The sequence below is a fragment of the Oreochromis niloticus genome, linkage group LG22 (genome assembly GCF_001858045.2).
Source record: "Oreochromis niloticus isolate F11D_XX linkage group LG22, O_niloticus_UMD_NMBU, whole genome shotgun sequence".
NCBI classification, from domain to species: domain Eukaryota; kingdom Metazoa; phylum Chordata; class Actinopteri; order Cichliformes; family Cichlidae; genus Oreochromis; species Oreochromis niloticus.
In genome coordinates, this window is record NC_031985.2 from 19,796,751 (window position 1) to 20,077,694 (window position 280,944).

Sequence of the window (280,944 nt, forward strand, 5' to 3'; positions counted from 1 at the left end):
CTTTCCTCCAGAAAGCATCTGGCTCGTCCATGTGGGCTGCAGCAAATTTTAGTTGAGGTTAAAGGTGTTGATTTTATGGCAGGGGCTTCTTATTTGGTCAGCAATCTCTCAGTCCATGGAGACTTAAAACTGGCAGCAGTTCAAGACAAGCTTGAGCCTTAGTAGTTCCTGGGTTGTTCCAGAACACCTTAACCAATTTCCTCTCATTTGAGGGTGACAGTATGACTGTTCTCCAAACCTTGTCAGAGTGGTGACAAATTCAAATAACTTGTATTTATGTAGAAGTCTTTGTACTAATGATCTTGGAATCTGAAATTGTTTAGAAATGGCATGAAGAGACCTTCCCAACTAGTGTAAATCTACAATTCCCTTTCTTAGATCACTGAGTTCCTGAAAACAGGAGCACAACACTGCCATCAAGCCTATGATAATCTGTTGCAATATATGCTGATGCTAATGTCACCAAAAGTTCTCTCAGAGATGGCCTTGGTGTCGTAATGCTGACGCTGTTAGTTATGATTAAGTGTTTTCTTCAGTCAGCGTGATAAGATGCACAATCATGTGCTTACTGAGTTCCTTGGACTTTCCCATTGTTGTGGTTATAAGTTTATCCAAAGACCTTCAACTGAACGTTTTTATGATGTCAAAAAGAAACTACCAGTTGATCTCTAATGAAAGGTTAATAGGCCTTGCCCTGTAAAGTTAAAAGCCCCAAATTACAATAACGTCCATGCCCATGATCAGTGTTTCAGTGGATGTGACGCCAAAAAGTAACTCAGACCGCCATTCTTCTTACTGGCCACCAGGGGGCGATAGCTGTGACAACAACAAAAAAACCAACAAAAAACCCCCCAAAACAAATTCCAGTCCTGAAGAAGTCTGAGAGAAACTAGCTCTCAAACATGATCTCCGTTAATATGTTGCTGTTGACTTTATGGTTTCTGGGACCAATTTTAATATTATAAAATATTAGGACATTTAAAAAACAAAAAAGAAGCTTTTTTCAGAGAGCAGAATTATTCAGACATTACGGTTTCACAGTAAGACCTGCCCCTTGATCATTACATCCAGTTTTGAAACACCAATGACAAAATGACTCATCATTCAAAACGGGACTAAATTAACTAATGTATGACATCACGACAGCTGCATCCATCTTTTATACCACCTATGCTTCTTAAAAGGCAAAGCTATATTAAGTTATTTCACCCACTGTCACCAGGTCACCTCTAGTTGTTTCCTGTAACTGTTTTACTTTTCAAAGATGAACATAAGATAACAAAACCTGGCAGAGAGTAGAAACTTGTGCTTCAGTGTGTGTCTTACATATTACTACACCATGGATTTTCATTAGTTCTTCAGCTGCTTTAGTTTGGTGCCACGCCAGTCCAAAAAATCCTAGAAAGGCTCCTGGCTTAGGGAACTATAGAAATAGAATATACAAATGGCAAGATTTTTGATTTAACCTCTGTGAACCATACATGGATTTATTGAATTTATCCAATAAAATGATTCGATCTGGACCAAAGTGGTCTGTCTTTCTTTAAAGAACTCCATAGTTTACCAAAGAGTCCAGTGCTTTGTACACACACTGAAGAACACATCAATAAACTAGTAATCAGTCATAAGAACTCAGTTTACTCAATATACTCCTGAGCTTTCACAATGTGTGACAAGCACATCTTACTGAGAACTGAACACAGAAGCACAACACTGACATCAACCCTGATTTTACAATTACACTGTATCATATCTGTTAAAGATGATGTCACCAAAAGTTCTCCCAACCTCACTGGCCTCACTGTGGTAACCTTGATACTGTTCTTGATGATTAAATATTTTGCCTAATCAGCATGATAAGAGCCACACTCATGTTGGACAGTCAGCAGAGGGGCTGTTGGACTTTGCTTGGGTTTGCCCAGCTGGCAGACAGAGCAGCAAGGTTCAGCATCCAGTAATGTTTTTTTTTCTTTCTTTCTTTGTCTCATCCAATCAGATCTGAGTCTGAGAGGAATGCATCACCAAGCTGAGCTATAAGAAGTGTAAGAGTCCTGAGTGAAGTCACCATCTGGTCCACATTCTCCTGCAGCACAGGTGAGTCTGATTTATTTTCTAATAGGTTTAAATTAAAACTTTTTCTCTCCTTTCCCCAAAAAAGTCTTAACTTGTTCTTAACTTGTTTATATTTTCTGAGACTTGCTGTGAAAGTGCACCTCATAGTATGTGAAATGTCAGCATTTAACAGTGACGTGAGCCAGAGCTCAGAGGCAGCAAAGGTTTATTTAAAGACAGGCATTAAATAAGCCAACTCCTACAAACATTTACTATGCTACTTAAATCCAATAATAGAGCAGAACGCAATATAAATGCTGGAAATGTAAAGAAAATGACTTTTAAAAGTACTCTTATGTGTATGATTGATCCTTAAAGTTAGATTTTTACATAAAAATTTGGATGAGGCACTTTTTATGTGCTTTAAGTAAATTATAGCATTTCTTTTGCTAGTTAACAACCAAAGAAGCAAGAAGGTCATTAAAAAAAACAAAAAACAAAAAAAAACCTCATCCCAATTTCTACCCAGGTTGAGCTTCGAGGCTTAATTTTCTCTGTGATAAATTATTTCAAAGGTTTAGAGTATATAACCTATAATCACTGACTGCTGAAGTTTGAAAAATACACAAAACATCGATTCTGTTTCCATGTCACAACAAGTCAAACCAGGATTCCTAGACAATAACTTTGTCATTGACTCACCTGATTAAACATTGTTTGGACTTCGTGGGTGACTTCAGGCAAATACTGCTTTTTAACATCTAACACCTCAAACGCACTGCTCACCAAACGTTATGTGTTGTGCAGGTCTAATCCAGTCAGCAGTCATGAAATTCTCCCTCATTGTCGCCGTTGTCGTGCTCGCCCTGGCACAAGGTATGACCAGATTTAGATAATTTGTTAAATATCTATCGGGGGGAAAAGTATAAAAACAAACAAAACACTTTATTTCTTTTCTTCTTTTCAAACAGGAAGCTTTGCACAGGAGGCCTTCAATCTTGACAACCTCAGTCAGTACTTTGAGGACCTGAGGAACAGAATGCCTCAAGACCTGGGTGAGATCATCCGCAACCCAGATCTGGTCAACCAGGCTCGGTGAGTAACCAACTATCTGCAACACGTCTTCACACGCATGTAGACGTGTTCAGAATGATTAAAACTGGACTTTGTCCACTGTTAAATAGCCAGCCAACAGCTCCTCTGTGCCTCTCAGTGATAACGTAATCATGCAAGGCAGACCAGACCCACACAGTAACCCTGAGCACTGCATGTGTGATAGAGATGTTCTTATCTCTTTGTGTTTTTACTAGATGCTATAAGTGCAGGGAAGCTTATTGTAATAACAGACTAATAGACTAGTTACTGTATTTAATTTCAATTACTTATTACTTTTTTGCATATAAAAATTAAATAGTCATTAATATGTGATCATATAAACCAAGCAGTTTGTAATTATCATTATCAAGCACTTTTTAAATAAAATAAAATTTATTTATATAGAGCCAAGATCCTTTATACTATAAGGTAAAGACCCTACAATAATAAAGAGAAAACCCCAACAATCAGATGAACCCTCTATGAGCAAGCACTTGGCGACAGTGGGAAGGAAAACTGCCAGTAAACATGGCTGGCCTGGTGCGTTTCTGATTTCTAAATGTAACAGTGAGACATATTCTACCCTAACAGGACTTTCTTGGAGGAGAGGAAAGCCCAGCTGGAGCCCCTGGCTACTCAGGTCCAAGAACAACTGAGGGCCGCTTCCACCAACGTGGAGGAGCAGCTCAAACCTCTGGCCACCCAGTTGCAGCCCATGTTCGAGAACCTCCAGAGGCAGGTGGAGGCTATGGTCCAGAAGATGAGAGAGCAGGCCGCTGCCATCAGCAACTAAAAGAAAACGATCAGCTTCTCTAGCAGACCTGCCACCACATCACCATCTTTTGTCATGGACTGAATTCATACAGTTGCTTGTGTTGGATGGCTGACTTCACATCAGGGAGCCTAAAAATGTGTTTCAGTGCTTGTTAATGTTTGACTGTTCCTCCTGTCACAAAAGCACAAATAAAGAAAAAGACTTGAAACACAACTTCTGTAGTGGTTTCATAATGTGAACTACTGATGCCTCAGATCGAGCATGTAACAGACAGACACTTATTTTATTATTTGTTTTATTCAAGCAAGCAAAGGTAAGGGGAAATTTGACAACAACAGAGTCCAAACATTCAAAAAAGAAAAAAGAAACTGATAAAATGGCAGAAAGGAATGCTTTCAATATTCCCCCCCCCACAGAATTCTCCTTTAAAACCCCTCAAAACTGAGCATTTTTTATTTGAACTTTTTCCCCTTTTTTCTCTTTTTTTTCCTCTTTCATTCAACAAACCAGACCTGATGTTTCTGTTCATTGTAGGCCTGGCTGGAGACTTGTTTTCACTGTTATTTTTTTAAATATATTATTTATTTTCTTTTTACTTTGTTTTGTGTGTTTTTCAACTTTTTCCACTGTGAAATTCTTTTGTCCATCGGTGAAGCTGGTCTCAAGGTTCCACACTCCTTTGGAAAAAACAAAAAAAACAACAAGTTATGTGATTTTTTTCTATTTACAAGACGCTCTAAATGAAATGAAAGCACTAGCCTCTCCTTGTTACAGCAGCTCTGAAAAGTCATACCTAGACACTTGGGACACCAGCTGAATTGGTCACCGTCTTCTGGGCGGCCTCCTTGGCCTGATGAGCCTGCAGTACAGCCACAGCCTCATCCACCTAAACACAGCAGGTCACCTAATGTTAGCAACAGCGAGCACTCTGCTCTCCTTTTTTAAGAGGAAGACACTTAAAAGAATTAACCGCCTTACATTGTTGATATTAACTTGCGCAAGTACTGACCTTTGAGCGGAGAGACTCTGGGGACTCCAGCATGTGGAGCAGCTCAGAGTTGTCGATCTCCAGCAGCATGCCTGTGATCTTGCCTGCCAGGCTGGGGTGCATGTTCTGGATCAGTGGAAACAGACGCTCACCTATTGGAGGGACACATAAGAGATTTAAAGACAGGATGAACAAAGAAAGGCCGTGCCTGTACTCCGTACTACTGCTATAGTTAGACTAAGGCTGCATATAGTCATGGAGAGCTGCTACTAAACCTTACCCAGCATCTGCTTCTGCTCCTGAGGAGGAGCAGCAGCCAGCATGGAGGCAGTCAGAGGCTCCTGTCCCTGGACGTGGACTGCAGGCTTTGGGAAGAAGGGGAAAAAAAATTTAATGCACATCCCAGTTTTTCCTCAGTTGTAGGGCAGAAAAAAAGCCATTAGTTCTAGATAATGAGCATTCCTACCTGCTGCATGGTAACTTGTGGTTGAGTGTTCATGTGCTGTTGGGGATTGCGAACTCCTGCTGCATACTTGTACTGAGGTACTCCACGCACGGGGGTGGCTGCTGCAGCAGCTGCAGTGGCTGGTCGGGGGCCCATGGTCTGAGTGCCTGAAGGGGGGGGGGAACAAAAAGGATGAGCATTAAAAATAATAACTAACAAGCAGAAGAGTCACAGGATTGAACTGTGTGTGTGCACAGTGTCAGTGGACTGACCGACTCGCTGGGTGGTCATCATGCGGGGCACCTGGGAGGAAGGCCGCACTGTGCTGAAGGTTTGAGGGCGAGGGCCTGAGGGACGTATTCCACCCGACATGTTCTGGAAGTCTATGGACAAATAAAATCAAACTGCCATTAATATCCCATTTATAGTTCATTAGTTAAATTCATTCAAGCACAACACACACTCCAGAAGGCGCATTTGAATATTTTAGCAGCACAAACATCTCATTCTCATTTCAGCCACTTTTTCATACTTGTTCTGCTTTCTGACCAGATAAAGTGAAAAGTATGTAAATGAAAACAGCTTTATTGGGAATTTGACTATATTAAGAAACAGTCCCGTCTCTGAACATCTCTAAATGAGCCGTTCAACTGAAGTAGACTTTGGACACAAAACGTAGGTGGTCTGCTGATTTTTGCATAATTGGTAAAAATAATAGACAATCTGTATTTTACATAATAAAATATCTTTCTAGTCTCTTTTAAAACAAGAATGAATATCAACACAAATATCACAAAAGGACAACCTCTGAATACTCACGCTGTGGTCGAACATTTTGGGTGGTCCAGCGTGGGCCTGGGCGGAGCTGGGCCATCTGGCCAGCAGCTGGGTAGTAAGCGGCACGGTTCTGGGCCTGGGGATGGCTGCCATGAAGTAGCCGGACGGCGGGGCGGCCTGGTACGGGTTAATGACTGGATTTGGCACTGCGCGCACACTGGCCATGCGCTGCATGTACTGGTTGGTCAGGTGGGCTTGACGCTCCTCTTTCCTCTGGGCCAGGGCCACGTAAAGCGGCTTGGTGGCTACGATACGTCCGTTCATTTCTGTCACAGCTTTGGTGGCCTCCTCTGGGGACGAGAAGCAGACGAAGCCAAAGCCTTTACTGCGCCCGCCTTCCATCATCACCTGAGAGAGAAAAGGCATTTATAAATACTACATAATCACCAACTGCCAGTATCATAATAGAGAGCATTAAAATATCATTAGTGCCAGCTCATAAAATTCTATTATCAGTCCTACCTTGGCACTGGTTATGGTGCCGAATGGCGAGAACTCCTTCCTCAGGCGTTCGTCGTCTATTCCATCGTCAAGGTTCTTCACATACAAATTAACACCCTGCAAATAGCCAAAAGTAATCTCGTACCTTCTTATAAACACGACATATACAAACTGATCTCCAGCAGATGTTTTTGTCTGCAGCACATTTTTATCCCCAGGATCCACGGTAACGGAGAGTGGGGCCCATGAACTACAGTGTCACTGTTGCAGCCATTTTGGCCAGTGCAGCCCACCAAGGAGGGAGCACTGAATTTGACAAAGCTGCAGTCTCTGGGGAGACTTGTCAAGAAGAAACAAACCTGGTAGCGAGTCATGCGGTCTTGCTTCATCTGCTCAAATTTGCGCTTCAGCTCAGTCTGTCGCTCCACCTTCTTCTGGGCGCGGCCGACATACATAAGCTTGCCGTTCATCTCCTTCCCGTTCATCTCATCCACCGCCTGAAGAAAGCATGAAATCAGGTCAAGTTTGTCAACATTTTCTGGCAGATACGATGTTTGCTTTTTTTGTTGAAAAAAATTAAACATGGCTCACCTTTTGGGCGTCCTCGTGTCTTTCAAAGCTAACGAACCCAAACCCTCGAGACTTTCCATTTTCGTCCGTCATGACCCGGATACTCATGGCATTACCTAAGAAACAAAAAACATTCATTGCCTTCCTTCCTTTTTTTAAAAAAAAAAATACCTCTTTATGCTAACACTGGAGCAGTTGAAACCATTTTAAGGTTGGGACACGCTGACTTACCGTATTTACTGAAGAGCTCCCTCAGCTTCTCATCGTCCATCTCATCGCCAAAGTTTTTAATGTAGACATTTGTAAACTCTTTGGCTCGGGCACCCAACTCAGCCTCGCGCTCTTTGCGAGATTTGAAGCGGCCCACAAATCTGCATTAAAAGGATATTTTAAAACTTACAAGTGCATTCATTATGGGAGACGGTAAAAATTAGTACAGCTTAATTACTGCATAATTGTTGACTTATTTGTATATTACAGCTATACCCTTTTATCACAAACAAACTTCATCATCATTGCACTGAAACATCCAACACTGCTGGTTAACATGATTCAGCAGCTTTCAGAAATTATACACCCAAACACCTGGAAGCCAGTGAATACATTCACTTACACTTTCCGGTCATTGAGCAGCATGCCATTCATTTTCTCAATGGCTCGTTCAGCCGCCTCCTGAGTCTCAAAATGCACAAAGCCGTAGCCTTTAGAGCCATTCTCGTCACAAACCACCTTACAGGAAGAGAACACATGCAGCTTTTAAAAACACACACAGTCACAAACATGCAGCAACAAGTATACTTAAACTGAACAGTCTGTATGATCACACTCACATTAAAACATTGTTATTATATGGTCATGTCATTGTATATGAATGTACAATGACACTGCACAATCATTTTTATATTGTTATTGGTTGTGCATATTTGTGTGGAAATATTATTTGTACATATATTGTTTAAAATTCAGATCAGATGCCTAATTGCATTTTATCATTTTGAGTTATGCATTTTTTCAGTGATGATAAGTTGAATCTAATCTGTCTCACTGTTACCTTTTCTAATATTTCTGGCTTTGCAGCCACTTTTATCATGAAAAGTATACCCTGAAAAATAACCTGCATATTATGATTTGTAATAAACCAAAACAAAAAGTTGAAAGTTAAATATTTTCCAGCAATAAAAAGAATTAAACCCACTCTGCAAAGTGAACTGAAAACAAGAACTAATAAAATAAAAGAACTAATTAGTAAATCTAAACACGGTCTAATGAATGTAAATCTTTTACTGGATCCAGTGTGTCGCTTTACATCCAAACTGACTGTTTGGATCAGGGATGCAAACCCTCGCCTCCTTATAACCTGCTTTTCGCTACATCTCCACATTACTATGCTGCAGCTACAGATCCAAATTGACGTGTTTTTCATTTTTCGTGACGTGAGTATTCTGGTGTCAGCAGCAGAGGTGAAAAAATGTGTTAATAGGAGAATGCTTTTCACAACTCTGTAGCACATAGTCTCCAGTAGAGCTCTTGCATGCGAATACAATCACACGTCCTGCTGAGCCACCCCCACCTCTGCTTTCAGGTTACCCGTAACAAAAGGGAGAGAAAGGGGCAGAAAAGCTTTACCTTGCAGGACAGGATGTTGCCAAAAGCAGAGAAGGTGTCATAAAGAGCCTTGTTGTCAATGGACTTGTCAAGATTCTTGATGAAGATGTTTCCCACGCCGCTTTTTCTCAATGATGGATCACGCTGCGACCACATGATGCGTACAGGCTGCCCCTTTATCACGTCAAAGTTCATAGTGTCCAGTGCACGCTCAGCTGAAGAGAGGCAGAAGGGGGGGTTAAATGAAATGATTAGGTGTGAGTCATCCATTGTGCTTGGGTTGTGATAGCAACCAGCTGATATGCAGGTTAGTCTTGAGAGGGGGGTTTGTGAAAAGCTGTTTAGAAAACCAATGTGAGAAAACTTGATTTACAAGATTTTTTTCCCCTGAGCCATTTCAAAGAATTGAAAACAGCAGGTAATTCTGCAAAGGTGTTAAGGCACATTAGCATGTGTCAGTCCTCCTGGTATTCCTTTCAGATATCATCCCCCAGGGCAGCTTCACAGTAGGTGCTTTAATCTACTTCCTTCAGTTCAAACTGGTCCTTCTGGTCACAAGTACATCAGCATATGTACATTAGTAACCTCTTGCTCTCTCCCTACTGAGACCAGCGCAGCAAATATTACATCCTGTGCAGTAATTGGGGGTAACCTTAGTTCACCTGCACATTAATCTCAATATTAAACCCCTCTAGCGCATCTAGATGCTGTCAAGCATCCCCACTAGTTTCCCCAAACTTAAACAGACAAATAAACCTGAAGACATTGCTGTATATATGCATTTCAACTGGCAACAACTTTAAAATCAGAAAACATCTTACAAATAAAGTGGGGGGAAAATACATGTGGAGTCAAGACATTAGGTAGATATGAGATGATGGAAAAACAAGTGAACAAACTGAAACATGGTCAAATGTTTCAGTGGCCATGGGTGTTAAAGATTAGAAAAGAAACATACCAAGAGTCCCTTTCCCTTTGCTCAAACAGTGTTACGCAGAAAACGTTTATAGAGGTGGATGGAGGCAGATTTGTGGCCTCTAGACAGAAATTTTTTTTGCAAAAAAACTTCTTTGAAAGTTAGCACTCTTATTTTTCCCCGATGCTGATAAATGTTCACACCACCACTCCTAAACTGTTGTCTAATCGTTTTAAGGGTAAGAGTTGGGGTGTTGTCCGTACAGAAGGGAGATAAAAGTGCACCAAGTATTCGCTCGGCAGCCTGCAGCACTGCTACATTACTGGGGAGGGCTGGGCTGGTTAGGCTGGGCGGACTCGGTGCTGCTACGCCACTGCTGGGAGGTTCACATGAGGAGACCCTACCGACAACATGTCGGCCGCAGTCACGTGTAGTAGGAATAGGCTAGCTCTCACTTGTCACTGATTTCTTATAAAGCACATTTTCTCAACTGTTATATTTAAATAAATTACTTACCGTCCGCCGGCTGCTGGAAGTTGACATAGGCGTATCCCAAGGAACGCCGGGTGATCATGTCCCTACAGACCCGGATAGAGAGGATTGCTCCGGCTGGGCTGAATTTCTCGTACAGCATGGCCTCGGTCACATCTTGATGCAGATCTCCGACGTACAGGGAGGCCATGGGGTAACTGGGAGCACTGGGGTTCATTTTCCCTTGGCTGTGGAGGCTAGTAGAATAATCGTACGAAGCTATATGTTCTTAAAGAAAAAGTTTGCGACGATGTGCCAATTCCTCGGTTCTCCAACGGTCGCTAGCGTCACGTCGGTTCGGGGCAGAACGTGATACAACGGTTGACTATAGTCAAGTCAGTTGCAGTGTTTTCGGGTAAAAGAATTCATAAGACGGAGATGCTAAAATGGCAAAACGTCGACTTCTTATTGGATTAAAACTGTCATTCAAACCTGACACGCAGAAATAAAAGCAAATATAGCAGTACTTGGCCTCGCTTCGGAATCAGTAACACGTCGACTAAAAAAATTCGAGCCCCTGCTTGTACGTTACCGTCCAGTCCTCGAATGTATCCTCCAGCTTCACCGACTTGTTACAAAAAGAAAAGGAAACGAAAAAAAAAAAGATTTTTTGGCGTTTTTTATGTTTTAAAATTTTTTTGTATTTTTATTTTTTTATAGAATGTGTGCCGAGCGAGCTCAGGAGCACACACGCACTCACACAGCACTGTCAGCCGGGGTTGAGGGGGAGGAAGTCCTCGGGAAGTTGTCCCATATATACTAGTGGGCGCGTCACCGAAATGAACCAATCATCTTCCGAGGTTGCTTGGCGAGAGAGAAAGAAAAAAAGATAACAAAGGGGCGTTGACCACTACTCTACGCGTGATGATGAAATCATGAAAAACGTTTTGTTAAAGCCTCGAAATGCCTGATTGTACCCACCAGAAAGCTCTCTTGCTAAGCGATGATGCAGAAGAACGAGCTAAATTCGCGTTCTTTAGTATCTACTGGCGGGAAAGGCAATGCCCATATTCATATACATACATGCAACACTCCCAACTGCTAATCAGCTTTAACATTGAAACTGCGATAGGCATGGCTGAGGCACCCCTCCCTCATTTGGCAAGAGTCTGAGGTTTTTTAGGACTTGTGATATGTAAGGGTTTTAAGGAAGGATGCACACCCCTTTAACTCTACATTATTAAGCTTTCATACATATTTAGTCACTTAAGTCATTAAATGATACCTTTACAGAAATAAGAGAGCCTCAGTGACTGTCACTGATCAAAGGTGAAAAGACGCCACTGTTACAAGAGGCCCACTGATTAAAAAGAATACCCACAGATATAAAGTGAATAAATGATGTCCCACATTCCACCTAAATGCATCACATGTGCCCTTTAATTCATCACTATCTGCAGAGGGCAGTGTTTTCAGTTTGCACCTCAAACTGCTTTATAATTCTTCTACAGGCAGTGATATAATGAGAGTACAAGGTTTTATCCTTTATAAAGGGTGAAATATGACAGGCCATTCAAAGTTGATTCACTTCAGCCACCTAAAATCCCTTAAATCCTCCATAGGAATTAATTGGGCAAGTAGCAGCTATGGTGCAGATGATCAAATACACTCGAGTAAGTGTGAGCACTTCTATAAAAGCATTTTTACATTCATGTGTGTGAACACAATGCCACAATCTTCCCAGGAGTGGACATCCCAGCCAGGACAAGGAACAAGTATGGCTTGTTTTAAAGTTTACTTAGGAGAAACCCTCTTCTCTCTCTCAAAAGAACACGAGGACAGTTTAGGTCTTTGTTTAATTGAGTCTAAACAAAGATGGATGAGTTCTGGAACAATGTTCTTTGGACAGATGATTAAGATTAAGCATGGCGATGGAGGGGGTCATAAAATGGGCACATTGCACTCACTCATCCAACTATGAACACCTCTGTATACCAAAGCGATTTGTCTGATAACTAAAGCTTGACCAAAATTGGGGTCATTGTCTTGCTGCAGACGCAAGCACAGCAGTAAATCTACAACAGAATGGTTGAAAAACAAAGGAATCAAGGTGTTACAATGGCTCAGTCAAAGTCCACACCTCAACCTCATTCAAATGCTGTGGTGGGACTTTCAGAGGTGTGAATGCCTGCAAATCTCCATGAACTGAAGCAACACTGTAAATAAAAGTGGGCCAAAATTCCTCCATAACAATGTGAGCGAGTGATAAAGTTCAAATTAATGTAACCGAAATCTGTTCTACAAGCATATGATGTGCTTGATTTTTTTTTTTTTTTTTTTTTTAAAAAACACAGGACTGCTTGAAACCCTGTGGAAACTTTTCACGTCTGTATGGAACAGCCCTCATTTCATGCTCGGGCCATCTGTGGGTTTGTCTCAGTGCAATCAGTGAACCAACAATTCATGTCACACATGTAAAGAACAGAGAAACCGAGCACACAATCTTGAATCTTGAATGTTTTAATTCCACTTACATGAAAGCACATAACCAAATAACATACCCAAGAGCGTTACTCGCCGAATCCTGCATCCCAACTTTTTTTTTTAAAACCAAGATACTGTACTTAGAAGAAACTGGCACTACTTTGTGATCACTAAATGGCCTTAATGTAATTTCCTATCAACTTACCTAAATTCTCATTTTTATATTTGCCATGGTTTGAAATTTTGCCTTTTCAAAATGTACTTTCAAGGAAGATAAATGTAACTGTATTCCACCTAATTCTAAGCAGAAACTGCCAGTTTTAAAAGCGATGCCTAACCCTCACACCAGACTACTGAGAACCACATACATTCCAGGAGTCAAATCAATACTCAATAAGGGAATAAAATAAACAAAAGAAAATACAAAAAACACCTGAATAGAAAAAGAGTAGAAAGCCACATAAAAGCACATGGCAAAAAGTATCCTCTGCACTGCTGAAGAGATAAAATATCAAAAGTTACAGTATCGAGCCATTTTATCAAGTTGTTCACTTTATCTTAGGCTGTCTATATAGCTTGTCACATGGTATGCAAAACTGCAGGACATTACAGTCTACTCGTTTCACTGATGAGTGAAAAGATGTCAGTAAAATGGAATGTAACCCTCTCAACAAACCAAAAGTAAATTACAGCTTTTGTAAGTGGTCATTCATATAGAAAACCTTTCCTATGCCTGAAAGCACTGTAAAAACCCATTGAGCCATGACACATGTACCATCCATTTAATAAAAAAAAAAAAAAAAAAAAAAAAAATCTCTACCTGCTACACTGGACACTGACAGGGCCGTATGGATACAAGCAATACCGTAATAGGTGAAACCTGCCAACAGTATGTGTGTACTGCTATTGTCAGATGGAAAAAAAAAAAGTAATGAATTCAGACTACTGTGACCATTTTTTTTCCTTTTTAACACGTGCCTCAAAGGAGTTTTGTGGACCAAAGTGTCACAAAGGTTGTAAATGTTCAGTTCAAGTAAAAACATACAAATTATTATCAAAGTTACACTTCGAGGTTGGTTGGTTTGCTTTCCTGCAACAGCAGCGGTTTGCTACAGTGAATAAGGTTCGAGAGAATGGGGCAGATTTGGATCTAAAGGAGGGATTTCATTTGGACTAAAAGAGACAAAATTATTTAAAGGAAAAGAATTCAAAAGGAAATGAACATCCACTGGGTCGCACAATGAGTTATGTTAAAAAAAAAAAATAAAAACAACCAATCTATTCCATTCTTTTCCCTGTGGAGGTGTTGATACACTTAACACATACACTTCAATGCTTCAATGTATCTGCACACACATACTGTACTTTACACACTGAGAGTGGAGTGTAAACATACATATTTGTGCATGTATGTGGACACACAACCACACACACAACTTAGGCTGGTGAGAGGTAAAAAAAAAAAAAAAAAGAAAAAAAAGAAAAAGAAAACTGTGGGGTTTCTTTTCTCCTCTGAAGTTCAGTTCTTCTCTTCAGCTGGCTGCTCCCCCTCTTCTACCTCAATCCCGCCCTCACCGCCTGCGTCCGACATCCACAGCTGCATTAAAAAAAAAAAGTGCAGGATAATAAATTTAGCACTCACGTATAAGCATAAGGGAGAACTTTCAGGCCTAAAGCTTAATGGCAAATTTTAATATAGTTTCATCAAGAGGAGACACTCACAGTCAGGTTGTCACGGAGCAGCTGCATGATCAAGGTGCTGTCTTTGTAAGATTCAGTGTTGAGTGAGTCCAGCTTGGCGATGGCATCATCAAAGGCCTGGAAGACACATAGTGAAACAGTCTTGAAAGTTCCTACAGTGAGCTTGTATTGGCAGGGCCAAAAACAATAAGCTAAACAGAAAGCAACAACAAGCAGCCATTTATAGATCTCTAGGATAAAAGGGTATATCTGTTGTGCCTGATACTGTAAACTACTTTCACAGTGATTATATGGGGTGGTCTTTTAGAAACACAACTACAAGTGTTTGCACAAAACTGTGCTCTGACAGAGCATTTATTCACAAATCCATAAAGTTTTTGAATTATTTTAGCCTTTTCCTAACTTGATAAATTACTAATGTTTTAGTGCAGACAATTCCAGCCATGATGCATACAGGCAGGTGATGGAAGCGTCACTTGTCATGTTTGGTAAATGTTCACACCAGATGTGTACCTTGCACATCTGCGTTTCCTGTGACCTGGGCAGGTGAATAGCTTGTTCACTGTGCAAACAAACCGAATGGAATGGATCCTCTACTGTATCGGAATGTAAAAACAATACGTTCTGTAAACATCAACACAAGGAAGGCATAAAATGTATATATATATTAAAAAAAAAAAAAAAAAAAAAAAAAAAAAATCTAGTGGCGAGCCATTTTTATGCGACACCAGGAATGTCCGGACTACTGCGGTGTCCATCAAATTATTTATTTTTTCTTTCAATAGTATGATCTCTCATAGTGTCATGAAAGGTATTGCAGTGAGGTGCAGCTTTACCTGTGGTTGCAATGATATTTAAAAATAGAACAGGAGGCAGAACCTCAAGCTTTCAGGCTCCTCTTCTGTGGAACCAGCTCCCAGTTTGGATTCGGGAGATAAACGCCCTCTTTACTTTTATGATTACGCTTAAAACTTTCCTTTTTGATAAAGTTTATAGTTAGGGCTGGATCAGGTGGCCACAAACCCTTCCATAGTCATGCTGCTGGGGTATTTCAACGATGCACTGAGAGTTGGTTGTTGGCTGCCCCTGCCCGAGTCTGGTTCTGCCAGAATTATCCATCCGTCCATTCGCTTCCGCTCATCATTTTCAGGGTCGCGGGGGACGCTGGAGCCTATCCCAGCTGTCTTAGGGCGAGAGGCAGGGTACTCCCTGGACAGGTCGCCAGTCTGTCGCAGGGCTAACACATAGACTGGAGACAACCAATCGCATTCACATTCAGTCCCCCATTCACACCTATGGGCAATTTAGTGTTTCCAATTAACCTGTCCCCACTAACTGCATGTCTTCGGACTATATTCGCGTGGTTTCTCCCTGGGTACTCCAGCTGCCGAATTATCTTCCTCTTGAATGAGTTTTTTTTCTTTTTTTTTTTTTCCCTTAAAGTGACCTTTGTTGTGATTTGGTGTATATATATAAATAAATTTGAACTGAGTAGTGCTGTCAGCGTTAATCTTGTTAACATCATAACCACATTAACACGGCAAATCTCCATTAGCGAGTTAGCGCAGATCATCCGTGTGTGGGGCTGCATGGTGTCAACGCATTAGCACGGTTAGCTCGTTAACGTGTTGAAGCTGTCCAGCCCCACGCACAGGGCGATCCGCGCTAACTCGCTAATGGAGATTTGCTGCATTAATGCGGTTATGGCGTTAACGTCATTTTAACGAGATTAACGCTGACAGCACTAGAACTGAGCTGAAATTGAATTCAAAATAAGAGTCCGTTGCTTTATTGGAGGGTTTTAGTCTTCTTGCTTGGGCACAAGAAATTTCTAAATGATAATCATTAGCAGCTTTATTTTACTTTATGGCAGTGACTTTGGTTTAATAGTGTGAGGCGATACTAACAGATTCCATCTTAACCTAAATCTCACTTGGGCAAACTTTATTTTGATTTCATTGGTCACCGTGAAATAAAAGTCTGAATGAATTATATCACTATTTAAAAAACTTTAAAGCTTTATCCCACACCCGACAGTTACACTGTTACCACCATCTTCAGTCTTTGAGTGTCACGTGTCTCTATTGAGGACACGGACAACAGAAGACCCAACGGCCAAGCAGTCACTCCTGTTATACCCGTTTTACTTCTCTGAAGTCTGCTGGCTGTGACATATTCATAGTTCGTGCATTACAGTGCACTAAGCATGGTCACAAAAAAAGCCCAAAAGAAAACAGGCAAGCACAAAGACACCCATTCGAATTAGAGCGCTTACTGTCCGATCATTTGGACACAAGTGGACCCTAACAGAGTCATGGAAGTGGATTAATGTTGTCTTTGGTATCGATTACATTAATCAAGGGTCTGTACTTTTATCAGCAAATCCTCAGAATGCTGTGAAAAAGAAATGCTGCCTTTATTCCCCCATTTTTCAAGGTGTCCTTTAACAAAATCCTAAAGTATAAAGTACAATAAGCAGAAAAATTTAAAAGAGCCATCATCCTTTCCGCTGACAAACTAACAGTGTAGTTTCAAGCATGACCTTTTTTCCCCCCCCACACCAAAGGGTTAGGGTCATACCAATCAGAGTCAAGTCAGAGACATGGAGATTAGCAGCAATGTGAGGACCAGAGATAGCAGAATATCAATTTAATCTTCAGACACATGTCAATGATAAGCAAAAAAACCACTGAGTGACACTCAGCTACAAGTATTTATTATTTTTATGTATCCATAAGGTGATATGCATGACATTTATAATGGCCTCAAAATCAGTACCTGTACACCTCCGGTGGAAAAGTGATACTAACATCATTTTGATGAGTCTGAGGACAGTGCTTCTTAAAGAGAGGGACAACAAACAGAGGACCCTTCTTACCGTCTTGGCCAGTTTGCAAGCCTCCTCAGGCAGGTTTGCAATCTCGTAGTAGAAGACGGAGAAGTTCAGCGCAAGGCCCAGGCGGATGGGATGTGTAGCCTCCATTTCCTTTAGGCTGATGTCATAGGCATCCTGGTAGCCACCTTGTGAGTTCTTAACAATCTCTGCACAAGCAAAAAAGCAGATATGGTTTCAAATGAGAAAAAATATTTCTTGGAAACCATACACTGAATTTTTAGAAGTTAGACAACAACAAAAATACATTTTAAAAAAAGAAAAATGAAGTAAAATCATCTGATTGATATTTCTACTCAGCTCTACTGTCAAGTACAGGTCCTCAGAACCAAAAAAATGAAGTATCCAATCATTTGAAAGTGGACTATGATGGATATTTTATGGAATATGTAACAAAAGAACGCAATCTTTTACAAAACCACCCAAAATTAACAAAAGAAAATTAATCTAAAATGCCTTCTGGCAACTAGCAGCAGCCAACACCCTGCTGCTGCTGCAGTTGCCATGACAACCTCGCAGCAGCACTTGCCAGCATTTTGGCGGACAGTTGTAGGTCAAGGACGAGAAGCGCATCAGCATTCTGGCTAAAAACAACACCTGAACCAGTCCTAGGGTCTCCTACCCTAAAAAGGACTTTAAGGACGCCCAGTCAGCACACATTCATCCCACCAACCGACAGCTGTGTGACACACCACCGCATGGTTTTCATAAACCCTGAGCATAAGCACTCACTATCACTGCCTTGAGTGACTGCACCACAGGATAAGAAGATGGGGCGATGTATGACGTCTGTTTTATTTACCGTTCCTCTCGGCTCCGGTAGCCACCTCAGCCAGGTAGCGGAAGTAGTCTCCCTTCATCTTCAGGTAGAAGACTTTGCCCTCTGCGCCTGATGCTTTGGGGATCAGATATTTGTCGAGCAGGTCCTGCGAAAAGCAATGTGGAAGTTTAACTCTAAAGAACACGTGCAACACACACACACCCCAGCAGTTATAAGTGAGCCAGTGATATTTTTAACTCTTTTTCCCTAATGGCTGCCTCACTGGGCCAGGATGCTGTTATGGAGGTGCTCAGTATCATTCAGTTACTTCATCCAGAGGGGATTTCCTCACATGGTTGAATGTATTCCAAATCCACCACCATACACTGGAAGTCGCAACAGCAGTTCTCATGCTTTTGAGATCAACAGCGATCACTTATCTGCAGCAGGTGGAGAAGTGCTCCACATGCTGCTATGTAGAGCTCACCCAGGCTGCACTGCAGAACAAGAACTACTGTTTGCTGCAGTCCAACAGAGCTTTGCTATTTATTCTTTACAAAGTATACTTGGTAAATAATTTACAAACTTATAAAAAGATATTTAAGAGTGAATGTGTCCCCCTTTATATGTGCATTTCCCCATTTCCACCACAATTAACATCCAAATATGTAGGAAACACTGGACAGGTATGTTAAGAGTACACACCTGTCCAGTGAAACTATGTGCAGGGAACATTCCTCTTCCTTTAGCGTGGCTGCCGATCATATTCTAGGCCTTAAAATTCTAGGCTACACCCATCTGATTCGTCATGTGGACTTTGGCAGGAAGGGCTGAACTTTTTAGCCCCATTTTATGCGCTGCAATTTCAATGCGTACTGGACGCTTCCTGTGTATAAGTTAATATAAAACGTCAAAGACAGTTTCATTTGAGTAAAAACTCACCTTACCTTATAGTAGAGCTAGATATGCTTTACAACATGCAAACTTTTGTCTATGGAATCAAATCAGTGTAGTGGGCCTATATGTTTAAGCTTCCTTTTAAAGGTCACAGGGTCACAGGGCTGTGTATCTGCAAATACAGGATGTATCCAAACTACCCAAATACTGAAGTTTATCTGTGTGATATTCAAACAACTGCTAGGAAGAGAGCCTTCATTTGCCTACTTGGTGCTTGGTGTTCATAGCTCCAACTGTGTAAGATGGGCCTAAATACCACAGCTAAGATATTCAGAGGTGAACAGCGACGTAAGTAAAGCCATATTAACCTAGACAAGTGCTTGTATGCTGAGAACTATGACTAATATTTAAATCCTGTTAGCTGCAGGTTTATATTGTCCCTCTTTAGATCCCTACCACATAAACAAGCACCACAACATACCTGTAGGTGTCACTAATGTGTAAAAAGCATGGTTCTACTACTACTTTTTGTAAAGGATGTGTGTTTGCGTCCACTCATAAGGAAGCTGTTCTTTTTAAATCGCTGTGGATGTTGGCTTTTGCTGCTTGATTATGATTACTAAAAAATATATATATACACTAGACAGAGGTGACCGAGACAGGCCACTATCTGAATACAGGTTGGACTAATACAAAGAGGAGCAGCTTCTGTGCATTTATATTTTCTTGCAACAAGCATTTACCCTCAACACCTCTGCTCCTTACCCGAACTTCCTGGCAGATCTGTTTGAGCTCCCCCTCGATCTTCTCTCTGTACTCCTTGACCAGCGTGGCCTTCTTTTCGGTTTCAGGCGTCTTTTCGGCTTCAGTCTTCTGCTCGATGCTGGAGATCACCCTCCAGGAGGACCTTCGAGCTCCGACCACATTCTTGTAGGCAACAGAGAGCAGATTGCGCTCCTCATTGTTGAGCTCCTGGTCCAGCTCTGTGACAGCCTTCATGGCTGCAGCCATGTCCTCATAGCGCTCAGCCTGCTCAGCCAGTTTGGCCTTCTGTACCAGCTCCTCTCTGTCTGCCATGACTGTCATGTGGGGGTGGAGGAAGGAGAGAGGAAAGGGAGTCAGGAAGGACAAAACAAACAGGACAGGAGTTAAGGACGGTGCGTTAATGGAGGCCAGGCAAAGAAATTGTAGCGAGAGACAAAGTAGATTTCATCACTAAAGGTGAATAACGGAGGACTACTGTAAAAGTAAATGTGCTGTTATTCCAGCATAACCTCATTTCTCAGGTATGTGTTAAACATTTTGACTGTGAAGACATCCCCATTTTTAACAAAAAAATATACATGTATATATTACAGTTAGTTAACTGTTAGAAAATAGAACATTTATAACCTTGAAGCATATTACATAATCAAAAACTCTGACAGGACTGTAGCTAAAATAACAGTGTGTCGGCTGTTAAGAATTCATGGGAACACTGGGTGTGTCCACACCAGCAAAGCACCTTTTTTTTTTCTCAAATACAAATCAATCTGCTTGTCTTGTCTGCACTCGATCGGGCACAGACTTGATTTAAAGTGGTGACTAAATCATTTGGAATCTAAGTCTTTAGAAATGCAAAGGGGAAAAGTGCCTATAATCACGACTTGTACAGCAGACACAGTTTTAGGCTTCTTCTGACTCACTATCCTGAAGACAAGAATAGGCAAACTGTCATAATAGATTACAGGAAAAGTGTAGCCAGCATGTAAAAAAAATTATAAGTGGTTATGAAATTCCAGAAAATTTACATTAGATGATTGACATTTCCCCAGAAATCAGTGGTTATTTTTTTTATTAGTTTACGGACTACTTTATATCATTTAGTCCTTCCATCAAAATGTCCCAAACCATAAGGTGACACCATTGTCCGTTTTCCTCTACAGCCAGTTAACTAACATGCATGCCACAGTCCTGAGCTAATCTCAGACTAGTTGTATATTAACTTCTGTCAGTCAACAATCTGTTATAGTTTTAACTTAAATGATTGTAAATCGGCTCAGAGCACAAGAAAGGAAGTCTAATTTACTGTAGTAGAATACATGCTGAGCAACTCGTTTCCTTTTTTTTCCTGTTTTTTTTTAATGTAGACCCCTTTACAGGTAAAAGATCCTGCAGTATAAAAGGACTACGTGTGCCAATAGATGTGCAGCCTGTTTACAAACCTGCCTTGAATAAAAAAAATATTTAAAAAAAAAAAAAATCCCAAACCTATGAATTCATCATTTCAAAATCCACAAAATGGGTGAGAAAATTTTCCTGCACGCTGCCACCTGCACCCCTTAGAGGAATGTCGGCCACCCAGTTTCACGTCACACTCATTCACACACCTGCCCACCCAGCGCGTACCATGTAAGGCAAGAATGCAAACCGAACAAAAAAAATCTGTTTCAAAAGAGCTTAATAAACGATATGGATTACACAGTCTCTGCGTTTAATTTGGGGAAAGGTTCCTAACGCTGCAGGCGGCTATAGGATAATAAGTGTGTCACTGAGTCGGTTAGAGGAATGAAAGGAGCCTCGCTTCGTTCAGTCCTCAGTGAACGCCCTTTTTCGCTTCCCGGAAAGCAAACCAGACCGCTTCTTCTAGCCACAGTTATTCTCATCTTTTAGACTGCTTCATTCACAAAAAAAGGCCGCTTAGCAGGGCCGAGAGGCGTCCTCTAAAAACAACGAGTGAAAAAAAATAGATGGGTTAACGTTGCCGTAAGTAACGCTTCCCTGTCAGGCGAGCGCCGAACAATGACTGAGCAGCGCGGAGCATCAACGATTTCCACTTACAGCCGCTAGATGCGGCAATTAATGCAGAGTTTAAAAAGATGCCTTACCAGAAGCACAAGCAGCGACTCTTTGGATAAAAACACCACCGAGCAACAGCAGTAAATAGATGTAACTAACCTGCGAGTGTCGTTAGACGGTGTTGTTCCTGATTCCCGGCCGCACAGCTGATGATCTCTCCCGCTCATCCACGGGGTTTCCCTCCAATCAAAGACACGGCAGCAGGGTCGAGCCCGGATGGATGACGTAAGAAGAGAGTTGCTATGGTAGCCAAATCTAAGGGCAAAATTTTTTAAGACTGCGCCGAATGAGCAAAAAACAAACAAACGAATTTCACAGAAAATTAATAAAAATAAGATTATGATAATGTAAAACACTATGTAAAAAGTCTTCTAAATATAGATTTTATTTTTTTTATATTTACGTACAAACGGCATAAACGCTTGGTTTGTCGGGTACGCCCGCAAGGATGCTTGGGAGATGTAGTTTATAGTTATTATAAATCAAATGAAACATTTCAGAAGAATTTATACTTCTGAAATGTATCTACCATACTTATATCTATCAAGACACTGAAAGGAAACACGTTTGTGTTTAAAAAAAATAAATCCTTTGTGAGTGTGTGTGTTTGTGTGTGTGAAAGGTCGTTATGCAAGAAGATAGAAGCCAGGAGGAGGAACCCGGAAGTGGGGCAGGACTGATATAAAGTGGTTTTGTCTACCTTATTATATTTTCAAACGAGCATATTATTGGCCCGTGGCTTACATATTAATGTCGTAATTTCAGTTTCACTCTCATAATTTGCCGTTTAATCTGCCTTTACGGCCGTTTGTGTTAGCTGCGCACACCTGCCCACAAAGAATATGCATTTTTACTGAGACTGAAAACGTGATAAAAACGATTATGATAACGTGTGCTCTCATTATATGGCGTTACTTTTAGAAACAAACACTAAAATCGCAAAATGGAATTTAATTGTTTTTAATCCAGAAAAAGCTGCAAATAGCGGTGTCTTTGTACACCTTTATCATGAAAAAGTATACCCATCAGAGCTTTCTACAAGGAATGGTCTAACATGTAAAGAGAGGAACTGATAAAATGAGGAAATTATGCAAAATAATGTTGGTATCAAGCTAATATTATGTACACTGAAACTGTTTTATTAAATACATAGGTACTGTGGCTCTTCTCAATAGAAAGGCGTCTTCATCCAAATGCCTTGACCCGTTCAGTAGCCCAGACTTCAGGCATGTTTTTCTAGTTATTCTAGTTAAACAAATTTCAGGTTATGGTCTATTGTGATGAATCACTTCCACTGACCTTGTAAAACTGGTTGAAAGTAGCAACGGTCCAACCAAGTCTGTTATCGGGGTTATCAGATGAGTAATGGGATGGATGAAGACACCAATCAGACCCAGCAGAACTTTCTTAGAGACATAAATCATGCACAGAAGTTTTAGAATTGGAGGTGTGCTAATCAGTGGCCAAGCAGAACTACAGGAAGTAGATAAGCAGTGTTTGACAAATACAAATAAATATTCCCAACCTCCTGCTGGACATATTGATCACTAGCTTTTATTACACCACACATAAACTAAATGAAAGTGGTGCTCTCCAAAATACTGTTCCACAGAAACACAGAAACAACACAGCAGGTGCCACGATGCCCAGACGCTGGAGTTGAGCTGGTGCTTCAGTGTTTCTTTCTCACCAGTGCAATGAGAGCTGAAAATAGATGATCTATAGCCAGAGGGAAATTCTTAACCTAATTAAGTTGCAACAAGTTTGTATGAGTGCTCTCATTTTTTTTCCTGTCACTCTTGCATGTTGAGATCAAAGACAGGCTGTAAAAAAAAAAAAAAAATCTCAGATATGTGTACGTGTTTATATGAATGAACATGTGTTGCGTTTTTGATTCACAAGTTTACAGATGGGAAGGCAGGATGTGGATTATGTGTGAGGAGGCTGGGGAACAATGTGGGTTGTGAGTCATTTGGCCGAGCTGCTCAAACAACTAAAGCAACAGGCATCGTGTCACTGACCGTGGTGTGTGTGTGTGTGTGTGTGTGTGTTTGTTACTTCTGAGTAGTCAGAATTAAAGGAAGTCAAGCCACATTTCCCCCTAAATGATTTAATTATGACAAAGAAGACAGATGGTGTGGTCTTTATGGTTTGAGTGACTTCACACATGAAGTGCAATGGTGTAGTTGCAGCCATGTCTGCATTGTTAGCTTACACACTAAATTCTTGCAGTTATTGTGTTTCAGCTGAAGTGAAGCGTTTGTCATTACTGGACATGTTAAAGACCTCTTTATGAAGACTGAGTTGCTTAATGTTTTAGAGGTTTTTGATTGTTAACTGCTGCACTTTGAGCCATTTCAGCTGATGCAAGGTAACAGTTGCACCATTTGAACTTGTTTTTGATATTTGGTACCAATTCTGTCACTTCCTGTACATATGTGTATTTAAACCGGTGAGTGAAGCACTGTGTGGCTGGGAGAGGAGATTAATTTATTCAGTTAAAAATGTCAGAACCTCCTGGGATGATGTTCATGTCAGCTGCCAGTTACTCTCTGTGAGTCATCCTGCCATCCCTACAGTTAAAGCTCTGTATTCAGATACATTCAGTACTTGGTGGGTGAGAGCTGATGACACATAAATGACATTCATTTAAATTAAAGTTTTATGATTTTCCTCATTTTCTGTCACACAGTAAATACTATTAAAGTGGTGGATGCTTATAATAAACCGGGCCTGCCTACATGCGAGTAAGCTGTAAGCCAAAAACTCAGGCTTCACACATTTTTTTCTACTCCCAGGGTGTGTCTGGCATTACTCACTCAGCCTATGCAGCACACCCAAAGCATCCCACACTGCCTCAGAAAAGGAGTGTAAAACCAGTGGTCATTATCCAAGCACTGTATGCTGTCATGCAATGAACTGAAGTAAAAAAGACAGCCTGACAGTCACATGACCAATAATGTAATAACTATGTAACTACCAGTATTTATTTATCCAGCCTGTTTACATCTGTTTAGCTCTAATTGCGCAACAGTAACTATGTAATTAACACTGAATTAGCGCAGAGAAAATGAGGTGAAAGATGCTCTATTGGTTTGAAATCCGGTGACTATGGAAGCCATTTGAGTACATTGATCTCATTGTGATGTTCAAGAAGAAAGTTTGAGATTATTTAAGCTTTGTGATATATAATTACGTATCAGATGGGTACACTGGTCATGAAGGGATGGCCATGGTTAGCAATAATACTCAGGTAGGCTGTGGAGTTTAAACAATGTGCAGCCTGAACTATTGATACAAGGCATGATAGGTCTATACCTTCATGTTATTGACACCAAGTTCTGATTCTACCATCCTAATGTCACAAAAGAATTTGAGACCAAACGATTTTCCAGTGTTCTTCCAGTTTTGGTGAGCTTGTGTGAATTGTAGCCTCAGTCCCCTATTCCTACCTGACAGGAGTGGCGCCCTGTGTGGTCTTCTGCTGCTCATCTGCTTTTAGGCTCAATGTTTGCGTTCAGAGATGCTCTTTTGCATATCTTTGTTATAGTGAATGGTTACTTGAGTTGCTGTTGCCTTCCTACTAGCATTCTCCTCTGAACTGTGACATCAAAAAGCTGTTTTCACACAGAAATGTCACTGGACATAGCCATCTGTCAATAAGAGGAAATGTGGGAAAATCCCAGTAGATCAGCAGTTTCTGAAATACTCAAGAGTAGCCCGTCTAATACCAATAACCATAAACCGCTTAAATCACTTTTTTTTTTCCCCCATTCTGATGCTCAGTTTGAACTTCAGCAAGTCATCTTAACTATGTCTACATGACTAAGACATGAGAAGCAGCAAATCAGAGAAAGTCAGATTAAAGTTAAAGGAGCTCAAAGAGCTTGTTTCACACAGGATGCACTGAGGAGCTGTACAGAGGCTCAATATAAGATGCATAAGAAAGAATTTGAACTGTGAATCTAGCAGAGTGCAAAAAATAAAAACATGGCACTGGAAATGAGCTCCAGAGATCCACTTTAAAGCAGTTTTCACGAATGAAATCGAGGCATTGTTGATAGACTCATGCCTGGACTTGTTCAAGGTTGTCCTTTCCTCACTTATAGCCCAAAACAGGAGATAATCCCATCTCACTATTGGAAATACTCAGTTTGGTTTAAGAAAAGGCGGTGCCTGGAAAGAGTGGAGCTGGACGCCCACTCGCTCGCTGTGAATCCACAGTAATTGCCCAAGCTAGTCTCACAATCGGACATCACACAGACTTTGACTCAGAATCTGGGCAGAACAAAGACCATTAATACCGAAGGGCAAACACGTTCTCACATGCAGCCTCGCTGAGTAATAAGAAAAGAAACAGTCAGGTTTAGAGGGCAGGAGAAAGTGAAAAGAGCAGCAGAGAAGTGCTGTCACTTTGGAAGGAAGACAATAAATTACTCGGCACAAAATTAAACAAGCGACACACAAGCAGAGTGAAGGAACACAGGGACTGTTTGTGACAACATTACCTGCTGAAACATAATGTATCAGTGAATTCATCCTTGCCACAAAACATTATCACACAAAGCAGAGCTACAACAAAGTGAACCTTTAATAAAAATGACTTAACAATTCATCATTGGAGCGTACATTCATTGGTTTACAATTTATCCAGCAGCTTGGAAATGGCTATCAAAATGTCACTTTTTTTAACTGAAACAATTACGAAATTACGATGAACTAAAATGAGAATATGCAGTAATAACCAGGCAGACAGGACTGAGGACGATTTACGCTCTGAGCACTTATGGATAAAGATTCACAGTCCCCGTTTCCATTCAGCGCTCAAAGCACTAATTAAGAAGATGAGGTCAGTTTTGTCACCGCTGTAACTTCAGCAAACACTGTACGTTTACCTCGAGCACGTAAAGGTTCGATCAATCCACCAAAGCTAAAGCGTAAAGAGACACGAGAGCGGGCAGCAAGAAATACTCCGATACGCCAGTTTGTTCAGGGAAGCTGAACAAGAAGCTATCTCCTTTTACAACTTTTTATCGTTCACACATCGTACAGGTCTGCTGTGACATGTATTCGAAGACGAGCACACAGGACTCGACCCGGCCTGTTAAAGAATTAATAGACAAGTGCTTCATGTTGGTCACGTGAAATCATCCGTTGCTGTCAGACTGAGACGAGAGCAGAGCCGGCACAGGGTTGAAGATTTTAGTATCCATGTCGACGACCACCTACGCCTCCACTCCCTCTAACTCGGGGGGCAGAGGGGATTTTGGGTGTTTGCTCTCAAAGTGCTGCTTGAAGGTTTTGGGGTCTGGCATCTGAGACTGTGAGAAGAGATGAAACATCCTACATTTGTTAAAGGAAAGGAGGACTTGGAGGAAAAGGCACTGCATTTGGTTTCAAATATGACTCCTGCCCTCATATGGGAGTTCTGAGGGGTCATACTTACTCTGCACACAGAGCAGGTGAATACAAGCGCTGCCTTGGCTGCCGTCTTTTGATCGTGACCTTTGGCCTTCTTCATCTCCGCCTGCTTCTTGGCGTTTTTCTGCTGGGACTGAATCTTCTGATGCCCTCGTGCCATGCTGGGAAAGCAGAGAGAGGAAGATATAAGGACAGAATACTTATGCATGAGCAATCAGTAAGTAAACAACTAATTACGGTTATTTTTGTGTGTAAGGAGCAGCTTAATAATACCATGTTTGCTCATAAACAATGAGAAAAGAGTGATCAATCAAGGACAGTGCAAGGACTTCCTTAAATGCAGTTTAGGGTTTAATGCAGCAGTGTCAAACATAAGGCCTGGGGGTCAAAAGAGGCCTGCCACAGACTCCAAACGAGCCCACTGAATGGCTTTGGAAAATGTGAAGTATGGCATAAATTTGGGACTTTTAACTGTATTTTAAGTTTCAGTTTCATTACCTTCACTGATAAACATCACCCTAATGGTCATATTACACCAAATTAAGTTATAGATAAACAATCACATGACAAAAAAAACCCCATATTTTTTTCACTGTCTACTATAGAAATGTATGCTTAATTTTCTCCTTTATAAATACATGACAGCCTGGGCAATGATTTCCTTCAGCATTTCTATATCAGCTTGAAAAACTGAGACATACTGTTGAAATTGGACTCTTTTCCTTATGTAAAGGGATTAAATATGTAGTTAAACTTCTTTATGCTGACAGAAACGCTGATTTCACTGCTTCGGCCCACTTAAGATCAACATGAGCTTTATGTGGCCCACAATGTAAAATAAGTTTGACAGTATTAGTGCACTAAACATTACAAACACTTACCATTGTGATTTTCTCATTTCAAAGAGAAAGTAACTTTCTCCCTTTTTGGGGGACCAGGACCAGTTTGGCAGCTTTATGATACAAGATAATTACATTTTGGCATTTTTACAAGAGTCACAACCAAAGGAACAAGTTTTCGCATGCTCTCACAGGCTTTTAAATGTTGATCTTAGCTTTAATTGACTAGTTTAGCCTGTTCTCTGCAGATCATATTGTCAGTGAGTGAGAACCTTGCTTGATAACGGTTTGGGTGGATACCAGTAAAAGTTTGGTTATGCAACCAAGATATCTGTGAGGCTCATAACTACAGGACAAACAGTCACTGTGTGTGTGGCACATTTAACCCATAGACCAAAAATAAGGTTCAGCTGAACAACAAATGAATGCTTGGCCACAAAAAAGTAACAGATTTTATCATTTAGATTGCTTTTAGGGGGCACATTAATCAAATGACCCCCCCACTGTGACTGATAGACAGCACTGTGGGGTCCAGGGACTTGGTAATGTGGCCTTGCTCACTAGACGCTTCCATAAATAGCCCTCTGTTGGTCAGCAATGTTATGAAGTGTTGTAAAACCACGTTAACGCCATTTTTTAAACAAGCTGCTCTTTAAAAACTAAGTAGTTCCACTGGTTCCTGTTAGTTAGTCATTAAAAAATGGCTAATGTCGGTGGTATATTTACTCAGCTCTTACTGCTTTTTGAGGTTTCGTCGTTTGTCTGCTGCTCTCCTCTGTTTTACAACATAATTTGCAAACGTCCTCTCATGTTAACCCCACTTTGTCTTCACTAATCCAGCTGCTAGCTGACAGTTGGTAGCATTTACACTGTACGTGCTATTCGTGTTAGCTTCGCCGGTTTAACCATATGGAGATTTCACTGCTCGCCGGGATTAGCATTCTTACAGACAAGCTGTATACTCTTATATTATAGCTAATAAATGTTTACAGAGATAAGAGCCCTTACCTTTTAAAAATGGGAGTACGTGTCGTTTGCTAGGTGCCTACACACTCAAATGTGACAGCTGCTCAGTTCACACTGACAGGTGAACGTCACGCTCCGTTCATTGACCATGACAAGAGTCGGTAATTATATACTTTCACTGCTTTTAGCGACTAAAAATGTTTACTTAAGCGCTTGTATTTGGACAAAAATTATAAAAACAACATACAAGATAAAACATTTTCTCATCGTATATAAAACTGCATTGTGAATTACAGGATAAGGTAATAATCAGTCATTAAAGATATCAGAAGTGCACCTGTGCTCGTTTCTTCATGAAGTATCATTGTACCATAATATAAGTCCTCGTCGTGGTCAGCCAAAATTCTTTTTCTGAGATGCAGGAAATAAGGGAACAGCATACGGGATTAACCAAATCTAAGTAAAAGGTGAGCTGATATGTACAAATATAGAAGGGATCCCTGAATGCACCGTTGTTCAAATCGACGTGCTGAAGACACAGAATGTTGGCACTGTCGCCCCCTAGTGTCTGAATTACAGAGGTACAAGTGTTTAGATCAGTCACTGTAGTTTCATGTACAGGATTCCACACCAACACTGACTGAGAAATCAAGTCAAGCTTTTTGATTTAAACATAATATGATGAGCCTTAAGTTAAAAGTCATTGTGTACCCAGTTTTGTATCATTAACACTGCTCTTTAGAGCACAAAAGTGCAAATATTACGCTTGGGTTTGTAAATATATGTAAACATATCTCCATGTCTCCAAGTTTTTCCACATTTATTTCCAATTTTTCAGAAGAAAACTCCAATGAAATAAGGAATGTGCTCAAGAATTAACTAAAAAAAGAAAGAAAGATGCTTATTAACAGAAAAACTTCCTAACCAATTATGTTAATTGCGTTGTGTTGCTCCTTTTAAATCAGCTAATATCACAAGATATTAGCTGATTCACTTTGTGAAAATGTACAAGTAAGCATTTAACATAATTGGAGTTTAGTACCATTATTAATCAATCAATCAATAATGATCATAATGTCAAAATTGGACATTATTCCTCTGTACTGACACATGCTAATCTTACTATTGTATACACTGCTCAAATAGAATAAAATCTTGATGAATGAAATATTCAAATAGAAAATCTTTATTTACAATATTTAATTTGTTGTGAACAAATGAAGAATAATTATCAACTTCTGCATTTTCAACGCTAAATCATCAACCTTGAAAAGCTGTGTGCACAGTAATGTGCAAAAGTCTCGAGCCACCCCTCATTTCTGTATCTTGTGTTATGAAAATAGGAAGCAGACGCAGCAATTTATTGAAACATCTGTAAACACACATGGAAATACAAGATAAAAGGCAGAAACAGAGTTTGTACAACATCAGTAGGTTCATACCAAAGTATGAACATCTTTGTTCTTCAACACAGCCTGAACTCTCTTAGCCAAACTTTCTTGCAATTTCTTGAGGAATAGTTCTCCGGACTTCTTGAAGGACTCTCATCTAGACCTCCTCTATGTACACTCACAATGATTTCAATCAAACATTTCAAACTTAGGTTGAGCAGTCCATAACTCTGTTGCCACTGATTTTCAGCCATACTTCCTTCCACTGAGACCATTTCTGATGAGGTTTCAGTGAACAGTAGATGGATCAACTGAAGGTCCAGATCTATCTCTCAGGTCCTGTTTCAGGTCTTTGCTGGATTTTTTTTTCCTGTTTCTTAAGAACACGACTTTCAGATACTGCTCACCTCCTGTAGATTTTTTAGGTCTGCCACTGCTTCTTTGTCCTCCACTTATCCGGGTTCCTCAAATTTTTTGAGGCCACACTCCACACCATGCAGAGATATGCCAGGTTTTCAGCTGGTGGTGCTGATGGTGCTGTTTTATATGTCAGGTCAGGTAACACTCCATAATAAGGTCCATTACTAAGGGCGTAATTCACCTGTAATTAAATGGAATTTCATTTGAAATAACAATGTAATTATATTTACCTACAAATACTTAAATACTCAAACAATAAAAACTCAAACACTTACACTAGAATAAAGGGGTAAGCTGTGATATTTTCATTTTGCTGTAATTATTATGAAGTGTTTCATCACCGGCGTTGTCTCTTCTCTGTGTCTTTCACTGGGATTACAGGTGGATGTTTGTTTGCTTGTTACACAAGCAAACAGTTGGTACAGAAAGAGTCCAAAAATCTCCACAGTAAAAGAAATGAGCTCCCTCAGAAAAACACTAGGGGGCCCCTTTGGAGGAGGAACCGGCCGTGCTCCACAGTGAACACTGGTATGATGTGTGGAGGAATTTGTTAGTGTGCCACCAGCGTCCACTAACACTGAAACGCACATGATACCTGGAGTAACATTTAACATCCTGACGTATCATTGTAACAATCTCACCTCAAAGGTTTGCTTCACTTTTACATTTATTAACTCATATTTTAACCATGCAGTGCTATGCAAACACTGCAGCAGCACGGCCTGTATGCGCCATCATGTGGTTCACTGCGCTGCATTAGATGTTTATCTCTTCTGTCGTTGGCATTGGTCACAGTGAAGCTGTTCACCGCGGCTCATTATTTGACTAAATTCAGCTAATATGTAAATGTTCTGCAGCTGCAGTTATCACACGATGGATACGCAGACAAGCCGTCTCGATAACACCAAATTATTAATGAGAGTGTGAGGAAAACAGGAAAAGAACTTGCTGTTTGTGTGTTTTTGTTCATTTCATCACATTAGAGTAATCCAGCCACCGTGTTTGAGTAGGAGAGACGGGGGGGGGGATCTATTTTATCCACTATCAGGCACTATGGTCTATATTCCTGTTGGAGATCCTCTCGACAGGTGTCATGAATTTCTTGAGAGAAATATTATCATTGTGAGAAAAGCCTCCAGCAGGCCCGTCGCGCACCCCCTCCACCTCCTCATACCAAGAAAAGAGAGATAATCTATTCAGTCTTTTGTGAAAAGAAGGAAATATCTCTCAAGAGAGAAGGATGTGATTATGCTTTGAGAAGGGGGGCAGACAGTAAAAGAAAGAAAAGTGTGTGTTGGAGGGGGGGGGGTTGACAAAAGCCACACATTGCTCAGATTCCCCCACCCTGGAGGATATTGTGCAGGGACTTGCTAGCTTAGGTTTGGGGTGGGGTTCTCCAGCCTTAGGGGCTGTGTGAAAGCAAATCTTCCAGGTGTCAGCTTCAATAGTGGAGGAGAATATTATCTGGCTGTCCATTGTGAGTATGAATAAGCAGGGTTTGCCACAGACAGCAAGAGATGTGTTTTTTTCTCCTCTATTTGGGTCTTCTCCTCCCACCATGAGGGCTTTTCTTCCTCACACTCAGATCATGTTGTAAATTTGCTATGTTGCTGTCAAATGTTTACTTTTTTTGATTGCTTGTACCCTTTATATGAGGTTAAGCAGAATTAAGAAGAAAAATAAAAAAGAGGCTGACAGCAAAACCTCACACAGAGGGAGAAACGTCCACTGTCAGAGGTGAACAGGGCCTCCTTTTCTCCTCTGGAGGCTGTTTAGTGTAGAGGAAGTTGGATTTCATCTTCCCCATTAGCCACTTCCTCTCCCTGCTCCCCCGTTCAAGCTTTCCCTTTTTTTCCGAACCAACAGGTTTAGCCGCAGTCCACACCACGGCTCGCATCACTGTGACATGCCACAATGTTGCCAGACCAGTCAGGCTGTACACAAGCGGTGACACAGTCCCAACAAATCCACTAGCTGACAACTTTCACTGCTGCTTCAGCAGCCCGGCTTTATTGATATAAACAAACACGGGAAGCACTCGGGAGGTTATTTCACAGAAAGAAAAGAAAGAAGAAAAGAAGAAAAAGACATCAACCCGATTAAAGATTAAACCGCCGATATCAACCCAGTCCGAGGAAACGAGTGTTTCTGTTCATTGTTTCATTAAAACTGACTCTGAGAAATCACATCACAAGGGCAAATCATGCCTTCGGGGAGAGGGAAGTTAATTTCTTACCTCCGCACAGTCACACACGCCTACATCCTCGCACAGAGTGCAGCTGAAGGAGAGGTGAGGTCTTGGGTCAGGCAGACATGAGCTGGTCAAACAGAGGCTGATTGTGAAGGTGGTGACAGCTCACCAGCAGCAGCTCTCTGATATTTCAACTGTGACTGTCGGTGAACGGAGTCAGCAGCACTGGAAGGCAGCTTTAGCACAAATTTAAAGGAATTTGTAGTTTATTAGACAAAGCGGATCTTTTTTACGCTCCTGGAAGTTACCAAAATCTGACAATGTGAAACTCTGAGGTTTGTACATTGCACATGGTTAGTTTAAAGTGCTCTGACAGACTAATTAAAGGGTAGAAAAAGAGTAAGTAAATAGGTTGGAGACTATGGCACACACACGGACACACACAAAGAAATACTGAAAGATTAAAAAATGAAATATGTGAAGGGCAACAACATGTTTTTATGAAAGTTTTGGACAGTTTTATTAACTTTAATCCTTTAGAGACCAGAAAAAGACATTTTTAGTGAATATTTTTTGCTGTTTTGTTTAGAGGGTCACTGTGGCTCAAGTAGAGCGCTGGTTATTTACAGAGTTATCAGAAATTCAGCGGATCGATTCGTGCCTCCTCCAGCTCACACACTGAAGTATCTTTTGAGCAAGAGCCCCAAATTTCCCCTAAAGCATCCATCAAGGAGTGAATGTTACCAGAAGTGCTCACACAAAGAGAAAAGTGCTGTATGAATGTTTGGGTGATTGGGTGAATGTGACTTGTAGCAGGAAGCACTTTGTGTGCTCGAATTGAGTAGAAAGGCACTGTGTCAGTACCACTGTAAAGCTTTGTTTTATTACTAAGAAAAATTGGGCTTAAGGCTGGTTGGACTGCCTGCATGTGCTGCAGACCGTCAGCGCTGCAATGTTGGAGAAATTGTGGTTTCTAAATTACCTCAAGGATCTTTTCTGTTGTGGCTCTGCAGTGTGGTGGTTTACACAGTCACACATTCACCTAATGAGTGAAAATGCCCCGATTGGTGTCTGGTGTCTGTGAGGTGTCTGGTGTCAAAATCTGCCAAATCAAAAATGCAGACCTACCTGCTCTGGTGACCCTTGGTGAATATGGGAGCAACTTAAAGCAGTAGTTTGTATGTCATTAGGCAAGCTGCAGAGGTTGCCAGCCTATCACACAAAGACAAAGAAACACTTCAAATTAGAATCACCAGTTAACCAGAGAAGTCTCTCAGTGGATTGTATGAGGGAAACCCATGCGTGCAGACACAGGGAGGACATGCAAGAAGGCCAGAGCTGGCATCAATGACACTCACTGCATCAGCAGCACAGAGACACCTGGATAGCCTCCAGCCCCATGAACCCCAACTTTTCTGTAGTAGGATTTGCAAAAAAACCAAACCAAACACAACACCTGATAATCATTTCATCACATTTCTAATAGTTCATACCAATAATAAATATGCATTGAGCCAATATTGGCTCGTTACACTGACAAAGTCAATCCATCCATTTTCTTAACTGCTTATTCAATTTTGGGTGGCACCGTGTCCAGTGTGTACCCTTTAGGCCTATGATCCCCTCCAAACCTTGAACTGGATAACCAGAAGAAGCTTAATGGTTGTCATCGGTATTAATTCTGACACCAAAGCTAATATTATTCGAGTACCCATGCTGCAGTCAACCTTATCCTCTATGTTTGACTTCATTCATGTTCAAGCATGTGTTTGTAACCCCTCATGTCATTCATCCATCCCCTCCCTCCACCTCCTCTTGATCTAACCTCCATCTGAATGTCAACATCCCCCCTCCTACATGCACACATACCCACACCTCTGTCTCCTTCTCAGCTGTGGGCTTCTCAACTCAAACAGGTAGACTCAGACACAAAATCCCGGCCAAGTCCAGGCAAGCTGCTACTCCTGCGAAAAAACGCCTGGAATGCAGGATACACCTTTCACCTCACAGTTGGACACACACACACACACACACACACACACACACAAACACACACGAAAAGTATGTGGTGGCTCGTGGCCCCTGACTTTCCAGTCTTGCTCTCGCCTGCTTGTGGCAGCTTGTACGTTAGCCCTCGCACGATTTCTGCTGTCATCTCGCCCCATGGCTGAGATTCCAGCAGGCGAGAGTCATGTAGGGGAAGGTAAAGATAAGAGAAAAGCTCATGTACAACCATTATTTTGATCTCACTCTGTTTTCTGTGCAGCGTTAATGAGTCGTGCATGGATTATGAGTCAACACAGACTTGGGTGCATTTAGGTAAAAGCTGCTCTTGTGTAATGTAACAGGCTTCGCTGTAATTTTGCACCTCTGTGGTGCTGTTTAATCTATTTCTCCTCTAATCACATGCATCTTAAAATACAGCAATAGAGCTGGAAGGAGGTAGGCAACAGAGCTGAATAGAACATTTTTATTTCCTTCCCTTTTGTCTCTCTGTTGCTCTTTCGCTCAGTCTGTGTGTTGTTAGAAGAAAGGGACCCCACCTGTATTTATCTAGCAGTCCCATTTACACACACACGTACACAGAGAGAGCTCAGCCAAGGCCCAGGTGCTCTGTAAAACAAATTGGACAAGGGAGGATAGTAATCACCAGCAGGGCACGCAAACACATGCATCCTCAGACGCACAAACAGGAACACACATGCAAGCACACACACTGCTGACGGTTTAACTGAATCTGAAACGTAATTTTTGGATTTCCATATAAAGGCGCCCGAAAGCATTCATAAGCAAAAGGCTGGCACGTTGTCATGCAAACACTTCCATCAGACCAGTTTGGAAACGTCTCCCCAGCCCTTTCTCAAGCTCCAACAAACCTCAGGTGCAGACGTAGACAACTGCTCGGGTTCGAAGGGGATAAAACGTCGTTTGTTTCCCCCTGAAATGCAAAGGAGAAAACAAAGGCAGCAGAAGAATTTCACTTTTTATACGCTTACTTAAATACTAATACCACTAATATGATATAATAACATATAGATATACATTCATTTAAACTTCTCTTTGAGTAAAATAAAAGAGTTTTATACTTTAAGCTGCATCAGTAATGCTGATTAAACAGAATCACAGGTCTGCTGGGATTTTCTTTATATATGAGCAACACTCAGCACAGAGTCACTTTCTGCCAGTTTATTACCAGTTTTTATGGAAATTTCCAAAAATGGTAAATGGTATAACTCAATGAGAGGTTTAAAAAAAATACAGGAAAATTAACAGTAAAAAAGTAGCATGGATAAATAAAAATGCTTCAAACTGGTGCACTGAACTGCGTTTTTACAGATTTTGACTGTGCACAGCACTGCAGTTTTTTGTGGGTAAATATGCACATTTTAAATAAAGCAACACTCCTTAATCCTGCGACTATAAGTATACGATACGATGTAACAATGTAAATTAAATTATACTCAATTTTTTTGTTGTAAAAGCAAATTATGGTGAGGTTACTGTGAACATGTTTTACAGTCTTTGTAACTCAGTAACTCTGTGAGAGCTAAGAAAAAGGAAAAAAGGTGGAAATAAAAGGAAATCATTTTTGATGCATGTCAGTTGGATTCATATGTTTGACTCTCTGACACTCAGGACTTAGTATAGGGTTAGATTACCTGTCATCATTCTCCTTTACTTAGACTTCATGGTATTAAATACATTAATGCAATACACATTAAAACTCATTTCCAGGGGGTCATAACCTAAAAGAAAGAAGCTTTAAATCTGTTTACAGCCTCATATTTTTAAAATCTTAAACTATTTTACCATTTATACAGCTTTCAAAAATAGCATATATCAGAATTGTACTCAAATAATTAATTTCCTACCACTTATCCTGTTTTTGTTTCTCTGTGACCAAACAAGTCGACATATTGTTTATATACTGAGTAATACAGTATAGTTTTATTTGCTGTGTCTCTGCTGTGTGAATGGACACTTGTGTCCATCAACCATCTGCATTAAAAAAAAGAAAAATGAAGTTTTATATTCAGCAATTACATATTGTTTGTGCCCCACCCGACCACTTCCACAGTCATTCTATGACACACACACACACACACTGTTTGCTCTGGCAGGGTAATCCCAAACACTGGGATCTCCTTATACAATAGATTCATTAAGGGGACAATGGCATTGTGTCAGCTAATGACAGGGCTCCTCCCTGCCTTCGCTCTGCTCTGAGATTACCTGGAACACACACACACACACACACACACACACACACACACACACACACACGAGTCTCTATTGAAATCTGAGGGGCCAGAAGTAAAATCAGCCGATGGGGGAATGAAAGACAGCCTGAGGCAGTGAGTGGCCAGTTTGAGGCTGTGCAGTCATGCCTCGAGTCCTCCTGTTTCAAACATAACCAATCATAACAGAATCAAATCAAATCATATCTGAAGCCTTAAAAATCCGTAAATCTAATCTGTTTCCTGTGTGTCTCCGTTTTCTGTGTTACTGCGGCGTCTTCGCTTCGCTCGCAGGTGAGGTGGGCCTCTACCTGCCCCCAGCAGCCAATCGGATCTCCTCTCCCCTCGACAGCAGCCAATCAGCGGGCAGACTCGCCCTCAGCCTCAATTGTTCGACTGTGAAAGAATTCAGAGCCACAAAGTTGACCGGCTGCCATTAAAAGAGAGTCAAGGCAAATATCGCAATGCGCCGCAGTATGACACGCTGGTGTTTGTCACCTTAATCTACGTGTAAAGTGAGCGAGAGAGACGCAGAGGGATTGGCTGCTGCCTTACCTGCCCAGGTGGAAGGAGCGGAGGAGAGGCAAGCCAAACACAAACACAGGGAGAGAGAGAGAGGAGAGAGGGAGAGAGGGGCAGGGAGAAAAGAAGCGGGGCGAGAAAAAGTCGACTTACCTGTAGCCCAACTTCTGGCAACTCACTCTCACTCTATTACCTGCTCCGACTTGAAAGTCCAGTTTCACAAGGAAGAATCGTAGAGGAAGCTAAATATGTCACAGGAGACAGACAAGTAAGTGATCGAGCCAGAGGAGAGGATCTTTGCTGATTTCTACATGCGGGGGGGAGAAAGTTGTTCAAGTGTTTTCTTTTGAGTCTGTTATTAAAACGAAGCTGCTTTAAACCCGGGATTACCTTTGTTTAGGACACACACACTTTTTTAAAAAAAGAAAAAGAAATAAGGGGGGGGTGTAAAATGGGGCTCGCGTACCGGTTTCGCTCCGTTTGGACTGTTTATGACAGATATGAAGCTGTTCTGGGGCCTGGAGGAGAAGCTGACAAGCTTGGCGCCGTGGATTTCATTAGAGGTGAATTCGCCATTTTTGACTAATGGGGAAAACCTTCAGGGTGCAAGGACTGTTTTTTTTTTTAACAATTTAATTAAAAATATACTTTTTTGTGCTGCTTTTGGATATCATTGCATCGTTTCCCTCCCTCCTCCTATTTAAGGCCTAGAGAGCGTGTTGGATCTGCCTGTGAATGGGAATAGTTTGTAAAGCCTGCTGGCCTCTTCTGTTGTTTTCTAACGGGATATACAAACTCCTTTATTTATTAACAATTTTTAAAGAAATCAACCTTTGGACTGCAGCGCTAAAATTTTAATAGAGTCGGAAGGACTTTGCTCTTGAAAAATAAAAATAAAAATTGTTATTTTTTCATTAACAATGATAATAATATTGATAATGCAGACCAGATGTTACAGGTGTCCTGCTTTCTCCAAATCCAGTGTAATTTAAATTGTAAAATTTCATAGTTTCTAATAGTGTTATAACAGGGATTAACTGCATTAATAATAATCTTATGCCTTATTTCATTTACCTAGATCATTCCTTACACGATAATCAATTATTATTTCATCCATTATCATCATTATTAAAAGTATATGTTGCAACAAATATGGCTGTCAAAGTGTGGCTGCCAGTAGTTGATTTTCCAGTCTCCCTGCAGAGCTGCTGTCTCCCGCATCAGTGGAAGCAGCAGGTGTCTGCCTCTATTTTGACACACAGCGTTAACATTTACTCAAACCCAGCAGATTAAAGCTCCAAAACTCCTAAACATCGCTCAGACGTCTGTTTTACGGCGACCCTCTTTCACAATACAAGCTCGATCCAAAGGCAGGAGCATTATTTATTTGCAGCCGGGTAAAGAAAGCATGCCATCGTGCGTTTTTGTGTGATACAATATAAGGAAGACACAGTGGAGCTTCTCTTTTGCAGTTAGCCCTTTATTTTCTGTATAAAGGTTTGCATCACTGGTCGGAGGAGGGACGAATGTCAAATAGTGAAAGCGGATCTTTCATACACTTACACAGAGATGCATGAAAGAAAAAATCCTCATTAATATTTCCTGTGTAAATGTCAAGAAGTGTGTTGAAGCCACAAACATTTTAGCCAAATGAAAAATGGCCACTGTCAGACATGACAGGAGCATTTCATTGTGCAAGTTGCCACATTCAGAGCCTTCCCTGTGATTGGCTGAGCTCAGAGAGATGTTGTGGCAACACTGTGTGTATTTAACTGGTCTCTGATCTGATCTTAAGTGAGCCTAAAGAGCAAAGAGGAAAACACACACAGAAAAACAGACAGGCGTGAACGCTGCTCTAGCTAATCAGTTCATCCATCACAGTTCAGCCTGGAAAATAACAGTTGTCATGTTTTTTTGATCGCCTACCAAAAAAAACTGTACATGTTTAAAACAGTGTTTAAATCCCTGTGCTTCTCAAGCAAACGTCTGGTAGTGGTGGTCCCCAACGAGAGGAGGGCGTACACCAGCGAGGATGAGGCGTGGCGGTCATACCTGGAGAACCCGCTGACAGCCGCCACCAAGGCGATGATGAGCATCAACGGAGACGAGGACAGTGCCAACGCCCTGGGTCTGCTCTACGACTACTACAAGGTGCCCAAATCCCTCATAAAGAGCATCTGTTGTCCTTCGCCTTTGATTCTTTCATGCATCTGTACCATTAATGAAACATTCAACATAGCAAAAGTGATAATGAACTCGGTGTGTGTGCAAGTACGCCCTGTCTGAAAGCTCTAAACACTCTGTTTTAGACAGTTTTTCTACTGCTTGACGTTTATGATGTCACTGAGATCAGATATCCCCAATATGGCCATCTCAGCCACTCACCTGCTGATCAGAGGTTTTTGTTTGTGAGGGGCAGCCAATCAGAGGCTCCTCCCCTCTTTTTTTAATTAAAATGTAGCAGCATATTAATTAACATATTTTGGACATTTCCTTTCTATTTAAATTTGTCAAATAAATGAATTCAGATCACAATGACAACTGTTTTAACTGAACCGACTGAAACATTACACAGCACAGAGGTCTGACGTAAACAGGTGACAGGTCACAGCTCCCTTATAGGGCTGACCGAGAGTGACTCGACTGTCCTCCTTTTCCCTGTAGGTGCCCAAAGACAAGAGACTTCTGCAACTTTCCAAAGCCACTGAAATTACAGAGGAACAGGAGAAGAGGTCAGTGAACACTCGTCTTGCTCGAAACACCATGAAAATATGCCCAACACGGTGGTCGACGTTTCCAGCAGCAGGTGGAAACAAACAAGGGCGCTCAGTGCAATAAAAGTAGAAAGTTAAAAAGATGAAAACTGTTTAATACGAAAGGCCATTTCTTCAAAAATTGCTTTCCGTTACATTAGTAGCAAGTCATCTAATCTAAGGTCGCAGTGATATGAGACAAACACCATGAGCATGAACGTGTGAAAATATCAGAGATCAGTGAGTCTTGTTTCACTCCAAGCACTGATACTGAAAGAAAGAAGCCCAGACTGGACTGAAGCCAATGAAAGGCTCCCGCTCCCTGAAGAAAAAAGAAGAATACAAAAGATGTGATGATATAATACGCTCCTGCTCTGCTGTTATCTACTTACTGATCTGTAAAAAGGGAAACATCGCCTCATTTCCATTTAGACAACATGCTGCGTGAGTGTTTAGAAACTGTGCCTGAAAGCATCATTACATTTATTTTATTATTATTTTTCAGCTCTTCAACGCTGACTTGCAAATTAGTGCTAACCTTTAAATGAAAGCAGCTTTTCATTGGAGTTTTCTTCTTCTACATAAACTTGCATGTGTTGTATTTTAGTGGTGAACGCATTTTTACATCTTAAAATATGAAAAAGGGATTTTTTTAAAGACCTGCATTAACCCTCTGTAACCATGTTTATTAGAGTTAAGCCAAAAAGCGACCCCCTGAAGTTAAAAAAAACAGCAAAGAAGCACAAAATACAGTCGCAATGTGATTTTTCTGGGAATCGGCTAAGTCACTGCTGTGTATTCATATAAATTACAAAAATCTGCATTAAACATCATCAGATAATAATCAATGGTCTTGAGATCGCAGTTCATCAAATGCTTAGCCTTTTATGCCCTCCATGCAGGCTTTTTACCTGCATGCAACCAAAACCTGATTGTTCATAAACCAAAAAGCTTCCTGTAGTGCCAAAGCTTTTGCCTCCTGCAGACAGATTTTGCATATTCATATACAGATATCTATTTATAGTGAATGCATGTTTTACCTGTTTTATTCCATTTGTTCCTTTAGCGTATATCAAACTCAAACCCACAGTGCTACTAAAGGTCACAAAAGACACCACAGGGAACCTTTCTTTTACAAAAACGAACATCAGTTTTAGGGCTAGTTATGATTAGTTTTTTTATTTTATTATTTTTTGTTGAGGCCGTAAAGAGAGCAGCAGATATTTACCTCCAGATGTAGCTCACCCAATAATTTTACTATCTAATAGTTTGTGCGTTTCACAAGGAAATACATGTAATCCTATTAATTCCATGTTTTTAACCAGGCCGATGTTGCAGAACAACCCCAGCAGCCAAAGTGAGGTGGAGACGGTGGACAACCGCGTTCAGGTTCTCAAGTCCGTCCCCGTCAACCTGTCCCTGAACACCGAGCACCAGGAGGCCAAGCGGGAGCAGTTCAGTGGCTCGACGGAGTCGGGGGACGGAGGCTCTCCGGCTGTTGCCGTGGTGAAGGCCGAGGTATACGCGCCCGTCTTCATGCCAGGAGGAGGGTCTCACTACAGGGTGGAAGGAGAAGACTCGGCGCGGGTGATCTACGAACAGAGTCCGTATGAGGTGACCACGGTCAGTCACAACTCATACGCCAAAGACGACGAGCAGAGCCCGCCTGACAGTCCGTACGAAGAGGAACGAGACGCGGTGAGAATGGAAAGAGTGTGACATGAACAGACACTGATGAAGATAAACATAGAATTGGCTTCTTTTTAAGGGAACACTGAACAAAAAAAGCACGCTGTTGGTGTTAAACTTGTGGCGCATTGTAGTTTTTGTGCTGTTGATGCCAGTAAAAGCCAAAATCTACAAGATAATCAGTGAATATATCAACTGCCCAAAGCTACTCAGTAGACCAGAATGCAATGCAATGACAGGATCAGGTCTGCTTCTTTTCTTCTTTTTGCTGTGTTGTTATTATAATCCTATAAACCACCGCTGCATGAATGATGAGGTGCTAGAAGGCATGCCGGGAAGAGAAATAAAGCAGGCACTAAAACAGGAAATGTAACACGAGAGGACTGAAATGTCAGATGCTGATGATTTGTAACTGTATGCTGGACAGAGACTGATAAATGTGTAAATATGAATCACTCAGAGGTTAAAGGCTCACTACATTTGGCCATCTGATGTGCTCCCTGTAGCTCAGAGGTCTCCAGCTGACCAGGACCTTCATGTCTTTCCACCTGCAGCATTGTTTGAGCAGTTCCTCTAAAATGTGCCTTTTTATTGAATAATTTCCTCTTTTTCTGTGTTTTTGTGCATTTTCAACAGAAGTACCACTCGCCTTCCTCTCTAGCCACAGATGACTTCTTATTTCATCAGGGGGGAATGTAAGTGACTCGAGCCCACCTGCTATCACAGTGGCTGTGGCGTAAATGTTCACATGCAGACCATTTTGTAACCAGAAGAGCCTTTCGGCGCTATTGTCATTTCCAGTCACGGGGCTCTCCATGTGTTTGTGTGTACAGCGACAGCTTCCAGTACACGCTGGACGCCACGCGCTCGCTGCGTCAGAAGCAGGGCGAAGGGCCGATGACCTACCTGAACAAAGGCCAGTTCTACGCTGTGACGCTCAACGAGCTCAGCGCCAACAAGCGCCTCCGACACCCCATCAGTAAAGTCCGGGTGAGCATGTCTGTCATGTCTTCTCTCCACATTCGTCTTTAATCTCGCTGTTTCGGCATTATGACCTGTAGCAAGTAAAATTGCTCAAATAAAAAAATATAAACTCAGATGTTATGAATCGGATACTGCCCAGAAGAGTATGTGGAGATCAAAAACAGAGCAAACACAAAGGTAAGAAATTAAGGGGAATCTGTTGTTCTTTTCCTTGTTTTATGTGATTGGCTGCTGATCGTATTACACATTTCCAAACTCCCAAATGAGGTCACCATATGCAGGAGTAATCCCCGTGAGCTAAAAGGCTTCAAGCTCCTCCAAATGTTCACTTTTAAAGCGGATTTTCTGCTATTTTCTCTTTGTGGTGTCAATAAGAGAATTATCGCTAATGTAGTCATCTCAAGGCCCGGCTCTGGCTGCAGATGGAGAGTCCAGATAAACTCTCAGATTAAGATAGAGTCCAGTATGAAGTTGTGAAATAGCAAAACATGTGCCTTTAACTTCATAGAATGTTTTTTTTTCATAGCTTGGCCATTATGATGTGAGCGTTTTGGCTAGGATAAGCAGGAAACAGCTAACCCTAATCACTCAGACAGAGTTAATTAAAACTTGGGTAAAGTTTGAGGTGATCATCCCCTTTTTGTTGTTATATTGATGCAAATCTCTGGAAATAATCTGAGTCCAAAGTTACAAATAAAAGCCAAGCTGTAATAAGAAAATGAATGTCAGATCGGACTGGTGTTGTCTGACTCGTAAGTCGTGTTAACTTTTTGTTTTCTGTCTCGTCTCCCTCCTCAGAGTGTGATCATGGTGGTGTTCAGTGAGGATAAGAACCGAGACGAGCAGCTTAAATACTGGAAGTACTGGCACTCCCGGCAGCACACGGCCAAACAGCGAGTCCTGGACATCGGTGAGGTTTTCACTGCCTCCCTCCATCTTTTTTTCTTCATGTTCCTTCCCATGTTGAACAGATGAGTGAATGAAAACACACGAAGCAAAGGACAAGATGACACATTTATGCTGGAATGTGCTTAACCAATAAACACAGTATTGCTAAACTGAGAACAAACAAGCCTCCACCCAGATGTCTGTCTGTGGCCGTACAGCTGCCCACCATCAGACAAGAGGCTGGGCCGTCGCACACACACACACACACCTGAGTCTCCTAATGTCTACGTATGTCTGAGACCCACCACTTAAATCCTCTAATCTCTTTCACATTACCTGGGAGACTGAGCAGAATACTAAATTGTGAAAAGAGAGAAAAACAATAATCCAAAGCAGGGTTCAACTTGAAGTTGTGAAACTCCGTCTCACAGCGTTTCCCACGGGTAAACGAGTTCTCATCTGAAGACTCGTAATCGTCACACTTTTGACCTTTTGTCTGCCGTCGATTTTCGGTTGATGCATTTGAATTTGAACCGTCTTTTTCTACGCCTTGTTGAATGAGTGTGTGTGAGAAGCATGTAGGCGGTTTGCCTTTTGACAAGCTAGGGCCTGCTCGGAGAGCGGAGATGTCGAGGTATGTGGGAGAATTCGATGGGAGACGCACACACAGACATACGCAGCTTGTCGGGACAGGGAGAGGAATGCTAGCCACACTGTTACCTTAGCTGGTCGTGGTCTGTTGGAAGTAATTCTTCCCCAGTTTAGATCTTCATCTTAATTCTTATATTTATACAACCCGAGACAAGTCCCAATCAGCCTACAATTCACACACATCTTTACATCTGCCGGGATAGACGATCCCGAGGTTGCCAAACCCATTAACATTTTGGACTTCTTTCGTTTTTAGTCAAGAAAATATTGGTCAGTTTGCTCTCGGATGGGTAGATCCGCTGGAAGAACTGAACATTTTCAAAGACAGTTCTGTCAGGACCGCTTTAGTGAACGAAGGCTCTAATCAGGGACAAAAGATATATGATTAATGCTGCTATTGTAGTCGTAGAGAATTCAGGCCAATATTTAGCTTGAATATATCGAGTCACATTTAAATAATATGTTATGAGCTTTAACTTGTAGCATTTGTAATGTCTGTTCTTGATTTTTTAAGCTGATTTTGTAATTGTTGTGCTCCATTTTTTTCTCCCTGGATTTGTGAATCTGTTCTGTTGTTGGTTTGTGTGATTGGGCCGGCATGCCCAGATTAAGTTAGGCAAGTAAGCACGACGTGGAGCAACAGTTTTCTGACAGTTGTTTAAGGTATAATAGTAAGATAAACATATAACCAAGAGTTCAACTGGAGGCTTGTTTTGTAGTTGCCAGTTTTGTGTGGAATAAATAACCTTTTTTCCTTTACATCCACCTTCCTTTTTATTACGTAATGACATGCAAGCTTCCTCCTGAAATGCTTGGGTTAAAAACTTTACTTTACAAAGAAGATTCGAAGGTTGCAGCTACAGTTGAATTCAATTTGAAGTGGGAAATCTCAACTTCCAAATCAGAATTTTCAACTGGAACACCCCTCAAGTCAGATTTTCAACTCAGGAAGTTAGAGAAACCCCAGCAACTCCAACTTCACAATCCTAATGCACGTTAACATTAGTAAAACTGTAACACTAGAAATCTGTGCTCCCACTGCTATGTATTTGTGGCTTGCTTATTTAATGTGTCGCAAATACACATGGAGCTCAAGAGCAAAATAAAGTCTGGACCCACAAAGGTCAGGAGTGACATCTCATTTCCGAGATAAAAGTATACACAGCAAGTTGGATATAGCATGGGGACAAGGAGCTAGGATGGAGGATGGGTTGCAAAGCAGCTTGCAGAGGCAGCAACTGATACTCAAAGCACTTTCTAGGATTCACATGGGCCAACTCAGGATCCAGTATCTTGGCATTAAATGTTTTCCTAAAGCCCTGTGGAAGATCCATTATTGACTTTTAGTCTTGTTTGTTTGGATTACTGTGTATTCAGGACAGAGGGAAAGTATAGTAGTCTCGATGATAAACAGAGCCTCCTGTTTCCTGACTGTGACCACGGATTTGAAAGTGATATGAGGCCTCTAATCAAAACATTTCTCAAAATGCTGAACTGTACTTCTAAAGGGATCTAGAGCCACTGTGCTACTGCTGTGACAGGGCACCCAGGCAATCATAGAAGATAAAACCTCAGTTTCCAAGAGGGCTCAGGGTTCAGATCCTGGATAGGACCCCACTTTGTCTAGACGAGTTCCCAGTCCATGATGAGTGCAGAAATGATCACACAGCGGACGACAATAAAATAAGAGATTGTTATAACTGAATGAAACGAGAGATGAGCCACAAAGCTTAAATAAAAAAGAGGCAAACTAAAGGAAAAGCATGCTAATTTAGGTGTTAATGAGCCAACATAAGAGTTTCTGTCATCCAGGACTGCTTTGCCCAGGTGCACCAAATGTAGCTGTCTGCTTTTCTGGCCCATTCACAGACACATAGGAAAACACAGTTAAGCATTAACTGTCACATTGCAAAATGCAAGTAAGAGTTTATGACACATTTTATAATCCACATACATAAATAGTCTTCAGATAATTGCAAGAACTTGAATTCTGTCTCTTTGCTGCTGAAAAAGGTGTTTCAAATCTTAACATGATTACTTGGAGATTAAAAGTATTTTACTGCTGGTTTCATGTAATTACATGTGTGTGTCTGTTTGGAGGAAGTGTGGCAGCTTTTTCAGCCTGCATTTCTTTGACACCCTGTTTGGCATTTGCTAGTGTAATGAGTTTCTGTTATAGGTGTGCATATATGATACAAAGATAGTTATCATGCATCAACAGAAAGATGAGAGATATTATCTGCACACGGACACGCTCATCTTTCTACAAGTATACATTCATTAAAGATCATGCTGACAAACCAGGCTAGCGATCGAGGACGGTGGCCACCGTCGCTGCAGCTACAGCTAGCTCAGGCCACGTGCAGGCTGTAACTCGAAGGTATTCGGTGATCTGAGGTGAATAGCGAGTCGTGGGGGTTAGTGAGGATGAGGCTGGATCCGTCATGCCCCTGGGCAGCGTCACAGAATGGATCATTTGAATGGGCCTATTTAAAGTGGGCTGTTAGCAGATGGGCATGTTGCTGCTCGCCTTGCAGCTTTGTGCACCTGTTCAGAAAGCAGGAAGTATTGCTGTAACGGTGGTTAGGTTGAGGGAGGAGATGAGCAGTCACTGACAGAAGAGGGCGGGGGGCATTGAACTGAGCAGTTCGCCCTAGATCACAATTGGATCTCATCCTCCCACATGAAGATTTTTATTCCAAGGCTATTTCTTGGAGATGATGGATGGCGCCATTTTACACTTTACTTAGTGGCAAAAAATTCCACGACAGGCAATGCGTTCTTCATTATCTGCATATTTGTGGCGTTCCTTCCGAATAACGATGGGCCACATGAGCACAAATCTCTCCACAGTTTTACAGTCTAAATCCTCAAAATGAAGGGAAGCATGAAATCTCTTTGCTAAACTAGACAGATGTAAATTCATTCTTACAGTAATGATAGTCATGATTCACTCTTTACATTGAAATAAAATCCCAGGCCACATATGAGTCATTATGCCAGCATACCACAGCCCTGCAAGTCCATCCTGTTTGTAGGTCTGAGGTCAACAATATGAATCTGCAGTCATCTGACTGGCTTTTAATGTGGTCCTCTGAGGCCAATAGTCTTCTGTGTTTCCTCCTGCTGCCTTTGAAGCCCGAGACTCTGTTTGCTCTTGCAGATAAGGCTTTATCTCACAAAAGTGAAGCGTGTCATTTCATTGCTTATCTTAAACAACAATAGCTACCTGCTTTTATTGACCGGTTTGAGGGGCGGTATGACTGTTTGCTGAGGAACTCATACTTGAAATCAACCATGTCCCCATGTGTCCCCACAGCTGATTACAAGGAGAGCTTCAACACGATCAGCAACATTGAAGAAATCGCCTACAACGCCATCTCCTTCACCTGGGATGTGAACGAAGAGGCCAAGGTAAAAATTTATTACCGCTGTGCGTGTGTGTGTGTGTAGGAAATAGATGCCATTGTAGTTTTCCCAGAAACTACTCCATAGTATTTACTCTTGCTGGAGGCGTGTTGAAAATAAGAAAAAGCAGTGGGACAGGTTTTTTGAGCTGATTCAGTTGTTGGCAAACAAGAGCACTTTCGAATGTGATGCAAGCACCTGCCTGACCCGTAGGCATCACTAACGCTCTTGCGCTCATTTTGAAATCGACGATTGATTCCTAAAACATTAGTAAATGGTTTCTGCCGCTATGATCAGAGTGGTTTTGACTGCACGTCATAAAACTGCCGGGCAGTGTTGCGTAGCTTTGCTCTGTTTGTCCTCCTTTGTGGCCACTCCTTAAACGGAGCCCCGCCGGTGTTTGAACTCTAGAGTGCCCCCAAGGGCCAACACACACACCAGTCTCCGTCCCCACCCTCTGTTGTTTGTTTTGCCCTCATTTCTGTGTGAGCACCAGCGACTGTGTGAATCACTCCGTGTTGTGTGCCTCTTTCATTGTAATAGCAGCCTGGGGACAAAGACAGTGCTGGAGAAAATGCAAGCTCACTTCTCTGGATAAATATTTGCTCTGTCTTTTCATCTTTTTCTGTGTTTCTTTCCTTCTGTCACTCTTTTTGCCTCTCTGAATCTGCGCGACTATTGAGCCCGAACATATGCATGTTCAACCACGGAAACAGGTGTACTGCCCTGCTAGTTCAGTGTATTTGCTCTTCTCTGTCAGGACTAAAAGAAAACCAGGAGGACTTTAAAGAGACAGCGTGTTTTTCACTTCCATGATATGTTTTTACACGCCTTTTTTATGCCTGATAGCAAGCTGAAAAACACTACCTGTAAAATGAATAAGATGTAAGGCAATAAAGAGGAACACAACACCCAGAGGCTGAGCCTCAATTAAACACAATAGAACTATTTTCAGAGTAAAGCGCAAATGATATGGTGTACACGGCTGGAACGGAGGTTCCTGCTTTAAGTCCTTTTTATTTGAAGAAAAACTTATATCAGGGGCCACTTTAGTCAAGAGAAGATTACAACTGTTGTACTGTTCTTTTGTGTAAAGCCTAAAGAGACCAAAACAGCTGCAAAACCCAGAACAACAGTTGCGACATCAGACACAGCAGAAGAAGGAGGGGCTTGGGTGGTGGTGGGTTGCAAAGTGGCTTGCAGATGCAATGTTTAAATAGTGGGCCCTGTATAGTGTCAGCATGTCCTTTGACATTGTTGATTTGACTCATCAGCAGTGGAAAATATGAAATATTAAGAGTTATCGTCCTTCTTTTATTGAGCTGTATTCAGAAGTCACAGTTCTGTCAGCAGTTTTTGTCCCAGTTTTGAGAGATTTGTTTCTATTTGTTTCCATTCAGTTTAACCTTTGCTTTTAGTCACAGGTTAGGTGCAGATAGCAAAAACTCCTTGGTTAGATTTAAGAAGAGATTGTGGTTTGGGTTACAATATGGTTCTTTACACCATTATCCCTGCAGACTGAAAAATGATGCCTGCCCAGTGACACCCAAGGTTGTTTGCAAGAACCACCTTGTAATGAGTTGAGAGTAACATACCTGTTTCACTATCTTCTAATGCCTGTGGGTCACGGCACCGAAACCTAAAGACACCTTGCGTCTTTAAAACAGTAAAGCAGTATTTGATAATAATTTATTTAGTATTTTAAACTGGTAATGGAGTTTTGTATTGCATCATAAGTAGAAACCAGATAGAGTGCACAGCATAAGTTCCCATGTAATATTTTATTTTCATTTTATGAGGCCGAGTAATCTTCCCACATATCACTAAAGTACATGAGTGGAATTGAGTCATCTCAAGGATTTAAGCTGGTAGTCTTCCAACAGGGTGCTGTTGAGAAACAGTTACTCGATCTTTATCAATTTTTTTCTTTTCTTTTTAGCAGCTCACCTTGCTGTCATGTATTCATAAACGGGTGGTGCAGTTAACAGTTGTAGCTTTGGTGTTTAATAGAAAAGAGTATCAAAATTCACAGAAGCACAAATCAGAGAAAATAAAAGTGAGAGAAGTACTGCAGAGCAGAGAATAATAAAAGAATGGCACTTTAGCATTGACCCTGCCTCTTCTCCACAGGCTTTCCTCTTGGCTGCTGTGGCTAATGGAGTTTTTATGGTTCAAGTTAATGACCAACCTCCTTGGCTTTTGTTGTAGTGCGCATTTATAACACAGACCAAAGATTGATGGCGATGTGTGCCGAGGCTTGACGAACAAGAAAAGCAGAAACATAACAGAGTTTTTCTTTCTAAATGATGGGAACACCACCACATGAAAAAGAAAACAGTTTCTCGCTGATCTGTTATCTCTGTACTTTTGATTTTTATCTGCTGAGAAGAAAACACATCACAGGTGAAAGGAATTTTGTTTGTCAGACACTTAACAGCCAAGTGTCTGTCAAAAAAGGGGGGAAAAGGCTCCCACTGGCTAACTAAAGGTGTTTCAAACTCAAATGTTCTCTATGTATACCGAACATTTGAGTTTGAAAATTAAAACATACTGGCTCGCTTTGGGACTTAAATATGGACAGACTCTACAAGGGGCTGGAAACATTCCTCAGAGATTTAGATTCATATTGAAATGATAGCATCACACAGTTGCTGCACGTTTGCTGGCTGCACGTCCATGATGTGAATCTGTCATTTCACAACATCCCAAAGGTGCTCTGTTGGATTGAGATGTGATGGCTGTGGAGGCCATCAGAGTACATCTGAACTCATTGGGGTGATCTAAGATTTTAAGTGTTATCCTTCTGGAAGCAGCAATTAGAAGATAGGTACATTCTTCCAATCTTCCAGAAGATAATTTTGGTCATCCTTGATGAATTTTGTGTTCTCAGCTGACAGAAGTGTCACCCAGTGTGGTCTTCTGCTGCTGTAGCCCATTCAGAGATGCTCTTCTGCATACCTTGGTTGTAAAGATAGTTATTTGAGTTAGTGATGCCATCCTGTCAAGCCTAGAGATGATTGTGTGGGAAAATCCCAGTAAATCCATTTCTGAAATACTGTCTGACACCTGTCTGATGCTGGTTGTCTTGACCATGTCTGCATGCATAAATGAACTGAGTTGCTGCAATGTGATTGGCCATTTGGATATTTGTGTTAAAGAGCAGCGTATCTAACAAAGTGAGGAGTGAGTGTATTTTTATTCCGAAATTGCAGAGTTAAAGTATTTTAACATTTCCACCTCTCCTTCCTTGTTCTGTGTCCCTGAAGATCTTCATCACGGTGAACTGCCTGAGCACAGACTTCTCGTCTCAGAAGGGGGTGAAGGGTCTTCCTCTGATGATCCAGATCGACACTTACAGCTACAACAACCGCAGCAACAGGCCGCTGCACAGGGCCTACTCACAGATCAAGGTCTTCTGTGACAAGGTGATATACCGCTTCTTCTGTATTTCGTTATATATGGAGTCCTTTAGCCAAAACCAAATGCGCCCTATTTGTTTAGTAAGTTTGATTATTCTTATTTTCTTGACTCATTAATTTCTCAGGAGAGATTTTAAAGGGACAGTCCACTCCAATCACACATGTGCATGTTTAATCTCTGGCCTATAATGCTGTTTTTGTCCATCTAGATTGTTTTGGTGTGAGTTGCCCAGTTATGGAGATATCAGGTGTCTGCCTTCTCTTGAATACAATGGATATAAAAATGCACTTGCCTTGTGTTACTCAGGGTGACAATAAATACCCTGAAAAAAACTCTTTTCATGAACTGTGGCCTGTTTACTTTTAAAAAACTCATTAATCTTTGTTGTGAGCTGTTTCTTTAATAGTTAAAGGCGCCTAAAATGCGTGACTTTAAGAAGTTGTAGTTTAAAGGACTATAAATGAAGTTTGTGCCCTCATTTTCTGTACAGATTACATAACAGCTCGAACAGTGAACTAAGCTCAGAAGCTTGAACAGAAATACGCTACTGTGAGTTTAACTGCTGTCTGGTTTTGTCTCAGTTCATGTGGCATTGACGCAAAGTCATTAAGTTGAAGTTACTTGTGTGTTCTGAGCTGCTGGGAGTTACCAGTAAGAGGCGGACTCACTGTAAAATATTCAGACAGGTAGCTGCAGTGAGGCAGTTATATCATGACATCAGTCCTCCCTCTAGTGGTCAGCTTATGCATCCTCTGCACAAAATGAAGCTTACACACACAGATGTATTTTTTTTCTGAGGCTTGTTCGTATACACAAACTGATGTCTCTTTTCTTTTTGTTTCCAGGGAGCTGAGAGGAAAATAAGGGACGAGGAGAGAAAACTGTTACGCAAGAAGTCGAAAGGTACGAGCCACGTGAGAAATAATTTAGTTTTCAATGAAAATGAAAAAATAATCAGAGAAAATTATAGCTCCAGGGTTCAATTTGAGGCTTGCAAATCACTGTGAATATATCTATATCTATCTATAATAATTGTTGCTATTCATATTCTGCTTTTTTCATTTGGACTTATCTCCAGGGAAAGACGGAGGCGTCGGGGTGATAAGTGTCACCAAGAAGTCCGACACCACCTATTTCAAGACCATGACTGACTTGGATGCCCAGCCTGTGCTCTTCATCCCCGATGTTCACTTTGGAAACCTGCAGAGAGCCGGACAGGTAGGTCACCTCTTCTTCTTCTTCTTTTTTTAAAGAAAAAAAGCAAACTTTGTATTTTTGCAAAAATGTAACCCAAAATATCTGAATTTCACACACGTTCTAAGAGTAGATAAAGAGAGCCTCAACTCAGTAGGTGGCAACATGAAGGGGGAAACACAATGGGATAAACAAAGACCTATTAAGAAAACTGGATAAAAGGAACAAATAATGGCGCGCCTGCAGAGCCTACAGGCTGAGAGGAAGCTTACCTCGAGTCTGTCTTTGGCAGAATTAAACAAAAGAGATGAAAATATATGAAAATGTTCAGTCATTAATATTATCTGTGAGTGGTGAAAGTATGTGAACCTTGAGGATTAGCAGGTGAAATGAGAATCGGGCGTGGAGTGAAACCATGTTTTAGCGAGCAAGGATCAAAGTCTGATCCTTATAATATTGTGGAGGAGGTGTAGGAGGTGGCATGAGCAAACAAGACCTATGAAAAAGGGTTGTTGTTGCTCATACGGCTGGATAAGGTTACAGAAGCGTCTCTGAAGAGTTTTAACTCCATCAGTCTACAGTCAGACACAAATAAAGACTCGGTGGATTCATAAAAATCACTCCAGATGTGTAACAGCTGTAGCACAAGACTGAAAAACAAAGGTGTGCACAGGAAGGCTACAAGACAACGCTACTGCTGTCCATCTGCTCTTGGCCAGAGGAGCCCAAAATAAAGTTTAAGGGTATAAATAAGACGCATTATGTTTGGAGAAATGAAAACACTGAATCCAAACACGCAAGAATTCAACATCATTCTTCGATATTTTGCCGCATCTGTGCACAGAAGGATGAAACAATGAATTTTGAATTATAGCAGCAAATTATAATTATAAATTATACAATCAAAGAAGAATAAAATGAACCTGCTTTCATTCCTCAGCCATTTAACCAGTAACGATCAAAACACGTACTCTTTGCTGGGGAAGCAGAACAGCAGCCGTGACTCCAGACATACTTGCATGAGACGAGTTTGACTATTGTATGGACATATGCTGTGTGTGGAATGGGACACATTACACATTTGCACGTAAAACTTTTCATTCAGCATGGATTTTAAAATTTACTCTAAGATACGCCACCCTGTATAGTAGTGTTACGGCCCCTGGCCTTGCAGGAAGTGGGCCGGCCCAGCCTCCATGCACATGAAAATCATTTGGGGTGGCTGTAGCTCAGGAGGTAGAGCAGGTCATCCGTTAACTGGAAGGCTGGTGGTTTAGATCCCTGGTTGCTTCAGTCTGATGCATCCATCGGAATATGAATCTGTGTGAATCCTAGATAGAAGAAGGGCTTGTGTGAATGAGCAGGTTGTGTAAAGTCCTTTGACTTTAGAAAAGCTATATAAGAACCAGATGGTTCACCAGTTGTTGCCTTTAGAATCTCATCCAAACCTGTTCCCTTGCTACTGGGCAGCTTCTTAACTTCCCCAGCGACCTCTGCCATTGTAAAAGTCTTCCTTCTTCACAGAGGACCTTTTGCAGGGTTTAGGAGTTCCTTGGTCAGAGGTCAGAGGTAGGAAGCCATCCTAGAAGGTTCACATACATATCCCCACAGAAATCTCTACTACTCAAGAAGTTTCTCCAAAAACAACCGAGCAAAATATTCTCATCTCATTGGTTTAACTGTTTTTTTAGGAGCCATGTAAATCGTATATGTGCAGAAATATAGAAAATTCCAAAGACTTTTAGATTTATTTCTGCCTGTTTTTATGTTTCCATAATATTTCTACCACTAATACCTAACGCTTCCTTTTCAGGTGTTTACCTTCAACACAGAGGAGATAGAGAGAGAAGGGTGAGTACGCGTCAACACGAAGCTCCTGTTTTCATACAAATATAAGGCATGCAAATGAAAGCAGTTGAAGATAGCCGCCTCAGGCAGGGGAAGTGCACATCACCGCAATGGAAAAAAGAAGACGTGCTTGCGCTTGACCTGACGCTGTTCTGTGTTTACAGGAGTGTGGTGGTGAAGAGGATGTTCAGGTCGTCAGATGAAGATCTGTGCCCGTCTCCTCACAAGCAGATCAAAGAGGAGACGCACAAGAGAGGTACGAGCGCGGCCGCCTTCTCCTACACCTGGACGTCATCTCTTCTGTCTTCTTTAAGTGACCTTCCAGAAATGACAAAGTCCAGGAAGGAGAGCAGGGAAATACGCAAGAGAGCTTGACATTTCTAATGATTAACGATGCAATTTATAACAAATCAGGCCCGAGAAAGGGATACACCGTGCCCAGATCCTTTTCCATCCAGATATTTTCCATCATACGTACTACAAGCAGCACTATTTACGCTTAATAACAATTCAATCATTTTGATTTAACTGATTATTTGGATAAGCGACATGAAACCGTTCTCAGAAGCATCTATGATTTGTCTTGCTGGGTAATCTTCTGTAAGTTAGCAGATAGAGGTACATTTAGCAGCTGTTCTGGAGCTTCACAGATGCTTACGTTTCCATTTCTTCCAAGCACTTCTTCTTCTGTGAGACTGAAAGTTCATTCCTTGCAAGGTTCACTGAGTCACACCACCTCCTTTTGCAGCCTCCCGGCTGTTATGAAACTGCATTTTTCAGTTTTCCGATCGCTTATTTAGTCTGTAAAATGTCACAAAAACAAAATGTGTTTGTGTGACCCCGAAGGACTGTTGACATCAGATGAAAAGCAGTAAAAGGATTTATAAATGGTTGCTGATTAGTTTTATGAATGTGACAACCACAATACCTCTAAGTGCTTCCCTCTGTGCGCTCCAATCATAGGCACATTATTATGTATATAAAGTAAAAGGTGACCTGCTCTCCTCCCTCTTGTCTGCAGTGCTGCTGTATGTCAGAAAGGAGACAGACGAGGTGTTCGACGCTCTGATGCTGAAGTCTCCCACGCTCAGAGGCCTGATGGATGCTGTGAGTGATGCCTCTCTGTTTGTACGTGGGAACTAATGTCAAAGGCACAGTTTGTTTGCAGCCCGAGCGCCTGTTCATAAGCTGCTTTTTTATTTTTGCTTCTTTTCTGTTTTTTTTGTCTCATCGGTAGATATCAGAGAAATACGGCGTGCCCACAGAGAGGATAGCCAAGGTGTACAAGAAAAGTAAGAAAGGGTGAGTGAGACAAAGAAAAGGAAGAGAAAACTAACTTGGAGCTTGAACTTTTTGCACACGAAATCAAACTTTTGCTGTTTTTGCGGCAGGATCCTGGTGAACATGGACGATAACATCATTGAGCACTACTCCAACGAAGACACCTTCATCCTCAGCATCGAGAGCTACGCAGACGCCTTCAAGATCATGCTGACGGAGATTTGACAGCTTATTAACTGACTCAAGAGACCGTGGGGGAAAAAAATCAAAAGAGACGCTGTGACTGGTTGATAAGCTGACTGGCATTACTGGAGACAGTCCACTGGAGCTGTACAGATGCTTCGAGGTCAACGTGGAAACACTTGACCTCTCCCACACTGTTACACTATGAAGCAAATTGCATTTCCTGATTGTTTTGTTGAAAGGACGTTCCTATGAACTGGTTTGGGGTGAAATGATGGACCACAGATTCATGTTCTCCAGTTTTACAGCATGTTTGTTTTGTATAAAAGAATATGTATGCTTATCCTCATTCTGTACAGATCTTATGTTGCCAAATAACACATCAGGAATAGACTTGTGAAATGCCTGATGCACTGTATGTAGCCGCAGCTTGAATTAGTTTACCCCAAGTAATTTAGTAGCTTTGCATGCTGGCCTTTTTTTTGTTAGATGTTATTTATTAATGCTTTAATGAGATTTAAAATTTCTTCAGCAATTTATCCAAGAATTTCAAGTGCTACATTTTAGTGACTTTTAACTAGTACTCTTTAACAGTACTCGTTAAGTTTTAAAATGTCATATCCCTTCATTTCAGCCATGTTGTAGTATTTACAGGTCAAAATAAATATGATTTCTAGTCCTAAATGAGAATAACATTTGAAGACTACAAACATAATCTCACTGGAGACAAGCGATATGCTGTTGTTGTTTGCAACTCAAGTGTTTGGTTGTGTTGAAAAATTAATAAAGATATGGTGATATCATTTTTTGGCAAAACTGTGATTAGCAGTCTGTGAGTTAAATGCTAGCATGCTCACTAGTACACAAGGAAAGACTGTTAGACTAAACATAGAAAAGTCTGGTTGCCAAACTAATAAATTACATATACAAGTGTGTTTTCTTTGTGCATTTGAAAGCAGCTCAACATTAAACACAATGAATACAACTGGAGTTAAAGACAGCAGCTAGAGCTGTACTATGCTAGGGTAGGCTTATTTTTATCAAACTTGTTAAACCATTTGGTTTTGCAGTTTGAAAAAATTGTATATATTAAAACTTTAAACATTTAGGTGAGTTGTGTACATTTGAACAAATATTATTTGTAATTTAGGGGATGTAATTTAGAATGTTAGTATGCTAACATTTTCCAGTTAGCGCGGTACACTAGCTAGCTAAAGCCAGTGAGAGTTTATTTTATTAAAATAATATTTCAGCTTTCACCTGCTAGTTTATTCACAAGGGATCACTAAAGCAACTATGTTTCGCACTTCATTCTTACTACTGTTTTTAATGTAATCCCAAAGGGATTTGTTTCTCCTCCCAGGATTGATCTAGGCATTTTCTTTTAACTTGTTCAGTGAATGTATAAACTATAATGTGGAGCCACTGATATTTTTTATAAAATATTTAGTTCAACTTTTGTTCTCAGAGAGGCTCCAAATGTAACTGAGTTTCATTGCAGTTTCATAACAGCTAAGAAGCTATTCAAGATCTTGCTGTGATTTGGTGAACAGTTTTCATGAATATGCTTTCAGTTTAACAGAAGTCCTTACAGTGAATGGGGTCTTGAACACAGTGTGCCGGGACCAGGCTGTTCTTGGTGAGTATTGTTAGTTCCAACCGCCTGGGCAGCCGAATGTTGGCAAGGCAAGGTGGCTGTTAGGCCAGCAAGACTTTGCATCTCCATAAATATCAGAGCACTTTTGCAAATGGCTAGCTTGACAATTCCAAGAGATATTTGAAGGTCACACCACTACATTGTCACCTAAAAACAAATCGTGAAAGTATATTTGGTAACATAGAAAGACAAAAAAAATCACATATAGTTTGTAGTACTTTCTGCCACCATTGTGATTTAATTCAGAATGCATTCTGGGATAACTGGCTACCTGATGTCCTCTGCTTTAGTCTTTTATTTGGGATCTGTTTACCTTGCTGTGCAGGGTACCAGCATGTTAGGGTCTGTTGATGAATTGCAGTGACAGTTTATTTCATGATGCATTGTAATTTCTATTAATTATTTCATTTTGGCATTAGTATTGGCACCTATCAGGTATGCTAGCATGCCATTTTCTCATAGCATATCACCATGTTAGCCTTTACCAATTAGCACTAAACACAAACCACACACTAAAACTAATAAATTGGTTGGAGTCATTCTGTTTCCCCATTTTACATCACCAATAAATATTGCATACAGTGGAAACATGATAAAGGGCCCTCTGTTCAAACCTCCAAAACAGGAGTGGTTTTACAAATGGAGGCCATTTTTGTCATTCCTCATCTTTTCTGTTGTTGTTGTTTTTTTGTTTGTTTGTTTTTACTAGCTTTGTATTTGGCTAGGATCTGTGTTACTAGTAGTAGCATGAGGCCATACCTGGACCCTACCAAAGGCTGCACCGGCAGTCCTCTAGAAAAAGTTAGTCTCAAGAGCATGGAGGAAATTCCAGGAGACAGGCGGTTGCTCTAGGAGAGCTGAAAAGGACCTTAGAAGGTCCTTAACCCATTAGCAGGACTGGTATCATGCCCGGGCTCATGTGGAGAGGGTATCCAGGTAGTTCCTGGAGGATAAGGGAATTGATACACTGATTGGCCCCCAAGGCTGCCTGACCTAAATCCAACTGAACACCTCTGGGACATTATTTTTTTGGTCCATCCGACAACACCAGGTTGCCCCTCAGACTGTCCAGGAGCTCAGTAATGCCCTGATCCAGATGTGGGAGGATATCTCTCATCATCCATCAACTCATTAGTAGCATGCCCCAACATTGTCAGGCACGCACACAACCACATGGGGGCCCACTGTGGGTTAGTCATTTCCATTTCCATCAAACAATATGGCATCCTTTAGTTCCTAACACATTACCCAGACCATATGAGTACAGATATCCAGCATTATTGTTTTCCACTTTTTTTAAGCCTTGTATATAATCTGTTGAGGATTATTAGACTGCTATGGCATGAGGAGTCAAAAGGCCACAAATATAACTAATTAATCCTGTGGAGAAATATGTATTTGTAGCTCTCATAACATCACAAATATAACCCATATGGAGGTGCCTGCAGAGAAAATTACAAAACAATTAATGGACGTAGACATTTTTCCAGTCAACTTCCTTAATAGTGTGCCTTCAAATTAAATATTCATTAAGGACAGTGAAAAAACAATAAGCCTTTTTTCCCCATTTTGTCTTTATTTTAATAACAAAATGGACATCCTACACAGAACACATTTTGCAAGTTAACAATACAAAATCTACAAAATGACAGTTTTTTGGATTTTATTTTTTTTTTGTTCGACAGGTCACAGCTGTACAGTATAAACAGATACAATACTGTGTTTTTTTCTTTTCCTTTTTTAAAATTCCTCTACATTTGGCACTTGACCACAAGATGCTATTGAAATGACATGTGAGACTGTAGTACCAATTGCCTCATTGAAATGTTAAAAGTGTTAACCAAATTATTATTACTTTTCCACCTCAATATCACATTTATCCAGACAAGAAGACTTCCTTTACATCATGTTCAGCTTTAAATCCTAAAAAACCTTTTGCTTGAGAGATGCTGACTTTATTTCACCCTTGTTTCATCTGCATTATTGTATGGCTGTTTTACTTTTAATGTTTTGTGTGTTTTATTAATTTCACTTGTATTTTTAATGTGTATTTTATACCTCATGTGAGCTAGTGTGTTGTACTTCTTTACTATGTATTATTTATTCTTCTGTACAGCACTTTGGTCCATTGTGGTCGTTTTAAAGTGCTTTACAAATAAAGGTGGTAATGTACGGTAACGTCAGTGCATCGACCTGTCAGTTAAGCAACCGTTATCATTTACATCTGTCACAGCATCAATTTGCAATTGATTGATTGTTTTTTTATTTTTTGCACGTGAGACAAAAAGTGCACGTTCAGGACACGACGTCACATTTGCGCAAAAATGTAAGATTACATTGGAATTTAAACATTGACGCTCAGAAGTGGAAAAACTTAACTGCCGGCATTTTATTATCTTACGTCAGTGTAGGAGACTTTTAAAAGTTTTTAAATGCAGCAGATGATATTCAAAGCTGAATGCATAGCAATATGTGTGGTCCTCTCCTTTTTTTTTAACATCTCTAGCATAAATATGAGTGAATATACTGTACAACTTTCTTCCACATCATGTTTGTCAAGTAAAAGAAAATAAAATGTTCATCATCACATTCCAATAATTTATATGTCAACATTTTAAAATGAATCTCTTCCATTGCAGCGAATTGCTACAATGTTACCACAGAGTAAAAGAATATATAAGTACGTACTATATATATTCATATAACATCTATCTTTGTTTTTCAAATTATATACTTGTTGAACCATAGTTGAAGGAGAATCACAGCTCGGTTTCTATGCATATGCCAAGTTCGTGTATTTGTAGTTAAAATTAATGTGTGTACATACTGTATGTGTGGGTGTGGATACAGAACTTGGCATGAAAAGTCACTTTCAAAGAAGCAGATGGTTGTAATCTGTAGTCACGATATTCCCCTTCATTTAGACATCTGAGTCAGTTTTGGTTCCATGTAACATTCCTCCAAAATGTACAAAAAAATTAAAACAAAAGACAAAAATAAACAAAACAAACAAAAAAAAAAAATCATCTTTCATCCCCATCTACAATTACTCTTTGGTTAGAAACTACAATTCCCAGATCTTCAGTCTACTGTAAGCTCAGAACGCTTTAAGTCCCACACTTACTTACTTCATTTTTTCCAGTGTTGACATGGATTTACACTGCAATACTTAAAGAACCACCCAGTCAGTCACACAGAACAAAGCCAGCATGACTCCCTTTACATCAGGAATAATGCTTTCAATAACAACAAAGGGGAGGAAAACAAACAGCCAAAACTTGATTTGGCTCAGAGTACCTCACAAATGTGCTGAATTATCCTCGCTGGCCGTCCTCTCAGACAGAAAGCACAGCTTTCACTCTGCGTTTCACAAGTCTTTGATGGGATTTCAGTTCTTTTGACTTACATCTGTACCTTATGTGAGATCACCCACATGTGTTTGTCTGGAGTTTTTGACCAGGCGTAGAGGCGCATGAGCCGTGTGTGCATGTAGGAGTCTGAAAGATTATATACTATTTGTAGCATGTGCATGTTAATCTGTGTCTGTTTGCGTTCATGTGCCTCTAAAGCTCGAGGTATCCCCATGTGGAAAAGAAAAATCTCAGGTGTGTCAGATGGGAGAGATTTTGAAAATGTGTTAAATCTATTAAACTGCAGTGGAAAAAGTCCTTTTTTTTGTTTTACTGTCCAGCACTGCTGGGATCACACTGAAGCAGTCGGACAATGGAGGGATCATTCTTCGCTCCCTCGACGAACTCCTCCAGGGACAGTTTACCTGTGAGAGACATAAATGAGTTTAACAGGTGCTCATCTGCTGCAATATGAATAGTTCAATTTTAAAAACCAGCTTCAATAAACACATATATTCACTATTTTTTTCAGCTCTTTTTTTATAACGCATGAACTGCTGCAAAAGCTGGCAGAAGGAGGAGGAAGAGACAACAAGCACAACCGCACCAACTGTGAGTGGGAAGCCAGTTTTTAAGGACAGACACAGAAAAATCAAGAAAATGGATTTGTGCTTAAAATGTAGCTGCAATAAAACTGAAAAAAAAAATTGGAAAAAGCAGTGAGCCATGAAGTAACAGGCCTCCTCTCCTGTAATGACGCAATTTAAAACAAAGCAGTTAAAAAGACTGATAACTGCTGCTGCTGCCAGTGAAACAGTTTCCTCTAAATTTGAAGAGCACCTTCAAAATTTAGATGTGCGTTGTGTGTGTAGGGTGGTGTCGTAACCGGGCTCTCTTTATAAGACAACCCGTGCAAACAGAAGGTTTGAACAGAAGGCGGGTGGGGCTGCTGTAGACACAGTCATAGCTGACTGATCTCATTGTAGGGAGATCCTGTCATGATTCCAGGGTTTTGTGTGGATTTTGAGCTTTTTTGTTTGCTTTTATTATTAACATCACCGTTAATGTTATTATTAAGTCGTGATTTCTCTTTAGTTTCACTGCTGTTTAAGCCCTGCTAGTTTTTTTGTGGTTGCTACTGTCAGGTTGAGGGTTTCCATACTTGTAAATGTGATCGTGAAGCTGCGTCCACACAGGAAATCATTTATAATTACTAAATGGCGATGCAAAGTGGGCGGATCCTAAGATGAACTTTTCTCAACTACAAGGTGAGCGATACAAGCGTCTACCCATGGCGGCAGAGATTATAAGCAATTGCAAGGTAATGCATAGGTTGCAGGGTTACCGTGGCAACTGGAGTCTGGAATCTCTGTTGGCTTCAAAGCGATAGGCGATGAAGGAATCACTTCCTGTCTGGACGAGGCTTTACTTCTTATTGAATTTATGGAGTTTTAGTGGTCTGGTGTCAGTTTTGAATTCTTGGTTTTTATTTGGTTTCACTTCCCATTTTGAATTCCTCTTCCTGGGTTTTTAAGTTCCCTCTGTTCAACCCTGTGGCTCTTCTTCCTCTTTAGATCTTATTTAGAGTTTGCCTCCTTATAGCAGTGCAGTTTCACCTTTTTTAAACCCCTTGGCTTTCGACCTTTTTACTTCCTGCCTTTACAATCGTCTTGATTGCCTTCACCTTCGTTTCATTCCCCATCAGCTCTCAGTGTATAAACAGTCCCATTTTCCTTGCAGATCATCTATTGATGTTGTCCATGTTTTCTGTGTTTTCTCCCTACGCACTGCTGGATTCCTGATTTTCTTTACTTAGTGTAGTTTTTGGACTACAAACAGCCAATAAAGTGCTTGCTTTTGATTAAACTTAATGTCCTCTCTCCACTACCAGAGCTTATACATACTCATGCTGAGCTTTGTATTTGAAAACTGCAATGTTGAACATGAGCATCCTTTGCTGACATTAATATATGGAAATAATAAGAACAGATAATAAGGAGGCCTCACCATCTCTATTTGTGTCCATCTGCCTGAAAATCTTATCTGTGCGTTTCTCAGGTGTGGATTCGTCCTCAGGCATCTTCATCACAGAGGAAACCATCTTGTAAATGGCCTGAAGACAGATGGGGAAAAAAAACAGTTTCAGTATGTACATTTTGAGGGAAAAATAAAAAGCTGTTTCGTGCACTGAGCAACAAAATAACCTTAATGTCCTTTTATGCAGGTTCAGACTTTCTAAGAGTGGCTGTAATGCATTACAAACAGATGATATCTCAGTGGAAAACTTTTAGAGTCCATTAAGCACAACTGCAAAGTGCACAAAAAAAGATCATCTTAGTGACCCATTGATCAACTTATCTCTGCAGGGAAGAAGCAAGATAGAGTGGTCCTTTCATTTATTTTTCACTCTTTGCTGCCTGATTTCACCGCAGAGAAATAAACAAAAAGCGTTCATGTAAAAAAAAGAAGAAGAAAAAGACTCTTTGACATTATTGTTTTAGGTTTTGTTAAATATATGGAGCAGAAGAAAAAAAGTAAAAAATAAATAAATATGAAAATCACTTTTGTTAATTCAGATTTTGTTAAATCTGAAGGGTTGTGGGGGGGGGGGGGGGGGGGGTTCCCCACCTTCCTTTCATTCCTGCATCTTTGTATGGGATGATTTTAATGGGAGAACAAGTGAAACATTTGTTGTTATCATGAGGAATTTGTCAGCATTGCAACTGAAAATTAGATGCTGATTACTTTCATCGTCTCATAAGCTACTTCTTTTCCACTAGTACCCACTCAGCCCGAATTTTAGGGTCTGCCATGAGGTGGCAGAACCTGGTACCAGGTAACAGCTAATGTATCGGATCACCTCCAGATATAGGCTCCATCTCACCTTACGCACACGCTTTAAATAAACAACACCGACTTTGGAGAATGGGATTACACCTTCTTTGGTGCTCGGCTCAATTTAGCACCGCAACGTGTGATGTAACAACATGTGTACAGGATTGCTGGGTTGTGTGAGAGCGTGCGTGATGCTCCGACTGACGTCTGAAGCATTCGTCCAATAAGGCGAGGAGCCTGTTTCCTGTACAGTAACGATGGGGAAGTGCGCAGCTGTCCCAAGTAGAGTTGAGCCAATATGACAATCAGAAGGTGGACCACACATCGCAGCCGAGTCTTATTTAGGGAAGCAGAGAGGAACTGCTGGTTTCTTAAATTACACATCGTTGCTTTCCCCGCTGTGGGCAGTGAAATGGTTCAGAGCACAAAAGCAGATATGATGCAGCAGCTGGTATGGATGGCTGAGCAAAATATTGCTCCACTGCAGGACTAGTTTTATGAGCAGGAGAGCATGATGGCATGCAGCTCCCTCTAAAAAGACTGAGGGGTACATAAAGCTAGAGAAGCAGAAAGATGGAGGGAAATAAATTTAGAAAGGAACAAAAAAACAAAGCAGGACCCACCGTTACGATCTCGAGCATCTCGGCCTTGCTTATGTACCCATTTCCGTCCAGGTCGTACATACTGAACGCCCACTTCAGTTTCTGGTCCAGCCGACCACGTGAGGTCACGCTCAGGGCGATGATGAACTCCCTGAAGTCTATAGTCCCGTCTCCGTTGGCATCAAATGTGCGGAAGACGTGCTCAGCAAACTTTGAGGCGTCGCCGTAAGGGAAGAAGTTGGCGTAGATCTTCTTGAACTCCTCCATGGACAGAGAGCCACTGGGGCAGTCCCGCAGGAAGCCCTTGTACCACTCGGTGATCTCGTGCTCGGTGAAGTCCGTGTTCTCCACCAGGTCTTGCATGACGTCGGGACGGAGCTTGCTGTTCTGTTTACCCATGGTCACTGCTTGCGTTGAGGCTGTGGTCGGTGTGAGGGCAGCGATGCTTTAGACTGCTGACAGCGGAAAACAGGAGACATTAAAAGGTTGTTAGAAAATCATCTGCAGTGACCTCGAGGCTTACTAAGACGGGAGGCGGGAAGAGGATATAAATGGGAATAAAAGCGCTTAATGCATTTTCACACTTTAACTTTCCGCATAAATATCTCATATTTACATAAAACCATTCATCACAAGCTTTTATTTTTAGGCAAGGCAATAAATCCACACATTACAGCCGAAAAATGGTTTTGCACTGTCATACAAGTGAGTGAATAGCTCAATATACATTCATCACCCACAGAACAACAGCTTCATTCGCTGAGTCGAGTTTGCCATCAGCTGATAAACAAAGTCCAATACTATCTGCTAAATGCTTGTCTCCCTCTGTGTTTATCAGTGCATGCTGCAGCCAGAAATGAGCATGATGAGAGCAAAAAAAGGTAAACCTATCCCTTAAGGAGTTTTGGCATGTCCTAGCATCGTAACGTCACATTTACTCGTGCTGCTAATGTCAAACAAACTTTGGTAAAATGTGCATTTATAATTTTTCCCTTGGATGCAGACTTTACTACTCCCACACCCGGAAAATTCACATGTTAGAGCGGCACAAGGGTCAGGAAGAAAATGGGAAATAAAGATATCTTAGAAGAATGAAAAATAGGAAGGACAAGAACAGTATACAAATAATAATAATAATAATTTGTACCATTTACAAATGATATTTAATGCCTTTGAGTAAATTAATGTCGCTGATTAAATCTGTTTATATTCTCCACTGTTCTGTCTTATCTTTCTGCAGGGGAATCACTTATGTGGCGCTGAACTAGCACGTGCTCTCTTATCTTATGTGATCTTATCTTTTTCATTTATTTGGTGGCTGATTAAATGGAAAAATGCAATGTTATCTCTCTCACACACACACACACACACACACACACACAAACAAACAAACACAAAGGCAAAGACACTAGATAAAAGGAAAACGTAAGCTTCGTCTTGTGCACAAGCAACTGCAACACAAGACCATCGTATGTTCCCATGGTGTAGCACTACGACAGATGCACAACCACACCTATAACATGCCTTTCTGCCTGTGCATGCATCTCTGCAGATGCATCTTTCATTTCCTGCATGAACTCTGAGGCTCATTCGCAGACACAGCTATCAACATCCTCTGTAATCGCAGCCGAGATGGCTTATTGAGCTGATATCAAAACATCTGACAGCATTTCTTTCATTTTGATTGAGGAAAGTAAGATAAACACAGTGTGACAAATGTTGCACTCCTCCATAACTAATAATTTGGTGCAGAAAGGAAACTCAACAGAGGACACAGTTCATCATCTTCCCCTGTCGCTAATATGTTTAGCACCCTCCCTTGTCACACTGCTTGCTTGCTTGCTGCTGAGTTCTTCAGGCTAAAGAAAGAGGGAAGCTGTAAAAAGCTTAGCTGAGGATAATGACAGATAAAATCAGCAATGTCAGGTCGGGTCGAAGCAAATTACGGTGGAGGTACTTTGCTCCAGGAAGGGTAATAAAGTTCCAGGACCTCTCCGTTTACACTCAGGGTTTTGCCTTTTTTCTTACTCCAAATCTTAACAATGAAACTTGTCACCTCATAGAATGTAGCACAAATAAACACATGTGAACTTATTACCTCACAATAACTACACTTTAGTCTATTGTAAGCTCTTGAGTGAAACATACAGGTACGGTCTTCAGTTTCTTAATCATCATCATCATGTATGTAGACAGTTTTCTGCTCATTTAGCTGATCCATTAATTCATTAACAGAGCTTCATGCACACTGTGGAAACAGCATGAGGTCTTAGCGCTAAAAAAAATGAACGTAGGATTAAGTCAAACTTGTGCTACAGAAAAAAGAACAATTTTTTAAAAAGGCAGGAAACAGATTTAACCCTCATCAGTTCATTTAGCAGTGACAGTAGTTCAAATAATCCTGCAGCAAGTGTGAAAGTGTATGCGCGCCTGAATTAAACAGTCTGTGTTTTTAATGGTTTTTCTTAAATCCAATTTCGTCTTCTTTTATTTCACACTCACACATGTTCCATAAACAGCCAGCTATAATCCTTTAATTAACTCAGAGTAAACAATGAGCGCAGACAGTGTGGCAACCACCTCAGATGAGCTCCCTGCTGTTTTACCAGTAGTTCACTCCCATTCTGCGGCAGCGGGAAACCGAGATTAACACCTGTTTACACACCTATCCCGGAGCAAAACACTACACAGAGGGGAGGGGGTCTCCGAGTGCATGGTGGATGTACAGACAGGGAAACAAGTCTGTGCCTTTAAATTAGACAGAAGCAAACAGTCTGGAGCTGAAGGGTATAGCTGATATATGGACAGAGAGGGGGGCTTTATCCTTTCATAAACCCATTAAAGACACACACTAATCTGAGGACACCGTTCCCTAAACATTACACTGCTCAGGATTCTGCTGGTATCTGCAGGATGACGTTATATGTTTTTTTTAAAACTCTTTTTAAACCAGATTTTAAGGAATGCTGCTTTTTGCTTGTTTAACAAGCAGACTACAGCCTGCTGTGGACCGCATGGTTTTGTAGAAAATTGGTAGTCTGTGTGTGCTACACAGAATTTTACCAGTGTTTGTTGTACAAGTAACAGAGCACATTAGCTGTGTATGGTTACATGAGGGCAAAAACAGCTGGACCAAGTGGTAATGTGGGCTGCTCTTGTTTATGTTTGTACTGCTGTTGATCCTTCAGCTCAGCCCCTGGAGGTATGGCAGAAGTCACAATGTCTTTGTGGTGAAGTGAAACTGAGTGTGAAAAAAGCAAGATGAGGATACCGATTGAACCCTTTCCCACTGAAGCATTAGGTCTGATTCCCCACAGACTTCTGTGGAATCTGCTCCAGCCCCCTGCTGGATATAAAAAAGAATGCAGGTTTGAGGCAATTTGACCATCTTTAATATACAGCCTATGGGCATTCAGTGATTCCTGCATTGAGTCTGGTGACCTTCACGGTTCTCCTTTTTCAGGCACGTCTGTTAATTATCATACCTCTAGTAAGCTTTAATAGTCCTAGACAGAATACTAAAAGTTACTGAAAGTTTATGAAATTAAACCTTCAGGGTGTCAGTTCATAAATTATTGAGCCTGCAAAAAACATATCAGCTTATTTCGCCACTTGTTCACTGCATTTAAAGCAAAAAGAAAAACCTCACATCATGTTACTGATTCACATGTAAGAATCAGAGCGCAATATCTCTAAAATTAGAAACATCGATGCTGAAAGGCTAATTTTGTTAGTTCACTTCCGTACAACCCCAAAGAATCATGCCCCCTAGTGGATGGTTGCCCTGCAAGAAGTAGTTATTCCTTTACAGTCATTTTATCGTCCAAGAAAAGATAACACAGTATTTACAGCTTAGGACTAAAAAGCAAGTTCTGCATACCCAGGATTGCTAAGACAACTGCAAACAGAGTGAATAGATGATCCAAGTTTGAACTTGAAGGCAATCAATGTTACGAATAACCAGTAGTACCCATTAATAGTCTAAACAGTCCCCCATCAGTTTTATGACATCAAATCATTTCCGGCTATGAATTCCAGACCCCCAAGTGTCTTTGAACCCCACATTTAAAATCCATCTTCATAAGAAATCTTATCACATCCAAAATACATTTTTATGCCTAACATACAAAAACACAGCTTCTGTTACGTATGTGTGACCAAGCCTCTGGTTTAGTTTAGTTTCAGCTTAAAAAGATAAGATGAAGATAAAATATTTTATTTGCCATTTGTACACATACACTGTGGACACAAATCTTGTGCAGAGATTAGAGTCAAAGCCAAATAAATTCAGATATGTTTACAAATATATAAACACTGAGGTAGGAGGTAAGGGGACAATATGTAAAGTACTTTCAAGTATTAAACAGTAACTTATGAATTGACTGTGGTATGAAAAAGTATTGCATGTTACTGAAATATATATTGCACTTCTGATAAGTTTGACTTCTAGTTTAGCTGCTCCTTATTTTGTTTTTTCCTTCAGTTCGACTGTGACAGAAAGCTTATCTTTTATATAAGCATTTAGCTTATCTGCCTTTCTGAACATTTATTTTTCTCCTACATTTTCTGACACCTTCACTTCATTCATAAACTCATCCTTTATCTGATGCGTTGACTGGTGCCACCACAGCCTCAAATCTGCATTTTAATTGCTCGATGGATTCGGGTACATTTTTTTTGATTATTTGGTCCTGCGTAGTCATGACGAATGACCCTGCAATCATTCCTGTTTATCGCTGTGAGTGGGCCCAAATAAACAAAAAAAACATTATTACTCAGAAAAGAATAAAACGGCACTTCCTACAACGACTGATGGCTTGTTAGTTTGCTTGCTTTTAGCTGCGGTCCTAATCACACAGTGTCCCTCCAGCCTCGCTGTTTAAACATTAATATGGAGGAACTGAGCCAGCTAATACCGTCCTCTCGCCATTACTTTAAACCAGAGGGGGAAGGTTAATTTGTATTGCCCTTAATGGCTTTACAAAAAAAGGAAACAGCAGAGGTGGATTAAAGCATGTTGACAGTTTAAATATGTTTATGTGTTGCTTTTAAGATTATTTTCACTCTACAAAAAAACGTGCTTATCGTTCCTAATTTTCCGTACATACCGTTAAAGAGCTGAAATAATCACACAAGAATAAACTGATATAGCAGAGATAAAATTGGCAACTCAACTCAAATCAGCGTTCCTCCCTGTTCAGGATCTGTACATCCTCATCACTGAAAGACATTAGGCCGATCTCCAAGTAACCTTAGGAAAAAGCTATTTACACCCAGCAGAAGGCCTTCCTGAATGAATATAACATTTTGAAAGTGTTCATTTATATGCTGATGACTGTCAAATCTATTTTCCTTTAAAACATAGTGGTTCTGTTCAGCATTTTCTTGATTGTCTCGATGACATCAGGGGATGGACAGCGCTGAATTTCCGTAATTTTTACAGAAAAAAGACTGAGGTCATCGTTTTTAAATCCAGTGGCTCCAGCTGGATCCCTACCTTTGACTTTTCTTCTTTGGCCCCACATAAAAAAATTCAGCATCACTAATCTAAGTATAAAACTTGAGTCATATGTCAACACTGTGGTTAAGTCGTCTATCTTTCAGATGAGGTGGCTATCAAATTTCAATGCCTCTCTCCATGCCTCTTGGCTGGATTATTTTAACTCTCTTTTGATTGGAATCAGCCAGGCCTCCCTCTCACAGCTGGTACAAAAAGCTGCTGCACAACTTTTGACTGGTACAAGCAAACGAGAGCACATAACTTAATGGTCTTGAACCTTTCTGATTTGTCTGAGCTTCTTCACCTTTACACGCCATTGTGTGCTCTTAGATCAGCTAACCAGATGCTTTTGACTGTCCCAAAGATATTTTATAAATCCAGAGGACACAGAGCCTTTGCAGTTTTGGATCCTAAAATGTGGATTGAGCTGCTGTTGGAGGTCAGACAGGTTCCATCTCTCATTGTCTTATACTCTGGCCCTTTGTATGTACCTGTACCATTTCAAATATTCACTAGCTTTTATGAATGAACTTATAGCTGATTTATTGTTTTAATCTGGTTCTCTCATTTTTATACATCACTTTGGTCAGTTGTTATGTTGGGGTTTTTAAGTGCTTTAGAAATAAAGTGATGATGATGATGATAAAGAGTTCTCAGACTCATAAAATCAGTGATTTCACCACATCTTCCAGCGAAAAGCAGCTCAATCAGACTAAACTTTGAATGGCACAAAGGCTGATGAAGACACAGCAGCGCTGAAAAATTAGACCGTTTGCATGCTTTGAGGCTATGAATTAATGCTCCAATCCCCTTTGTTCCAGTCTAATTTGTATTTGCACATTTGTCTCACAGAGCCGTGTCGCACACTTATTGCGAGCCAAATAATTAATATAATAAAAACTTAACTTTAGGTTTATCTATGTCTAGTTTGCATCTCCTCTGAGCTTTTCTTTTCTCTCCATGGTAATCTGTGACTGATGAGATGATTTACAGTTTAATTGGTAAGTAAACACAGGCAAATTAGAGCGAATGTTTTCCTCTTCTTTTTATTACCGCTCATAAAAAACTAACAAACTATTTCGTTCAAACATATGTATAAAACTACATGACAGATTTAAGCACATAATGGTATTCTAAGTATTTAGTAAGGCACAGTATTACTCCTATGATGATGTGTGAAGCCATTTAAACACCACCCTGCTATTATGGGTAACCACAGGAGTTACAGCTGCAAACAAACCCACTTTACTACCATCATTATTTGCTCACAAGCATCTGAAAGCACATTAGAAACCATCTTTGTGGCACTAAATTTTAACTGCAGGAGCTACATTAGCCAGAGAAATCCAAACAGCGGTGTTTGTTTAATATCAGGCATCAACTTCTTCTTCTATTTCCGGATGGTTAGAAAATTCTGATGTCAAAACGATTTATTTCGCAAGTAGACACACGTCATGATGGGCCACGATCATTTTATTTAGGGTTCGTGTAAACAGTGAAGTTCTGACCTGAGCTTTAATGAGATTGAAGAAATTTTGCACATGTAAACATGGCTAATGTTACATTAACCTTTTGCTGTGACCCCCGTCTCCCTCAGTTAATCAGATCTAATTAAATCCAACTTAAATTAAAGCTTAGCTGCAGCAGGTTTGCCATTAATGATGTGTTTTTGATTCAGGCATGGATGGCTCTCTCTCTCCCACTATCATGCAGGCATGGATGGCTCTCTCCCTCCCACTATCATGCAGGCATGGATGGCTCTCTCCCGCTATCATGCACAGTTCATGCAGCCCTCTGAGACAGTCGAGAGGAGAGGCTCTTGGTTGAAGGTCTGCGTGTATTTTATAAGAAATACTGATGGGACGAAAGCTGAACATCTCTTCAGCCAGTCACCCTAAGAACTCCGCTATTTCTAGCTCTGTGAGATCACTGCAATTAACCGGTAAGGCTCTTACCTGGTGCTGCAGGCGGACCAGCGATGACACCGTTACATAACTAATGCTTTGACAAGTAGACGGATCTTGCGGTTTAGCCGAGCTCTCCCTCAACCATCTCGTAAGGTCAGCACAAGAGTGTGACGCTAGTCTAACGCTAGGAGGGGGGAACGGGCCTGAGATAGAGCCGCTGACCTCAGCCTGCACAGGTGTTAGTGAAGCTCTCCAGAACAGGCTGTCTCTTTCAGTGCAGCGTTGACGATACACACACAGTCAGCATGACCTTTAGTGGTCGGGGTTTGAGGTCTTTAGCAGAAGACAGGATACACCTGCTGGGCCTCCAGGCAGATTTAACTCCAAAACCAGCCCAACAAACAAACTGCACACCTGCAGCACCAACATCATCAGCGGCACCAACAGGAGGATCAAAGCCAAGAGAAGAGAAAATCCACCTTTAAATCCACCAAGAACTACACCGAAATCAACCGCATGTAGTAAAGCAAGATTCAGTACTTACATACTTACAAGATACAATACTTAATGTTGCTTATAAACAGTTTTTACTTCTTGTAATCAAAGCATTTCAGCTTGAAGTTATTGTTTTGTGTTACTAATCAATCTGGAGATCACTTTCTAATAACTGAACAATAAACGTAGATCGGTATGTCGTAACCACCAGCTCCTCTGAAATCTTACACCATGACCTGACATGCACCTCTAGAAATGTAACCACAAGTCATTTCCTCCTATGATTTTTCTGGATGCTTCTTTTTTCTAGAAAATGAAACAACTCCAATATACCAACCGATGCAAAACTGCAGAGAGTCACAGGTCAAAGGTTTCCCATAAGGACATGGCATAGATTATTCACTTCTGTCTGTGGTTTTAAAGTCTGTATCCGATTAGTGTGTATGACAGGCAAAAACAATATGAGGAGCTTAAAAAAAACAACAACAACAAAAAAGCTAAACTAATTGTGCAGGTGGCAACAATCAAAATTATTTGGTTTTAATTGGTCAGCATTGAGATCACGATTCTATAAGATGATTACTGACTGTCTCACTGGAAGCACCATGCACATATTTAACCTTTTTTTCGGCATAAAATAGATCTTAACATGCTTAAAATGCATCAGTCTGACAGCAAGCGGGCTTAGTTTTTAGAGAAAGTCAAAAGCCGCTGCTGTAAAGATGGATTTGAGCATCACCACAATCCCCGTTTTATCTTTTTATAGTCTTGAAAACAAAATCCAATAAATTGCACAGCCCTAGTATGCAGACAGCTCTTCACACTGTACTACAGTTGACTCATTCGTGCTGTTTGACTCAAAGGGCCTCCACACGGCATTCGTCCCAGAACATCTTATTGCCCACTTACGCAACAGCCACAAGGCTCCATTTATATCCTGCAGGTAAATCTTAACCCCACAGTCCAACAGATAATCCAAGAACAGAGAGCTGAGGAGGTCAACGGAGAGCGCGATAGGCCAAAAGAGACACGATCGCAGATAGGCAGTTTATGAATGACACATTCATAATGAAATATGATGCATCTGTGACTGCGCTGCAGAGCTGAGGGCGGCTATCCTCGACCTAACAAGCAAGCAATTATTAGACCTACGGGGTCTGCAATCCGATCTCCACCCCCAATTCAAAAGTTTGTTTCATCTCAGCTGTGATAAGATTTTAAAAAATGACACTTTTACCATCTCAGATTAGACGAGGACACATATGAACGCCCGCAGAGGCTCGGTTTATGCAACAGCAAACCGACGTCACAACCAGCCTCTTTCGTCTTTGAGTAGCTTATCTGCAGTTTTCTTCCACTTCATCTGCGTTTGAAAGAATTTGTGATCAGATGATTGTGGCTAACTCTTTAAAACTCTTATATATGCCGCCTTCTAGGCTTTAATATGACCTTCAAACCTGAAAATCATAGATTTTTGTCCCCATGTTATTTTTGGTGGGGTTTTTAAAGCGCTTTCATATTCCAAAATTCAGGGCAGTCCATGGTAAGTAGCAGGTAAATCCACCACTTTAATGGATAAATGATCAAAGATGTTACCAGGTGAGTTGATGAAGCATGAGGCAAAAATCATAGTGCAGAAGTGACTGATTTTGCTTGGAGAAAAAACAAAACAAAGAACTAATAAACTGTCTTATTTCTGCAGGAGACGTGCCAAGAGGAGGCTGCGACACATATTCCAAATGAAAGGGAAATACTGGACGAGGTTCAAGCAGCTGGCAGCTTTAAAATGTTCTTCATCTCACATCCTTTCTGTTTCTATTAAATTCATTTCATCCTCACTGCCAGTTTGCTTTGTTGAGTTCAACTTGACTGACGTTTGGTGCATGAAAATGAAGTATGAAAGCAAACAACAAGGCCTTGAAAGCCTTATTTACAAGCGAAGTTTTAGTTATAGATGAACTTCAGAGTTATTCCAGCGGAGTGAAGTGCAAAGCCGACAAACTCCTGCATTTTTTATGGGAGAAATGAAGCACAAAGACACACTGAAGCATCATAGGTAGTCTCATGCAGCTGGAAAAGTGAGGTTTCACACATGTCGAAGGTTAAAACACATAAATATAAACATCTTCTGGCCACGGTCCATCAGCGATCAGATGCCTGATGATCCTGAACATCTCAAAGCACATCGGATATCTGCTGCAGCCCGGCATAGCTCTGGGAGCACACACACTCACGTTACAAGTGACGACGCCTGTTCGGTGCAGCATGCCTTAGCAGCTCCTTGAATGTCTCCGAGCAACTCTATCTGCCGTGTTATTTAGCGTAAGGTCAGAGTGGGACTGCTGATTATCCAACACAGTCTGAGGATGTGAACGAGGTTTCACTGGGTTTCTGTCGGTGAAACAGGATGCACAGACCAACAGTGAAACTCAGTTGTAGTAACTTAGTACTACAACAACTCTAAAGGTTTAGGTGAAAAGTGAAACAACTTAAAGTCAAAGCAGGTTGGTAAACTTAATCAACCCAATTACATGTGAAACATCATCCAGAGCTGAATCGATGACTACTCAGCTGAAATGTTCTGGCTTTGGATTCTCAGATTTGATCACTTCCTGATTTTCTTGGTGACATGATCCCAAACTGCATATTTATAGACGACTGGTCAAAACATGCAGACCCTTAATCATTTTTTGTTTGTTTGTTTGTTTGTTTAAAGCTAAACAATTAAAGGAGAAATGATTCAGAGTACATGAAAACAATCACTCGCTGCATAAAATGTAAAAGTTTCAAATAGTTTCAAATTAAAACCAAGACAGAAACTCAAATTACTCTTAAAACAAAAACTGAAGCTCTGCATCCACACAGGAAGTGATTCGCAGCAACGTGGCAACCAGAAAATGCTGAAACAACATTCAACTCCAAGAAAATAATGAAACGCTCTTCTCCACTCTGAGACGCATAAATGAAGCCACTGACGATGACAGGATACTGGTGATTGACTTGTTACAAGATATATAAATACATCAGAGGGTTTCCAGGGTAACCTGAGCCTAGCGACTAACCTTCAGTGTGAGCAACAGCTTTAAAGTTTTAAAGTTAGCCACTTCTGTCTTCTAACACCCCCTATTGTTTGTGTTTATCCTAACAATGCCTTTATTACTACCTGTGTGTCATTTCATCAGGGGGGAAAACATCATCATTATCTCTCTGAAGGAGCTCCAGCCTCTGACTGTGAAAGTCTGGGATGATGCTGGTGTTTTAAATAACCATTTTGTTTTCTCATTTGTTCATGTAAACAAAAGAAAGTCCTTCTGCCACAATCTTTAAAAACTCAGTAAGCACAAAACTGATGTGAAATAACCTTTTTTTAAGGATACATATTAGACAAGGGAGCCAATATTCACCCAATCTATTGGTAAATCCCCAGAAAATAAATAAGTAAATAAAATAAAACCAAATTTATGCGCCTAGCTCAAAAATATCCACAGTTTTATTAATGGATATACAGAACAGACAGTTAATTCATCTGCTCCTCTAGCTTTAACTTCATGCTCGCACGACTAACCTTTTGGTGTTCGACATATGCTTAATGTGCACTTTGCTCTCTAATGTCAAAAATGACTTCTTCCCTGTTCCAAATGCTATAGAGAAATAAAAAACAAAACAAAACACACACATCCATCCTGCATTTGAGAAACCCACGGCAACAACTTCATCATAATTCAGTGCACATGAGCTCCCATTGTGAGACAGCGTTGTGCGTCAAGGTGCTGCAGAAAACCACAATCATGACACCGAAGACATTATGAGGGAGCGAATGAGAACAAGATAAAAACGAAAAAAAGTAGAAAAAAAGAAGCGTCTCTGACAACAACTCCAAAGGAGGCAGAGCTGCAGAACGGACAAACGCCATCACACACTCACAGCAAAATGCCACTGATTGCATGAGAGGGAGGCTTATTTTTGCACCGAGTCTCTAAATGTGAGTCTCTCCCTGAAACAGCCTGTTGTAAAGACAAAAGGCTACAGAGATGGAAATGTCAATCTATCGGATGACTAAACAACTCCCACCCCTCTCAGTCAGAGATATCTGCTGCGCAGCACGCCAGAAATGTGGCTTTCTATCCAAAACACAGTCCGTGTGACAGGCCGGAATCTGTTTCTTCTCTCACGTGTTATCTCCAGCTCTCTCCTTCACTTTTGCTTTTACCCCCCCCAGTCTACTCTCTCTAAAAAAGTGTAATTCAATTCAAAGGGGCGCCGACTGCTGCTCAGACAAGCCTAACTACAGGCCAGGCTGCTAGCGCGGTCAGTCTGGCCCAAAACAAACTGAGAAGACACCCACGCTGGCGAAAATAGAACATCTGTTCAAATTTAGCACACATCTGTCAGCATCCTGAAAGCTTTTGACACCAAGGGGGCCATTATCTCGACTCCACCCTCCACAGGTCTTTCAATTATCTTGTTATGCTGTATTGGCTGCTCAAGCTGTTGAATTACTAAAATCGAATCAGAAGTCTGGAAGCCAGAGGTTTCATGTGCGAGTGTGTTTTCTGTTTTCTTTGCATGCGACTGAACCTCCTTTCTCCCATTTCTTCTGGACCACTGAACTTCAGCAGCTCTCGGATTTATTTCCGTTAATGTTTCCTCCTCACACCACCTCCCTGTCTGATCCCCTCGTGGCCACTTCACTGGAACCATCAGAGGAAACTCAACCGTAATGCGCCCCAGTGTTTACATCCAAAAATGAAACCAAAAAGACGCCTTAAAAAAGAAAGAAAGAAATTTGCACGAGTTCAACCGAGGTGTGGAGGAGCTACTTAGAGATACAGCTTCAGTCAGTTTAATCCTACATTAGCTGCTGGTCTGTCTCATGGAAATCTGAAACCAACAGAGTCAATATTTTATATATTAATTATTTACTCTACATGATGTTGGGAGGAAATCTTCACATGATGGGCACCAAGAAATGACTGATTGGTATTAAACTGCAAAAATATTCAGCTTTTTTGTAACGAGCTAACCAAATTAATCAATCTGTACTTGTTTAACTTGCATTAAATGTAATAATTACTTTATCTCAACCTCAGGGAAAGTGAGATGTTTTATGTATGTTCTATAAAAAAACAAAACATGATTTTTGTCAGGTTAAGCTTGTTTATTCTAAAGACTTCTGTTATTTAAGCTAATAGAGACGTGCCAAGAATAGAGTATATGCAGACCAAGCAGGCTTACGCGTGGTCTGCAGTGCATGTAACTATACTAAACACAAGCAAAAAGCAACAGACTCTCAGATAAGAGAAGCAGCAGCCTGCAAATATTTGAAACGCTTTCTGCTGATTTCTCAGTGGTTTTCCTTTTTGTGCGTTTTCCTTCTGGATCTTCCTCCAACAGCTTATTAGTACACTGACCAGACACCCCACATTTTAACCAGAAACTCTGCAGAAAGCAGATTCCCCACTCACCTGACAAAGCTGAAGCAGCACCACCAGTCCAGTAAAGCTACCCTTGCCCTGCTTTAATCCACTGGCTAACTGATGTGCATTTGTTGAAATGAGATACCCTGCTTCACTCAGCCTTGTGTGGTAGCAGGACTCCCTTCTTTTTTCACTTCCTGTTCTCACTCCTGCTTCAATGAAATGGAGAGTGCAAAGAATGAAAACGAACACTTCCTCTCTTCTCCTACTCCTCCTCTCAGGGGCTCACGTAGGACAAGAAGAAGCACCTTCATCCGATTAGAAATGTAGGTAAAGCTTTATCCGCTACTAGCGTCACGAAATACCTCTGCAACTGCAAAGTTATGGAAGAAAAACATGTGCAAAAAAGGCTGCTTGTTTTGATAATTTAAGCCAAGCGATAAAAGTGGAAGCAAGCGCTTTGGAAGCGGTACAAGGACACTTCTTCAGCCTGTAAAGTCATCTCACCTGAGCTGCGGGGAGGGAAAACTGGGGAGGGGGTGGGAAACAAAGTATGAGGAAGCGGGCAAACTGCGAAGGAAGAGACGAACACAACATCAGCGACAGCTTACCTCGCTTTTAAGTTGCTGTGGAGGGTTCGTTAGGAGTCTCTTTAGGAGTCCATTAATAGTGCGAGGACGGTAAACGTTTCAGAGGAAGCAGAGCTGTGCGGTAGGTGAGCTGGAGTTTCCCGGGTGCTCGCAGTCCAAACTCCACCAAGCTCTTTTCCCGAGCCGCTGTACACACTCTGCTTAGCCCCACAGCCTCTTGGCGTGACGTCAAGGCTCTGCGTCACGTGGTGCGGCAGCGGCCAATGGGAAGCCACGGTTTCCTGGCAACAGGAGCCCGGCACCTGAATGGCGATTAGCATTTAAAAACTGTAGCTTCAAGTTGTTCGTTTACTAAAGAATATATCAAATTAAACATAACCTCACTGTATTTAATACCACCTATGTGCTTATTAATGTTTATTAATGTTTTATAATGGTCTATAAACATATAGAAGTAATTGTTTTATAAGTCATTTTGTGGCTAATGGCCACCTGATGCACATACACAAGAATACTGATCAAAAGCCTGTTTATAATAATTTAAAAAGCATTCAAATAACTTATACTTTTACTTACTTATTTATTGCTTGCAAATTATTTATCATTAAGAAAAGTAAAATAACGCAGGGGGCGGGGCTTTAAATCCCTGCACATACCGCGCCACATTTTACTGAATATTTCCACAGCTTATAGCAGCTCCGGCTCTTATTTAAACATTTTCTCCAGTTTTGCATGCATTCTGTATCTTTTACCTGCCGTGCTGTTTGTTTCTCCCCTAATGTGGGATGTGTGCAAACTAGACCTTTGGATGGATTCAAATGATAAAGATAAACAGCTGACACTAAGACTACATTTTCAGTCATTTGCATTAAAGTTCAGCTTGCTTGCTTTGTTTTGCATTCTCTTGATCAGCATAAATGAGCTTGCTTATTTCCGAGTATTGCATGATGAACAGGAGGGTGATTAAGATGATAACCACTATCCATTCGCTGTGGCCCAGTACAGGTGTTCCCATGCAGGCACATTGGGAGCCATGCTTTGGCTAAGATGATTAAAGGAAGTCAAAGCCACAGGGATTATTCAGACTGTGTTCCAGGGAGTATATTCTTAATGGCCTTATGAAGTACACTGAGAACCCCCTCCCTCCTGTCGAGTCAGCAAAATGCTCATCGCACTGATCACAGCGATCCATTACATGTACAAAACAATGTCTGATGAAAATTAATCACACATCCATGCACAGGAATCATCTCGGCTTCTTTTGATCTCTTTCTAGTGTTGAAATATGTAATAAAGGATTACAATATTAATTCAGAATAATTATTCAGCAGGGGGGTGGCCTCCCTTGCTCAGATTCACTTAACTTTGTTTCCTGAATAGATGAGCTTATAAACATGGCTGTGGTGCTTGCAACAACAAATTCTGATCATGTTTTATAAGTGTTTGTAAAAAAAAAATTTGTTTTTGTTTTAATGAAACACCATCTGCTGAAACAGGGGGATAGCAAGCACACCCAGTAGATCATTCAAAGTTTAACAAATACAGTTTTGTACAATCAGTATGATCACAACATAAGCAGCTTCAACTGTTGATACAAGGTAGGATGGATCCATGCTTTCATGTTGTTTACCAAAAACAACAAACATAAAGGCTCATCATCATTTTTCCCGTCTTCTATTGTTTAATTTTGGTGAGTTTTTGTGAACTGTAGCCTCATTTTCCCGTACCAGTTTACAGGCGTGGCATTCAGTGTGCTCTTCTGCTGCTGTAGCCCGCTGCTTCACGGTTCAATATGTTGTGATTCAGAGATGCTCTTCTGCATACTTTGTAACAAGTGTTTTTTTTAAGTCACTGTTGCCTCTCGCTGGTTATTTTTCTGTTTTTCAAATCATATTCTGCAAACTCTAGAAATGTTTTTGTGGAAAATCCCAGTAGATCACATTCAAAGTCACTTAAGATTCAGATTCCTTTATTGTCAATTGACCAATGCAAACACACAGAAAATTACAATTTTATAAGTGATTATAGTGAAACAGTCACAATGATAAGTGAAATAAAATCATTTAAGATAGTATTGCACTGTATAAGAACATTGCCACCCACTGCACATCTGGATCATTGCATTGTGTTGTTAACTACATGTTACACAGAAATCTTTGATTGAAATCATGTTTCTGAAAATGTGATTGTACAAAAGTCAGACTGCATTTAAAAGTTTTGGTTTTAACCGTATATGCAAACATACAGACAGAAGGAGAAGCTGCTAAAATCGCAATGCATCAATTTTCAAGTTTGAATTTGGTGCAAATTTAAAGATGAATGCTTGTTTAAGGACAAAATGCAGTTTATACAGTGACACTAATGTCTTTCTCGCACTGTTTGATGATATAAAGCCGTAGTTCTCTGTGCTGCCTTTAACCGATTGTTACTCTTAACAGAGGTGAGAGCTCATCAGCGTGTTTGACTCTGGGCTAGAGTCCCTGAGTATTGTGTGAAGCCAACACTGCAACCTCTGACTAATAGGTTTGCATAACATTGATCTGACTGGCTGTCCATTGAAGAGCTGCACACACACACAAACACTGGTGAAGCCTGGTGTGCCCCAGCTCAAACAGCAAAGAGTCTTTCTAAATCAGCCAGCCCATGGCTCTACACGGGCTCCATCATTAGGTAACAGCGGCTTTACAGACGAGGCTAAGTAGGCGGTTCTGGATGGAGAAGCCACTGAGCAGCACAGCAGAGGCCCAACAACCTCTTCTTAATGATTATCTGTTACCTAATCAGACAGAGCCAGCCTTGAGCTGCTGAACCTGCTGAGGAGTGTGGCCAAAGTTTGGAGGTGAGCTAAGCTGTCTGGCAGCCGTCCCTGGCTGAGGATTGTTATCTTATTAAGGAAAAGTTGCACATTCAAAAAAGTTGCACTCAGATTCTCATGGAGGAGTGCATCATGATGTCTTTGCTGCTCAGTGAGTTTATATTCTTATTTTCAAAAGTTTCTCCAGGCACTGGGCTGAAAAGTTATTAACAAACTGATCTCGTATATACATGTCTGATTTCCAGGTATGATTTATGTGTCTTTGTATCTGCAGACAAATGCTAGTTCAGACAGAAGCAATGAGAAAACAAGAGAAGCTTCACTGAGTTGACCTGCGACTTCGCTGTGCTGCGCTGTACGTCATGCACGGCAGGCTAATGCTCAGGCTGACTGGATTACCCAGCAGGTGAATTTATTCTCAACCAGAACACGATGAGCGTTGCGTGCCAGGCTTCTTCACAGCGACTCAGGTGTCAACTTTGCATGTATGTGTGTGGTTTCTGCTTCTGCACGACATCAGCACCTGCAGGGGGGGATGTCCTCTGAAAGAATAGCCGAGCATCAGAGAGTGGCCTGAGTCATTGAAGACAGGTGTTTTATTAAATTAAATAGTCCAACTTTTTACTGAGAGAAATGGATTGTAGATGTCCTCTAGCAACGACAGAGTGTTTATGGGTTTCATGAAAAAATAAAAGTCTGGATCTTGTGTAAAATATACAGTTTATGCAAACAGAATGCTGTGATTTGTAAGTTATTTTAGGCACAAAGTCAGCACATCAGTTATTTGTGGATGGATTTCTGAATTTGATGCCAACAACATAATTTTTGGCACAAAAGATAAAGTGCAATATTAGAAGTCTATCAGAAGGGGGTTGCCGCTGTGTATGCAAACACTTCACCAACCTAATGTTTCTCATCATAAGATTGCCAAGATTTAGAGAATAAGGCCCGAAAGCAATACCAATGGCACTAAAAACAAACATGTTCCTGTGATGGAAATCTCAGCAGGGATTCAGGAGCACTTCTTAAGAAAAACTGTCCTGTTGTTTAACCAATAAAAAGCTTAATTTTGATGCACGCACAACTAACTTTTGTCCCCCCGTGTAGTTATTCACAGAGTGATGAAGCCAACCCTATCCTTTCTTCTCAGCTGTCAGTCTCTGCCTCTCTAGGATGCTCGTTTGTTCATGTCACTATTACCCTAATTAGCCGTGAGATCTTCCATTTGTTTTTATTTATTTATTTACTCAGTTATTGTTCATTTTTTAGCATTGAACTTCTTATAAAGCCAAATAATCAGATACTTTTGTTTGTTCAAATAATAAATAGTAGTGAAACAATATGGAGTACCTTTTTATACCTTTAAAAGTATATTCGATATGATGTACTTGTTTGCATTGTTGCAGTTTGTACGTTGTAGAGATAAGTCTCCAGGATTTTGATCATTAATGTAAGTGAAGAAAAACTGACGTATGCGGCACTCATTACATCTGGAAATGGGTTTGCTTTTCTGGCCTCACCAACCACTCAGAGGTTTCACTGAAGCTCATGTCTGCACCTGCAGCCACCAGGCACATGCAGGGAGTAAAGAAAGTTTGTGCTGTGAGGTAACAGGGCCAATATGCACTCACTGTCCACTTCATTAGGTACACCTGTTCATTTTCTTTGTTAGCACAGTCACATTGCAGCAATTCACTGCATTCGGGCATGCAGCTGAAATTCAAACTGAGCATCGCTTCTCGTTAAAACCAACATATACAGAAGATCTCTGAACTTTGAAGCAGCAGAAGACCACACCAACCTCCACTCCTGTCAGCTAAGTACAGGAGACTGAGGCTGCAGTTCACACAGGCTGATTGAAATTGGATAACAGAAGATTAGGAAAAGATGTTGCTTGCATCACCTGATGGCTGCTGCAAAGCTCAGATCATCTCAAACTGGTTTCTTGAACATTACAATGTTCAACAACAATCTAAATCCAGTAGAGCACCTTTGGGATGTGTAACTTTGGGTACATTTATTTGACAGAGCTTGAATAAATAGTAAAAGCTTTTAAATCTAAGAGTAAATATGAGTTTTTATTGCATTTCTTTTTATATTTAAACGAACACAAACGTTTGCACCTTACAATCTAGAAGAAACTGTGCAAATGTGAACTTTTTATTGCCGCAGCTCTGTGTATCGCTTTGGTTCTTGACTATGTTTCACATGGTAATATCAAAGTCCACTAATGGCCCTCATGGGTACGTTCACGCAAGGAAAAAAATTCATCTAAATGAAGCACATTTTTGTGTTTTCCTCCACAATTTAAATAGGCATGAAAAGCAAAAATAAAAAATGTTGAAGTAGATAAGACACCACTGAATAAATATAGAAGTCCTGTGTCCTCTGCATGGTTTTTTGTTTTATTTTTATCTGCTCAGACGGAGAAAAAAAGCCACGACTTCAGAGCTGTGTGCTCCCGATAAGCAGAGTAAGGATGGGCCTCGTGTCAGCGATCTATCACAGGCAGTGTAGTTAAGGACTTTTCCTTTCTCTGTTCTCTCTTTGCTGTGTCATGTGAAGTGTGACACCTAAGGCCAGCTGTAACACCTGACACCTTTCTTTAGACATGAGACTCAAACATGCAACACCACAAACTCTGTCATAATGAATCGTGACGTGTTTATTTGGAAGAACTGGTATTTCCCCAGAAATCAAAACTCTCCTTTGACCTTCTCATCTGACACGAATCACGTGATCAGAGAAGAAGAGCACTGAAAGTGCTGTGCAGTGAGGCAGAGATGTAATCGCTGCGTTTACCATGTGAGTCAGCACTTTGCTAAAAGGCCACCTGCTGTCAGATGTGGCAGCAGATGGAAGTGGAGCTTGGCTGGAGATCTGAACTGGCTTAATGAAAGCCTAAATGACTCTTGGCCACAGAAAGAGAGAAGCTTGCAGCTCCATACACGCTTAAGGGTGAGGTCGAGCTGGATGGGAGGAGCCGGTGAAGAGCAGATAGAGAAAAGAAAAAGACAGACACAGGTGTGGAGGAGGAGTGAAAGGACAGAGGGAGAAGAAGAGGAGAGCATGAGATTATGCAACAGTAAAAAGCAGGTAAGCTGCTGATCTACAGTCGCCTTCCACACATGACCTTCCCTGATGCTCTGATGCATAACACACACACACACACACACACACACACACACACAGAGGCAATTACATCGAAGCAAACATCTCAGCATCATCACATGAGGGTGATACGTAAAGCTCTGCAGCAACACTCCAAAATGTGTTTGATCAAACTAGAAAAGCGGCCCTAAAATATCCCTCCTCCATTTTAGCATTTCTACCGTATCTCAAAGAACTGACAGCTGAATGATACAGCTGCACAACAATATTCCTGGCAAACTTGTGTTTGCTTACAATGCATGCATGACAGGTGGTTAGGCAAGCTTTGTATGCAAGCTTTGCAAATATTTTACCTTCCAAACTAGGGGTGTTATCACTGTGTATCTATGTATTTATCGCTGTGTATTTATGACAAGCGAGATACTTGACTGATTGACTGATTAAATGTTTTATTTCCGACATGTAAATATGAAAACAGAAAATAAACAAAGCAAAAGAAATACAACGTTGAGTTTTTTATACAACACAATTTACATGCCTGAAAAAGAGTAGGGTGACACTTATTTGATCCTCCACTGCTCAATACTATTTAATAATTTACAAATCATTGTTCACTGATACATAAACAGATCATAATCAAGTCTACACACGCACACACACACGCACACATACACACATAAAAAAATATCAACATCACAAACCAAAACAAGACACTACATTTTTACATTTTGCTACAAACCCTGCATTAATTTGAAAATGATCGTTTTATATTATTTCAAAAGGAAACGATCAATAGTTTTAAATGCTGTAATGTGAAATCATGTGATGACACAACATTTCACAACGCTTCAAACCAAAATACATGCATTCCCATCTTTAAGTGATTTAGTAAGAAAGTAAGTATTTCACACTGTCTGTGTACCTTTCTCTAACTATACTTACTGACATGCAGACTTGGAACAAGAGTCTTTGTCAGCTCATATACTTTGTCCTTATTTCAAATTTAAGAGGCTAAAATGCTAAGTGGGTATGTCTTCTATCTCCCTAAAGAACAGTTGTTTACAAGAGATTTTAAAAATGTAATAAAATCTTTAAAATGTATATAAAATGTTACATGTATATTTAGCAAACTGCCAGATAGAGCATAGCTGCTGCCTGAAGATTCATAGCTTTAATTTATTGCAGTGTCTCAGGCAGGTCTCCACTCCACTCCACTCACTCCAGAGTCACAGGTTAATGTCTGGATGCCACCTAGTGGTTGCATGCTCAAAGTAATCTGTGTCCTTGTGGAAATCCAAGTATTTGGGGCTATGAGAGGAGTTCAGTGCTGTAAGAAGCTTTTGGTCGTTAAGAGCTCTTAGTCAGCACAAAGAGGACAGTTTCTCTTCCTCTGCTGGCAGCTTCATAGTTTGTTTCAAAGTTCAGCTTTCAATCAGTAAATCTTTTAAGATATTTATTAGACTCAAAAAATTCAGCCTTCCGTCCCTTAAAGTACGTGACTTCTTGTGTATGAGTGCATTCTCTGAAAGCAGTGATCATTGTCTCAGACTGTTTAATTGAAGTTTGGGCTCATCTCACCGTTCAACAAAACCATCAAGAACTGCGACTGGTCCCGGTCTTGCATGCTTAAAAATGCTCCTGTTTCCATCCTGCTCTGACACATGTGTGTGTTCAGGGTAAATGATGTAAGGGTCGGAGCACCAGCTGCTGTGGGGAGCCAGTCAAGGAGCAGTTGTGTTAGCCCCGAGGCAGACTGGTGACCTGTTATGTGTAACCTGCCTCCCCTCCTACAGCTGGGGTAGACTCCAGCCCTTTCTCTGACCCTGAATTGGATAAGCAGAAGAAAACTGAGTTACTGTAACATCTTCTTCATCTCCCACAGCCTCAGTTTTCCTTAAAATTTCTGACTTCATCAGTTTTTCAGGACTTTTATCATGACTGATGTGAACGCGACCCATCTGAACTCTTTTAGAAATTTGGGATTTAGGCACAGGGAATATCACAGCATTCTTCCATATGTTAGACTCATACTGCAAATGTAAAGACCTTTTAAAAACGTCATGAAATACACTGACTAATAATAAATTACACTGGGTAATAGTCTTATGGTTGAGCATATGTGGCTTTTATAGCCTCCAGTTATGCTAATTAGGATGAATTGCATGTGTACAATGCATAATATTTAGGGGGTTTAAACACTGTTCATAATATAAATATTTGTTACATGATCTTGTGTTACTTTTTCTTTTTACACTGGTTTTTCCATTAAATGGTTTCCAGATTACTTATAAACCACATGTACTCTCAAACTTCCTTTGAGCTTGAAGAAAACCGAGTGTGCTCATAACTGAAGCAAATATAAGAAGTCTTTTTATGGACAGTGGCGTCTGACCTTTGATCGTTCTCTATCGCTTCTAAGTCTGGTGCACCAATCAGCATCCAGGAAACAGCCACCTGCCCAGTCGCTGGGAACAGTGGTTTCTTCCTGTCCTCTCTGTGCTGGAGGGAGTACATGTCACAATGTGCTGCCAACGAAATCATCCTCTTATGTCATGTGTTTAATATTTCTCTAGAACAAACTCTTTTTCCACCAGCTCGCTCTTTATGCCAGTTTGAGGACGCAGCAAAGACAAACCACCCAGGTTTCAGCTAAAAGGTAGCTCTCTTCTTATAGTTTTTTCACTGCTGTATATATATCAGAAAACTTATTTTAAAAACACTTGCTCTCCAAGCACACAGGAATGTTTGGAATAATTTTGTCGGCCCACGAGGCCTTTGTTACTTATTCGCAGAGACCTGTGGCTGTCATATGTTTCTCCATATTTAAACACATCTCCTAGCACAACATTTATTGTGTGTGCAAAATAGTAGAGCTCGTAATTAATATGTATAATATCAATAACTTTTCAGCCATAATGAGCAGTCTGTGCTATACCCGGCGTATAAGGAACCTGTGGGCTCCGGTGCTAGCCTCTTGGCATCTTAAGGTGACGATCCCAGACAGACCTGTGCACCAGCTAAAGAACCTGATGGTATTGTCCAGCTTCTCGTTTACAGTGAAGACATTTAGGAGAGCCTGTGGCCTGTATCATGTAGTATCAGACTGTGTGTGTGCAGTGTGCAAAATGATGGGAAGAAATGATGTTGGGTCACAAATTTTGAAGCCAACATGATAACTAGCTCTTTAGATCCAATGCAAATCAAATAACTAACTAAAGAGTAGAATTCTTGAAATTCTTGAAACAGGTGCAGCGGGCTCAGAGCACCCTGAGCCCGCTGCACCCTGTGACGGTGTTTAAAGGCTGCCTCACGCAGCAGCAGCACAGCTGAAGTGAGCTCTCACAGTACAACACTTTTCTTTTTTTCCTCTCCCATCATCTCTTCTCCTTCTCCCTCTGCCACACTCAACAGGCCCTAAACTTTACTTTAAATTCACAAACTCTGACTTCATAAATCACTATCTCCAGCAAAACTCTCCTATTTCGACTCTCTATTTTCCATCTAATTATTTTAGCCGTTGTAATCAGGGTTTATTATTTTAAGGCATCTTGATTCTCGTATCTTCTTTCTAACCAAACTATGTTCTTATTTATTTGGTTTCTGTCACTCCTTCCACACCAAGTTGTTCAGATGTTCTTACATAATCACCACTACCTTCTATATTTGCCAAACACAACACAAACCTCCCTATTTCATTTATTATTTGTTTGTCTGATTTATTTACTTGGTTTTTATCCCAGCTACTATTATTAGTATTAATATTAGTTTCTATTTGTTATTATTGCTATTATTAGTTTGTACATATTATAATTCTAGCTGCTTTTATTATTGTTGTTGTTAAAGCTCCTTTTGTCAAGTATGTCTAAAAACTGTCATATATGTCCCCACGCGTTGTTTAATAAGTCTACACCTGTTGAATTTGGTTACACTTAAGGGTTAAGATATAAAGGCTCGTCACTCATTTTTAACTGTTCTTTGATTATCATCGTTGTTACTGTAATAAGTAAAGAATCACATTATGAACAAACCTGATCGAAATAACTCTCTCTGTCTGTGTTTGCATGTGCTGGAGAGCCTGAGGAAATAATAATGCTTAAAAGCTTTGAAATTGAAATTAAATTAAATTTAAAAAGAGTAAAGTGGCGAAAAAAAGATTGCATGTGGGGTCTTTAAGTAAATATAGAAAAAAGATTAAAAACAATAACTGAGCTGTCATTTTTAGTAAATAAAGACGTCCAGTTATGTGATAATATAATCTAAGTTTAAATGTTGGAATAAGAAATCCATGTTAAGGAGACATCTTTCTTTAGAATGACTCTTGCCGTTTTAAGTCACACTGCTTTTAAGAGCCCTTATTTTGAAATCCCGCGCGTTCCTTAAACAGTTCTTCCTGTCTGAGGAGCAGCCGGGAAAGAGCTCAACAACAGTGAGTAAATTTACAACATAAATTTATTTTGTGGGTCGTGCAGCTGAGCCTGGTCAAGAGGTGGGCTGTGGCCGGACAGTCTCACAGAGCGTTTAACCTGAAACACTGAGCTAATGAAAAGGAAACATTAGGGCTACCTTCCAAAAGTACACCTTGTCTCCTTTTCTTAACTCCTTTTCGTAACTCCTTTTCGTTTACCTCGAAACGTCATCGAGGTCAAGGAAAGCGAGTGGGATGGTTCATAAGGGAGTAGGGAAAAGAGAGCTGAGAATCCTAACGACCTTAAAATGGTCTCCCTGAAGTCAGCCGCCGCTTACGTATCTGCGGCTTAAATTTTCTTGCGCTTCTGCACTAAGTTTTATGGTAGTGCTTCTCCTTCGTTGCTTATTTTTGTTCAACAGACTAAAAAAAAAGCAATATGACACATCAGAATTACAGTTATTACATTGTGCCTTTGAAGACACGCGTGTGTAAATAAAGAAATGAAAATGAGGAAATGAAAAGAATATGTTCTTTCATTTTTCTTTTGAATTCATGATTCACTTCTATTGGAAATTCAGTCAAATCCTCTTGAAGTTGAGTAGAAATTTCCTTTAATTTCTCTGGAATCTTGCAGTATCTTGTGATGAACATTGGCACACAGGTAGAGTAATCAACTGAGAATTTTCATTTCATGTCCATTAAGAATGAATTTTTTATGACTTTTAGATATTAAATTGTGTGTTTGAGCAGAAATGTCCTTTAATTTCTCCATAGTCACTGAATGCGTTGAGCTGAAACTCTGCACACATACAGTGTGGGTGTCCCACAAGAAGAATTAGTTGAAACTTTTGTGTTAATTGTAACATGAACAAGAAGAACCTGTGAAACAACAGCCTGTGCTGGTTTTTGAGCTGATCTTGTTAGACTGCTCATTATTACAGATGTGAACTGGCTCAGCCTTTATATATAAATTATAATACATAATAGATTCCTACCCCTTGGCTCTATTTTCAGCAAACATGGGATTTCTTTCCATTGTTATGCTGATGACTCCCAGATTTATTTCCCTCTTAAAAAGATAAATGGCTTCTCACTAGACCCTCTGCTCAGATGCCTTGATGAAATAAGGGCCTGGATGGCTTTGAACTTTTTACATTTTAATGAACCAAAAACAGAAGTGATGGTTTTTGGTGGCACTTGTGAGACCACTACTATAGATCTTGGTTCGCTGGCACAGTATGTTAAACCGGTCATTACTAATCTGGGAGTTAAAATGGAGGCAGATCTTAAACTTGAAAGCCAGGTCGGAGCTGTTGTAAGAGCTTTTTTCATTTGAGGCAATTAGCCAAAATAAAGCCCGTCTTATCAAAACAGCTTTTTGAGACAGTACGCCTTTGTTACATCATAAAAGTGAATTGGTAGTATTCATTGAACAGATTCCAATCTTGATTATTTTCACAGTAATTTCACATCCTGGGGAACAATGATTCCCCTGACCTGCAACCATAAGGACTGCATTGTATTACACTAAAATAAAAGATTTGCCAACTCACTATCACAGAAAGTACAACCATGTACATCCATTTTTTTTTAAACTCCATTTGAAAAGTTTTTTTTCTGTTTGGTCACCTGACTCCATTCAAAATCTTTAAGAATACAGTAATTCATTAGAAACCTTCCCAAGCAAAATGCACTAAGAGCTTGGAGCGTGCACGAGCTTGGCTACGTAATCGTGTCACGGCAGCTGTCAATGACGTGGGTCTGCCGTAGTGAAACTACAATGTTCAGGAAATGGACTACAAAAAGCAATTCTTATGTACTTAATGCTAACTATTTACAAAACACAGGTCAGCGTTTGACAGGTACCACTGTAGCATTGGTTACCAATGTCATTCACTTTACCTGTCAGTGGTTCTAGTCATCTGGATGATACATTTGGGGATAATAAAAAAGTTGAAACTGGATTTTAACTGATGTCAATGCTAGGCAAGAATCCAGATCTTAGTGTAAAGTTTGGAAACAGGTGGGAACTGGTCCCAGTGCCTTTCTTTGCTGGTTACCTTCTCCTTTACGAATCCTGTGCTTTATCCAATCAGACGATGGCAGAGGACAAACCATGGGCTCTGATCTCAGAGGTGACCGAGCAGGGTTTCATCAAAGAGGTCACTGACATAATAAAACAACACTTCCACATAATCTGCCTCAGAGACTTTCTTCAAAACCCCCAGCAGCACGGGCCGAAGATCCAGGCAATACTGATGTGGAACACCTACCCTGCAGCCGAGCCGTCGCTGCTCAGCTCGCTTCCATCACTAAAAGTGGTTGCCAATGGAGGAGTGGGCATCGACCACCTGGATGTCCCGTACATCACCAGTCTCGGGGTGAAGGTGGCCAACACGCCCGGTGTTGTGAGTGACGCCACTGCAGATATGGCCATGGGTCTGCTGCTGGCATCCGCAAGAAAGATAGTTGAAGGTGAGGTCAAAGGTTCAAATCTGATCTCAGTGTGGAACAGTTTGAGTAAAACCCAAAGATATTTACACTGGAAATATTTCCATGTTCCTCATAGGTCACCAAATAGCTGTTGACCCTAAGACTACCAGTATACCACAAAGCCTGATGGGAGTCGAAGTCACCGGGTCGACTCTGGGGATCATCGGATTGGGACACATTGGATACAAAATTGCTCAGAGAAGCAAAGGGTTTGATATGAAGATCCTGTATCACAACAGACACAGAAGGTAAGCACCAGTTCATTGAACAGATCGAAAAAATCCTGATACAGTGACTTGAATAGATACACAGTACTACACTACTGCCAGAAGTATTCACTCACCCAGTCAAATCATTGAATTCAGGTGATCCAATCACTTCCATGGCCAAAGGTGTATAAAATAAAAAGACCACCAAACTTTATTTTGCCTTCAGATTAGCTAAAGAACAGTGTGTAGAAGGCTTCGTGGAATGGCTGAACAGCTGCACGTAAGCACAATAGCACAATGCAAAACCTGAGATGTAGTGGTGTAAAGCATGCCGCCACAGGACTCCAGAACAGTGGAGACATGTTCTCTGGAGTGATAAATCATGCTTCTCCATATGGGAAGCTAATGGATGAGTCTGAGTTTGGTTGTTATCAGGAGAACGGTACTTGTCTTACTGCATCGTGCTGAGTGTAAAGTTTGGTCGAGGCGGGGATTATGGTGTGTGGTTGTTTTTCAGGAGTTCAGCTCGACCCCTTATCTAATACTTCAGCATACCAAGACATTGGTTTGGGCATGGCCCCTTTCTGTTGCAACATGACTGTTCACCAGTGCACAAAACAAGGTCCATAGAATCATGGATGACCGAGTTTGGTGTGGAAGAACTTGCACAGACTCCTCAACCCGCCAGAACACCTTTAGGATGAATTAGAGCTGAGACTGTGAGCCAGGCCTTTGCATCCAAAATCAGTGTCTGACCTCACAGATGCATATCTGGAATAATTGTCAAAAATTCCCATAAAAACACTCCTAAACCTTGTGGAAAATCTTCCTAGAAAAGTTGAATGGATTTAGAATGGGGTGTCACTCAAGTGTGTATTTGTGTGAAGGAAAACAAGCAAATGCTTTTGGCGCTACAGTGTATTTGAATCCCAGCTTTTAAAGAAATCTGACATTAATAAATGTGGCAGCATTTATTATACATTTGTGTTTGCTTTTTTTTGTGCTGTTCAGGAGCGTTGAAGACGAGCAGTCAGTGGGGGCGAGTTACTGTGAGAACATGGATGACCTGCTGAGGGAGTCTGACTTTGTTGTGCTCGTTGTCAACCTTTCCCCTGAAACCAAAGGCCTGATCAGCCACAGGGAGCTGTCCCTCATGAAACCCACTGCAACCCTGATCAACGTCAGTAGAGGTGAGAATACTGTGACTGCGAGTCTTCACCACTCTCTGGGCTTTCAGTCTGATTTTGTGACTTTTCATGTTTCAGGTCTGGTTGTGGATCAGGATGCTTTAGTCAAAGCTCTGCGGTCTGGAGAAATTCGAGCAGCAGCCTTAGATGTGACTCATCCTGAACCTTTACCCAGGTAATATGTCTCTGAAGACACCCACGCTCTGCAGCCAGAGCGGTACATTGCATAATAATAATGATGAACTCTTACATGTGAGGCACTCAGGGTTAATGGCTTCTTGCATACAGTGTAAACAGACTGTTATTAGAACAAAACAGAGTCATTAAGTTGTGTTTAAAGCAATGTCTGTGAAGGTTCTCAGTCATCCAGGTCATCGTAGTCTAAGGAGCTTAGAAAGAAAAGCATCAGCCACTTCCCACAAGGCCTAAATCTGAGACTCTCCACCATTTGACCTTAGAAATGAAGAAGGTGAAACGTCTTCAAGCAACTTAAAGAAGTCCAGATGCTTTTCTTTTCTGCTATCTAAGCTCCTTAGACTGTTTTAAGCAATGCACTGCTGGTTTCAGTGTGACACTTGAAGAATCTTAAATTGAAATCTTTTTTCAAGATGTACAATTAAGTCTATTATTTGTCGAACAAAAGACAAAATCTTTGTAATTTTCCCTCTGTTCACCACCCAGTGGATTTTAAATCAAACAGTCTGATTGAGACGCAGGCTTTCAGCTTTAATTCAAAGGGTTCAACAGAAGTAATAGATTAACTTTTTAGGAATTACAGACATGTTTATACATATATTTAAACATTTTTAGACACTCAAAATTAATTGGAAAAACTAAAAAACAAGCTAAATATAAGGACGGATTTTTAACACTTGTTTAAAAATCTTCTGCTGTCAACGACTTACTGAAGTCTAGACCCAATGAATGTCACCAGATGCTGTGTTTTCTGCATTGAGATGCTCTGCCAGAGCTTTACTGCATCTGCCTTCTTTTTCAGCTTGTTTGTGGGTCTCTCTTATTTCAGTTTTGTCTTCAGTATCTGTAAAGCATGTTTTATTGGGTTGAGATTATGTGACTGACTTGGCCATTGAATAGTATTCCATTTTTTGCCTTGAGAAATTCATGAGAGTATTTTTTCATTGTAGACTGTGACAATATTACAGCTACCTCCCTGAGAGTGTTCTTGACTTGGTTAGGTATTAACAATGGAAATAATTCTGTCATCATGCACTTTTGTTGTCTTCTGTGGTGTTTCAGTCTGAGCCGTTTTTCCTCTCTCTTTCTGATGTGTTCATTTTGTTTGGAGAGGAAAATATCCCCCCTTTACCAGCCTGTGCATGCAATCACACAAAAATGGAATGAAAATGAAAGGAAGCATGAATGAACATCAGCTGTCTCCTGATGCCTTTCTTGCTTTGTTCGGTGCAGGGATCACCCTCTCCTCAGCCTGCCTAATGTACTCATCACACCCCATGTTGGCACCTACACCTATGCTACAACAAGACGGATGGTTCAGTGCATGGTGGATAATGCCGTAGCAGCTGTGAATGGCCAACCTGTTCCCAATGAAGTCAAGTTGAAATGATTTTAATTAATATTGCCAAGAATTTTTTACATTTTTGTGTCCCTCTTAAAAAAGAAGGTGAGGTGGTGTTAGTTAGAGATTTATTTTTGGCTCTTTGGTTTCATTGTGGACACTTGTTGGGCAACAAACTGTAAAAACTTTTTACTTTTTGTGAAGAATAGGATAATATTCCTGCTATAGGATAAACAAAGATTCCCGTGTTGAATCTCTGACTTCCTCTAAGAAAACTCAATGACTGTTGAAACTTTAATTAGTTTGAGGAGAAACTATTTCATGTTCACGTTGGCAAAAGAACTCGCTGTAAAAGTCAAAAAACGAAAGAAAAGTTGCAGCTTGAATGCAACCACTCTTAGTTTATTAATCCAGTATGTATGTGAAGTATGAATGTTTAATTAATAAATAATTTTTTTAAAAAACTTCTTATTCTTGTTCTTATTCATGTTTTTTAAAGTATGTTGATGTCATTTTAGCGGAAAACATGTTGAATTATTATTATAATTTTTACTCATTATTACTCACTTCCTACTAACACAAGGCCTTTTAAGGTGGGTGGAAAGTCTTTCTGGGGAAGTTGTAAGGCTGATATGTTACTGCTTGTCCTTCTGAGTGACCATCTTGTCCTGTTTGGAACCAGGCTGATAACTCTGACCACAGTGCCCTTGGGCCCTGGACTGCAGGCCAGAATTACATCTCCAGCCCATTAGTCTGCTTTGAAAGAAAAACAAATCTTGTGTACCCTATTTTCAGTGTGAATATGGTGGTTTTCTACTGGTCGCTATTGGAACTCATTTCTTTCTTTTACTGAGGCCATTGTGTTGCCTAAATTTTAATTCAATTAAATTTTTATAAGTTAATTTTTAATTTATATAGCGCCAAATGACAACAACCGTTGCCTCAGGGTGCTTTATATTGTAAGGTAAAGACCCTACAATAAAAAAAAGAAAACAGAGAAAACCCCAACAATCATATGCCCCCCATATGTGCAAGCTCTTTGGTGACAGTGGGAAGGAAAAACTCCTTTTTAACAAGAAGAAACTGCCAGCATAACCAGGCTCGGGGAGGGGCAGCTCCCTTAATCCACAACTGGTTGGGATTAAGGGAGAAAGACAGAGCAAAGACATGCTGTGGACGAGAGCCAGAGATTAATAATAATTAAATAATTGAATGTAGAGAGGCATATAAACAGAATACGAGTAAAAAAGTAGAAAACTCGGTGCATAATGGGAATCCCCCAGCAGTTTAGACCTACTGCAAATGCAACCCTAAAATTTGCTGGGCCCCATGGTGGTAATAATGTCATAAGGTTGCAGAAAAGCAGCCTTATTACAAGCAGAAAAATGTTTCTCATAGGTCACCAAATAGCCGTTGACCCTAAGACTACCAGTATACCACAAAGCCTGATGGGAGTTGAAGTCACCGGATCAACTCTGGGGATCATCGGAATGGGACACATCAGATACAAAATTGCTCAGAGAAGCAAAGGGTTTGATATGAAGATCCTGTATCACAACAGACACAGAAGGTAAGCACAGTTTGGACAGTTTATGAGTTTGTGACAGAAAATTCTATAATAACTGATCGAAAACGTCGTGCTACAGTGAATTGAATACAAACTATTCAAAAGAATTAAAGGAACACTTTGAAAATTAAATCAGATCTCAGTGTGAAGCACAGGGCGCCCACCCTGGACCTGCCAATTCTGGTATTCTATTGCATATGTCAACCAGGCTCCAGTGAGCACAGGGCCAGGATGTCGGGCCCTCAGAACACCTTCATGAAGTCTGTTTCTGATTGTTCAGAGACATTCTCACCAGTGGCCTGCTGGAGGTTGTTTTGTAGCTCAGGCAATGCTTATCATGCTCCTCCTTGCACTAAGGAGCCAATACCAGTCCTGCTGATGAGTTAAGGATTTTCCAGCTCTCCTACAGTAACTGCCTGTCTCCTGGAAGCTCCTCCATGCTCTTGAGACTGTGCTGGAAGAGACAGAAAATCTTCTGAAAGTATTGACGTGCCATCCTGGAGGACTTGGACTACTAGTGCAGCCTTTGTAGGGTCCAGGCATCATGATACCAGTAGTGACACTGAGCCTAGCCAAATGCAAAACTAGGGACAGTCTGAAAAGAAGAAGAGAGAAAAATGTCACTAGCCTCCGCCTGTAAAACCAATTCCTGTTTTAAGGGTTGTCTCATTGTTGCCACTTTAGTGCACCTGGTGTTAATTTTTATCATCACCAAAGCAGCTGATACTGATTAAACTCCCTCTGCTACTCAACTGATCAATATACCAGAAAATTAACTGACTTGATGCTGTTTAAATATATATTAAATATCCCAATTTTAAAATTTTAAATCTGATGTTAATACCGTGTTAATACAGTGATACTGTGACTGCAAGTCCTCACCAGTCTTCGAGCTTTCAGTCTGATTTTGTGTCTTTTTTTGTCTTTTCATGTTTCAGGTCTGGTTGTGGATCAGGATGCTTTAGTCGAAGCTCTGGGGTCCGGAGAAATTCGAGCAGCAGCTTTAGATGTGACTCATCCTGAACCTTTACCTAGGTAATATGTCTCTGAAGACACCCACGCTCTGCAGCCAGAGCGGTACATCGCATAATCATAATGATGAACTCTTACGTGTGAGGTACTCAGGGTTGTATGCAAGGCTTCTTGCATACAGTGTAAACAGAATCATTAAGTTGTGTTTTAAATAATGCTCTGCTTGTTTCAGGCACATTAAAAAAGATTAAAAAGCTGCTTGAAGAATCTTACAATGAGTAAGATCAGTCAATTCCATAATTTGTTTACCACATCTGACTTTAAAGGTTCTTGTTCCATTCTTGTTTGATATAGGATTCTAGTTGCTCAGCAGTGATGGGTCGTCTTTGTCCTGTTTGTCTTTTTTCTTTCTTTTTTCACTCTTCTGCTATGAAGTCATGCTGTTGTAATAGATGCAGTATGTGGTTTTGCATGATCTTGCTGAAATATTCAAAGCCTTCCCTAAAAAGAACGTCATCTAGATGGGATCAGGGGTCCATGTTTTCCAAAAATAATTTCAAATCATGTCTCGTCTGACCATAGAACAGTTTTTCACTTTGCCTCAGTTCAGTTTAAATTAGCTTTGGCCCAGAGAAGACATTATTTTAATTGGGGAGATGTGGGCTGGAAGTAGTTCACTTTCAAAATAAAAGCATGCAGACATAAACAACATATAAAATATATGCAATATATATAAAAACAGACTAACAAAACCACACAGTGAAACTCACAGAATAAAAAATAAAAATTACTTCCACCCTGTGACAGATGCAGTGATGTCCATGATAGAATCATGCTTTTAACGCCATGCCCACAGATAACAGACATTCTGTATCGATTTTTCAGCCTTGTCTGTTGCGCCCAGAGATTCCTAAAGATTCTTAGAATCTTCATAAAGTTTACATTCAGGAACAATATTCTAAAATTGTTCCAGAATTTGTAAACTTGATTGTTGACCCTCTGCCCATCTTTACTTCTGAGACACTCGGCCTCTCTAAGGTGCTCTTTTTATACCCAACCATGTTACTGACCTGTTGCAAACTGACCAATTAAAGCTGTTTCTCTTTAGTATCTTACATGTCTGATTGTTATGCAATTTTCATCTTCTACACCAGCTTTAATCTTACTTTAAGCACAACAAGCTGGAGAGGAATATATTATTCCTTTACCACAATGTGCATGCAACTCTGGAAGGCATCCTTCAATATGCAGAAAATATGTAACATTAATATATTAAATACATAAGAAAGTAAATTAACAAATATAAATATGAACATATAGACAAATTGTTTAAAGTATCACATGTCCTTACTAAAGGCCTTTTTATTTAAGTACAAATTTTACATAAAAGTTAGGCTGAGATAATGCAACAAATAAATAAATAATTGTGGATATTCAGGAATTTTTTGAATGTGTAATTTGTTTATAAGCAGATTATTGGTATTGTTATTTTGTTATTTTCCAGAGAAGTCAGGATTGTTGTTGACTTTAACAACAACAACAACAAAGCTTCAGTTATTTCTTTGCTGTCAACGTACCTAACAGAATAGACAAACAGCCAACAGCAGCATGACACAGGCAATAACAACACGTATGGCATATTTATATTTATATGTGCAATTCCGCCGAGTGTAAAGTTGTTGGAATAAATTATGTAATGAAGGGATGGATAAATTGTTACCACACATACAGTAGTACATATATGGACAGAAGGAGGCCGGACGGATGGGTGGATGGGTCTATGGATGTATGTATCGATAGAGAAATGAACACAGCACAATTGAGGCAACAGAGTTGAGGATCTCTAATACGCAGTAAATCTTTGCAGCGCTACAGTCTGACCGTTAACATGCCTGATCATAATAGAAACACATAAAACACCACTTTAAATGACAGTAAGTAAAAAACACTTGGAGCTTTAAACAAATCTGTGGACGCTTGTTAAAGACGTCTACTTAAAACTATTAAAAAAAAACAAAGCTTCACTGTAACATTTAATTTAGGCATTCCCGCGTGGTACTAAAACCGTCATCAACAGTCGACACAGAGCCGAGCAGGTCCACAACGCCAGGCATGAAAATAGAAGCGAAAGTTGCCCTGGGATTATAATTTAGACGTCTAACTTTTAATTTAGTTTGTTTATCTGGAGGCTTGTAGGGTCGTGTGTGCCTGCTGGCTGAACAGCACCATGTTTATCTCCTCGCAGAGCTCAGCACCCTCCTTCAGAGATTTTACCCTCGTCATGGTGAGTGACGGAGGAAAATAATCCTCCCATCAGTTCCTGCTTCATGCTTTCATATGAGACTCGTGTAATCACCAGGGAAAAACAAAAGCTTCACTTCTCTGATTTTCATCCAAGAAACTGGCTGTGTATAAAAATACCTTTAATTCCTACACATGTAATGCAAAAGTCTTGTTAAACCCCTGATTGAAGTCCACTGTGGAGGGGCGCAGAGGCAAAGTCTTGAGCCAGCCCTTATTTCTTTATATTTCCAGAGCAATCTTTTTGTGTGTCAAGCCACTAAACATTTACCTGTGAATCATTCAAGCTCATAAAAGACACCTAACTGAAGGGATGAATGAATGACACATGACACGCACCCTGTTACGATAATGCATGGCAACGTTTATTCCCATTGTTTTAGTTAAATCTATGGAAAATGTCAAAGAATAATAGTACAAATTTGTTTTTGCCTGCTGTATTTCCATGTATATTTGAACAATTTGCTGCATCTGTTTTCCATTGTTATTGCAAAATATAAAGAAATAAGGGGTGACTTTAAACTTTTGCACAGTGCAGTAAAACTACAAAAAAATTTAACTGTCTTAAAACTTGAAAAAAAAACTTAGAGGCCTAATAAAAACTGGAACTCTCTAACATGTGTTTTTCTTCATCATATGTTTTGCACAACTACATGAAAATGTGCTCAGGAAAAGGAAAAAGTGATTTAAACGGTTCCTGCCTTCTCTTTAATTTTGTTACTTATCCTCTTCCTCTTTCCTCCTCCAGCCTGCGGTGGCCGTAGGTAATGTGGGTCAGCTGGCCGTGGATCTCATCGTGTCCACTCTGAACATGAGTAGGGTGGGCCACATACACACTGACTGTCTCATCCCGATGGCCGGGAACGACCCGTACGCCAGCAGCAAAGAAGATGGCGAGGAGCTGCACACTCCTGCTGAAGGTACAGTTGATTCACTGCTGGTGCCTGTCTAACACAGAGGTGTCAGAAATTTTAAAAAAAACAAACAAACAAAACAAAAAAACTCAGAAATGTTCCCTTTGAGTCTGCTGTCTCTTTCTTGCTGTCCGCTGGGATGTCCGCTATCCCAGCTGTGACCTTCTGATTGTTTTTAATCAGCACTATGTCGTATTAGTTGGCCAGCGGCTGCTTATCCACCAAAGGACATTAGTCCTGTTGTCGTCAACCATCAGTCAGGTGATCAGCAGTTTTGTCTGCAGCTGCTGTGAAGTCAAAAGAAAAGTAACCCTCTGTTCTCCACAGTTTACGCAGCAGCAGAACTGAAGCTGGCGGTCCTTCAGATCAGAGCACCAATTCTTCAGGTAACAATCAGTCATCAGTATGACATCAGTATGACGTCAGTTCATTCTCTGAGTTCCCTTCATACTGTATGACTATTGTTGTTTTCTTTTGTTCTACCTTTGTTTAAACTGCAGTCAAAGACCAAAAAGTTTCGTCAGCTGCTCGTGTCCTGGATCAAATCCAGCGGCTTCTCCAGGACTGTCGTCCTCTCCAGCAGCCACGCCTACCAGAGAGATGACCAGCAGCTGCAGGGGTAAATACGCTTGCAACGCCATCGCCTTATTTCTTCACTTTTGCATTTTTCAATCATGTCTGCTCAACAAACACGTGTCTCGGCTAGCACTCCTTTGAGGTACCTGGTCACGCCGTCCCTGCTGAAGGGGAGCGCGGACGCTTTGAAGGAACTGGGCTGGAGGGAAATGGAGCGAGTCCCGGCCTTCCCCGGACTCACAGATGGAAACACGGAACCACGGCTCTGCATCCCCGGAGGAGGCATCACCAAAGGACTTTACACAGACAGGTAGATACGGGAGACCTGCAGGCAGACACAAGGGCATCAAAAACACAGGGAGCTGTTTTTAAAATCTTTTTTATTTATGTCTGTAAGAGCATGGGTTTAATAATTATTTGAATATAAATCACAATAAAGGCAGCTGCAGGTGTCTGCTGTGTGTTCAGACACTTTATTAAGAATGTTGAAACGCCTCAGTAAGAGTTCCTTGTTAATATTATTTGTGTTTGTGTGATCACGTTTGCTGCACAGTTGCAAAGAGGACCTCCCGCTGGCTGTGCTGCTCGTCTTCTGTTCAGAAGGCGACAACATCCCCGATGCCTTCGCTCTGGCGAACCACCTCAACGACTGGCTCCATCTGCTGGACGATAACGTAAGTGACACCACGGCGCAGCATTAAAGCAACCTAAAGTTTCAGAGGAGTGGTAATGTCACTGTGAGGTGAATCATTGTTCTCCAATTCTGCTTTCAGAGCAAACAGCCCAACAAATGGAAGATCCCGACTTCCTGGAGTCTCCTGTTTGGAAACGGCATCCCGCCTGCACTGTTCTGATATAAGTGTATAGTGTTTTAGTTTTTTACCCTCTATAATTTGTGTTTAATGCAAGACGTTTGCTCCACATGTTGTCGTTTTCAGACCTCAGCAAACTCTCAACTGGGGCCAAACCCGGTGACTGATGGCAGCGCTGACATATATAGAAAGATGGAAATTGCCCACATAAATCTCCTCTATCTTGGAAATGTATCTTAAATAACTCAAACATAACAAAATAAAATGTACAGGATGTGACCCAAACATTCACTTCTGGACTGCTATTTCCTGGTTTAAAACAAAAATGTTTTTCTAATAAAAAGTTGTTACAGGAACGTGGTGTGAATTCATCTTGATTGTGGCCCTTTCACTGGATTAAGCCTCCACCCACTTAACTGAAAGTGGTTGGCCAGGCTCCATGCTGTATTCCTGGCAGTCCCACCTCTCTGTAATTTGATTCTTTTCTACAACCTATAATGGTAACAACAGCACAACGCTCTGATTCAAGCCGTTTTGTGGTTTTCCTTTCAGTCTGCGTCACTTTCTGTGTGTAGACCACTTGTGGGAAAAGAATGTCCTGCTGACAGCAGTTTTTTTAAGGGAGAGCAATAAAATAAAGTCCTGGATCTGAATAATTTGAAAGAAACAAGTAAATTTGAACTGAGGACATTAAATAAAATGGTGTATAAGCAGTTGAGGAGGATTCCTAGAATAGTTTTGTATCTTGGATTTGTTTTCAGTTTCTTTTTCACACTTTCGTTTGCTTATTTCAGTTCAGTTTTTACTGCTTATGATTTTTCAAGTTATTAGTTTATATCTTTTTAAATTAATATGGGGGTATTCATCAGGGGCAAATTTAAGGAGTTCAAAACATTTTTTGTAATAAAAGCTCTCTACTAAGTGCCATTTAGGCATAAATAAGACAATAAATATGTACACACAAGCCACTTAATGTTTATTTGATAGGCATAATTGACCACATTGAAAAAGAGAAAAATTTATATTGTTTTGGTTATTTTTGTTAAGGTACAAAAGATACTCACCTGTTTTTTGTAGTTATACCTGTTCAACTGCTCTCTAATAAGCTAATCAGTCAATGACATGGCAGCAACTCAGTGCATTTGAGCATGTAGACATGATCGAGATGACATGTTAAAATTCAAAATAAGCCTCAGAATGAGGAAGAAAAATAATTTAAGCCACTGTTGAATGTGGTGTGGTTGTTTGACATGCTGGTCAGAGTATTTTACAAACTGCTGATCTGCTGGGATTTTCCCATATAGCCATCTCCAGAGTTTCCAGAAAATGGTCTGAAAACGAGAAAATATCCAGTGATTATCTGGGTGAAAGTGCCTTGTTGGTGTCAGAGGAGACGCAGAGGACCTGAGTTGACAGGAAATCAATAGTAACTCAGAACTACTGGAGATATGCAGAAGTGCATCTCTGAAAATCAGCAGCAAACCACGCTGGGTGCCACTCCAGTCAGCCAAGAACAGGAAACTGAAGCTTCAAAACTGGACAATAGAATAATTTTAATTAAAATATTTTGATACTGACAATATTTGTTATGTAAAATTTCAGGATTCACTCACATTCCCTGAAATAGAAGATTATAAAATGCCATGGAGGTAAACCAACAAAATACCACATAGAATAAAATTTGAACATTGACAAATGCAACTATTTTTAACTGGGGGTTTTTTCCTGTTGTATAGCTCTTACTCTATTTACTGAGTCTTAGTGTTTACGACTCTGAGCAACAAATCAGACTGCTAGTTTAGCTTAGCTTAGCATTAAAACTAAAAGAAAAACTAAAGAAAGTCTATCCTCCTGCTTTTAAAAATGTTTCATTTTTACATCCTGTTCGTTAAATCATCATAAAACTACATTTAAAAAATGACTAAATGTAATTTTGTGGATGGTTATGTGTCTTAGCTTACAACTGATAATTTTAGCTAACCAAATAAATGCTACCCAAATTCTAATTCTTCTAATTTATCCAACTTTTCATCCAAAAGAAGACGTGTTATTGTCTTAATATTATTATTGTATTGTAATTAATATGATTAATTTAACAAATCAACAGGTTTGTAGATAAATAACCACAGCAGAACAGTTTGTATGTAAACTAGATGATACCAGTTTTAATCAGATTACACTCTAAAAAATAAAAACAAACTTAAGACAATTTGTTTCAAAAGGAGAACAAGTCAGCTTCAAATCAGCTTTCTACTGTATGCAGGTGTGTAACACAAGCTTTCGTCCTTTTTTCTTTTTTTTGGTATTCAGGGTTTCCTTTACAAGCAAAAATATGTCATTTTGTACACATCTCTCTTTAAGAAAAAAGAAAAAAAAGAACACTATGTACATCATGGAAACATTACATGTCACTGAATTTCTCACATGGGAGCGAGACAGTGTGTTTCATTCAGCCGGCCCAACATCACCTGAAAAACTTCAAGTAATTTATTATAAAAAATAGAATATTTTTTACTTTTGCCTCTGAAAAAATTTTTTTTTTACCCTTTTCCAAAAATACACATATAAACAGCATTACAAATTGGCAATGCATAGCCCCTATTTTCAGTCTGAATTTCATGAATGTAAATGAGCGTAAAAGAATGAGAAAGCTGCAAAATAATATTATTAATGCCAAAAAGAGAGAGAAAGAGAGAAAGAAAAAACAAATCTTTTGACTCCAGAAGCAGCATTGACAGTTTAAGGTTGAGGTGTGGCCAGGGGGGTAAAGCGCTGGTGTGCTTGTCTATAAACGAATGTCAAAGTGTCCACTGTAAACAATGAGGATGAGAGATCGGAAAGCTGAGCCGGAGGTGGACGTGATGTATTCCTGATTGTAGAAGAAACAGAAATGTCGGCTCTGGCTAACTAATGATAATAGGCCGGTATGCAAGGAAAAAAAAAAAGACACACAAGCAATGAAAAGGAGAGCTAGCTGAGGACATGGAGGTGAGGAAGATTGGGAGAGAGCTGGAGTTCCCTGCCGATGTTGGCTTTGCTGCCAGAGTTGTGGCTGCAGGTGGAGGTGGTTAGTAGTCGCTGGTTTTCGCCCTGTGAAAAGAAAATAAAGAAAAAGAAGTTCCTGTTAAACTCAGAAAACTTTTTTCTATCGGTCAGTGAAGCTTAAGAGTGATCAAAGGAAGTCGTGCTACGAAAAATCCCGTTAGTATCTTAGGCTTGGCCGAGCTGCCGTGATGAAACCGCAGAAAGCAGGAATCTAAAGCTCACTTTGATCACATCAACATCAGACCGACTATGAGAGCAGCAAAAGCAGCTGTTATGCTTAATAAAACTCGTCACACTCACAGGGGGTTTCCTGCATACAAAAATCCCCCCCAAAAGAAAAAATCACCACAACTGTTTATTTGTTTATGGCCAGCAATACCATAGTAACCTTTGGTAACTTAAGGTCTTTGTCTCAACCAATCATATTTAAATGTGTAGCCCCCAAAGGCTCGATGTGAGCCAGGAAAACCCCCGAGTGCGTTCAGAAGCTTTCAGCTGAAACACGACAATGTTTTGTTATTTTAAAGCGTCCAAAGACATCACTGTTTCGTTCTTTGCTTTTAGGACTAGCTTTGCATTACCTTGCATGTGAAAGACTTTAGATACCAAAATGATATTTCAGTGCCCAGCGTTTGTTTTAAAAGGCCAACCTCCGACAGTATCCAGCTGCTGAAGTTGCTCGTGTTTTGGCTGCTGGTGTGGTTTGCTCTGTGCTGCCGATGATGCGTACACTCAGCTGTGGTACTGTATGAATCTGTGCTTCTGTGGTGAACGTTACCAACACACTATTGAAGTTCAGTAATGCAGAAATGCTACAGTGTAGTACCCAGCCGCACCCAGAGTACAGTAAAGGTAAGGAGTCTGTGTTAATTCAAGTCTATCATGCTCGAGTAAATTCTATTTCAACAAACAATGGTAGTGATTTTTATTGCGCTTTCTGGAGGGTGCCAGGAATTCCTCTAGGCAAGAAAAGCCCTGCATACAACTGTAGTATGTAGTCATAGAGTCAGAGTGAGCTGCCAAACCAGCTCCTCCAGTTCCAACGTGCAAGGGTACAGACTGCTGTAGAGCTGCAGTCGGGAAGAAGTCACTTGGATGAGTGACGAAACGTTTCTCCCACAAAACGCTACGTCCAGATGAACAGAATCAACTTTTGGAGATACACTTACATTAACTCTGACTGCTTTAATAACCCATCAAACTACATGTGTGTAGTTTCAGCCTCTTCTGTTTTGAGGTCTGGGATTGTTGGTTGGATAGAAGTAAACACTGAAGCGTTTTACGTAACTTACAGGCACTTCAACTATTTCCAGACACACAAGCAAAAAAAAAAAAAAAAGAAAGGAAAGGAAAGAAAACGATCTAAAACTTAGTTGTTAGTTGAGCAACAGGAAGTGTTTTGGTCTTCCAGCCAGTTTAAGTAAGAAAAGCTGCTAATTTGATATTCAAACTTTATAAAGTCCAAAACACAATTGATGCACTTCACAATACACAAATCCACTAGGAACACAGACACACTAAAGTCCTTAAGATAGAAAAAACATGCAGCAAATCCAAACCGATTCCCTCATTATTTAAAAAAGTTAAGCCAAAGCAGATGTTCTTTAAACCTGCGTTCTTTCTATGTGACCAACAGTTCACCCTTTCCAAATTCAACAAGATTATTTTAATATATTTTACTGTCTGCATTAAGTTAGAAGCAAAAAGGATCACAAATCAGGGTACGCCTTAGCAGAGGCACAGGCAGCTGCAATCAGCTGTGTACTCTTTAGACTGTTTTTAATCATCATCCTGAAAATACATCAATATATCTTTGAACTCTTTGATTTGTGTGTTTGAGATGCACTTCTGGCTGCTTCCTCTCACAAATGTTACAATGTCACGGGTGAGGTTCCAGAAGTAAAAATCCCATTCATGTTCTCCAGGAGGATTTTTGATTATGGGCCATAAAACCAAAAAAGAAAAACTAGCCTACCCATAATCCTAAATTGAATCGGCAATGTCTGTGATTGGTGGAGGCTGGTGTTACCATGGCAATGTTTAAATCTGCAAAAAGTCAGATTGCTTAGTAGAAAGAAAGTTCAGAAACTGCAAGAGCTGTCACTGCAATCGGGAACAAAGAACTGTACCATACACACAACTACACTATATACACTATATAATATATATATCTATATATATACACACACACACACAAAACTATTATTTTACAGCAATACAGAAATGAAAAGAATTCAATTCGATTAGGTTTTGCACTATTGGGACGAGTAATTTCTTGTGTACCCAGTAATGTGCCTTTTTTCTTTTGTTTTGTTTTCCTTTAATTTTGTGATCCAAAACAAAGATTTTTATGGTCATGCTTTACCTCATGGCTTGTTTGGCTTTGATCAAGGCCTAAAACTCTCAATATGAGGATTTTAGGAAAAGTAAATAGAGAAAATGAATGGGGGAAATTCACATCTGGAACCAGAGCCTTTTAAAAAAAGCTTTTCTGGTGTTTCACTGCTACTTTGGCAGTGCTGCTTATTTTGTGTGTTAGCCAGCAAATAGATTAAAATGAGCTTTGTGAAAACAGAAAGCAAACTGCTGTGAGCAGCTAAGACTGCTGATTTTACAAAAGTTAGCGCTGACTGCATCATGATGTGGCGTTTGATCCGTAGAGGCGCTCTTTCAACTGCTTACAACAACCGAATATTTCAGAAATACATCGACTGACAAAACACCGAGTGGATTTCCGCTGGTGCACAGGTATCACGATTTTAGAACTGAAGCTGTGGGCGTTTGACCATGAGTAGACTCAGCTGGTTTTTCAGTCAGACCCACTCCTCATTTGTCAGAACGACAGGATGGTAGACTTCACTAACCAATGGGTGGAGATGGAGGGCTTCATCAAAGGTCCAATCACTGATGTATTTTTCTATAACTGCCACGGGACAATCTATGCTTCTGCCTTCTCTTTCCCAGCCTCCTTCCTTGCATGACTTTTGTTTTCAAAGCAGAGGTTGTTGATTAATCTTTCGTACGCCCACTTTCTTGACAGGGTTTACTGCAGAGATAAAACGCTGCCGGCAAATTCAAATATATGATGCATAATAAAAATTAGCATTTTGCATTGTTCCAACTGAACCTGACATTTCAGAGTTTCGAAAACCAACAACCACAAATGTACTCACACTCGCACAGCATGCTAGAGTGCAGCCAAAATTAACAACTCCAAAACCACAAGAGCCAAGCAAATCATCAAAGGAAGAACAAAACCCCAAGAGAAAACACAGCAATACACACTTACACACACACACACACACACACACCTGCACACACGCAAACACACAGACCTCCGTGTACAAGAGTGGGTGTTCTTTCTTTTGTTTTTTTTAAAGCTGCGGGTAAACTTCGTCCGTTAAACGCGCTCTCCGTGGTTGTCGTTGCTGCCTCAGAGGGGGGTAAAGATACACCGCCCCCCGCCGGACAGCCGAGCTCTTGTCATGTGCAGCAAATGCAGCCCAAACTGTCCAGGAGAACCACAACAAAAGTGTAAGATCTTCACAGAAATGGCGCAGTTTTGCCTGTATTACTGGAACAACGCTGACATGTCACACAACAAAGGCTGCCTTCTCAGAAGTGATTCAGTGAGAAGCCGTTTTTTTTTTTTTTTCTCTTCTAGAGGTGCACTGTCATCAGAAATAAGGTGTCAACCTCTGCCTTCATGAGAACGTAAGCTGTGTGTCAGCTGGCTAGGCTAGAGGAGTCGATGCCTAAGAATTATGAGAAACAGAAACAGAAAATTATAAAAGCTAAAAAAAAATGAAGTTTCAAGAGTGACTTGGGGTAACTTCTGCTATTAGAGGTTTGAGTCACGCACTGGGAAAGCCTGTGTATCCCTTAAAGTAAATTAAAGTGTAGCTGAAAAATGACTCGTATCCTTTGGTATTTGACATTGTAACAATGGTCAAATAAAAATTCTTCTCCGCTGTCTACAAGAAAATAAAAACCTAAGAGAGTGCAAAATCATTCAATGCCTCAATTTATGCATTTTAACACCTCGCTTACTGCTAAAGATTTATTAAATACAACACTGTGGTGTACCTGACCTCCATTGGGGTAATTTGTAATTTAGCAACTACCTAAATTTGCCCATGTTGATTATTTTTTACACATGTGCACATGTAACGCTTGGCAGTCCAAATTTCAGCAGGTACTGACATGTTGGTCCATGAAAAATCATCCCAGAGAACACCAACTTGATGGTTTGACTATAAAAAAACAAAAAAGAGAGTACAAAGTGGTTTTAACCAAAACTTTAATCACCTTTTTCTCTTCCTCTCAGAGTCATTTGTCCTGGACTTGCTTTGGGGTGTCTTGGCTGTGCTCGATTTGGAGATGCTGTCTTCCCTGCGTCGTTTGCTGCGTAGAAAGGAACAAAGCAGGTAAACAGTTGTTTAGTAACGACGGTACATTTAAAAAATTTTTACACATGTAGCCTGTAGCCAAGTCCAAATTACACCAAACAGAGACGGTATAGTTTAACATTTTGTCATCTGTTTTTACTCCTGGTTTTATAGTTTCTAGTTTTTCTCCGATTCGTTTCCAGAGTGGATTTTCTCGTTTCAGTTTGGTTCTCATTAGAATGAGTGTCAGTTTCAGTATTTTTAGTTATTATAATGTGGGAAGTAATTGCCTGGGATAGAATAAAGAAGTCAGACCAGTTTTAAAACACACTTTATAATGACAATTGGCTGTGCTGACAAATGTGACCAAACTGACAAAGTCTAAAACTAAAGACGTTTCCTCTAAGTTTGCCATTTTAATTTAAGCACAAAGTGTCATTTCAGTTAATTTCATTGTTTTGTTTGTTGTTTTTAATCCCAGTTTAATTTTTTTTAAATTTGGTTCGTCAACATTTTTATGGGTTTCATGGGATTCATTTTACATCTATCCTCACTCTGAAATTCATACTTTGTTAGAAGTTGAACCAGTAGTAAGTCAATCCTCTGTAACCCTGTGTATGTAGATCATTTATCAGCTGATTATGGCTGATAAGCTACACACGCTTTGTTTATCAGACTCACTGTACTGACTGTGCTGTGCTGCCATCGAGCTCCTGCTCCTTGCAGGGAGACTGTGCAGGCGCTTTGCCGTCCTGTCTGTAGTCCCCTCCGTCCTCCTGCTGGCTGCCATTGTGCCGCTCCGTCGGACACCTGGCCTGTGGCTGAGGTGCAGGGGGAGACTCCGATAGCGGCTCCTGATCTTCCTTGGATAATTCCCGCCATTGATTCTACACGGAAAGATTGACAGCAAACAGGATGGGAACAGCAGTACTTTTTTCCAATGACAAAACATTCTGTATGTTTCCACTCTGTAAAATGACATTAGACAACAATGTGGAGTAAAGCATGAAAAATCGTATATAAAGTATAGTATAGTATATAAAGCAGGTTAGGTTTATGAGGTTAAATACGTAAATACAATGTAGAGCGCCTGGTGCTGCATGTAAAGGACTGTATCATACAGCAATTTTCAAGAATAAGGATTCAAAGACAATACAATGTAAAATCTGTCTACCTTTTAGGACTCTCAAAAGAAAACAGAACCTAAATTTTAAAAAGAATTTGGTAGTGTGTATCGCAGTCTCCTAAACCTATTAGCCCTAAATACAGTACTGCTGTGTCCTTGTCTCCTCTTGTCTTCATCTCCACAATAATTGCTGAAGACAGAGAGCAAAGACGGAAACAGTTATTTAAAGACTAAAAGTTGACTTTGTATTCAGTTTGTAGCATTGTTGGGGTAATGTATTACACATTTATTGTTAGTTAATTACTCCCTGGAGGGAGTAATTAGTTACACTACACGTTACTATGGAGTAATGCAAAAGTAATGTATAAATTACATGTGAACAATAAACACAAGACTACAGTCCCTGACACAAATCTTGATCCTAATGAGGACAGAAATACGATATTTCTTTGAATGTTTACGTATCAACACAAAAACGTTAAAAACAACCCTAAAGAGACTTCAGAGCAATCGCCATGGTGATTCTACTGTAGAAACATCAACAGCGAGTAATGGAGGGTGTAGTCTGACTGCTCAACACTTCCTTTGTTACGTGTTGAAGATCAGGCTCTGGGTGCTGGGCTGAGGACTGCATGTACTCAGCTTTAACATCACTCTGAGTCTTGCCTAGCTTAGCATTAACATGCTGTCTGTGCAGATGTTTGCAAAGAATCAAAGTTGTATTAGCAGTATAATACAGTTGTTCCCATCCTGGACACAGTTTGCACTTTACAATTGCGCACTCGTCCTTTTGTGCAACAAAAAATAAATGTGTACTACTTCAACAAGTGCGCAGGAAGCAAAAAGCAGTAATTTTCTTTGGAACATATTGCACCCAATGCTAGTCAACAGGATCATAGTGACGCACACCAACCAAAACAGTGTGGCCATAATGTGGCTCCCTTACTGACGAATATAGTTCCCTTGATTTACAACTTGGGGATTTTGTAGATAAATAATATTCCTTCCATATAAAGTAAACAGATACCACTCGTTTGATTTATATTTACTGCTATACTTGTGTTTATCTATGTGTCCTAGGAAAGCTCAGACTCAACACACAGTCTGAGTTTAAATGGAAAAACAGAATACCAATGTTTTAGTTATCATTTTTCTTGCATTGTAATTCACACTGGGCTTCTATTCCACCATCTCTCTTTGACTAATTCACAAAGTAAGCCCCCAGTAAAACATGAAAATATTTCGCAGTCTGCTAATTCTAAATCTTTTTCAGAAAAAAATAACTCCTGCTAAAAAAGTGGGACTACACACAGGCCTCCAATTTTACACACGAACAAGAGATTGAGAAAGCAAGTCACATAATTGTTTTGGGGTTTTTTTATTATTCCTGTGTGTGGCGCAGTTACCTGTACAGATGAGTCTCCCATGATAAACTTTGCCCCTTCAAGGACAGCCATGTATGAGAATCGCAGCTGATCAGGAGTCTGAATCAGGCCCATTCGGTATTTCCTCATGTTCAGCAGGATGCTTTTGATGTCTACTGATGAGGGCTCTTTCCTCTTGTCCATCTAGAAAATACAGCAATAATACACAGTTCCATTAACCAGAAGGAAAGCCCAAATCTCTTTATGTCAACCCATGTTTTCAAAGGGAAATCCAAATCAATTTAATCTTCATTATTTTTTCTTCTCCTACAACATACACATGTAAATGACCTGAAATGTTTGAGTCTGCATTTTTAAGTTAATCCTGTATTTATTCAAAGCAGGTATCTGCTGCGTTGGAAGGCTATAGTGAGTAAAATCTCACATAAAATAAGGTCAGTGAATGGTTAACTACAGTACAACATTATCACTCTGGAAGCCTGCCAGATTCTGTCAGTGAAACACAAACACTGTGACAGCTTGCCAGCTGGTTTAGAGGAAAAAGGAGCTTTCTGACATTTCCCAACAGGCTTTATTTCCAGGCTGTTATATAAACTATCAAAACCTGCCTCTAAAGCTACACCTTACTGTGCTCTTTTAGGAGGAAGGACGAACAAAGACAGCCATAAGTCCAGTGTAGAAGTTTTAAAAATATTTTTGTACCTTAACCTTAAAACTGATGTTTTAAGGCCTGTTTAAAACATTTAATACTTAAATTAGTTTGGTTAAGCTGCTTCAGTCAGACATTTAGACACAATTATTTTTATATTCAAGAGTCAATAGCTTCATTACAAAAGTTACTGTTTTAGCACATGCCATTTCTTAACATAAAGTGCACATGCAAATGTAAAATAATAACCTGTGTGTTCATCGGTATGCTTTAAAACAAGCACAGGTCAAAGAGGGCAAAACACGCCCAGGGCAGCGCACTCTCTGGGCAGTATTTACATTTAACAGGACAGTATTGTATTTTGTATATATCCATTTTGTTTTTGTTTTATTTGTCTTTTCTCAATGTACATAAGATCATTTGTAGTGCACTGAAAATAACAGATTCTGAGGTCAACATGAAGGAAAGGCATATGTGAAATGTAAAAGTGAGGTCAGAGGTCAAACCTGACATAATTAAACTTTGATGCAAACTATAAAGTGATATTTAAAATACCTGTGTATCAGTTACATTTCCTAAATGTTGCCAATACAAACAAAGGCAGCAGAATTTTAAGGAGAGTTTTAAAGATAAAAGATCTTTTATGGAAGTTTGACCTTATTTCACCTTGAAGAGGACAGAGGTCCAAAGTAACAATATACTTAGAATCCCCATATAGCACTGCCTCTGTGTTGTCAATACAAACAATGGCAGTAAGAAACACATTTTTAAATATCTCTATATAGCATTATTATCTCTTTGACCTTTAGTTCAATCTGTTGACCATGAAGGAAAGATCAGAGGTCAAATGTGGCATGATATGATAAATCTTTCTATATACCATACTTTCTATATGTTAACAATACACTGCAAGCTTGTAAGACTTATAGCTTCTAAGTTATAAAGCTTTTTAGTAATTTTCGACCATTAAATCAATATGTTGACCCTGAAGACATTGGTGGATGTAAGCCAAATTTTAATGGACTGTTCACATGACCCTACTCTACACCCCTACAAAGTTTTAGAATTTTAGAATTTTCAGAATTCATTCAATGCTTTTCGAGCAATCGAATTTACAGGCACAACGACACACACCCAAACGCTACTAAAAACATAATCTCCTTGGTGGAGGTAAAAAAAAAAAAAAAAATACATAAAACGCATTAAGTCAGAGCTTGCGCAGAACAAAGACCCAGGGACTTACCAGGACCAGGCATGTGTCAACTAGTGAAAACGTCCCTGAGCGTCCGATTCCAGCGCTACAGTGCACCACAGCTGGTCCTTGATCTGTGCCCAGTGCTCCAGATTCCCGCACCTTAAAGAGGAAGTTTAGGAAGGAAGCCGGGGACTCGGGGACACCAAAATCGGGCCACGTTGTGTAATGAAAGTGGTAGAGCTCCCTTTTCTCCCCTGTCTGTGAAAGGAGATAAAGCAGGGCTCACTAGCAGTTAAACTCTAAAACTTTGCTCTATGTGTATTTACACTTTCACTTGTCTTTATCAGTGCCGACTGGGGTAACTGGAGGTTACTTCAGTCTAAGAACTGTACTTGGCAAACAAGTCAGCAACAACACTTTCAGTTTCTTTTAATTGAATAGACCTGCTCCTGAAAAAACACCAATCCAGCAAAATTAACTCAGCTGTAAATTTCCATTGAGAACGTTCCTTTTGGCGCTCATTTTAAATATGATAAAACAAGTGGCTGGAGGATTACAGAAACTCAAAATTAAATGATTTCATTTCACGCTGTACTTTGTGCATTTGCCATTTATTTAAAACGTATCAGACTGCTCTCTTGCATCGTTTGCACCTCATTTACATTTTCCTTCCCACCTCCACACTGCAAAACCTTTGTTTGTGTGGGAGAAAAACTTTGTAAAAATCTGATAAAAAACAAAACATAACAATAATATGTGCCATTAGTGAATAAGGGCAAATCTTTGGTGTGAAACCTCTAAATTTTACTTCTCCTTCGCCACCTTTTGCTGGTAATTCCCCACACTGAGTAATGCTGTGGCCTACTTGAATGTTCTGCAGCTCCAGCCTTCTGGTGGTATAGTAAGACTTGGTGTCTTCTGACAGCAGTGTGACCAAGAAGCGTGTGTCTCTAAAGGCCATCTCCCTTTCCTCTGCTGTGGGCCAGTACTGGGCACACTTTTCCTATCACATGAGAGGAAATATAAAAATTGTCACAATGAAATTGAGTATCTGCCAAAAAACCCAACAAAAAACCCCAAAAAACGCACACATTAAAAGGAGAAGTAGAAGCTGCTATTCAGGGATGCTGAATAATAACTTCACACACATTGCGGTCAAATATCTTCTTAATTCTACCCGGTGACACTGACACTAACGTTACATGACACAAAACATGTATAACTCTCCTTTTAAAAAAAAAAAAAGTATTTGTGTACTTCCTTCCTGTAGAAGTTTATCTCTGTTAGTCTCTGCTAAATGTGAAGCCTAATCAGCAAGTCTAAGTTTATCACTCAGATTTGCCAATCTACAGAGAAGATCCTTGTGAGTTTAAAAATATCTGTTGATTAGGCGCTCTGTATCTTTCATTTCAAAGAAAACCGGCACAGAGTGAATCTCATGACCCAGCAGGATCCACTTCAGCTGCTTTACGGAGAAACAGAGAGGTCACAGCTGCTCTGCACGACAGACTTTTAGTGTGCATGTTTAATCTGAACATTGCAGGATCACTGGAGTTAGAGGAGTTGAGAGGTTTGGCTGCATCCCAGATCCACTCAATACATCTGTGTGTGAACACACTGTCAAAACACTGAATTCCAGTAATCCTGCTGACAGGAGGGGGGCGAGAGCACGTACAGATTAAGCCTCTAAAATTTATAAATGCACAGTTTTTCACGTTTCATGTTGCAGCTCTGCATCCAGACAAAAAACAAAACATATTTCTCAAATGTTTTTGCATTTTGGAAAAGCTCCATTTGAGCTTTTCCAAAATGGCCTACGCAGCGTGTAAATATAAGGATGCCAGGTTATTGTTTCAGTGTGTGCAGAGTAACATGAGCGTGTTGAAAAAGACGACTTAAGCCATCCTTGCGAGGTATGTCGGCCAGTGAAGTAAGAAAAACAAACTCCTTCAGATTTCATGCCAGTATAGGCGAAACGCACTGTAGAGCTGTTATCAGATAATCTTGTGATTATGAAAAAAGGGGCTTAATATCACATTGTGACATCTCAGGAATGCTGGTTTGGAAAATACAAAACAAAAGATTGCATTTTCAGCTGGATTTAAAATCGCTACAGAGAAGGACGATACTAAGAAGTGTAAGAAACCAACCCTGCTGAGTAAACAGCTGTCTGTGAGGCCTCAGTTGGGTGTTGAATTGATCCATCGCCATCACCAACTGCCTCATTTTACCAAATGTTGGCTTTAAAAAGAGATTTAGCCACTTTTACCTCTGCCAAGGAGGTCATGTGATGCTTAGGTCTGTCTGTTTGTTTGTTTGCCTGTTTATTACCAGGATTACTCAAAGCTTAGTGAAGGATTTGAATGAAAATATTTACCAGAGAGTGTGGGCCTGGGCCAGCTTAGAAGTAATTAACAACTGAAGTCAAGTCAACACTTGGATATGGGAATTTCTCTACCGTTGTGATGAGAAGAGGCAAAACTGAACCTTTTGCAAATATACATGAAACCGAAACACTGTGAGACCTCGCTGTGAAGTTCTTAGGAAAACATCATTGGATCCGAGGATGCAGTCATGCTTATTGGATATTTCATCGTGGATGTAAATGTGGTGTATTACTTTACATCTGACCATTTAAAAAGTTTAATATGAACACTAAAAAGTGCTTAAATTATTTCACATTACCAGCAAGTAAGTAAGTGTGTGTGTGTGTGTGTGTGTGTGGCTGAGGATAAAACAGTCGATCTCTTGACAAGTTTTTCTGTGGTCTATTTGATATTTCTGCAAATTTCTGTGTGTGGGTGCACACAGTCGAATAACAGAAGTCATACCAGAGAGTATAATCTGTATCTGCTGTACTCTACACTCACCGAGCCTTTCTCTATGACTCTGTTGAGCATGATGACCGCCTTGGTCTTTTGCTCCCAGATCATGAGCCAAAAGTGACCACAGGTGTTCCTGAGGGGGCCCTGTGGACAAAATAAATAAATAAATACACAGAAAAACAAACAAACGCTTCAATCAGTTACACAGCTGGAAGAGTGGGAGGTCATCCACAAAACAAATTCATGTGATGTCTCTGCTTTGAACAATAACATCAGATCCACTCAATATATTAGCCATGCAACACACAGAGGTTGGTCTCTAATCTTATGGTAGGCATGCCACAGAGATTTGCAGCATGATAGCAAGAGTTTAGTTAAAGGTCAAAACTTCTAAAGGTTGCCATGTGGCTGAGCTGAGTAAATTATTGGTGGGCTGAAAACCATCAAAATGTCAAAAGTCTTTCATGAGTCTCTTAAAAGTCTGCCTTTATGTTCAGAATACATAACAGACACAAATACAGTAGTCAGTAGTCTCTGCTGCATTTATGCTAAACAGCAATAAAATACAAGTGCTTAAACATCAACATGACCGGCTCATTTCTTTGATATTAAAATCTGAAATATTTTATATTTTACTCCAAAAAGCCCCTGTTCATTTCAACAGGCTAGGTTCAGAGCTGGGAACAAAGTGAGAATTGAAGACATTTTTCTAAAAACTGTATCTCTAACCTGCTGCTGAGCTCACATTTCCACTACACAAGCCTCAATTTGTCTCTAATAAGTAGGGAAATCTGACGCTGAGGTCTGCTGAGTAAACTCTCCTAGCTGTCCTGAGGTTCAGATTAAAGCACAGAGGAGATCGGGCCTTTGTGGAAAAAAACCCCCCTGCCCCTTCACATCAGGACCTCTCCAACATTAGACACGTTCAAAACTCTTTGAAAACTCTTTTTTATTCTTTAGCATTTAAATTATAATGAGTTTCAATTTATGATGCTTTTTTTCAAACTCTGTCCTGTGTTTTAATGTTATTGATAATTTTACAGTACTTTATTTTTAAATGTGCTACAGGAATTAACTTGACTTAACGAGTCATTTCTCTGGAGTTGTGCTGAGGAACATTTTACACCTCTTCAGTCGTCAGCCACAGAGAAGCCCATCATCACAGCCAAGAAGACATAACATACGGGATTAAAAAGAAAGAAAATTAAAGGATTAAAAGTTTTAAAAAAATCCTCATCGCATGCATTGATGTGGAAAGTAACTGCTGCAATTTTGGTTATGGTTTTAAATGTGTAATAATTGCTTTGTGTAACTAATTTCAGCTGACTCTGATCAGACTAGTGGGATGCTGTAACATTTTAACAAACCACAGATGACTCATCTCCAAAGAAGCAATACAAGAAAACAAAAAGTGTGAAAAAAATAATCCACTGGATGTTATGGATGACTGACAGAACTCAAGTGTGTAAGACTAGACTAAAAACTATGTTAGAATAGAATAGAATAGAATTCAACTTTATTGTCATTGCACATGTCACAGGTACAGGGCAACGAAATGCAGTTTGCATCCATCCAGAAGTGCTTTAGCCGTGATATAGATATATTACAATATATATTAGCAATAATATAGATATGTAAGTATATTACAGAAATGGGTCTATTATGGTATGTTATAATGTACACGGTATGAAGTATGTTATGAATATTCTATAACTATAAGTATGTACAGGCTGTAGTGAGTACAAGCTATGTACAGGCTATGAACAGGATATAAATATGAAATAAAAAAAAACTATACAGAAATATGAGATATACAGTTATACAGAAATGTGAACTATGCAAGTTATGAACAGTTGTAGGATTAAAAATGATTGTATGTACAGAATGATTATTTACACAGAACTATACAGTAGTGCAGTTAAGATAAGTGAGATGTGTGGATAATTTCTACAGAGGCTGTATAAAGTGCTAGTGGTTGTGAGTGGTGGTTCAGTCCATGTTATTCAATGTTCCATGTTACTCAACATCCCCAAAATATCCTCTGGCCCAACTCATTACAATCTGTTACTGAAGTGAGAAACATTTTAGAGTTGTCGTGTTTAATCATGAAAACGCTCAGTAGCTTTAAATTAGCGAGATAGCAGTCAGTGCGTGGTGAGCTGAATCATAAATAAAGAGTCTTATCAGCCCAGTCTGTTTAACTGTGGTGATGACCGTTGAAGTCATTTGTCCTTTCATTTCCTGAAGACTTGAAAATATTCAAATCTGTGTAGGAAGAACGCAAGTCTGGTTAAGAACCAATGGTAAAGGTTTTGGTTTCATACAACGTTTTGCACCAACTGAAACCCGTCACATGATCACCACAACTCTTGTGGCATGAATTCCTGACTCTTAAAGAGAGAATTTCAGCTGATATTTGTGATAACTGTGCCCTCAAATGTCAACAATTATTAGTCACGACAGTTGACGTAGCAATAAAAAGAATTTCAAAGGCTAATTATGTGAAAACACCCCTTAATTCTTTTCAAGAAGCAGTAAAAGATCAGTGTTCCTTCTGATAAATAAACCTCTGTTAACGTGAGTGTTTCACATCTTCTAGCCTACCTCTCTTCTCTCTCTTCTCTTTTAAGAGAGATGAGTAAACTTGTGGTATTTCTTAGGTTTCAAATGACTTTTCTCTTAATGTAATTTCATAATATGTAGGTGCAGTCGTTCTGATTTAATTAGTAAAGGCTAAAAAAAAACGTCACTGACAGAGTTAGTGATATAAGGAATACTTTCAGCAAAACTGCAATTACAACCAGTGGTACAGAGATTTAGACCTCATGATCCGACAAGCAGCAACCCTGGCAGCCAGCCTGCAAGCTGGATGAGACGTGCTGCTTCCAAAAGCATCTCCGTATTTCAATCATTGTTTTTAAACACTAAAACTTCAGTTCATGTGTAATATCCACAGCTTATGACATAACTAAATATATTTCCACAGTTTTTAGGATGTCTTTTGCCATATCTTGTTCTTTGAGTTACTAGCAAACACACAACCACAGAAGACATATTGACCACACGGAGTATAATCAATATATACCATATATTAGTGTTATATTAATCTCTTATACAAACTGCCATGCTAATACAAAGCCCTGAATTTAAATATAAAGGATGAGAGAGGTCATGATAGTGTTGGTAAACATCTATTAGCACAATATTGATACAATAAGCACTACTGGACTGTCATGACGTTGAATTTAAATTGGCCATAACGTCAATGACACAGTAGCTCATCCGGTCACAATCCTTTACAACTCACAAAAAAAAATGTGACCTTGACTTTCAGCACAGTTTAAGTGAAGAGCTATTAGATAATCACCACACACAAGTTTCACTAAAATATGACAAAAACTCAGAGGAATAGCGATTCTTGTGAACTGTGTTAGGGAAGGCCACACAGTGGACGCCTTGCTGTGGCATTAGACACGGTCCTTTGGCTGCATGACCAACGCAAATTAAACTAAACAATAAAACTAACAACAAAAACATGTCTGAATTAGTAAAAGGATCAGAATACTCAGAAGTATTTTTAAAACTGTGTAATGGAAACAGGTGTAATGGACCTCAGAACCTGTGCAACCAGCAATACGATAGCTCAACTGCCTCAGTAACAACAATGTAGATTTTGATTAACTGTCTACTTCTGACTGCTAATCTCCATATCAGGAACAACTGAGCTAAAACAATAAATGAAGTCGCCACAGGTGTGCCATGTGTGTAAATGATTTGAATAAGCACATATGGATTATTTGACGTCCTATGACCATCTGTCCTCATATGGGGGGTTTACTTTTTAGCTATAATGCACCTTATACTTCACTCTGCTCAATAAAGTTCACCCTTTATATACCATCGGCTCAGCGGCCAGTCCATTTCACAGCCAGTCTTTAACTGACTGTAATTCTGTCACCGTTTGTGCTACAGACAGAATTCAAACTGATCCAGAAAGTAGAGAAAACCAGCTTTATGGCAATATTTGATGTATCATGGCAACACAAAGCATCCACAAGGTACTGTAGTCTGAACACAGACAGGCAAATCAGCTCTGCCTAGGTTTTACCATGTGTGCTTCACATTACCATAACTCATCAAACATATTGGGATAGAGAGAAAATTCAAACGGCTGCTCAAAGATCAGAATTATTTTGTAGTTTTACAGCCACAGTAATTGGTGATTAAAGGGTCAAACACTGGTAATTGTATTGTCTTATAGTGTAAAACAAACCAAGTGTCCCCATAAGAAGATAAAACGACTTTGTTTGGTGATGCTTAGTTTTTATACAGTCAGGTCCAATTAATCCAAAATAACTAGGAGAAGTTAAAAATGTATTCTGAACAAGAGCTTTGGTCTCAGGAGGCGCTGGAACCAAGAAGGGCCACTTCAGTTTCTGTTTGTTAAACCAGGGTTAGGTTACATTCAGAGGTAAGTCTCATTAATAACCTCTTACAGACAGGTCTATTCACGTCTGCCAAGTCAAGCCAGTAACCTACATCTTACAAAAAAAATCCTAATGTTCACACTTTAATGCAGACTTTAATTCTTTGCTTCTTCTTTGATGTGAGAATGGGGGTAAAATTGTGAGTTGATATCTCTAAACAGGTCGCCCTTAGTCAAATTCTTACCTGGAAGTTCATTTTCTTGTGATAACACATTGAGTTACTCAGCTCAGGGATTTGCTGTGCCGTGTTATGTCTATTTCCACATGCAAATAACTCTGTCTAACAGCAACAGTATTGACAAGCAAAGCATACAACACAAATTAACATTTAGTATTGCTGGTTTACAAATGAAACTGCCAACCTGCTTTATTTATTTTGAGCTCTTTTAGTTTGGGTTTTGTAGATTTTTAGAAATTAGAGGCTGAGGTTAAATAACAAACCAGGTGGTAATTGTACACAGGTTAACACAGTAAAAAATTATGAGTAGAAGGGCATATGCACAAACTATTATGCAAACTAGCCACATGTACACAGTTTGATAAGAACTGGGGGGAAAAAGCCACATTCATATAAATATTACAGAACTAAAAATGTATATAGAAAGATATTTTAGGGCCTAAATAATCAGTCAGTGTTAATAAATAATGGACTATATGGACCTGGAAGCATGATACTTAACACTCTGGTGTCCAAACTACATGACCGATTTAAGATGACCTAGTGGCAAGACACATCCTCACCGAGTCTAAGGTGAGGTCTAAACTTCTGTCAAAAGCGCAGACTTCAAACTACAAACCTGACAGAGCAGTTAAGTATGTTTTATTGACAGTTTGAGGCATCTAAGTCCTACTCCACAAAAACAGATTGAAGGCAACAAAATAACCATGATTATGTTGTCTATATTGTGGACCCATGTTGTGGAAGCTTATTAAACATTTTATGATGCGCTAATGATACTGTTAAACTACGTAAAATAATACATACAAAAGCAAAACGTGTTCTGAATCACATTCAGTGTTATATTTTGACCATCTCAACAGATATTTGGGATTCAGGTATTTGTTTTAGTTTGATAAAATTCCAAGCACCATTTGTGGGGCAGGATTAGGGTTAGGGGATAGCACATATAATGACTTAGATCTCAGAGGGTTAACCATGGTGTAGAAATCCTTGGACTTGCCTGAGTCAGGATGTAACTCCTCTGGGCTTCCTCCATCACTACCAGACTTGCATTGATGTAGTCATTCTCTGTGTTCTTCAGCTTCACCCGACTGTGGTCGACTGCAGGCAGGATAAGAGAAATGTTATTTGGGCATGGGCTGTGAATTGACAGGTAAACAGTCTGGCCTTTATACAAATGTTTACCTACATGGACTGACATCCCGGTATCTGTTTCTGTTGCGATTCTCCGGATACTTTGCCACTTTGTAGGAACACTCGTGGGACTGGTTCCTGATTTCCTGGACAGCGGGAGTAAGGTTTAGCGACACAAAAGAAAAAGTAATGAAACAAATCACTACGTGTACCAAATTCAAGCAGTTACATTTTCAGTTCCGCCCCTCTCTGAGCATTTTCACTAGGCATATATATACATGAGAGCAATCAGAAAACCAGTTGGTTTACTCGTAAACACACGCGGTAACTTTCGGCAGTCATTACACATGTACTAAGAGCAGGATCTTCCTGGGGGGGAGCGGATTTAACAGTGTAAACAAGTCTGTAGCTATGTAATGTAGCTAATCGCTTCAACCATACGCACGGGCTTATGACATTGACTAAGCTTTCGGTAACATTAAAAATAAAGTATGTCAGCGACTTCTAAAAATAACGCAAAAAATGAAAATGAGCTACAAAGAAAATGACTTAGGAAAGACGGTTATAACCTTTTAGTAAATGCATTCCGGACTGTTAATTTTACTCCAATAAATGCGCGCTGTTAAGTACTCACAATCCGCGTTAGCTTTGCGGTAGCTATGCTAACAGACTTACTGAGTAGAGTTTCTGCCACCGGCCCTCTGAATCTATCTCCTCAAACTTCTGGTCCATCTTCACCGTGGCCGTGCCAATCTGTTCCATAGCCGGTTGGGTTGGTTAACTTTTTGACTTTCTACCTCATTACTTTATTTAGGACAGAGAAGCCTTTACCCGGACAGTCAACCTTTCCCTTCGCCGCGGAGCTCTCGCCGAGTGTTTGTCCGTTATCTCTCTGCCGCAGTTGTCATCCAAATAGGAGAAAGGTGCGCATGCGCCACAGAGGTCCCTCCAGCGGTTAACGAATCAAATGCATCAAAGATGTTCAACGAACAAACAAGATGTCAAACTCTAAGAAAACTTTGTCTGAAGGACTAGTTTACAGTATGCACCCACGGGTTTCTATCTAATGTCTTATTAAAAATGCACTTGTTCGCATTTTTTTTTTTTTTACCATGCTTCCTTTTATAAGTTGTCTGTTTTGTGTGTGTGTTTTACATTTGTATTAAGTAAATTAATAGAATCTCTCTGTGCCACTAAAGCTCTGATGGCAAATAATCAGTTTTATTAGCTCTATCAAATAAATAACAAAGCCCAAACCGATAAATGCAGATTGCTTGGGGTTTTTTGTATTTATTAAAGTATTTAAAACAAAAAAAATTAACAACGATTCCAAAACTAAATGTATCTTTGACATAGATACATTGTTATTACATTATGTAATTGGAAAACAGTGTTCACACTTTTAGAAAGCAATAAATTTATCAAAGTTGCAGTATAAAGTCATTTAAACAAATATGTCGGCTTAACTGCTGGTTAAAGAAAATATCTAATATTACAATTACATGACAGCGACTTAGTGCTTTTAGACTCTAACCGGTAATGGTATAATGGAATGGGGATATTTTTTGCACACTATGGACCCTTTACTCTAAGTACTGCACAGCCTTCCTGAATGTTTTTGCTTATGATCCCTGTATGAGCACAGGGTACCCATCATTTGATTGCTACTTCAGCATGCCATGTCACAACTGGTTTCTTGAACATTACAGTGAGTTCACTGTACTCAAATGGCCTCAACAGTCACCAGATCTCAAACCAAAAGAGTACCTTTGGAAAGTGTCAGAATGGGAGAATTAATAATACAATATTTTTTCAATATGAATCAAACTCTCTGAGGAATGTTTTCAGCACCTTGTTGGATCTAGGCCACAGAAAATGAAGGTAGCTTTAAAGGCAAAAGGAGCACTAATGAATGGTGTTTTAGAAATGAGTTATTACAGAAGAGTTGTTATTTTTCTTCATATATTACACCAGTGACAGAAAGCAAAAACAACACAACAATGACAAGCTTCTGTTAAATAAAACAAAACTCCTAGGAGGACAAAGTACAATTCGGTAATCTGATTCTTGTTAGTCAACGTAAGCAAAGGGGTCAAATGCAGCATTTCTAATGTTACAGAGATTCACATTTCCCTTTTTTCACCTGTAGAGGGTTGCCAAAGCTAATGGTTCAACTGGCTTTTTGTTTGTTTGTTTGTTTTTATTTCTCCTATTCACTCCTGTCCTTTTGGGAATGAGGGATCAGATAAAGGACCACAGAATTTCAACTTATATAATAGTTACTGTGATGTACTTAAAAAAATGCCTGCACACCGTCACAAGCTTTAGTGAACTTTTTAAAGTCGGGCAGTCATGGTCATGGTAGGACATGTTACTTATCAACAGCTAATAAATATTAGCTTGCTTTAAGAAGAAGAAAGTTGTTCTTAAGAGAAAAAAAGTGTAACTTTAACAATGACGTTTCTTTCTTTCTTTCTTTCCCACAGTACAGCAGATGTAAAGGAAAGTCCTGGTGTTGAGAGCAGACACATAAAAGTGTTCTCCATGTAGTCAACCACTAAATATTTGTGTTAAGACTTGTTAGTGGTCATGGCAAAAATACAGTCAGTGTTACTTTTCGTTTAGGATGAGTCATAAAAAGAAGTTGAACGCTGGAGTTGTGGGTGTGTTACAAAACTACTCAGTAATGTCCGCAGGGGGACAGTGTTTCCTCTGCTACGTAAACACAGGCATGGTCAACGTGTCAAGTCATCAGATGCAACCAGGAAGTTTTCTAATTCAGTGAGTTGTTTCACAAATAAAAGCTTCTTCCAAATTCATCCAAATAGTAACTGACAAAAAAAGTGTCATCTTCTGCCATCTGTAAGTTTTACAATTTGGGAGAGATAAGGTGTACACATCAAATGATAGATAGACACTGCAAAAAACAAAACAAAAAACAAGCAAACAAAACTACAACAACAAAAAACAAAAACAAACAAACAAACAAATACAAAATTCATCCAAATTAAAAAACACTTTCATTTGAAAGATAATTGTCAAAAAATTTTATGACATATAGTGCCACAAATGTTCATTTCATGAACGTTTTCACTACATTATGGCTGATATTGGCCATAATGTAAATTTCAGATATGTGATATTATGAAAATGTATTGTGTGTCGAACATAATGGAGAATGCAGTTTGTCCTACTCTGCTGCACCCTACTAAAAAGCTATCATAAATTGTAGACTTTAGAAAACATGAAGAAACTGAATTGTTAAAGTTTTGAACGAGGATATAATGAAGCGTTCTCACTTTCATTTATGTGTGTGAATGGGAGTGAGATAGTGAAGTTGCAAAGAGCAGAGGCCGTGAATTATTAAGACAAACGAAACCCCAAAGAAAAGCATAACTTTTGATGATTTTCTGCAGGTTTGATACCTCCTCCTGGTTCACATTTAGAGACAGCTGCGGACACGGTAGACTGAGATAGTTTGAACATGTGCAGAGGAGCAGCTGAAAGAAGGAGACTTGCAATAATAAAAGAAAGAAAAGCCTTTATTGTGAAAGTATAATATTACATACCGGAAGTTTGAATGTTGTTTTTTTTTGGTGTTTAACTTGACCGCAGTAATCAGACTCGGGGAATGTACCTCGGCTGTCCTGCCAAGTTTTTTCTGCTGCTACACATTTTCATGTACTGCTTCCTGCGAAATGGAGACAACGGTGTACACTTCAGTTGTGAAGTAAAGGAAAATCAGGGGGAGGTTGTACGACGGTAAGTTTTCACATCGAAGCTCGAGACAGCTGAGCTTTTGTAAGATCAGAACTTCCTTCTCTTCGAAGCTGCTGGGATGCTAGCAAATTATTTAGCTTTGTTAGCTTGTAAAATTTCCTCGTTAAAGTGTTGGTCGACAGAAACCTTTATCCGACACCAAATAAAGGATTACGAGCGCCAAGGGGCACTTATATAAACCACCCACTTTAAGTATTTGTTAGTGAGTGACCATTTGGCTTCGGCTCAGCTGCTCAGCAACTCTTTGGGCGATTAAAGTTAACTCACTAGCCACCCGTAGCTAGCAGGCTAACACTGGTTAGCCAGTTGGAAATTGTAAACAAAACTAGATCGTTTCTGCGCTGAACTTCACACGACGAGTAAGGTATCTCATATATGAACGTTTTTATTACTTTTAAAATAAGTTGACAGAACTGGGTCTTTCCAGCTTTTAGTTCAGGGCTCTAAAAGCCGTGGCCACAGTTAAACTTGTGGAAAATGTGCCATTTTAGCCAAAGTTTTTCTGCATTTGTGTTTTGTTAGACATTTCGGCTAATTAGTAAAGTGTATTTAGGCTCATTTGTTAGGCTGCTTTAGAAAGAAATGTTTATATCTATATCTATATATACATATATACACAGGCACACACACACACACACACACATATCTATCTATCTATCTATCTATCTATCTATCTATCTACATATATATATGTGTGTGTGTGTATATATATGTGTTTACTTCTCTGTTTTGGGGGGTGTGGGGGAATGTTAATGATTTTACATTAAGTAACCTGCATGTAAAGCTAACTATCAGATTATGATCTGAACACAGATACTTCTGTACATTGTTAACTGCTGTTGCTTTGTATCACTGTTTTAATTAGTAGATAACATATCAGTTGCTCAGTCCTTCCTCGATGGCGGTGCTGATTTTTAAAGCATGCATGTTAAATAAATTCAGGGCATCTTCATTGGGGCTTTCCATCAGTGAGTCACGGTGCTTTTGCTTACTCTTGATGGCCTGTAGCGTTTAAGTTGAACAGAATTAATCCCAGATTTGGCATTTGTACACAGAACCAAACCATTTGTGCTGTAGCTTTAGTAGAACTCGGTCAGTTTGATGTTTTAATGTAGAAACTCAAGCTTTACTATTCTTTCAGTGGCACAAGTGGGTTGGTTAGTCAGCTTCTTTTTGTGTCTTTTTTGTTCCTGTAGTACTACAACCATGTTACACATTATAAATATATGTCATTGTTTACATCTCTTGAAACTAGGAATTTGTTTTCAAACAAATATTACACATATCTTATGCACCTGCTATTTTCGGACGAGAAAATCTGTTTTTAAAAAATGTATAACTAAATAAAGAGATTGATGACTAATAGAGGCCAGCCCCTCCAGGAAATTCATCAGAGAGCTTTATTTACTCAAGCATGATTTGCATTTTTCCTTATTACGTTATCAGAACACCTTAGGCTTCTGTCAGGTAAGGTAACACCGACTCATTGTGTCCTCACCTGCCTTGCCTTTCATAAAAAGTACATTCTTAGCTAGGGAAACCTCTTGACAGGTGTATTAGTGGTTTTAAAAAGTAGGTTAAAATGTTCTGCTCGTACTTTTATGATATAATACATTTTTCTTTTATTTGCAGCAAACCAGGTTTGGGGACAGGAAACAAGAACTGGTTTCAGCTGATAACTAGTCTCAAATTGTCAAATCTGTTGAAATGAAACACCTCAAAGCTTCTTGGTTTTATTTTATCAATGCTGGCATGTTTGACTGATATATTTTTGGAGACGCACACAGAGAAAATTAAACTGATTAGTAACCTGTGGCTGAGCCACAGAAGACCCTTGAGCTGTGAGCTGAAGCAACATTTGCTCTATTGCAATATTGCCTCTTATCTTATTAGAATGATACACGTATGTTGACTTTTTCTGTGGCTTGTTGAATGATCTAGCAAATAAGTATGTGCTGGGAACTGACAGAGAATACTTAAACATCTTTTTTTTAACTGTCAAATAGGGTTAATAGGGTTTTCTGCTTGTGACCAATCATTAAATTGTGAGTCTTTTGTTATGTTGGGCCAGTAATAGGTTATATTACAGCTTTATCTTTGTGTTTATGATTCTGGATAGATTATGTAACCAGGAATCCAGATAACATAAAATAGACTTCTAAAGAATATCGTAATAAATGTGCATAAAGCTCATGCGTGTCTTAAAACAGGACATATTTTAATCTTAAGCTTAGTTCTAGTATATCCCTCCTACTGTAGCTTAAGTAGACTTTGGCAGTAGAATTTCAGCCAAATAAATTTAAAGGCTGTCAAATCAGTGTGTCCATGACATATATTGCACTGTGAGCCTCATCTCTGCTGGTGAATTGTGAGTAGTTGTTTGTGGGGGTTTCTTTCTTCCTTCATTGTAGAACAGAAATAAATAGTGCTGTCCCCCACCCCCCTAAACGTCCACTGCGGCCACTGTCTGCTTCCTGCTCTCCTGCTGTTTCTGGTGAAAAGTCTTTAGCGGACAGTGGAGGGACTGTTATGTTATGTATTGATGATGAGTTGCATGATGTACAGAACTGAAGGAGTGGATTCCCCTAATATCTCCTGTTCTGCCCTAAAGTGATCTGATTTCAGTCCTACATTGGGATAAACTGCAGCCGCAGATGAGTGTTGACACCCCCCCCCCCCCCCCCAAAAAAAAAATATGACTTTAGTTCCTGGGAATCTCTTGACATCATTTATGCTTCTTAACCGTCTCAGGTCATGTGTTTGCCCTTTCACTTGCTGTAAGACTTCGGCTTGGTAACGTTCGCATCAGGCTGGCATTATGAAGTATGTCTTCATCACCGACTTCGCTGTTAACTTTGATTTAGAGGGTATGTGAGCTTCTGTGGTGTTCTTGGAGGAAGAAGAGCAGGACAACAAGTAGTTGTTGAACTATAAATTAGTAATTAACAGTGGACCAAAAACTGAAATCCTAAATATCGACCTGCGTATGCCAAACACTTCAGGAAAGTCACACCAGTCTAGTGAATTCAGCACAAGGAGGGTATGCTTCTTGGGTTTTTTTCTTATTTATATAGTTATTATTTTTCCCATGAGAAGTTTCCTTTCTGCTTCCAATCATGGTCATATAGTGGCACAATACATGTCCTGCCAGTGGCTTTATATAATTCCACTGACCTGTAATGATGGTAGTGCATCAGCAAAGAAAGGGAAGAACATGACTTGCATCTAGTAAATATGCTGTATTTCCTAACAGAGTGTGACTCAACTATAGAAGAACATGGCCATTCATTTGAAGTAGGTTTATTTTAAAGTTTGTATTTCCTTTTCCCCTCTGGTTGCTAAGTATAATAACAGCTGTTTTATTGTTAAATATTTGCTTAAATCAAACACCACTGTGTCAGTTTTGAGCACTGTAAAATATTTTAGGTACTTTCTATTCTAAATATTCTCTTGTATGTGTTGTAACAGTAGATTACAGTATGGTCTGCATTTGGAAATCACCCAGGTCCATAAGACCTGGGTGATATTTATATTTAATTCATATTTGCGAATTAAAGGGGCGGCAACACAGGAAGTGACTACAAGCAACCAGAAATGACAAGTCAGTGACATTTAGCAATTTCAGGTGACAACCAGTCAAATAAATGCTGACCACGTAAAGGTGGTGCATCACTATCCAAACTAAGATATGGTATGAATATGATTGACATGTGGGAGGCTGGTAGATTAGAGAGTTACTTAAGCAGGTAGTAAAAGTGAATTGCTTTCTTTGTTAACTGGAGACTAAAACTGAATGCAAGTATCACTTTTGTTTACCGGAACTCAACAGTGATCTCTTGAAAAAGCTGCTCGCTGAACATTTGGCTTCTGTTGTAGCTCAGATGTGCTGTCTAGTAATGTGGTAACTTTGGAGTATATGTCATTTTGGAAACTGAAGTGTACATAATATCCAGTGACACAGACGTGCATTGCCATAGCCAGTCAGTTGTGAAAGTAACCACAAATTTCACAAACATTATTGGAAGTTGAATCTTCAGAGCGTCTGCATAGAAATCACCAAACAACTTGGCATTCGCGATGGTATTTATTGATTGCATTGTTTCTTCTGACGGCATTTTTCTAATTGACTGGAAGAGAATGGATTACCTTGAGTAGAGAAATCCCACCGCTAACCAGTGTTTTGGCGGCAGTGCTGACAAACCATGCACAAGAATAAATGCTGACAGCAGTGTTGGCTACATGGCAGGCTCTACATAGGAAAAATACAGAAGTATAATTTCAGTTTTGTTTGCGTGAAATGAAAAGCAGCACCACAAAGCCAAAGATGGATATTGTCAACAAGTAAATGTTGTTAAATTACAAGATTTACTTGGTTATTTCTTTATTTGATTACTTTTAAAACTTTATTTGGTTCTGTTCATTCAGGCTGTTAAAAACTTTTTTAACATCTTTAAAATCCAGTGGAAACCCGACTTATGAAATTAATTCATTCCAGAGGGTCTTTCGTAAGTCAAAATTTCCGTAAGTCGAAGCACCTTTTTCCATCGCCTTTTGAGTGAGGCGATGCTGGCTGAAGACAAAGTTCTTGGTGGAGGAGGAGGTGGCAGAGGTGGTGGAGGCTGAAAAAAGCATAAGTATTCTTCAGCCGCCTTTTGAACGGAACTGACTGCCTCGCCGTTTTTTTTTGGCCCCATTATGAATGAACGATAGGCTAATTGCTAACTGCAACAACAATAAGTCTTTCACGTGGAACAGCGAAACGCAAGTACGAAAGCCAAGGGGTTATCACATGATTCGGAAGGCATTCTGGGCTCAGCCAATCAGAGCCAGCAGATTTCGTTACACGAGCATTTTGCCGTACTACTGCCAGAAATATTGCCGTTAAGTGCCTTCGTAACTTGAATTTTTCGTTAAATGGGGTCTTTGTAAGCCGGGGTTCCACTGTACATATTTCCCTGATGTTTAATGGAGGACTGGATGAGGGCACACTTTCTAACGGTGAAAACCCCTCTTCATAGGCTCTCTGTAGAGAAATACCTCGACAAAGAGACACAACCATAGTACCATAAATTAACCATAAGCCTGAACAGAGGGCAGTTTAGGAAAGTTCTTCAGCAACCCTGTGGTTATGATGGCAGAGTTCACAACCCTGCTCTGCTACAGAGAGAGTAATTTGCTCTCAGCTCTGTTTGGAAATGCTTAAGATTTCAGTTGGTAGACGGCATTAACTGTGCTGACGCAAAGCTCGATGCACTACAGCTCCCTGGTTGGTTTCATTATTTCCCGTTTATGGTTGGATGCAGCAGAGCTCACGCAGAGTGTCTAATGTCCATTCTTTATAACACATTCTTATTATTTACTGTGTTGATATTACAATGTGTTGGTATGTAGAGCTTAAAAAAATTGTTTATAATGTAGCTTTGCAAATAGTTATGTCTTTTGTTTTGTGTCTTGTGAGATTTAAATGGTTCATTTCTCTCATTTATCTTTGTTTGAAGCTCACGGAGATGAATAGATATCCCTTTGTGAAATAGAAAAATGATATCAGCATTTCCTGTCCTAGGTGGTAGAAAGTCATATTTCCCTGCCGTCTCCATGGTGCTACATGAAGATGAATGTCATACTGACATGATAGAGTTTTGCTACCCAATCATTGCACTTCAAAAGAAGCTGTTGTCTCATCACTGTGTAGCATATACAGTGGAAAAGTACCTTGCCCTGTTGCCTGTGACTCTGTTTACTAAATAGTGCAGCATCAGAGGCATTCACTCGTGTATAGCCTGTCCCCACTCTCTGTTTAATGTCAGACATTATTATTATATTTGGCTGGCAAATACTGGGCTCAATAGAGTCATTACCCTTCAGGTTTATTTCGATGTCCAGCTAAGAGAAAGTTGGCCTGCACCTTATGAGTGCTGGGAAATTTAACAATAACCTTTCTCCAGTTTGAATTAACTTCCATACGTCTGATCCTGTGGATAGAAGCAGTGACAGCTGTACAAAAGTTAAATTATTTCTTCTTGGTGTGATATGTAAACACAGCTATGTAAAAAAATAGATTTTCTATAGCGTTTGTCATCTAGTCTCTGGGCTGTCCCCTGGCCCCACGCCATGAACTATGAATGCATTGTCATCACCAGGAAATCTGTCCTCAAGCTGGAATGTAACCAGAAGTTGGCGTACGTGATGAACACTTTTCAGAAGAACATTCAGAGCCACTTATTTCCAGTCTGGGAAGCTAATCATTGGATAGAAGGGGGAAAAAGTATTTTTATCAATATCCCAGGGAGCTTGCATCATCTTTACCTAAATATAGACTCACCAAATTCCAACCCACCAAAGATTTTCCTCATAATGCTCTCATATTACTGAAAAAGCACCTATACTCAAGTGCAAACTATTTTAAATCAACATGAGACGTGCATCAGATGATGAGGTCAGAAATGTGACAGACTGGATTCGGTTCAAAAATAGAAAAAGTCGTAAAACAAAAAGTTATAAAACAAAAACTGTCCAATTCATTATACAGGAAATGCCACATCTGGGGTGACAGCTTAGCCGTTTAAAGTACAGGGCTGTAATTATGTTAGCCTAGATTCCCAAGGCACAAAACAAATGTTTTCTGGTTCATTATGAAGGGTGTGTGACTCTGGGTTGGGAGGTGAGAGAATTCAGCTAGGCACTTGGTGACACAGATATATAAATGCCAATTTAATCAACACAGTATTTCTATTATAGTATGTAGTGTGCTGTCCATCAGTGAATATCTACAGATTTATTTATTTTTAATTGCCCCACATATTAGCTAAATTGGTATTTATTAGTAAAATAAGTGACAAAATTCCTCTCTGAGTCTGAGTGCACCTTCTTATGGGGTAATTATGGTTCAGCGGTGGCCATGATCAGGCAGTTTGTGGGCAGCTTTGAACTGCCCATCCACCTGCAGTGTGTCAAAACTATCTGGTACAACCGGTCTGTGGACCGGTCTGTCACTTGTCCTGTTGTTGGTCCATCAGCATTGTGAAAACGTCCACTGCGGCCACTGTCTGTACTTTTCATGCTGTATTTTTTAATTTATTTTTAAATCTTTGAGGTGAGGGCTGTTATTCAGGTGGTAGAGCGCGTCCTCTAATAAATTGCTCGCTTGCTTGCTCTACCAATTGGAAGATCGGAGTATCGATCCCTGCCCATGTGTACCCTTGGGCAAAATAGGCCAGGCAGATATAATCCGTTGGTGTGTGAGTGTATACTCTTTGAGTTACCAAATTGAGTAGAAAGGCGCCATATATGTACCAGTCCACATTTGATGTTTTTTTTTTTTCCCTTTTCTTTTGTTATCTCCACAAACAGAAACAATGATGGTGTCATAAATAAAGCATTATGGCTCTTCTTGTATGCAGTATACAGCTTGTTGAGCGGAGCACATGTGACCAAGTGGAATAATAAATAAATCAAGTTGACAGCAATAAGTTATGTTACTGTAAGTGCAGTAAAAACTTCCGAGCAAGGGTTATACGAATTGAAGTTGATAAAAGGTGATAACTTGCAATACATGAAAATATTTTTCCAATACTAACAATATCAAAATTCTGTCTAAAGTTCATATTCTGCTGTGCATTAAATGTGATAATATTTTATCATTTGGTCTCTGGTGAGGCTGATGGTTGAGTGTCCTGTTATTTTCATTTTATCTGAGTTTAAGAGTTACTTTTGGAATAAAAATATTAGGGCTGTGCGATATGACCAAAATCTCATATCCCGATATAAGACATCTATCGTCCCGATAACGATATTAATCACAAAAATGTAACATTTTCTGTAAATTCTGTGAATCTCAGGCAGCTCGACTTGCTTGAAGTGTTTCCAGCTGGCCATCGTGTACCTGGAGTCGAGTGTTTTAACCGATGCATGAAACTATACATTTTTAGGCATAAGTTGTAACGGCCGCTATTTTCTTTGTATTTATTACACGGCGTGCTGCGGGGAAAAGCCTGTTCTAACGTTTGAGTCTAAGGTTTATTTTTTAGCACCTGACGGCTCTTTTTTCCTTCTCATTCGTAAATGCTCTGCATACTCTTTCACGTGATTCAGTTTATTTTGAAAAGTCTCAACAGGATCTTGAGCTTTATTGTGAAAGGTTTATGTGGTAAATAAACAAGCAAACACGCAATGGTATTACCGTCGTTGTTGCTAACAACAACGCATAAAAACAGGCGCTTGTCCGTCCGTAGTGTGGTTATATTAAATATAAGAGAAAGAGAGAATTTTAAGAAATTAATATAGCCACTACAGTGACCATCAAAACGATGAAAAAAATATTGCCGTAAACAGTTTATTTTGCAACACCACGAAACAAACGATAGCGTAAAATGAAACGATAGACGTTTTTATATCGTCATCCGATATATATCGTTATATCGAGCAGCCCTAAAAAATATTATATTATATGAAAAACATTTAATATCGGTTAATATGCACATTAGATTAGAGTTTGTCCATGTGTCTGTAAAACCAGTGGTGACATTTTGATTAGATTCGCGGGGATGAAGTCTTCCACTGGTGTGTGCTGATACCTTATTGCTGAATAGATCAGGGCGATTTTTCGGGTCAGCACATGGTAGCAAATGAATGGAATCATCATCAGCGACATCTTGACTGTTGCATGCTTTTATTTAAGCTGATGCACTTGTGTTTACCTTTGAAAGTGGAAGAAACACTTTGGAATAATGGTACTGGAAATGGTTGGAAAAGGATGTTTGTTTGGGTGAGGGCCAGGGGTTCTGTTTATAACTTATTAATAGTTCACAAATGACAAAAAGTATTTATGAAAGTGATGCTGGTGTGAAGCAAGTGAAGCAGGCACCATTGCAGTTTGGCTGTGCACCTAATTGTCTCTTTGCAAAATTACAGGCAAGAGAAACCTGGATTTATTTCCTTTATTGCAGCTCAGCAGCCAAAATGTTATTGCTCTGGTCTCAAGAGCTTTACGTGTTAAAACCATTACCGCGGTAACGCCAAGTGACACTTTTTACTGCTATTTCCCCTTCTTCATTTTGACACACAAATTATAGTGTGGCTCCAAATGAAAGGCAACTCTGTGGCCTTACACTGACCTGCATCTTCATTTGAAAACCATGGGATTAAATCATCTCACGATGGTAGTCATAATACTGCATGAGCTGATGCGAACTTGGCGATTTCCTGTAAGAGTTGACGGAAGACTGAAAGCATTTATTCTGTCTCAGTAGGATTTTTACCCTGAGGTTGTCTCAAGAACTGGGACACCATCCCAGTGTGTAAGCCTTGCTTGCATGTGATTGCCCCTGAGCCACAAAACTTGAATACATGCATGTGCGTGTGCTCGCACAATCGCGCATACTGACCTCAGTCACATGGAAAGTCCCACTCAGGCTTGGCACGTAGAAGAGGCAGGATTTTCCAGTTTAATTATGCCTGAGAGTGTAATTTCACATTGACTTGTGGTTTGCTTGAAATTGCTCGTCTTGGAAAAACTTTCCTCTTGCTTCATGTCTTGGTTACTTCACCTGGTGTGTCATTACATTGTGTTATAATGTACGACTGTAGGATTCAGGCATCACCTACACTTGCGCTTCCCATGTTGCGGTCGCCTGCTGTATGGTAACTTGCATTCAGGATCCCTAGTCTAATATATGGAAGATTTCCTGCTTTTGTTAGTCAGTGACACACTGCGCGTGTGTTACCTTGCACACACAGCTCTCCATAGTTTAAATTTCAAATACAAAATCTCTTAATTGGTGACTCCATTTTCTTTTTTAACTAAGGCATATTCTTCTTTACAACTTTCTGTCTTTGGCTGCAATGCTACAGCCTAATGAGATGCAATTATGGTTGACATGCTTTTCCTCCTTTATCTTTATGTGACAGTTAAATGCACAGCTTAACGTAACATTAAAAATACTTATGAGGTAAAGTCCAGAAAAAGTGTCTGCTGGAAACGTCTAGTCTTCTGCATACTGTCTGTTTGTTGTATTTTCTTCCTAGCAACCTGAAGTGCTGTACTTAACAAATATAAAGTTTAATTAATGACCTCAACCAAGTGGTTAAAACAGAAAAAAAGACTTGGCCTAGAGACCAGTTGGCAACCACCAGTCATGAGTCAAAAGTTAGTATTAGTAAATTATTAGTACGTAATTACTAAGTTAGTAAAGCCCCATTTATGTAGGTCTGGAGAGCAGTCATCGGGTAAGTACCAGCTGGGAAATATTCACCAAGCAGTAGTGGAACTCTGAGGAGAGAACTGTAAACCGTTACACTTTAAAGTAAAAGTTGCACTTTTTTGATACATTTTGGTTTCAGTGGGAAGGCACAACTTTTACTTTGAAAGTGAACATTTTGTCTCACTACCACACCTTGTTTAGCTGGTGGGTGTCTGCTGTGGTCACCTGTAGTTTCATGCAAACTACAGGTGACCACAGCAATGTGAGAGCAACCAAAGCAATAACCAGAGGCAGCACCCTCTTTGCAGCCAATTTCACCCAGCAAGCTCCAGCAACCACTACACATTTTTCCCTAATGACCAGAGATTGCCAAAGGGTTGCCAGCCAGTCTCTTGATTGGTGTAATAAACTTGTACATCAGATAAGCATATATAATTCTACTTATTGAAATAACAAATGGCAACAGACTTCAGATAAAAACAATGAAAAGTTAAATATTTATTGGTGTTTATCTGTTAGATTTTTATGTCTTTAGACTGCGGCATACTGCTGTCATTTACAGTCATAGTTTCTCCTCTTCAACACACACAGACACACACACACACACACACACACATACGTGGAGCTGCCAAGAGATAAGTGAAATAAAATACTATTGATTGAGTTGATGGCAACAATTTATATTACAGTAATGCAGTAAAAGCTTCCCAACAACGGTAACATCAAAGTAACTTCCCCCTTGCTGTGTGTGTGTGTATGTATGAGAAGGAGCTGCTTATCATTAATATATATGAACATTTATGCAGTAAGGGTTATCCTTATTAACATTACTCATTATGTTAATGATGCAACTGGGAATGTGCATGGAGCATCTAACTGCAGGTTAAGGGCTGTGTAAATAAAACTGGCAGCTGTTAACCATAATTAAAGTCTTGTATAATATAATAACATTTGCATTGTAGCCATTAGGTATGAGGGCATATGCTAATGGTAGGTACTTACCAGTTTTGTCCCAACAGTAATACAGTCCTGCATCTGATTTAATACATTGTGTTGTCATATGTGCGTTTGCTAGTGTATCACATACATCTGTCATATTCATATGTGCGTTTCAGTATATTTGTCTCTGAAGAGATGGGACTCTGCAGGCAGTGTCACAGCATAAGACTACTGGCTGTATTTAGAACTTGTAGATGTGCTAAAAGTCACCCGAATTTAGTTTCAGTCGGCATCAAAAGACTACTCGGATGCATTTGAGGGGGTTTTTTTTCTTTGTGACCCTGCCTGCTGCTAAACTGGAAATGGGGAGATAAAAATGGCAGTTTGGGATCAAGAGTCATTTGATCCAAGCAGCTTTTTTTTGGATGTTTGCAGATTTTATTGGGTGTTGTCAGTCAGAGCCGACTGTGAGCACCTGAAAGACCGCATTTCTGAATCTTATTGCATTTATATGCTTTTAATGGCCTTTTTAAAAGGCTTCAAGCTCGTGATCAAACCACTAACGAGATTTACCGAAAGTGTTAAAATGTTACATTAATTTAGTTGAGTCTATGATATTATCCTGACTTTGATCTCAGTGATTAGCGTGAGGAAACAGTCAGGATCTAAACGACTTTGGTCTAGGTGCTGAATAGAATCTGGTTTCAGGCTCTGCAACTCAAGACCTTTTTCTTTTTAGTCTTCCCCAACATTAAAGTAGTTGACGCTGACTTCAGCCTACATGCCATGGTACTTAAAGGTGGAAAAACAGCAGCCAGTCAGACTGAGGTTTGTAGGTTACGAGAGTGCATATGGTTGCTTTGTCCCAGTTTAGATTTGCAACAGGCTTGTTAATTAGTCACCTTTTGGCTCCCGCTGGAATTTTCCTGAAATTAGTCCCTAATGGCAAACACCAGTTTGCAGCCTGGAGCAACCGGTAGAAATCCCTTTTGTCCTTTATATTGCTTTAGGGTTTTTAAAATACTTTGCAATTCATGATACAAACATGAGCATAGTTATATAGGACATGTCAAGTGAGGGCAAACTTGGAAAGCATTGATTTCTGTGATTCTGTTTTTTTATTTATTTATTTATTTTTTTTAAATACTGCAAGAAGATAAAGGTGTGGAAACAAAATTGTGTTTAGAAGAGCGTGCACATTTTGCTGAAAGTAAAACAATCATGGTAAATTTTGTGTTAGGTCAAAATGTTGTGTACTCCAGGGGAAACTGACAAATGCAAGAACAGATCAAATGTACCATTTCTCTATTAAAGAAGGACACGCAACACATCATTTATAGTCAACAACATTTAAAATGATAATGTGTGTTTTGGATGGATTGGGGAAAAACAGGCCAGGTCAGCTTGGAAGGCGGTTAGGGTTAAAAGAACTTCATGAAACATTTTTGATCTCATTTGCTAGATTGGATTAGTCAATGAAATTTAAGACTCGCCTCTGTTATGCCTGTTATTTTGACCCTTAAACCTGTCTCCTTCACATCCACCACAAGTGCGTTTTCACGCTACTTTTACAGGTGAAGAGCTATGCTTAAGTTGTGCAAACAAGCAGTGAAAGTACTTAAGGCAAGGTGAGGCTGCAGAGAACTAAAGCCACAGCTGTGGCTGCTTTTGAGATCTATGGTGGAAACACAGGATTTGTCTTGTTTTGCCTACACTTGACTAATGCACACTCGAGGGAAAGCATGCAGCTATGTGAGAATAATAACATGCACACACTCAGAGACACAGAAGACATGCCTGAGAAAATGCCTGCAGTCTGCCAGAAAACTCTTAAACGTCAGAGAAGTGGTCATGCTTTAACACAGAGGCCAGTGAACAGCCTTACGGATGGCTGTCTTGCTTTTAATATCCTATCTCTAGCTGGTTGGTTGTTTTGCATCTTGAAATAGTGTTGCTTCGTTTTGCAGCCAAGTGGTTCTGTTTTTGCAGCAGATAATTAAAAATTAATGCATTCGACTTCAGCATAGCACCTGATATTTTTCTCTCTCTCTTTTTTCCTCAGGTTTGTGGCCTACATCTGAACTTGTTCATCTTAGCCATAAAGGAACCCCTTAAACTGGTGTGACTTAAAACAAGGGCAGATCATCTCACACACCTGCACACCTCCTTAACCAGGTTCCTGCCACCATGTCCTAGATAGCAGTCTATTTCCTGAGCATCTTCCTTAAACCCTAGTCCCTCTTTCAGTTTTCCTTCTCCGTACCATCTCTAATCCCCGCTCCCAATGTGGTAATTGCTGGTCATAGCACCAGTGGCGCCCAGTTTGGCGTGATGAGCAGCCTGCACCAGCAGCATCATGGCAGCACAGGCTCAGAGCGAGATCTTCACTCTGCTGCCTCCTCTGTTAGCCTCCCCACAGTTAGAAAGAATCCCAAGAAGCGCCGTCTTTCTCTCCATGCAATCTTTGGGCGCCGATGCCGGCCCGAGCGTGACCCCAAACGCAAGTCGAGGGCTCTGCAGGCTGGAGTTGGGGTGGATGGTGTCGTCAGCATCGAAACTGCACAGGCAGAGACTTTGCAAGATAAAACTGCAACCAACTCTCCATTAGATGTAGCATCAACTTCTTCAGTGCCGGGGTCTTCGTCAGAGCTGCTGGAGTGCCCTCTGTGCCTACTGCGCCACGCACGCGATCACTTCCCAGACATCATGACCTGCCATCACCGCTCCTGCGCAGACTGCTTGCGACAGTATCTGCGCATCGAGATCTCGGAGTCGCGAGTTAACATCAGCTGCCCCGAGTGCGCTGAGCGCTTCAACCCCCACGACATCAGGATGATCCTGGGAGACCGAGCCCTCATGGACAAGTACGAGGAGTTCATGCTGAGGAGGTGGCTGGTGGCTGAACCTGACTGCCGCTGGTGCCCAGCCCCTGACTGCGGGTAAGAACCACAGCTGAGGGATTAGATGGCCCCCTGAGTGAATAACACACAGGACTAGTTGGTGTGTAGTTAAAACATCATACACAAGGCAAAAACTTGGGAAATGAAGGCTTTCAGATTTACATTCAAATGTAACTGAAGAGTAGGAAGGAAAGTTGAGATTTGCAGCACTAATGACAACAAAGCACGTGTAAATTTCAGACAGCTTCCAAAATTTCAAGCCTGTGATATTATCCTTAAAAAAATTGCAAATTCATCAAAATCTTAGTTTTAATTACCTGAGATGTGCCGGATGCTCTCTAACTTTGATTAAACCAGTGCTCAACTCCTAAAATAACACACTAAGGCAGAAGATCAAGGAAACTTCAAGACTGTAATCTGGCCCTGTGAAGTTTACTCCAGCTTCTGCATTGATGTCTCGGTTAAAAATAACTGGTAGCAATTATAGCCCCATTCATTCTGTCAGTCAAAAGACGCGAGCAGTCAGTTTATGATGATGCCCACTGTGGTCAGACTGCGAATAGGTTGTAAATGAGCAAATATTCAGTATATAACCACAAATGAAGGAGCATGTCTGAACAGTACATGAACTAATTTACGGTTGGATCAGGTGTATTTTGCTTGTTCTTCACTGCCCTGTGCACAGTATGTACTCATACTGGCCCATAACAAGGCGTTTTAGCTTCTGTACAATTAAGGTCCTTCTTTCTCCTGATTGGCTGTACTTGGCTAGCTTGGAACATTGTGCTTCTAAGCCCCGCCTCCCATCTGTGTAGCTGTGCCTTAAATGACCATATAAGGAAATTCATGATCAGCTGACATCAGACTAGAAAACCCACCACACAGCAAGCATTTCGAATAGTATAAAGGTTTTTATACACACGGACACGATTATCTGAAATTATGGCAGTGTTTTAGTATAAACATTCAGCATCATGTGACAGAAAATAAAGGAAAGCATAACACACCCTTCAGTAATAATAATCTTAAAATAAGGCGAAAAGTTATTTAACCTAAAATAACAAGTTATAAGCTGAATGAAAAAAAGACAAAACAAAAACCCTATTTGAATTATTAAAGTTGGAAAAAATGTGAAAGTATTGCAAGTTCCTGGTTTGGGGTAAAAATGAGCTCTGCAAACCTCCTAAAAATGTTAATAAACTGCTGTTTCTTGCAGTTGGAAATCTTTTTTTTTTCTCTCTCATATGTCAGAGGCAGTACTGGGTTAAGGTCAGTTCAGGGTCTTGTATGTTTAGAGCCGGGAGGGACTCAATAGATTGCTCACAGGATCCTGAACTGACCTCCATACGTCTCTTGCTTCTCATTGCACCATTAGGCCGTGACTGCCTCCATGCACACAGCATACGTGTACCGCTAATGTACCCTTACATCAGTGTGTATTTGGTTTTGCTCCAGGTGCTGGCTGCACTGTTTTGTTTTGGGGTTTTTTGTTTTTTTTAATGTTTTCGCTCCAGTCAGCCATGATCAGTCTGCTTCAGAAATGGTTTCACCCTTCACTCTCTCTCATGACCGTCTTGCATCAACAGTGCTGACCCTTGTCTGCTGGAATAATGGCTCTTTCATGAGTTTGTTGCGACTCAGCTACAAACAGCTCAACTCTGGCTTCCTGCCACACTCCTCACTGGTTAATGCTCTCAGTCTTTATTGTTGTATAATTGTGCAAATTACTGGGCTCTGTTGGTCAGCTCAACTGTGAAGTTTGTCAAATTTGAGAGTCCTCATTATTCCTCAAATAAACGGATGAATCATCTTTATGCAGTGAACAGTTTTGCTCAGTTTCGCATGTCCTATTTAGTTACATGCAAGCATAACCAAAACAGTTTTTCTATTTTGGGCAAAGTTGTGGTTTCTTTTAAAAGTAGGGCCCAAGTATATCACTGTAGGTGTTACACTACCAGTTAAAACTGGTTGAATTATGGTCTGACAGTAAAATGTATGCGAGGAAAACTAGATGGGGATAATACCAAAAGGCCATTTGGCAATATTTTACCAGTTTTTACAACGTGCCATCAGTTCACCTCACCGAGGTGTTAGTGGAGACTGTCTGGAAGCTGTGCAGACTGGCTGTTTTGTTTAAGTACATGTTCACATTCAGCCTCTACTGCTGCTTGTCAAATGTGTCAATAAGAGGATAACAGAGTTTATCTGTTACTGCTTACATTCACATTCATTTCTTTCATCAGAAACTTGGCATGTGATGAATAGTTTTATTTATTTACTCTATTGCTTCTATTTTTTTGTATTTCTTTTTTAACTTCCTCCTTCCTCCACTGACCTTGAAGAAATGTTAGATGTAATTATATAACTTTGCATTTAAGATAACTCTAATCTACCTTTTGTAAGGTTAGCCTTAAGGTTTAGTATGACTAACTTTTCTTCCAAACTTATCGTTTTCCTTCGTTCGCTAACTTATAAATCCCACCGACTCCCACTAAATAGCGTGCCTCTTTAAGTGTACTGGCACATCACTGCTGACTTTTCTTTCCACTTTGTTTCCAGCTGCAGTTGCTGTTGCTCCCTTGCTGTCAGCTGATGTTAACGGCTATATTAGATTAAATGCTTATCTAATTTTAACAAAGATCTTGACTCACAGCTGTGTACGTCAGGCGGTGCCGCAGCGTCTGTTTACTTAGATTGAATTTTTTATTTTTTTTCCTGGGAATTCGTCCTGAACTGAGTAAGAGGCTTATCCTCCATGTTCTCCTCACACAATCACATTTAGATGATCAGGGTTTGAGTGGAGCATCTAAGATTTCCTTACAAGCTGCTGGCTGTCACACTGTTTTTGCCCTGTGATAACCATCATGCAGGATCCTGAATGGCTCAGAGTTTAAATGAAGCTGTCATATCTGCTGCAGTATCAAACACAGAAACCATCGCCCATGTGTCACCCCTGGAGGGACACGAGGAGGGCCGTGAGTCAGCAAGCTTGGGGAAACAGTCGCTACCATTTATAATATTGTTGTCACCGATATAAAAGCAGGTTATTTAAAGCAGCGGTTGTGATGGGATATAAATGACAGCTGCAGCGACGGGTTTTTATGGTGTCACTTTGTCAAGTTTTATGTGCTCATTTATAAAAAGAAACATTTGTTACACTCATTCGTGCCACAAAAAAGCCCTCTAATAAGCCACTGTGATGACTGATGTAGGTTGCTATGGTGACATGATGTCCTCCAGATTAGATTATACCTGTAGCGGCAAGTCCATTCTGTCTCACTAAATTCTATTTACCATCATTTCTTGCTGAATTTTTCCTCTTTTTAGTTATGCAGTCATTGCATTCGGCTGTGCCAGCTGCCCAAAGATCACCTGCGGGCGTGAGGGCTGCGGGACAGAGTTCTGCTACCACTGCAAACAGCTGTGGCATCCCAACCAGACGTGCGACACCGCACGGCAGCAAAGGGCCCAACACTTCCGGCTGAGGAGTTTCAGGTCGTCCTCACTTAGCTACAGCCAGGAGAGCGGCGCTGCAGGTAGCCCACAGATAGGTGCTACCATACAAAGCTCCCAGATTCACCTGACCTGTTCTTTGGCATTACACATTAAAGGACACTTGTGATAAATTCACAGTGCACAGAAGCTTTATCATTTTAAGCACAATATTCAGTCTGTGTTTTATTCTGCACCAGGTGATGACATCAAACCATGCCCTCGCTGTGCAGCCTACATCATCAAGATGAACGACGGAAGCTGCAATCACATGACCTGCGCCGTCTGCGGCTGTGAGTTCTGTTGGCTTTGCATGAAGGAGATCTCTGACCTGCACTATTTAAGGTAAGACTTCCACTGCCCTTTGCTTTTCTTATTTTTAAGGTTTTCTTTAATATTTACAGCTCTCTTTCTGTCTTAGCCCTGTGAAACTATTTTATCTCTCTCGTCTCCTCCCAGTCCATCGGGCTGCACCTTCTGGGGGAAGAAGCCGTGGAGCAGAAAGAAGAAGATCCTGTGGCAGCTTGGCACATTGGTGGGCGCTCCTGTGGGTATCGCCCTTATTGCTGGCATCGCCATCCCTGCAATGATCATTGGCATCCCCGTCTATGTGGGCAGAAAGGTGAGAGCTCCCAGCAGGCAACAGGGGTACAAAATGTGTTTATTCAGAGAAGTGAGAAGTGGTGAAGATCATGCAGATTAGTACAGAGAGGTTGTGTTATGTCTGTTTTTTGTACCAGTTTTGTGTTCCTAGTACAGTATTTTGCATGTCAGAAGTTTGTCAAATGTCAGCCTTGAGATGTGGGGACAAAAGGAGGTGTGTTCATCATTTGTGGCTTTACAGCAAAGCGTGTGAAGTTAATCCTACTGAACAATTATTCCCATCAGATTCATAATCGCTATGAAGGCAAAGACATCTCCAAACACAAGAGGAACCTGGTGATAGCTGGCGGCGTGACGCTGTCTGTGATCGTGTCTCCTGTGGTTGCCGCGGTCACTGTCGGTGGGGAAAAATGTCTTTCTTGTTTTGTTTTGTTTCACCATCTGTGCCTTGATATTGTGCCTTGCTTGTACCAACACACTGAGTTTAAACATGTTTCGCCCACCAGTATTTTCTTGATTAATCTGCTTACCTTTCTGTAAGTGTCAGTCATAATAATTTTTGTTCATGTTGTGTTATTTAGGAATTGGCGTTCCCATCATGCTCGCGTATGTTTACGGTGTTGTCCCGATCTCTCTGTGCCGGAGCGGAGGTTGTGGAGTCTCTGCGGGCAACGGGAAAGGAGTGCGAATTGAGTTTGACGATGAAAATGACAACATAGGCAACGGTGCAGCAGCCACAGGTGAGAATCTTATACTGTACACAGGCTATGGGAAGAACTTGAAGTCACAGAAGTTCAGACAATAATGATCCGTTAATCAATAATTAAAAATAGCGATGTTATTTTAAGCACCATGGTGCTCTGCTTGTAGCTTAGGCCAGTTTTCAGGTTGAATATTTAGCAGGGTTGACACAAAAGATTGCTGTATGAGTTTGTTCTCATGGTTAGGAATGCATACCAGTCATTACTCTTACATCTGGCCATGCCTTTGTTTTTATGTGCATGACATTCATTACTCAAAGGGCTGTTGATGGGAGATGCAGAAAAGTATTCAGGGTGTGTTACTGTGTGAAATGACTGGCATATCATCAGCAATTGTGATGAACTGGGAGCTCTGTGTGAGGGCGAGACGTGTTGTTTCTCGCAGCTTCTGTCATCAATGAAAGTCATAATTGTGAGTACAGACGACAGCAAAGACTTTGACCTTTTCAGAACCATAAGGTGTGAGACGTGATGATGTCCTTTTGATTTCAATGAGAATTTAACGATGTGTTGTTCCAGGATGCATGGTAAAGTTGTACAAAGTTCACTCCTGATTTTATTACTTATGTGTGTCCACTTTGACCTTACTGACCATGCTCCATTTGTATTAGTTTCACTTCTTTGGGCATTTATAGTCACAGGATACAGTTAATACTATATCAGAAAGCCACATTGTTGCTTTAGTTTTGTCCGTCAAACTATTCTGTAGCCTAATAAAAGCTCACACTGTGTCCCCTTTTCTCTGATCAGACACAACCTCAGTGGCGGAGACTCGCCTCAACAACGCCAGCCTCGGCGATGGTGCAAGTGTTGGTGGTCTGACGGGCCTGAGCCTCAGTGTGAGCGGAAGCAACATGGAGCGCTGCGGCGTGAGCTCCACCCAGCGAGACAACATGAGCGACAATGCCAGCACCACAGCCCTCGCTGGGACCAGCATCACCGGAAGCCTCTCGGGAAGCTGCTACAACCGGTAAATGGACTGGACTGGACTGATTGTGTGATAAGCACGCCCAGATGAGCCCAAACAGAACACTGTCTGAGGGAAAATCCAATAGCTATTCTAAATTGGTCTTACTTGTGAATGGGTGTCTGTTGGCCCTGTTAATGGACTCCACTTCTCGCTGACAGCTGATGAAAGCTGTGATAGGGTTCAGCTCCCCTTCCTGTGACCCTACATTGAATATAAGGGGTTAAGAAAACGGACAGATGAATTAAAATTAACCCTTAAGTGCCTAAATTTCCTTAACTCCTTTATTTTCAGCAGTGCACTCAAAATAAAAGCTATAAGACGTCATTCTTTACTTTAATCACTTAAAACAAAAAAGCATGTTAGTCCTTTTTTTTTTTTTTTTGTATTATTTTCTCTTCATGGTAGAAATTTTGCGCTTCAGTGTGGTCCACCTCTGACTGACTATGTGAGTGGCAAACAGTGCAGTCACATGACCTTATCAGTGTCTGTGTAGGCTCTCAATCATCCAGGTCAGGGTGGTCTAAGGAGCTTGGAAAGAAAGTGACTGAACTTCAGGTTTTGTAGAACTTCAAAAAACTTACTTGGAGCTTAGAGCTTTCCAAGCTTCTTAGACCATTTTATCAGTGTTAAATGTTTTAGGACTGAAACTACATCAATGGCCTTGTTGTTCACCTGTCAACTGAACTTTCTAGTTGTTTTGACTGCTTTTACTCTTCCAGGATGGAAGTCCAGGCCGACGTCCAGAAGGAACGTTGTAGCCTTAGCGGGGAGTCTGCCACAGTCAGTCTGGGGACGATGAGCGACAACGCAAGCACAAAAGCCATGGCGGGGTCCATCCTCAACGCCTACATGTCTCTGGAAAGGTCAGCACTCAGATTAAACACATCCTCCTTGTTCCAGTAGGAATTTGGCGACCTGGATTTGTTAGACTTGTAGGCATCTGCCCTATGATCCAATAAGTTGAATGTAGGTGATTTGATTTTGCAGAGACAACAGTCTGGAGGTGCAGGCAGACGTGGAGTCTAAGCAGGAGAAGGTGAGACATGGAAGTGCCAGCAGCAGCCTGGATGAAGCCAGCTGTAGTAGCAGTTCTGCCGGCCTTAAAGGAGCTACCGGTGGCACGTGCTCATGTCCCTCCACCTGCCGCTGCACTCAGCAAGCCAACCACTCCTGCCCCTCCCCGCCGTGGTCAAAGGACGCCTCCACCTCTGGGGTCAAAACGAGCAAGGGCAAGCGTTGGAAAAAAGCCAGCAGCATCAGCAAAGGAGAGGGAAAAGTTAACGAGACACAAGCGGACGTGGACACTCAGCTTCTGGAGCAGCGCAGCACTAATTCCTCCGAGTTCGATTCTCCGTCCCTGAGTGGCAGCCTTCCCTCTGTGGCCGAGTCGCACTGTAGCCACTTCTCATCTGAGCTCAGCTGCTCAGACCCCGAGACCTCGAGACCGGCTCCTGCACCCTGCTCTCCCCCGATGGACACCCATCCTCATAATCCCATCAACGCCTTCAGCGACGTCACCATCACGCCCATGCCGGAGGTAGAGCACGACCGCCTGGAGCACTTCCAGCCTCAGAGCAGCCATTCAGCCTTCACCTGCCGCCTGCTGTCTTCGTCTCCACCTGCTTCGCCAAAAGAGGGAAGCAGCGGGACGTTTCTATACATCAGCGAGGAGAGCGTTGGCGACACAGAGCCAGAGAAGGATGAGAGCTCGAAGGAGACCATCTGCAGCGCTGTGCAGCCTGTAAACCAAACGAGAAAGCGCTGTATACAAACGGACATCTAAAGGAGCTCTTCAGTCAAGATACTGCACAAACACAGCAAGCTCAGTTAGCCTTATCACCCAGTGCCACTGTTAAACGCAGGCACCATCCCGACCCTCCATGCATCTTGGGAAGCCAGTGATCAAGATTAAGGCTGTAAATGAATTCTATATATTTTTTAGAAATATCTGAATGTCAGGGTTGAGGTTTAAGTCAGAGAGAGAGAAAGAGAGTGAGATTTCAGGAGCAACAAGAAGATGAGCAGATGTGTGACATCCAAGCCAGATGTTAAAGCACCCAGCGGTGCTTCGAGGCCTATAGTAAGTAGAGTTGCATGTACAGGGACAGGTGTGTAAAGCAAGTTATCAGGTGGTGCAGAAGGTCCAGCTTTCATGATGATCTGCAAAGTCTTTTGAGTCCTGGTGGGTTTTCCAAATCCCACAACCAAACCAGTTTTGACCCTTTTCCCCCAAAAAAGAAAGAAGCAGAACTGAAAAAGCCGGATAAGAGCAAATAAAATGTCTTGACGAAACTGAGCTGCTATTTAAAAATAAAAAATCACACCACCTTCTCCTCGAGCACATTAGCAAAAAAAGAAAAAAAACGAGCAAAAACCAGAGGGATGTGTCCCCGCTGTGGTCCACCACCAGCTCTTTCTGTGAATTCTTTAAACGGCAGCGAGAAACGCCACAGTCGGAGAGGAGCATGGAGGCGTCTGCCGAGCATATACACTTTAGAGGGACCAGCTATTCAGCCGCAGATTTCATGGTCTGCAATCATATATAAGAAAAATATTATCTTTGCTTTTTGTTTAAAATGTGATTCCTGTCATGTGTTTGCTTATTTTATTTTCCATTTTGGGAAAGTTGGTTTTAATGTTGAAGCCCTGTGTTGGGTCCAACTGTTTATTATAAGCGGGTGGGAACTGTGATATCAGAAATACTCAAATACTCATCCCTTCATCTCTCCTTTTTTATTTGTTGTTGTTTTTGTTGCACCTGTGCAGGTATAAAAACCTTCACTGCAAGCTTTGAATTGAATCGTGTGGCGTATTTAAGAAAAGGGACTTTTAAGCTGTTCCTTGTAAACAAAACAAAGCAGATCCCAACATTTCAACAAGCATTTCAGACCTGTTTTAAAACTAGAACTACTAGAAGTACCCACGGAGTGTCAGCCACACCACAGCAAGTTGCAGTCAGAAGTTTATCCGAGCACATAAATCTTAATCAGTATTCAGTAGCGAATGTACAGTAGTAATGTTAAATTGTTGAATTTTTTTTCCCCTCATATAAATCAAAAAGCTATTTTTTATTCAGAGCTTTGGGTGTATTTTAACTACAACATGTTCTTGTGATGTTTCTTAAGAACTTGCAAATGATTGATGCAGATAATTTTATAATTATTGAACCTACAGTGCCTTTCGGGGGAGGGGGAGGGGTTTTATTGTGTTTTCTTTTTGTTCTCTGTGTGTTTCCTTAAATGATAAATGTCAAAAAAATTGATAGAGTTATTATATTTGCCACATAAAATGCTTCAAATGCACCAAAACTTGATAAACACCATTCCCAGAATGCTAATGCAGACTGTCGCAGTAGCTGGTGTTGCCTACCAAAGACTGCTCTCAGGCCGCTGCAGTGGACACGTCGACAGTGACAGAATCATTTTTTTTAAAAATCTACTTTAGTGCGTAGAAATTGAAAATCAGAGCAATAAAATATTGGCTTAAACCCAGTACTCACAACCAAAACATTTATTTGAATTTAAATCGTTGTTAGGATTTTTTTTTTTTTAATATTCCCCTGAAGTAGCCAAAGTTTTTAAAGTTTATGTCACGCACAAGTTGGCAATAAGATCCCTTTAATCCAAAGTAGTCGGCATCATGAGTATCATGAGCACAGTGACACTACAGGCTACGTCTAGCTTTCAGCAGCTGGAGCACATTTTCAGCCCAACCACGGATTGCTCCTCTGTGACGTCAGCCAGCCACGCTCACCACGAGCTGCCTAGCTGCTAAAATAAAAAAATAAAAAGTTTTGGTGCACCTCACAAGCCTCCAGCTGCAGGTTATTCCCTCCCTTTTTTAACCTACCTGCTGCTGAAAATGATATAACTTCAGAGTCAAATAGATTCTCAGAGGTTTTATTATTTGGAGACAAGTGGCAGGTGTGTTTTCTAATTGGGTCAGATAAGCTTATATTTTAAAAAGTATGTATTACCTAATTATTTGCTTTATAATGTGCATGCAAATGCATATCATTTAATAAACTTCACAATCAAGCTTGCTGTGATTGTTTTGTGTTCATTCATTCATGTTTCCATTTGAAATAACACACAGGCACATTAATGCATTCATGTAGCAGTTTATTTACATTTGCATTCAGTCTATTTACATACAGTACATGCTTTTACATTCATGAACGAAGCTTTACATCAAGATATTTTTTTTTTAAGATAAGCCTTTTATTTTTACAACAAAAAGGAAAACGAGACTGGAAAAAACTAACCTAATATTTTTATACTTGCAAAATAAACTGTGGCACAGTGTGCTAAATTTTAAAGAAATACATAGTGGATGTGGGTGATTTCAAAAGCTGCTCCTGTGGGGAGTTGACAGAGGTGATAAATTATGTTTGCAAAGCTTGGTAAGCATCTAATTTGTCCTTTTCAAACGTGTTTGAAAGTGCAAACAGGTGAAACGAGTAGCTGACAGCCAAGCACGTTCTGCACACAACCGCAGGCTGAAATGTGAGAGAATGACAAGCCTGAGGGTGGAAGCTGAAAATGACTTTCCATGGAGGCCTTTTCTGCCAAAGAAAATTTACGGTACATTAGTCAAAATTTTGGTTTAAGTCTCAAACTTTGACTTATTAACTCAATTAATTACTTGAAACTGAGGGGAAAAAACATGAAATTTTGAGATAATAGGTAAGTAATTGAGATACATGAAGCTTTTTTTTATTCAGAACCCCCCCCCCCAATTGGAAACAAGCTTTCAATTTGTTGGGTAAGAAACCAAGCGTTGCTGCTAGGCTCCCAACTCATACAAACGAGTTATTGATGTTTTTACTTAAATAAAGTACATTTGTATCACTGTAAAGAATAATTTTCTTGTAATATGACAGTTTTTGATAAATATATTTGGGTGTTTAATCAGAGCCTTATCAGCGGGTCTTGTTGCAGCAATAAGGGCACAGATATGTGGGCATTAGCTTTAATTTAACTACTATATACCTACACACAAAAACAAAACAGAAGTTTTTGAATTACATTAATGACTGAGCTACAGTAAGATGTACAGTGCATTGTTCTGTAAACTAACACTAACCTCAGCAGGGCAATATTTAAACCCAGAGAGGTACGTGAACTAAAAGTCGCTTAAAAGGGGATCTATTGTGTTCATTTCCCACTCACTCTAAATTTTTATTCAACTTTATTTGATTTGCAGCTAAGCGATCGCTATGTATGTTATTGGTCTTTTATCCCCTCTCTGAAACAAGTCTCTTTAGTTTCTGTTTCTTTAAGGCACCCCCCCCCACTACAAGCCCAAATTCTGATTGGTTGCCCTTCGACTTGCTTCTAAAGAGAACCCAGTGCTTGTTAGCTCCGCCTCCTTATTCAGGCATAGCGAGAGTTGAGTTGACCATATAAGGAAGAGCATTCCGAGCTGACATCAGCTCAGCACTAGTGTTAAACACAACACAATGATTACTTTATAAAAGATGATGTAATTTTTCTGAAACAGTGGCCAGTTTGAATATGAAATTCCAGCAGCATTTATCAGACAGGAAATAAAGAAAAGCATCATGGGTCCACTCTAAAGTGCTGACCTCAGACGTTTTTTTTTTTTTTAGCTAATCTAACCGGTGAAGCTTAAATTCACGTTAGTGCCTTTTAGAGCACTTCCCAAAACTAATAGTGATGATAGTTTATGTGATGTTGTTGGCTTGTTGTTTAAATTAATAGCAGCTCTTATCACACTATATGTAAACAATAACAAATGCTTTGGAATAAAATAGCTGAAGCTTTCGTATCTTGCTGTGCAACACACAAACACACACTGCCTGCACTGCACTGATCCATTCCTTTCAAAGCAGATTAAAAAAAAAAAGCAATCAAAATAAAACCTTTAATCTTGGCGTATTTCATCCTAACTGTGGTAAAAATCTCAGTAAGGCACGCTTGATACGCACTCTCTTTCCCCTCTCTCAACACTCTTTAACAAGTAAGAGTGCTCTGGAGCCTGTTACATGAAACTGGACATTACATCATAACGTGAATGATTTATAGTGCGAGCGGGTCACAAGTACCTTGACATTAGCCTCTTTAAATAAAGCTTACCGTTATGTAAGCTTGTGTACTCAGGAGTTACGTGTGGTTCGCACACATTGCAGATGAAGCAGAGCTGAAAAGCTGGTCGTCCACGGTTCTCGTCCCAGGAGTTCAAAAATAGTCATTTGCATTTCTACGCCGCTTACTTGCTGTAGCCGATTGCTTTAAAAGTCCTGCAGCAGTACGGTAAGTGTCCACACCTGTCTCCACATGTCCACATGTGAACCAGCGGGAGACATCAAACCTGCAGGAAATCATCAAAGGTTAGCCTTTTCTGTGGGGTTTTGTCTGTCTTAATAGTTTGTAACATACTTAGTAAAGCCATGTTCCTAGCTAATTGGAGACGTTACAAACAGATATGGGATGTGTCTGGATCCAGACCTGGAGGCTTGTCAACTAGTGATTAAAGCATTCCAGAATATATCCGGTACCTGTTTACCAAGTATCAGCTGTCGTACCAGCAGAACAGTTTCTTTCTTCAGGCTTCAAAACTGCCAAATTCATCCTCCACACTCTTCTTCTTTTGCTTGTTCCCTTCAAGGTTCACCACAGCAGATCACCTGCCTCCATCTCACCCTGTCTCTAGCACCCTCCTCTGTCCTACCAGCCCTCTGGATGTCCTGCTTCGCTACATCCTTGAACCTCCTTTGTTTTCTTTCTCTTTTCATCCTGCCTGAAAGCTCCATATTCAACATCCTTTGTCCAGTATATCCACTATCCCTACTCTGGACATGTCCAAACCATCTCAGCCTCACCACTCAAACTTTGTTTCCAACCTGCTCAACCTGAGCTGTCCCTCTGATGCACTCTACTCTTTCTAATCCTGTTCATTGTGATCACTCGCAATGAAAAGCTTATCATCACCTCGAGCTCCACTTCCTGCCATTGCCACTGTCTCCAAATCATCTAAACCTTCCCTTTTGGTGTTGCTCCTTGTTACGTTCCCTAACAGTCTGAGGGATGTGAGGAAAATAACAAAGCATTTCCAGATTGAAAAACTGAGATAAGTAGGCAAATGAGTAAAGCAAAGGTTTTTATGAACAAATAAAATGAAAGAGGCAAACGTGCTGCTATCACCTTTAAAAGAAAAGAAGCATAAAAAAGCAAGTATAAAAGGTTAAATCTCTAAAAACACCCTCCTCTGACACTCATCTCCACCCACTCCACCCTGCCCACAGCCTTGCTTTGGACAGTTCACCCCAGGTATTTAATCTCACCCACCTTCACTACCTCTCCTCCTTGCATAAAGGGACTAAACTTCCAGTATAGTTTTATAACCTTGTGTTGCATAATGACAACTACAATGAAAATTAAATCTAGTAATTCAGGGGGTTAAGGTGACGTGAGGAACTTGTTTTACCCTTGGTGTGTGCACGGTGTTGTCCATCAGGCTCTGTCTCAGCAAGCCCGTCACCACCTCGAGCTCCTGCTCCGCCTCCCGGACGTTGGGGTCCAGTCGGAGGACTTCCTGGAGGTCACTGCTAGCTGAAAGGTAGTCCTACAGGATAATCATTCACACAGAGAAATCAGGAATGAGAGGAGGTAAAAAAAAATCTAATGCATTATCTTAAAATGACAAGGAAGATTTAAAAGGTTTATGAGGGGGCGCGCCGGCACCTGTAAACCTTTAAAAGCCAGGGCTCGTCTGTAGAAGGCTTTCTTGTTGTTCGGCTCCAGCTGCAGCGCCGAATCGCAGTCCAGCCGGGCCTCTTCGAAGCGATTCAGTTTCAGGAGACAGATGGCTCTGGAGGAGAAGTAAAGGGTTAGTCAGATGGTCTCTGTCAGTGATGATCAGTATGAGGACCAGGCTACGCATGTTTAGATTACTCCACACTGTTTCAAATAGAAATAAAAAACCTTTATCTTCAAAATATGCACTGTAGAAGAGTAGGGGCAGATGCATTTTCCCCAACATTTCGCACAATATCTTGTTAATATAGAGATTTTTGCAGGATGTAATATTTACAGGGAATCCATGTGTCCAGCAGTTTAGGTTTTCATGTTTGCAACATAATATTTAATCTGAAATTAGCTTCAGATATACTGATACACCTTCATGGGGCTTTATCCAGAGCAACAACAGGCAGTGCATCAGATCTGACATGCCAGGTGGTCATATGGTGCCCTCTACTGTTCCCCCTGTCTACCTGTAAATGGAGAATTAGCTCTGAGCTCTGCATCGCTCCCTACTGTGAAAGGAGAGGCCATTTTTCTGTGCTGACAAAGTAAGATCAAAACATGCAATTTCATTGAAAACTTGTGACACTGACGAGCAACCAGGGGAAGGTGAAGGTGAAGAATGACATTCATTTAAGCCTTTGCTGCAAGAATAGAGAAACTGGCATTATTTCAGCTGATTTTTACGCAATATTTGAGCTGAAGCTTCTTACTTGATGTAGGCAGTTATTCTGTTACTTTGGGGGGTGGCGATCAAACTACCCACCTTTCAAACAGTGTTTCTTTTATAAAGTAATTCAGGTGCTCTTGTTGCAAAGACCAGTCAATTCTAGCGTCTGTTTGGGTTGTTTTTTTCGTACCTGTTTGTGTGGAGCGCACATTCGTCAGGTTTTATGGTGAGACATTCACTGTACTTCTCCAGGGCCTCCTGGAAGTAGCCTTTCTTGACCAGACTGTTGCCTTCCTGTTTAAGCAGAGTGAAGCGGACTTCTTTTCTTCTGGCTGTTGGCAGAAAAATGTTATTTTCCAACTGAAAAAGATGACTTCATAAAGAGTTCATTTTCTTCAGTGCAAGTTATTGATTGGTTAGACAGATCTGGGGCAGACTGTACTGAATGGTTTGTCTTTCAACAAGCCTCTGCTACAATTTCTTCACACTGTTTCAGGCCTTAATAAATCCAGCCTGTCGGCAGCAGTCTCAGTGGACCAGCGGAGATGAGTCAACTCCTCCTTAGTTAGCAATCGGCTGTGCTGAAAAAGCCAATGCGGCTAATGAGTTGTGGGAAAGACACACGCAGCGGTAAACATATCCACAGACTCACAGGTACACAAAGAGATAATATTCGCATTAATGAAATGACACAGCTACTAATGCCAACTCTCGAAAAACCGAGCTCAGCAGGCATTAAAAGTAATATACACTCACTAGTCACTGGAATAGGTACACCTGTTCAACTTCTCTTTAACAAAAATATCTAATCAGCCAATCACATGGCAGCAACTCAGTGCATTTAGGTATTTAGATGTGCTCCAGACGGCCTGCTGAAGTTCAAACTAAGATTCAAAACAGAGAACAAAGGTGATGTGAGTGATTTTCTGTGTGAGTATTTCTGAAACTGCTAGCCAGCTGGGATTTTCCCCCACAAACATCTCTCGAGTTTATGGACAATGGTCAAAGAAAACAGAGAAAACATCTACTGAGCCAAAGTTCTCTGGAGAAAATCCTGTTGATGTCAGAGGTCAGAGGAAAATGGCCAAATGCTTCAGGCTAAAAGGAAGGGAACAGTAACTCAGATAACCGCTTGTCTCAACCAAGTCATGCAGATGAGCATCTCTAAATGCACAACACAAGAGGAGCCTGAAGCAGACGGGCCTCAGAAACAGAAGAGCACACCGCCTATCAGCTAAGAACAGGAAACTGAAGCTACAGTTCATACTGGCTCACCTAAATTGGACGACAGACTGGAGAAATGCGGTCTGGTCTGATGAGTAACAATTATTGCTGCAACATTCACTTGTCAGGGTCAGAATTTGGCAAAAATACATGAAAGCATTGAATCAATCCTACCTTATATCAACAGTTCAGAAGGTCCAACCCAGTAATAACAAAGTATAACTAATAAAGTGTTCAGACAGAGTTACTTTAGAAAGCATTCAGGCCCAATGCACTATAAAACTACTGAATTAAAAAGCCTGAACCGGGTTTTGAAACTCTTTTTCATTTTTTCTCTACCAAGAAAATTCCAGTTTCATCCATTTACAATTGAACCAAAGCACAAAGTGAAAAGGCCTGCATGCTTTCTGAAGCAGCTTGGTGCTGAAAGGTTATTTTTTCACTTAGCTGAGACGTCCGTCGATACCACAAACCACTCAGGCTAACTCTCTGTATCAGAGCTGCTCTGTTGCTGGGAAACTAAATTGATATGTGGAGCATGAGTATTTGAGATCAATCACCTCTGAAGCTGATACAAGCTGGGAGTCAAGCTGTGAGGAGATAATTTAACAGATACAATCTAATAACATTACCAATAACACAGTCAAAACAGACACGCTGGCACCGGCGCTGAAGCGTAGTGGCAGGTTAGGAGGGTTCGGGGCTGTGGGGGAATAATAACACAAGTTTGTGCAAACTTTGATTACAGGGATATTTTAATGCTAACTTGCTGTAGAGGTTGTGTTTAATTCTTTTCAATCCCAGCATCAATAGATACGTAATTTCCTCTGGCGGATAACACAGCTGTGTTTGCAAATGCCAGGAGAGCAATAGCTTTAATCATCGCCACTAACGCTAGCTCAACTAATAAATCCAATGCTCATTTAACTTGTGTTGTGGCAATTAAAGGCATAGTAACATATTAATGAACTCGAGGCTTCATTAAGTCTAATTGTTTTAACGGATAAAATTATAATTGTCAGAATTTTAATCCATTTTAACTCTTTTATTAAAGATCACAGTTTAGTGTTGTTTTGTGTTGCGTGTTTGCAGTTTTATTTCCTGTGTTTGGGAAATCAACATGAAGACGTAGCAACAACACAAATGTGATTTTAGGAATGAACTAATTGAACATTTGAGACACTCAAATTGACTTGTTGTATTAGAGAATTGTAGATGTACACGAGTTGGGAAGCTCTTTCTCCATTTCTAAACAACCGAAGATTCTAAGATCATCAGTCCAAACAATTTGACATAAGTACAAGTTATTCAGATGTGTCACAACTTTGTCCGGAAGAAGACCCAAACTGTCACCCTCATATGAGAGGAAACTGATTTGAATATTCAGGAACCAACAAGGCTCAAGCCATGAACTGGAAGCTACTGGGACACCAGCATCACTGTCCACAGTGAAGTCAGTTTTACACCATACACTGAGATGGTGCTGACCACAAAAGAAGCCTTCAAAATAGACGCCTTCAAATTTGCAGCTGCCCACATGCACAAACAAAACTCCTTCTGGAGAAAAGTTTAATGGTCAGATGAGATAAATATTAAACTATTTGGCTTCAATGGCAAGAAGTATGTTTGGAGGAGTAAAGGTGAGGCTTTCAAACCTAAGAACACTGCACCAGCTGTCAAGCATGGTGGTGGTAGCATCATGCTGTGAGGCTGTTTTGCTGCCAGTGGTATTGGTACACTGCACAAAGTGGATGGAAAAATGAAGAAGGAGGACTACCTCCAAATTCTTCAACTTCACCACAACAGTTGGATGTTTGAAACGTGAACACAGTTGCGTGTTCCAACAGGACAATGATCCCGTTCCCATTAAGAATGGATAAAGCAGGCTAACATTAATCTTCTGAAACGGCCTCCCTGAAGCCCAAACTTCAACCCCACTGAAACTTTGTGTAATACACGTCAAAGCTGGTTCTGAACCAGAAAACCAACCAATTTAAATGAAGTTTTCTGCCATTACAATCAGTCAAATATCCACCCAGAATTATTCCAGAAGCTTGCTGATGGCTACCAAAGACATCTTGTCAAGATGCAACTTGCTAAAGGACATGTAACCACATATTAATGGCGCTGTATATACTGGTGACCTTGTTTGGATCAGAGAAAATTCAAAGTAAATTCAAACTCCTTGTCTTTTAAAGACATTACAGATGTGTGCCGTACAATCATTCCACCCTGGAAAAAGAAAAGTTCAAAGAAGTCATTAAAACCTCAAAGTTACCACCACATATTTTCTCATGATGAGCGGATGTGAACTTCTGGCCACAACTTTACTTTATTTCCACCACAGTTTATAATAACTTACGATGCTGTCTCTCCGATCGCTTTGAACTGGAACTTTTTTTTTTCATTTCTTATTGTTGGCATGGTGTCATTCCTCCTCAGCAAGATGGAACAAAATGCATTACTGTAGGAGGTAGTGATTAACAGTGCTGCATATTCGCTGTGACAAATTTAACCAGCAGACATGTTGCTTTAACACTTACAACTTCGATCACTTCCTGTCTGCTTCTGTTTCTGGCTTCATATTCATTCACCCTTGTATGTGTTAGATCCTGTGTTTGGAGTTTTTCATTAGACGAGTACAAGTAAACAGATTTATCTGTTAGTGTTAGTGTGAGTTTTACAGCCTTATACTACTCCAAACCTATTTACATATATTTGCATTTATGGCACATTTGGAGTCTCCTGGTTCTTGTGAGCAGTTCGAGCACAGAGGAAACTTGACCTGGATTGTTCCATTACAGCAGCACTATAGTCTGTGTGGATCGTCTTTACTTTGCATTATTGATAGTACACCCAGACAAACACACACACACAGAGTCTCTCAGCAGGAGCACCTTCACCACTACTCAGCATTTGCACGCTGATTCTGCTGGTGCTCTATGGTTCAATTATTTAACTGTTTCTTTTACAAATGCTGCGTGAATGCAATCACCCAAAGAACTGTCTTTACTCAAGAAAATCTGGGCAGATTTCTTTAAAAGGCTTCTTTGTTTGCATCAGATGTGCTCATCACATTTAACCTCTTAAACCCACAGGAAGTGATGTTCCTCACCTTCCTCCTGGGCTGCTCTGGCGGCCCGGGCCTGGGCCTGCTCGATGCTGATTGGTTTCTCTCGGTGCTGCAACTGCACAGACAGGGGGACGACGGGAATCTCTGGAAGCTTCTGTCTCCACTCGGGCCCATCCTGCTCAATCAGCATCTTTGTGAGCCTGTCAGAGGACAAAGAGACTGAAACTAAGACCGCAAAGTGTTTCGCATTAGCAAGACTCGTGCAGGGACCCAAAGGGAAACTGAAATGACTGAGACGACTTGGTGTTACGTGAAATTTGTCTTAACATACGCCAGTTTCCCGTGTTTGGTTATTTGTGTTCAGCTGACCTGTGGATGCTGTCGTGAGCCGCCTGTATCCCTGTGTCTAACTGCAGGACGGTCTTATAATCCACGTAGGCCTTTCTGTAGCGCTCCAGTGACTCATAGGCCATAGCTCGACGCAACAGAGGCTTCAAGGAGTAGGGCTGCAGCTCCAGAGCCCTAAGAGGATCAGAGAGGAGAGGCGGAGACCGAGGGATCTGAACATGTGAATGAATATTTGACCGACAGGCTGTCGCAGCCTTTAGAGCAAAGAAACAAAAAGCAGAAAGCTGCTGGATCCAAAACTGCATCACTATGGATGATCTGCATGCTGTGTTCCACAGTTACAGAGAAAACAGTTACAATCGGGGTGTGGAAAAGCAGCTTGTCATTCAGCTTTCATGTAAATAATATTGAATTTAAATAAAAACACAGCCCACATGTCCCCAACTGGTTAATGTCACGGTCCCTGGGTCTTTTACCGGGAGCTTTTGTGTTTTGCAGGTTCATGACTTCCTCTAGATTTGAGAAATGATTTTGTTCTAATTCAGTATTCTTCATGGTCTTCTGTTAATGTTTTTTTTCATATGAGTTTCTTTATTTGTCCCTATAGTTCTTTGCTTGCTTGTAGATGACTTAAGGTTTATTAGTTCCCTTTTGTTAATCCCACTCTGTCCCTCCAGTCTTGTCTCTGTCTCTTGTCTTTCACTGTTTACTTCACATGTTCGAGCCTTTGTCGGTATCTTATTTCCTGCTTCATTTTGGTGGTCTTTTGTCTTTCGTGCTTTGTATCTAATTCATATTCTCGTCTCGTTATCCCTGATTTGTTCCTGCTGTATCTCAAACTTTTGACTCTGTTAAAATAGTGAGTATAAGACAAAAAAGCACAAAAACTCCCCCTTTAATAAGATATTCATAAGTTTTCTTGGCTGATCTCTTTATCCCAATCTCCATCTATGCATTTCTCTCTTTATAAGCTGGTACTGGTAAGAGTAGACGTTCCAACCAGGCTGTAATTGTTGCCATTTTGGGAAAATTAATTGTTTACCACCATGTTACAGCTGTTATGTACAGTTATCTCTCAAATGATGTCACACATAAACTTAGCACTCCACACTTTAAACAAATGGTCACTTTTGGACCCAAAACCCCAAGATGATTACGACCATGACACCAAAACCAATGAGTGTCATTTGAGTGGTTATGGCCATCTTTTAAATACAGTCTGTGATCTGACAGTGTTTTTGGAGTGTGATGTCAGATCTGTGGAGTCGTCTCTCAAACCTGGAAGTTATAACCTGTAATAAAACCGACGCTTGTCACGTACTTGTTGCAGTCCTGTATGCAGTCTGTGCTGTTTCCCTCCTTCAGGTAACAGGCTGCTCTGTTGGAGTAGAGAATACACAGGTCCTCTGGACTATCAATGCCTGCAAGGGGACAACCGTAATCACATTTCTGAAAGACCAGCTTCATTTACGTCATCTTGTGATCTGAAAACCAGGTGTAAGGCCATGCTACACATCCATATTACCAGCAGTTGTTTGGACTTTGGGGCCTAAAGTGCTCGAGAGAGAAGAGAAATCAAGACAAGTGAAGCAGTTCAATTGCAAGTGTCCAGAAACGCTGAAGGGGTGAAAGGCAGACAGATAAAAGGCTGTGTTAAGAGATCCCTCGGTAGAGTCATTTTCTCCTCTGTCCTTTCCACTCTAGTGCAGTTTCATAACCGCTGGGAGAGCATCAGTCTTATGTACAGCTTCCACAACCCACAGCGCATCATCATCATCATACACTGTTCTCACCAGCTTTCTGATTGAAGTCTATGATTAATCAAGTCTAAACGTTTGGAATCTGGCCACAGTGCAAGTGCAGAAAAAGCCATCACACCTGCCAGCTACAAGAGTAAAAGTCAGCTGAGTGCTCTCCGTGCAGCGTGGCATTGAGCCTCACATAAAAGCCCCATGCATCAGCACACAACTTCCATCGACAGCAACTTGTCTTGTGCCAACACTCCACTGCAATCACAAATCACCAGTGCAGAGACGCCTCATGTCTCTGTTTCATGCTAAAAAGTGACCTGAAGTCATCCTGCAGGCTGACTGGAGAAACGGTGGTATAATGCATTCATAACTGACACGGGATACGTTGGATTGTGGAACCAGGTGACACTGAGTCAACTTGTATGTGATACCCTTACCAGGGCTAAGTCACAGATGCTACGAGAGGGTTTCTGTCAGGCTCTGTGACACCCATCTGCTGTTTTTGGCGACTCTACACTGAGTCACAGAGCTGGAAAAGCTACTCCAAGAAATCAAATGAGGAAAATAAACAAGAAATAACTTTCTGGTAGCAAAATTACTGTAATTTTCTAAAACTATACATAGTTTAATTAATTAATCACGAAATTAGCAGTTAGATGAAGCTCCTCTAACTATGCTATAGTATCGTTGCTATAATCAGATTTGTTTATCCCAGGATCACATGCTGTGTAAGAGAAAAGAAGCCGCTCATGTCACCCCCCACCTGCTTCAGCACACCCCTCAATGGCCTGGGTGTACTTCTCCAATGCGTCTCCAAACTGTCCGTGTTTGAAGAGATGGTTCCCTTCATTCTTGAGCCGGGCCAGGTGAGGAGGCAGGGCCCCGGCGGGAGCATCCAGGTAACTTGTGTCCACTGCAGGGCTGTCCTCCTTCTTCTCTTGCCCACCAGCAGGGCTGTTTTCTCTCTGAGTGCCATTGACCGTTCCCTTCTCTGGAGCCATGTGAGGCTTTCCCCCGCTGCTTCCACCCCGGCTCCTCGTCCCACTCCCTGCTGTGGCCTGATCCGCGCTCGCTGCCCCTCCTCCGCCGCCCGGAGGTTTCTCCTGCGCGTTCCCCATAGCTGCACTCCCTCTGCAGTGTGCTCAAACTCTGCCTCTCCCTCTCTCAGAGCCGCAGCTACATCTGAGCCTGGATGGGGATTTCTGCTGGACACACCCCCGACATGAGGCGTCAGATGTGATGTCAGCGAGGGGGAGGGGGGAGTGCCACAGCGATGCAGTGCTGCAGTAGGACAGCTCTGAAGGGAGAGCCTCAGTTTAGACTTCAGAGCAGAGGAAGCCTGGACCAGACACACACATGCGAGACACTTTAATGCTTTAATTCATCAAATTTTAAGAAAAAAAATATTATAATTTCGATTATACGTGATTTACGCTGTATTATTGGAGGAGAAGTAACTGACAGGCAACATTTTGACACAGTGGAAAGATATAGATGATTAATTATTCTTAGGATAATTGGAGTGAGCTGCAAATCTGATCAACAGCAAACAAACAGATTATTAATCATGTAAAATTACATTTTGTAGATGGAAAATCCAGTCCAGTAATGAAAACAATCATTGAATCCAGTCCTGTTTGTCACCTAAAGGGTAGTTCAGCAAAGTAATTACTTTGTTGATGAGAACACGTTTTTCATAACTCTCTCAGCAGCATCTTAGCTGGAAGCAGCTCTCTGTTCAGCACCGGGAAATTTCATTAGGATTATTTTCTATTGGTCGACATTTTGGCATGTAATTGCATCAAATCACAGGTTCACACAAATGTTTTACACATAATTTTAGTTTTTTATTATTATCTATTATTTGTTGTGTCTTACTTGTGTAATGTGTACAAAAAACAAAGACACTGCTGGAGTCTCCTCCAGCTGCCCAGCAGCAAGTAAGTCAGAAGAATCTGTCACAGATTTTCAACATTTGTACAAATTAAACCAGTGAGACGTAGACGTGCTGGTATGAGGATTTTTGCACCTTTGAGTAGAGAGAGTGCAACAGTTTGAAATCTTTGTGCTAAGCCAAACTAAAAAGTTGCCATGCAGATATTAAGGGACTAAATGCACTAAAAAAAACTGATTTAGATTTAAATCAACTTAAAGCTAAACTTGGGGAGACCGTGTAATTTAAAGAAGTTAAAGCTATCATATTGCTGTTTTAGATCAAAAATACACTCAATGGACACTTAAGTACACCTTGCTTGTACTGGGTTGGTCCCCCTTTTGCAATCAGAGTTGCCTTAACTCTTTAATTCTTCTTCTATTGTGCAATTTTGGTGAGCCAGTATGTTTCCTGCTCTTTGTGGACAGGAAACTGAGGGACCCAATGCGGTCTTTTGTTTACATTGTGCATTCAGATACGCTCTTCCGAATACCTTGCTTGTAAGCAGTTGTCATTTGAGTTACTGTTGCCTTTTTCTTTCTTTCTTTTTTTAAATCACCTCAAAACACTCTGTCCAATCCTCCCTGGCATCAATGATGCAATTTCCCCAAAAGAACTGCCGCTCACTGGATATTTTCTCTTTTTGGGAGATGGCTGTGGGAAAATCCTCGTAGATCAGCCAGTCTGGTACCAACAATTATCCCACAGTCAAAGTCATTAAAATCACCTTTGGGGGTGAGGGGAAGAAAACATCGAAGTGTCATTTAATCTTTATTACTATGAAAAAGGCCCCAAACCAGTTTGCATTACACAAAATCAGGTTACTTCCCCCTGCTGCATTTTATTATTCTGAAAGGCAGACTTCATTTCAGGGGTCGAAAAGCTGCAAACATCTCATAGCAACAGACCAATTACACGTGACTACATGAATATAGAAAAGTCTACAAGAGCTGAAACACATATTTTCCTGTCGTCATGGAGATGCTACCAATTAAATCGGCTCATCAGTTAGAAAAACTGGAAAAACAGTCACGACCAATTAAAATACTTATTTTTTAATAAACCAAAACAAACTTTCATACATCTTTGACAAGCAAATGTATTGTTTAGACGGAGAATAAAATGAGTAGTTCACAAATCTGAAGCCAGGTCTATTTATTTACATGATCCCACACTACAAACAGTAAACAGAGTCAAAACTGCTCCTCTCCTCTTCTTCATCGGGCATCGAATACAACCACTGAAATCAGAGAGTCAAGGAAATCCACAGCAAACGTAGCAACCAAAAAATATCAATCAAAAACAAAATATCTGAACACTCTTTAGCATAAAGATTCATGTCTGAAATTAACTGTCAGTTGGTCATTTTTAATGTTTTCACAAGTTGTCTTCATGCACACAATGTCAAAAGGATACATCTCTTTGTTCTCTTCTTGTACATGATCCTGTAGCCACACTCTCTGCATCTGATCGGATCGCGGGCTTTGATTTCGTTCTCGGTGTGACATTCTGCAAGTGATGAGAGAAATCATGGTGTTATGTGTTCAAGTGCAGTTTGAGCAGAGCAGAGCAGCGGGCAGCACATAGTTTTTCTGCTGATGTTAATGACAGAGAAGGTTTGGACCTCTGCAGCTACTGAGTCAGCAGAGTGTTGGTAACTTTTTTTCACTTAGCGCACGCCTCTGAATTCAAAGAGGTGTGGCCCAATATTTTAGTCCATAATGTGTAAGGTGTATTCATTTCAGTTCATTCAGATTGTTACTGAGTTTTTACACTTGCCACAAAACTTGTTAGTACTAAAATCAGGGTGGTTCCTTTTCCAGATGCAAGATGACCAACATTACGTAATCATGGTGAAATATGTGTTATTGGTTCCAAAATAGTAACAATGTATCAGACTGTGAAGGAGGTTTAACATTTCCCACTGTAAACATTTAGTGAGCCTAATGTGTATGTTATGTCATCCAGAGGTCTCCACCAAGGTGGATTAAGTAGTAAAAACACTATTCAAACACAAGAACATCATGTAACTCTCAGTTAGTACTTGTGTTTTGCACCTGGAAGCACAAATACCCACAAGGTAAAAAAAAAAAAAAAAAAAAAATCATACATACATACAGAACAATAAAATTATCTTATTCCAAGCTAACTATGATTAAAACAGAGATTAGAAAAGGGGTAGGGGTCATGAGGCTATAAAGGCACCTGAGATGTAATTTCAGTGAATGGAAATCCCACACATGCCAGGTATCACAGCTTTGAATGCACAGACCGGTTTACAATAGGCAGACCTTGTGCTCCAAGTGTTATTTAGTACTAATACTGAACTCATATTTATAATTATAGACGGTAGTTATGCGAATTTTCTATAATGTACATTTTCATGTGTTAGGCAAAACAGGACATGATATAGTGTGATAGATGGTTTTCTCTAAAAACTAGTGCTGTAATACCTGAAAAAATACACTCTCAGTTATCTCTGAAGCATTAATTACGGATTAATCCTTAATTTATTAATGTCGGACAGGCTAGTTTTAGAATCTAAATTTAGCTGTAGTTTATTATTTGTTAACTTATTATGAGAGAATTGTTACTACGACGGAACACAATATGAACAATATTTAAGGTCTCTGCGGTGTAATGTAAAAAAAAAAAACATCCAGAGGAGAAGCAGCCGTGATGGCAGTGATGAAAGGTTTGCATTAGAGCAGGTAAGATCGTACTGTTTGCATTACCCGCGGGTGTATTATTAAAGTAAAAGTTGTAATATACCTCCACATATGTAGATCATAGGCTGCTGCTTGGGCGGCTGTAGATCTTTCTGCGTATCCATTTCTGATTCTTAACAAAAAAATAGAGACAGAGATATAACTGTTAACAACATGCTAACAGAAACAGCATGGTATTGCCCGAAACAGACTAAAACAACCCATATGGTATTTAGAGCAAACAACAAATATCTTTAAAGTATCTAAAAACGCTGCATAAACCTAACAGATATGAAGTACACAGGATGGAAAGACAACAACAAGGTTTCTCACCGTTTAAACACGATAGCTGCTAGCTGTTTACCTCTCTTTTCATACTCCACAAGGCTCCTGCCTGCACATGCGTAGAACAGTCGTTCACCTCACAGCAAAGTCGCTTGTGATTGGTCGGACGATGTCTTTGAATGAGACCAGGAAAGCATAGTTGTATTTTGTGGACAGCTCTATTATCAGTAACATTTTATTCACAAGTCTCAGTTGTTTAATAGATACAAATTATTCGCTGTTTCTAAGGAGAGTATTTTTTAGCCGTTTTGTTTGTACTCCGCTCCAGCAGGGGGCGCTGCGGTGAGGCCGTAACACCGTCATCCGACGAGCCCTCAGCTGGCGCTGCTTTAGTTTTTGACAACAACGACTCAGTCGACAATGTTCTCGCCCTGACTGCTGGTCCCAAAAGTGCCACGAGTCCCTATTAGTCTGTTTTCTTTTTAGTTTTGAAGTCGTACATCATGGAGACGTCTGCGCCCAAAAGGTTTGTGTTATTTTAACTGCGCTAAAAATGCTATTATTATCGAGCTAGCCGAACAGCTAACGTAGGCGGTGGATGTCGCCGAGCTCGCTGATGCTAAGCTAACTTAGCGTTGACAGTCTTCTCTCAAACTTTCAGTTCTGTTCACGGATGTACAGATCGTTCCTCACACAGAGACGCTCTTTCTTGAGCCCTCAATTGAGTTTCTAATAGATTTGGCTAATGATGTGGTCGTTTTGTGTTCCCAAGTTTCTGTAAGAGTGTTTTGTTCAGTGGTTTGATTTGCACTTTAAATATCATTCAGTCGCATGTTAACTGAATCAGCCTCTAGTTTCCCGAGTGTCCTCCAAAAAATGAATTGCATTGTTTCTGTGTATCTTTTTATGTCTAATATTGTTGAAAGTATTTGTAAACAGGCTTTAGTTATTAGGATTTATGAAGGGGTTTTTATATATATGTGTATATATATATAATAAAGACGTGATCTCTCTTTATGGGTCTGCGTTATTGTTATTGACTTTCTTAGCCACTTAAAATGTCCTTGTAAAAGTTAAAGGTCCTCCATGTTTTGGCTTGCCTGTTTGCGCAATCTCTATTGGAAAAAAGACGTTTTGAATGTCAATAACACTTTTTATCCAAATAAATAAAAGATATATAAAAGTCACTTTGCCAAAAACTAAATGCAGCTTCTACTGCTTGCTCAAAGTGACTTGAAATCATTCATAAGAGAGAGGTATGTTTGATAGGTCATAGGCATTCATTTAGAACTGTTTAAATACCGGACACGGTATTTTTTGGCACAACTCCTGAAGACAAACCAGTATTACACGTTACTGATTACTTAGTTGGTTTCTGTGCTGTGGTGGTTCACGAGTTCACAGGCTCAAAAAAAAGACAACGCAAGTTAATTTTACCGAAGAGCTTTTTAACCACAAGGCGACAGATCTGAAGTCTTTGTATGATTGCTGTACTATTTTTAAACTATGAGATCACACATGTTCATCTTGAGATGAGAAATATTTATTTATTCCATATATGAGCACCCCTTTTATTACAACACTATAAAGGATGATGAAATAATAATAATAATAAAGTAATATTATTAAACATTTAGGTTGACAGAATTTGGTAGGAAAGATTTTTAGAATAGTAAAATATTTTAAAAAATGAATAATAACAAAATCAAAAGAAATTAGAACTGCTTTGGAAATCATTGACAAAAATAAAATTGCGTAATATAAAGACAAAATAAATATAGAGTAAAAATTGCTTAAAAGTTTACTATAACATTAATAAATATACAATGAAATTAAAGAATGAGTCTCCAAAAATAAATATTTGAACAAAATAAGTGATGATGATAATAATAATCATCATCATCATCATAAATATAATAATAGATATTGAAGTAAATTACCAAAAACATATAATTATAAAACACTATGTGAAATTCAGACTGAATAAGTTTTTTATTTTGGATTCAAGGAAAAACAGCAATATTTTCAGCTCTTCTCACAGTCAGTGAAAGGCTTCTCTGAAAGACTTTGAGGACACAATACTTAAACGTTTCTGTTCTGCTTAGTGGAAATTAACAGGAACAGCAGGATGTGAGGGCCTTTCCAGCTTCATATAGCACAAGCTTTTCTAAGAGGTAGTATTGAAATACCCTTATAATGGGGAAAAAAACACACAATCTGTTTGTGTCTTTGTCAGAGCTCATGTAGGATCATTTTTAAATGATTGAATCTTTTGATTCATTGTGTTTGATTTATTCACTAGAGCCAGACTGAGGAACCTTATTGAAGCTTGCGTCACTAAGTGTTGCTCAGGGAGAAACGACCTCCTTTAGTCTTGTATTGCACGTGATAATATTTTTGATCAAGTCAGAAAATAGTGAACAGTGCATGTTGGGTTGTGCTTTCACTTTCACAATAACATTTTTTGTCGATCACATTGAACTTAACTGGCTAAAATGACATTCCTGCTCTGAGTAAAATAATGACTTATTCCTGTTGTTTGGCTGCGGTGCTGATTTTTATCTGTGAAGAAGTATTACCTCATATTGTGGTGTTTGAAAGCACCGATGCACAAACCTAAAAATATCTTTAAATTACAACAAACGGAAATTATAACAAGTTGCAGTCCCAGTGTGTTTGACATTTATGTCCAGACTAAAAATCACCCACAGCCGTTCATTTATTTACAAATGCTGAAACAATGCCGTGTCTCCTGTTTTGTAATGTTTAGATTTGCCTTTTCCACTTATCATTGCTTTCACTTTTATATTCCTGTCTTATTCACTTTTTACAGTAAGCTGAAAAAGCTGAGTGAAGATAGTTTGACGAAACAGCCAGAGGAAGTGTTTGATGTTCTCGAGAAACTCGGTGAAGGGTAAGAAGTCTTAACTTCCATTTTTACAGCTGACCATTGCGTAATGAATCTCTTTTTAAGTGCTGTCAGTTGTAATAAAGCACTGCGGCCGTACATGTGACTTTAAGCTTTGTGTGTGTTTCTAGTTCCTATGGCAGCGTGTTTAAAGCCATTCATAAGGAGTCCGGCCAGGTGGTGGCCATCAAGCAGGTGCCTGTGGAGTCCGATCTGCAGGAAATCATCAAGGAGATCTCCATCATGCAGCAGTGTGACAGGTGGGACAGCAGTATGTCTTTAACCATACCGCCAGTTTTCCCCTTAAAAGCAGAGTTTTTCCTCAATATGAAAAATGTGGCGTCCAGTAAACAGTTTTGAGAGAAAATCATTGTTTATTTGCAGGCTCAGAATACATTTTTTGTTTATCAGCTGCCCCAAATAACAGGGAAGTGCACAGTTGTTCTGTTTAATTAGATAAGAGCCTCTTAGTGTTAACTGTACGCAGACCAGTTGCACTTAGCTTCCTCTCAAAGGTCCATTCTGAGCCAGGAAAACCCTCAAAAGACATTTTACAGAGATAATAATGGAGGAAGTATGACATCATCATCATAGCCTATGTAGCTCTCTCGTGTCTGGATCCATGAGATTTTTTTTCTCACTTCTGCTCTGTATCTTCTCCTTTGATAACCACTCCATGTTGCATTTCCTCCCCAGCCCCTATGTGGTGAAATACTATGGCAGCTACTTCAAGAACACAGACCTGTGGATTGTGATGGAGTACTGCGGCGCTGGCTCTGTCTCTGACATCATCAGACTGCGCAACAAGACGGTGGGTGTCTACGCTGAGCCGCAGCGACGTGTGTAACTGTGCTAAAACTTAATTTAAAAGTGCCTTTGACCTGTTGTCAGTAATGACTGCAATGGCGGCTTTAATTCACTAGTTTTTGTGTCAGGAAGAAAAATATTTTTGATAAAGTTTCAATTCAAAGTGCAGTATTTATTGCGACTTAAAAGTGAAAAGATCTCCAGGTTGAACTTGTCTTTAACTGAACTCAGCAAACTAATGATTATAAAAAAAAAACTACAGACAAGTGCAGCAGTTAATGCTCTGTTTTTTCATGTTTGTTTTTTACTCTTCAATCTCTCAGCTGACAGAAGATGAGATCGCAACCATCCTTAAGTCGACGCTGAAGGGACTCGAGTATCTTCACTTCATGAGGAAGATCCATCGGGACATCAAAGCAGGAAACATCCTTCTGAACACAGAGGGACACGCCAAACTGGCAGACTTTGGGGTTGCTGGACAGCTGACGGTAAAATTGCGGCATATGTCAGTAGTGATAAGATGAAGTAATGTCTGCCAGCATGATACTGTTTGTAATTTGCTTCTGAGGAGTTCTCGCTTGGTCCTGTCATGCTCTAAAAGTCTGGGGTAATATATATTCCCACTCTGTAGGACACCATGGCGAAGAGAAACACTGTGATCGGTACTCCGTTCTGGATGGCACCCGAGGTAATTCAGGAGATCGGCTACAACTGTGTAGCTGACATCTGGTCCTTGGGCATCACATCCATAGAGATGGCAGAGGGTAAACCTCCTTATGCAGACATCCATCCAATGAGAGTGAGTAGAAACATTTCTTCTTGTTTTAAATGTGTTGTGAAAAACATTTTTCCTCTTTTTTTAATCCACCCTAATCCTGTTATCGTGTTCCTGCAGGCAATCTTTATGATCCCGACCAACCCTCCTCCAACATTCAGGAAGCCGGAGCTCTGGTCAGACGAGTTTACAGACTTTGTCAAGAAGTGTTTAGTGAAGAACCCGGAGCAGAGAGCGACGGCCACACAGCTACTACAGGTAAGAAGATGACCTCACCACCACATACATGGATTACTACTATTATTATGTTATTTGAACAGGGAAGGAAACTAAGAGCAACTTGGTGTCCTTCCCTGTTCAAATAACTGATACAAAATGAAAGCAAACATATAAAATAGAGCGCAAATAGTCTTCCCCAGATACCCCGGAGAGTTGTAAATATGGAAAATTTAATGCCGTCTCAGGCACATTATAAACATAGGAAGGTGTAACACATTATGCTGGGTGTATATACTCGTATGGAAATACATTTGCATGTAAAATATAGTTCATATAACTTTTATCCTTTTGGTCTTGTGAATCTCCAGCATCCATTCATCAGCCAGGCCAAGCCAGTTACGATCCTGAGAGACCTGATAACTGAAGCCATGGAGATGAAAGCCAAGAGGCAGCAAGAGCAGCAGAGAGAGCTGGAAGAGGAGGATGACAACTCAGTGCGTGTGCTGATTTATTCACAGAAAGGTCTGGGGTGAAGAAACCTCAGATGTAATGCTGCATGTCTTAACTCTGTTCTTTATTCCATCCAGGAGGAAGAGACAGAGGTGGATTCTCACACTATGGTTAAGTCGGGCTCAGAGGGCGCCGGTACCATGCGCGCTACCAGCACTATGAGCGACGGGGCGCAGACAATGATTGAGCACGGCAGCACTATGCTCGAGTCTGACCTGGGCACTATGGTCATCAACAGTGATGATGAAGACGAGGAGGAAGACCAGGGATCGATGAGAAGTGAGCATATATATCATGTCCGCCTGAATGAGACTGTGTCCAAAATATTCTGTACAGTAAATTTATTTTGTTTCCTTCGAGAGTTTAAACCATTTTCCTCCTCCACAGGACATGCCACCCCCCAGCAGCCGATCCGTCCTTCCTTCATGGATTACTTCGACAAGCAGGACAACAAGGCGGCCCAGCAGCAGGAGAGCTACAACCACAACCAGTCACAGGAGCAGCAAGGCTACCATATCCAGTCCAAAAACGTCTTCCCTGACAACTGGAAGGTGCCTCAGGACGGAGACTTTGACTTTGTGAGTGTCATCCATGACTGTTGTAGTGTTATTCATTGTGGAAATGTTTACAGCAGCAAAACAGAAGCAGCTCTGAGTGTTGTGACTCATTTTTTCCATCTGTTGTTTTTTCTGTGTTGCCTCTCAGTTGAAGAACCTGGACTTTGAGGAGCTGCAGTTGCGCCTGACTGCCTTGGATCCCATGATGGAGCGGGAGATTGAGGAGCTCAGGCAGCGCTACACCGCCAAAAGGCAGCCCATCCTGGATGCAATGGATGCCAAGAAGAGACGACAACAGAACTTCTGAGTGCCCCTCCTGACCCTGACCTCCTCTGATCTGGATTTCCCTAAGCCACGGTAAACAACAAATTCTGTCCGGTGATTTCGGGGGAACCAAACCAATCTTATTGGATGCCCTCTGCTGTTCTGGCCGCCTGTTAGCTGACCTCTAAATGAAGTAAGATGCTTCCTTTCCTGGGTGATGTCTGTTTGGTTCTGGGAATCCACACCCTGCCAAAAAAAGAAAAAGGAGAACCAAGCTGTGGCTGTAACACATCTGAGAGTCACACAAAGAATTTCCTCTTTAATCAGCGAAAAGCCTTTTCTTCAGCAGGAGCAGTGAGCGAGGTCGATGGCGTTACCCCCACCCCCCACCTCCCCGAGACTTTTTACCTTCACTGTAAATAAAACATAGAGCCTAGTTTGGAAATACCTGCAACAAAAGCTGTGGAGGTTCATCCATGACCAAAGACAATCGAGGTGATGTTGATGATGAAGTTGCCTTAAAATATTTGAAACCTGATTTTTCAACATAAGCAATGTAGTAAAACAACCGAGTCTTTGGATGGGCACATTTGTTTCCTCAGCTGGAGAAGAGTTGGACGAGAGACTATTGAAAGCTTAGAAAAATCCAGTGGATGTCGAAGAACGGATTGCGCATGTTTTCAGCTATTTTGTGGACCAGCTTCTCTTTAGTCTGCATTATCTTTTATTTAAATTAGGTGCTCCAGGTATGACATTCTGGGTTTCCTGGGTTGCACAGTCTATAGTGGCAGATCTGAAGCATCTTTTAGTGCCTCGTAAATACACATGACACTCCCTCACTGCTCTTCATCCTCAACACCCTGAAATGTTAAAACAAACTTAATTTCCAAATAGGGGGAAAAGGTGATAGTCATTCCTAAACACTGCACAGCATTCTTTAAATGTTTAAGTTTGGATAACTTTGATTTATTTTGATTGTTCCACTTTGACTGATTGACTTGAGGCAGCATTAAGAGAGCTGAGTGACGAGGCCAGGCCTCGTCACTCAATTATTGCATAAATGGTTTAATTGCTGTTTTCCACTTCAGGAAAAACACATCAGGTTGAGACAAAAGACTCGAGAGACATAACAGTTGTACTTAAAACCAGAGCCGCTGCATCAGCCACACACGTGATTTCTACTTGTTCTTTTTATTTTTAGATGATAATTTTTCCTCCATTGGATCAAGTTTTCTTTTTTTTTTAAATTTTATTTTCCCTGCAGCTTTTTTCAGCTATCAGTGAGAGTACTTTCCGTTTCCTGATATTTGAAGGGGAGAAAAAGACAAAAAATGTGCTTTGTGGGTTTTGGGACACAAGCTTTGGCTTCTTTTATGTGAACATGAAGGCTTTTTCCCTGTATTTTTAACAAGTGAGGAATGTTTTCCTTTCTTATCATAAATGAAGTCAGCTGTAAAATTTCCCACACGCTGCATATGCTTGTTGGAGCGCTTTAGTAACCAAATTCAAAGGAATTTAATCAAAAATGAAAAGAAGAAAAGAATTTGTAGGTTTTTACTCCCCAAAATCATCAAGCATGTTGAATGGTTACCACATTTTTTTTTTTTTTTCGTCTATGTATCTGGCTTCTGGCTCTAATTCAGCTCTTCTGCTAAAGTATGTGTTACTTTTTAAGCGCTAATAATGACCCTGTGAATGAATGAATTCATCTTGTCTTAATGTTAAACACATGCAGTGAATCTGCTGGTTGCTGTTACATATGAATGTGGTTTGTAGGTGAAGCAGATGGAAACCCTTCATGAATTAAGCCTGCAGTTCACACAAGCATTCACTTTATTTATTAACCGCTCTGCTTTCTTTTCTTTTTGTGACACTGGTTTAAATATGGTGGCTGATTTGGCTGTTAATATTTTGGCCCTTGGTCATGTAAATGTGGTTGGACTATGCATGTTTATACTTAAGTTTGCTCTGTAGTAGAACGCTGTTGTATAAGGAAAGAGTAATGTTTAAGAAGAAAATGTGGGATTCCTTTAATTTTGCTTTTATTAAAAACTATTGAACACTGAAAAGGCCAATAGTTTGTTTTGTTGTTTTGTTTTTTATTATTATTATTTTTTTGTTTCTTTAGAACTGGCTGTAATATGTACAGTTACCTAAAGCCACCTTTTGCTATATCATTATGATTTTTGTCTTCATTTACTTCAGTTATTCGGTTTATGTAAAGATTGAAGGGTGTAGAGTGGAATGTAAGCATTTAATTTATTATGTTCTGTTTGTAATACTTTAATAAAGTTTCGAAAATGTGGAAAAAGTAATAAAAGTCACATATAGTTAATCAGAGCTGGCTTTGGTGTAATCTTTAAATGTGGACGGATTGATACCAACATGACATGATTAGATACTCTGATTTTATTATGTAGTCCGTTGAATTGTCTTACTTTTTTTGGAAATGGGGGGGGGGAATACAACAAACACACACTATGAAAAGTGCATGAAAGTTTGTGCATGACTGTCACATCTGCTTTATTCTTAGCCTGTAGCACAGAGAGACGGGTACATTTACATTCCTGGATGCCAAAAAACATGAAAAAAAATTCCCATGAAAAGCTGAATAGTATGTTTTGTGTTAACTAATGTGGAAAATAAAAATCGCTGTGATTTAGTGGTAAATTAAATGTGTTCAGTATTTGCAAATTGATTCATCTCATAAATCATGACCCACTGGCTCTCGTTATAGGTTAAAAATATCGACCCTCCATTTACTTGGTATCGGATCGATATCAAAACTTACAGTATCGGGCAGTACCGCTGATCTTTGCCTTCATAAAGGCAGGTTTGACGCCCTTCGCCGTAACTCTTCTGCCAAGGGCACATTTCATTTTCTATTGAACGCCTTTTTATAACTATAAGCGCTCCTGCTGCTCCTATATTCAGTGCGGTACGGTAGACTTTACGGAAACAGTGTTCCTTCTTTTTCTGCAGCTTTTCTTGCACAGTCGTATTAATCGCAGCTCTTCGGAAAGGTCGGCAGCAAGCTGAAAAATCTGGGAAGCATGTCTGTGCTCAACAGAAAGGTCGTTAACACTGCGTCGGCCCCGGCTGCCATCGGCCCATACAGGTGAGACGTGTAGGCTATGTTCCGATGTTTGATCAGGGGCGGCTCTTACAGTTCAGTGAACTCAGAGAGAGAACCAAAGTTAAAAGTTTCTCAGTGGGGCAAAGGGACCCCAGCAGAGCATGAAACCGAGTAAGGTAGACAAGCAGGTGGCTTAAAATGGCTTCAATTCGTCGCCAAATCATCTACACACCAAAAGCTCCTGTGAGGCAGGGAATATACAGGTAAGGGCAGGTGTCCCGAAGAAAGTGCTGGGACTTTGGGAAAGTGCTTAAACTTGTTCTGAATCCATCATAACTCTATCAAAGTTCACACGTGGTTTATAATTTATTTTTAATAACTAACTTCCCAAGACTGAGTGGGGTGATTTATAAATCCAGCTGTTTGTTTGTCTGTCCTGTTTGAGCAGTAGCAGCTTTTCACAGTTTCTTGCTGTGCAGAAAATTATGCAAAGGCGTTTGGGGTCAAATACACGTGTGGGTTTTCATACATGTTTAACATGTTCGGACTGTAACTTTTCCCTTATAATCACTACATTGTAATGGTTAAGAGACCTGCAGGTAGTAAGATTTACTGCAGCAGAAGTCTCGATTTTTACAATTTTTTCTGAACAAAATTATTTAAGTACTGCACATCTGCAAAAAAATTAAAACAGAAGACACAAAAGATGTCAAAATACACTACTTGGTCTCTATTGTAATTAATCAATTATATTTTGGTGTTTAAAAATGTACACTATTGTGGTGTAATGTATCATTCACTCTAAACCAGTTTGCAATGTTACTGAAATAAATAAATAAAATTGTAGACATTTCAGGATGAAATTCTGAAGTTGCCAGAGGTCTAGGGAGAAAAGCCCGAGTTCTTCAGAGATGAGGATGAGGAAGGCAACAGTATCTCAAATAACCACTCGTTACAAGTGAAGTATGCAGAAGAGAATCTCTGAATGCACAACAAGCTGCAGAAGACCACAGTGGATGTCACTCCTGTCAACCAGCAACAGGAAACTGAGGCTCTAGTTTACACAGGCTCACCAAACCGGACAGAAGATTGGAAAAATGTATCCTTGTCTTGAGTTACGCTTTAACATTCGATCAAAATTTGGCAAAAACAACATGAAAGCGTGGATCCGTCCTGCCTTGTATCAGTGATTCAGCCTGCTGGTGGTGTTGCAATGGTGTGAGGAAATATTTTCTTGGAACTGTCGGCCTCTTGATCCTGCTGAAACATCATCCTGAAAAAGAAACCCCTGTGTGTGTGTCGTCCTCAGCCAGGCGGTGATCGTGGACAGAACCATGTACATCTCCGGTCAGCTGGGGATGGACGTCGCCTCCGGGAAGCTGGTAGACGGAGGAGTGCAGGCTCAGGCCAAACAGGTGAAACTCACTTCTGTCAGTGTTTAGATCAGCTACAGCAGAAGTAAAATTCAAACAAATCTTTCCCATCGTGTGCTTCAGGCGCTCGTCAATATTGGGGAGATCCTTAAAGCTGCCGGCTGCGACTACAGCAACGGTGAGAAACTGAGCTTCTCCTCGTATGTTTCACATGTTTTGAATATTAAACACGAGCTTTCAGAGCACATAAACCCTTTCATTTCAGTGGTGAAGACTACTGTGTTGCTCGCAGATATAAACGACTTCAACAACGTCAATGAGGTCTACAAGACATGTAAGCCAGCACTATATTGTTTCTTTCATTTTGACCACACTAGCAGCTCTCTGAATAGACAGGGAGTAGGAAATACCCCCTGGAGCACTAAATGAGTGTCAGTCCGCAGGTAAAAGTAGTCCCAACTGGTTAAATAAAAGAAAAACTACAATCTTGGTTTAGATTTATGAATGAACATTTGTGGTCTGCTTTCTTGTGACAGCTGGCCTTGCATACAGGTCTCACAGACATGACAGCATTTTCCTTTATTCCACGCTATCACATGGCAGTTAAAAAAAAAAAATGCCTTTTTAATTTAGAGTCATAATGAAACTTCAAAAAACTGAGCTGGATGCACTTCTCTCAAATCTCTGAACTCTTCATGAAAGTAGCCACAAGGGGGCAGCTTTGAGCCAAGATGGTGAGAGCTTTCCTTACGCTGTAAAATCTAATATCTAATGTATTTTTCTAATTTAAGCTTGAAAATTTGCTTCTTAGTGTAAATCAGTGACCAGTTATTCCATTTAAATTATATAAGAGTTCATTGTGGTCCATTTTCAGGTCAGTGTGAGACTTTCTGCAGGATTACAGAGTGCTGAGTGTTTTAGATAGATCGGTGAGTTGGTCTGCATCCTGGTGCGTTACTATGGAAATGAGGCTATGATTGAGGAGGCTGCTCTTAAAAGTGAGGAAGTGAATTCTCTCCTCTGTGTGTGTGGCCTGCTTAAGGATCTTTGAGGAAGTCAGTTAATGTCTCCCAGAGTTTGTGGAATGAGGAAGTAAAACACAGATGATGAATGATTCTTTCAGAGGACTTTTATTGTGAAAACAGAAGCCCTAATCATATAAGGCAGGATGTTTGTGAGCTGGTGCAAGTCCTAGCTTCAGTTTCCTGTTTTTGACTGAGTGACACCCAGAGCGTGGTCTTCTGCCGCTGTAGCCCAGGTTCAGAGATCCTCTTCAGCATACTTTGGTGGAAAAGCAGTTTGTGAAAGTTCAGTGTGAACTTCAGCAGGTTGTCTTGATCGTGTCTACATCCCTACGTTCAGTTGCTGATGGGCTGATTTTGATATTTGCATTAACAAGCAGTTGAAAAGATGTGCCTAATAAAGTGGCCAGTGAGTGTATATTTTAATGAAATTTTAAAAGTGTGTAATTCTTCCTGAGGCCACACACTGGCCTCCATACCTGCCAGCCACCTGAGGTGATCCCTCCCCCCTTTAAACTGACATCTTTGAGAAAAATGACAGGTGTTTAGGAGTCACCTGACCTACGCGCTCACTCAGCTCTTCCTCTGCTACTCGACAGCAGCCTCCTCACTCACATCCTCCTCGCCGATCATAACAATCAGGTGTAATGGAAGCTCCGGCACCCAGTGAGCTGTAAATAGACACCGCTGTGCAGGCACACAACTGTAACCCAACTTTCCCAGCAGGCATTGCTGCAGTGGACTCCCACCTTTCTCTCTCGCACTGCCACCTAAACCACAGGCAGGTTACTTTCCCTGACCCTGGTGAGAGGAAGGAAAGGAGATGTTTCACTAAACTCTGTTTTGATCCTTTAAACTCAGCCTTTACTGGTTTATAAACACTGGTTTAAATCTTAAGTTAAGGCAAAAATGTGCCTTTCCAGGTTGTGTGTGTGTGTGTCAGCTGCTGCTATACACCAGCCAAAGGAACTTTCTACCCAGCAGCTAAAAAGCACCTGTGCTTGTTGTTTTATTGCTTATCTGTAATACATGGGTAAATGATCTAACCACTCATAAATAAAGCCTTTCATATTATTAGAAGCTGAAATGAACCATTCAAATTGAGATTCATAGATGGATTCATTGATGGAAGTGAATAACTTCACCGTGCTTCTGCAAATGCATGCAAATCTAACGAAAATGTTTTCCCTCCCCAGTTTTCAGCAGTAAGTTTCCTGCCAGAGCTGCCTACCAAGTCGCTGCTCTCCCCAGAGTGAGTGTTAACCAAAGCTTTAGCACTGTATTACATTATGACACACCCACTTTAAAGTCCCTGCTACTGTGCACATATGGATGATGTCATGAATTTCATTTTTATGCTGATCGGAAATGGAAAGGTTGAAAAAGGAGGGATTTGTATTTTATTTTAAACCACAAATTACACCATTAATCATGTTTTGGTGACTTCATTTGCTTACACTGTCACACAGCGGAGACTCTGCTGATATTTGGACAAATGAGTAAATGTAGTGTAAATGCTGCTTTTGGCCAAATTCAAGTTATTGCTGCTAAAGGTGGATCTACGAGCTGCAGAATCATGGGGATCACTTGGTTTTTCATGGGTCTGCAGAGATGTGTATAAAAGCTTTTTGCAGGGGTTTTGAATGACTGTGTGTGTGTTCATTTTTGGACAATATTATAATTTAATATTTCGCCTCTGCAGTCATTTCCTCAACCTGCGTCTCCTCCTTTTCTCCTCAGGGTGGGCTGGTGGAAATCGAGGCGATCGCTGTTCTCGGTCCTCTCTCCGACTCCTGACTAGCCGGCCGCATAACTAACAAGCTGTAGCGCCACCAAGTGTCATTATAGATTCACTGTGGAAGCCTGATTGTATTTCCAGAGAACACCTGAAGAGCCACATTGAATTTCAACATAGTCTTTTTCAGTGTTTCAAGATTTAAATTTCCAACAGAGCAACATTCAGTTGTTAATACCTCACAGCCTGCTCATTAAACGGAGAGTAGGGATACAGTAGGACTGGACACAACATCAAGCCTCTTGGCTTCTGGTTTGATAACTTCACTCATTAAAAAAAAGGAAAAATGCTGTAACACATCAGTGTGACATGTTTGCTTTCATCCTGCATCAAATTAAAACACAGAGAATATGTGTACTGGGTTTTATTTTAAGGTATTACTAATTACAGATTTTTGGGACTACTAAAAATCACGACACATCAGGAAAAAAAATTGATCTTGTAAGAGACATGAAGCGATGTCACTGATATTGACACTATTGATGTGACGCTATACCTTGTTTATGGTAATACCTGAACTGCCATGAAGTTACGTAAATGCTATGCTTTAGATTACAGCCAGGAGTGTGGCAGAGACATAAAATCAACCTTTGGACTAAGTAGATTGACTCGATAAGTAAAAACAATGTGATTTTAAACATATCCAAATCTATGTTAATTGGAAGTAGATAACACCTAGTCAACAGCCCACAACTGAATCCTTCCATAGCTGGATCGGTATTAGAACAGGTCACCCAGATCAAATTACTTGGTGTTACCATAAATCACCACCTTTCATGGTCTCAGCACATCGACTCTGTTATTAAGAAAATGGGACAGGGCATAGGTATCAGCTCATCTGGAGTATTGTTCAATCATTTGGTCAGCAGCTAATAAGACAGATCTTAACAGGCTTCAGTGAGTCCAGAATAATGCAGCCAGATTAGTGTTTAGGTGTTCATACAATACGAATATCGATAAAATGGATAATAAATTTTCTTGGCTTCCTGTACAAGCTAAATGATACTATGTCTTACTTATATTTATAAAGAAAGCAATACTGTTAAAAACACCACACTTTTTTCTGCTCAGCTGCAGTATCCAGATGAAATACATAATCATATTACATGATTTTCAACAAACCGCAATTTAGTAATTCCTCGAGTTTAAAGTAACTTTTTGAAAAACTCCCTTATATTTAGAGCATCTTTTAAGTGGAATAAATTGCCTTATGGAATTAGAGAATTAGCTGCTATTCATAATTTCAAAAAACACTTAAAAGCCTGTTTACACAGCTTTTAATTATTGTATATATTGAAAGAGGGCAATGTGATTTGTTTTGGAAATTGGTGTGTTTTGCCTCAGTGTTATTGATATTTATATGCTTATATTTTCACAATTGTAAAATCTCACCGTGGATGTAAGAGTCAAATTGTGGATATTTTGCACCCATTTTATTGTGTAATATTTTAATTGATTGTATTTGATGGCTTAGGCCCCAGGAATACTAGCAGCCACTGTTGTGGAAGCTAATGCCAGATACCGGAACAGCTTCTTCCCCACAGCTGTCAGACTCCTGAACTCTGCCTCCTGACATCTGACCCACGTTAAACTCATGGACTGAACATACACACACCCACAACCAACTACACACACACACAATGGACAACCGTACCCTCAAACACACAATAATAACATGGACTGAACCACCACTCACAACCACTAGCACTTTATATAGCCACTGCACTATTGTATAGTTCTGTGTAAATAATCATTCTGTACATACGATAATTTTTAATCCTACAACTGTTTATAACTTGCATAGTTCACATTTCTGTATAACTGTATATCTCATATTTCTGTATAGTTTTTTATTTCATATTTATATCCTGTTCATAGCCTGTACATAGCTTGTACTCACTACAGCCTGTACATACTTATAGTTATAGAATATTCATAACATACTTCATACCATGTACATTATAACATACCATAATAGACCCATTTCTGTAATATACTTACATATCTATATTATTGCTAATATATATTGTAATATATCTATATCATGGCTGAAGCACTTCTGGATGGATGCAAGCTGCTGCAGTTTGGAGACCGGGAGTTCTACAGGGACTGGTGGTGAGTCGTCAAGCATACATTTTCTGTGTGACTCCTGAGTTAATGTGATGGCGTGAATTGATGTACATCCTGAGATTTGATTTTCACCCGGGTGTCATCCACATACCTGAACCAATGACTTGGTGGTGTTTCCAGGGTAGGATAGCAAAGCCCTATTTTCCACCTTTTCCATGTACAAGTTGGCCACAATGGGTGAAACTGGGGAACCCATGGCACACCCATGTCTCTGCCTGCAGTACTGACCCTTGTATGTGAAATAGGTGGAATTAAGACAAAAGCAAACACACTTGGTCGATGCAGAGAGTGCTCCTGTTGCTGAGATTGGAATCATCCTGTAATCTCTTACGAACTACCTCCAACGCTTCCGTGACTGGGATGCAAGTGAAGAGAGATATAACATCATACGAAACCATTGTTTCATCTGCCTCCATAATGACATCTCTCAACAAAATCCAAGGTGTTCTGGATGTGGTGTTCAGAGCTGCCTATCAACGGGTTGAGGATCGAAGCCAGAAAAATAGAGATGTTATAGGTGATATATAGGAATGTTATAGGAATTTATGAATGAACATTTGTGGTCTGCTTTCTTATGACAGCTGGCCTTGCATACAGGTCTCACAGACATGGCAGGATTTTTCTTTATTTCATGCTGTAACGTGGTAGTTAAAAAAGCCTCTTTATTAATTTGGAGCAATAATGAAGCTTTAAAAAACTGAGCTGCACGCACTTCGCTCAAATCTCTGAACTCTTCATGAAAGTAGCCACAAGGGGGCAGCTTTGAGCCAAGATGGTCAGAGCTTTCCTTAAATTAGTGGCCAGTTATTCTATTTAAATTATATAAGAGCTCATTGTGGTCTGTTTTCAGGTCAGTGTGAGACTTTCTGCTGGATTACAGAGTGCTGAGTGTTTTAGATAGATCGGTGAGTTGGTCTGCGTCCTGGTGCGTTACTATGGAAATGAGGCTATGATTGAGGAGGCCGCTCTTAAAGGTGAGGAAGTGAATTCTCTCCTCTGTGTGTGTGGCCTGCTTAAGGATCTTTGAGGAAGTCAGTTAATGTCTCCCAGAGTTTGTGAAATGAGGAAGTAAAACACAGATGATGAATGATTCTTTCAGAGGACTTTTATTGTGAAAATGATCAGAGGAATAAACTGAAACTGACTTCAAATTGTTTTTATTTGTGGACATGTTTACACATTCCTATTTATGGAGCCCGGCGTGTGTTACAGGAATACTAATAAGCTGTTACTGTCCTTAATACATATAATAAAAATATCTGGAGCCTATCAGTCATCTAATAGAAGAAAAAAACAATATCCTGAGGCCACTTTGCACTAAAAAGGCCCAAAGCAAGCCAAGAAAATTCCCCCCAAACCATTACACCAACACTAGCAGCAGAAGCCTTAATCATATAAGTCAGGATGTTCGTGAGCTGGTGCAAGTCCTAGCTTCAGTTTCCTGTTTTTGACTGAGTGACACCCAGAGCGTGGTCTTCTGCCGCTGTAGCCCAGGTTCAGAGATCCTCTTCAGCATACTTTGGTGGAAAAGCAGTTTGTGAAAGTTCAGTGTGAACTTCAGCAGGTTGTCTTGATCGTGTCTACATCCCTACGTTCAGTTGCTGATGGGCTGATTTTGATATTTGCATTAACAAGCAGTTGAAAAGATGTGCCTAATAAAGTGGCCAGTGAGTGTATATTTTAATGAAATTTTAAAAGTGTGTAATTCTTCCTGAGGCCACACACTGGCCTCCATACCTGCCAGCCACCTGAGGTGATTCAGGGTCCCCCACATTTCACTGACATCTCCCAGAAAATGACAGTGTGACAGGTTTAGGAGTCACCTGACTGATGTGCTCACTCAGCTCTTCCTCTGCTGCTCGACAGCAGCCTCCTCACTCACATCTTCCTCACCGATCATAACAATCAGGTGTAATGGAAGCTCCGGCACCCAGAGAGCTGTAAATAGACACCACTGTGCAGGCACACAAGTGCAACCCAACCTCTCCCAGCAGGCATTGCTGCAGTGGACGTTAACTCCCACCTTTCTCTCTCGCACTGCCACCTAAACCACAGGCAGGTTACTTTCCCTGACCCTGGTGAGAGGAAGGAAAGGAGATGTTTCACTAAAACTTTGATCCTCTAAACTCAGCCTTTATAAACACTGGTTTAAAGGACATCTGGTTAAGAGCATGTGTACAGAGTAAACCTTCAAACAACTATAACTCCTTCTATAAGTGAGAGCTGGTGTATAAATGAATAATGGCTGACCCCCCACTAAATCCAGCTGCAATACTGGCAGCTCATTATTACCTTGTTAGGCAAAAATGTGCCTTTCCAGGTTGTGTGTGTGTGTGTGTGTGTGTGTGTGTGTGTGTGTGTGTGTGTGTGTGTGTGTGTGTGTTTGTGTGTGTGTTAGCCATCCTCAGCTGCTGCTATACACCAGCCAAAGGAACTTTCTACCCAGCAGCTAAAAAGCACCTGTGCTTGTTGTTTTATTGCTTATCTGTAATACATGGGTAAATGATCTAACCACTCATAAATAAAGCCTTTCATATTATTAGAAGCTGAAATGAACCATTCAAATTGAGATTCATAGATGGATTCATTGATGGAAGTGAATAACTTCACCGTGCTTCTGCAAATGCATGCAAATCTAACGAAAATGTTTTCCCTCCCAGTTTTCAGCAGTAAGTTTCCTGCCAGAGCTGCCTACCAAGTCGCTGCTCTCCCCAGAGTGAATGTTAACCAAAGCTTTAGCACTGTATTACATTATGATACACCCACTTTAAAGTCCCTGCTACTGTGCACATATGGATGATGTCATGAATTTCATTTTTATGCTGATCGGAAACAGAAAGGTTGAAAAAGGAGGGATTTGTATTTTATTTTAGACCACAAATTACACCATTAATCATGTTTTGGGGACTTCATTTGCTTACACTGTCACACAGCGGAGACTCTGCTGATATTTGGACAAATGAGTAAATGTAGTGTAAATGCTGCTTCTGGATTCGGTCAAATTGATTGAATAAGCTGAAGTCGTATTTTCCTCATTTTCAGTCCTGTTTTTCCACTGTTTGTTCAGTTTGGGTTAAATTTACATTAAACGTCAGGGAAACAGCTGTGGGGGGAAAAAGCACATCCTCACAGTTTCAGAGAAGCTGAATTCAGAGAATGCAGAGGGTAAATAGACAGGTGCTGATAATCAAATGCACTGGATTATCTGATGATCAGCAAGTGAGAACACCTTTGTAAAAGCAAAAGTTTTAGCAGTTTGCTGGTCTGGATCATTCATCTGTGTGTTATCAAAATGCCAAGCAGGAACATTTGTAATGATCTTATAGAAGCAAATAATGCTGCCTATCAGTCTGACTTTAAGAGAGCTGTGCATAAACAAATACCTGCAAACTTCAATGAACTGAAGCAATGCTGTAAGAAAGAGCGAGGCCAAATTCAAGTTATTGCTGCTAAAGGTGGATCTACAAGCTACAGAATCATGGGGATCACTTGGTTTTTCATACAAAAACCTTTTGAGGGGGGTTTTTGAATGACTGTGTGTGTTCATTTTTGGACAATATTATCATTTCATATTTTGCCTCAATCTGCTTCTCCTTTTCTCCTCAGGGTGGGCTGGTGGAAATTGAGGCAGTCGCTGTTCTCGGTCCTCTCTCCGACTCCAGACTAGCCGGCCGCATCACTAACAAGCTGTAGCGCCACCAAGTGTCATTATAGATTCACTGTGGAAGCCTGATTGTATTTCCAGAGAACACCCGAAGAGCCACGTTGAATTTCACTGTCTTTTTCTTTTTCAGTCTTTTTCAGTGTTTCAATATTTAAATTTACAGCAGAGCAACATTCAGTTGTTACTAGTAAACAATTGCTATGAACAAAAACAATTCGAAGCAATTTCCACCTTCTACAGATCATTAGAAGAAGATAGACAGGATACAACCTTTTACCTTAAAAAGAAATGGGAAGCTGAACTGACCATAACTATAACAGAGAAGGAATGGGTCAGTATGTGTGAAATACAACACAGTACAACGAATTCGCCGTTGTGGAGGGAATTTTGCTGGAAAAATTTGACGCGTTTTTTCATTACACCCCAAATTAAAAGTAAACGGATCTCAAGTCCACAGAAATGTTGGAGACTGTGTGGAGAAACAGAAGCTGATCACTCACATGTATTTTGGAAGTGCATAAAAATAAAAAAGTATTGGGAAGACCTTAAAATGACCATGGATAATATTCTGGGTTATGCACTCCCAAACACCTGTCAAGTGATGTACCTTAGAAACATAAAGGAACTGGTACAAAAGGAGGACATGTATCTAGTAAAAATAATTCTAGCCGCAAAAAAGGAAGCATTCACAAAGAATTGGTTACACCCAGACCCTCCCACCCAACAAGATTGGATTAGGATTGTAGAAGGTATCTCAGAGATGGAAAAAATTACATTCAGTATTAGACTGATGGGGTGTAAGTATGATAGACGATGGAGGAAGTGGAAAGCATTTTTAAGTGGCACCAAAAACGGCATGTGGCACGACATAAAAAGAGATTTGCATGTGATAGAAGGTGGAAAAAGAAATGTCAACTCCAGACTGTTTGTTTGTGATTTTCTTTACTGTATCGTTTTCAATACTAACTAAAACTAATAAAAATTAAAGTTGGGGAAAAAAACCCCATTAATTTGTTAACACCTCAGAGGCTGCTCATTAAACAGAGAGTAGGGATCCAGTAGGACTGGACACTCGGATGGAAAAGACCCAACATCATCTGAACCTCCTCTTGGCTTCTGGTTTGATAATTTCACTCATTAAATAAATAAAAAATGCTGTCACAGTGTGACATGTTTGCTTTCATCCTGCATCAAATTAAAACACAGAGAATATGTGTACTGGGTTTTATTTTAAGGTGATCTTTTTAATTTTTCAACAGCCTATTACTAATTACAGATTTTTGGGAATACTAAAAATCATGACACATCAGGAAAAAACCCTCTGAGATTTTCTCCTACTTTAAACATGATAATAAAATCAAAGCTAGCTACCCCTCATCCCCCCAAAACAAATATAATGTCTTCTAATATCTAATATACTTTGGCTTTATTTTTCACAGACTTATAGAACAGTTCAGAAACAAACTCTTAGGTTTCAAGAATAAGTTAAGGACATACAGTTTATGGTGATTTCATTACAGATAATAAATAGTAATCTAAGCTTCTCTCAGCTGTTTACTACCTGTTACAGATAAACAAACCTAAGTGCTGTTGAACTCTATTCACAGTCTAAGAGGAGAGACTGCAGACATCCAGGAGGAGGAAGAAGGCACAGTGGTGACTGAGCACCCAGACTCAAAGTGGTTTCCACGGGGTCTGGATCTTGGCAACAAGACGATGTCTTTCTCACACACACACACACACACGGACATACTTTCACTCATGCATGCAGATAAACTCCTCTGTGCAGTCGGTCATGTCGCACGTCACTCACTGGGAGCTGGAAGAGAAACGCAGAGAGGAGGACGCATATTGGAAGGGTTCAAATACCAATTTGTGGATCATGTGACATAAAGAGGAAGCTACCGGGATGCTCACCAGGTGTCTCGTCTGTTTTGGGCTCTGAGTCAGTCGCCCCGGCCTCTCCCTTTTCTGTTTAGAAAGACAGCAAATTAAGACGTGAACACGCCGTCATATTTAAGCTGTGTTCTTCCTTTTTTGGCCCTTAGGTGCTGACCACACACTGTCCTCCTCTATCCACACAGCTGGTATAAACTCTCCTGAAAACACTTTCCCCCCACTTGTCCCCAGTGTTACTGCACCACACACACACATTTTGGATCAGTGTGTTTAAGGTATCAGGTTATGTTATGTGAGGTTTATTAGCCCTATGACAGACTGGCGACCTGTCCGGTGTCTGTCCCAACTCTCGGCCTGTGACAGGTGTGGTGGGCTCAAGCAGAAGAACAAGGATGAGTGTATTTTTCCAGGTTTGAGGTATTTGTCTCTTTCACCAAGTCTGAAATGTGAAACAGCCCGATGGACTGTTAGGATACTTACTGCCAGCATTCTCGGTTGCCTTATGATTACATTTTTTAAATATATTTATTTCAAGCCCATATTTTGACTGGACAGTGGAAAGAAGAAAGGAAAACTGGGAGGAAGACATGCAGTAAATGACCTTGCTACAGACTAAGACGTGCTAAGCTACTGTAGTTTAGAGTTAAAAAATATAAACATAGAGCTGGAAAAACTGTAAACATAAATCGCCCCCTTAAAAATGCTTTAGCACTCTAATCCTGTCAGATTTCCAGCTCGCAGCATAATGAACACAATAACCAGAACCGAGTTGAAGTGTTAGCATGTTTGCATGCAGACAAACAAAACATCCGACTGTGTTACAGCACACTCCCGAAGTATTGTTGTAGTCTGAAATGCAGATTTTGCGTGAACTTGAACTAAAACCTCCCTCCCAAACAGAAATGGAAATTAATCTCCATGCAAACACCTTTTAATCTGAAGGTGTTAAAACTTTTATTATCTTATAGTTTCTCCTTGCAGAACTTGGAATAGCAGATTTCCAGCAAGTCGTTCCTTAAAAATAACCTGTAGCTGCGTCAGAAGTGGACGAGCCGCTCTGTCAGCTCTGCTTATGTGACACTCGATCCTCTCTCTCCACTGGCTGTGAAATGGAGGCGTGGAGGCTCAGCCGGCCCGACGTCGCTCGTCGCTGGTGGAAGCCCTATATGTGTTGGAACGGTCTAGTTTCTGTGTGGACTCAGATTGCATCTTAATGATACCACAGTGACAACAAAGTGTTGGCAACACACACACACGCGCTCCATCCAGCATCTCTACACAGGGCTGTGGCCGTATTTGAACTCAAAGTGAGTGAAGTTGGATGCCACAGGGGGTGAAGATCATGATTTTCTAACTAAAATTATTAAATCAGTGAACTGTTAATCTGTGAGTCATCTTGTGCTTGTCTATGAAGATCTTATGGTAACATTACTTCATGAATATTTTTTGTAGAATTTTTATTCCACTTTTGGAAACTGTAGGAAGCCTACAGTCTGAGAGCAAAGTGCTCTGTTGGGATAATATGGCTGTATGAGGTCTATAGACATGATGGGGACTAATCACTCAGTGCTTTGGATGAGAAGGATTCAGTTCTGGAGAAGCTAATATGGTCTCTCTTTCCAGTTACCGTCAGAGTGTTTAGACAAATTGAAAATCGCTATAGTCTAGGACTATGAATGTAAGTCTAAGAATAAACTTCATTACAAGGGAAATTTTAAAATTAAATTTAAAAGTAGAGCGACTATCTGTTTCCTAAACCCTGACAGCTCTAGGAAACTCTATTAAACACAAGTAAGCCAGCAGGCTGAGAGCAAAGTGAGGTCTTTAACATGTGATGGGGCCTGAATATTCATGATTTTGCACGTGAGGAGACAGATTTAAAATTCAAGTCTGGATTAAAAAGGGAGCCAGTGAAAAAAAGCCAATACGGGAAAAACATGCTCTCTCTTTCTAGTCTCTGTTAGCGCTCTCACTGCAGTGTTTTGGATCAACTGGAGGCTTTTCAGGGAAATTTTAGGAAAATCCTGATAAGGAAAAGGAAATCTAACAGTCAAGCCTGAAAGTAGCACATGCATGAACCAGTTTTTCAGCATCGCTCTGAGACGTGGACATTCATGCTTCTATTTTGTTTCTGCTGGTCCTTTAATGTTTAAATTCTGGCTAAAAAATACTCCAAGAATCATCACAGATCTTAGACTGAAGACACAAGAATACATTTTTATAAATAAGCAGCATTCACTCAATTTCCCCTACCACAGCAGCATCGAGTCTTATAGAAGCCAAAGCCTCTAAAAACTTTGGTGTTTGATGTTTAACCTGCCACCCTGCCCGGCCCGCTTTACAGCAATGAACACTTTGCATCAGACAAAGAGGAAAATGAAGTTGACCTCATCATCATTTGCTGCCTGCTCGTCATTTGCATCACGAAGTAACTTGGTGATAGCAGTGAGTGCAATGCTGCTCTTGTCATGCAGCTCCCTACAGAGCGCTTCCGTGTATAGATGATCGCTGGGGGACAGGCATGCAGAGCTATTATCACAATGCAGGTCTGAAGAGCCTGCTGAGGCGCTGTCTTGGAAGTTACAGCAGAAATTTCTAATTTAGAGAATCCTGCTCACAGCAGAGGGCTGGGAGGCAAAGCAAACACAACAAATGCTTTATTTCCAAGTTTAAACCACACAAATATCCTCAAAGCTTTTGGCCAAACAAAAGCTATCAGCTATTTTTTAATTCTCTATCAAAATGTCAAATCCCTTTAGTGACAACTCCCAGGATACAAAAAAAGTTACATTTTACAAGCTAAACCCTCAACAACATAACACTTTGTGTGTGTTTCAGTCAGTGAAACTTCAACAAGTAGTCTAATCCACGTCTACACAAAAGCGTGTAATTAAAAGAATTCATAAGAAAATGTAACCTGATCAGTTAAGCTTGTGCAATATGCAGACAGATCCTTTAATAGGTACTGATCATAGGTGTAACCTGGAAACGCATTCTTGTGGCCACCCCGGTGTGTTCATTAGAGGCCAAAGTCATGCCGGTGTGTTGTTGGATACTGCGTAGTTACTTCAGTTGCGGAGGGACTAAAAACGGAAGGGACATTACATACCTGTGTACTGCGGCATCCCACGTTGAGGTGGAATAGGACCGCTCTGGTTACTGTAGTACATTTTGTCCATCCCTCGTTTGGACACATTAATTATGTGACTACTGTGGTAACCGGTTCAAGAGGTGTCAAGAGAGAAAATCTTCCACTCCAAATGTTCTGAAGTGTCATTTTAAGCAACCCAACTTATGCACACACACACAGGTTCTTGTCCTTGTCTGCCTGATACATTTCACAAGGGTGTGAGCAGCGATTCCCATAAATTTTCACCTTTGCATGAATTACAACGAGCATTTATAATGTGCATGTTTATAAGCTCAGACTGAAAATACAGTTGCATTCTTCATGTGCAGAAGAATTCAAACTAAAACATTAAAACATTACAGAATCTAAGAATATATGTAGTAAAAGGCCTTTTGTGAGTAGATTTAACCTCATTCCTGTTTGTGACTCCCGCCTACCTGGCTCTGGGGCTGGAGCTTCAGCCTCTGAGGAGCTTGCTGCTGTCTCAGCGGTGCTGTCTCCTGCTGCTGCTGAAGTGTCATCAGGCGAGCTGCCGGCTGCGTCCTGAGACTCTTCTGCTGCTGGTGGAGTTGCAGCTGTGGTGTCTGCAGACGCGGCTGTCACGGCAGGCTCATCTGCAGGCTTGGCATCGCTTCCCTCAGCAGGTGTCTGGTCCGGAATAGTTTCACTGTCCTCAGCTACGTTCCCATTTTCATTAGCCGCTCCTGTTAGCAGAAAAAAGCATGAGCAAACATTCATTCAGGCCGTTTATTTGGATAATATGAACAGCTAGTTTTATAGATTACAGCTGCAATATAGATTACAGTAGCTATATAGTTTAAACACAGTAATAATGGCTTTCACTTAAAGCCAGACATATTATATGCTATTTATATTATCAATATTAGTGAAAATATGATACAATGTTTAGCTGAAATTAATTTTAAACCTTTGTTTTACCACAAAGTGAAACTCTTGTAATTAAGACTCAGCATATTTTCAGTGGTGGGAGAGACTGGAGCTCTTTGAGAAAACATGCAAGCTCCACACAGAAGGACCATACCTTGGTTTGAACACATGACCCCCTTGCTGTAAAGCGATGGTGCTAACTTCTGAGCCACCACGCTGTGAAACAGTCATAGTATTTTTCTATAAAGCTTTCTGTTTCACCTCACAGATCGTTGAAATCAGTGGACTTTGAGTTAAGTTTAATTTACCAATTCAAAAGAAGTCATTTGAGGACACGTTGTAATATAGAGATCTAAAAACCGAAGCATATCTGCTAAGAACAAGCATTCCTGAGTGATACTCTGGTTGGATCAATATTGTGTTTCCTTTGCCTTAGTTTATTTTTTGCTTGTTTTCCCTCCATGATGGCATCACAGGTCACTTATCCAAAACCAGAGGGAAGAGTTCATCTGTGACCAGCCCATAATAGGCCACAAATATTTTATGAGCATCATGCAACAGTGGATAACTAATTCGATTTATTTTTGACTGTGAATATTTGAATGCATGACTTGTAGCCAAAGAGGTTTAAATGCAAAACATGGAAGCAAGAAGATCTGAGAATCCATGCGCTGCTTCTAAAATACAGGCCTAAAGTTAAAAAAAGCAAAAAAACAAAAACACAGCACAAAGAAGCGACGCTCACACATAAAAGGAGCCTGACAGGAAGTTAATGTTTCTGTGGACTGAGGTTAATAAACACTTAAAGACTTAAACAGCACAGTTCAAGCTCTATAAACAGGTTGCTGCGTGACAGGGCGCATCACTTCCCTGTTGACTTTTTTCGGAAGAATTTGCATTGCAGGTATTTGCATGGATCACAAAAGTCTTAACTCTCAACTTTTAATATTCTCAAAGCTCCTCGAAGCGCGGCGAAGAAGCAAATTACTTCTTGAAACAGGCGTCATGAAGGAGCAGTGACGACAACATTAAATTTCAGAAAACATTATTCTACATGCCGTCTTTTGGGTCATAATTGGAAAAGTTGAATGAAGGCTGCTTACTTAAGAGAACCAATAAAGCCCACATAGACTGTATGTAAAAGATAAGATAAGATAAGATAAGATAAGATAAGATAAGATAAGGTAAGATAAGATAAGATAAGAAGAACTTTATTTATCCTGAGGGAAATTCTTTTGTCATACACATGCTCAATGCAGCAAGAGAGACAGAGGAGCAGAGGAATAAGATATACAATATGTACAATAGAATACAAGTATACAGTAATATACAGTAGGATCGTGCAAAATATAATATCAAATAACTGTAACAAGTAACAATATAACCATATCCTGGATATAGATGGATAAACTGATCAAACCTAATTCTAGACTAGATCCTCTGTTCTTTTTTTGCCACGTCTGTCTGCACTGAAATAACTTGTCTTTAAATAAATAAACTTTTCCTCCTCCTCCTCTGTTGGGAGTGACAAGTGACTTTCAGTGAAGCAAGTCAGGCACATGCAAACTTAAGAAAACATCCTGATGGATTTCCATGTGACCTCTAAGACACTATTTCCAGAGCACATCCCTGGTTAATTCCATGCTGCTGGGAAATTTACTCACATACTTATTAAGCAAATTTCTCCTTGTCACTTTAACAGGGTCAGTGGTTTATCAGCTAAGTCCATGAAAGTCAGCATACTGACTTCTGTGCATGTGTCTCCATGCTTTCAGGGCAGTAAGCAGCCTGTAATGAGTGCAAATAGACACTTGCTCAGAGGTGGTCTCACTTAGTGAATCTTTTACCAGTTTTTCTTTCACTAGTGTCAAACAATGCTTAAGCCTGCAGAACTGCACGCTCACATTTCCAGCATTCAAATGCATCAAAAGTTTTGTAAAAAATGATACTTAAAAAGAAATTGAACATATTTTTTTATCTTGAAACGCACCACAGCCGGGGCCATCGCTGACCTACTACAACAAAGGAGCGTCCAGAGTGGCTTCTCCATTTCCTAATGAAACCGTAGACTGTCACTAAATCTGCTTTCGTGCCCCCGTCTCTATCTAAGAGAGGACAGAGCCAGGAACCACCGTTAAATAATGACAATAAACTTTCCCATCCTGTCACAGTGGAGCTCTGCCTCATTAAAAATAAAGACATCATGTACATTTGCATTTAGACCAAGTCCTTATCAGAACAGTGCTCACTTCAGTATAATTAAAGGGATGATGCAACATTCCTACCAGCATGTTAGAAAGTTATTTATTGTGTTGACTGAATGAAAATAACCATATAAATTTGTTAATCAAACCCTTTTTGAATAACAAATGTGAATTCAATAGAAAGTAAGTTTAGAAACAGATGATGATTACACTGTGCAAAGTTATTTTTTAACTATAGGATGTCGTTTTTTTGGATGAGAGCTTTGTTTCCAGTCAAACTCTCACATATTTACTGTGACAAAATAAAACAATATCAAATTTGTCCACTTGCAATATACTTGCAGTGAATGGCACATATCTCCCCACTGGACAGATGTTTATGTTTTCAGAAATCTCACTACCTTTATTTAATATCATATACTTTACTATTTAATATCATATCATATACTTTACAAGTATTAATGGTTTTTGTTCTTTTGGTTTTTTTCTTTGTCTCACCTGTAGTGCTGACTCCGTTGCTCTCCTCGGGCTTAGCGCTTGGTCGAGTCGTATCTACCGCTGAAGTTTGGGTACTGGTGGAGCATCCCATCCTGCCCTGTGCACACAGAGGACTGTGAGCTCAAAGTTGAGAGGTGAGGACTGACTGTGCCTGCACTGATGACGTCGTGCATATATATCGCCTCTGTAAAATGAGAAACCCTCGGAGGACAGCCTAAACGCACCGTCTGGTCGCTAAATTCCTTCAGTCCCGTGCGTAATTACGCACATTTCCTGCAGTAAACGGCTTCAGGTTGTTGTGTTGTGGTTGCAGGTCTCCAGTTGGGCACGCAGGTGAAATGTTGGCTTTTGTTGTGTACTGTAACTTAGGCTGTTTCCCTAAGGCTGGCTCAGGGACGAAAATACATTATTCAGTCAGAGCGCAAAGGCCACCTCTTGGGGCGGGGAAAGTGAAGCGCGACGCTCTCGCCACACTAACAAATAGCTCTACTGCCGACGTGCCACTGAGCAAACAGCAATAGTAAATAATAACAATAGTTAATAGCCCTAATGCTGGTAGAGAATAGCTTACAAAATATTTAATTTAGCCTTAAGTTTCAGAATCAGAAAGACTTTCTTTATCCCCAAGGGGCAATTAAGAGTTGAGTTTGTCATTTTTTATATTAATTAGCTTGCTTAACTGTAATATTAGAATTTAAGTCGAGATCATTTTAATTATATAGCAGACAGGCGTTGACCCAAAATGCTTAACAGGCGCACAAATCTGTAATTCAGGTCTCAAGAGCCTAATTGCATAATTACATTTACATAAACAGACAACATAATAAAATGGCTAATTAAAAAAATAACAATAAAAACACACACACACACACACACATATATGTATATACACACACACACACACACACACACACACATATATATATATAGACAGTCAAATAAAATAATAGAAAACATTTGTGTGACCAATCCATGCGGGACCTCAGACTTGACCAAAAGCAGCTGAAAATATGTTGGTCTTAAGAGCTGATTTCATTTTTTAAATTGCTGACGTTCTTATGAGGAGTGGCAAACTATTCCAGAGTTGGGGGAGCAATGTCAGCCTTTAGTTTTTAAACATGAAGATGACACTGAACCCAATGAACTGGAGGCAAATTACGGAGTTAAAAAGATTCCCTTCACCATTTGATTGTTGGAAGTATAGAAAATATTCATAACAAATCAAACTAATAATCGATAATTGATTTGATACTAAAAAGTAGGACATTGGGTGAAGAGGACTCAGATCGCTGCCATTCGCTGCACTGGATTTCAAAATAAAAGCACAAGTGGGAAAGTATAATCTTTAAACAACACACAATTTTTTAACACTGATTAAGTTATGATTAAAAAATAGTTAATCTTCTGAGTTATTCTTTATTATATTATACAAATGACATTTAACTGTATGAATCCATTTATGCATTGTTTTTAATATTAGTGCATACTAAAGACTACCATAATACATATTTTTTAATGTAAAACACCACAGGTTTGCTTAAGTTTGGCCATAAAATATTGTTTAATTAATTAATTTTTTAGTAAAAGAAAAGGCTAAGTAAAATGTTTCAAATAGACGCGTTTGTGCACAAAATATCTCACCGCAGAAGTATCAGAAAACTACCCTTAGCCGCCTGCCCAGTCCTGTTCTGCGCATGCTCGCCGAAGTGATACGAGCGCAGTGCACCATGGGACTTCCTTTCTCTCCGAGGCCATATTGGAGTTAACTCACAGTAAGACGAGCTCCGAGTTTTATTTATAAAATAAACATGATTTTCGCCACATTTTCACATTTTGCTGTGACCCACTCTTTAACGACAGTCCTCTGCTATCCTCCTTCTGCCCGCAGGTTGGCCGGTCCGGACTAAACCGCAAACATGGTGGCCGCAAAGAAGACGGTGAGCGAGGCCGGAATGCACGCGCTACTGCACGGCTAGGCTTCACGTGGAGATGTGTAACTGCCGGGGCCTGCTAGCTAGCGCCGTAGTACTCCGCTTAAAACTTGATATTTCTACTCAGTGTCGTGTCACTTAGTGTTGATTTATTGCTGCTTTAAATCTTATAAAATACTTGATTGTTACGACAGTGTTTATTAGTGTCCGCCCGTTTAGTTCATGTTTAACTGTACCGGCAGTAGAGCTAATGCTAATTCATAAAATCTAACAGAAAATGACGACAACAACATGGACGCTTCCCCCTTTAATATAAAGTTAAAACATGTTTAAATGTGTGCGTTTTTTATGTGTCCTATTATAGTTGTCATATTTATTAGATTCGATATGTAGTGGAGTGTGAGAGGTGTGTAGCTCCTGTGCTGTCATCGACTCCAGATTTTGATTTATGTGTGTGTCTGTGTTCAGAAAAAGTCTATGGAGTCCATCAACTCCCGTCTCCAGCTGGTGATGAAGAGCGGAAAATACGTCCTGGGCTACAAACAGTCCCAGAAGATGATCCGTCAGGGAAAAGCCAAGTTGGTTATCCTGGCCAACAACTGCCCAGCTCTCAGGTATATTAAGACTTTCCTAAACATATCTTTCTACACACTATTTTAGCTAAGGAATTGAAAGGGATTCAGTGTGCTATGAGGAACTATGACAAGTTTAACAATAAAGGGAATTATTTTTTAAAAATCAAATTTAAGTGAAGTGAGGTTAATTAATAGGAGGGCACTGATGCAAACATAAATTGGTATTGCCTTATTGAGATGCTACATATGTGCTAGTGAATAAGACGACATTCACCAGTGGATGTTTCCATTGTTTGTTGTTTCACATCAGTATTATTCAGGCTAAATGTTCAAAGATGATGTAATAATGAGCAAAAACATAAATAGTTCAACTAATTTTTCATAGTAAGAATCTGTGTACCTGCAAAGTAAATGACCAATTATCAACTCTCTCTCTAAATCTTACTGCATTTATCATATTGTATGTATATATGTCTGTATGTACCCTGTCTCCAGGGCCACTCTGAACAAAATTTTACACAAACATCGTCACACATGCAGATGTTATTTAGAAATTATACATCCCAGTTCTTTAGATTTTCATATCTATAATCTCCCTGCGAAGGTGGTGATACGTTCTCCATTTGTGTGTGTGTGTGTGTGTGTGTGTGTTTGGTTTAACATGTGTCGCTTGGATGCCAAGGTCCCCAGAATTTACTTCTGTGATGTCATTTTGTTCGACTCACCGGTAAATAGGGAGTTAGGAATTTGAAAAGATTCTGCAGGCCTGGGGCAGGGGGTCTATCAGATAGTTGGTCCCATCCTTGTAATTTCTGTGCAGGTTGGAAGGTTGTACTTGTTGCGCTGTCTTTTAGTGCAGAGGCACAAAAGTATACATAATTTTGAGTAGGTAAGGACAGTTACATGTTTGATGTAATCATACTCTTGTGATACAGCTAGCAGATGCCCCTCATAATTCAGAAAAGTTTGGGATCTCTATTTATTGTACATTAATTGTCTCCAATATTGATTTGTAGAAGATGCTGAGATATTCGTTACAATTTTAACAGATTTCATCTAAATGTTGATTATAAATTGGTTAATTCAAAAAACAATGTGCAGAAACTTCTCTACAGTCAGTATAATCAAGTGTTAGAAGGATCTATGGCTGTACTTATCTGGACTTGTTTCTTTATATTTTAAATTGTCTTGTGTCAGCTTTACCCTTTTTTGCAGTATTTGACCACATGTGCATTTGGCTCACATTTACCTTTATTACCTGTCCAGGAAATCTGAGATTGAATACTATGCTATGCTGGCCAAGACTGGTGTCCACCATTACAGTGGAAACAACATCGAGTTGGGCACAGCCTGCGGCAAATACTACAGGGTGTGCACACTGGCTATCATCGACCCTGGTGAGTACTCATTTTAGTTTTGAACCCCATCTTCACTGAACCACTTCTTCACCTCCACAGGAATTAGATGTTATATACACTGTGGGAGAAAATGTTAAAAAAGCCCAGTGGGATGTTTGAGGCACCAGCTGGTGTGCATCACTGCCTGCAAGTTAAATTGATTTGTGGGCGGCGAGTTCACAAACATAAATCTATAAGAATTTCAGCCAAAAGAATATTTTTGTTCTCTAGGAGGTATTAAACTTTCCAGATGTAACTATCTTAGTTAACAAGTACTAGAGTGATAGCATTTAACACATAAGATGGAGAGTAGCCAGGAGGAATGATTGTTTGTAGGTCTATGTTTGAAAAGAGACTGGAACAAATGACCAGAATCCATGAATCAGCGTCACATTCAAAACGAGCTTTAAAATGACAGTAAATATGTCAAAAATGACAGATCTGACACTGATATGGTGGACTTCCCTGGGGAGTAGATTGACACCCCCCCCCCTTTTTTTTTTCTTCCCTCTCTCTTGAGCCTGTTAGAGGCAGATGCTGTCACTAGTCCCACTCAAGACTAGTGGTTTGCTAGATGACTGCTAGTCAGAGCTTTTAGTTGAACTGCCAGCACTTTACAGTCAGATCTTCCAGTAGCAACATTTATCCTCACAATGTCATTATTGTTTTATTTGTGTGGGGTATTTAAAGACATGCAGCATTTCTTCAGGCGGTATAAGAGTGCGTCTTTGTATATGTGGCAGTTCAAATCCACTGACTCTGCTCCTCTTTTGCTCTTCAGGCGATTCTGACATCATCAGGAGCATGCCGGAACAGCAGCAGCCTGCTCAGTAGATCTGTTGTTATAAATAAAGTTGGTGTTAACAGAAAGAAGCTGTTGTCTTTTCATTTTTGATTGCTGTAACATTTTCTCTCCTGTGTAGACAGTTACAGGAAGCTGTTTAAAGAGATCTTTCTTCATAGGATTGTCACCTCATAAACCATCAGGATCTGACCATTTATCACAGTCAAAATTATGCCGTTTTATTTTGTTTCCCCCTCACTTACATAAAGCATAGGGATGACCGTGTGCTGCACTGTGACTGTAATTGAGTAAGGACACTCCAGTCAGAGGCATTAAAGGCTTTAGAAGGTGTTTGCTACATCTGTTACACATACAGTTGATGTCCTCTGGATCTTCAATGCTAGAACCAAAAACAAACTGGTGCAGGGTCTCTTGTAAACCTAGCTGACTTGATTTTTAAAATAAACCCCTACTCTAAATGCAGACTTAATAAATTTAGCCTCCTGTTTGTCAGTCACTCTTTAAAAGCCTCAGATTAATATTGTCGATTTAATCTTTTTGGTAACTGATCTGGAGATTTTAACCAGTATGAACAAGTGTAGGTGATGAGCAGCATCAATTCTCAGCGCTTGTGTAACATCAGTATGTTGGACAAGTCTTGCATGCTGTGAGTTCACATGTAGCAGGGCTCCCGCCAGTCACTGAAACGCATAACTGGTGTTAACCAATCCATGAGGCTGTGGAGTTTCTGTGTAGCTTTTTACTTCTACAGAGGTCACGGCGCAGCCGCAAAAATCCTCTGCTGTAGCGGGTGCCTTGCTGAAGGGCAGTTTGGTAGCGTGGGTGGATAAAGCTGATTAATCCTTTCATGTTTAACTGCTGATGCACGTCAGACTGAGGCTGACTTGGGCCTTTTTTATTTTTTTGGTGCCCTAAATTGTAGCAGTTGCATCAGATGTATTAAAAAGGAGAAGCCTGCTACAGAAAGGATTTCATCTGACAGAGAACCACTCAGGGAACCATGAACAATTCAGAGCAATGGCAGATAGACACGAGGGCCTTACACATGACAAAATAAAGGAAAGTTTGCCTGAGGAGCAGAGAAAGCAATCTGAGTATGACAATGTGATGTGATCTTAAGGCTCTGAGCACACTGGGTTTATCTCCCATAGACATGAGCCTATTTTTAGAAAACACCACATTAAAAATGACATTTTAACAAAGTATCCAAATCTTTCTTAAAACAATGGAGATGTGCATGGGCCAACTTAGTGATTTTAAACTTTAACATCACCATACGTGTTTAGCATTGATCAGAATAAAAAAAAAATAAAGCTGGTAACCCCCCACGCATATCTTACATCCCCAGCAGGCAGGGCTTAATAAAAACTGGCTCTGGTTCGAGGCTTGAATGCAGCAGACTAGTAAAGATGCCTTTCAAGGTGAGACTTTCGGTGGTGTATTTGCCAGATGCTGGCAGATGTGTAAAAATAACTCAGTTGTTTGGTGGTTACTGTGGTGGAGCTTCCACAGAGGCCAGCGTGTGGATGAGGGAAAGGGGAGGCAGCAGGAGGAGAGACCCGAGGCGGCCACCGGTCCGAGTGTCAGGTGAACTGAACTTCAGGTGAGAAGTTATGAACTGCAGTCTGTCTGGGTCAGATATAAACCAAGTTTAGGTGCAGTTTATTTTCGTTGTGCTGACTTCTTACAGTCAGTTACAATAACTCGTACTCCGTACTAACATGACGGAGTTTCTATACAGCTGGGTGGGTGCTATGATGTTACTGATAGTGAACTTTATTTTATTCATAAGGTTAGTTCATTCAATGGCTTTATGGCTTTTCCTATAATACCTGGTGGGCCGGTCTCTAGTCAAAAGCCAATTTTTTGTCCCAGTCCAGCCCTGCAAAGCAGCTAAAGACTCGTCATTATAAACTGGCATTCGGGTGGCATTTTTGCTGTGTTTCTATCTTCTCTCTGAAACTGTTTCATTTCACTCATGGTCTTGTTTTTTATTTTGTTGGTTTTATCTGATATAAAGCACATCACAGTTTGTATTTTGAAAGGTGCTTTAAAATACATTTACTTACTGTGGGAAATATGGGACTGTGATCTTTCACATGTTTAATCAAATTACTGAAGGAACTAGTTTTTTTTACTGCTGTGTATACCATGAGACGAATTTAAAGCTATAATCAAACATCAGTTATAAATGCATACATGAACTTAGAATGGAAGTATATTGGCAAAATGTGTTTGATGTACTATTTAGTGCAAATTTGAATGTTATGCGCATGTGGGCTTAGTGCAGTGCCTGAAAACCTGCTGAAAGATACCGATGATATAATAAATTAATCTCTTAGATGTTGTAACAGTAAGTTTGCTGCACCTGCCCAATGACCCAGAGAGAGATACAAGCTGTCCATCGTCCATCGAGTGCTTTGACCCAGTTTCTTTCCAGTCATTGTTTCTCTAAGCCATTTTCTCATTTCCCAATTAAATTGAATGAAATAATTTCTGGTAATATCATTCTAATGAAGCAGGTGCCTTGTGTGAAATGAGGACGATATCAAAGGACATCGGTGTAACTTTGTGCTGAACATTGGGAGGGGTCAAAATCTCTGTCTAAATAACTAAATAAATCTGGGTAAATTCCCAGATGATTAAACATGCAACTATTTTGCTGGTAATACCTGAAATGAGTAAAAATCAACAGCCTATTTATGCAAGATCATTCATAATTTTATTGGGGGGGTTATTTTGGTTGGGTCTGATTATTGAGAGGGGGGGGGGGGGGGTGTCATAACCCCCTAACCCCCCGGAAATTACGCCCCTGTCAAAGGATGCTGCAGAATAAGATTCACGTTAGTGTGAAGAAGCAGCAGGACAAATAGAAACACAGCCTGCAGGGACCACATGAGTTTTTGTTTTTCTGGGATAAATGTCACTTTTTAACTTAAAGTTCTTTGCTGCACATTGGCAGGCCCTGTATGTTATTTATGTTTTTACTTTTCAGTGGTAAAAAGCATCACTTACTCTAAATCTGAGTGGACATTTACTGGGATCTTTGTCCATTACACTTCCCTCATTGTCAGGTTGCACATACCGAGCTATTTTAGGTCTCTCTTTTCTAATTCAGTAAATCTCTTTACTCATTTTATCTGGTTAAAATAATCCTGAAAAACATTTTGGTGAAGAATTTCAGGATTATAGAGGTCATTCTGTACAAATCCTTCTGCCAGATGTTGAAGAAAAATACAAAAAAAAAAAAACCAAAACAGCCCTTTCTGGCTATTGTGTCCTTTTTCAAAAATAGTCCTTTTGAATCAGATGTCAGTGCTGCAGCCCTGGCTTGGACAAGCAGTTCAGCAAGAAGAGGGACAAAATGTGACCCAGTTTATTTTCTGTTAGCGTCCCAGTGGCAGAAAGTAGGTGAGCTTGTCTGTCTGGGATCGCACCGTCAGACCCAAGGTAATGCCGGCCTCCATTATGAAGCATTTTAAATCCGTTCTCATCTGCCAGCTTGTTTGTCCACAGTTGCTCTGAGGGCCTTTTTTCTTCCTCCCAGTAGTCTCAAAACAAGGCTGCTTAAAGATTTAGAGCTACTGCTGAAGTATGAGGAGAAAAAAAATGCTGGCTAAGTTTGAAAAAAGCTCTCACACACACACACACACATAAAAAGACATATTTCACGCTTTATTTAGATAACAGTATTTCTTTAAATTAGCTGGCTATGTTCAGTTTCAGCTCCATGTTTTTATTTTTGGACTCCACTAATCCAAGAATTGAAACATGGGGCTAGAAATCAGCTGGGATATATGATTCAGTTTATCACATGCTGCGGTGATTCCCAAATGGAATGCCTTAGGAAAAGCACAGGTTTGATAATTTTCTGTGTCAGCATGTTGAATGGACTAAGTCCTCCCACCTCCAAAAAAAAAAAAAAAAAAAAAGCCCATTACACTGGGCTCCCATTCATCACAGTATACAAAACTAGTTTGAGCTCCTCCCAATAAAGCCAGCTTTATTCTGATTGGCTGCTCTCTGTAAACAGATGGCCACTGACATCAATCAGATCCAAGAGGAGAGAGAAACCGTTTAAAACCCAATGCAGAGGTTATTTTCAAACAGGGTGAGCTCATTATTCACAACTGTGGAAAAAAAGCTTCTACAACTGTATGTATCTTAAGAATCTTAAGATGTTTAATTTATTTTAATTTCAATCCCTGTCTCTCACCAACATGGCTGAATGTAGTTATGATGATACTCATTGTATCAGGTCACATGATAAACTGCACAGATATTGGTCTAATGTATTATCAGACTGAAGATATTAGGTTTGAAACTGGATGTGTCTCATTCTAGGGTTTCCTGCTAGATGAATAACAATAACTTACAAGTAAGAGACTGTATGTTTGCCAAAGGGAAGAGCATCTTACTACATTGTTGGTGAGCATAGACTGGTTATTGGAGGATGGCATATTTCTATTTGACTTTAACATGGGGACCCTGTTTGAACTATTTAGAGCCTGATCTCTCTATTATTGTAATTTTTGGTTGTAAAACTGCTCTCTGTGGTGCTTTCACTTTAAGTGAAAACCAATCAACACTTCCTGGAAAAAGAAGAAATTAATTTAAAGCATAACAGCTCCTCTATAAATAATTCCCCCCTCGAAAACAGACTCAAATTCAGCATGGACTAGATGTTTTAGCTTTTTTATTATTCAGAATTAAAGACGTGAGCTCATGCAGATCCAACAAGAAAAGAGAGGAGAACAGTCTCGTAGTGACTAATAAAAAAAAAAAAAAAAACAGCCATCAGCCATCCACTGGTTCAGACACTGTCCAAGCATTAAAGCCTGCAAAACTCAGCAGAAATTCTCCAGACTCATGAAAATGTTCACCTTTGCAACTTTGCAGACAGATCACACAACAAAGATGGAAAACACAAAAACAACCACAGATACAGCAGTTTTCAGTGAGCCCACACTGAGTTTAAAGTGCAATTTCATGTTCAGCTTTGTTGGATTTGCAGAAGCAGCGGCCATAATTCACACAGACAGGGACGAGGACAGAGGGGCCGACATATGGCTACACTGTGGACTACAGTATTAGTATCAAATGGAACAAAACTACTTCATGGTGCATGTACAGCTGTGGTCAGAAGTTTACACACACTCATCTTGAACATGAATGTTAGGTTATGTTTCGGCTTTTATAATGATATATTTGAGCTGTTGTTTTTCCAGGGATGAATGATTATACAGCTTATCTCAGTGAAGCTCTAAGGAGAATTGTAGATTTGCACAAGTTAAAATTGTCACACAGTTGGGTTGTTCCAACAGGGCAATGATCCTAAACACACATGGATAGAGCAGGATAACCTTAAGCTTATGGAATGGCCTTCCCACAGCTCCTAAGTAGATGCGAACTTCTGACCACATCTGTATTTCCAAGCCTAACAAGTTGGTGAATGCACTGTTGCATAGACTGAATAATAAAATGTAATTCATGTAAACGGATTAAATACATTATTTACTGTCTACTGACTGTTTTCCTAAACGGTTCTTGACAAAGGACAAGCATTTGCACTGTTTAACTAGCGTCATATAATGTATACTGATTTTGTGTTATTATGCTGAGCTACTGCTTTAGAGTCCCATCCAATGTTTTCATTTCAAGAAAACCACCAACGAGGGAAACATCTCATCAAATCATCGCCGCATGGGAAAACTAAATGTTACAACACATACGTGACCTAGGAGTTACATGATAATGTCACACGCAGGCAAGCGCACATAAAAATGTAAACACACACATAGAATCTGCATGTGCAACAGCATGTCACAGAGTATTTATAGGAAATGCCCTCAGCCCAGCTAAGTTAGCTCAACTAAAAAGATCAGCTCACACACCATGATCCATGTACAAAAGACGCAGTCGATGCTGTTGCAGCCAAAACTCGACCAGAACACAAGACAGATGGGAACATTTCCATATATTTATCATTATCATTACTCACACACGTTTCTGTGTATAGGGTTTCTGAATGTGTGTCAGGTTTGTGCTAAGGTCTTCACTGGATTATCACAAACTTTTTTGATTTTGAACATACAAAGGAGGTGGCGAGGAAGGCAAAATGGAATACTGGGATTTAAATCAACTGTGCGAACGGGGTTTACACAGCCAGTTGATGGCTTATGGGTTCACATACTGTGGATACAAAAGGAAGACAAGAGTAATTATCGGTCACAAAACCTTTCTCGAAACACTTTCCCAGCAGGACGAGCAACATCAGCACGCCGGAGATATTTTATAAGAACAGGAGATCCTTTTAGTATTTGTGTTTTCTCTCAGTTTTTACTGTGATACAAAAACGTCTTACAAAAATTACATTCAACTAAGGAAATTTTTCAATTTCTGAAAAAAGTGCTCTTGTATAACTAATAATGTAAGTTTTCTTCTCGCTATTTTTGTTGCTTTGTCTCTATTCAGGTAGTTTGTTTCTAGACAAAACACTGCAAAAGAGGTTCACAGTAATTTGGGTTAACAGTTGGTGGCCAAACCGTTGCACTTTTCACGTGAAGAAAAGTGCACATTAAGTCGGGTTATCAAGGCGTGCAGGAGTCACTTCCAAGGAACAGCAGCTATCCAGAGGATTGGCTGAATTAGTGTGGGTGGTGGGGGTTGTAGTCTGAAAGCTGATGTGATGCTGTCCTTGGAAGAGGACAAAGGGGACGAGAAGAGGGGACATATGTCACAACAACCGGGAGGGTGGTGGTGGTGGAGGGGAGTAGAGTTTATGGCAATACTGGCTCAGGTCGGCCTAATTTACTCTAAATTTGGCAGGAATCCAAGCTGGACCAGCATCTAAGACATTGTTTTTCCAACACGATGCAGCCAGCGTTGGAGTCCTACTGCTGTAAGGAGATGTGGTCGGAGGATTGGGGTACATAATCCAGCAGTGAGGGCATATCTCATGCCTCCATATACTGTGGGGGAGGCTCCTTCGGTGGGATGGCAACAGCTTCCTCGTATGGTGGCAGCAGAACCTGAAATAAGAAAACAAAAGTAGCTCAGTTCCAAATCACCACTTAAAAACATGCTGGCACTCTTCGCTGTCACTTCCACTTGGCGAGTGCTTACACACAAGTTGGCACCATCCATACAAACTGTGAGCGACCACCTAAATGCTAGGTGGCCCATGCAAAGAGTTTTCAGGGCGGTATAGACTTCTCTCTGAACAATAAATACAGAAAGAAGCCTCACACAACCACTCACCAGCCAGTGGGGAATACATATTTTTCCCTAGCAAGCAGTGGGTACCAGGGGATCACTGACCAGTGTCTAGAGCCTGTGTCACTTGAGCTTTAGCAGCTGATTTCACAGTAACTGCCAGCAACATCTAGCAACCAGTTGACAAATACTCATTTTTTCCCTGGCAACTGGTGGTTGTCAGGCGGTTGCTAATGGTCTCTAAGGCTGTGTGACCAGAGCCTGAAAGCGATGTGCTGGTATTATCCAGAGCCTACATGTTGTACCCTTTTACTGACAGCAGGGGGCCAAAAATATGAACAACTGGTCCATGGGATGCTGTGTTTATGCTGTTGTTAGACAAAGAGCTTCATTGTAGTGAAACGAAGCTACAAACAATTAAAGCCATTTACATTTAAAATGTACTGTACATATTTCATATTGTACGGTGTGTAGAGGAAAGAGAAAAAGAAACTGAGGTACTCCATAAGAGGTCCAAGTTCGTTTATATACAATAAAACCGGAATATAACCCAAATATAAACATTTTGCTTCTATAAACTAAAATACAGTGTAATAAGATTACTTTAAAGTGTTGTAACTGGACACTACTTTTGCAGAATTTAAATTTCACCTGCTAAATATGCAACACGTTACACCATATCACATTGTAAAGTGGTATAGCTTCCTTTGGAGTTTTTCCTCTCCATCCAATAGACCCTTATTTCATACCCATAGAAGACAAGCTGCAAGGATAACACACACACACAAACGCACACACAGGGCCCTGCTTTACAGGCCAGGCTGCACTCCTCTCTCTATCAGAGCTCCTTCTCTGTCAATGGTGTTATAAAACCAGTACTGCTGCTAATTCAGTGAAAGAGTGAGAAAAAAAAAGAAAAAAAGAAAACGCTCCAAGGAGATGGAACTGTGAAACAGCCAGGGATGGCCGGCAAACATATCACAGAGAGGGTTTGAAATAAAGCAGACAAGCAGACAATTATGTAACATGTCCAGAAGAAGAGGAAGGACAGAGGAATATAAAGAGAAGGGACAGAAAAAAATCCCAGAGAAAGAGAGAGAGAAACGACCCTTGTGCATTTTAATGGCATTTATATAAAAGCACTGCAGATAAACAGCTGGGTACTTGATGTTGGTGCTTGTAAAAAGCCATTTAGACACACCTCCAGCTCCATAACAGTAAAAATAGACGCAATGCTCCATTCAGCTGTGTGTGGACACAGGAAACACAGCGATAAATCCTCATCATTATTAAGGCCAACGAAAACTATTTTAACCTGTTTATGTGACACAAATATTTGTTGAACTTAAACCATTTGTTGTCACATAGCTCTCGTATTGAAATTCACAATGCTTATGCTGCAGCCTTCAGGTTTTTCAGCTGTTCCAAGTCTTTCTTTTTTGTTTAAATAAATACTCTGAATAAATATTTGGATTGTTAGTCAACATTTATCCAACTATATACACAATGATAAATTAATACATTTACATATACACACAGATGTTTTGGTTTAGATTAGCCAACTAAAGTGTTTCTTTTTAGATTTGTTTCTTGTATTTAATTAGATGTTTAGGTATATTCATACATTCACTGTGATTTTCACAGGATTTTCACTGATTTTATAAATAATAAATGAAGGAATCTCTGTACGTGTCTCTTTGTGTTGACCTTGATCTACTTCACATTTGCCAGGTGTGTTTCTGGGGACATAAAGAAGTCTAATATCAAGGCATTGACTCTACATTTACCTGCTAATCTACTAGACCCGCTAAATTATTGTCTTTTTTCTTCGAATATATCTAAGAGTCAGTATAATTCTAGATTAAGTATTTGCTTGTTTTCTTAATCTTCTAATTTAATTCCACTAAAATAAACACAACTTGTTTCTCCACAGAGACAGTGGACAGAGTGACTGGCACGTATCTGATAGTTGCTAAAAGGCCATATGATACACAATATGACTTCAGCCCCTGCTGGATTAGCTGCCGGGTGTGCAGTCTGTTTCACAAGGTGAAAAACGTCAGCAGCGTGCAGCAGGGCCATGGCGGCACAAGGACAAAGTGACAGATGAAGTACTGCGTACTGAGACGACAACGGCTGTGAGACAGATTAATGTCTTGTGTATCATCCTGGAGGATTACAAACAGACAAATGGAAACCGTGACTATGGTAAAGCCTTTCAAAAACCTTGTGAGTGAACGCTGAGGGGGGGGGGGCATGTGGAGTGGACTATACCCAACTCTAAAAAGCCAGCCAATCACACCTCAGGACAACCTACAGGGTCTACTATACAGTGTCCCATCACTGACTATATACAGCATAAACTAACATTAAAGAATTTAAATACAATTACTAGCCACTGTATAACCTGCAATGCAACTTAAGTACATAATGTGACACATGTAGACAATTTATACATTTTAATCTGAATCATTTTAATTTCTCAATATAATAGCTCCTCACTGGTTAACCCTTACTATATAGTAATTATGTATTTATATAAAACGTTGGACTCTACAAGATTTTATGCTCAACACATACCAGCTCCACCTTTGAAAAAGTCAAATTTATCAAACACAAATTCGGTCACTGCCGTATTTAAAGAAACATTTTCAACATTCACTTTGGTGCTACTGTAAGTTGGTTTCATGTACAGCCAACAAAAACATTTTAAGAGACAATAAGTTCACTTTGTGAATGCATCACTTTGCTTTCTGCATTCTTTTTAATAGATAATTTAACTGAAATAACACAGACACCGAAGAAAACATCTAAATCTGAGGTTAAACAGTTACACTTTAAAATCTATAACCAGTAACCAATCTATAACCATTATTTTGTCCATATTATTATTTTGTTTATGTATTTAAATCAAAGTGACTTAGAGTTCTTTGATTTTTTTCATTCTGAATCTATGAAAAATCTATGAAAAACTCCTACTAAAATGCTCTTCTGTGAAGAGTTTATATTTTTATTACAGCTAAATAATCCCTGATTATTGTCGAGACTAGAATTTGATATATTTCAGTGAAGTTAATGTGTCAAACAACGAGATGAAAGTGACTTTTCTAAGTGTACATTTTTGCTAACATAATGAACAGAGAGCTTTCAAACCAATGTGTAAAAATCAATGCTGCGCAAATGCAATAAAATGAAGTTCTGACAGCAGAGGGACTGTTAGTGTGTCCTTGAGGTGAGATGCTGGTGGGTGGCTAAGCGGACTCACCGTGGTGTCGTTTGTGGTGACATAAACCAGGACCTCCGTGGTGCCCCTGCCGCTCACATATCTGTAGCAGTTCCACACACAGCCGATCAGGTAGGCCTGTCACAGGAGGTGAGAGCAAACAACACACAATAACCTTTAGAAACACTCTTCATCATTACAGATGCTGCTCGCTGTGATCTCATCCATTTATCAATATTAGGCATGACGACGGCAGAGATGCATCATATTGCTGTTACAGACTGGTGACACATGGTGATTCAATTCAGCTGTTAAAAATTAAGACAGTTTTATGTTTGGGCATTTTCCTGGATGTGCCTCTAACATTTGACTAAAGGCTCCTGTTTCTCTGAGCCTTTGCCTGCACTGAGGTTTAGGTTTGTTCAGCTTGGCAAAGGAAAAGGAGTTCCATTGTGTATGTGTGTGTATGTGAGCAGCCTGCTGAGTCCTCTGCCAGCAGTAAGAGCAACTAACAAGAAAGCCAAGCAGAGCATAGCCAATTACTTTTGCATCTTATGAGCTGACTTCTTCACAGAAAGCAACAATCTACATATATTTAAAATGCTGACAACACAGCTAGCTCTACTCCTTGGGAATGTTTATTGGTTTTGTTCATCATTTTTTCTCTGTTCACTATTCAATATTTTTTTTTGTTTGTTTATGAGGAAAATAATGAGTAGTTGCACAGTGGCCTGGCAAAATCTGCAATTAACTATCTTGTCCTTTTACTTTCTATGCCTCTTATCTCTCTCTCTCTCTCTCTCTCTTTAGTCACAGAAACATTCATCCATTCACATTTCCTCTGCTGCTTCATCTTCAGCTCCTTTCTCCCTCCAGCTTTTCCTCTTCCTCCCTGTGACATTTATGCCAAATGCTGTCAAGTGGAGGATGTTGGCTTTAGCAGAGACTTTAGCAGGTGTTTGCTATGTTCTGACAGCTGAATGTGTCCTTGAGGATTCACATCTGGTGTCTTTCCACCAGACTCACATATGATCTACATAGAAGGCAGCAGCCCATACATACTGCACATTCAACCCATTAATATAAATGAGTTTCAATCCATTTTTCTTGGCAAACGGCACAGATCTATAAGCTCTTTTTAAAGCAGACTTTTTCAGGGAATAAGCAGCCAGACTATCCCACACACTGAAAGCTCAAGATTCTAAGACATGACATTTATAACTCTTTTTCCTGCGAGTCCACTAGTGTGTCTTCCAGTGGCTGCTTCCTGTCACAAAATTCCGGCTCCGGCTTTGGATATCTGCCGAGAACACTTCTAATCTCAGCTTAGAAGGGAAACAACTTGATTTGATTGTACAGATGACTGCAACTTCATGCCCCATCTCGTCTAACAGCCCCAGAGCATCGCTCCGCCTGGAGAATCATCCAAGCATTAAAGGAGAATTTGTTTGATGGGAGTTGGTTTCCTGCTGTCCCTGACCCGCTGCTCTCTGACTGTGTGATGAGCTCAAGAGGAGCGTTTACAATAGCACATTCATTAAACATGCCATATGGTTGATTCTGCTATGAGATGAGCACAGTGTGAGACTTAATTGCCTTAATTACACTACAATATGAGGAACAAATCATAAAAGGACGTTTCCAGAGTGAACAAATACTCAGTGAGTGTGTGTTCTGGAGTAATTGTTTTACTGTGTATTTGTACAGTTTTATACGAGATACAAAAGCAAGCTATGCTAGAATATTTATCCTTACCTTGAAGGACAGGATGCAGCCGATGAAGAGGAGGACTGCAAAGACTAGGCACATGTTGTTGGTGGACATGATATCCTCTTTGTATGGAAATGTCCCCGGCTGGAAGGGAAAGTGGGACAGGGGAAGATGAAATAAGTCAAATGTAAAAAAGCAAAGAGAAATGTTGGACCTAAAACACACAACTGGCCCTTTAAAACATAAATAAATAAATATAAAATAAAAAAAAATCTCAGTTACTCAGTACATTAGCACCTAATCTAATAACCAAGCATCTTAAATTTCCATTAAGATGAAGACAGTTGTTAAGGTGGACATTTTAGTTGGAATGAAACAGTCCTCACCAGCTGCTGGAGATAGTCCTGCACCGTGTTGGGGTAAACCACCACACTAATGGCTACCAGTGTATTAAGGGCAAAGTCAAAGATTTGGTAGCAGAAGAATGGGATGATCCAAGCAGCGTGTTGCTATAGAGGAGAGATTCAGATCAGATAAAAACACTCGGTTAGTTTTCCCAAGTTAGATTTGTGCTTGAATGTCATTTGCTTTTGTTCGCTCACCTTGTAAGCACCGTATGTCGCCATGCCACATATAAGAATCATGAGTAGGGATATTGCAGTGGCTATGCAGATATCTGAGGAAAGACAAACATACAAAGCAATGACATGAGAACATGTCACCTTTAATGCTTTCCCTGAAAGACACTGACATTGTACTCATTGGTGATCAGATCAGTGACTGAAGAAATAAAGGCTTTTTGTGTCTTCTACTTTACAATTAAGCTCTGATGGTATAATGGTTAGAAAATATATGAAAATTTTCTGTTTGAATTATACACACTGTGTTGAAAGGGGCAGATTAGCTTTGTTTGATTTTGTAGGACTAGATTAGACCAGCTAATCACAGTTCGTTTTTATCTGTAGGAGTTTTTGATGACTTATGTTTTGCTCCCACAATAAATCCAGTAATTAAAGATAATGTTAATTACCCTGTGGCCTCATTAAAGTAAACTATCCACATTGCAATCCTTTAAAATAGACCATACAAAACGGTGACAGGTAAAGAAGTCATATTTATACATTTATAAATTACAGGCCACTGAATATCTGGGCTCACACCAAAATTTAGCTGGGAGATTTAAAAAAAATTAAATAAATTGTTGCATTTAATACTAATTTGGGTTGCTAGGAATAAATTCAATTGTGAGTAATATTGCAGGTTAAAAAGATATATTTATGTGTTAACACTCTTATAGACTCCTACACCTTTTCCAAGTTGTTTCCGTGAAATCCGTTTAGGGTGAAGGCTTTTCTGCTGAGGTGTGCTGGAATTTTTTAGATTAACATATATTCATATCATGAAATGTTTTACAAAAGAAAATATTTCTGATATCCAATAATACAGATCAATGGTAATTATCAGTCTTCCAGTGCACTATCAACATAACCAGACTCCTGTTCACTTTTCCTGCTACCTGAAGCCAACCCAACAACATCTTTCACTACCAAGCATAATTGCAAACACCACAGATTACATGCTAGTATCTACATCACATACCCAAATACAGATCACAAAGCAATGCTAGATGCAAACTGGAGCAAATATGCTGATATAAAAATACAGGCAGTTGGCCAGCTCTAAAGAGGGCATGGATTTTTTTTTTTTTTTTAAAGCACCTTAAGTAATTGTACTATCTTTAGCCCTCAATCTGCTTTGGACATAACACGATCAAAATATAGGTATCGTTATGCAAGAGTTGTCCTTCTCACGTTCACATTACAGCTGTGAGAATCCCTGATGTAACATTCGTCGCTATCAGTGTAGCACTCAACAAACATCCGCTAACATGTGGCCGAACCAGGATATCTGTGTGTATGTGATGGTGTGTAAGAAGGACCCCAGATCACTACTGGGAGAAGCTATACTGACTAATAAGTGCTTGTACTGACAGTGAACTATATTAGTTAATATTCCATAACTTCACAAACTTCACCCTGGTAACACCCAGGAACAGAAGACATGCTTTTAAGCAACACAGACACAGAGGTTCTTACATACCGCATATAAACAATAAACAATACACGCATACATAAACAGACTACCACTCTAACCAGTGCCACATAAGCTTTGTGAGAGGAGACTCTGTCAAGATGACCGTTTTAATCCGAAAGAGAATTAGAGCAGTCATTTTTAATCAGAGTAGCCGCTGACAGTATCTGTGGCGCTCCAGAGGCGACTGTGATGATGATAGCTGCTGGAGGGGAAGCACTGAAAATACACATGCACGCTGATTTGTTCTCTATGGTGCCCAGCTTACTCAGCTATGTCTGTGCTGAGAGCAGCGTTCTCAGAAACGAAGTGGTGGGCAGAAAGGACAGGTGATGCTACAGCTGCAGAAACACGTGGAGTTGCATGGACATGACAGTTGATTTTAACGAACACCAGCATAGATTCATACACTACTGTTAATGAGCTACGAAACTGATGCTGCTGATACATCTTGAGCATCGACTGATCATAATCATTCTTGGCTTCAACTTTGCAGAAATAAATGTTTAATTACATGTGTAAAACTACCGAAAACTGACTTTGAGGTAATTTGCTTCTAGCGCTACCGTCTAGCTTCGCATTTGACATTTTCAGTTGAATCTCTCATGGAAAGAGATGAATGGAGTAAAGTAAACACCACAGGGGTTTTCCTTTCTATTTCTTTATAGTTGTATAACTTAGTTAACCACTAACCAACCATATTTTACTTGGTCAGAAATAACAGGAAATTCCTACAGACACAAAATATGAAATTCTGGGTCAATGTCAATACTGATATAGTCTGTCGTTGTTGTTTTTAAGCATAAATATACAGCACTTTTTATACATCTTTGTAAAAAATTATGCTTCTCAGCTGCATATTTCTTTGAACCTGAGTATGCTATTTTTAATAAATGTATAGTATTCATTTTTTCTTATGTTGTAAATTTGCTCTGTACAGTCTTCTTCTTTTTTAATGTTATATTCTTCACTTTTGAATGGCTCTGCATGCTCCATCTGTCTGTTACTTTGCTGCTGGAACACGTGAATTTCCCCAATGAGGGACAATAAAGGATATTTCTATTCTATCTTGTTCTTACTTTTCAACAGGATCAAATACAGACAGTTTCAAAGTCTTTCAGCTCTTCATCACACTGTTTTCCAAAATTTAGTCAACGCAAAATTTACACAACAAATAAACATCTGTGCCTGCTTTTTTATTTGCTGATACACCACATTAGATTAGGCTATTTCCAGTCTGTTAAATAATGAGAGACAGACACATTAGCTTTTCTAGACATAAACCAATACATGCATAATCACTCTCTACAGGCTCATTCTGAATGAGAAAAAGTAAAAATCCACACAAGCGTTTTTTGGTTCTACCCTTTCTGGATATGGCTGACAGCAAGAAATCCAATCAGTGAAATCCAATCTCTGAAGCACAAGAACAGGCCCTAACATTCACTTCTAATATTCAGTGGTACATCTGGAACAACCAGAAATGTTTGCTTTAAAGCTGCAACCAAGTTTTTTTTTTAATCTCCTATATATCCGCTAATAACTTTTTAAATTAATAAATCAGTTCCCTTGTGGATAAAATATCAGAAATTGTCTTGTTTTATATAACCAACAGCCCCAAACACAAAGCTAATCACTTCACAACAGCAAATCCTTAAACTGGCAGAGCTAAAACAAGACATGGGTTGACTTTATACAGTCTAAATGCTTCGCTGAGGACATTTATCTTTTAATAACGGGAGGATTAGCTGCAACTTACTCGCATCGTCCATGACGTCGATGTCAGTTCCCAGCTCGGAGCTGGTAAGGTGGTAGCGGTACTGAACTGGGTCATTAAGAGCTGACAGCAGAATGAGTAAGACCACCGCATTGATGAGCTGTGAGGACAGGAAAATCAATATTACTGTTGAACAGAACAGTGCAGTTAGTAATGTAATTCAGATAATGTGACAGCTGATTAGCAATGATAAGTTAAGATGCACTGAGCGAGTCAGGCAACTGTAAAATAACTCTTATTTTCCTGTTATACCTTCTTGTATTATTTATTAATGCAACTTGCACTACTCTCTTGCACAGTATCAGTTTAAAAAAAATATTTTCTTTAATTTAACCTCATTTTTATTTTGTAATCACCTTTGTATATATAAAAATATTTGCACTACCTCTACCTCACAGTATAAAGTCCTCACTATGCATCTATGGGACTTATTTATTGTTTATTTATTGTAGACTGTACTATTGATTATTCTTTATCCTGCTCCTGTAACACAATAATTTCCCTTTTTGGATCAATTAAATATCTATTTATCTGTCTTGAATGAGGTATTATTTAGAGGTAGGACAAGGTGTGGATATATTTAGGAGACAGGTGTTCAAAAAGATAAAATGACTGGGATTGTTTTTGTTACTTTAACCCCTTAATGGTTTAGGGGTTCTTTGGTTTACAAGCCAAAGACAATCAGGAGTACAAACCCCCCCCCCGCAAAAACAAACAAGAAGGTTTAGCCCCTGTGATCAGTTTGACAATTGCCAGACAATAGGAAACAAGGCAATATATCTAAACTGCTTTCTCCCTCTTTCCTCATAATCATCACTGATTGTTAGAGCTCTAATGTTATGTGTAATTTAAGGAAAGTGGTATTGATGTACTGCTGAGCAGGTTCAATACAACACACAATACAATACAACAGAAAACCACAGGACTTGGAGAACAAGCTCATCGGTCTTATGTCACCACTTTCACCTCATGTGAACACATCTCATGGAGGTTTTTGTTGCTTTTTATGGCCTTGTTGATCAGTATTAGGCTCAAAATAAGGGAGGCTTATGAAGGTCGGGGATTTCACCAGTCTTACCGAACTATGTTTACGACTTTAAGTTATCCTTTCGGGTGGGAAATATCGGAGGCAAACTATATTTAACCGGGTAAACATGTGGAGAGATGGAAAAGGAGGCATCAGCCCCCTAAAACTGTAAGCTTAGGATTAGCTTAGGAGGAAACACAAAAATAAAAAAGAAATGAATTTATTAGACACTTTGTTTATATGCTTATACAGCCAAGAACAAAAAAACAAAAACAAAAAAACTACAGATGCTAAAGGTTATTTTGCTAACATTTTTAAATTAGTTCAAACGCTGGCACCCTGTTTTTAACATGGAACAAGTGAAAAACATGGAAAACAGATGGGAGTTAGCTGTCTAACTTACGTGACTCGATATTTATTAAATATTTTCATAATTTGTCACACATATTCAGCCATATTCATTCACGTCTGGGACCTGACACGAAATGAAAAAAAAAAAGGACTTACCATATACCATATTCCCAAAATAATGGTGCCTGTTCGTACATGGCAGCAGAGGCAGCAGCTCGTCGAGTACCACCGGTCCCACGGCGAAATCATCTTTTTCTCCACACACTGAATTTCAGGTTATTTCATGAATGCCGTCGAAAACAACTGACTAGTCAAGGCTACGATAACCGAAAAAAGGTGGAAAGATAGCGTCTTCGTTGCTAGCACCGCCGCCACATCCAGCGTCCGTTTGAGGAGATGTTTCAGCAAGTGGGAAACACAGAAACAGAGAGCCGTTAATCTGGCTCATCCGGAGTCACGTGACCGCAGAAGGATTTTTTTTTTTTTTTTTTTTTTTTTTTGGCCGGGATGCAAACGCTTCATAATCACGAAATGTTTCAGCAGCTCTTTGTTTGTCCGGTTTTCTCTTCTACGAGACATATAGTTTAATTTTATTTCCTGTGTTAAAGCAACCAAAACGTTTAACAAAATAGTGTAAAAAAAAAAAAAAGAGTAGAAAAAGCTCAGCATTAAAAATAAGAACAAAACAATTCAACAGTTCAACGACCTTAAAAGTCAATATTTAGAATAGCCACCTATATTCTTAGGCAAACCTTCTTTTCATGTCTTTAAGTAGTCTTTAGTAATAGTTCTCCAGGCTTCCTGAAGGCCATTCAAAGGTCTTCTACCTTTTCTTACCTTTTGTTACCTTTTTTGTCAACATGATCCAACACTGCTTCAATAATGTTGAGGTCTGGGCTTTGCGAAGGCCAATCCATGACTGATTTAAATCAAATATTTCAAATATGGATTCACCACAGGATCTGTGATTGCAGATTTTTGGCATACCTCAGCCATTTGTCCCCGTTTCCCTTCACTATTAAATGTCAAACTGAGCTGTTTTTTTATTGATGATAAATTATGTTTTTTTTACGACAGACTGCTAGTATTACAGTAACACTGCTAGTAAGAGAGTACATACAACAGATACAGTTCAAATTTGTTTCTTTGGTAAGATGTTATGTGTAGACAGCTCAGGTTCATCCCTTGAGTTGTGTGCCTTTTTGTGTTTAAATGATTCATAGGTCAGTGTTAAGTAAATTAACAAACAAAGAATATTCCTCTGAACATGGTTAGGTACAAGGAATAGACTTAAAATAAGAGGAAAAGCACCCAATGTCCAAATAAAAACTTTGAAAGACCATCAGAAAGCCTATTACTCAAGACCATTTCAAAAAAATGTTTTAAAAAAAAGAAGAAAAAAAGTGTGGCTATGCCGAAAACATTACTGATTCATCACTGAATTAATTTAAATATATTTTCATTATTTCAATATATAAATTTCTAACTAAATCTGTTTAATCAAAAAAGCATTGTGTTCAGAAAAAGGAACAAAAGGTCAAGAGAGACCCTCACGGGCCTCTTTTTTGACACCATGTGCTTAACACTGAATCCAAAAGAGATAATTTCATGGCACCATTTTTTTCTTGCTTAAACAAAAGCCTCAAAAAGCTATAGATTGATGTGCTTTTTGTAATGTTAAGAGCATGAAACTGCAGTTAATTCCTTGCCAGTTTGTCTCTGTCTGTCTGTGCAAACATCACAGACCAAGCCTGACAGATGGGCCAGTGACCACAGCTCTGCTAAGCTCCAGTGGGTGGACAGCATCATCGGCACATTAGGGGATTTTCCTCTTCTGCTGCCATGACTTAACACTGATCAGACATGCTGGAATAAGACAAAATCTCAAAGTCATGGTCCCATTTTCCAGGCTGAATAGATTTTCCATATTAATTGTGAGTGTGTCTGAAGTTTTATTAAACAAAGGAACGGTCCAACTGTCTATTCTTTTTTTTAGAATAGATGAGCAAGTTGCTATGTTCTTGTTTTAGTTTGTAGCTGCATCAGACCTCTGCATTTCAGACACAGGGATAGATTTTTTTTCAAAGCAGCATTAGCAAATGCTTTTCATAGCAAGGCTTTAAGCAACCACAGTACCATCCATTACAGAGTGACCTTCTCTATTAATACATCTGCCTTTTCATGCACACAAAAATAAGGGGGAAAAAAACACAACAATCCCCCCCAAAAAAGGGAAGAATGGGGAAAAACCATGATGGTCCACTGAAGTGAATGCGAATGGACAGTGAGCCAGAGATTGTGAGAGATTAAAAGCCGGTAAATCCTAAATGAACTGAGAGATAAAGGATGGAGAGAGATGAAGCGAAGGAGGTCAGGCTCTGTGAGCGTGCCACGCGACTGCCTAACCACATTGACGGATGCAGTGTTTTGGCCGCAAGAGGGTCACTGTAGCCAGGGTCTGACAGAGTCCTGACTAGTGACACAGATTTGTACTGTAGCAAGCAGTGAGTCTTCACTTTATTCATCCCAAACTTGGGATTACTTTGACCGCAAACAAACTACATTAGAAAGAAAATATGAACAACAGGGAACAGTTAACAACAATAAACAGAGTAATTGTACCATTCAGCATTACTTATTGATTTAGCCATCCCATACTTGATGGTTAACATAGCACTATTAGTAATGCTATTTCTATGTTTCAGTGTCACTGACCACCATCTGTATAGGCTACATATACCACTATATAAACTCTTACCTGCTAATATCAAACATGACATTTCTCAAAGTCTGCACTTGGATTAAAGGTTAGCTCTCTGGCAGAGTGAGTATTTTTTTAAAGGCAGTTTTTATAGGAGTGAAAAAAAGATATGTTGCGGCATTCCACAAGGCAGTAGTTTGGGGCCACCTTTATTTTAAATTTTTTAAAGTATTTTGAAGATGATGTCAAAATTGTATGCATGTTGATGATGCAACGTGTGCATCACCTAAATTAGTAGTAGGGAAAATTTATGTGTTGGACTTGCAAGGTATTACTAAAAGGGTGCAAATTAATAATACTATATATTTTTAAAAATAATATTTTGTATTTATATTTGCATTGCATTTAATAGTAGGAATGTTCTTGCTAATACAGCTGCACTCAACCTGTCTATCCAAAGGGTTTCAATTGATATCATTAAAACAAAATCTAAATTCTCCTATCTTGATCTGGTCATACTGATCTCAGACTGGAAAAGATGATGCTACTTCAAGGAAATACTCTGCATACATTCCTGCTACTGTTATGAGTAATGCTGTTTGATCACTTGGTTAGTCAGATCTGGAGTATGCTACTGGCTGATCATCTGGTCAAGTGCTTTTTAAAAAAGCACTTGACCAGATCTTAAAACCCCCTCCAAAATAAAACCTTGAAACTGCATTGAACAGAGGAGCCAGATTGGCTCTTCATTATTCTTGCTGTGCAAATGTTTGCAAGAAGCATAAACAGCTATCCTGGCTAAATATGGAAGGTAAATTTAAGGCAAGCCTCCTGGTAACCATACAAACTGTTTTAAGGAATCATACAGTGCACTTCTTTCATGATGTCGTACACTGGCTGGTCACTTGGTACCGGGTAAGACCCTGTTTTGTCTCCTGAACAGTCTTAATTCTTTATTGCATAGATTTAACAAGGTGCTAGAAACATTGCACAGAGATTTTGCTCACTATTGAGATGATAGCATCACACAGTGGCTGCAGATTTTTTTGGCTGCACATCCATGATGTCTCTACCTTTCCACTAGGCCTCAAAGGTGCTCTATATGTTTGAGATAAGGACTCAACATGGTCAGCAACAATACTCAGGTAATTGTGGCATTGAAATTATGCTCAGTTGGTACTAAGGCGCCCAAAGTATACCGAGAAAATATCTCCCACACCACTACACCATCACCAGCTCAAGGCAGGATGAATCCATTATTTCATGTTGTTTATATCAAATTCTGACTCCACTATCTGAAAGCTGCAGCAGAAAGCTGTAGCAGAAATTGAGACTTATTAAATCGGGCAGTTTTTTTTGGTTCAATTTTGGTGACCCTGGTTATTTTGGTTAGCTGACAGGAGTGGCACCTCGTATGATCTTCTGCTGCTGTAGCTCATCTGGTTGAGGTTTGAGGCAAAGCTCTTCAGCATACCTTGGTCGTAATGTGGTTATTTGAGCCTTTCTCTGGCCTGCTAACTGGATATTTTCTCTTTTTTGAACCATCTTCAGTAAACCCTAGAATAGTTGTTTGGAAAAATCTTTGTAGATGAGCAGTATCTTAAATACTCTGATCAGCCCATCTGGCATCACCGACAATGCCACATTCAAAATCACCTTTCTTCCCCATTCTGATACTCATTTTGAACTTTGACAGCACATTTTGATTCCTACATGTGTAAATGAGTTGCCACCATGTGAGTGGTTGATCAGATAGTGTTAATAGGGAGTTAAACAGGTGTACCTAATGAAGTGGCCAAGGAGGGTAAGTTTTTGCATTTGGTTAATTTTTATATATTAAACAAAAGTGGCAAAGCAGCTGTTTAAGGCACAGGTAATGGATCAAATCTAATAAACAAATCAACAATACACTTCACATGAGAGTCTCATGTTAGGTTAATTAATAATCGTGTTAGTTAATAACACGAAAAACCTTCTTCACGATATCTGACAGGTGTATGCTGTGTTAGTTAACAGCTTGAAGGAAAAAGGTTAAAAAAGCTTGAAGGAAAAAAAAAAACATTTCCATGACAATGTGATACAAGCACTTCTCATTTAATTTTCATCTTTACCAAACAAACATAGAAATTTCATTTTTATCTCCTCATTAAACAAAACCATTCACAAAAAAACATTTCCTAGAGACAAGTATATAAATACGTTGATTGAGTCATCATCATATTCATCAGTAAAAATTTAACAAAAGGGCACCTGAAACCACAGTGACATATCACTTTATCCTCTGCGATCTACCAGGTCTACCAACAACTACCACCATCAGCTGATCGACGCCTTGATGCACTACATCTCACAAAAACATGGTAATGTCCCCTTAAACTGGATGCCCACATGAAAGCTGCAATTTGTCTCCATACAGAAAGCTATTACAGTATAGATACTGAGTGGTACTATGAGTGGACCAAGTACTAACATTTAAAGCAAAAGTTTGATCACTTTATCTCATTCTATTATCAAAGTCATGCAAAATTAAATCAATTCTGACATCAAAACTTGCAATTGGATGGAAACTATAAAAAGGACTCCAAAGCACTTTCTATACAACTACAAGTTAAGGCAATGGAATTAAATTCCTTTCATATATGTCTGTAATTCTGTGAGTGTATGTATGTGTGTGTGTTTAAAATCAACTTAGATGTGGAGTTAAAGCTGCTCTATGTCATATCTTTAAGTATATCCTCATTCTCACTTTAGGTCAAAAACATTTAGCCCATCACACATCTTGGAACAAAGGTCCAAACTAAAAAGGTTAAAATAGTTCACATTATGCAAAAGATAGTAAAAACATTTCTTCAAAATCAAAAGGAACCAAATACAGCCTTTTGCACAGTGCAATTACAGAACTGGAAAAAGCCCTTACAATCTGTACATATGGCATGGCTTTTTCTAGCACAAAAGTGGAAGAAATGTTAAAAAAAAAATCACAAGAGTTCAGAAGTGATCATTAGGTATGGAAAAAAAATCTAAATACAATCCAGTCAGATAAAAGACAGACATACTCAGGGCGATATTGTTAATAAAAGTAGAGGGATTACACTTTTGTAGTGCTACTGCAGTATAGTTTAATCCCACTATTAACTTCACAATACAGTGCCTCCTGGTGATTCATATCAGCTACTGCAGCCTGGATGTACAGTTAAGTCTCCAGTGGGGATCCAGAATCAGTTGTTTAATATCAAAAATCCAATCTGTCATTCAAAAAGAATATACATCATATCATTTACTAACTTTCAGCCTCCCAACATTTCCCTTCTGACACCCTGAAGCTCAGACAGAAGTGTTTTCATTTATTTGTAGCAAAGCTGTGTTTTGTGCATACAGTTAGACAAGTGTACAGTTAGGAGTTGGACAGTAATGGCTGTGCTTTTATGGCTAAGATGCCTTTAACACCAGTGTAACTGACATGGACCACAGCTGCCGCTCATTCATTCATTAAAAGCGCAAACTACACACCCTACAGCAGAGTGTTTGCACTCAAATGACAGAAATATTAGACAAAAGAATACACAAACCTATCTCAAAAGAATACTCACATGCCATATGTATGCTGACAGAGCCGTGAGTTGTGGTTCAATCATGCAAGAGTAAAAAACAGGACAGCAGCCTCTTTTTAGGGTTGCCTGGTGATTGCATTTATTTAATATTTATGTTGGTAACGACTACAAGTAGTTGTGGTGACCAACTGGTCGCCCGGAAGTTGAGCATGCAACACCCTCAACCTCTGGGCGACACAACTCTTTCCAGTATAGGACTTGACTAGGCTGGTTTTCACCTGGTTGTATTCCTACATAAAAGCAAAGTTGCCAAGTGCCTATATCATTTTGCAGCTACATCACTGTCCTGTAGCACCCATCAGTACCAATCAATGTGTCTAATGGTAGTAGTCAGCTGAACACAAGTACAGCTCTTAATGACGGATGTCACATCAAACCCACTATAAAGAGCAGGAGTATCTTAATCTGTCAGTGTACATATGGGCATGTGAGTGAGATAGGTAGATTTCTCTGCTCCATAACCTTTCAATAACTCATAGGGGGGCTGCTGCACAGCAATCAAAACAAAGTGCAACACCGTGGGGAACAAAAAAGTGTGGTTTTCTGGTTAAAAAAAAAGAAAAAAAAATCACAAAAAAAATAAAAATTTAAAACCCGTTTTATTTTTTGGGGTTAACAATTACATACACTCTCAGAGGGGGCAAAAAAAAATCTCAAAACAAAACACCTTTGCTGTCATTAAATATGTACCTCTACTAAAAGCCCACCTCACCCCAAACTCCACTCTGTTTGCAGTATAGCAAATAGTGCAAATTAACATTAAGTTTTCAGTCCATAGGACTACATTTCATCTCTGAATTTCGCCAAGCAGGTGATGCCTTCTGCTTGTTTACTTTTTTGTTTGTGAAACTGATCTCTGAACTGTGTACCTGGTGATTATTGCATGTGACACGTTTAACAATCATTTGCATATGCTTTGTCTGGACCTGTGAAGTGACTTCATGTTTCCCTTCGGACCTTTTTCTTCTGGGAGGACTTCGGAGGCTCCGCAATCTGCTCTGACCTCTCTGCACGGAGATTAAAGAAAAAAAAAAAATGTTTTCAATTGAAATGTAAGGGCATCCAGTTACAGAACATTTCCTTAAACAAAGGTCCAGAATATCATAAATATAATTCAATGCAATTCATTTTCACACTGACCTGGAGGATAATCTAATAAAATAATAATAAAATGTTAATTTCTTATTTTAAGTAGATTAAGGTTTGCATTAAAACTTAAAAAAGAGCTTTTTGAAATTTTGTAAATTTCTTTGTATATTCATAACTTTATTTGGTTTCCAATATCTCTCCAAACTGTTTAATTTACAAAAAATAAATATAATGAAAAGGTGCAGTTTGAATTTCCCCTATTATTCTGTTTTCACACGTGCTCTGAATAAAGGATCCGATTGACTGAGTAGCATCATGTGGGATGACTTACAATACACTCAGCTGGTCTGCGTGTTTCCTGTGTGAGTACATTCATTACAGTAAAGACAAAGGAAAAGGCTGCGCAGGCTGCTAAAATAACCCTACCGTAATTACAAGAAGAGTTGGACACAGTAAAACAGAAACGGTCTTTGACTTTTTGATCAAAAAAAGTCAACCAAACTTAAATCTTACATTTTCTTAACTTGGGACTTTTAAAGTGTAGGGCCAGAAAAGTTTCAGTATTATTAATTTGTCACATTAATGACGTGTCATTATAATAAAGTTGACCAAGTGTTTTTCCAATGACATCTAAATCACTCCTAAAGTTTAAATGAGCTGCCACTGTCAGCCTGGGTCGCTGTGGGGAAGCAGGGTTTGGTGCAATTTGGCCTGTAAGGCAGGGTTAGGAGAGGTGTGTTGACAAGTTGGTGCCATAGTTTACGCCCTTCTGGCAACTGTAAATAAGTACTGATTAGTGCATCCGATAGAACAGCAACTCTCTGGGATTTTAGCTAAGTGAAGCTGAAAGATGTTCAATGGATGGCTGGAGGGCAAAGGACCGCAGTACTGCTTTTGCCCACCAGGTGGGCGTGTCACAAGAAAACTATGAAATAATGACCTTGGGTATATACCCACAGATAGTGGCTTGTGTTTAAATGAAACCTAACAAGCCGCTCTTAGAAATGATTACAACACAGTGAACACAGATTTGGAGTCAGAGATGTTGAAACCTACTCTGAGAGGAGGATATGCTGGCATTCTGCTTTTTGGAGGGCAGTGCAGGAAGCTCTTGGGGTTTGGGTATTGTGTTGACTACGTGCGCTGTGCTCACCGTCTACAACCCAAGAAATGATTATATTACAGCAGGTTAAATATTCACTTGAAGACCTGATTTTATCAGCTTGGTTTGGTTTATTACCTGAGCGTCAGATGCAGTCTCCTCTTCTGTTTTCTTCTTCTTTTTCCTCTTCTTTTTCGATTTGGCTTCTCCGCCGGACGGATCCTCTGTGTCCCTCTCATCCTCCAACACCTGACGCAACAATAACACATGCAGATCAATTTATGTGAAGCCTATAATAGAAACAGTACAGTAAGAAGCCAGAATTAAAAGAAAACAAAACAAAAAAAACCTTATTGGGGACGGGCTGTTCTTTCTGTACAGGAGCTGGTGTCACCAACACGGGGGGCTCTTCATAGTTTCCCCAATGCTCCACTGGGGCATTCCAGTCAGAGCTGGGATCTGCTGCTGCCATCCCATCTAAAAAAAACCCAAACAAATCACACAATACAGATGGAAGTTAGTTAGATGGAAAAACCTGAAGAATCTTTTTAGGAGGATTTGATGCATAGCTACTTACTGAATCCTGACCATTCATCATCAACCTTAGGGCGGCTTGCCCACTGCAGATCCACTGAATTTGAAATTGGATCTGTATGAGACAGAAGGTTATTTGTTAATTTATTTATTTTAATGAGGGACGTAGACTCATTAGTCTAGCCATGACAATTATCAATCAATCAGTAAGCATCCACACTGGAAGTGATTAATCGCATTGAAGCTGATGGCTGGTTGCTTGCAGACATTTCTGCATCTAGTTGCCTTGGTAACCCTGTAATGTATTTACTGCCAGGTCACATGCCAATCAACGACATCACGAGCTTTCATTGTTAGTCACTTCAGTTCCGTCATTTGCAAGCCTTATCCTGGGTCCCGCCCACTCAGTGCTGGCAGCAGTTATTTTCCCCGAGTGTCACCGACTTGCTTCGTCTCGCTTCCAGTGTGGACACAGCTGGTGTGTGACTGGTCGACAAACCTGTGGTGTTTAGTCCCAGCATGGAGAAGGACACTGGGCTGAGGTCAGCCTTTATCCGGCCATCAATGCCACTCCACGCTGTTGCTGACGGCACACAGAAAGACAGGTTATGCTGGTGGAATGCAAACAAACTGCAGCGGAGATTAAACGTTAACAGCGTGGTTTCTAATATGAGGCAGGACTATCTCGTCTTTTTTCCACTGGCACTTTTTCTTGAACACCTCACAGCATGAAATCCAGTCTCCTAGAGACAAAATAACTAAATAAATCAAAATCACATTATACACAAAGAAAGGCTTACTCTAGTTTTACCAAACATCCTGCTCGGTTTCATGATAAATGCACTGTGTTTACGTTGGCAGGCTTACAGTGAGCTTGACATCCACAAGGAGGAATTTGTCTGACAATAATCCATCAGGACAAGCCAGGTTATTACTTGGGCTGCCCTTGTTGAGGCAGCAGTTAACTCAAGTTTAGATTTTCAAAGATTTAATCTGCTGTCATAGCTGCTTACTAAATGTTAGCTCAGGTTATAATCTCATTAACAAACTCTCTTATTTTCACTACACCCTGACCAGATTACGTTAGTACTCTCATCCCTCCTTTCAATTAACAAGGTGCCAGTGCTGTGACACAGCCAGTTCTGTCTCAGTGTCTTCTGAGAACCAGCCCACACTTGGAAAGCATTAAGAAATGATCTTTACATAGAATTTAGAGGATTTGTGGGTTACATCTGCCAATTATTGATGAGTTTCTTGCAGTAGGGTCTCTCACAGCCACTGAGTTTAAACTGCTATGCTTGCGCCAGCTTTTTGGCCCTGGTTTTATTCTCTCTTCTGCTGAAACTGGTGCTAGACTGGCCGCCAGAATCTGCACTAGAGGAAAGGGGGCAAAGGTCATTTCATTTCATTATCAGCTCTAATGTTTTGTGTAGAGAGAAAACTCCTCCAGTATGTTCAGTCTAGAATCTCTTATAATGGAATAATGGGTTGCATTTATATAGCGCTTTTCTAGGCACTCAAAGCGCTTTACAATTCCACTATTCATTCACTCTCACATTCACACACTGGAGGAGGCAAGCTACAGTTGTAGCCACAGCTGCCCTGGGGCAGACTGACAGAAGCGAAGCTGCCATATCGCGCCATCGGCCCCTCTGGCCAACACCAGTAGGCAGTAGGGTAAAGTGTCTTACCCAAGGACACAACGACCAGGACAGAGAGAGCAGGGGGATCGAACCGGCAACCTTCCGGTTACAGATGAGCTTCCCAATCCCCTGAGCCATACAAACTATTAATATCTACATTTGTGGTGTAAAAAGGTTTACTCAGATCTAGATGGTACCTTGTGACTCCTGAGCCCATGGCTGAGGTTCTGGCGGGGCCCTGTAATGTGTAGCTGCTGAGATAGCACTCCACTTGTTTCCCTCCATAGTGCTCATCTGACCTGGGATCTTCAAGGACATATCATTCCAGCCTCCACCATTGACTGAAGGTTCTTTCCTCCAGCTGGAGGAAACTGAGGGAACAGGCAAACAGGAAAGACATGGAGTCCCTCAGTGACAGTTTTGTTCAAAATATGTCACAGGAGGGGAATTTTAGACCAGTTCACTGACAAGAAAGCAACACTTACAAGCAATATTGAAATTTCACTGTGTGTTTCACCTCTGGTTTACCTTAAAACTCTGGATAAGTTCACGTTTAAGAAACCAACTTAAAAAAAGGATTTACCTTTGTCTTTAACGGCTTCACTGGCTGCATCTCCCTTTCCAGTGGTTCTTGAATGAAAAGACTCTGAAACAGGATTGGAAAGCTTGAGTAACCTGTCATATTACCACATAATTACTGTGTGATAATGCGGGTAGACTATTTATCAAAATTGCATACTGAATATGCTACCATCTTCTTTTTAGAATAAAATACATTTGCCTTAATTCACTGAGTTGCTGCAATGTGACTGGCTCATTAGATACTTGTGTTAATGAGCACCTGAACAGGTGTACCTAAAAGAGTGGGTGGTGACTACATTTAAACATAGTGAATTCCTTCTACATGAATACCATGGTTTCCTCTGTTCCTCTTGTTAACTGCTGCTGGTACAGTTGCCTCCACGTGCGTTTTTGATGCTTCCACACTTCCTGGACCGCCAGAGTCCTCGGGACCCTTTTCCTTCCTGCGCTGCTGCCTCTTTTCTCGGTTACTGACTTTTGTCTCCCACACACCTGGATGACACACACACACATGCACACAAAAAATAACACGACACTCTAAGGGGATGTGGTGTATACCGAACTACGAAAGATTTTTGCTCATTACTATATTTCAAAGAGTCTGGCTGCAATCAGAATGACAGGACATGCATGAGAAGCACATTCTGCATAAAATTAAACTGTCTGTTTGAAAATGAGAAGCTATTGTGACATTTCCGCCTCAACGGTTGAGCTGTACCGTCATCAGGTTCCTTCCCATCGTTTGAAGACAAAAGCTGAACTGGTTTCACATCTGTCTTGTTCTTCTTCTTGTTCTTCTTCACCTGCACCGGGGCTTGCACCTCCTGCTTCTGTGGACAGAAATAAAAGAACAATCAAGTTACCTCATAATAAGAAGCTTACTGCACTTAATGTCTTTTATTATTTATCCTTTCTCATCCCAACAGTAGTCTCGAAATGTTTTTTTTTTCACTGCACAGAAGTGGAGTTTTAGCAGTATGTCACCAGTAATAAAACTATCTTGCAAAACATCAACAAAACTGAGCAATTCATGGAAATGCTCCGCCTACTCTGCCCACCACTGGTTTCACATTTCCTTAATTTTGATTATACCTTCTCAGTTTTGATCTGTGCTGGCAGCTTAGAAACTGCCTCAGCCACTTTAACTTCCTCTTGAGCCACAGTCACTGGCTGTCCATTGGACTGAGACTTCTGGAGGGGTGAAAAGACACAGATAAGAAACATAATAGCATGACAACCCAGAAAAACAGGGAGTGCCCTTATCCCAGTGTTAAAGACCAACTTACTTTTAAAAAAAAATCGACAGTTTTTGCGTCTACATTAAATTATTAAGCCTTATATTACTGGTTAATAACACACTTATTGTCTGTTAGCTTGTCTTAAAAGTTATATTTAACAGATTAAACAGATTATCGCTTTCTAAATACGAGCTTCAAAGAAGCGCGCCTGGATTGCGGACGTCTTTAAAACTATTTTCACTCGTCAAAGCGAAAGTTGAAGCTTCAGGTGGCTAACGATGACGTATAAACTAGCTAGCTAAAAGGAGTATCAGGTGGTTGCACACACCGATAACACCTTGCCTTTCTTAATTAAACACCCTACCTTCATCCATATGCAGTTAGATTACTGGTTTATTTTTGTCACTTGTAAGTGGGTCGTGGGATTGTCCCTAGATGGCCTAATTTGTGCTGTGTAAACAAAGTATACGACGAGCTATACGACCGTCAATTCATACATGCCAGGCAGCTAGCTGGCTAGCTGACGCCAAACTTAACGGCTTTTGTTAATAAAATAATAAAATAAGTGTCTAACTGAACTGTTTTGCAGAGGGATTACTTAGGTTTAGGAGTTAAATGAACACCCGCGCTTGTTGTGACTGACTCGCTGTGATTAGACGGCTCGGTAAAGGCTGCCTGCGGTACCTTTTCTACCGTTTTCTTTTTGTTCTTCTTCTTCTGCTCTTCTGGTTTGGCAGTTTTAGCGAAACCGGCCTTGAGGGGCTCACCGCCGCCGCCGCTGCTGCTGCTCCTGCTGCTGCCGTGTGTGACCGGGGATCCCCGCTTTTTCCCGGCGAGCAGCCCGCCGCAAACAGCGGCCCACGACAGACTGAGCAGCAGCAGAAGACCCGCCGCGACCGTGGACAGGATGACCCACGTCGGGTAAAGCTCGGGCTTCAGACCCAAGTCAACCCCGAAGCGAGCCCGAACATATCCCTGTCCCGAAGACAGCAGCTCCTTCAAGTGGCTGGAAAGCAGCTCGGCTTTCTCCAGCGCAAGACCTCGCAAGTCTCCAGCCATCTTTCAAAATTGCGCATACACTAGCTGTAGCTATCATTTCCAGCGCCCGTGCTAACGGAGGAGTGGCTAATCTAATCTGACTGTTAACATCAAGGCTACAAACAGCAGGATATCAATACTACATCTGCTCACTATTAAAACGCTCACACTCACAGGTTTGGCCACGACAGCATCATGCACTTACACGAGCCGCTCTGTAAGTACAGGAGCTTACCCATGAATTTGAAAATAACCCATGCACAAAATACTAAAACAAGCATTTGCTGTGTAAATTACACCTGTCCTGAGACTAAATGTACACATAGTTGTTGAAAAAGTGGTTCCAAACTATTATTTAAAATACAAAATAACAACCTAAAAATATAACAACTAAAATCAGTTACACCCCACTTTTTCTGCTTTGTGTTGATAGTCTCTTGTAATTGTTAAGCCTTAAAAGAAAGACATAAAACAGTGAGATGAAAAAGAAGTAACACAATCCACTCAGGTGTTAACTCCAAAACACTAAATCTTTGACAAATTTTGTGTTTATCCATTTTTTCCTGTCTACATTGTGTCACTCTAACCAGTTTAACCAACATTACAAAAAGACAACAAATTAATTTGTTGAAATTTCCTTCTTTAATTTTATTTAACTGCATTTACTCTTCACTTTCATGCTTTATTACATTACACAGCTTTTATACGTGTCAGTCAAATCCCGTGACTGCACATATAAAACATTACTGTACAAACATGTTAACAACATACTGAATATTATTAAACAATATATCCGTGGTCCTGAGTTGTTGTTTTTTGTTAGATTTATGTCATAATCTGTGAATTAAAAAAATCCATTCAGCCATGTTATCTTGTGCAACACTGTTACTCTAATATTAACCCTGGTGCTTTATAATTTGAATAAAATAACCATAAATGTTTTGCTTAGCTCACAAGGGTTTAATTTATTGCCTTTGTAACATAGTTTCAATTATTGTCTGAAAAGTGTACGAAGTGTAAGTGTATTCAACAAACACTCAAAATTAAATACTAAAATCACTAAAAAAAGGGTAGGTTCTGAAAATTGTTTAAATGAATGAAACTGTATGAATATTTAGTATGAGGGTGATTATCTTTAATTTAAAGGTTAATAATTTCTAAAACAATATTTATAAAGTCTACTTTCTCATGTCACAGCATACAGCAACCAAAGTATTGCATAAAAAGTGTAGCTTTGATGCCTGAGCTGAAAGAAAACACTTTTTGGATGGTTTATTATTTGTTTTTCTTACGCGCATAACAGGAATTTAGAAAATAAAGAGTCCTTTTTTGACTATTTACCATTTTTGAAGCCCACATTGTCCACCGATCGTAAAATGACCCACATCGCATTTATTACCTGTCACATACATTTGAGAATAAGGCTGTTGTTGGTTCTCAGCTGTACAAACATTTAGCTCTTGCATTCATTTACAACACCTACACATATTTGGCAAAACATTTTTTATTGTATTCTAAAAGTTAGAAAATATTAAAGCAATTTGCCATATAAACAAGCAACCTGAAGCAGAAAAGTTAAAAATATATTCTGTGTTTTTATTATCCAAAATGCTCAGTGAGGAAAGAAATACTCATTTATGTCACCTCCCTCATTATTTTGTCATGATGGCAAAATGCTGATGCTCACCCATTCTATCTATAAACTGTACCGGTTGCTAAGTAATTCTCCCTCTGTAATACAAAACAAAACAAAACATACCAAAAAACAATAACAACAACAACAAAAAAAAAAGTACAGCCTTCACTTCGTAGCACTGTATCAGTATTACAGTAAGACTTGAAAACCTCTGTTGTATAATAACTGCATGGAAATAAATAAATATGTTGACCAAATGTAACAAATTCACAGTAACATGCCATGTCAGTTTTTAGAAGTCTGCGTCTAGTGTGAATTCACCGTCCATCATGCTCGACATGACTCCGAATCTTTGATACTCCGCCACGCGTTTCTCAAAGAAGTTGGTTTTCCCCTCGAGTGAGATGGACTCCATGAAGTCAAATGGATTTTCAGCTTGGTAAACCTTGGATTTAAGAAAAGTGAGGAAAAAAGACAAAAAGAAGTAAGCTTATGACACCAAATACCTCATTTTACACTAAATGTTTAATAGATTTAAAAAACAAACAAACACACAATTAAATTTACAGCACATGTCTGTATGGTAATTTTTGATTATCTATGGATAACACTGAGGTTCAGAGGTTCCCTGCTTTAATGTTACAGCTACTATAGCATGAAGGCTTGGACATGTGCTTTTTCATGACACTTATTTTAATTAAACAATTAAATAAACCTGCTGTCTCCCACTGTCTCGCTTACCACCAACACATTTATGAGATATCGGTGAAGGTCAGACGGACCTTCATCAGAAATGTAGTGATTTAATAAATGTATCAGCAATAAAAGAGACAGCGTGCTGGAGTTGTGTTTAATTTCACCCATTCCGGTGTGCAGAGGGTTTTGAACTAATGATTATTAGCATTACCTTGGTCAGTCCGAGATCAGTGAGAAGCCGGTCAGCCACAAACTCGATGTACTGCTTCATGAGGCAACTGTTGATTCCTATGAGATCTACTGCCAGGGCCTCTGTGAGAAACTCCTGTATATGAATAATAACGATTAGTGACTTATAGCACTGGTACGACCTATTAAGATTTTATTGCTTCAGAATGTCATGCTGTAAAGCAGCGGTGGGGAACTCCAGGCCTCAAGGGCCGGTGTCCTGCAGGTTTTAGATATCACCCTGGGTCAACACAACTGAATCAAATGATTAGTTCATTACTAGGCCTCTGGAGAACTTCAAGACATGTTGAGAAGGTAATTTAGCCATTTAAATCAGCTGTGTTGGATCAAGGACACATTTAAAACCTACAGGACACCGGACCTTGAGGCCTGGAGTTCCCCCACCCCTGCTGTAAAGCTACAACTGATCCACTGCAATATAAGTCAGTGCAGACAAAATGAACAGGAATATGAGGTGAACAGCATTTAATAAGGAAGCATATAATGTATGCAATGTGTAGCATTAGCTGACCTGTTCGATGCTAACAGCTTTGGTGATGATGTCTCTCACTCTGTCCTCTGATGGCTTTTTCACCAGGTAGCTGTACAGCAGGCAGGCAAAGTTACAATGCAGACCCTAGCAAACAACAAAAAACATGTCAGAACAGCTGACCAGAAAAAAATGTGTCTTTATGGTGTACTTAGTCCCAGGTTTATTTTAGGAGACTCGTGTTTACGCAAAAGCATGTATGTATTACATCAGCTTGATCTCAAGGAAGAACAATGAAGGTCGTGGTTGATACAGCACCCCCTTGTGAATTGTAAGAGAACTGCATGTCCAACAACTACTATTTTGTAATTGTTAATTAATAGGGTGATGATTAGTTTCAACACAGCGAATGCTGTGTGAAAGAAAACTGGGTGTCAGCAAGATGTAAAAGCAGTTTTTTCAGAGTCTGCCACCATACAGTCAGCATAAATGACCAATAACTTGTTATATTAACTAGGTAGTGGATATGAGGCTCTTGATTTTTTTTTATAACAATAAGATATTTTGAAAATCTGACTCAAAACAACCAGTGCAGAGCTGCTGTTGTACAGTGTTTGCTATAACAGGGAAATATCTGTCTGAGGGCATTTTCCAAAGAGCGAGGTGAATGTGCAGTCATGACTCTGCTGCCAGCTTTTACAGTATATTGGTGTTTATGATTGCTGTTTAATCTTTCATGTTTATTCTTATCATTTGACTTATTTTTAAAGACCAATGTCGTCTTTACAGCATATATGAATTATACAGCTCTTATTAATATGGCCGCTGAGGCTGCTACACAAAGTCAAGGAGTCAGCTATAAGCATGACAATGCAGGTAAAGGCAGGACATACTGTTGCTATTTCTGAAGGTTTTCCATAACAGTTCGAACTTATGGTCATTATGTGCATCTGTTCATTTAGTCACATAAAGTTGACAACAGATACATCTAGATGAAAAGCACTCTGTGCCACGCTGTCATTTGGAAAGGAATAATTACATAAATGCCACACCTCCATTTTAAATATGTGCTGCTTCCTCTTACCCACAAGTATGTCTGATTCACTCACAACTCAGGGATCCTTTCAACACATTAGAACACATATTTTTGTGTGTGAATTAGTCTTACCTCGTCCCTGCTAATGAGCTCGTTGGAGTAGGTAAGGCCAGGCATTAGGCCCCTCTTCTTCAGCCAGTAGATAGCAGCAAATGAACCAGAGAAGAAGATGCCTTCCACAGCTGCAAAAGCCACAATCCGCTCCCCTGGGGCACAAATGTCAAAAATGACTGTTAATTGATCAAACATGAGGTTCCTTTTAAGACAGTTTGATGTTATATGTAGTTTTCAGTTGTCGTGTTTTTGTAGTGTTTTGTTTCTCCCTTACCAAATGTGGATTTGCTGTCGTTTATCCACTGAAGCGCCCAGTCTGCCTTCCGTTTCACACAAGGCATGGTCTGAATGGCATTAAACAAATAGTCCCTAAAACACACAAACATGAAAACACATGAACTAAAGACTTTTTAATGTGTAATTATATTGTAGTAACAATATGTAGGGAATAGTTTATTTTGTTTGTCTTTAATCAAAGACACTCAGGAACAGGGTAAAAAATAATGCAACAAGGCTCATGGAGTTTGCTGAGTGTTTAGACTTAAAAGCATCTGTAAACAGTCTGTTGATGAGTGACGTTTGTTGTTTGGAGGCACATCAAAGCTGCTGCAGCTGGGAAAACAACGGCAGTTACCGCAGAGCGGTCTCGACTTAACCTGTGGCGAACAGGTGCAGGAGTCTGTTCCAGAAAGCAGGCTCAGTGAAAACTCTGAACACTTAATAAAGGTAACTTAAACAGTGGATCAGTCACCAGGTAGTTGCCTTTCTCTGACTCTTTCCCTCCTGCTGGGCCTGACAGAGCCTGGCTGACAAACCATTTCGTTTCCTCACTCAAAGCACAAACTGGAGAGCACTCATTTGCCTACATTTACGTCTTTAGACTCTCTGAACATGCAGTGAACTATTTATCAGCTTCTAATCTGTCAGTGAGACATGGCTGCAGTCTGAATATATTCTGGAAGCATTTCCTGTTGAACTGCTTACATGTCTTGAAATATAACAAATAAATGCTGCCAAACAAGACTTTTTAAAACAGATGTAAAACATTCTTACTGGGTGAGACTGACTTTACAATCAAAGGTTAATTACAAGGCATCTTTAATGAATGTTTTCATGGTGCTACATGAATAATATTTATAAGCAGAATGTGATAGGATTCAAGTTTTATCATCCATTATGACAAAATAAAGCTGGGTAAATGATGATTTGCTGGACTTTGCTGAATAAAATCTGACAGGATGTGTATTAACTTCCTCAACTTCCTCTTTTTCTCGATAAACAACACAGTCTGCGTTGAAATTTTAGGTCCACTGTATTTAAACCCCAGGTGCTACAGTTTGTTGTAAATCTCCAGAAAGTTTACAAAAGCAGCTCATACAGAAGTGGGTAAAGGATTCATGCTTTCATTACAACATAAACACGACACAAAAACTATTTTCCGACTTGCTAAAATAAGAAATAAATAAAATAGAGCCACCATGAGTAACTGACCTCTCCTTCAGGTCCCTGATGTAAGTGTTGATGAGCATACTGTACATCTCTGAGTGGACAGTCTCTATGAGGATCTGAAAGCTGTAGAAGGATCGTGCTTCAGGGACCTGCACCTCCTGGCTGAACCTCTGCACCTGTTGTGTAGATTAAAAACATTTGCGATGAAGCGTGCAAGTCCCACAAAACACTTGAACCACACCAAGTAAAAAACAAATTTCAGAGTGCCATCTGCATTTATGTTAACACATCAAGTATGGTTATCTTTTAAGTCATTTTTGAGGGCTTCTAGTAATAACACTTTTCATTAATTTTGCAGTTCAGCTGCCAATGCATTAAATGAGCTTGTTCTAAATCTACATGCAAAATATATAATCTTGCATTGTCTTTAAAGGCCTGCAAACTAGTCTCACCAGGTTCTCATTGACGATACCATCGCTGGCAGCAAAGAAGGCTAAGACGTGGGAGATGAAGTGTTTTTCCTCCGCCTTCAAACGGTCCCAGTGTGCCAAGTCTTTGGATAGATCGACCTAAAAAAAAACCCATCAAAAGCACACCTGTCTCAGTTCTTTCATAACATGTGTGGATATCAGTTATGTGCACAGTGGAAAGTAGCAGCAGCAGCAACTGTCAAAACCTTTGCTTTAACTGTCATGATGGTTAGACATTGTTTAAACATAGTAGCATTCAATATTTTCTTCCTAAGATCACTCAGTAAAGCACTCAAAGTACAGTACCCACCTCCTCCACGGTCCAGAAAGAGGCCTGGGCCTGTTTGTACATCTTCCAGATGTCTCGGTACTGGATAGGAAAAATGACAAACCGCCTGGGGTTCTCTCGGAGCAGAGGTTCTTCCTCAGTCTCCAAGCCATTCTGGCAGGCTGTATCATCTTCTCTGAAGCCGTTCTGCAAATAATCCTTTACATTTAATTTGGTGTCTGTCTCGTTTTTGTTGCATTTTTGACTCCTAGTCGCTGTTTCTCTCGCGCCACACGACTCGTTTTACGGATTGTTCCTTTACTTACAAAACGGAGCACTGCGCTTGCGCGTTAACTCTTTACAAAACAAAGGACATGACATTAACATGTCCACTTCAAAAACATAAACGAATAAAGCAAGATATTTTTTGGTCGCCTTCCGTATACATTTTAAACGCTTTAGTTGATTTGTTTGTTTTTAATCGTTATTTCCATTAACCTCAAACACCGTGACCGACAGCTAACACGAGCAGGAAAGCAGTTTCACAGCTAAAACTTGCCGTAAACCTTAATTATTTGTCACATTTAGCAATAATAAAAATATGCTTTTCCGAAGTTACAAAGGTTTTAGCTCTCCACGTTTCAATAAAGGGTAAGGTTAGGTTACTACACAGCTACCAACCTACAGTTACACAACCGACGTCCTCGTTACACACAGTAACAATAAACGTTTAAGCTAGCTGCGCTTCAGGCCGATAGTAATGAGCTCCCGTACCTGAGAAGATGACTTCTTCACCGTCGGAGTCATTCCGAGGACTGGATTTGGGGTTTTTATTTAGCTAGCTTGTACTCGGTGCCATAACCCTGTGGACGCAGTTGTAGCTCTGTTGATTTGACACTTTAAATCCCCACATACAGGGGTATAGCGCCCCTAGCGGAAATACTAAGTTCACCTTTAAAACAACACGTGTATTTAGGGGTAGCACGATAAAACTCCCGAAAATGACTAATACCTCACACTCTGACTTTTACCTACTCATCTCACTTGCACTATTAGACATCAAGCAACGCCTATGAGTAAACAGATTTAACCAAAAAAGCTATTTGCTTCAGTTGTATATAGCATTTGTATTCTATTTTTATCTTATTGTATATTTTATTCTACTGTATATAGTATTTTATTTTATTCTATTCTGTACAGTTGTGTACTGTATTTATTCTTATCTTATTTTATTCTAATTTTTCATTCACAACTTTTGCACTGTCCACTTCCTGCTGTGACAAAACAAATTTCCCACATGTGGGACTAATAAAGGTTATCTTATCTTATAAAGGTTATCTTATTTGTTACAGGAAGGCAAGACAAAACTGCAGTTTAGAGTAATAAATTCTTTATTTGAATAGAAATGTTATTAATACATGCATTGTAAACACCAAAGAAATGTGGAATATCTTTCTAGAAGTGGCAGCTTGACACCGCAGTGTGAATTCAGAACTGGATACAAGTGAATGTGAACCTACTAATCCAAATCACTACACTGGTATGTTGTGTATCCCCAGTCGAAACACATCATTCGTGCATGCCCACGCACAGTTTTGGGATTTCAGCATAAACACTTGATGGAAGGCCATTGGTGGATCGTCATCTACCTGTTGGAAATAATTAACAGCACAATCGTGAAAAACTAAAACTGTAATCTTGGCAGGAATATAAACTAAAATCACATCAGCATAACTCATTAGGACTCCAAAAATGCTGCAGTAATGATAATAAAGCGCATTGTATTGTAATGTAGAAGCCATACATCTTGTTCAGAGAGTTAACATAAAGAGTAACAACAGCAGGTTTGAAAACCAACTCGTGCTGATTAACAGACTCCAAATGATTAATGCAAATGCAAAGAAAGAGGACAGTTTTATCTGAACTGTAACAACAATTAAAATGTTTTTTAATACATCTCACCCACACATACTGGTAAGAAGTTCTCTATCAAACACTTAATGAACTGCAACACTTAATTTATCTACATGCTCTGCAGAATGTGAAACAGTCATTTGTACTGGGAAAGTGCAGCCTGCCATGGCCAGACTGTCATGAAAATAAACATAAAGCTTCCCTGCCACCCTGCATTTCACTGGATTTGAATATGTAACTCTTCCAGCCACAAGGGGGCAATCTATAAAAGCTGCTTTCTCAGAGAGAGCAGTATTAGAGCCCAACACTCCAAACACTGACACCTGCAGGTCTGAATGATGATTTTAGAATAAAATGTAAATGTTTTTTGTTTTTTTTGGTGAACAAGGTCACATGATATACACAATGCCACTGATATTTGTTCCTCCTCATCTTTTCTGACTGACCACAAATTGAGTAAAAAGACCCATTAGTGAGAACATTTTGTGTACATTTGAATAAATTCTGACCAAAGCTGTCGTCGAAGTGATTCTACTGCAGATGCCTTGACATGGCGTAAGCTCGTCAGTCCTTCAACCAGATGATTAAAAAACATTAAAAATGTGAAGAATAACTAGAATACCTGTAGCTGTCCAAACACCATGATGAGGATACAGCTGTCTACTGTGGGCTGGAAGTCCTGCTCTGTGATGATGTGCTTAATGCGCTTGAAAGGCAAGTTCTGTGAATTGTGAACAATATTATTGTTTAGATTGAAGTGCTGATGAAAGGAGAGGGGTAAACATATTATTAATAAATTGACAGACACAAAATAACCTGGATTAGAAGCAGCACTTAAGGAGTTTCTTGGTGCATGTCAGACCAACAACCTGCTAAAACAAGATACTTACTACTAGTTTGCCAGTTATAGCTTCTCTCCCCTGAAAAGGTGATCCTTCCCATGTCAGACAGGCATCAGGAGACTGCAGAAACATTTTTTCTTTCTTAACTATAGGCTCAAAATATTTTTAACATCCAATGTGATGGAACTGAATAGATATCTGGAAAGCTTACATAAAGGTTACCCAGTCCCATCCTATTGGTATTGTCAAACTGGTTGTAATACTCCTGGACAAAGCCCTCTCCAATCTTTTGCCATATTTCTTTCTCACAAGCCATGTTTGCAGCTTTGGATCTGTAAAAGAAAACAATCTAAGTAAAATCAGTCAAGAAAATAGAAGAACTTGTGTTTATTATTTACTCTTAAATAAGACTTTTCTGGTGTCTAATGTGATTAAAATATGCATGTAAAAAATGAAGGGCCAGTTAAGTGACTATCTTAATGGACAGCCTTTTAAATTAACTGATCTGCCAACAAAGATACTGTCTAATTTAATCCTGTAGTTAATGTGTTTATATTATTACAGACAGGATCACTTCAGATGTTTGTCACTGTATTTTAAAACCTAATTTGCAAAAATGTTATACATAAAAGGAACTCAAGAAAACATATTTAATGTTTAAACTGGGGAAAAAAGTGCCATTTTAAAGAAAATAGTACATAGAAATTGCAATTGTGAATAAAATACAGCCTTATGCGATTTGGAAATCACTGTTTGCATTCTGTTTGTGTTCACATTTTACACAGCGTCCCAACATTTCCAGAATAGGGCTCATATTTTATTGATTTACACACAATTCCTTATGCCATTTTGTTGCGTGTGTTGTGTTTAACTTAAGTTTTAGCTGCTGTAACAAAGCAACTTCCCAACTTTGGAGATTTTTTTAAAAAGAAAATATTATCATCTTAAATAAACTTTATTTTCAACCATTGGGAAGGACTGCAGGCAGAATGTAGATGAGTGTCAGGGGTGATTCGTAGCAGAAAGAAGCAAAAATGAAAGGGAAGGTTTACAAGATGGTAGTGAGACCTGCTGACAGAAAGACGAGAGCCTGAGCGGAAGATGTTAAGATTTTCAGTGGGAGTGAGCAGGATTACAGATAAGTACATCAGAAGAACAGCTTAAAAGAGGCATGCTTTTACAAAAAAAAATGAGCCCCACTTATATTTTAAAGATAAACACAATGGATTGCCTCTCGTGCTGAAGGATACAGATGTGACTGCACAGCTGGGGGGAAAAATGAGGCCTGGTTTTTTAAGTGGGGGTTTCTTCGTGCTAAAGTTTCAACCGGCTGCAGCGACTATAGCAAGAGAAGCAGATTCAGATCTATTGGGAGTTAATTAAATTGCTGTAGAGCTACTCTAGGACTAGTTGGGATTAGTTAACAGAGTCGGGATTAAGCAGAATATAAATCGGAGCTGTCGCAATCCTGCCGTTTGTTAACCAGAAACCCAAGCTGCGGTCCCAAAGTTTTGGCTAGCCTCTGCTGTCTTTACCGAGAACTGTTTTTTTTTTTTTTTTTTTTTTTTTTGGTAACCTTTGTCTCCACATTAAACTCGTGTCAGCAAAGGCCTGAGTAACCCGTCATCTTTATTAGACACTTGACTCAAAAAGTACTTTACCTTGTCCGCTAGTTTTGCTTGCTTTTTTTCCTCCAGCAGCAGACGTTTCGGCGTGGGGAAACGAGTCAAAACGAGGTGACCGGAGTTCCCGCTTCCTCCGACTTGTGACTAAAGCGTGACGTCAGCACAAGCCGTCCAATGAGAGAGCCTCGCAGTTCCCCGTCAGGAGCTTTTCCTGCTCACCTAGTCCCACCCTCTAATGTTTTCTCATTTTTCCGATCTCGTCATGTAGGAACGTGTTGGGTACCCGAAAGCGTAAAATGTTGACGATTTGTCACATAGCGTAAAATATTACGCTTAGGGAGTGAGAACGCGTTGGGATCGCATACATGAAACAGAAACGAACTTGTCTCAAATATTTTTTTAATGATTATCTCAAAATCGTAAACCAAATCCAACATGTAAAATGAAACATCTTTAACAACTAATTTGGCAAGTAATCAAAGAACCAGAGCTGAAGCTGTGACCATTATTGGCTAAACTTTGAAAGAAAGGGGAAAGGGGCCGCACTGCATTAATCTGTTAGGTACTGTTGCTCCCCTCTCCATGATGAGGTCCAAAGTTCCTCTTCTTCCTATTTAGATTGCAGCTTCATCACTGGCACAAAACATAATCAGCAAGTGACAACTAATCTATAATGTGCTTTTTTTCATAAAAGGTGCAATCAAAGACGTAGCCTCGTGTCAGAGAGAGGCAGTAAGATAAGGCTTGAAATAAAGTGAATACTTTGAAATGGAAGACGTTAAATGCTTAACAGGATAAGATCAGTATTGCTTGGCGGGTGGGGGTGTAGAAGAGACAGAAATACAGCTCAGTTCATAACAGCGTGCAGGTCTTTACAAACACTATCAACAGGAATGTAAGTCATAAAAACAAAGCTGGGTTATTTCTCTGTGTATTATTTGAAGATCTTATTGTACCTTCTATACAGTGCTCTACAGGCGAGTGGGACGACTTTGTCCTCCTGACTTGCCACAAATTTAACATCTTACATTTTCTTCACCATTAGTGAAAACAAAACCAAAGACCCATTTAGGCACTTTTAAAAATAATTTTGCTACAGTTCAGTGTTTGTTGCTGCCAGGGAAATGACTTTCAGGAGCGCAGAATGTCTGCACGCACTTCACTTCCAGTGACTTGTTCAGAAAGGCTGCTATTGCTTTGTTGAAGCCACTGCACCAATAGATCCTCCTTGCAATAGGTGGCAGTAAAAGTCATCTGTGCAGTTTGGCCCAACAGGCCTCTGAGGTTAGAACCGAGTTATGTTTTGAACGTTCGAGCGCGTCACTGTTCCGGCTGTGATGTGAAATAATCATCTGTCCGAAACACGCTGGGGATTTCTTGACGCTGATGTGGTGCTGGTCGTCGTGGGCTGGCTGGTTTCTGAAAGCAAAGAGACAAAAAATGAAGTGTGGTTACAACTGCTGGGGGAAACCTTAAAAAGAACACTGATTCCGCAGGCATGATGCTGTTCTTGAACACCATCAATCTTAATCAGACATAAAAAAAACAAACAAATAAAAACACTGTGGATGTTTTTGTTTTTATGAAATTTGAACCTTTACTAATAATGATCTCAATGAAGTCTGGATAGTGACTACAAATGACCTGAGTGGCCTTGATCCCAATCTCTGGACACTACATACTACTACTGGCTGATTAAAATAAGGAATGGGGTAAAATCTTTGGAGTAACCGGTGATCCTCTATGTTACTTAACAAGGAGAGCGTCCACTTTCTGTCACTTAGATTCATTTACAGATCAAACTATTGCTTTATGATGAAACATATTCATTGACAGTGATTTCAATACATGCTACAATGCATTAATTTTTTATTTTAAATCCAAGTTGATTTCATGTTCACACACATAAACACTGGACCCGACGTGCCTATGTCCACCTGAGAAGATGATGAGAATATTTACTGGAATTTCCTCTTTTTCTCCACTATCTGCTGTAGAAATGTCAGGGTTTTTTAGGGTTTTGTTTTTTTGTTTTTGTTTTTTAAAGACAGTGAGTCCACAGTTTCAAAATAAAATAAAATAAAATAAAATAAAAATTGTGGAAACTTTATACTTTACAATTATAGGCCACTCTGGGCAAAGTACTACCAGAATGTTTTCTATAATTTTACACATTTATCATGTAGTTTTATTGGTCCAGCCCACTTAAAAGTAAAATGAGCTGTATGTGGCTTACACTGTAAACTGACTTTGACATCCTTGGATTAAAGGGTTACCCAGGCACCTTGGATATGGGATGTATTTGAGCAATAAACCGTAAGCTACAAAGCAACAAACGTTGAGCAAATCAAGTCCTGTGCGGATGCAACTGAGGTGACTAATGGCAGATCTGCAGCTTCCTCCATGATTGTGGTGGAGGCAGTCATTTTTTTTTTTTCAGAGGCAGTAAATGCCTCAGCAGATATTTCACTGTCTAAAAGGAGAGCACCTAATATTTCCGCAAATCTATTTCATTCCATCCCATTTAGACCCAATGCGGAGAAAGTGGGCAGGGCATGTGGTCTTAGCCATCAGCAGCATTTGTGATCCTGGCTAAATGCATCAAATGCATCTCGGGATGAGGCACCAAGATCACAGCTATGGGTCTTTTGGGAGATTTTTCTTTTAAAATCCATAAGCATTTTTCGGCTCCTCCTTCGTCTTTGTAACAGAAAAGCTATGAAGACAAACCTCACTCCCTTTGCTTCATTTAAGTGGGAAATTACAACCAAATGAAATAAGATATTAATTTAAACATTGTGAAAAGTGCTGGTTGTTACAAGTAGCAGCAAAAGCTCTGGACTGCAACCGATTATTACAGTACATCGCTACAGTAAGAGTGGGCAGCCCACAGCTGAAGTAGTTTGGGAACCTTCTAAATAATAAGTTTTTGTTTAATCCTGCAAACACCAAACTCAGTGGATAGTGGAGCAAATTTATATTTCATAAGTTCAGAAATCGGCTCTTACGTTTAAGAAGCCTGGGACAGTCATTGTGCGGAGGATCTTCTTGAAAGCACCCGGTAGTGTTCCTAGCTCTCCCTCTGCCTGTGTGACCTGATCCTCCATTGCGCTGACATTGGCTCCCACCATCTTTACAAAGGTCTGCAGACACAACAGCATATTTAAGATTCGCTACAAAAGTTGTAATATTCAATTTACCTGTGGCTGGCAGACAGAAAAGACAGCTGAAACAGCTACGCTTTGTCCCCAGTCAAAAGTGACTGTGCTGTTAAACCAATGATGGACTGTTAAGTTATGAAGCAGACATGCAGATGCCGACCTTGGCTGTAGTCCAATCTGACTCTTTATTACAAATCAGGAAATATTAATCATATTTTGCAATGAAAAACAAAAACAAATGTGTCTTTAATTTTAACTGCAGACATTGTGACAGATAACATTTTTTTTTAATATAAAAAGGTTTACGCAGTTAATATAGAGTCATGTGAAAAAGGAAGTTTAAATTGTAAATGGCCTGTATTTGTATAGCGCTTTACTAGTCCCTAAGGACCCCAAAGCGCTTTACACATCCAGTCATCCACCCATTCACGCACACATTCACACACTGGTGATGGCAAGCTACGTTGTAGCCACAGCCACCCTGGTGCGCACTGACAGAGGCGAGGCTGCCGGACACTGGCGCCACCGGGCCCTCTGGCCACCACCAGTAGGCAACGGGTGAAGTGTCTTGCCCAAGGACAGATAGAGTGGATAGAGTGCTGTTTACACAGCACTCTATCCACTTCTATGAAAAACGTACAACCTTAAACTTGGCATGCACCACCTGCGATAAGGGCTGAACAATGAGCATAAGAACATTATCGCTTCAATAGGAATTATGAGCCCAAGTAGCTGCCGGGTGATAAAATGCACTTGATTAACTGATCATCAGCAAGTGTGAGCACCTCTGTAAAAGCAGTTTGGCAGTTTGCTGGACTGCAGCACTGAAGTGTGAGTTAACACAACCTTCTCAGGAGTGAAAATTCACCTTAGGTTTGCAAAGTTGGATCTGAACAAACCACAAGAATTCTGGAACAACTTCCTTTGGATAAACAAGACCAAAGTAAAGTGGTTAAAATGCACAGCATATCAGCACAAACACCTCCTATCAGCTGTAAAGCACTGTGGTGGACGAGTGATGATTTAGGCTTGTTTTGTTTGCACCCATAGCTCCTGGGCACCCTGCACTCATTGAGTTGACCGTGAACTCCTCTGTGTTCCAAAGTATTCTAGAGTCAAATCTAAGGCCACCTGTTTGACAGCTAAAGCTTGGCTGAAACTGGTTCATGCAACGATCAATGATCCCCAAGCACAGCAGCAAATCTACAACACAAAGGCTGAAAAAGAAAAGAATTAAGGTGCTGCAATGGCCCGAACAAAGTCTAGAACTCAAACCGACTGAAATGCTGTGACGGGACCTTAAGAGAGCTGTGCATAAATGAATGCCTGCAAACTGATAAAGTCATACAGAAAATTATTATTTAAAGTTATTCCTGCTAAAGGTGGTTCGACAAGCTGCTGAATTATGGGGTGCACCTAGTTTTTCACAGAGCTGCATAAATTCCTCTGAAAAATTTCACATAATTGTTTATCATGAAGTAAATTTTCTTTTTCTCTCATCACAAGTTACCTGATGAAGACATTTAATGACATTCAGCTTAAGAAATTATGAGTATGAACTCAAATAAACACAGTTTTTGCAAATAAGGTCCCCTTTGCTGGTAGCTTACCAGGCATTTGAATGCATGATAAGCTTTTACATGAGGAACAGGAACTAACACTTTTACCTTTTCGGAGCATGAATGAATAAATAGAGGAAACAGAAAAACAAACAAGTGGCTCAGGGTCTCCATTTGTGAGGATGATACTTTCCTTATTTAATTATGAATAAAAACACTGCACACAAATCAATATACATCACATCACAAGCACGCATTTCATATTAGAGTTGTTAATGTTTCTTGCAGTTTGGTAGGATTCCTCTCTGAGGAATCCGTGTGCATTATAAAAGCAGCAAATGAATATTTTATACAAAACAAAATGAACCGTATGAAACAGTCGCTTACCTCCAGCTTATCAATTCTTCTGTATATCTGTCTCATTTCATCAGACTTCTGCTGGATTTGAGGTAGGTTTTCATTGACTATCTGCGAGGTATCGTTACGGATCTGTAGACAAAACAAGACAGAATATCAGAAGCAAATTATCCACGTAATCTAAAACATGAGATGTAAGACACACTTTCATATTCTGACTGAGCTTACCATATCCAGCATTCCAACAAACTCATCTACTCTTGTCAGCATCTCTTCCAAGCTTTTCTCCAAGCACAGGATCTAGATAAGATAATTATTTTAAAATAAGGGTACCAGAGTATGTGAAATATGTCATAGTTATGCTGCCCACACACAAGCTTCAATACGTTTAGACTGCAGGGCCAAAACACAGCAGCTTTTGTGCTCCTTCTTCAGCTTCTCTGTAACATGCCTTGTATCACGCATATCCACTTAAGATCAGCAAGCCAACAGAGGTGAAGCATATGTCAGCATCTGTAAAGACACACAACTGTCTTCCTGAGCTAAACACAAGCAATTCTTTGAGGAGTTGTGTGTCTCCGTGGGTTCAGAGGTTTGTTATATTACAAATGAGATTTAGCTGACCACAGGGATTATCACTGTGAGCCGGGGGCGGCCTGCAGACTCAAGTCACATGGCTTGGGCTTGAATCAGTTCTCAGGCCATTCTTCTAATGACTTTTGAAGTGACATGAAAAATCCCACAACCCAGTTTTGACCTTCACAGCAGTTACTCGCACCTTCAACCAGATTCAAGCCCCTCGAGTTAGAATTAAAAGCTCGTAAATATATGACTTTTCATTTTCCTGCCATCAGATGCTCTAGCAATCATTCCGGCAGCAGCGAATCATCTTTGTGGTTTTCCTCTTTTCCTCCTGCCTGGCACCGCATCCTTTGTCCAATATATCCACTATCCCATCTCTACACATCTCAAACTCTCAGTCTAGCCCTTCAAACTTTACTACTAAATTCCTCAACCTGAGCTGTCCCTCTGAAACACTTGTCCATTCTGCTCAATCCCAATGAAAATCTGAACATCTTCAACTCTGTCATCTGTCTTTTTTTGGGTCAGAGGCAAACTGAACAAACCATAAATCATAGCAGGTCTCATTACTACCTCACAAATCTTCTTTTACTTTTGCTGCTATCCTCATGACACTTGTCTCCATCTACTTCCCCCATACTCTCTTCCTCACCTGACTTGTGCCCTGTCCATCACTTTGGATGGTTGACTCCAGGTATTTCAACTCATCCACCTTCACTATCTCTGCTCCTTGCAGCTTCACATTTACACCTCTCTCTCTCTCATTCACACACATGTATTCTGTCTTGATTTCATTGACTTTCATCCCCTTTCTCTCCAGAGCATACTTCCTGTCAGTTAATGATGAGGCATCAGTCATGTGAAGGCCAGATTCGACTTTAATGCAAGTTCAAAAGTAAGCTTCAATGTTTGCGAAAGTCTTCTTATACTGGTGTTTCCCCTTTTTCTATCAAAGTTCATCAGCGGCTAAACTCTTACTCCAGCTACTGTTCTGACAGCCTATAATTTTTTGGTTTGAGTAGAGTCCGTGCAGGTGCATCTCTTTTTGGGGCTGCATATTTACTGTGAGACTCATTAAACCCAGTAAAATGTGGGCCACGGTCTTAGTATGTGGTGCTGGTGGACGGCACTACGCCACTGCACTCGTAGAGCATTTAAAACACAAACCTTTGTACTTTGTACCCGTTTTTGAACTTAGTGGGCCTAATTTGGGACTTCCGACATAAACCTCTGCAATAAATTTTTACAGGGCAGCTGATGTTTAAGGAAAGCCAACATCCTATCACTACTTTCGTGTCGCCTAGCAACTGCCATTGCCAACACCGTCCAAGTTACTGACAAAAGCAACGTGAAACTTTCTTGTAACGCTAAGAGTGACTACAAGAAAATGCTAGGTAGAATAAGACATACAGTCCTTAATGGAGACGATGTAAATCACTTTATTTGGTACTCATAATGAAAGTGGAACACTTCGTTTACAGGAAGACTGTGTAGGGCTGCTGCGGTACTGACAGTCAAATCATAAACAAAGAGCTAAACATAGCCTAGCTGCTGATATAACAGCACGCACCTCGTCTCCTGCTGTCGCCCTGATGTAGGAGGAGTAGCTGAGCGCAGTGTGCCGCAGCACCTCGTCGTCCTGCTCTGGGTCGTGCTTGTCGGTTGTCCCAGGCTCTGCAGCTTCATCGAGGCTCGGGCTTTGAGGAATAACGTTAGCTGCTGCTGCTACTCCTGCCCCCGCCGCTGCTCCAAAGCTGGGGCTCTGCGACACCGTCCCGCTGCTGAGGATTTCGCTCACCATCGACAAACTGCTCGCACTCTGAGAGACGATTCCGCTGTCTGTGCTGATCTCAGCGCTGGACTCCTCCAGGGGAGACAGCAGGCCCACCCTGTCAACCCGTTGATGGTCCATGTCGCTCGTCTTTCTGATCTACTGCCGTGTTTTGCCTTGTCAAATGACTAGATCACGTGTGTCGCACAGAGGACGGAAGCTCGTAAGGGACTAAGGTGTTTTTAGTGCAGCAGAAAACGGAAAATGTAAATTAAAAAAACAAAAAAACAATATAAATAAATAGAATATAATGGAATACATTTTCAATGGTGGATACAAGCGCAATTTTTTTTGCATGTCTGCCCCTTTGGATTCATGCATTAAAAAAAAATTGCATTAGCCACTTGAGTTTTAAAAATGTCAGAATTTCAGTTTATTTCCCATCATTTTCATCTTAGGACACAGCAGTTTTACAACAGAATTGCAACCACTGGATCAATTTTAGAGGTTTTACTCTTAAATTTCAGTGCTTTTAACTAGAAGTCAAACTTACAACTTAAAAACTTCAACTAAAAAAAGATAACTGCAATGAGATTTGTTATACAGCAATGAAAAAGTATTTGCCTTTCCTGATTTCTTAGTTGTTGTTGGTGGTGGCGTTTTGGGGTTTTTTTTGCATATTTGTCACGCTTAAACATTTCAGATTATCAAATTAATTTTAATATTAGACAAAGATATCCAAAGTAAATAAAATAAGGCAGTTTTAAAATTATGATTGCATTTATTAAGGAAAAAAAGCTACCTGACCCTGTGTGAAAAAGGAATCTCCCCTAAACCTAATAACTGGTTGTGCTATCTGTAGGCAGCAAGAACTACAATCAAGCCTTAGTGCTAAGTGGCAGTGAGTCTTACACATCTCTGTGAAAGTATTTTGGCCCACTCTTATTTGCAGAATTTGTTTATTTCAGCCTCACTGGAGGGTTTTCAAGCATGAATGTCCTGTTTAAGGTCATGCCATAGCATCAAAATCTGATTTAAGTCCAGACTTTGACTTCATTTTGGGTTTTTGGGGGGGGTTTTTGTAAGCCGTTCAGAGGGGGCTTGCTTGTGTGTTTTGGATCATTATCCTGCTGCCAGATTTGAGTATCAGGGCATTAAGCTTTTTCACCTTTTTCTGGTAGAGCGCAAAATTCATACTCGGGTGGACGATATGTAGAAGAACCAGTCCATTTACCATTTACCATGTTTCCATCTATCCTGATCCTGAAGCAGCAAAGCAGACCCAGACCATCACATTACCACCAATACTTTTGATTCTCTGTATGATGTTCTTTTTTTTTTGAAATGCTAGTTTTACACCAGATGTAACGGGCCTTCCAAAAAGTTCAACCCTTTTCTTGTCAGTCCACACAATATTTTCTCAAAAGTCTTGGGGCTCATCAAAATGCTTTTTGGCATATTTGCCTTTCTGTTCTCAGCAGTGGTTTTCTTCTTGAACCTCTCCTGTTGATGCAATTTTCCCCCAGTCTCTTTATTATTGTTAAATCATGAACATTGACCTTAAATGAGGCAAGTTATACCTGCAGTTCTTCAGATGTTGTTCTGGGTAATTTTGTGACCTCCTGGGGGAGTCACTGATCCACTCTTGGAGTATTTTCTTTAGGTCGCCAAGTTGGTTTGGGTAGCCTAATAAATTCAATCATCATCTAAAAACTGCATTTTGTATTTACCTCTGTCAATTATTATAATTTGTTTAAACTGGACATAACATTAACATTGGGTGAAAAGCTGGGTACAGGCTAACGCAGAAAGACAGATAACCATTTATCATCACACCAACAGCCAATTAGAATCCCCAATTAACCTGATGGGGTCTTTGGACAGGTTTAAACCTGTGCGCTGATGCACCACTGTGGTGCTCTGCTATCAAGTTAGTAAGGTTAATCACACAATACTGGGCCTGAAGCTGAATTTCACAGCAGTGATCACTACTATCTACTAATCCACTGTGAGAACTTATAATTTTGTCTTTCCATCCAAGTCTTCTCCCTCTACATAAACATACACTGGAAGCTGCACATCCACAGACACATCTTTAACTCTTTCATACACATGCAAACTCATATGGTATGTATGTATTTATCTTTCCCAAGGACACTTTAACATGCGGATGCAGGAGCTGGGGATCGGACCACAGACCTCCTGTATGTGCCACCGTTTTTGGGAGGGGCATAGGTGACAGTTGGGTAGCCAGTGAGAAGCATAAGCATAATCAACAAGATGAAATTCAGGTCATGGAAAGTGCTGTAGTTTTTTTTTTTTTTTTTTAAAGCACCAAGGACTCTTGCAATAGGAAAAAAAAAAAGATTGTCTGGTCTGATAAAATGCAACAGTAACTTTTAACATTTCAGTACGTGTTATTCCAGTGTCGACCAGCATGTGGCAGAGTGAAATACGACATTGTGAGGGAATTGGGGGAGTTCAAATGTCTGACACAGGTCAACATGTTTTGTATGCAGAAAAAAACCTGCCTATGATCAAAGGGGTTTAACACGTTTTAGCATACAAAGTATCCAATGAAAAGGATTACCTGTCAAATCCGTCAGGCTGGTGCAGACGTTTCCAATAATTCCCTCTGAACCTCAGATCTTCAGTTGGACGTGTTCATGTCCAAGAAAGCATTAAGGCGGCCACGTCTGTTTATTTTGAGTTTGTCGGCTTTAATCAGTGTGCGCTTGAATCCTATATCCTATCAGCTGAACATCTGTATCACATGTGGGGAACATAACATAACTGTTTCTAACTGTAAGTGCCCTTCCTCGGCTGATTCTGATAAAAGGACACAGATAGTGAAGACTGATTGTGTGACAGTTAGGATTTCAGGGCTCCAGCTAAACCCACAGTCTGCTGACTGACAGTGCTGACTAGTTGGGTGTGAAGGATCTATTAGCTGTATGAGCAGTGTGGCACCCTGAACAAACACAGGAGGAAAAACATTCATTAGCAGAGAAGTGAAAGATGTTTGCTGCCGCTGCTGCCGGAGGGCCTCTGACATGCATTCCAGTTGCATATCTAGGTTGGAAGCACAGGCTGTAGCCAAAAGCAAAATGATGATAAAGCTCTGCCTGACTCAAGGAATTCAACCTTCAGATAGTCTACGTCTTGACTTTGTGATGTCTAAAGTGAATCATTTTGTGAAACAAGACCTTAATTTCTTATCTTCTTCTTCAGCCTGGCTACTGCTTTCTAAAAGCCTAGGACTGGTGGCTTTCACTGTAGCATTAAATGACTTGATTGAGGTACAGATGACATCACTACAGACTCATCACCTTTAAATAGTAGTCTTTGTGGTTTTACACGAGTCAGGATTACTTTTACTTAAGCTTCAGAAATGGTGTTCCAGAAATTCACACCACTTACGCCACACTGTGTGGTTATGAGTTCCTAGTTACTCTGAACTGGAATGTCAGCCTCTTTGTTTCACCATCAGCTTTGAGTTGAATGAAAAGCTTCTGGCCTTTAGTTTGAAACCAAAACTTGTTTTTCCACTTTTAGTAAAATTCATGCAGTCATCTGTGCTAAACAGCATCTTGTGTCCGTTTAGTACAAAAATACTGTTTAAAGCAAATGCACTCACTGGCCACTTCATTAGGTACACCTGTACTATTGCTCATTAACACAAATATCTATATAAATTGTATATAACATAACTCATATCCATTTTTGCATGTAGATGTGGTCAGTAAACCAGCTGAAGTTCATGCAGAGCATCAGAATGTAGAAGAAAGTTGATTTAAGTAACTTTTAAGTGGCATAACTGAAATACTTAGAGGGGCTGGTCTAAGTATTTCAGAAACTGCTGATATGTTGGGATTTTCCCCGGACAGCCACCTCTAGAGTTTACAGAGAAAACACCCCCCAAAAAATAAATAAAACAATCCAGTGAGTGGTAGTTCTCTGGGTGAAAATGAGTTGTTTTCAGAGGTCAGAGGAGAATGGTCATACTGCTCTAAGTTGTAGTAACAAATAACTTGTTAGAACCATGGTGTGTAGATGAGCATCTCTGAAAACACAAAACATCAAGCTGGTGATATAGCTGTATGGGGTATATTTTCCTGGCATGCTCTGGGGTCTTTAGTGCAGAGCGACACACAGCCTGAGTGTCGTTGCCAACCATCTCCATCCCTTTATGACCACACTGTACCCATGGCTGCTTCCTGCAGGATAACACAACATGTCAGAATTCAAATCAACCCTCAAACTGGTTTCTTGACCATGACAGTGAGTTCACTGTACTGAAATGGTCTCTATTGTCATCAGCTCTCAATTCTTAGGAATGTGGTGGAATGGGATAATGACATCAGCCGAGAAATCTGCAGCTACGATGTGATGCTATCGGGTCAATATTGACCAAAATATTGGAGGAATGAGCACCTCTGTGAATCTGTGCCATGAATAAGGAGTTAAAACAGCAATAAGGTGTGCCTAATAAAGTGACCAGTTGTAGTCTGAAAGCTCTAACAAGCTAAAAAGATAATTGTATAAATGCAGAAATGATTGTCTCAATTTAGAAGCCATTAAGTGCATAAGTAGTGAAGCAAACATCACATTTATAGTTTGCATAATTGTGAGACAGAATAATTTATTGAAACAGATACAAGGATTTGATCATAAAGCATAAAAGACCTATTAAAAAACAAAACAAAAATACTCTACACAGCATTCATCAGAATATAAGAAATATAGATTTACTCTTTAAAACATCCACATAAACAAACCCCAGTTGGTCCCAGTAAGAAGAATGAAAAGGGTCTTAATAAAAAGTGGTCACTAAGTAAAGACATGAGGCTGTAGGTACATTCAGAACTACGATAGTGGACTCGCCTAAAAACAGTTATTTGTTCTGATGCTTATTACAAAACATACAAATTTTCTCATGTATGATAAAGAGGACTTTAAAAAAAACAAACAAACAAAAAAACCCACAAGAAATATGTACACAATACTCTTTCCTGTTTGCAACTTTCTAACATCAAAGGTTTTGTAAAACCAGACAGAAGTTACAGTTAGTATCTGACAAAACACGTACATGCTCATTATTTAGCTGTTCCAGTTTAGTCTCTGAGCAGTCGGGATGTTTGTGTGTCTGTGTTTGTAAGTATTATAGGGTAATGACAGTGCCGTCCTCCTCCACCCCTCCTCTGGGAAGTGCGAGACTGTTTCGTGGGTCAGTTTTCAGTGAGCTGAGGATTTTGTGCAGGCTGCCGTTGCTGTGGCGGAGGGCTGGGTTGCTGGTATGATGAAGCTGCGCGTGGGGTTGATGGCTGTGAAGGGACTGCTGGTGTGGGTTGTGCTGAAGGTTAAGGTCTTTGTGGAACTGATAGCTCAGGCTGCTGTGTTGGTGGTGGTGGGACCCTCCGTTTAGACTCTGCTGGGAGTGGAAGGAAGCAGTGGAGACCACCGACAGTGGTCGTGTGGGAGGGCTCGGAGGAGCCGCCGAGCCTGAGGTGGTGGTCGGATTCTGGTGTTGTGTGCGGGATGCACTGGATGCCAGCGAAGCATTGGACCTCTGAGATGGCCTCTTGATGTTTTTCTCTATGACGACGTCATTATCCTCGTCACTCTCCAGGTCATCCTGATAACCATGTGCCCCAGAAGGTGGCATCCCCCCTGTGTTTACATACATGTGACCGGTTGAGCCGTTGCTATCGGACGACTGGCCCGAGCTGCCGGAGATCCTGCTGCTGCGGACCACGTTGTTGCGCTGATTCACTGGTTTGACGGTAACAATCAGGTTGTGGCTGTTGGCGATCATCATATCCGTTACCTGATCCAATGATTTCCCAGTCACTTCAATGCCGTTCACCTCCAGCACCTCGTCATTAACCGCCAGCAGCCCGGTGCTCTCCGCCAAACCTCCAGGCACCAGCCGAGATATGAAGATGCCAGGTACTTTCTCCAGTCCGTGAGAAGTCACGCGCACGCTGACCCCATCTCGAATGTAAAAGCCCAAAGGTTTGTCTGAACCGTGGCGATACAGGCGGACACGGCGGTGAGATTCAGGTAGGATGTCCACATCAATGATTGAGGAAACGGGTCGGAAGTCCTGTGGCATGCCGATGCGGATGTGAGGACGCTTGCGGTTGACGTCGTTGCGCAGCGCGACCACAGGCTTCTTCTTACGTGTTATGGTGTTGGAGGCAAAGTTGGTATAGTCCATCTCTTCTGCAAAGAAAGAGACGAGACAGAGAAAGAAAAAGATTTAGTGACAAGAAAACCAGTTCAAAGCAGTTTAAAATATTTTTCTTCCATGTGCATTGCCCACAGTGTTAAACCTTCAACAATATGAGGATGAGGGGAGGATGAATTTTCTGTCAAAATGGTGTTTTTTTCCACATTAAAAATAAAAAGGTTCAAATGAGATTAGCATGTGGAAGAAGAAATCCCTGTGAGTGCAGAAGCCCCACCCACCTGCTGCTAGAACTTTCAGTCAATGAGGGGCAGCTAATCAGAAGAAACTTGGCTTAATAGGAGAGGCAGAGCCGCTCCAAGGCCCCATAGAAAAATAACTATTTGCAAGTATGAATCATGGAAAACTAGTCAAAGAACAAAAATATAAATCTGGAACAAAACATTAAAAAAAAAAAGATAAAAAAGATTATCAAAACCTCTGTTACAAACTCAGCAACCTTTGTGCAAATGATGCACAGATGTAGCTGACCCGAACTGTCCTGGGAAACACCTGCTAATCATTTACACAACTTTTATTCCAGATTTGACACAATATTTTAATTATTAGAGGAAAGTTATAAACAACACTGGAGTGCTCAGAGGTTTACTCACAAGGTTTCTATGCAAAAGTGCAAAACTTGAACAGGTCAACTAGATTCAGATGCTGAGAAGCTCTGTGTGTGTGTGTGTGTGTGTGTGTGTGTGTGTGTGTGTGTGTGTGTGTGTGTGTGTGTGTGTGTGTGTGTGTGTGTGTGTGTGTGTGTGTGTGTGTGTGTATATATAAACTGCTGAGTTTGCAGAGCATTCCAGTGAAGAAAGCTGTGACCCACCCCTCTGCTACCAGGCTGCAGCTACATGAATAACAGGGTTGCATTTCTGCACGCAGAGACAAAGTCGCATGAGGTACATGTACCATAACCCATACAACTCAGTATCAAATGTTTAAAAAACAAAAAACAAAACTCATTGTGCTCTTTATAGCTAATTAAAAAGTGAACCGTCTTCCACGACCTCAGTTCACAAGTGACCTCAAAGGACAATGAGACAACACGATGTGGAAAGAATGAGCTGAGGGAAGATTGGTTTGCTAATCTCAGTTAATGCTCGATGTTTCCAACCACAAATTCAGAGCCATCGATGAAACAATGGAGGCTTTCATGGTGGACTTGATTAGTGCTCCCTAGCCTTTTTATAATCTGACAACCCCCCACAGGAACATCGTCATCCCCCCCCCCCAACTCTGAAGCAATTCCAATCGACTGTTATTTAACTCCTAATTGTTTATAATGTTAATCATTTGTCATCATGTCAAACTGTCAGAGAGTGTATCAGATATGTTAAAACTGTAACTGCTCAAAGCTTTAACTACACAAAGTCTCTAGAAATTACTTTTAGCCATTTCAGTCATTATTGAACTTTGATCAATTTTCATTTGTAATTTAAAATCTAGGACTAGGTGTGAATGTGTGAGTGAATGTGAGCGTGAATGGTTGTCTGTCCCTGTGTGTTGGCCCTGCGACAGACTGGCGACCTGTCCAGGGTGTACCCCGGCTCTCGCCCTATGACCGCTGGGATCAGCGCCCCCCGCGACCCTGGAAAGGATAAGTGGAAGCAAATGGATGGATGGAATTTAAAATCTGCTCTGAACATCATTTTAAACAGCAATTTTAACCAGTCACCCCTTACCTTTTGTTCTGTCTGCATTTATTAATTACTTTTAATTAACTTTTCAGGCCAAATTTGTTCAGGTTCACTCAGCTTTTCAATTAAATTGTTCTATAGAAAAAGCACCTCTTTTTCCCTGGTTGGAAATCAGTGGCCTGGATCACCCTGTCAGTGAGTGACTGACATTTTAAAAATCTAATCATTGCTGAGCATTAAACAAAAAACAACAACAAACCATTTTTAAAAAAAAAGAAGGGATGAGTGTGTATTAACAGTTCCACATTGACTCACACATGATTAAACATGTTCACTGAGTTGTGTTTCTGACAAAGAGATGCAAATAAGAGGAGAGAAAAAAACCCCAAAAAAAACACTTGATAGCTCTCTAATCTTCCCTTCTCAGGCAGGCAGGAAATCTGGACACAGTAAACCTTGATGTGACAGGAAGCGAAGGTCCCCAGACAGGAGAATCAGCTCCAGCACTTCCATTACTATGACTCATGTTTGCCCGACTGTTAGGGACACTTTTTAAAAAAAAAATGAAATTGTGTGTTTGACTGTGCACTGATGGTTCGGCACACAGTATTTGTTGGGCCTTTATTCAAACACTGAAATAAATTTAGATTCTGAGCCAGCTCCAGCCTCAGGACCTCTGCCATACACCTCTATATGTAGTGCCGACTCATCATCATCGTATATTCTTCTACAACCTCCTCTTCTGTGTGCAGACTGATGACTAAGCAATATTGTTCTATTTTTGCCAAAATCCATCCTCTCGGCATGCATCTTGGCAACGAATCTGGGAAGTTTTCCAGGCGGGTTAAGTCATGTTTTGAATACACTTACCTACAGCCCAACCTTAACAACAAAATACCAAATGCCAGCTCTGTGGTGGCAGCTAAGTCGCGAACCTCGACTGTGTGCATGCATCAGTTTTGATTGGCTCTGTGGGGTCAGAGGGTGGGACAACTGCAATTTTTGGTTTTTAGAGATTTTTTTTTTTTTTTTTTTGAATTAAGAGAATAAACTTTAAAAAAAAAAAAAAAGATGGATTGAACATCGTCAGGTTAACAATTTGTTAGTGAAGGCTTGAGCAGAGTTCTCACAATGCCATCTTAGTTGAAACTAACTGAGAAATTGAAGGATGCTGCACTCACAAGTTAGGCTTGCCCTCAATCATACTCTGCTTTTTCCTCTTTTTATATTCCAAAAATGAGCAAAATGATCATGTTTTATTCAGTAACACTTCAGTAACACTTCAGTAATACTCTGTAATACTCACAGATTAAGATAGTTTAAGACACTTTTGCCTTGGCTGCACTTGTCAGACTGAAAGCTGCGTCCATCTTTTTAATATGAAGTCTACAATTTCTATTCAGAATACTTTGAGTGTCATATCTCTTTCTGATAATGTCTGTATGATGGACATGAAAAGTAGAGAAAAGAATATAATTGCTGTGAAACGCAGCGTGTGCTCAGGGTCTTAATGCCGTTAGGTGAACGGAAGCAGCTCCCATGAAATCGGCAGTGCTGTCGACCATAAAAATCATAGGGAAACAAAATGAAAAACAAGGCAAAAATAGAAATGAGAAATGTGCAAACTATAAGACTGACATCTCCTGGCTCAGCATGAAATAATGTTGTCAAGTCGTCACAGACTCAAGCCAAGCTGCTGTGCCAGAAGTGCCCGATAAGGAAGAATAAATTGCTTTGTAAAAATGCATTTTTTTAGCAGAGACAGTCTGAATATAATCAAACTTGGTGCTTGGTATTCTAAAATTTATTGTGCATGTTGCGGCAGAAGCTGATTTGATTGAATCCAGACGAGGCATTCGCTGCAGCGCGGGAATTTCTACCACAAGTGAAAGTCTGTCTGATGGGAACCATGTTGGGTGGGATTGCAGCTAGAATGTCATTACAGGTTTTCGGTGCAACACCCTCCTTCCACACCCTCACCTCAGACTGAAGCAATGCCACGCCACATCGTGGCGGTATATGGGGCAACAGATTTTTTTTTTTCCTGACTGAAAAGACTGTAGTTTGTATGTAATGGCTCACAGCTGTTCTGCAAAACCCCAAAGAAGCATATATTTCTGTAATTTGCTTTAAGGGACTTGCATATTTACAACAGACAACAGTGGTGTGCTGATATATCCAAAGGGAAAGAGCTGAAGAGGAAAGACTAGTTAAGCTCTTTGGGATTGTGTTTGCATTTTTAAAAAGGGTCACTGTATAAAATCTGCCCCAAATTATCTTCTTTATTTCCAATACTATTATAAATAAGATGGAGGGAAATCAAAAACAAAACCAAGACAACAACGATGACGACAACAAAAACAACTTGTGACACAATCAAAATGTATGCAGACGACTGTTTACCTCTCTAAAAAGAAAGCCTCAAACTCCACACACCTCAGCAGGCAAGTACCAAACACTAAGTAACACCACATAGTTTGCTGAAAGAATGAGAGCCAAGAGAGCCACGACGAAAGGTATTAAATAACAACGACAAACAGCCACAGGCAACGCTGCGAGTTGCAACACACTTCATGGGAAAGCCTGAAGTCATTTTATATTTAGGAAAAAAAAAAAGTCCTTATAAAAACCTGCTTCTCAAGAAAATAATCAGTAGATAAACTGATGATGGATCACATCTAGCTAGTTGGGTGATATGTAGCCAATCAAATTGAGATGTTGAGTAGAAGAAGAACACAAAACAGCGGCCACAAAACTTAGTCAGTTCATGTCTGTCTGCAGGGCTGGGGTAATAGATTAATCAAATTAAAAAGCACCTTTCCACGGCAAAAGCTCAACACCTAGTGTCTGCAGCCTGTTGAAAACCCCTCTACATAAGCAAAGACACTGTGTGCCTTTTTGGTAAACTCACATGTGTTTCTTTAGGATTTAATAAAGCAGGAAAACTCTCTCTTAATTGAAGGTTTGCATGAAAAATAAAATGTTTCTAAACTAAATCTTATTAAAAAGGTCAATGACTTGGAAAAGAACCCAGTAAGGATGAACCATCAGTGTCATAGCCCTGCCAAGTGTGGGAGACACTCACAAACCCAAAGTGAGAATGTTCCAGCTGATAACACGATGGTTAACATAACAACTCCTGACAAACTTAATCCCTGCAGCACGATGAAGCATGATGGGTAAGCTGATGTGAACCCGCTGATCAAAGAATGCCGGGTCAACGCTGAGTGTTTGCAGGTTCGACCTAATAATTAAAAGCCTGTGAGAAGACTAAATGTTGATCACAGTATGGAATAGAAAAGGAGTCAAATTTAGGAACACTTACTATCAAGTGTGCATGCATATAACAGCTGTTTGTACTGTTACTTTGCCCTGAAATACTAGGGAGCTCAAGCCAAGCCAAACCAGAGGAGTGAGGTTGAATGATGACAGAGATGGGGAAAAAAACAAATGAAAACAAACAAAAATGTTCCCTTAAATAACGTTTCACAGCTGAGGTGTGAAGTATCAGCAAAGGTAATACGGGAGCTCTGATTCCTTTGAGAGGAATTCAGTGTTGCAATGCTTAAATCAACATGTGAAGGAGTTTTATTTAGCAATACTGGCTCCAAATGCACCACGATGCCAGAACACCACCTTATGTGGCGCCGACTGCTTCGAGGTCAGAGGTGAAAAGGAGGCTACATTCTGCTCTCTGTTGATGTGTGTGCCTGCCACTCCAAGAATGTGGTGGTTAATGTAGTCGGCGATATCTCCGATCAGGTTGAACTCCTGCATTACGTCAAGACAAGAAACACAGCAAGTGCCTATTTTAAACCTGACTATCATTTTTTTGGCTAATGAGCGCCTTTTCTGACATACATTTTTCTGTTTGTTTGTTTTACCCCAAGTTTTTAATGAATCCTTGAAAAGCTGGTTAGCAAATGAGTTTCTGCCTGGTTCTCAGCTGCTATTAAATGCCCCATACTGTTCACAGCTTACAAAGCCAAAGGGGAAAAAACTGGAAAAATAGCCTCTGTTCCACTCAAGCCCGACTCTAGTTAACCAAAGCTGTGAAAAGAAGGCGTTTTCAAGTCCTACTGCTTTTCCAGCATTTCCCATAAAAAGCAGGAATCTAAAGAGTTTTACGACCCAGCCATTAGGACCACACTGCACACTTGTTCCTGGCAGGTCTTCTGACATTCCCACCGACTCAAAACAACTTCAGAGGGGCAAAGTCGATGGAAATGAACCACAGCAAGAGTGCACTTCCATTTTGAGGCTGTGCTTTAAGCCCTCTCTCTCTCTCAGCTTTGGTATTTTCATGTTTGATACAACATGGCTAACACACACGATTTAACGGAGGAAAATAAAATCGCAGGGAATTGAACCTGGGTTTGTTTGCTTGTATAAGCCACTCTGTCTGACATCATCAGTCCAGTGCACTGTCACATACAAAGTGTTAGGGGTCACCTTCAAGATGTGTGAGCAGTAAGTTAAAAGTTTCGCTTGCACCTGTGCAGGAAAAGAGTGCAACCACAGAGAAAAACAAAGTACCTGCTGGAACCAGAGCCTGAACTGATAAAGTCAGTCATTAGTGCGTCTTGTACCATCACGTGAGTGTACACATAGGAGTTAAACACTGCTGCAAATACGGTGTAAGACACTAATCAAACATAGCAGATAAGCTAATGTCAATGCCAGCTGATACCAGGCATTTGACTGGCTAATCTCACGTGCATGCTACTTAAGCTATCTTAGTATGGCTACAGTTACTGGTCACCTGCAAGCCGCTTTACAACCCACTGCTGCCCCAGTCCTCCTTATACTGTATCTGAACTAATAAATATTACCCGTTTTTCTTTGTTCTGCTCTTTCAGGGAGGTTGCGATGCTCCAGGTGGAAATAAAATTACTACTGCTAATTACTAACTATAGTGGATGAAAAGATAAGCGGCAAACTCTTGAGCTGAAAGATGAAGCAAAAATTGCAGTTCCTCTGGGTGCCACTTGAGGCTGACTGCAAAAGGGAGTCAATCATGGACCCTTGTGTTAAACTTACTAACAATACAGTGTTAAAAAGCACATTTACAGCCTTGTAGATAAACAGTTTTTGCTTTTATGGATAGTTTGCCCACTTCATAATTCCATCTGAACACTGTTTGGGACGTGCGTCTGTCAAAGCAGCCACTCCAAAGTCTGTTAGGCGTCATCCAGTTCTTCAGTCACTGGACTGGACGTCTTCATGTGCATGCTGACTAATAACATGGCTCACTGTGTGGTACAGACCAACCCAGAAGTTTGCACTCAACAAAAATGAAGCACAATTACAGCTTTTTTATTTATTTATACGGCTGTACTATGTAGTAGTACTAGACAGCTGAATGCAGCTTGTTAACCAAACTTCCTATACTGTGGAGAGCAAAACCCTAAGAGTTCAAAACAATGGGTGACATCATGGTGGCTACATCCATGTTTTATACCATCTACAAGTCTTGACTGAACTTCATTTCCTCACCATTTAAAAGCTGTTTTTTGGAAGAATTAAATGCAATCAGTGATATTAAGCTTTATGGTTTTATCACTGTAAAAAGCATCGTCATAATGTGGGAGTGGGTTGAGGCATCTGCACACACAGCTGGTGAACAGCTTTAGCAGTGGTCTCCACGGTGGTGTGAGCCCAAATACAACCAAGACACAAACAGCCAAGCTGAGGAACTTCAAAAACAACCAAGAGCCAATCTAAACAAAAAGCACTAATTTGCAGTTTTGGTACTTAAGTAAAGCACTGATTTTCTCTTTGCTGTCATATCCAACACCTCCCAGACTACTGCTATTGGTAAAAAAAAAAATAAATTAAAAAATAAATTAAAAAAAAAAAAAAAAAATGTCAACCTAAAGGGTAATTAATAGTTGAACTTTGTGTTTCTGCAGTTATTGCAGGTATAAACGGACCACTTTTATATTTTCACAGCTATGCTTTCTTGTGAGGAGTTACAGGAGAAGATCACACCATTTCTGGTCGGCAGCATTTGGCTCTCTCTTGCGCCGCTGCCTCTTATTTACTACACAGACATAAGCATGACTCAAATCTTTTCATCAGAGTTTCTGCAAGGACGCCAATAAGCATATTAACCAAAACGTAAAACTTTTTTTTTTTAATCTCATAATGCTAAAAAGTTGCCACTTCCCAGCTCATAAAACAGAAGTGTTGGATATGGAGATTTTTCACAGGACATAGCATTTTATCAGCTCACTGCAGCAGCAGCCTATAAGCATCAGTCTGCTGGTCTGTCTGGCTACAGTACAGCTATGCATGTGACATTCCTGTGCCCCAACAACCCCTCCAGGCCCCACCAGGGTCTTCGTCCAAGCGTGACAAAGTGCTTAGTGACAGCAGAGACTAATCACTGGAGAGAGGGAGAGACGAGGCATGTAGAGAGAATAGTGAATAGGGCTCGACCCTGCTGCCTTTTGCATTAGGTCACTGGATGCTGTGGCAGTGGGCTCCATTCCTGAGCCCCACAGACAGACACACACAGACATACAGCTGGGAGCTCCTCATTTTCAAAACCACCAGGAACATGGCGTGATGCAGGAAAGGATGAAACCTCACATGACAGAGCAGAGCCTCGCAGGACAAAACCAGACAGCTCAGTACAATGCAGGACAGTGAAGCCTATGTGTACTACTGAAAACATTTACCCACATTTGCATTTTTTTGTCCCGTTTGCATTAGAAAAGACGAGATTTAATAAAATGCAGAGCACTCTGTGCTGCTTTCTCCTCGTGCGTGGGATCGCAAATAGCTGGTTTTCATGACTATCCGTTGTGGTTTCACACAACGCTTCCAAATACAGCAGAATGAGCTGAGCAGCAAATTTCTACGTCTCTTTCCCATGTTAAAAAAAAATAATTAAAAAAAAAAAAAAAAAGGCAAGAAAAACTCAAAATGCAACGTGCAGTATCTTTTAAATGAGAGGTTAGTTTTTCATCTTTGTCTCAGTATCAAATGGAGGAACCAAAACAATCAGTCTTCTTGGACGTGTCCGGGCCTCCCTTTTGGAGATGGCTGAGAAGTCCCTCTTTGTGTTTAGGAGCTGACTACTGCCAAGATTTTTCCAACTAACACTAACATGGAAAAGGAATCCAGACAGAATAAAGAACATTTTTAAACATGCAAACATATTTCACATTCTTGCAGGGGTGGATGAGGCAGAGCCCGAGTGGAAATTTGGAGAAGCTCGATAAACGTGCGTGGTTATAACAGACAGCTGCACTGAGGGTTAGGGTAGGAGCTAACTGGAAGTTTCTGTGATTTTGTGCATGCACAGACCATAGTACGGTTTACCGTATTTCCATGATATTCAGTGTTTCCCACAGAATGTGATTATATTCACAGCGGTAAAGGGGAGGGGGGATCTATAAGCGGACTCACACTGTAACATTTGGATATTAGAGCAATAAGCAGCTAAATCAGAGTTTTCACTGAGCCTTGAGGTTCGACCAGCTCCACCGTCTCAGATGGCAGTTAGCAACAGTGGTACTACATTCTCCCACATGAACCAGTTCTTCACCTGCTGCAGATTCTGGTTTAATGAAACCTTCAGATGTCCACAGCAGAATGAAGACTACAGTCACCAAATGCAATCCAAGACAGTGGCATCGAAGTCGGTCACGGCAACGGGTAAAGAAACATGAGACAGGAAGGCCATAAAGGTAGCTGGTTGTTACCTAGGGAAACTTTCCAAATAAGAGTGTGGAGATAGAAGATAAATGGCATTGTTGCAAATGATAAAAGGGGTGAAAAAGAAGCTAGAGCATGAATGGGTGTCTTTATGTTGTCCCCGTGACAGACAAGTGACGTGTCCAAGGTGCCTCTTGCCCTATGACATCTGGGACAAGCTCCAGCCCACTGTGACCCCAAAATGGATCAGCAGAAGAAAATGGATTACAGGATGGGTGGAATTTAACACATCAAAGCTAACTGCAGTTGCAACTAGTCACTTAATTATTAGTTAAACTGTTTAACATTGTGCATAAAAAGCACAGTGAGATTTTTACATACAGGCAATTTGACAGTGAAGCATTTCTTCATTTTTGTAGTCCTACTTTCACTCAAACAAGTTCATCCACAAGTGACAGAGAGGATACGGATATATCCAAACATAAATACACTTCAATGTAAACTCCTTCAACCTACTAATTCCACAAAGATGGTAGCAAACCACAGCTTAGAGCCTCAACTGTCATGGAGATTGCTTAACACTTCAAAGACCTACAATCCCTTGTTTAGTCTGCATTCATATTCTCTGCATGCTTCAGGTAGATGTTAAAAAAAATAAAATAAAAAATTATGGGACAACTTAAAAACAAGCGACAGTCAGTTTAGAAATATAAACTGTTAGCTTCAGAGAAACAGCAGTTTTAGCTTGTGCCAAATACAGATTTTGGGTGCACACATACGCTGCGTAGCACACTCTGCACGCACCCCGTTCACACCGGCTTCACTCATTCAGCTAACAGTTTCTGCAGCACACAGAGGCCGGGCTGCACATCTGGGACAAGTTAAATGGAGCTGCTTTGTCTGCTCCACTCTGGCTTGGCTCGTCTGCGTGGTGGGGTGTGGAGAGAGTCACAGGTTTGAGATTCGCTGCAGGTATCGCCCACCCCCATCACGCCCCCTCTGACCTCACAAACCACCAGAAACTTTACGTATGTGGGTGTCGGGCCGAGTCAGAAGGGAAGATGCAAGTTAAGGGAAAAATAGGAGTGCATTTAATGGAAAAGGGAGTGTGTGCATGCGTACTTTAAGAGATTAATCTGTGTTTATGTGTAGGAGGGGGGGGTGGTGGCTGACATGGCACAGAGGAGGGGAGAGTGAAACATCAAAGAGGGAGGAGTGCGGGGAAGTAGACAGGTCCTGCATTCCTCCAACTTTTCAAAAAGGAACAATGTACACTCCATCAAGTGTTCCCACTTACAAAATGCCTTCGGGGGTGGGTGGTGGGGTGGAGGTGGGATTCATCAAGTTTCTTTCCCCTTCATCTCTCTCTTGAACATAACCAACTACTGCTTCTGCTTTTAATCCTGCTGCCTCTCTGCTGACCATATGCATGCTTCCAACCCCAAAAAACACATGCTGTTGATTTAAGCTCCCAAAAGCTTCTGCTGCCATATGGCTGCAGGTAAACGCTCTACTTTCACTGCTTACTAACCACATGAAGATATAAATACCCACATACATCACCAAAGTTCATGTACATCTTGCACTCTTTACGTCACAAAGATGCACTGAGACAAAATCCAGGTATGGACTGCTTTTATTTAAAAAGACAACAATGACGCCCGACACTCAGCGCCGGCGCATGATCGCTCGCACGTCTCATAACCATACAACAAATAATATATTTTACAGGCATTCTGGCGAAGAACGGATGCGGGGAAATAGATTCTGGCAGCGTCCGGGTCACAGCAGCAGACCTGGACTTTAGTACATGCCATCTGTCTGGACTTCTGTTAGTATGAGACATGCGAGTGATTAAGTGGGTGTGTTTGGAAGGAAAGGAAAGACTTTTAAGAGGAATGCCTCCAAAAGCTTTCAAACTATGAGGAAACAGAAGATATGGTTTCTTAATAGAGCCATCTTTGTGCGTCTCTCTTCAAGACAATACAAAAAGACATTCTTAAGTAATACTCGGAAGACATAGGGCGAAGAAAATAGCTGCAGTCTAACCTTTTGATCCCACTCCCACCCTCGAACACGAGCTTACCGGCCTTCAGCCTCTTCAACCATCAAATAATATTTAATGAGCCCCAGGCTGAAAAGATTGGGACTCTGGATTAGCTTCACATTGTTTAATGGAGAGAACAATGTTTACGAGTCCTGTGCGCATATTATTCATGTGCGCTCATTTCAGGAGTGAGAAAAAGGGAACACGGTCCATTTGCAGCAGCTTGTTGAGATGGTTTCATGGTTTATGCTGAAAGCATTAATCACGAAGTTTAAGAGGAGCAAACAAGTCGAATGAATTGCCAGAAAAAAAATATAAAGGTTTTAGTTTTTATTATAAGAATAATAAAAACTAAAACGCGTAAACAGAAAACAGTGGCTGCTGTTCAGTTGGATGCATCATTCTCTATAATGAACAAACACAGGAACATTACACTGTGCCCTTCAACCATGTATCAGTACTACTGATTAGAGATCATCCCTGGTCCAAAATGGCAGGCCTGATCCAAAAATGGAATTAGAATCCAAATAAGTAAATCCATGATAGCAGAAATGTAGCACTTGGTAGCAGTAGACCTGACATAAGCAGATATTGATGATGGTAGACTGTTTATTCAAATGTTAACATTAGTATGGCTTCAAGTAGTCTACCAATCTCCCCACAAGGTATAATGCTAGTTGCATTATATTAGCTTGAGCATTTATACTACTGCAAACATTTTAGCCTATGGAAAGAAAAAAAAAAATACATGGCTTTTCTAGCAATTTCAAACTAAATCATGTTATTTTGGAATAACATGAGGATGATAACAGTTTGGATGATGATAGAATGAATGATCTGGATGATGGTCTTTTATGTGGTTTGCAAATTTGGAGGCATTTACTCCCTTGGTCTGAAAAGCACGATGGCACCTTTTGTAAAAATTAAAATAAATCGTTCCTTAACCGCAATCGAGGACGTTAAATTAATCGTCATTCTGATTAGAGGCCATACTGCCCTAAGCTGCACTAGTTACTTGTAGTCTTCCCCTGTGCTTTTTCCATAAACAGAGCCTGCTTAGTGCATGGCTTCTTTAACCACAGCAGTGGCAGCACAGATTAGAAGTTTTACCATTTTTTTTTTACCCATTACACTCACTGCTGCCATCTTGGATGTTAATTCTGAGTTGGTAAGACTGCTCAGATTCTCTGAGTTGGAAATCTGAGTTGAAGGAGCATTTCAGTTTCAAAATCTGACTTAATCTCCAACGTAGCACTACACTGGCTAATGTACCAAAACAGAACAAGTACTACTGTGCTGTCAGAATTTTGGCATCAAGTATTAACACATATAGACGTCCTGATCCAAATGCAGTCTCTGGAAGCCAACTTCCTTCAAATGCATGGACAAATGCAGCACCACGACCATCAACTAAAACAGCAGTATAAATGAATCCAAATTTTCCAATTTTATCCATATAATCAACCTATTAGCACTCAGCAGCTAAAATAATAAACAGATAGCTTGGAACCTATAACCATTTTAGTTTAACAGAACTCTTTTACAGAGGCTACTTCAAATACTTCATGATACAATCTGTGTGATCTCAAACACCACAAATGAACTCTTGAAGACCTCTTCTGCCGTTTTCATGACCTTCTGCTTCATCCTTCCCAACCTTTTAAACCTAATCTTTTATCAGCTGCAGGTGACAGACGACAGGCAGACTAGGAGGATTATGGTCTCTCTGGAGCTCACATGCAGATACAAACATTCTGCAGATGGGCCAGGACACACCGGAGGTTGTGACGATTAAGGCGGGCAGGTAAGGAAGTAAGTGCACAAACAGGCATGTGAAAAATTGATAACAGCTCTTGTGTAAACAGCTGAGGACAAGTCGTCGTTTTGCCTGCGCACCAGTTTTGTTTCTGTAAACGGACGGCTCAGGGGAAACGCACAAAGAGAAACCGAGGAAGGGCGATTCTGCCTCTCTTCAAATAAGACTTCGTGCTGAGAGGGTCTTACATCAACTCACAGGAAAAGGGAGCCTTTGTTTTGAAGTTGCCTCTGGAGACGTTCATCTCCCGCGCTTTTCATTCTTATCCAAGCAGACGAGTATGCAGCAATCACGTCCAGTCAACTGTGCTTATTTTCTCTAAAGTTAACCGATAGCTGAAGCAGAACTTGGACTACTTGTCCACATTCGATGCAGCCGGACGGCTCCAGTCTTAAGCCTCAGTGTGAGATTTGCACTGCTACGTACTCAACCATTCCCTTAATGTGAGCAAACTCATTGAGCTCTAGTGAGTCATGAAAAAGGGGTCAATCAGCCTCCAACTGAATGCCCCCCCCCACCACCACCATTGCTATGGAGTGTGATTGGGAAAATCCTCTGCAAGCTTGGACAGGCCCCCCTCTTCCATCTTCCTGAAAGATAGCACCTGAAACATCAACTCTTACACAACCACACAGCATAACAGAAAACTTCCTGTGCACGGTGACACATATCCTTGGTTTTTCCTGCCCCTGCTTTGCTTCACTGATTTCATTTGCGGTTTACTTCATCTCACAGCTAGCTACAGCTAAAAGAGTCAGTACTCGCCTCTCCTCTCTTCCCTCTCTCTCACATACCATGTCAAAACTGTCTGTGGGAGTATTTCCACATGAGCTGTCAGTAACCATTGTTTCTGGGAGTCTCTAGGACACAATTCGTACCAGGACAAGAGTCAGGGCTCATTCCTCCCCTCCTCCATTCTTTTCCTTCCTCTCCCGTCCTGAACTGCTGAGTTGGCCTGATTCAACCACCGACTCGTGGCCCACATGTTTAGAGAACGGGGGATGGTGGTTGGGAGAAGGGGGCAGTGTCTTCTCACGGTGTGTGTTTTTGTTCTGCTCATAAGATCAGATGAAGAGGAGGGCTTTTTCCTAAAACCTTTGTGGGAATTTATTGGTGTTTCGGTGCTGACTGCATCCCCGAATGGGCTCAAAAAGTAAACCATGTTTATGAGACTTCAAGCTTGGTCTTTGCAAGATTATATTAAAAGATGCACAAGTGCCATTTGAGAAGCTCTCACATCCTGTGTGACAAATACACAGCTGCTAAAAAAAGAAAAAAAAGAAAGTGTTGTATCCACTACAACTTAAATATTGCTAACGCTCCCTCTGCTAAATCATGGACATCAGAGGTTAATTGGGGTTTACTTGATGCATGTTGCAGGGGCCACTGTCAGGCTCTGGTGATTTGTGATGGCCAATCATAAAAGGCTTCAAGCACAATTGTAGCCAATCAAATCGTGACTTTGAATGTTATGGCTGAATAACAGCCAGAGTCGCAGGGGCATGACAGCTTGTCTCATTGTTATAGCCTCATGACCTATATAAGACAATGTACTGTATTTTAGCTACCTAAAAATCACACACACACTCACATACCCCTTTAACAACCAGATGTGAGTAAAATATAAGTAATATATGATATAACATAAAAATAAATTATACAAAAAATATCAATTATGGAATCTGTTGGGGCTAAACAACAAACAGGAGTGTTTTCCTCACCAGGGACAATCAAAAAAGTTCAAACTCAGAAATCCAGCCCCCCCCTTTCCACTTAAAACAAACAACGAAATGGCCTCTTAATTCATCAGTGTGGCTTGGCCACATGGGAATACAAGAAAAGTACACAACCCTAAAGAAACACTGCACTCCCTCTCAGCGGAACCAGCTCCAACCGCTTTAAGCGTAGAGTGGAAAAACAAAACGAAACTACACATATATGAAATGTGCTGTGACACAAACATGACTACAGGCTTGATCTTTACAGTGTGCATAAGACACACTGGTGACTGTGTGCGTGTTAAGTGTGTGCATGCTCTGCTAGCCTCACATTTACTGACACCACTGTTAGCGAGGTTCAGTAACCAAACACCAGAAACCTACAAAAATAATAAACAGGCACCCTACAGTCCTCCCATATGTTTGCATAGGCTTTAAAGTTTGGTGGATTTAGCGCTGTATGACTTTGGCCTCGGGGACCACACCAGGGTCATCAAATAGGGAAAATAAAGTTTCTTTGCTCCCCAGTTTGATCTGAAAGAGTGAGTCTGCATGTTTAGTGCATCTGCAAGATACCTATAAATTTTAAATCGAAGTGTTAAGTGCAATCTACTTGTTTATCACATTCATGTTAGCCATGCTACTACGGGTCACCACAGAACCGTTTCTGTAGCCAGGACACAGCTAACTTGGAGTTAGCTGAGTGGCTCTGCCCGTGGGGAGTGCGTTTCTGTGGCTGAGCTCTCGAGAAGCATAGTCAGTCCCTCCCTTTGTAATTATGGACTCCCAAAATAACTCTTTGCAGAGGCTAAACTAGGTTGATGTTGTGCTAGCTAGCAAACACTTCTCATAGCTCAAGATGTCACGAAGCCTCGAAATGCGCAGTAGCTTTAACTTTAAAGTTCAAATTTGAAATGAATCCAAAAGCTTTTCACCAGGTGGAGAAAACCGAACAAATATAAAACTACACTGAAGCCAAGTCCAGGGTTTTGAGCTGATAATTGCACTGCAGACTGCCGCATACACTTAGAGCTATCTTGCACGCTTTGATGATGGGATTTCCTCAAAAAGGACACAAATCCTTTGCTCAAGCTTGCAGCTGTGTTCATAACATTCACATGTGAGTGTGCGTTTTCCACTGCTGCACACATACACAGCAGCACACTCAGAGCATGCCTGGCCTTGTCCTTCAGCAGAGCTGTAATTAAGGAGGAACTGCAGCGAGCTGTCTCTGCACCAAACCAGCGACTCCTCCCTTGAAAACCCACTAACACCCACCCAGCGGCCATATTCCCCGCTCTCTCTAACCCCAAATCTTCACCCTCTTCCCTCACTTTGCTCACGGTTCGGTCCAAACTTTGCCTGGGAATTTTCCACTGCATTCTTGTATTTGACCACTCTCGGTCTGTCTGTGTCCTGGCTGAAGGAACTCATCATCATCATCCATCATTTAGGTCTGATTCATTGCTGGAGATAAGGCTGACGGATGTAACTGTTATAGAGGGACTAGTTTGACATCTTGGGGACTACAGATGTTTGCCATCCTGCTCAGAGATCAAACTCAAACCCACATATACAATCTGTCTGTATGGCACACCTGAACCTCCCTTCAACCAGGTGTAGCCATCAGGAATGGAGGGGAAAAAAGGAAACAATGTCAAGGAAGGCAAACGAGTACGTGCATGTGTAGGGACACACAAGTTAAAGCTACTTTGCCAACTGTGACAGACATGTTGACAACTGTAAACTGGTCACGAATGCTTGCCAAACACACACTTCCTTTGCTCCCAATTTGTTGGTATTAAATGTGAAATTTGCCATCACTCATCTCTGTCTGCTTAGTCAACGCCAAACAGATCATTACGTAGGGTACCGAAAGCAGCACGTTTTAGGGTATCGACTGAATAACGTTGTTATTTCTGAATACAGAGTCACACAAAAATCAATCTGTGCTAAATTTCGGTATCAGAGCCAGACCATGCATCGTCACTTCTGTAAGGTGTTGAATGAAAACAAATGCACAGGGCAACTGGCGGCAGCGGGGAGCAGAAAATAAAATAAAATGTAGTACTTTTACTCAGTCGAGTGTATCATAGTGTATTTTTCCATATGCTCCCCTCCCCCCAAAAAAGACCAAGATACTATCTGTTTGGATGACATGAGTCATGATTGCCTGAAAGAATTTATATAAGAGTCAAGCTGAAAACACAAAAACAAAGCTGTAGAAATGATTCTTAAAACAGCTTCCAAACAAACACATAAACGGAGAACAGAAACCCACAAACTGTTGGGATATTCAAAGTCACACATGTGACAGGATCTCATTCCACTTCCCGGCCATAAACCAGGGGAAAGGACAGGCTCGTTTATGCTCTTTGAAGGTTCATGCTGCTGGTAGTGACTTAGGAAGTTGTTTGTTTGTCTCCGAAGGACCGGCTATGTTCATGACATCCATCACATTTCCAGAGCCCGGCTCTCTAGAGGTTTATGTGCACGCAGGATGAATTCAATTTCAGAGGCCCTGAGTTTAAAAAAAAAAAAAAAAAAAAAAAGGAGGAGTAGTCATAACAGACACTCTGTCGAGGTGTGATGGGATTTTTAAATTGAAACCAGCTGTGTATGGAGTTCATTTTCACCCATATGAAGAACTGCAAATCAGCTGTGTCCTCGCGGAAACGTGCCTGTCAGAGAGAGTAAAACATCTGATCGATTTTACTTTTACTTTTCGGACAATTTGATAAAAGGAGCAATGCTGACTCCAGACTTTTCAAAGGCAAAAATAAAAATCAATTAAAATGCCCGTCGTAAGTGGCAAGCAGATGTTCGGGATGGGTGCCCTGACACAGACGCTCTCCCACAATGTCTGGAAACTTCATCGCGGGAGAGCGGGGGCGCAGTTCAAAGTGAGGTCGTAAACCAAAATGAAAACAGAGACTTAGCAAACACAAACACGAATACAGCTTTGACAAATGCAACAACCCTTGAAAGTTTCATTAAAAAAAGCAGGACTTTCCCTCCCAGGTCTTGAGAACACAGCGAAGCGCTGCGTGGTGACTGTCGATCACGTAGGAAAGTATGCATTCGACAGTAAGAAGTGCTTTTGTTACGGGTCAAGCGCAAGCCCGGCCTCTGGTGCAGTCATCATAAAATGATGCACTTCCTGACTGGCTGCATGGTTAACATTGTTGTGCTGTCGCTTTAGTGCATTCTCATGAGCACGTCCATCTCTTTTTTTCCTGCCAGCTGACACGATTTACAGCGTCATGCAAGCTGGTTTGCCGTGGCTCTGTTGTCCACCCCCATCAGACATGGCTATTGTCGCTCTGTCCTGCTCCTGGCAGGAAGCAGGGATCTTAATCACACTTTAACTATAGCTGGCTTTGTGTGAAGACACAGAAAAAGGCCACACACAGGTTTTATTGTGTCGCCCACATATACACAAGAACTACACACGGTTTTATGGCACAGCACCCCCCCAGTAGAGGCAAGGCTTCATATTTCTGATAGGGACTGATCCATGAAACCTTTTCCCATGCTGCTGCCCTCTGAATGTCACACAGATGTGACATCAAAGTATCTGTTTAAAGCTTTCAAAAAGCACTAATAAAAAAGTCTTTTTGTCCTGTACTGTTGTTGAAATTAAACCTAAAAAGCTTGGATTCTTTTTCTCCTTTTCCTAAAAATTGCTAATTTCTGTTGGCTCAGATTGGAAAAGAGGATAAGAGCCAGACCACAGGATAGAGGTGGACTCAACCTGCCCGGCTGTCTCTCCTTCCTTCCCCCTTTCCTGCCTGTTTGTCTGTCTTACTGTCAGGGCGACTCCCCACTGTCTGCTGTGGTTTTCTCCCCTCTTTGCCCTTGACGACTGAGTCATGCTTAAGCGCTAACGTGAAAAGAATGAGGACTGGCTGGAGCTACCTTAAGTAAAATACTTGAACACATACCGAGATGATCAGATACTATAGTTTTGCTGCCATCCGTGCAGAAACCGCACTTTTACATCTGTTCTCAGGAAAAGAGAAAGCAAAAGAGAGGAGAATTGTAACAAAGAAAAAGACAAGGGAAGAAAGAAAAAACAGATTAAATGACAGCCACTCTTTCCTCTTTAGAGCCATATGCAGTGTGTCGGGTTGTTATTTCACAGCAGCCCCTTCCACTGAACCTTCATCGCAGAGCCAGGGGCTGCGCTGTGGTGCCAAAAACAAAGGGACGAGGTACTTGAGGCTCCAGCACAATAGATGATACTGAAAGTCATTCTTAATGACACGACAAATGGGAGTCACAAAAGCACACTAAAGGCCGAGCAATGAGGCAGTGCCTTTGCGCGACCAAAATAGATGCACTGGAATGAGGAAAAGGATGGTTTCGGGCCATCGAGGCAGTTCACTGGAATGAGAGTTATTAATCCACCGAGTGGCATTTGAAATGAAACTGAGCACAGAAGATGAAACTGGAAAAAAGAAAGCTGCACTGGCAGGAATAAATGCTGAACTAATCAAAACATCTACTCTAATCTGGTGTCTTTAGGACTAAATCAGCTTAGAGAGGCGTCCTGGAAAACACAGCCAATGCCAATTACTGAGGTGACTCTCTCTTGCCCACATGGATCAAAGGCTGTGAACGGGGACATGTGGACAAAAGTACACACGTGCATGCACGTGTTCTCAGAAGCCCTTTGGCCATGGTGTGAGAGTGGCCAGATGTGCTGACAGGATCTCTGCAGTTGACCAAAACAGCAGCACAGAGAGGCTGTAAGGATCACTGCAAAAGGAAGGGGCTCTAAAAATGTAGAAAAGCTACTATAAAGACCCGCATGGTGGAATCTTTACAGTAACTGGTTTGGAACAAATTTATACTTTTGGGATGCAATTGAGAACCTCATTTCAGAAAATATACGCAGATGAGGCCCAACAAATAGACCACTTTTTTTTTTTTTTTTTTTTTTTTTTTTAATGCAATGTTCTGCTGGGAAAATGTACCACACTGGTGCTAAAGACCAATCACGCCATACTACAGAAAGACTAGCCTTCCCAGAAGGACAATGCCTCGTGCAAACTGCAAAAACGACTCAACAAATACAAGAATGAGACCAAAGTGATGACTCGATGGCCAAACTCTACCAATCGCACCGAAATAAGCGCACTCCACAGCTCCATCATGTCCCTGGCACCACACAGGACCAGGATAATCCCAGTGCCAGACACCACAGCAGGACCCACGATGACCCGCGTCTATGCCTCGATGAGGTAGAGCCGTTTTGGCTCAGTGAGGGGATCCCACACAAGACTAGGCAGGTGGTTTATGAGAGAAGAAAAGGCTATCAAGTGATAACTGTATTTTCTTTGTTCTTCTATTGTTGTAATCCCGTACTGCTGTACTTGTGTGAAGCACTTTGATGTGCCTTGGTCTTTTTAAATGTGGTATAGAAATAAAATTGAAACTGATGTAATGTTCGGTAATAATAAATGAGACTTGAGACAAAAACCACGATAAGAAATTCATCTCCATGGTAATATTTAAGGATTTATGCCGTCACCACGAAGGCATAAACCCTTAAAAGTTTAACCACCTTTTAGCACATCAACATTTTTTCCTTTTTAAATTCTACCTAATATCTTCTCTTTGATAAGTGTTTCTGTAATTTAACAACAGAAATGTAATCATTTTCTATCACATTATGAAAAACTGAGACAGGGTAAGTGAGGAGGGGATGTGTATGCAGGTTGCTGAGTGTGGTTTTAGTTTGAGCAGAGCTCCTGCTCTTTGTCACAGTGACTCCAGAGTGGGAAAGGTCAGGGCTGGTTTGGTTAAGGTCAAACCTGTGGGCCTCACCCATATCACCAACATCCCCATGATTCCCACACTCAGGCTTACTTTGGCTGCAAGTATATTTGGAGGCAATAACAAAATCATCCCTGACTTTACTAGGGGGGGGAATCCCTTCAGTCTTGTTTGGAAAGATCATTTCCTTCTAACTAACTCACCCTGGACCTTCCATCACATGTTTTCCACCGCTTGGCTTGGCTGGCCTGGTTGCCGATGTGATGGTCCTCAATATCATTTAGCCACTCCTCCAAAGAGGATCATCCTGGTGGAGAAAGTTAATTTGCCAACACCCCGCGCTCACCCAAACCATCGCGACAGGTGGACTCGAATGTAGTCTGTTTGCTCTGCAGACTGAAAAAGCAGCCGAATAGCTCTACCCAGTTGTTCATCAAGTACTTCACAATTAAAATATCTGCAGAACATGTGTGCCTCTTTTATGTGTGCAACCCCATCTGCCTCAAATAGAAGTTAAATTAGTAGCAAACACTGCATGGTGTGTGCACCAGATACCACAAAACACATTGTTGTGACAAAGACTCCTCCTTTGATTCATCTGTGATTAATTTCAAAAGTCTTCGTCTGGGATGAAAGAAAGTCGATTTTTAACCTCCCATATGTTCCTCCCCCCTCACAATTTGATGTCAACAGTTTGCAATGAACAGAAGCACCTCATTAAAGTGATTCTTATGCTAAAACAATTAATAACCCTTCCACTCAAGCAATTTCAGCAGGCAGCATTAGTTCTTCCTGTTGTACTCCCTTTAAACTGTGTAACTTTACTGTATGACAGCTCTGTAGTTGTGTTAGGAGAAAAAAGTAAATAAAAGGTCATCTGTGGGAAATCTGCAAAGTGGAGACTTTCAGAAATATAAATTTTTTTATTTTCTTTGATCTCCAAGCAACTGTGCAGTCCAAGCTGTTGTGTAACAGCCTCAGTCTGGATGTCTGCACAGCTCAGCTGTAACTGGCACAGCTGCTGATACAGGCCACCGCTTTTTCTTTTTCTATTTGTGCTGTGGTGCCACATCTTTCTTTAGTTTGGCCAATGGTGGTATCTGATCGTAGTTTTCACAGGTGGGGAGAGCAGCTGGGTTGCCGGAGCTGTAAACCCCCAGCGCTCAGCAGGCTCAGACACAACCTTGGCTCACCTCGACAGATCTATTTATTTAAACTTTCAGCCCTTTGCCAAAAAGGGGTCTCTTGTCACTGTTGAAAGTTTAGTCTGTGTGCAGGCCACTGGCATCGTCTACAAAACCAACTGCAGTCCCCCCCCCTCCCCAAAAACCAGCCCTTTAAAAACAGGAATGTGCTTTGCTTGGATAGACGCAGATTGTGTCTGCCATGGTGTAAGTGCAGGTACAGTTTCAATATAATTCAACATGCATGTCCTCGTTTGAACCCTACTTGTAATCCAGTGTACACAAATCATTAAAGACCCTCATCACGATTAGTAGAGTCATTACTGTAGTGTGGAAAATTAGTAGCTGTGCACCACTACCTGCAAGACGGCGCTGAAGCCTGCCAGCTCTCAAAGCTTTTCAGCACATTAAAAGCCTTCATGTGCAGTTCCTGTTATACTCCAGAGACTGCTTGGATAGATTCTGTCCAATGTTGTGTCGATCAACAGGGGTCAGTTAATATTTCTGTTAATTTATGGGGAACTTATTACACTCATTTTCAGCTCCACATTTTACATTCTTAGACTCTGTTAGAGTAATTTTGTGTGATTCATGGCGCACTGCTCTTCGGCGCAGCCCAGGCTGTTTTAGCTCCTTCGTCTTCTTTTAGAGCAGTGGTGTCAAACTTGAGGCCCAGGGGCCAGAATTGGCCCAACAAAGACCCCAAAGCTTTGGAAAATGTGAAGGAGGGCATAACTTTTGAACGATTAGCTGCATTTTCAGGAGTTTTACGTCATTTCCTACTGATAAGGACTTCTCACGTTGCCTTTCATACTATATCAACATGACCAAATAATAAACCGTTAAAAGACAGAAAAGTTCCAGTTTTATTTTCCCTGCCATCTACTAAAGATTTCTTAAAAAATAAAAGGTCATTTTCTGCTAATTAACAAAAATTGCCCAATCTGGGCAAAGAGTTGTGCTTCTAGATTTCTTTCATTTACTACCAGCAACAGATCGTTACAACACACTGTTGTAAAAGCAGTTCTTTTCTTATATCAAGATGTGTCTGGGATTAAATGTGCAGTTAAACTTCTAAACAGTGATAGAACAGGGAGGTTTCACTGGCTCACTTAAGAATAAAGTGGGCTGTATGTGGCCCACAATGTAAAACAAGTTTGGCTGACCACAAATGGAACACTGAAGGAAGACGGAGCTGGGTGCTGAGATGATCATAGCAGGACGATCTCCTTTCTTCTGCATCATACACATTCAAGGATTTAATAAAAAATTAAAAAAAACCAAACCAAAACAAAACAAAAAACTGCCTGAAAGCATTCGGAGAAGTGTGAAGCCTGAGCTTGGGGACTATATGCTGACATTATTTGAAACTTTTGCTGTATTGTAACCATACATCTAATGACAAAGAATAGTGAAAAGCATATGAATAGATCCACTTTAATAGAAGAAAAATAAATAAACAGAAGCTGGTGAAATGCTGACATCAGTGTAGGCAGTGTTCCCCTCTTAGGCGTATCTGTATCTTAATTTGCATTGTTTTGAGACAGAATATGAATGGGCAGTTAGTACTTCTGCAGTTTCCCTAGATAAGCGCACCATAAACATCTGACAATACGTCAGACGTGCTGGAACACTGTAGGAGTTACTGACGTATTAAACTGGAAAGCAAAAGCTGAGAAAACAAGAGGGTACAGGAGTCACTGTATGTATTATCCCCAAAATGAGATCCCAATTTAGAGTCATTAGTTGGCAACAACGAGCTGCTCACACACTGGAGAGAAGCAGAACAACTTGGCATACAGAACTCCTCCAACTCATATCTTCTCATGTGTCCTATTACACCCCCCAATCACTTGTTTGCCTCTATTCTTTGCGCTTGGCAAGTATTTAAGAGTCTAGCCCGCCCGACAACGACAGCAATCGAAATCACCTTCTGTAAACTCAAAAGCGGACATCAAAGATCTCTCAGTTCACTCCACAATCTTAACAATTATCTTCTCTTTGCTATGATTAAATACAAGCACCCTGTAATGAGAGGCTACTTAGACAAAAACCACAAAGTGTAACCCTGTACTCTGCAGGTGAAGTTTACCACTAAAAAAAAAAAAAAAAAATGCTGCCATCAGCACCTACGGGCAGTAACTGGTACCATCAGCATCACCGTCACTGCACCACCACAAAACTGTGGCACGTGCTGAAGCAGTTTTACCAACAATGGAAATGTAAGCCTGGCAGGGGAGTATCAGGTAGATGAAAGAGACATGGGCACATTCAAAATACCCACTGTTAAATGGAGCAACACTGAAAAGGTAAGTGCGCACACACAAACCCAGACAGATGACCAGTCAAGTGGTGGAAGGGAGCGTCTGTCTGAGCAATGAAGTACAAAGATTTTGAGTTATTAATCATAAGCCCTTTAGACCAAAACACAACACTGGTATGTCAGGGCACGATTTTATGTTTTTTCCCCTCCCTAAAGCTTTTAAAGTTTTCCATTATAAACTGCATCTATGAAACAACTACACATGCCATCCAGTGCTGTAACTTTTTAAATTCTATAATTAAGATTTTATTTTCATGTCTAGATCAATATGAAAGGCACGGCTGGTTGAGGTTAAACACAATCCCCCTGCTGTGACTGGATGGTGAGTCACACTGTTTTAATGTGTGTGTGAAGCCTTTCATCTGAGCAGACAGAAGTAATGTGGCGACACCACTGATGACCCGCACTAACAGGCTGGTACTGACTGATACAGTCCACACACACACTTTCCCATGCCACTACACTGGTTATAGGGGCATCTTCTCTCAGGCGTAAGGTACTCACGCTGTCAAACACACACAACTCTTTGTCCAGCACTTAACAATAGACTATACAAAGACCAGTGTTACAATTTCATTTGTGAAAAGTCGAGTGACGTAAATTTCAACATCAGACACTGAATGCGAGGAAGGCTCTGTGCACAGGTAGGAGGTATGTTCTAGTCTGGTATGAGCACCACTGCACTTCTTCATAGGGGACTCAAGACAGTTTGGAAAGTAGAACAACTACATGGTCATGACATCCACATTGTCAAGAGAATCCCAGCGACGGGGCCCATTTATACTTCCCATTCTCCTGCGTGTGAACAGCAATGGATGATAAAAGTGACATCATACCCGTTGGCACGAGTTGCACTTTGCTGTTTTTTCGCCCAGTTATGCATCTCTTAATTTTTCTAACAGCTGAGCTTAAGCCAAGACTGTCAAGCATGTCCACCTGTGGAGGTATTTCTATGACACAGGGACTCCCAGATTCCCCATGGAGGGAGATGTCTGCAACTTTGAGACAAAAGCGCCTTAAAAGCAAGTATAAATGGATGCGGCATCATCACTGGTGTCCAAAGCAACCACTGCAGCGAGCATAAATGAGCCATTAGGATGCTGCGACTGTTTCAACATCAGTCACAACAATGCAAATTCCTCTAAACCACGTCAGCAGTTCACCACCATAATAGCACTAAATACGCCCCTTCCCACAATAAGAGCAGCCAAATCTCTATCAGCAAAGACTCCTCTGTCCTTCTGGTGTTTGAGGGAATTTCCCCTTTGTATTAAATGCTCTGGAAGATGCCAGCAAGGGGGAATATTCATGAGAATTAAATGCATCACCAGAGGAATATAGACACTTAGATAAGCAGCAGGACAGTGAGAAGTAATGCATGACATGTCAGCTAAACCACAAGGACACAAATTATGGCTTTCAGGTGTTACACTTATGCGACCTGACTGGTCGAATGAGCCTTTATTTTTAAGTCAAACATTACTGCAGGATGACTTATGAGCCAACTTACAGTTAGTTGGTTTTGGTCTGGCCATTTGATCTCTCGAGATGGTGACTCACACTCTGATTGGACCTCTCAAATATCTCAACCTGGTTTCTTGCTGGAAATCGGTGGATATCTTTTTGTTTTTTGAACCACTGGTTGACAATTAAAACAATACCCTGGAGTGAACCCGTTCATTACACAACCGAGCGAGGGACATTCCAAGGAGGATTGTGGGTATGAATAGACGTGAATGGTGATAGATTCATTTGTATGCTCGATGGCTGGCTGGCAGCAGTCGAGACCCTCTCCAGAGTTGGGATCAGTGAGAGAGCAAGAGAGACTAGGAGTTGGTTCCCATTGAGAGTGCCGTGGTGTTGTGTTTGAACAAATACACCAGCACATGCACACACACAAACGGAGAGAGCCCGGTAAGGAGTCTCTCTTTTCATGCAGATCTTTTGTCTCTCAGTAATGTCTGGTATGCCGGGATACAGGCCTTTGCTCAATGACCTGATTTCTATGGGACTGCCGAGACACTGGTCTGTGTGCGTGTGTGTGTTTGTGTGTGTGCGTGAGTGTGTTTTCATATGCCTGCGAGGGCTTCCTCTGGATCAGGCACAGGACTTACCAAGGCAGACAGAGGCAGACTGAAACTTATCCAGCCAATAAGAGAGCCGGAAACACAAAAGCACATATACAGACACACACAGAAGGCCCGGCATGAAGTAAACAAAAAGCCCTCATAATTGGACCAGGAAATATTCAGTGGGGAAACTTGATTCTAGTCAGCACCATAATTGCAGCCCAAGACACAGTTAATGCAACAGTTGATTGTTTGGTAGGTTTACCAGTTGGAGGACATTTGAAAAGAAATATTTAAACTAGTATTAAAGACGTAATCTGCGGGGTATAAAGAGGCGAAGGAAATCACACAGTGTGGATCAGCTTACCTTGTCTCTGTATGAAGATCCTGAGGAGCGGGTGAGCGGTTGAGACCGCCTTGACGAAGTTGTCGTCGTTGTTGATCGGGAGCAGGTCGCCGTGAACGTCGGCGTAACCAATCATCACTTCCATGTTGGCGATGCGGTGGATATGCAGGATGAGTTTGTAGAACTCCTCAAACTTGCCGGGCTTGACCCGATCCACCGAGAACCGGCGAAACTCTGCCCCATACTGAGAAGAGAGGGGAAAAAAAAAAAAGCAATAATCAAAAGAGGAGCTGTGAGAGGGACAACCAAACAGGACGAGGAAACTGGGATTCTGACTTTTCCCACATAAAAGTCACAGGGTGGAAGTTCACCGAGCATGTGGTTGTGACCTTATGTAACATAAAGCACCCAGAAAGGAAGGCTTTTTCCTGAAGCAGTAAACAAACTGAATCAGCTGTGATTCTCTGCAACGCTACTTTAAATACCGCAAGAGCAGCGTAACTTTCCAAACAACTGGATTACACAACATGAAACCTTCAGGAAATACAGAACAAAAACACTTTCAGTGGAGTTAGCTGACGACTGATATCTCTGTAACTGTGCTAAAGCTACAACTAAAAAATGCTTACATCAGCAGTATGAAGGTGTGAAAATCCCTCTACCGTCACCTGTAAATCTCAGTCCGTGTCTTGTTTATATAAGGTGTAGAAAAAGCTAATTAAACTCGCCCTGTTCCCCTTTTCTCTGGGTTTTATGCTAAGCTAAGGTGTCTGCAGCTTTGTACTGAACTGACAAATCTCAAAGTTTTATTATCAAACTTCTGGCAAGGAAATGAATGAGTGCATTTCCCAGAATGTATAAACAAACCAGTGATTAATAACTCAGATACTTAAACTTCTTAATCATGAGAATAAGGTTACTTTCAGATTCTCCCTTATTAACCAGAGGTCACCATAGCAGGCAGCTGTGCAACCTTGATTTATCTTTTTAATATCAGAGGCCTCTCCTTGTAAATAGTAGATTAACTGGTTCCTATCTTTTCTATGCTTTTTCTACCGAAGTGCTTTCTAACTAACACAAGTGCCTTGAGGCAATGTATAAATAACACCAAATTGAATTAACACACATTTACACTCCACTGCATGCGTTGGGGTTCGGTATCTTGCCCAATGATATTTTGTGATGATTGAACCCTCACAGCGATGATTCATTGGTCGGTGAATTACTCTTTGAAAGAGACATTTTCTCAGCAAACTGTAGATATCAAAACTTAACAACTGTTTTCTTCCAAGATCCAATGTTGATGGGCTTATTTTAACTTTTTTCATTGGTGCAGATGCTTTTAAACTGTTGTCATTTGTGTTGCCTTTTGTAATTGATTTCACTCTTTAGGCTTAAACAACTACACTTGAAGGATAATGCCCTAGAAATGACTCCTA

General features: G+C 40.3%; 22 protein-coding genes, 4 long non-coding RNA genes and 1 other non-coding gene across 52 annotated transcripts in view; 11 read left to right on the top strand and 16 right to left on the bottom strand.

The window, feature by feature from the left end:
• Positions 1 to 1,996: 1,996 nt before the first annotated feature.
• LOC100690101 (type-4 ice-structuring protein) lies at positions 1,997 to 4,132 on the top strand. The gene is made up of 4 exons (XM_003444104.5): positions 1,997 to 2,094; positions 2,860 to 2,928; positions 3,024 to 3,147; positions 3,739 to 4,132. The coding sequence occupies exons 2-4, from the start codon at positions 2,880 to 2,882 to the stop codon at positions 3,938 to 3,940; spliced, it is 375 nt and encodes a 124-aa protein (XP_003444152.1). The 5' UTR covers positions 1,997 to 2,094; positions 2,860 to 2,879; the 3' UTR covers positions 3,941 to 4,132.
• Positions 4,133 to 4,393: 261 nt separating this feature from the next.
• On the bottom strand, positions 4,394 to 10,433 carry LOC100712541 (polyadenylate-binding protein 1). Its single transcript, XM_003444102.5, is given in 15 exon segments — positions 4,394 to 4,599; positions 4,716 to 4,808; positions 4,932 to 5,062; positions 5,191 to 5,275; positions 5,377 to 5,522; positions 5,628 to 5,738; positions 6,175 to 6,264; positions 6,267 to 6,540; positions 6,655 to 6,750; positions 6,993 to 7,130; positions 7,225 to 7,319; positions 7,435 to 7,574; positions 7,817 to 7,932; positions 8,830 to 9,023; positions 10,241 to 10,433. Coding segments are annotated over 14 exon segments (1,902 nt in total). The 3' UTR covers positions 4,394 to 4,599.
• On the bottom strand, positions 6,823 to 6,959 carry LOC112843653 (small nucleolar RNA SNORA5). Its single transcript, XR_003216121.1, has one exon. It is a non-coding gene; the product is annotated as a small nucleolar RNA SNORA5 (small nucleolar RNA).
• A 2,266-nt stretch (positions 10,434 to 12,699) lies between the features above and the next one.
• Positions 12,700 to 22,018, bottom strand: LOC100689836 (14-3-3 protein beta/alpha-A). 2 transcript variants are annotated; one of them, XM_003444186.5, is made up of 6 exons: positions 21,868 to 22,018; positions 19,696 to 20,009; positions 18,076 to 18,199; positions 17,259 to 17,422; positions 14,402 to 14,497; positions 12,700 to 14,276 (listed from the first exon to the last, which is right to left on the bottom strand). In XM_003444186.5, the coding sequence occupies exons 2-6, from the start codon at positions 20,005 to 20,007 to the stop codon at positions 14,199 to 14,201; spliced, it is 774 nt and encodes a 257-aa protein (XP_003444234.1). In that variant the 5' UTR covers positions 20,008 to 20,009; positions 21,868 to 22,018; the 3' UTR covers positions 12,700 to 14,198. The 2 variants fall into 2 exon arrangements, with proteins under 2 accessions (XP_003444234.1, XP_005478516.1); XM_005478459.4 differs by having other exon boundaries at positions 21,798 to 21,933.
• Positions 22,019 to 26,341: 4,323 nt separating this feature from the next.
• On the bottom strand, positions 26,342 to 29,172 carry LOC100712275 (zinc finger protein 706). Its single transcript, XM_003444101.5, has 3 exons — positions 29,037 to 29,172; positions 27,215 to 27,350; positions 26,342 to 27,089 (listed from the first exon to the last, which is right to left on the bottom strand). The coding sequence occupies exons 2-3, from the start codon at positions 27,347 to 27,349 to the stop codon at positions 26,994 to 26,996; spliced, it is 231 nt and encodes a 76-aa protein (XP_003444149.1). The 5' UTR covers position 27,350; positions 29,037 to 29,172; the 3' UTR covers positions 26,342 to 26,993.
• Positions 29,173 to 30,038: 866 nt separating this feature from the next.
• LOC102076980 (uncharacterized) lies at positions 30,039 to 37,628 on the bottom strand. 5 transcript variants are annotated; one of them, XR_003215893.1, is made up of 5 exons: positions 37,546 to 37,628; positions 34,355 to 35,934; positions 34,125 to 34,208; positions 33,042 to 33,232; positions 30,039 to 30,986 (listed from the first exon to the last, which is right to left on the bottom strand). It is a non-coding gene; the product is annotated as an uncharacterized LOC102076980 (long non-coding RNA). The 5 variants fall into 5 exon arrangements; XR_003215890.1 differs by lacking the exon at positions 37,546 to 37,628 and having other exon boundaries at positions 34,355 to 35,609; positions 35,873 to 37,522; XR_003215892.1 differs by lacking the exon at positions 37,546 to 37,628 and having other exon boundaries at positions 35,873 to 37,522.
• A 35-nt stretch (positions 37,629 to 37,663) lies between these two features.
• On the top strand, positions 37,664 to 56,990 carry grhl2b (grainyhead-like transcription factor 2b). Of its 2 annotated transcripts, none has more exons than XM_005478467.4 (16): positions 37,664 to 38,024; positions 39,736 to 39,907; positions 40,421 to 40,488; positions 41,835 to 42,207; positions 42,835 to 42,893; positions 43,032 to 43,188; positions 43,981 to 44,092; positions 48,041 to 48,135; positions 51,396 to 51,554; positions 52,395 to 52,452; positions 52,628 to 52,767; positions 54,557 to 54,594; positions 54,756 to 54,847; positions 55,613 to 55,698; positions 55,829 to 55,893; positions 55,983 to 56,990. In XM_005478467.4, the coding sequence occupies exons 1-16, from the start codon at positions 38,005 to 38,007 to the stop codon at positions 56,095 to 56,097; spliced, it is 1,809 nt and encodes a 602-aa protein (XP_005478524.1). In that variant the 5' UTR covers positions 37,664 to 38,004; the 3' UTR covers positions 56,098 to 56,990. The 2 variants fall into 2 exon arrangements, with proteins under 2 accessions (XP_005478524.1, XP_013126152.1); XM_013270698.2 differs by lacking the exon at positions 37,664 to 38,024 and adding an exon at positions 38,033 to 38,319.
• A 556-nt stretch (positions 56,991 to 57,546) lies between these two features.
• LOC106098145 (uncharacterized) lies at positions 57,547 to 63,063 on the top strand. The gene is made up of 3 exons (XR_001224279.3): positions 57,547 to 57,694; positions 61,404 to 61,515; positions 61,595 to 63,063. It is a non-coding gene; the product is annotated as an uncharacterized LOC106098145 (long non-coding RNA).
• LOC109194192 (neurocalcin-delta B) lies at positions 59,268 to 78,649 on the bottom strand. 6 transcript variants are annotated; one of them, XM_005478466.4, is made up of 5 exons: positions 78,430 to 78,649; positions 78,326 to 78,346; positions 64,521 to 64,951; positions 63,070 to 63,175; positions 59,268 to 61,487 (listed from the first exon to the last, which is right to left on the bottom strand). In XM_005478466.4, exons 3-5 carry the CDS (start codon positions 64,896 to 64,898, stop codon positions 61,393 to 61,395), a joined length of 579 nt encoding a protein of 192 aa, XP_005478523.1. In that variant the 5' UTR covers positions 64,899 to 64,951; positions 78,326 to 78,346; positions 78,430 to 78,649; the 3' UTR covers positions 59,268 to 61,392. The 6 variants fall into 6 exon arrangements, with proteins under 6 accessions (XP_005478523.1, XP_005478521.1, XP_005478517.1 ...); XM_005478464.4 differs by having other exon boundaries at positions 64,521 to 64,954; XM_005478460.4 differs by lacking the exon at positions 78,326 to 78,346.
• Positions 78,650 to 86,816: 8,167 nt separating this feature from the next.
• zgc:136493 (probable 2-ketogluconate reductase) lies at positions 86,817 to 94,625 on the top strand. Of its 7 annotated transcripts, none has more exons than XM_005478470.4 (7): positions 86,817 to 86,990; positions 87,245 to 87,366; positions 90,974 to 91,217; positions 91,312 to 91,483; positions 92,456 to 92,634; positions 92,710 to 92,806; positions 94,060 to 94,625. In XM_005478470.4, the coding sequence occupies exons 2-7, from the start codon at positions 87,250 to 87,252 to the stop codon at positions 94,214 to 94,216; spliced, it is 966 nt and encodes a 321-aa protein (XP_005478527.1). In that variant the 5' UTR covers positions 86,817 to 86,990; positions 87,245 to 87,249; the 3' UTR covers positions 94,217 to 94,625. The 7 variants fall into 7 exon arrangements, with proteins under 7 accessions (XP_005478527.1, XP_013126133.1, XP_005478525.1 ...); XM_013270679.3 differs by having other exon boundaries at positions 87,245 to 87,321; positions 90,839 to 91,217; XM_005478468.4 differs by having other exon boundaries at positions 86,818 to 86,990; positions 90,839 to 91,217.
• A 4,136-nt stretch (positions 94,626 to 98,761) lies between these two features.
• psmg2 (proteasome (prosome, macropain) assembly chaperone 2) lies at positions 98,762 to 101,666 on the top strand. Its single transcript, XM_003444099.4, has 7 exons — positions 98,762 to 98,991; positions 99,757 to 99,928; positions 100,250 to 100,308; positions 100,423 to 100,541; positions 100,629 to 100,808; positions 101,052 to 101,172; positions 101,272 to 101,666. Exons 1-7 carry the CDS (start codon positions 98,935 to 98,937, stop codon positions 101,350 to 101,352), a joined length of 789 nt encoding a protein of 262 aa, XP_003444147.1. The 5' UTR covers positions 98,762 to 98,934; the 3' UTR covers positions 101,353 to 101,666.
• A 1,781-nt stretch (positions 101,667 to 103,447) lies between these two features.
• ptpn2b (protein tyrosine phosphatase non-receptor type 2b) lies at positions 103,448 to 122,644 on the bottom strand. 4 transcript variants are annotated; one of them, XR_001224273.3, is made up of 11 exons: positions 122,401 to 122,644; positions 121,781 to 121,871; positions 121,592 to 121,692; positions 115,969 to 116,067; positions 113,964 to 114,101; positions 113,147 to 113,356; positions 111,276 to 111,437; positions 109,425 to 109,630; positions 108,664 to 108,759; positions 107,691 to 107,863; positions 103,448 to 104,400 (listed from the first exon to the last, which is right to left on the bottom strand). XR_001224273.3 is itself a non-coding variant. In XM_019350790.2 (10 exons), the coding sequence occupies exons 1-10, from the start codon at positions 122,485 to 122,487 to the stop codon at positions 104,379 to 104,381; spliced, it is 1,203 nt and encodes a 400-aa protein (XP_019206335.1). In that variant the 5' UTR covers positions 122,488 to 122,643; the 3' UTR covers positions 103,448 to 104,378. The 4 variants fall into 4 exon arrangements, 2 of the variants coding, with proteins under 2 accessions (XP_019206335.1, XP_013126134.1); XR_270307.4 differs by having other exon boundaries at positions 109,434 to 109,630; positions 122,401 to 122,643; XM_019350790.2 differs by lacking the exon at positions 107,691 to 107,863 and having other exon boundaries at positions 109,434 to 109,630; positions 122,401 to 122,643.
• A 2,683-nt stretch (positions 122,645 to 125,327) lies between these two features.
• Positions 125,328 to 149,407, top strand: rnf19a (ring finger protein 19A, RBR E3 ubiquitin protein ligase). The gene is made up of 10 exons (XM_003444182.5): positions 125,328 to 125,487; positions 138,706 to 139,582; positions 142,871 to 143,079; positions 143,236 to 143,380; positions 143,495 to 143,657; positions 143,924 to 144,038; positions 144,220 to 144,378; positions 145,150 to 145,369; positions 146,089 to 146,232; positions 146,357 to 149,407. Exons 2-10 carry the CDS (start codon positions 138,975 to 138,977, stop codon positions 147,150 to 147,152), a joined length of 2,559 nt encoding a protein of 852 aa, XP_003444230.1. The 5' UTR covers positions 125,328 to 125,487; positions 138,706 to 138,974; the 3' UTR covers positions 147,153 to 149,407.
• Positions 149,408 to 149,473: 66 nt separating this feature from the next.
• Positions 149,474 to 162,420, bottom strand: spag1a (sperm associated antigen 1a). Of its 2 annotated transcripts, XR_270308.4 has the most exons (9): positions 160,965 to 162,420; positions 159,772 to 159,871; positions 158,472 to 158,624; positions 158,145 to 158,302; positions 153,996 to 154,137; positions 153,076 to 153,202; positions 152,819 to 152,956; positions 151,468 to 151,702; positions 149,474 to 149,933 (listed from the first exon to the last, which is right to left on the bottom strand). XR_270308.4 is itself a non-coding variant. In XM_003444181.5 (8 exons), exons 1-8 carry the CDS (start codon positions 161,317 to 161,319, stop codon positions 151,697 to 151,699), a joined length of 1,179 nt encoding a protein of 392 aa, XP_003444229.2. In that variant the 5' UTR covers positions 161,320 to 162,420; the 3' UTR covers positions 149,474 to 151,696. The 2 variants fall into 2 exon arrangements, 1 of the variants encoding a protein (XP_003444229.2); XM_003444181.5 differs by having other exon boundaries at positions 149,474 to 151,702.
• On the top strand, positions 151,482 to 159,770 carry LOC112843485 (uncharacterized). Its single transcript, XR_003215847.1, has 2 exons — positions 151,482 to 151,721; positions 158,128 to 159,770. It is a non-coding gene; the product is annotated as an uncharacterized LOC112843485 (long non-coding RNA).
• Positions 162,421 to 163,272: 852 nt separating the features above from the next.
• polr2k (RNA polymerase II, I and III subunit K) lies at positions 163,273 to 165,288 on the bottom strand. Its single transcript, XM_003444098.5, has 4 exons — positions 165,176 to 165,288; positions 164,907 to 164,975; positions 163,551 to 163,643; positions 163,273 to 163,374 (listed from the first exon to the last, which is right to left on the bottom strand). The coding sequence occupies exons 2-4, from the start codon at positions 164,965 to 164,967 to the stop codon at positions 163,352 to 163,354; spliced, it is 177 nt and encodes a 58-aa protein (XP_003444146.1). The 5' UTR covers positions 164,968 to 164,975; positions 165,176 to 165,288; the 3' UTR covers positions 163,273 to 163,351.
• Positions 165,289 to 165,491: 203 nt separating this feature from the next.
• On the top strand, positions 165,492 to 173,505 carry stk3 (serine/threonine kinase 3 (STE20 homolog, yeast)). Its single transcript, XM_003444097.5, has 11 exons — positions 165,492 to 165,653; positions 167,961 to 168,041; positions 168,167 to 168,295; positions 168,732 to 168,846; positions 169,166 to 169,330; positions 169,474 to 169,641; positions 169,738 to 169,875; positions 170,205 to 170,330; positions 170,424 to 170,625; positions 170,734 to 170,924; positions 171,052 to 173,505. Exons 1-11 carry the CDS (start codon positions 165,631 to 165,633, stop codon positions 171,208 to 171,210), a joined length of 1,497 nt encoding a protein of 498 aa, XP_003444145.1. The 5' UTR covers positions 165,492 to 165,630; the 3' UTR covers positions 171,211 to 173,505.
• A 537-nt stretch (positions 173,506 to 174,042) lies between these two features.
• rida (reactive intermediate imine deaminase A) lies at positions 174,043 to 178,786 on the top strand. 2 transcript variants are annotated; one of them, XM_003444094.5, is made up of 6 exons: positions 174,043 to 174,285; positions 175,553 to 175,658; positions 175,740 to 175,794; positions 175,882 to 175,950; positions 177,835 to 177,890; positions 178,379 to 178,786. In XM_003444094.5, the coding sequence occupies exons 1-6, from the start codon at positions 174,221 to 174,223 to the stop codon at positions 178,433 to 178,435; spliced, it is 408 nt and encodes a 135-aa protein (XP_003444142.1). In that variant the 5' UTR covers positions 174,043 to 174,220; the 3' UTR covers positions 178,436 to 178,786. The 2 variants fall into 2 exon arrangements, with proteins under 2 accessions (XP_003444142.1, XP_003444144.1); XM_003444096.5 differs by lacking the exon at positions 174,043 to 174,285 and adding an exon at positions 174,348 to 174,506.
• Positions 178,787 to 180,505: 1,719 nt separating this feature from the next.
• On the top strand, positions 180,506 to 184,338 carry LOC109196681 (uncharacterized). Of its 2 annotated transcripts, none has more exons than XR_002058097.2 (3): positions 180,506 to 180,548; positions 183,224 to 183,279; positions 184,170 to 184,338. It is a non-coding gene; the product is annotated as an uncharacterized LOC109196681 (long non-coding RNA). The 2 variants fall into 2 exon arrangements; XR_003215848.1 differs by lacking the exon at positions 180,506 to 180,548 and adding an exon at positions 180,575 to 181,537.
• Positions 184,339 to 185,152: 814 nt separating this feature from the next.
• On the bottom strand, positions 185,153 to 193,250 carry si:dkey-284p5.3 (skin secretory protein xP2). Of its 2 annotated transcripts, XM_005478476.4 has the most exons (5): positions 193,071 to 193,250; positions 192,847 to 192,943; positions 189,694 to 189,960; positions 186,145 to 186,198; positions 185,153 to 186,046 (listed from the first exon to the last, which is right to left on the bottom strand). In XM_005478476.4, exons 2-5 carry the CDS (start codon positions 192,935 to 192,937, stop codon positions 186,033 to 186,035), a joined length of 426 nt encoding a protein of 141 aa, XP_005478533.1. In that variant the 5' UTR covers positions 192,938 to 192,943; positions 193,071 to 193,250; the 3' UTR covers positions 185,153 to 186,032. The 2 variants fall into 2 exon arrangements, with proteins under 2 accessions (XP_005478533.1, XP_005478532.1); XM_005478475.4 differs by having other exon boundaries at positions 192,847 to 193,249.
• A 1,256-nt stretch (positions 193,251 to 194,506) lies between these two features.
• rpl30 (ribosomal protein L30) lies at positions 194,507 to 197,619 on the top strand. The gene is made up of 5 exons (XM_003444093.4): positions 194,507 to 194,618; positions 194,735 to 194,783; positions 195,246 to 195,391; positions 196,619 to 196,749; positions 197,531 to 197,619. The coding sequence occupies exons 2-5, from the start codon at positions 194,763 to 194,765 to the stop codon at positions 197,581 to 197,583; spliced, it is 351 nt and encodes a 116-aa protein (XP_003444141.1). The 5' UTR covers positions 194,507 to 194,618; positions 194,735 to 194,762; the 3' UTR covers positions 197,584 to 197,619.
• A 4,614-nt stretch (positions 197,620 to 202,233) lies between these two features.
• On the bottom strand, positions 202,234 to 215,389 carry laptm4b (lysosomal protein transmembrane 4 beta). Its single transcript, XM_003444179.5, has 7 exons — positions 215,105 to 215,389; positions 213,553 to 213,670; positions 210,305 to 210,378; positions 210,089 to 210,211; positions 209,748 to 209,846; positions 208,035 to 208,130; positions 202,234 to 204,585 (listed from the first exon to the last, which is right to left on the bottom strand). Exons 1-7 carry the CDS (start codon positions 215,195 to 215,197, stop codon positions 204,511 to 204,513), a joined length of 678 nt encoding a protein of 225 aa, XP_003444227.1. The 5' UTR covers positions 215,198 to 215,389; the 3' UTR covers positions 202,234 to 204,510.
• Positions 215,390 to 219,727: 4,338 nt separating this feature from the next.
• Positions 219,728 to 228,692, bottom strand: mtdha (metadherin a). 2 transcript variants are annotated; one of them, XM_005478477.4, is made up of 12 exons: positions 228,133 to 228,692; positions 227,303 to 227,401; positions 226,929 to 227,040; positions 226,541 to 226,702; positions 226,212 to 226,274; positions 225,826 to 225,999; positions 224,485 to 224,562; positions 224,029 to 224,100; positions 223,801 to 223,928; positions 223,590 to 223,700; positions 223,406 to 223,505; positions 219,728 to 222,267 (listed from the first exon to the last, which is right to left on the bottom strand). In XM_005478477.4, the coding sequence occupies exons 1-12, from the start codon at positions 228,505 to 228,507 to the stop codon at positions 222,200 to 222,202; spliced, it is 1,542 nt and encodes a 513-aa protein (XP_005478534.1). In that variant the 5' UTR covers positions 228,508 to 228,692; the 3' UTR covers positions 219,728 to 222,199. The 2 variants fall into 2 exon arrangements, with proteins under 2 accessions (XP_005478534.1, XP_003444226.1); XM_003444178.5 differs by having other exon boundaries at positions 224,485 to 224,568; positions 228,133 to 228,682.
• Positions 228,693 to 229,105: 413 nt separating this feature from the next.
• On the bottom strand, positions 229,106 to 235,802 carry rrm2b (ribonucleotide reductase M2 b). The gene is made up of 9 exons (XM_003444092.5): positions 235,648 to 235,802; positions 234,916 to 235,080; positions 234,588 to 234,704; positions 234,178 to 234,311; positions 232,961 to 233,055; positions 232,705 to 232,838; positions 231,579 to 231,683; positions 231,030 to 231,143; positions 229,106 to 230,567 (listed from the first exon to the last, which is right to left on the bottom strand). Exons 1-9 carry the CDS (start codon positions 235,678 to 235,680, stop codon positions 230,415 to 230,417), a joined length of 1,050 nt encoding a protein of 349 aa, XP_003444140.1. The 5' UTR covers positions 235,681 to 235,802; the 3' UTR covers positions 229,106 to 230,414.
• Positions 235,803 to 236,246: 444 nt separating this feature from the next.
• Positions 236,247 to 239,447, bottom strand: LOC100709772 (nuclear transport factor 2). Its single transcript, XM_003444091.4, has 5 exons — positions 239,291 to 239,447; positions 237,841 to 237,961; positions 237,678 to 237,749; positions 237,410 to 237,508; positions 236,247 to 236,522 (listed from the first exon to the last, which is right to left on the bottom strand). The coding sequence occupies exons 2-5, from the start codon at positions 237,943 to 237,945 to the stop codon at positions 236,406 to 236,408; spliced, it is 393 nt and encodes a 130-aa protein (XP_003444139.1). The 5' UTR covers positions 237,946 to 237,961; positions 239,291 to 239,447; the 3' UTR covers positions 236,247 to 236,405.
• Positions 239,448 to 239,636: 189 nt separating this feature from the next.
• Positions 239,637 to 246,890, bottom strand: bloc1s4 (biogenesis of lysosomal organelles complex-1, subunit 4, cappuccino). Its single transcript, XM_003444090.5, has 5 exons — positions 246,484 to 246,890; positions 244,560 to 244,631; positions 244,362 to 244,463; positions 242,263 to 242,397; positions 239,637 to 240,673 (listed from the first exon to the last, which is right to left on the bottom strand). The coding sequence occupies exons 1-5, from the start codon at positions 246,823 to 246,825 to the stop codon at positions 240,575 to 240,577; spliced, it is 750 nt and encodes a 249-aa protein (XP_003444138.1). The 5' UTR covers positions 246,826 to 246,890; the 3' UTR covers positions 239,637 to 240,574.
• A 4,416-nt stretch (positions 246,891 to 251,306) lies between these two features.
• pard6gb (par-6 family cell polarity regulator gamma b) overlaps positions 251,307 to 280,944 on the bottom strand; it is a 35,825-nt gene continuing 6,187 nt past the window's right edge. Inside the window, exons 2-3 of the mRNA XM_003444089.5 lie at positions 279,527 to 279,749; positions 251,307 to 252,909 (exon numbers count right to left, since the gene is read on the bottom strand). Of these exons, the coding sequence (XP_003444137.1) occupies positions 251,846 to 252,909; positions 279,527 to 279,749 (1,287 nt within the window). The 3' untranslated portion in view covers positions 251,307 to 251,845. The remainder of the gene's footprint in view (positions 252,910 to 279,526; positions 279,750 to 280,944) is intronic.

Excerpts from the sequence above, each read along its gene's own strand:
- mtdha (XM_003444178.5), bottom strand. The coding sequence starts at position 228,507 with ATGGCTGGAGACTTGCGAGGTCTTGCGCTGGAGAAAGCCGAGCTGCTT. Across the intron at positions 227,041-227,302 it reads CACAGATCAAAACTGAGAAG|AAGCAGGAGGTGCAAGCCCC; the intron begins GTATAATCAAAA and ends TTCTGTCCACAG. Across the intron at positions 224,101-224,484 it reads GCTGGGACTAAACACCACAG|ATCCAATTTCAAATTCAGTG; the intron begins GTTTGTCGACCA and ends TGTCTCATACAG.
- stk3 (XM_003444097.5), top strand. The coding sequence starts at position 165,631 with ATGGAGACGTCTGCGCCCAAAAG. Across the intron at positions 168,847-169,165 it reads TCAGACTGCGCAACAAGACG|CTGACAGAAGATGAGATCGC; the intron begins GTGGGTGTCTAC and ends TCAATCTCTCAG. Across the intron at positions 169,331-169,473 it reads GGGTTGCTGGACAGCTGACG|GACACCATGGCGAAGAGAAA; the intron begins GTAAAATTGCGG and ends CCCACTCTGTAG.
- rrm2b (XM_003444092.5), bottom strand. The coding sequence starts at position 235,680 with ATGACTCCGACGGTGAAGAAGTCATCTTCTCAG. Across the intron at positions 234,705-234,915 it reads CTTTCTGGACCGTGGAGGAG|GTCGATCTATCCAAAGACTT; the intron begins GTGGGTACTGTA and ends GTTTTTTTTTAG. Across the intron at positions 234,312-234,587 it reads GTATCGTCAATGAGAACCTG|GTGCAGAGGTTCAGCCAGGA; the intron begins GTGAGACTAGTT and ends TCTACACAACAG.
- laptm4b (XM_003444179.5), bottom strand. The coding sequence starts at position 215,197 with ATGATTTCGCCGTGGGACCGGTGGTACTCGACGAGCTGCTGCCTCTGC. Across the intron at positions 210,379-213,552 it reads CGACGTCATGGACGATGCGA|ATATCTGCATAGCCACTGCA; the intron begins GTAAGTTGCAGC and ends GTCTTTCCTCAG. Across the intron at positions 204,586-208,034 it reads TCACCACAAACGACACCACG|GTTCTGCTGCCACCATACGA; the intron begins GTGAGTCCGCTT and ends TTCTTATTTCAG.
- ptpn2b (XM_013270680.3), bottom strand. The coding sequence starts at position 122,487 with ATGGAACAGATTGGCACGGCCACGGTGAAGATGGACCAGAAGTTTGAG. Across the intron at positions 121,693-121,780 it reads ATACCGGGATGTCAGTCCAT|TCGACCACAGTCGGGTGAAG; the intron begins GTAGGTAAACAT and ends TCCTGCCTGCAG. Across the intron at positions 114,102-115,968 it reads GAGTCATAGAGAAAGGCTCG|GAAAAGTGTGCCCAGTACTG; the intron begins GTGAGTGTAGAG and ends CTCATGTGATAG.
- polr2k (XM_003444098.5), bottom strand. The coding sequence starts at position 164,967 with ATGGATACGCAGAAAGATCTACAGCCGCCCAAGCAGCAGCCTATGATC. Across the intron at positions 163,644-164,906 it reads TATGATCTACATATGTGGAG|AATGTCACACCGAGAACGAA; the intron begins GTATATTACAAC and ends CATCACTTGCAG. Across the intron at positions 163,375-163,550 it reads CAAGAAGAGAACAAAGAGAT|TGGTTGTATTCGATGCCCGA; the intron begins GTATCCTTTTGA and ends CTCTGATTTCAG.
- spag1a (XM_003444181.5), bottom strand. The coding sequence starts at position 161,319 with ATGGGGAACGCGCAGGAGAAACCTCCGGGCGGCGGAGGAGGGGCAGCG. Across the intron at positions 153,203-153,995 it reads TGTGCGCTCCACACAAACAG|AGCCATCTGTCTCCTGAAAC; the intron begins GTACGAAAAAAA and ends CTTCTCCTCCAG. Across the intron at positions 152,957-153,075 it reads TGGCTTTTAAAGGTTTACAG|GACTACCTTTCAGCTAGCAG; the intron begins GTGCCGGCGCGC and ends ATTATCCTGTAG.
- rida (XM_003444094.5), top strand. The coding sequence starts at position 174,221 with ATGTCTGTGCTCAACAGAAAGGTCGTTAACACTGCGTCGGCCCCGGCT. Across the intron at positions 175,659-175,739 it reads TGCAGGCTCAGGCCAAACAG|GCGCTCGTCAATATTGGGGA; the intron begins GTGAAACTCACT and ends CGTGTGCTTCAG. Across the intron at positions 175,795-175,881 it reads CGGCTGCGACTACAGCAACG|TGGTGAAGACTACTGTGTTG; the intron begins GTGAGAAACTGA and ends CTTTCATTTCAG.
- LOC100689836 (XM_003444186.5), bottom strand. The coding sequence starts at position 20,007 with ATGGCAGACAGAGAGGAGCTGGTACAGAAGGCCAAACTGGCTGAGCAG. Across the intron at positions 14,498-17,258 it reads CTTGCAAACTGGCCAAGACG|GCCTTTGATGATGCCATCGC; the intron begins GTAAGAAGGGTC and ends TGTGTCTTCCAG. Across the intron at positions 14,277-14,401 it reads TGCTCCGTGACAACCTGACT|CTGTGGATGTCGGACGCAGG; the intron begins GTGAGTGTCTCC and ends TTTTTAATGCAG.
- bloc1s4 (XM_003444090.5), bottom strand. The coding sequence starts at position 246,825 with ATGGACCATCAACGGGTTGACAGGGTGGGCCTGCTGTCTCCCCTGGAG. Across the intron at positions 244,464-244,559 it reads TTGTTGGAATGCTGGATATG|ATCCGTAACGATACCTCGCA; the intron begins GTAAGCTCAGTC and ends TTTTGTCTACAG. Across the intron at positions 240,674-242,262 it reads CTGTCCCAGGCTTCTTAAAC|AAACCAGCCAGCCCACGACG; the intron begins GTAAGAGCCGAT and ends CTTTGCTTTCAG.
- grhl2b (XM_005478467.4), top strand. The coding sequence starts at position 38,005 with ATGTCACAGGAGACAGACAA. Across the intron at positions 52,768-54,556 it reads ACCTGCAGAGAGCCGGACAG|GTGTTTACCTTCAACACAGA; the intron begins GTAGGTCACCTC and ends CTTCCTTTTCAG. Across the intron at positions 55,894-55,982 it reads TACAAGAAAAGTAAGAAAGG|GATCCTGGTGAACATGGACG; the intron begins GTGAGTGAGACA and ends TTTTTGCGGCAG.
- LOC100709772 (XM_003444091.4), bottom strand. The coding sequence starts at position 237,945 with ATGGCTTGTGAGAAAGAAATATGGCAAAAGATTGGAGAGGGCTTTGTC. Across the intron at positions 237,750-237,840 it reads TGGGACTGGGTAACCTTTAT|TCTCCTGATGCCTGTCTGAC; the intron begins GTAAGCTTTCCA and ends ATGTTTCTGCAG. Across the intron at positions 236,523-237,409 it reads TGGTGTTTGGACAGCTACAG|GTAGATGACGATCCACCAAT; the intron begins GTATTCTAGTTA and ends TATTTCCAACAG.
- rnf19a (XM_003444182.5), top strand. The coding sequence starts at position 138,975 with ATGAGCAGCCTGCACCAGCAGCATCATGGCAGCACAGGCTCAGAGCGA. Across the intron at positions 143,658-143,923 it reads CCGTCTATGTGGGCAGAAAG|ATTCATAATCGCTATGAAGG; the intron begins GTGAGAGCTCCC and ends TATTCCCATCAG. Across the intron at positions 145,370-146,088 it reads TCGGGAAGCTGCTACAACCG|GATGGAAGTCCAGGCCGACG; the intron begins GTAAATGGACTG and ends TTACTCTTCCAG.
- LOC100690101 (XM_003444104.5), top strand. The coding sequence starts at position 2,880 with ATGAAATTCTCCCTCATTGTCGCCGTTGTCGTGCTCGCCCTGGCACAA. Across the intron at positions 2,929-3,023 it reads CGTGCTCGCCCTGGCACAAG|GAAGCTTTGCACAGGAGGCC; the intron begins GTATGACCAGAT and ends CTTTTCAAACAG. Across the intron at positions 3,148-3,738 it reads GATCTGGTCAACCAGGCTCG|GACTTTCTTGGAGGAGAGGA; the intron begins GTGAGTAACCAA and ends CTACCCTAACAG.
- rpl30 (XM_003444093.4), top strand. The coding sequence starts at position 194,763 with ATGGTGGCCGCAAAGAAGACG. Across the intron at positions 194,784-195,245 it reads TGGTGGCCGCAAAGAAGACG|AAAAAGTCTATGGAGTCCAT; the intron begins GTGAGCGAGGCC and ends GTCTGTGTTCAG. Across the intron at positions 195,392-196,618 it reads AACAACTGCCCAGCTCTCAG|GAAATCTGAGATTGAATACT; the intron begins GTATATTAAGAC and ends TTACCTGTCCAG.
- LOC109194192 (XM_005478460.4), bottom strand. The coding sequence starts at position 64,898 with ATGGGTAAACAGAACAGCAAGCTCCGTCCCGACGTCATGCAAGACCTG. Across the intron at positions 63,176-64,520 it reads AGATGCTCGAGATCGTAACG|GCCATTTACAAGATGGTTTC; the intron begins GTGGGTCCTGCT and ends ATCTGTCTTCAG. Across the intron at positions 61,488-63,069 it reads GATGGACACAAATAGAGATG|GTAAACTGTCCCTGGAGGAG; the intron begins GTGAGGCCTCCT and ends TGTCTCTCACAG.
- LOC100712275 (XM_003444101.5), bottom strand. The coding sequence starts at position 27,349 with ATGGCACGAGGGCATCAGAAGATTCAGTCCCAGCAGAAAAACGCCAAG. Across the intron at positions 27,090-27,214 it reads TCACCTGCTCTGTGTGCAGA|TCTCAGATGCCAGACCCCAA; the intron begins GTAAGTATGACC and ends CTCTTCTCACAG.
- zgc:136493 (XM_005478468.4), top strand. The coding sequence starts at position 87,250 with ATGAGCAGTCTGTGCTATACCCGGCGTATAAGGAACCTGTGGGCTCCG. Across the intron at positions 91,484-92,455 it reads TATCACAACAGACACAGAAG|GAGCGTTGAAGACGAGCAGT; the intron begins GTAAGCACCAGT and ends TGTGCTGTTCAG. Across the intron at positions 92,635-92,709 it reads CCTGATCAACGTCAGTAGAG|GTCTGGTTGTGGATCAGGAT; the intron begins GTGAGAATACTG and ends TTCATGTTTCAG.
- psmg2 (XM_003444099.4), top strand. The coding sequence starts at position 98,935 with ATGTTTATCTCCTCGCAGAGCTCAGCACCCTCCTTCAGAGATTTTACC. Across the intron at positions 98,992-99,756 it reads GAGATTTTACCCTCGTCATG|CCTGCGGTGGCCGTAGGTAA; the intron begins GTGAGTGACGGA and ends TTCCTCCTCCAG. Across the intron at positions 101,173-101,271 it reads TCCATCTGCTGGACGATAAC|AGCAAACAGCCCAACAAATG; the intron begins GTAAGTGACACC and ends TTCTGCTTTCAG.
- si:dkey-284p5.3 (XM_005478476.4), bottom strand. The coding sequence starts at position 192,937 with ATGGGATGCTCCACCAGTACCCAAACTTCAGCGGTAGATACGACTCGA. Across the intron at positions 189,961-192,846 it reads CAACGGAGTCAGCACTACAG|GAGCGGCTAATGAAAATGGG; the intron begins GTGAGACAAAGA and ends TTCTGCTAACAG. Across the intron at positions 186,199-189,693 it reads AGCTCCAGCCCCAGAGCCAG|AAAAGGGAGAGGCCGGGGCG; the intron begins GTAGGCGGGAGT and ends CTTTCTAAACAG.